Genomic DNA, 288,358 nt, shown 5'->3' with positions numbered 1-288,358 from the left:
CCATGATCCTGTGGGTCCTTCCAGCTCAGAACATTCTATGGTTCTATGACCTCGTACTGCTGCTGTGCAGAGCAAGAGAACTTTCTGCAGAAGGAGGTTCAGGGCTGGTTCCCTGTTCAGGCAGGTTTGACACAAACCATGTGCATCCCTCGGAAGCGAAAGCAGGTGAAAAGGGTTAAAAAATGTCCTATCTCGCTACCTCCTTCCTAGCAAAGCACTTATACGAGTGGTGGGAAGGCGGCTGCGCTCAACGGGGTGCAACCAGCGGGGTGGTTGGGCTCTGCCTGTGGTCTCTGGTATTTTAGAGGTTGGAACATGTCGAATTGCTTCTCTTCCAGTAGGTGAGGGAGGGGGGAATTTGCCTTGGTTTGACACACCGAGGTGACCTGCTGGTAAGCACCTGGTCTTGCATTCTTCGGGAGCTGGCTCAGCTACAGGAGGACAAATCTCTGCTCTTATTTCAGGTTTTGTTTGCTGGGGGAAGCTGTGAGTTTGTTCTGAAATGCATTCATTATTCTGATGCTAAGATTTGAATCTAATTTTACCCAGATAGTGAAAACTGACTATTTAAAGAGGTGGTTTAAGCCTTGAGTTTTTCTTCTTAGATTAGCAGCGAAAGATATGGAATATTACCAGGGTAACCAAAGAACCAGACAGCAGATCTGAGGTTACTGGCAGCACACAGCATGTGGCTCACAGAGCAGCGCCTGCTGCAGCCTCCACTGGACACGCAGGGGAGGACTGGGCTGTATCAGGGTGATCAAAGACTGACACTGAGCTGACAGTGTGATACGGATGTAAAAAAGCAAGGTATGATCCAAGGATGTATTAGAAAATGAATTCCCAGCCAAGATTAATGCTGCTGAACCAGACAGTGGCGCAACCTCACTTGGACTAGAGTAGACTGATTGCCAGCAGTCAACAAAAATGAATTCAGACTGGAACAGGGCCAAGGACAATTGGAGGAACGGAGGGGAGGATGCAGAGCGCCTTGTCCAGCCTGGCAAGGCGTCGACTAAGCGGAGGCGTAGCTGGTCTGCACAAATGCTCTGAGGACAAAGACTTGCTAGGTAGAAGAATTGCTTAAGATGAAGGATGAAAGGACAAGTAGGTATTGAATGGTCGCAGCAAAACAGGGGCTCTTAGAAGGTGGTTGCTGATCATCGGGCAGGAGCGTGGTGATGGAGCAGCCTCCCCTGGGCTGTCCCAGGGGTAAAAACCCGGGAGGTTGGAGGCTCGAGAGCGGAGATCCCTCCAGTTATAGTCCAGTGCAGCCTCAACTCTTTTTGCTTCACTTCAGTTCCAGTGTCCAAAAGTTGTGTTTGCTAAAACATCAGGAAAATGGGAGCCTGCCCTCAGCCTCATACACAGAATTACTGGTCCTACTGTCCAGGTTTTTTTAAGTTTTCCCAAATTTTATTAAGTAAAGAGACATCAGAGGAGCAAATCTGGCTTCATCATGTACCCTGGGCATTGGTCCCTGTTGTTGCACCTGTTGCAGGGCTCTAGTCCACATTTTACCAACACGGTGAATTATTTGGTGTTAACTCGTGTTGCTGGGTTTCCATGGCAACCCTTTCGCTAATTAACGCACAATGGTGAGGGGGAAAAAAAATCTGTCCTTAATGATGAATTAATTTGACAAGATTTTTACAGAGAGAAGGGTTCTGAATAGACACTCTGAAGGTGTATAGCGGGGATGTGAGCACACTTGTTGCTTATAAAGAGAATAACTGGGAGAAAGAAAAATATATCAATGTTATTCTGACCTTGCAGCATTCAAACCGAAATCTTTCTCACAATTTGGAAAGGGTTTGCATTTCAGAAGGAACAAATACCCTGAGAAATCTCTTAGGAGCATCATTCAGATGGTTATGCCTTTTTGTTCCTTTTTTTGGGTAAGACGTTTTAACCCATGTTTTGGTGTTTAAAAGATTAAGTAAAAGCTAAGTGAATTTATGAAGTTAAATGCACTAAAGAATCAGAAAATTCACACTGAAAACTGCATTGTTTTATGTCAGAAAAGAAAATCAGGAATGAGAAAACCAGCAACTTTGTGATGGGTGTTGGAGATGAGTCATGAATGTAGATTCCCATCAGTGGCAGCAATTAAACTCCTTTCGCGCTTTGTGCTCAAGGCAATGGGTTAAGTCACGGTGTCCTGTCTAAATTCTTACTTGGATAGTTGTTCTCAGCCTTCCTGAATCCTTCCCTCCTGCAGTTTTAATTAGATATAGCTGTGGCTCACAAACTTTTGCGTCGCATGGCCACAACCTAATAGGGAGCTTGGTGGAGGCTTGTCATCCTACTAGTGATCTTGCGACTACCTCCCATCCTGTTGTGACTGCAGCAATTACTTGCAAGGAAAAGTAGTGTTAAGGAAATAATGAGTGTATTTTAGCTGCTGTTTAATGAGATTTCACTTTTGGAAGTGATGGCACCATGCTGCTAACCAGCTCTTTGCAGAACCGCCAGCAAGTGCCCTGCAAACCCGCTGTACCCTGCCCAGAGCTGGCAAACTCCAGGGTCTTGAGTTGGCTGGATTGCTCTTCCTGGGGTCCCTCAGGGCTGGAGGGGCAGTCAAAAGCTGCCGTAGCGGCTGTGCTGGTGGAGAAGGGAGCAGAGAGGTGGAAAGTTGTACAGTCTTGCAGCTCTTGGTCTCCACGGCCTTTTGGGAGCATCCCTGGGATAGAGGTGGGTGCAAGGTCTGGAGGATTTGTCTGCTCTGTGGTAGTGCTGGGCTTGTCCTCTGCCCAGCCCCATCCCAACACTGCTGCCTTCATTGCCCAGAGGTCCCTGGGTCTCCGACTGCTGCCACTTTGGGGTTTAAAACCATTTACAACCAGGGAACAAGGGGGTTTTTCCCCATGGCCAGCAGCAGCCAGGGTTGTCTGGAGCTTCAGGATAAAGCAGTTGCCTGGCTGGAGTGAAGGGAGTGGAGCATCTCCCGTGTGAGGAAAGGCTGAGGGAGCTGGGGCTCTGGAGCTGGACAAGAGGACACTGAGGGGGGACTCATTCATGGGGATCAATATGGAAAGGGGAAGTGTCAGGAGGATGGAGCCAGGCTCTTCTGGGTGACAACCAGTGACAGGACAAGGGGCAATGGGTACAAACTGGAACACAAGAGGTTCCACTTAAAGGTGAGAAGAAACTTCTTGATGGTGAGGGTGTCAGAGCCTGGCCCAGGCTGCCCAGGGAGGTTGTGGAGTCTCCTTCTGTGCAGATATTCCAACCCGCCTGGACACCTTCCTGTGTAACCTTATCTGGGTGTTCCTGCTCCATGCGGGGATTGCACTGGATGAGCTTTTGAGGGCCCTTCCAACCCCTGACATTCTGGGATTCTGTGATGAGATTTCAGCCTCTCCTGATCTCTGGCAGTCCCTGGGCACTGCAAGGTTGTGCCTTTCTTGTGCTCCCCTAGGAAAACTGTGCTTACATCCCTTTGCATAGATGTCACCTTTCACAGGTGTCTCTTTGGCACCCAGGGCCCCCCCGGCTCTTGTGCAGCTGTGCCAACGGACGCGTGAGCTTCCTAAAAATGTGTTCCCAGTGTCCAAAGCTTGCAGACAAGTAAGCACCTTTGTTTTCTCTGTACATGATTGCCTCTGTGAAGCAGGCATGTTGCATGAAGGAACACCTTCCTTTTCCCCTGGGTAGCTGCTGCTGTCTGAACACGAACACACCAAACCCTGACACCAGCACACGATCTGTGTTTTAATTCCCCCAGCTCAACTGGAATACTAAAAATATTCATAGTTCCCCCTCTAACACCAAGTGACCCAGGGAGTAAGGGCTTTGTAAGTAAAAAAATGCTGTAAGTTGCCACTAGTGATAGTGCTGACACCTTTATTGGGATATTATGTAGTATTTATATATATTCTTATTTAATTAAGGCTGTCTTGGGCACTGAAATGACCTGCTTTGAAAGCTTCACAGACCTCCTCTGAACTTAATTGGTGCTGACTTGAGTTGTTAAAAGTTGCTTGAGTTGCTGCATTTCCAAGGAGTATAAATAATGGAGATGGGATTGGTTTTGCTTTTTTTCAGGAGAGAAAGAGGGTGTCTCTGGGTACCTAGATACCTTTTAGGACGAGTAAGTTCTCAGAAGGGTGGAAAAGGTGAGGCTGCACACCCAAAAAGCCACAGGCCCTTCAGCACAGCGGAGTGGAAGAATTCAAGGGAGTTACTGTGGCAAATGGCCTCGAGCTTTTGGCAGCACCATGTTACTTCCAGCAGGGAAACTGGGGCTGCTGGGGGAGAGGGATCATGGCACCTCGTCCTGGGGACCCAGAGCCACGTGCCAGGGTCACAGTGACACCCCGTGTCTCGCTCCGTCTGCTGCGGTTTACAAGGGAAAAATGTTTGGATTCTCCCAAATGAGACGTACTTGAGAGCGGATCTGGAGATCTAAGTGCTCAGGGAGTTTTCTTATTTGGAATATGTGAACAAATGTTACGGCTCTGACAGCGCTGCCGTTGTGCTGTAATGGCTCTGTCCTCTTACTGTCACAGCCCGTGCCATAGAGTTGGTATCAAGTGCATCAGTGTGGTATTCAGGCCATCTGGGGACCCACTGCAAACACCAGGGATGCCTTTGGTCCTGGCCTTACATCTCCAAGGAGACTTTCAGAGGCCTGGCCTTGGACTGCGAAGTCATAAACGAGCCCGTTAGTCTGCTCAGCCCATCGTGCAATAGGTCTGACCTGCCAGCCTTGCATTTGAGAAACTTCTTCTAGCCAGTTAGACATCCACAGCCAATATTCTTCATGGTTTGGAGAAGCCGAGGCCTCCTACCCGCTGCAGAGGTGACAGCAAAGAGAGAGAGTCCTCGTCCAGGCCCCGCTGCCTCACCTGGGCCACTGCAGCTCCTTTGGGGTAAAGTTACTGAGTTTATGTTCTGTTAAAAGGCTTCCTCAACTTGTAGATCCTCTGTTTTAAATCCTGTGTTGGCGTTTTGATTTTTAGATAGTTAAAATGGAGCCTTTCTCGCCGTTAGACATAAATAATACCTCTCCTGGAACTATTTAAACTCTATTAGCACTGTTTCTGAAATGGTAGTTCAGCTGAGCTTTTAGCAGGTTTAATCTCTTTCTGGGTATTAATCCTTCCAGAACCTCTGATACAATTTGTTACTGTTCTCCGAGTCCCTCCCACGCTGTCAATATCTGTCTGAAATGTGTTGTTTGTGCAGAATGAGCCATGGGAGGAGGGACTGTTAGAGCGTCTGACAGATCTCGCTCTCATTTTAGTGCATTTCGGACTCCTCTGATTTCCTGCCACTGGTGCTCTGCGATTCCTTGCTCTGTGAACATCTCTCCTATTGAATATCCTTTGGGATTTCTGACCTTCTTTAGAGCTGGGTTTAAACCAGCCACCTCTTGCCCATTCGTAAGTCTCTCAAGCTCAGTTTATTGTCCTACGTTGGTGTTGTTACTGTTTGGGCTCCCACCAGCCAACGTATTTCACAGGCAGGGAAACGGCCAAGGGCCTTGACTTGGAGCTGATGAGCCAGAACCTCTGTCCCTGAGTTCAGGGGAAGAAACTGAAAACTCCTCTGAGCTGGAGCTGAACTTCGTCTTTCCTTGTCCAAACATAAACCCAAGGAAAGATCTCTCCATGGTTTCGGGATGTCCAGGTTCTCTGTTATTCATAGAATCATGGAATCATTTTGGTTGGAAGAGACCCTCAAGATCATCGAGTCCAACCGTAACCTAAATCTAACACTAACCCATGTCCCTAAGAGCCTCATCTACACATCTTTTCAGCCCCTCCAGGGATGGTGACTCCACCGCTGCCCTGGGCAGCCTGTTCCACTGCTTCATAACCCTTTCCGTGAAGAAATGTTTTCTGATATCCAGTCTGAACCTTCCCTGTCACAACTTGAGGCCATTTCCTCTTGTCCTATCTATTATGGAGGAAATAGCAAGGAGAAGGTGGTTTTTCTTCCCCATCTTTCCTGGCCGCTGTGTCACTTGCAGTGCTGCACATTGTACTCCTTGGCCACGTGTGTTGCTGCCACAGTCACATTTCTCCACTTTTTTCCGTACTTCTTCCCTTCGGATACACTTCCTGGCAGTTCCAGCTGTGCAGTTTTAAATGAAGGCAGTGACTGTCTAGAGCAACGCAGGCCATAAAAAATAATGTGAAAATTAGTGAGAGTAGGATAATTTATTATTTCCATGGCAGTGCTGTAGGAGGGAAAAGCAATGAGATGTGAGATATGCAGTAGGAATGGAAACCTGCGAGAGAGCAGATCACATTTCATCTTTCTTGTTTTTCTCTGAGTGGGCCATAAAGCAAAAACAAATCAGGCGATCGGAGCTGCTATCCATTTTCATAGGGCTTGTTTAAATGAGGATTTACTTAGACTAAAAGCTCCTTAGAGCCACTTAATTCTTCTAGATGGAGTACATATCTAGGCCAGTAGTAAAAATGCCTTACCAGATGTCTTGGAGAGGGCACTTGCCCAAAGAGAACATCTTGGATACCTTCAAAAAACGGTGTCAGTTGTTAATGATGCTGGATTAGATAGCGCGGGCAGGGCTCGCCGTAGCGTTTTCTAAAGCCTTAGGAATATTTGGAAGTTGCTCCAGTGATGGAAAGAGAAATTAAATGGGCTGCAGAGCAGTGAAGAGTATATAATCTTGTTTTCAGCAATTAGTCAAAATAGCTTTAGCTAAAGGTTTTTTGTTTAATTTCAGAGATTTGAGTGTATTTCACTACCAATTAATGTTATCTCTTGTGGCGCTGTTCATTGCAAAAACGTGGTGAATTCCCTGGGTGGATCCCAGAGCCCTTGTAGCCAACACCTGTGCATTTACATTAAATAATCACTGTGAGGAGGGCTGGAGATTTTCCATTAGGTCGGAATTTCCCACCTACATTATACGTTCTCTATTCTGAAAACTTCTGTTCTAGAAGTAACAATCCTTTAAGGTGTCCTTTAAGCATTCTGAGTCAGGAAAACCTATTTCTGAAATGAACAATAATGATATACTGGATAGAATTGATTGTGGATTGCTTACCAGGCAAATAATGTCTAGCATAGCAGATCCTTGGATGATAATTCATCTGGGCTAATGGGCTCTAACAAGCTCAACCATGACAGCTCCATTTGGGCAAGTTTCAATCCAAATCCAAGTTGGGCTGTCGTCATGCAGCCTCGGATCTCGCTGTACCTGTGTGTAGCAACCTCCCTGGACTGACATTCAGATTTGACACTAGTTTTGCTCTAAAACTTTTCCTCTAAAAATGGAAAGCAACATTGAAATTGGCTGAGACATCAGACACTAGGGTTACATATCCCTTGAAGGAAGAACCCGGTGCATGTGATGAACATGCGCTTGCAGATGTGCCCGTTGACTGCGGTGTCACTGTTCACTTGAGCAAGGAGCGAGCCTGACCGTCCAAACAAGGCTGACTGCACCCAACACACCGGTAAGCAGGATACTATTATGGAGAAATAAGAAAAATTTAGATTGCTTTGAAGATCTGCACTGAGAACTTGTTTGCTTTTCTTCAGAGTGTGAGCCTAGGTGTCCATGGTCCTCCCGTGCTCTCAAATTCCATTTCTGAACTCTGAAGCCAGAGCAGGACTTGGGTTTAATATGCCCCGTCAAGTACTAACCCTGACCATAAGCGCTCAGCCTGCGGGCAGGGGTTATCTGACTGAATTACCAGATTCCTAAAGGCTGTCCCGAGCGTGCTGGGGGTGGAGAGTCCAGCCCAGGCAGGAGCTCTGGGTGGAAAGCAGCGGGGAGCAGCACAAGCTCTGTTATTTTCCTACAAAGCAAGCAGGGCTGGCTCCAGGCTCTGTAGGTCACTGCCGTGGGACAGAGCGGGAGAGGAGAGATCTTCCTCGCCAGCCAAGCCCACGCAGCCGGGCTGAGCTTCCCATGGGCTGCGCTGCTGCCAGCTCTTGGGGGGTGAATCATGGCCCAGGATGAGCTGGATGTTTTCCACCCAGAGGCTGCTATGGATTTTACATACACTCCATTTGCTTTTCCCCTCAGATTTGAAAGTTGACTTTTTTTGGTTTTTTTTTTTTTAAGCGTAGGTGTTTTTAAAGTAACATTCTGGTTCACCTTTAGAGTTGCTGTTTGACTTGTTTGTCGTAACACGTCCTGATTAATGATTAATTGCAAAGGACATGTTCTGACTCCAGCCTGTGTCCTGGGGTGCTTGTCGCAGCAATGATGCACTAGGTGATTACTCACTCCCCTTAACCTGACAGCTGTATTTCTTTCTTTGACTGGTTAATGACCTTGAACCAGGTACGCTCGCGTTTTTGGGTAGATGTGAATGGTTCTAGGGCGTTGGGGATGCACACATTTTTCTTTCACTTACATGACCTTCATTTTACCGAAATAAGAAAAAGGAACCGTTCCATGAACAGATGGAGCGTTATTTCTAGAGGTAGGTGAATAATGCAGAAAATTATTCATTCGAAACCCCTTCAGACAACTCAGATGTTTGCCTTAAGATAGTGTTGCAAATCCTAATGCAAATATCTGCTCACATGAATGTTCAGTCCAGCTATCTTGAAAATTAAGTGTGAATGTGATAGTCATCCAGGCCAGGAACAGAGCAGTGCCAGGTGACTTCATCGATCCATTAAGGAAATTAGGAATAATCACTATTTTAAGCAGTAGTTAAAGAACAGATCATTTGTAAGCGATGCATAGCCAAGTTAGACTAAGAAAGGTTGTCAAATCATAGCAGGTAAAAAATAATCATGTGAAAACCAGTCTGTTGTTGGATAATTCACCAAGGAGGAAAGGCTGCTAAAATCAGCAAACATTTGCTGCAAATCGTTTGCTTGGCTCTTGTTTTTCCTTAATGAATCAAATCTATTAGCCAGGGAAAACATCACGTTGTCTTGAAAAACAAATCATATTTGGATGCCTCTTTCCATGCATTTGGACCCATTTTAATGTGAACACACTAATTATGCTGTGGAGATGATATTGTTATGGCAGAAATGAAATGGAGTTTGCAGCTATAAGTACTCAGCTATGAAGCGCTGGAATAGGTATATGGGGAGAGATGCCTTTTCATTCCATCGCATTTCTCTTTAATATTTGTATCCCTTCACAAACAGCTTCAGAAGACGTTGCTGTGCTCTGGGGTGCAGAGGCAAAGGACCTGGCATTTGGGTTTCGGCAGCCTCATAACTGCCATTTATGTCAGAAGGAGTTTGCTGTTGACCAGGTTGAAGAATCATGTCCATGGCCTAATTTGTACAGATGGTAACTGGCTTACAAATTCCCAGTCTTCCTGACATGCTTTCCGAGGCACAGGGAACTGTGTGAGTCATATCGCTCCAGCTATGGTCTTTTTGGATGGAAATTATACTTTTAAATGTATACTGTGATTACATACAGCGGCGATGGGCTCATTTGGAGGAGCTGGAATGTAAGCCATTAAGCTGAGTGGCTGCCATTACGTACTGTGTTTGCCAACAGATAATAGACAATGATACTTCATCTGTGACAGCTTCGCCCTCTAGACTTTGAATAGAATTATCCTGGTGTGGAACCATTTTCCTCAGCACCATCCAGGTGATAATTTTGTTCTACGGGACAGCAGATGTGGGCTCTTATGAACAGGACAGGTGGAGCGGAGAGGGACGGGACTTGCACGTGTCTTTGGCAGCGTGACCTGGAGAGCGGGGAAGGGGCTGGTTACACAACGGCTGAGGTGCCACCGGTTCGGCACGGCGGAGCCAGCCGCACTCACGTCTCACTCTCCACTGCGCTTCAGCAGCGGCGTTTTGCACAAACTAAAATAGGAAGCAACATGGGAACGATTTGACTCACTCTTAGCAGGTGCTTGGGCAAAGCTCCTGTTACCTGCTTGGGGGCTCACATAGCTCCTGCATGGGCTTGGGTTTTCCACCCTGTTTTAGAGGCTGAGAAGTGTAGGTCCAAGGTGCAGTACAGTTGGGGGAGAGGCTTGTGGCATCTGCTTTGAGTTACTCTGTTAGAGAGGACGTTTTGGCTGTGGCAATTTTCCATAAAAATCTGAGAAGCCATCAGAAAGTGACTTTCATTCATTCCTAACCTGAGCTGAGAAAAGCAGCTTAAAGGTGGAAGGCTGCATATCCCTCACTGATCTGGCCAATCCATGTAATAAGCTTACAGGGTCTGATGACAATCTGCAGGAGTTACGTCTGTTTAACTAGCATCAATTTATTACCTTACTGACGAGACAGCCTTTTACATCCAGGATTGCCTGTTGAGCTTGTAGGAGCAAAAACTATCATCATGCAAAGTCAATTAGATGGAGGTATCATGGCAGATACTTGGTGTCTGGCTTTAGAAACTGCGGCAGCAAAGGTACATGCGGTGACACACACCCCGCTGTGCCACCCCTCTGCCGTCCCTCGCCGAAGAAAGAAGAAGCTGCTTTACGTCGCTTGCTTTTAAGTCGTTTTGCCCTCTCGCGAGTTGACACGGGCGCAAGGTGAGGCGCAAATGCGCGATGTGGTTGCTATAACGACTTGAGCTCTGTCTTGCTGGGTTTGTCGTGTTGGTGGTTTGCAGAGCCAGCTGCCCAGGCGTTCCCTTGGAGCTCGGGAGGCCGCTCGCCGCTTTTTAGTCCAGGTGCTGTAATACTGAAAGACGTGAGGAAAACTGGTGGGTTTTGCTGGAATAATTCTCTTGAAGAGCATAATTTAGGAGTCAGGAGGTTTGTTTGGCCTTTTCTTACTCTTGGTGCTCGTCCTGGTTTTTCCTCTTGCTGCCTGACACACAAGCAATGGGATTTTCACTGGATGGCTCTTGGTTTGCACTGGAGCAGCTGGACAGGCTCCACTTTCCGCTCCCAGGCTGGCAATCAGCCGGCAAAACTGGGACTGTCACTGTCCCTGCAAAGTCCCCAGAGCCAGGGCTGCTTTCTGGGGGCCATGTGGTGTTTCTCCAGCCATTGCTCACTTGCACTTGCATTTAATTAAACTTTTCTGGAAGCTCAGGATCTGCAAAACACTTTGTAGATGGCATTCCCCTCTTGATGCTCATCTGCCAACAAGCCACTCCTTGGCTGTATTAGATGTAGCTGCAGTGACTTACACTGAGAAATCAAGGGATCGGAACAGCAAATAAGGAGCTGGAGTGGTGAGTGTAAGTGGTGTAATACACTTGTCTGGACTTTGATCCAGTCTGGGCACTGATTTGTACTGATAACAGCCACTACTTTTTAAGTTCCAAGTTCTCATGACTTACTAAAAATCTCTCTTTTTTAATGTTATCATTTTGGCATCATACTAAAATACAAATATATGGGAATTATGCATTATTAAGTCTGTTACTGAAGATGTCTTTTAATATGTTGTGGTCTAATGTGACATAGTCCAGGCATCTGCTTCATTTTTAAAAGGTATTTTAAATGCATCGCAGTGATTGATATCATGAAGGGGCTTTTGCCTCTTGTTCCTTGTACTTTGCCATCCAGGAATAATATTTCTGTTTTATATTAGCAGCCTTACATTTGAATTAATTTCCTTTCATGATTTCTTGATGCTGGCCAACTGTGTCAGCTTTTATAGGACAAAGTGTCTACTTATGCTTTCATTAGTTCTGCTCCTGTCACTTTATTCATTTCAGTACGAATGCCTGATTCTAGATGGGCGAAGTTGCTGCCCTCGGTATTCCCAATGTGCATGTGCAGCTGCGTGTCCATGTGCCGTTGTCCCGCTAGGCAGAGCTGGGACAGCTCAGCTGTGTGTCACCAGCTTTGTGGTGGCCGATGGCCGCTCTGCTGCGGGTTCCAGAGTGAAGACCCCATGTCTGGGATGAGCAGATCTCTGTGCCTTTGTGAGTAGCTATGTTGAATAGTGCGATCCACTGGGATTGATTTGTGTAATTTGCTCCTTAGTTCCTTTTTGCTTTGGAAGCTCCCATGCGCCAGAGTTACAGGTGATGGATCTTCCTTCCCTTCAGAAGTTGCTCAGATGAACTGAGTTTGCCTACAGTCAGCGAGTCTGCTCCATGGGACACAAGTCTTTTGCTTTCCAGTTTCAGTAAGGACAGGCTTCCTGGGTAAAATAAGTCTAGATCGGGCATTTCTGACATATTCAGCCAAGTCTTGGCTCTCCATACATGGGTTTGAGGTTGTGGGTCCGGTCCCCACGGGCACAGGGATGCTCAGGACGATCCCCATGCAGCCCAGTTCTCTGTGCTGTTTCTTCTCAGCTCAGGGTTCCTCAGCAGCTTCTTGCCCCTCTCTGTACACTCCCAGAGCTTAATTTATATGTAGCTTGTAATATCCGTTTTGCTTATCTGTGTTATTCTGCACCTTGGGTAATTGAGAGATAACAGTATCAGCCTTTTCCCAAGTCCTGCAGTGGTCTGTACACAAAGCTTTGATGTTATCGGGCACAATATTTGCTGCCGCAGCATGCGGCGGAGCTGGGCTGATACTTTATTAATGCTGAAAGCATTACTTGGCAATCCTGACTGCTTCCCTCGGCCATACAGCGTACTGCAGGCTCAGGCCAGTAAGACTGAATGGGGCATAAATCAAAGCACGGCTTCGGCCATCTGATCACAGGAAGGATTTCCAATACAACTGTAGGTCTTGGAGGCAGTTACAGCCCTTATTTAGGAATGTGAAGAGTACTTTCTGAAGTCAGAAGGTTGGGATTTGCGCAGGTATTTTAGGTTTTGATCTTGAGGAGTATTTAGGCCATTTGTTTTCCACATGAGGGATTGCTCTGACAGCCGGTGCTGGCCCCAAGTCAGTGAGGTGCCGGGAGCTGCTCTGGCTGTGTTTGATGAAAGGTGCTTTTTTTTCCCGGAGCAGTTTAAACTTTGAGTCCCAGAACCAATCTCATCATTCATCTGAGCTAAAAGATTACGGTTAGTGGTTATTTGTAATTACTCTACATAAAAGATATGTCATCAGGCAAGGGGAGGCTCAATGTGCCCAGTACGCAAAAGGGATTGGGAAGCAATTACGGTGACATATGCACCATCAAAGTGGAGGGTTGTCGGTGCTCCAGAACCAATTAAACACCACATGGGCAGTGCTTTATTGGAGTAACTCTGTCTTGTTACTTGGGACTTTTCCTCATTGCTGCCTTGGTTTTATGGTTATCGTACATAGCTCTGTGTTACAGCTATTATTATTAATAGGAATGACACAGACAATAACTGTAATAAGGTGGAGAATAAGACTGACAGTATACCCTGGAGTTTACTGCCATACCCTATATGAAGCCAGGTGATTTCATGTGTGCCAGGGAATATCTTTTCAAGAAAATTTAAATCCATGAAAAATATAATAACCTAGTCTTAATGAACCTTCAAGCCTGTACTGGTTCTCCACCTTTAGATACACAGATAACACTTCCAACCAAGTGTGACTATGGGGATATCAGAAGCGCTCTCACTCCAATCAGCCTCTTTCAGCTCAAATCCAGCCATTAGTCAAATTCATCAAAGGGCTTGAAAGCAGAAAGGGAAATTCTTTGCCTTGTGCTTAACCTTTGTGTGATTGCACCTCTTCAGAGAATAAGCAAATCAAGTGGAAATGCCCTCCCATTTGTTTTGTGAATAAGCCGCACGGCGAATCCACTATGATTTGGCATTATTCAGTTTGTATAATTTCCGACGAGAGGTTTAAAAATAAATACACAATCAAAGGGACTGTTGGGAGATGGTAGAAGAGCAGAAGTACAACATGACGGGGTGGGGTGACGTTTTCTTATACCCTTCCCTCTTGTCTGCTCTGTCAACGGAGTGAACGTGCCCTGGTTGTGCCAACCAGCGGAATGTTGGACGGGAACATGGGCTGTGGGTTCTGCTCATACCCTACACGTGGTTTTGATGGGGGAGACACATGAGTGGATCTCAGCAGAGCTATAAACACCCTCCTTGGGAAATCTTTAAGATGACGGTATTGTTGTTACAATAAATGGCCCCATGATTAAACTGCCCTATCAATCTGGGTTGTAAGAGTTACTGCTCGGGAGGGAGCAACGCAATTAAAACACGAGAGGGCGAAGCAGCGTGAGGTGCCTTTCTTCTGCGAACATGGGCAGCAAAGTGATATTCTCATTTGACTGGGGGCTTGCAGATTGATTGTGTCTCCTGTTCTGCTGGGGTTACTCCGAGCATTGATTTTTCCACTCTGAATGCCAGCCCTCTGTATACTCTTGTTTGAAGATGTTTTGGCTGCTGCCGTAATGGAAGGGCCTGTTGAATACAATGGGAAGCGCTGTTGTTATTTTACAGTGCTTTTATGTTGTCTGAATCAAGGGCATCTCTGTACAGGAACAATTGGAACAAATGGCGTAGTCTCACCGTGTTTCTGCATCTCCCCTTCCTAGCCTGCTCCCTTTTCCTGCCGTCCCGCTCCTCTGGAGGAATACATACTTTATGTAATGCTGATTTGAAAGGGAACTACCCAGAGCTTTTTGACTATTGTAACTCTGTTGATGCATTAATAAAAGAGAGAAATACATCCCTGCCTTAAGGATATTCATGTTACCCAGAGGCCATGGTCCTAGAAACTTTGTAGGTACTTAGAGTTTGCTATGGAGATGGTGATCTATGGTATATTTCTTTGGGGGTTTTTTGAGAAGGTAACCCTTAAGTGAATTTTGGATTAGGGAGAAACTCTGTGCTGGAAACTCAAAGCAGAATCTCGTGAGCTAAGGACGATTACCAATGGAAGAGGTGACAGTGATTTGTGTGGCCTCAATCTGAATCACCCTCTTGAAAAGATTTCTGCTATTTTGTGCCCATTTCAGTCTCCAGGGACCAGTGAGTCCCTGATTTCTTTTTCAGGTTGGCTCACAAGTAAGTGTTGATTAATAGGGAATACTCAGCAAAATTTTGCAGCGGTGGCTGATTTCCTTAAACCACGTTTCACACTCGGCTGCCTCACCACGGGCGGTTGCCGACAAGGAGCAGATGTTGGCCTCCAACTGTGCCTTGTGGCTTTGGAAGGGAGCAAAGTTGGGGAAAATGTAGCAGCTGGACCAGCGGCACAGGCTCACCCCTTCCCCAGACGCTTCTTCTGAGCTGCCCCATCTCGTCAAGCTGCAGCAAAATCCCTTTGCAATGACACAGCTGGTTCGTGGCCGGTAGATTTACACCCTGGAAGAAGTTGTAATCTTGTGTTTAGAGGTCGCTTCCTGACATGGGCTTGAGAAAAACATCCTAGGTGGTGATCCTGGGCTTTTTTGATCAGGATGTGCAGGACCACACGATAGGGAGCGACAAGGCGTGTGGGACCTGCTGCTGCAGGAGGGTGTTTCGTGGCATTCTCCTCCTCTCCTTTGGGCCATATGAATTAGCTCCAGACTTGCTCAACTCATGGGGTTTGGCAGAGTGATTCCACCTTGTCATGTAACGGGGTGTTGTTCCTGTTATTCCTTCTGTTTTTATTGGAAGCTGCCCCTGTGGGATTAATGCCAATCCTTCCCCTTTGGCTGAGGCCTTGGGAAAGCGTAAGGGAAGGAGACAGTCGGGATCGTTTGCCAGATGGGCATTTCTGAGCTTTCCCGACAGCAGGGAGGACAAGGTGAGCTCAGCAGAGGTTTTGCAGTGATGTTCCGTGCTATGTTCGCGGTGGTACAGCCTTTCAGCATCTCCACCGGCATGTGCCAGGGCCAGGAGCTCTGGGCTCGCAGGCGTTAGCCCTCTGAAACCCTTTTTTACTCTTTATTATTGTTGTTGTCATTTTATTTTGGCAGCACCTCTATTGTAATTCAGTATTTCCAGTGGCTATGTGCCATCCTGGAAATAACATTGGCCTAGAAGAGAAATAATCCACATCGACCATAAGTAGGAATGATTTAATTCCTTTCCACTGACTTTACTTGCTATTGTGAAAGCATTCACCTGTTGTACAAGGGTGTTAGGAGCACCTTAAATAAGTGTCTGTAAGAGTGAGGGTTTGCGACTGAGTTATTGGAGGTTTACAGAGCACTTTGGAAGTGAAAATCCCTGGAAAGGCTGCTGTGCTTCTGGTGATGCAGTGATAATACCCCACGTCCTTGTTCTTAGTGTGTGTTCCAGAAATGTGTCGGCTGTGCGTATAATTAGAGGGAGCATTGTCTTTATTCCCTTTTTCTTTTCCTCATTAAGTCAATTTATTTGTGGTGCTGGGACACAGAAGCGGCTCCTCATCTGTCTTGCCTGGTACTTCTCTTTGGCCACAAACAGGTGTGAAGAAGGACCCGTGACAAACAGTGACCACGCCAGTTATCTGATCTTCACCCCAGACAGCAAGTGGTTGGCAGCGTTCTGAAGCCTCCCATGAAACAGTGTAAATTATTCTCAGGTCTGTTGTTAAGAAATGCTCATGGGCATTTCTCCTGGACTGGTGTAACATGGTGAAAGCGTTGAGGAACTTTTCTCTTTAGGCGCTTTAGTTTGAACAACTGGCAAGAGTAATTGATTTTCATAGGAACTAGGACTTTGGCCTGAAAGACAAGCAGCGTTCAGGGTATGTCAAAACCAAACGTACATTATCATCCATTGCGTTTCTTCTAGTTGCCTCCCTCTTCTTATGAGTAGGACTCTTCCCAAATATGTATTGTAAATATACAATTCTGAGATTTTCTGAATTCTTCCAGTGGGCACGGAGAACAGAATTTTATTTACAACAACCTTCTCATACTGAGAATGCGTTGTGCCTGAGAGAGTGTGATTTAATATTTGACTGTTCCTATTGTGATAATTATTGTTAAGTCCAGTCCCTTTTTAGCAATGGCCAAATTGTAGATGAGGCAAACATAAGATCTTGGAAATATAAATGTCTGCATCACCTAATTAAAAAAAGAGAAATAGTAATTTCTAGGGCATGATTCACCTCACTCGAAGGTAGACAACTGAAGTGGCAGAGGTGAATCACACTCCAGATGTGTCTCTTTCTCTCCACTGATAACAAAGGAGTCCAGATGACTGAGATGCTGTGCGGTAGACATTTAAAATTATGGGAGATATGTCCCTTTCAAGGTCTTTGGCTGAATCTGTGTGACCACAGTGCTAAGGCTCAGATTTGAAACCAAGAGACGTGAACTTTCTGAAGTGAAGTGTTGAATTATCTCAGAAAATAATATTTTATCCTGACCTTTCTCTAGTTCATCATCTCTTGGTGCCGCAGATGTCAGGTTCTGTCTCTGTAACCCTGCCCTGAGAGAGGCGGACGGCTCCACAGATGCAGCAAGATGTCTTGCAAAATAAATTAAACTGGATCTTTTAATTTGAGGCTCTGACGTTCTCTCAGTGGACCCAGCACATGCGATGGCTGGAACTCGAATTCTGCCGTCCCGCTGCCATTCTTTTTTCAGAGGCTGAACTGTGCGTGTGTTTTGTGAGGCCAGGACTTGCTTGCAGGCGTCTTGGAGTGTGGATCCATTTCTTGGATGAACGAGATGGACCAGGGGCGGGAAAGGACCAGCGAAAGCTAAAGGAGCCTTTCTTCTATCAGCTGAATCACACAGAATCACAGGATCCCAGAATGTCAGGGGTTGTAAGGGACCTGGAAAGCTCATCCAGCGCAATCCCCCCATGGAGCAGGAACACCCAGATGAGGTTACACAGGAAGGTGTCCAGGCAGGTCTTGAATGCCTCCAGAGTAGCACTAGAACAGTGAAAACCAAGAACTTCCAGCCTTTATCCTTGAGTATCAAGACTTTGTAAAGCCACCTCACCTCATCCCCGCCACTGGAAGCATCTAACAGATCTTTGTGTTAACGTCAGGAAAATCCCAAGCCCACGCTGGTGCTTTCCTGGCCCTCTGCAGGTCCCCGGCAGGCCTCGCCTTGGCCAGGCCGGGCTCATCAGAGCTGAGATTTTGTGCGCGGGGCTCAGAAATGCACTTTTTGCAGAGTAGGCTAGGAGGCTCTAAAGCTCAATCCCTCTCACGTTTGGTTTCAGTGACGTTTCTGTGGCTGTTCGGGCCCAGAACTGCCTGTGTTTGAAGTGACAGCAAGTAGCTGAAGCAGAAAAAGCAGCAACTTGGCTTGTGCGTAATAGCTCTGTTCCTGGTTCATCGTCGGTGAAAAATGAACTAAAATACCCAATGGCATTAACAAAAGGAACGAGTGTCAGGCCAACCTGATTTATTTTTTGACAGGAAAACTGATTTTCTAGAAGAAGAGAACATACTCCATTTATTTAGTGAAGCTAAATGCAAGATCACAAGGAGCCCCTGGCAGGAGGTAGCCATGGGAATAAGGGGGAGATGTTACGTATTACTGCAAGATTTCTGTGACACCGTAATAAATATTTCCTGCTGTTTCACAAACCTCTGGTAAGGTCTCTTTGGGAATAGTATTTACAGTTCTGGTCATGTGTGTTCAAGAAAGATGCAGGCAAAATATCTAGATGCCAAAAAGTGCCAGTGAAATGCTCAGGGGAAGGAAGAGCCGTCTGCTAAGCCAGGGCTGAAAGAGCAGAGCTTGCTTAAGCGGGGAAACCACAGGCTGGGCAAAGGAGGGACAGTGGCCATAAAAATCACTAATGAGGGTAAAGAGCTCAGGCCTGGCAGAAGAGGAGATGACTCTTAGATGGTCTTGAGTATATTGAGCGGGTTTTCCTCATCTGTGATGTCGTCGTTCCTTCCAGATCTGTCTTGGTGTTCTTTGTGGTTTGAACTGATTCATGGTCATGAAGCACCGAGCAATCTTGATTTGGAGCGACGCAAGGTGTTGTGAGGAAGCACTGAAACATGTCACTGAGCATTCAGCTGCTGCACTAGGATCAGAAATCAATCTTTGGCACTGTTGATTTCCAGATGTAGCTGCCGTTCCGCTAAGTGAGGGCCCAGAGCTGGGGTGAGCTGGGGGTCCCGCACCACCTGGCTTCAGCTGCCACCAGTTTGGATGTGTTCCTCTGATGCCCAGCTCCTTGCAGCTCTGGATCAAAAGCCCGAATGTGAGATCAATCCACACCAATACTAGCGATGCCCTCTGTGATAAGTTCAGCACATCGACGATGCCCATTGCTTGATTCTTCAGTGAGAGCTCTTTAACCCGTGGCTTTGTTTTCTGTCTGCTGCCAGGTGATCTTGTGATGTTTGTGCGTAGACAATGTGATATATGGAGAAGCCGTGCTTCTTTTACAGCTGATTTCAAATTAGATTTGACAAAATGGAAGTAGGAAGAACATTCTTTTGCTTTATCTGCTGCAGGAACAAGAGGTCTGCTGAGTAGATACATCTTGGCTTTGAGGGAGAACGGCACTAAGTGCCAAGTTAGGCTCTCTTAGATCTTGCTGCTTTATGGACAACTGTTTCTAATAATGGAAGAGCTGAAACTCCAACTATAATTGTCACACCTAAGGTTTCTTAAAGGAAAGTCAGTTCAAGGAAAATGGTAAATCAGGTCCTTTAATCTGTTGACTGAATCGCCTTTAGGGACTTGAATGCTCTTATATGTTTATGCCGAGAACCCTGCAGCAGCGCTAGAAGGTTTACTGCAGGTTCTTACTGTGCAGGTAGTTATTAGCAAGCATTTTGGTAAGCCAAACTTACAAAAGAGCTTGCTAAGAGCTCTCTAACCGTTCCCAGTGCTTCTGCACTTACATAACAGCTGCGACGGGTTATTGTCTTTATGCTTTGTAGTGCTTGCCTAAATTGAAAGGATATCTGCGGCTGTTAAAGTCTTGCCACGTGGAAGGTCTGTAATGGCTGCAGCACTGAACTCTTCCTTTGTGAGCTGAAATTCTGAATTGGAGACGAGCCCAAGTGCATATTCAGTGCGTCTCAGACAGCAGAATTAATGAACAAGGTTCAGGATGGCTCTGACAAGCTAATAAGCATATGGGTGAAGTCTATATTTGCTAGGGCAGTCTTACTGTTCAGTGTAGAATTCCTGCAGTGGACGAAACATAAACACAATTTATTATTCTGTTAAAAAATAGATGGCTATCATTCCAAGGAGCAGCGGGTGTCCCAGGCATAGATGGATGATTTGTCTTGTGGATGCACAAGTATCAGTGTTCTGATGGGTCCTTTCTGCAAGCATTACGCGGGAGTTTTATATATATAAAACTAGGTGGCTCACAATGAAAATGAGAATCAGTTAGGTCCAGCTCTAAGGCAACCGTGTGCTCCATGTGGAGACACGTCAGTAGGTCCTGTTGGGCACAAATGTGGCCTCAGTCCAGTCTCTGGTGGGCAGGCTCCCGGCAGCCAGCGCCAGCAGGTTCAGGTGGGCAGAGCGGGGTTAGGCCGGGCTGTGCTCCAGGCCAGGTCTGGAACAGGTCTGCAGGGTGCCACAGTGCCCGTCTGCTCTGCTGTGTAGCCTCAAGGTTTCAAAAGCAAGGGATGTCAGTACATCACCAGCACAGAACAAATACTGATCTCTCAGTTCTAAGAAAAAAAGTGTTCTTCTAAATATGTTTGCAGGCTTTGCTTGGATTTGCATGGAAAGCCCTCTGAGCCTCAGACTGATCCTTTAACTGAGCAAACTTGCTCTGAAATGAAAATTCCTTTGCAGGACACCATCACTTGGTTTTGCCATTTTTGGGAACTCCCAGCTATACCTCACACTAACCAACTTGTACCAGAAAGCCATGTACCCTGCTAGATGTGCATGCTCTTAGATGTGGCGCGGCGGTGAGCGGGCAGGTGCTGGGCACCCATACGCAGTGCTGGCTGGCACGGCGCGGTCGGGAGCAAGCGGCGGCCGGTGGCGATGGTCGCAGACTGGGTGACATGATGGGAGGGTGAAATCGTTACGGATTGGAATGGAGGAGAATTGTTTTACTTTGGCTGAGCGCTTCTTTCTGTGCTGCTGCTGTGCATGTGCTTGCGCCGGGGAACCGAGCTCGTATTGACTGCTGGTTTTCTGTTTTCAAAGCTGATCAGTGGTGGTTCTATTGTAAGTGCTGAGGCAGTATGGGATCACGTCACCATGGCCAACCGGGAGTTGGCGTTTAAAGCAGGAGACGTTATCAAGGTCCTGGATGCTTCCAACAAGGACTGGTGGTGGGGTCAGATCGATGATGAAGAAGGATGGTTTCCCGCCAGCTTCGTGAGGGTGAGTGACTTTCTTCTTTTTACCACTACAATGAATCGCTACTGATGCTGCTCAGAACGGTCCATGAACTGAACTGGTTACTGTTTGTTATCATTGATGCTTATTTCCAGCCCATCTGTTTTCTGTCTGAAAAATGGGGAGCAAAGAAGTTTCCAAAAGAAACGAGCGTGGGGTTGAGGGAGGCTGTGGTAGGTACTGGCTCTGCTTTTCAGGCTCTTGGGCTATGGAGTGGTCTTTGCTGTGTGTCTCAACATGTTGTAGCCTCTCTCCTTAAGCGGTTCTTTGGAAAACCAGAGCTACGAGTAGATGATTTAGTGGGGCCTAAAAGTTCACACCAGCCACGTTTCGAAGAGCTTTCTGGTCTGCATGTTGCCCAGGGAGGTGTCAGCGCCCCCCTCTCCAAAAGCAGCGCTGCATTTTGACTCTTCAGCAGTTTTGGATATAAAATCACTTTGCTATTTAGTCCATGACCAGCTCTGGTTATTTTTTTTGAGGGGACAAGGAACCATTTTGCTTGTCTCTGTTTTTCTGCTGAAGCAGGTTTTGCTGTACCCAGCCACCTCCTGTGGCAAGCTGGCCTTTCGCAAGTAAGGAGGATTTCAGCACTTTTTATGAAAGCCAAAGGACAAGAAGCAGCCCTTTTTGCTGTCATCGGCTCCTGTTGCATTATTTGGGCGCTCTCGAGCCTTCTTTGGGGAGCCAAAACCATTTGCTTTGACCTTGCTCGCTTCCTTCTCCTCTCCCTGCTGCGCAGCATTCCATAGGTGGGATCACAGATTTAATTCCTTTAGAAGCTTAGGGGATATGGTTCAAAAAACTGAGGTTTATTTTGCCTGGTAAAATTATATGAACGATAACTCTTTCCTCTGAGCCTCGCAGGCGATTTGACAAGCTCCGTGCAGCCACGGGAAGACTGTTCTGTCCGGACCGCACACCGCAGGCCATGCTGCGTCCTAGGGAGATGCCACCTTTGGTTCTCTGCCTGTCTTGCCCTCTTTTGAGCGACTCTGCATCATCAGCAGCCCTATTTGATTACATCTGGGAAATAGCCATACGGATTAGGAAAACTGGGTTAAAATGTATGACCTGGTGGTTCTTAATGATGCACGGTGACCACCAAAAAGGGAACCCAGACCTTTACTCGCTTCTGCCTCCCCGGTGGACAATTTTGTCCCCTACGGGACACACAGCGCAGGTCTTGTGTCTCTCCTAGGTCTGGGCAGCACTAAGAGCAAGAGATCAGTGACTGCAACTGGAGCCTGGGCTGCCTCATGAAAAAGCTTATGCTGTTATTCTGGCGCAGAATAACAAGTAGTGTTTAGTATTTTGTTGAATAGGGCACAGTGAGTCTGACCCTCAAGCCAGTGGAGGTAACATCAAACAACTAAACAAACGAGCCTATTTACTCTAAGGTCCAAAACCATGGATCATTCAACTTGGCTGAACTTTCCACCTCTCCCTACACTTTGCAAAGGCTGGGAGGATTAATTTGGAAGCTAGGAAAGACAAAGGAGGTGAATCAATGAATCTCAGACTGTTATACACAAATATCTGAACAACATCCTGGAACAAACCTTGGTGCTTAGGATCGTGATGACCTTACCAGGCACGTTTCTTGGCCATTCCTTGTATTGTCCCAACCTCACAGCTTGACATTTTTCCACTAAAATCAATCCTTCCATCCGCTCCTCAAGAGGCTGGATCAGTCATTTCATCTGTGAGACGCTTGTTCAGCACAGGCTGGGACCAAACACGCGCCCGGGGACCAAATGATGCACTCCCAACAGGGAAAACTGCATGGTTTTGCTGCCATGGATGGTGATTAATATTTAAAAATTGAAAGTATTTGGCAACATTGGCCAGTGGGCTTCACAAGCCAGAGCTGCTGTCCCCATGCAGCCCCCTCGCTGGCCGTCCTGCCTGCCTCTTCAGTTCTATTCTTGCACACTCCCCACAACCCCTTCACTCTCTGTCTTTCTCGGTATGTTGAACCAGATGCCTGCAAGGCCTTTGGGACCTTTAGAGAAGGTGCCTCTAACCCCTCTTGTTCTTGCCCGACTGTTGCGGTGGGTTTGCGCTCCTTCAGGGCCCTGTCAAGGACTGTTTAACCCCAACACTTTTCACTTTGCTCTTCTCTCCATTTTTTCCTTGTGTTTCTCATTCAGCTGATCGCTCTTTCATAATGAGGAGGCTGGTTTTTTTTCTCTGTTATACTTTGAGCCTTGCTTTTTTAAGACAATGCCAGAAAACTGCCTGATTTAGCCTGGGTGGTTCTTGTTTTACTTGCAAAAGAATTGCTGTCCTTTATGGTTGTTATTTCTCTTATGCAAGAAAAGGGAACAACAACATGTTGCGTAGCAGAGGATGAAAAGCAGTTGAAGTAAGGGATGACAGGCCAGCCCAGACAGGTCTAAAACCAAATAGGATTAATTTCAGGATATTTTAGACTGTGGATCTCTCGTAGGTACTAAGAGGGGGTGCAGCAGAAGATCGCTGCAAAGTCAGATTCCTCTAGAAGTCATGTGGATCGCTCCTGAGGACAAAACTGGGCTGGAAACCGAGTTTGCAATGAGACGTCTGACACTTCTTGCTCTCCAGCCAGATCATATGAAAATCTTTGGCAAAGCACTTGGTACTCGCAACATCTCGTCGCAGGAAAAATCCACATTTGCAAGTGCAGAGGAAAACAGTAACCTGCCCATTCCCTCGGCCTCTTTTACACACAGAGCTGTCAGCGTTGCCAACAAAAACTGGGCTTGAATTGCCTACATGTACAGGAATTGTTGTCTCCATGAACACCTGCAGTTATCCTCTTAGTAGCTGGAGACGCATCTAGAAGAAAGAAGGAGAGAGGAAAGCCACAGAGTTTTGGGAGCACAGGAGCTTTCAAGGAGAAACTGGATGATAATGAGCTGCTTTTTGGGGAAGAGAAAAAGCATAACATAGGAGAAGTAAAATGTGGAGCTAGTAAGCAATGGTGAAGGGTTTCCTGCAGGAAGCTACTGCCCTCAGGGAGAAAGTTATGAAAACCTGTAAGTCATTAGAGAGGCAGATGAGAACTACAGAATTAGGTTTAAGGCTGAATAATGAGTTTAGGATAGACGGAGGTATCTATTTTGTACTTTAGCCCATGTTATCTAACCGTGCTGGACAACCACAGGGTGCAACCATCGACTTTCTGATGAGCTGCACAGTGTCTTTGAATGTCTGGTCAACTTTCAGAGGTCTGATAGGGTGGGAGGTACAACTGGAAAAAAACAGTAGGAATTTTAAATGGGATTTCATAATATGATGCTACTTGTTGCTCTTCTCTGGGTTGTGGATGGCGTAGCCTTGGGCTGTCTTTACATGATGTGGTACCAATGAGTTTTTGCATATCAGCACAGCCAGTATCCACATCCACTTAGAAAAAGAGGCTTAGTGTTTGTAGGGAGGAATTTACAGCACAGGATAATACTCCAGTACTCCAAATGGGTCAGCTGTTGTACCTTAAGGTCTCCTTTTGAAAATACAGTAAGTCTCAAAATGAAGTTTTGATTGCAGAGCCCAATATCAAGTCTCCAAAGTGGCCCAGGTAAGACTCAGACACTCCAAACACAGCAGATCAAATAGCATCATGTTTGGGCTCTTGACATATTTCCACTGAAAAAGAAGTAAAAAAAATGAAAGCTTATGGATGTTTAGTGCTGTGAAATCTTTCCGTAGAGACACAGCAGAATGTGCCTGTCCTGGGCAGAGAACGGGATTTATTTTGTTATAAAGCAATCCTGAATCTCTTTGGATACCAAGAGTAAGACTGAGTTCACAGAATACATTTCTTCCCACCTCAACAGCAGTGACCCTTCCTTGTATTTACTAAACTAAGCTAAAGAGCAAATCTGGGGTTGAGGAGGAGTTTTTATTACAACTGTTGAGTTGTTGTACAGAAATGAAGGGTAATGGTCCTCCGGAGCTTTGAGCAGAGATGGTGTATAAATTCTTTGTGGTCTGTAGCGCTTATATAGGAGAAAACGCAGGGGTGGATCCGTGCAGCAGCGCTCCTTGTTCTCTCTCATCACTGCCTAGATTTCCCCAAGTGTTGTAATTTTAGATTCATCTTCCTGCTGAAAAGCTGCCTTTGACCCACTTTATTTTCTGCTGCAAAAAGAGAAGTGCCACATAAATCGGTGTAAGCTTTTAAGACACTGTTTAATAGGAGACTCTAAGCCCGAGTCCTGTCTTAGTGCCTAGCAACTCACGCGCTTTATTGAGTAGGTGGGTTTAACTTTTATTGGTAGGGATTGTGACTGTGCTCTGTGGCGCACACATAGACCCAGCCACCTCCTGCTGCCCTGCCTGCTTTTTAATTCCCATTTAAAAGCTCATTGTACGTGCAGGGATCTGGATACACCAGCGAGTCGCTCACCTGTGCCTCCACCCGCCGCAGCCAGGGCATCTGCATTTGCGCAGCGGCAGCGAGGTGAGATTTGCCAGGAAAAGGGGATGGCGCTGAAGTAGCAGTCACCTGTTGGACAAACAAGGCGATATGTGCTGCAGTGCCTGCTGCAGTCGGTGCCTTGTAAAGGAGATTTTATTCTCCCGTGGCAAATCCTGCATAAAAATAGCTTCTGGTAGAGGTATCGCACACAGCGCGAGCAGCGCTTCACAGCGACAGGATGCGCTGCAGTCAAATTGTGGGTTGTTAGGTTTTTTTAAGTCAAGCAGCGTTTTAGCAACTAAAGGCTGCCTGTGCTAATTGCAGCTGCCGTTAATGTGACAACTCGTGCCACTCAGCTCAGCATCCCTCAACTCCCCAAAGGTTCAAATGGCAGCACTCGGGCCCTTCCCCACACAGGCTGGCTTGCAGCTGCAAACGCAGTGGTGCTTTGAATTGCCGTGTTTTGAATCAGGCAAACCAGGCGCAAATCTGCGCAGCCCTGTCCTCTGCCAACCTTCCCCTGAATGATGCGGTGCAGTCCTCGGGGTTTTTGAGTTTTAGGAAGTGAGGATGGCTGAGCCCTAACTCTCAGTATTTAACATATATAATGTTTGTGTGTGTATATATATATGTATATAAGGCATATAATGTAGCACATCCACTTTATTGCAGTGGCCATGCAACTTTTGCTCCACGGAGGAGCTCAGCCCATGGAGTCAGTGCATTCAGACTGCGGGAAGCAGAAGGAGGAAGCACAGTGCAAGTTCTTTGGAGCTGTTTTTGTTCACCTTTCATGCCTACAGAGTCTGAGGCTGTCCCTATACAGTATGCTGTTTTCTCCTTTTCCAGAAATGAGTGAAGGGTAAAGGGAACTTGCAAAGCTGGGAATGGAGAGTTTTAGAGGGGAAGGAAGAGCTGGAAGTGGGTTTGCTGAAGCCGGGGAGTTTCAGTAAGGAAACAGAAGGTATCGAAGAGCCTGTGAACTGGAGGAGAAGTGAAGGGTGGTGAGGCTGGAGCCACATTAGAGAGAGAAAAATTCAGGCTGTGGGAGAAAACAGTGGTAAGGGGACAGACAGCATCCCTGTGCCTCTTGCCAGGTCCTCACCTCCTCTCCAAAGGCAGGAAGGGAAAAACATCTGCTCCTGGGCATTGGGAGAGCCCAGGACAGGCTGTGCCTCCTCCCGAGGGCAGAGACAGGCTGTGCCCCATCGCTGGACTGACACGCAGACATTGATGTTGTTTCACTTATGCAAAGCTCTGCATCGTGAGCCCTACTTTATTGCAAATAAGCAAGTGGTCTTTTTAATCCAGCATAGAGTCCAACAGAGCGTGCATATAATACAGCACGTGTCGCTGAAAACAAGGGCATGGCAGGAGGTGACCAGCAGCTTAAGGAGAAGGGAGAGGGGACAAACCTGGAGCAGGGGTTTTGTTATAAAGTCACTGGTGAACAGAGGTTCAGTTTTCCGGAAGGATCTGCCTGTCTCGTTAATCTGCCACATTATTTGATTGTGAGCTAGAATCCAGGGTGACACAATATCTGCTAGTTCCGTCCTTGTGAATATCCAGTGGAAGGAGATTAATAATCCAGATGGCTGGTAAAATGTTTGTTTTATCACGCTTTCTGATTATTATGAGGCTATCAGCCCTCAGTGCCTATGCAAGTAAAATGTCCTCTATATACAGCGTATGCATTCAGCAGTCTAAATATATAATAATTACAGGTCGGCTAATGTTGGAACGGCGCCATTTGGGTATAGCTGCAAATTGATACACCACATTTCTACAGATTTTATATAAATCACATCTAATATTAACTAGCACAATTAAATGATCCGCTCTTTCTGGCTCCCAGAACTGGATCCTTAGGCAAAAGGGGCTCTTTTATTTGACTATTTCACTTTTATCTGCCTCTGCAAATGATTGTGTTACGCAGGAGCTGGTCGTGACTTCCTAATTAGGGTTGAATTTTGAAGTAGGACTGTGAGCCTCATGATAAGCCTGTTCTTCTCCACATGTAGGGTGGCCTTGCAGTATGAAACACCACTTAGCACTAGCGTTATGCAACTTGATTTTTTTTCTCTCTGTAGTTTTTCTTGGTTTCTTCTAATTAATCCTCAATACAAAGCATTTGAAGTGGTTCTCAGGGCACACTTCATTGTTCAGCACGCTGGACCTTTGCGACGGCGTGGGGGAGACCCATGCAGTGCCATATTATTTCAGCCCCCTTGCTTTTTTGCATTGCAGAGGTGTTTGAAAAGCCATTGAAGGCTGATTTATTATTGTAAGGTTGTTGGTGATTGCTGGGCAGCTGTTATTATTTATTCTTAAAAAACAAAAGTGGCATTGGGTTCAGTAATTCAGGCTGGTATCCCAAAGCTGCTGCAGAAGGTCCCAGCTCTGCAGGAGCTTCACAGGGGTGGCAGCCACCCATCCTGAGCAGGGAAAACCAGGTGAAACAGGCAGAAAACTAGAGTTTTGGAGTTTCTTTTATTAAAAAAGAGAGGTGCATCTGTGCATTTGTGTCCAGTGTGTTGGAAAAGCTGAGGAAGAGAGAGCCCTTTTTCCATTAGCGGTATCTCAGCTGTGACCTGCAGCGGTGGAGGTCAAGCATTCCGGGCAGGAGAGTGTTTTGGGGAGAGTCACATGTGTCTAAAACATAGCGAACACTGTACTTACAGGTGACTGCGAGCTGGGCTAAAGCAGGAAGCTTTGCGGCATTGTCTAAATCAACTAAATGTGACATTTATTAAGTTAGGGGGAAAACACAGTGTCACCCCCAGTTTTGCTCTCCTACCTGACTGTCGCCTGCAGCGCAGAGCAGGTCAGTGAAGCAGAGAGGAACTGGCTTGGGGGGCTGGTGCTGGGTCAGAGGACACAATTAACACTTTGGGTGCAGCCGTCCCTTGGCCCAGCGCAGCCCAGCTGCTTCTCAGCACAGCCACAAGAGGACTGGAGAGCCGGAGGTGCAAGACCAGCCACACCGCATCAGCCCAAAGGTCCATGCAGCCAAATTCTTGCTCATGGATGAGTACAAGAGTGTGGCGAGCCCACAGCCGTGCATTTAAATCCACATTTCAAAGTGTGCATGAGCTTTTCAAAGCCCTCTGCTTCAACATAAGGTCTGTCAACCTCAAAAGTATCAATGCGAAATGTCATCAGTAAGGTAGATTATCCTGAGGAAAGGCTCCACCAGTGCAAGTGGTTGGCCCAAGGTCAACAGCAGAGCTGCCAATGTACCTCAGCTTTTGTGAGTCACGGTCCAAACTTCAAATGATCCCCTGGAAGAACGATCCTTGCTTGAATTAGTGAGAACTTTAGAGCTTAAGACAAAAAGCAGGAGTGTTTGAACAGCACAGTGGGATTAATCCGTTCAGCAGGTGAGGCTGGAGGGCGCAGGGTGGAACGCACGTTTGGCTTCCTCTGTTACCAATAATGTTTTTGCATTTGTTTTTAACCTAAAGAACAAGTAATCGGGACTAGAACTGTATCTTTTTCCTTTCGGGAACATCAATTCTAGCAGAAAGGAGCAAAAATTTCATTAAGGAAAAACGCGGGGCTCCTGAGATTCCCAGATGTGGGCACAGGGAGTGCTCCCGCGGCGTGCAGAACGCACACCACATTCCGAGGCTTGCAGAAATCATAAAAGTTCGCAAGCTTGCTGTTTGCCTTAGAGTTTCAAAGCCTTTAGGCTTCATGCTTTCATGCTTTTCCCCACTACTATTACGATTAGATCTTTCCTGCTTTATTTTTTAAATGAAAATTGAAATTCTTCTCACGATGACTTGGCTCCAGGAGGTAGAGCTTTAAAAATACCCTCTGTTGCCAAACTGGCAGGAGTGTCATGAAACTTGGTAACAAGCTGTTCCAGTTGGGTTTGTGAGAGCTGCAAAATACCTTTTCACGGTAGCAGGAAGGTAGGATGGGAAGTTATTTTAAACTTCAGCCAACAGGGTTTAATACTGACATTAGTCCTGCATGTGGAGCTTCTCCCAGACATGCTGCATCTCCATGGGGTTTCCCTGGGTCCAAACCAGCATCACAGCACCAGTCTGGGTCACCGACATGCCCTTCTGCAGCCCCAGGGCTGCTCGCCCTCAGGACCAGCCGCACTTGGGACCAGCCGAGCCAGCCCGGGTGCTGCCGGCACGATGGGACTGCACAGTGTCCTGTGCTGGGACATAACCCTTCACTGGAGGGCATCAGGACATGAGAAACGAGAGCTGACAGCCACATTCGCTGGGTCTCACTTCTGCTCTGTCACGCAAGACATTAAATTGACTCTTGGCTGTGCTGTCCTGGGGCAAGGTATGAAGCCTTTGGACTTGGGGGATCACAGAATCCCAGAATGTCAGGGATCGGAAGGGACCTGGAAAGCTCATCCAGTGCAATCCCCCCATGGAGCAGGAACACCCAGATGAGGTTACACAGGAAGGTGTCCAGGCGGGTTGGAATGTCTGCAGAGAAGGAGACTCCACAACCTCCCTGGGCAGCCTGGGCCAGGCTCTGACACCCTCACCATGAAGAAGTTTCTTCTCAGATTTACATGGAACCTCCTGTGTTCCAGTTTGCACCCATTGCCCCTTGTCCTATCACTGGTTGTCACCAGAAGAGCCTGGCTCCATCCTCCTGACACTCCCCCTTTCCATATTGCTCCTCAGGAATGAGTCCCCCCTCAGTCTCCTCTTGTCCAGCTCCAGAGCCCCAGCTCCCTCAGCCTTTCCTCACACGGGAGATGCTCCACTCCCTTCAGCATCTTGGTGGCTGCGCTGGACTCTCTCCAGCAGTTCCCTGTCCTGCTGGAACTGAGGGGCCACAACTGGACACAGTATTCCAGGTGTGGTCTCAGGGATGGCTCCTTCATGCAACAGGAGCAGTGCTGATGTGGCAGGAAGGGTTAATTGCTCCTTGACAGGCTTCAGCACGTCCCCCTGGTCTCCCAATGTGCACAAGAAGGTCCCACATTGGCAGTGCAGGGTGGGGACAGGTAGGAGATGGCATGGGCCTGATGGCTCCCGGACAAAGGCATGTTCATGAGCAGGGTGAAAACTCCAGTTTTTTATTGCCTTGAGGTTCTTATCCCCAAAGTTTGCAGCATCATCAACATTTTTCTAGAGAAGGGGCGGGTTTTCGTAGAACATCTCGGCTTCTTGGCCTTTATAACTCACTGTAGGATGACAAAATGTGGGAGCAGTAAGAAGTGTTTTAGCAAAACACGATATTGGTTAGGAAAGCAGGGAAGGAGCATGGGCAGGTTTAGGTTTTTTACTTCAGTAATTTACAGGAACACAGCCCTTGACAATCTGTTTAAAACCAAATTTAAGCTGAATAATGGAGAAGTATTAAAAACTATTAACATTGAAAGTAAGACTGAAAGGTGAGGTTAATGATGCAGCTTGTTTTCCATATGCTGCTCTGTTTGTGTTGACAGTTCCAGTGTTTACAGGTAGGTTTGAAAGTCTCCAGTATTTGGGGATTAGCTTCATTTATATAACAACGTTGGTGATCTGTGTAGGATAGCAGTATTGCTGTCTGCTTTGAGATTTATTTAATGTTTGTTCATAGCTTTGTTGAGCCCAATTCTAATTGATCAGAGTTATTTAAAGTGGGTTTTATTTGGGGGGAAAAGGTAACAAAAGGAGACACTTGATACATACGCAGTGTGCAGAGCAGAGTCTTGTTCATAGGCACAGAGACTGGAGGGCAACATTTTCTTTTAGTTTACAAGTTAAATGTTCGTTTTTTATTCGATGATGGAAAGAAAATTCTGTGTGCCGTGATGGTTTTTCATTGCTTTTTGCGATTTGTTCCAGTTTATTCAGTGCCCAGGGATGTGCTGGACACCCTGTCCAAACCTGCCCTCAGCCTCCCCGAGGTTTAGGAGATTTATTCAGCTGGTCTGAGCTGCGTGCAGTTCAGGGATCACCATCTCAGGATGCTGAGTTAGGGCATTTGCCTGAGCGAGAAAGGTTCTTCATGTGAAATGATGAGCAAAGCTGCTGTGAAATGAAAATCAATGCTCATCACAAACCCTGCTCTGGGAAGTTCCCAGAAAGCTCAGTGCCACAACCCAGTCAGCCTGGGCTGATGTTCACATCCGTTCAGAGTTCTGAGCCAGCCGTTTCTTGACCTTATTAAATCAATCACCTGTCAAGAGCTTCTCCCTCCTCCGTGGGGTTTCTCCCTGTTGGGACAGACCCCAGTGATGGTGCGCGGGAGCTGGACAAGCCCTGCTTTACACTAGTAGCTGCAGTTTTCTTTGGGTTACTGTGTTTTGCATACATAGATCTTGGCAGCATCCAGTTACCTTTCACATGATTATTTTCTATTTGAGATCAAAACTGTCAATACTTTGCTTACAAGATGAACTTGGCGGTGTTTGGGAACTGTTTGGGGCTGGTTGCACCAGTATAAAAATGGACGTGGGCTGTTGTGGACACCACGCTGCTCTAAGGAGGGAGTTGATCCAGTATCTCCCAGAGTCGTGCGACCCAAGAACAAGCCTGTTTTCACTCTTTGGCTTCCTGAGGCTTTTATGAATAAGCCTGTTGCTCTCCCCTCTTCTTGCAGCTATGGGTGAACCAAGAAGATGGAGTGGAGGAGGGAACCAGCGACGTGCAGAATGGCCATTTGGATCCAAACGCCGACTGCCTGTGTCTCGGCAGGACCGTCCAGAACCGAGACCAGATGAGAGCCAATGTCATCAATGAAATCATGAGCACGGAGCGCCACTACATCAAGCACCTCAAGGACATTTGCGAGGTACGTGGGGTTGCAACACTTGGGTGCTGCAGCAGGACGTGGGCTGGGCTGTTGAGAGCTGGGGAGGGGGTTTGTCCTTGGGCGATGGGCGAGAAAGATGCAGTGTGTTTGAGGAGTGTGTCTGACGGAGGAGCAGCATCTGTCAATAAGTATTGATACTTCCGAGAATTTTCTGCTGGATCTGATAATTACCTTTGGTTTGCATTAACTTGAAGTACAATTTTTTGACCTTTTTTCCATACCTCTTTGACTAAAAAATGATGAGGTTGAGATCCTTCAAGCAGTCCTCTTAATTAAAATCCAATGCCATCTACTTTTGAATTTGTGATTGAGGAAATTAGATTGTAATTAAACCAATCAGTTACCCATTTCATCTGTGTCTTTCACATTGGGTTCCCAATTTCCCCTGACTCAGGATGCCCCCCATTTACCTTTTCTTACAGCGAGACTGAGAGCAAAATGTTTTCATCATGGGAAATGAAGTATGTTACATTTATCCAGTGTAAGGGACTGAGCAAACAAATGAACTCTGGTGACTGACGCCTCGCATCCTCAGCTTGGTTCTTCAGTATGTTACAGTTAAGCCCAACAACCCCTTAATGTCTTGCAGCATACAGAATTAGTGCCACAAGCTAAGCCCAAAGTGGGGTGCAAGCGGTGCTGGGTGTTTGGGAAGGAGAACACACGGCTGTGCCTGAGAGGGCTGCAGGGCAGCCTGGGCAGATGCTTATCGCTGAAGCAGAAGTTTTTAGCACTAAAATCGATGTCCCTGGCTTTCAGCTCATCCCTCTGAGTGTTTACGGTTTAACAAGCCTGTGCCCAGTCTTTGCAGAGTCAATGTGCTGAAGCCCCTTGTGAATTGTGCTTAGAAAAATGTCTTCCTCCCTTCATACTTGGTACTTTTCTATTGACAAAGCAAAGAAGCCATCCAAAAAGCATCTATGGCGCTTTTTGAAATACGGAAGAGTCTTGGGATTTCGATTGGGAAACAAATGAGCTTAATCTCGCTGTGCTATTTTAGTCCAAGGGCTTTACATCTAAGAAAGGGAGAACTGTGGGCACTTTTCCACATATTGTTTCTTTTCCTGCATTTGCACTTTTCTGTTGAAAATCGAAATAAACCTTATCTTGCATTTCCCAGCCACGTCACCGCGCTTTTGCCAAATGTGATTCTCAGGAGGTACAGATAGGTACAGCTTCAGTGACATCTCTGGGGTAACACTGATTTATAGAACTTAATGTTATGTCCCAGATATGAAAAGGATCTTTCAGGCTCTCGCCTTGCTCTGCGTGATGCAAAATGGTATTGAGGGGATAAATCCAGGTAGAGCACCAGGAAATGATTCAGCTGCTTCTCTTAAGGCAGGAGCAGGACTGAAATGGGTATTCTCATCTGCAGAACGACGGGCTGTCCCTTGCTGGAGAGACCCTCGTTGTGCTGGATTTAACTGGAGCAATCCGTTTGCCTCGGGAAGGCTCGGGGACAGCTCAGTCATCCCAGGTGTTTCGGCACAGCACGACAGGACTGTGTCCATTTGTGAATAAAAGGAGGGGGGCTGGAGATGGAGAGACGCGGGCCGGCTTGAGCTCCCCCCTGCACCGCTGGATGGATCTGGATGGAGCATTATCGGTGCTGAGGAACAGACAGACACCAGACGACCAGTGATGAGATGCAGAAGTGCTGTTGACAGTGGCAAATTCCCCGCTTCCCGTTGCTCTTTATTTTAAGGTGTCAGGACAAACGGCAGCGATATGATGTATTGGAGGGGATGAAAGAGGAGCTCTGGCTGGGTGGCCAGGTTTGAGCCTGGTTTAGTACTGGGTTTTGCAGTCTGTAGTTATACTCCAGTTGCTAAGCTATAATGAATAATAAATCCTAATACTAGTGAGGCAGCTTAAGATGTGTGGTTGTTATCAGAGGACCATAGCCTCTGCTAGGTGATTAAGAGCCCTCCAATTTCTCTTTTCTGCTTCAAGGTGTATTTCCGCTACCTGCTACTATATTATTATAACCTATGTTATTATTCATAATACCCACGGCACTAGTCCTGCCGAGTCTGGAGCTCACAAGCCAGACAGCACCAGATTGAAATCACCTGCCCAAGCCAAGACCTGTGTGAACAGCTGCTTGGAGGGGAATTCATAGGCTAGGAAGGCCTGATGGCTGCTTGGTCAAACAGTTTTGTGAAGATTTTTATTAGGGGTAAAATGTGGAGTTTTCCCTGGACTGCATGATCAGGAGTGGATGGATCATTATTCTAGAATATCACCAAGGGGAAAAGAAAGAAAGAAACAATAATTCAGCCTTAAGGAAATATCCAGCAATAGGAATTTCAGGCTTAGCAATTAAAGCTTAGAAAAATGATAAGCCACTAAAAACTAGACTTTAATAGTGGATAGCAATAGCCAGCTTTACTGGCAGGCAGTGCCGCTCACTCGCTGTCCTGTAAATCATAGAACCATAGGATAGTTTGGGTTGAAAGGACCTTCAAAGCTCATCCATGAGCTCCATCATCTTCACCAGCTCAGGTTGCTCAGAGCCCCATCCAGCCTGGCCTGGGATGTCTCCAGGGATGGTTCATCCACCACCTCTCTGGCCAACCTGGGCCGGTATTCTACCACCCTCAATACCACATATGTGCATGGCCATCTCCAGGTTCAAAACAATATCCCCCTGCGCCTGGGGTTTGATGCTGGGAGGGCGCAGGAGGGCGCAGGGTCTGTCCATAGCGTGGCACTGGTGACAGCAGCAGAGCAGCCGAGGTGCTCGCTCAGGACAGCAGTTTGAGCTGAAGTGCGTGGTGGGGAGCACAGGTGGAACAAAGAGACGCAGGAGAGCCACAAAGAGCAGAATGCTGTGCTTTGAGAAACGGGCAGGATTTGGACCAGCGAATGGATTAGGAAGACAAGGCTAAATTTAAGGAGGTGTTAGAGGAAGAAGTGACAGAGCTCGGATGGGAACAGTGAGGCAATTGGGAGATCAAAGGAAACCTCCATATTATGAGTAATTTGGGGGTGGGAGGTTAGAAAGGCCAGCCAACTTCCAGTGCTGAGTTTTGCTCATTTGAATGTATTTTTTAATGAAGTTGACTGGATTACACCTAAGCTTTGTTTTGGTGCCAGGACCGCTCTGAGTGCTGCGTACAAAACATCCTCACTGCATCTTAGTGTGTCAAGGTTAGTCTGTTGTGCAGAGCTGATGGGACAAGGTTTCACGTGGTCCGTGTGGCTTTAGCCTGATTCATTCTTGAGACAGAGAAAAAAGCCACTTTTTTTGTGCTGCCTCAGAGAAAAACAGCATAAAACTTTCTTAGCAGAATGTGGTGCTCCCTCAGAGGGCCACATCTGTGGACCTGCTGGCCCCATTGACCAGTTCCTCATGTGTTGATACCAGACTGGAGGATGGCTCTGCAGAAAGCTCTTTGGCTCAATGGGGATGTATAGAATACACACATGCATTCCCCAGTGTGCAGCTTGCATCTGTCTTTCACAGCCTGCTTGTGTACACTTTGTTTCTGTTTTGGGGCTGGCTGCTTCTTGCCCTTTTGAGGAACAGGCTTGTGTTCCTGCAGGAGCTCATTTTCTACTTTAGTGGGCCCCAGTGCTATCGCAGTGCCTGACATTTGGTACTTGCTGTAAACTGCTGTTTGAATGAGTGCTTTAGAGTCCTGACTGCCTGGGACCAGACGTGGCTCTGGTTTGCCTTTTCAACTCAAAATAGTCTCAACTTTGTTCTTGTGCTTTTCCTTGGTATGGGCATATCAGCACGAGACTCCCCGGAGCTGCTCTAGACAACAGTGTTTGGGTAGCTCACATGGTGCTGGTCCAAAGTGAGGGATGGGCTGCAGGACAATGTCTCCCTCAAACTGGCTCAGAGGTGAAAAGAAACTGGCATATCATCACAACTGCCTTTGAAGCTGCAGGCTGCGGTGGCCGGCGTCTCCTGACTCCATCGCCTTGCTCTCAGTTGGACAAGAAGGATGGATGGACTGGGCATCTTTTCTGACTGTCTCCAAACCTTCTCTGGGGTGGAGAAAACTTAGCACTTAACCTCCTGCAAATACTTGCCAACTTTGGCCTATACTTCAGGGACTACATGGAAAAGTACTTTAAAGAGAGACAGTCTGACAGCTATTTTTAGGTATTCATTGAGCAAAGCACTCTCCAGCATCTGCTCATCAGTCAGCTATCCCTTCTCTGAGCAAACCTGACGGGATGAGCAGAAGGAAGATGACATTGTTTTATGTAACAGAAGTAAATTTAGTGGAAAAAATCTAGGCAGCAGCCTTCTAGCTGGCTCTGGCTGCGTATTATGTATAAATCTTCAGTTTTCCATTTGCTGGCTTATCCTGGAAACCAGCCGTTTAAACACACAAGCTGGTTAGAGGATAAGGCTTGGGAACTCCGCGCCGTTTCTTTTCCCCGTGGTTTTATAGGTGCCCGTACAGAAATGTGCTGCTTCAGCTTCTCTGGAACACGTGGCTCGGGCAAAGTGATGAAGCAGCACAGGGAGGACGGGGAATATTCAAGACAGGAGTTGCAGGCAACAGCAACGCCAGGGCTGAAAGCTGTTCACATAAATCATTGGGTGACTGATGCAGGGAGCGATGTGTGAGAGGGGAGCCCGGCTTGCAGGCAAAGGGCCTGGCACAGACGGCTGGCGGTGCTCAGGTGCATGTCTTTTTTCTTTTATTTTTAAAGCTGTTATGAAACAGGTAAACATGAAAAGCAGCATGGAAAGATATTGTGCATTATTCCTTGATAGTCTGAATTTTTATTTGCCCTGCACTGTGGGAACCAGCCTGCTCCCATTCCTCCTGGCCTTGAAAAATGAGAGAGGGAAACCCAGGGAAATGAGTCATGAAGGAGCTCCTGGAAGAAGAGAGACTTAGATCTAGTAAATGCAGAAGGTATTCCATAGCCCAAGCTTCCAAGCTGAAAAAACCCAGCAAATTCAGGGTAATAGCATCGTTCTAGCTAAGCTGGACATCGCAGGAGTTGGTTCTTTGCCAGGTTGGCCAAAGTTGCGTTTATCATTCATCTGGTTGAAGTTCTCCCTCCCAGGAACCACATGGCAAGGCTGAAGGACAGTTTATTATAGCGTTCCAATGGTTCGCATTGTGAACCAGCAGCTGTGTGTCACCAGCTGGCAGTTTGTCTATGTGACTAAGCATCTAGAGTTCCCAAATATAGCCATTCCACTGGAGCTGTTGGCATTTTTTTCTCTTCCTACATAATCAAGGCAGGCAAAGTCATCTCATTATGACCCTCGTGTTATTTCTTTTTGGTCAAGAGGCAGCAGTCTAGACCAGGCCAGCGCAGCTTCTGATATCTGGCCTTGCAAAGTTTTTAGTCTAAATCATCCAGACAGGGGAATCACAGAATCCAGAATGTCAGGGGTTGGAAGGAACCTGGAAAGCTCATCCAGTGCAATCCCCGCATGGAGCAGGAACACCCAGATGAGGTTACACAGGAAGGTGTCCAGGCGGGTTGGAATGTCTGCACAGAAGGAGACTCCACAACCTCCCTGGGCAGCCTGGGCCAGGCTCTGACACCCTCACCCCCAACAAGTTTCTTCTCATATTTAAGTGGAACCTCCTGTGTTCCAGTTTGCACCCATTGCCCCTTGTCCTGTCACTGGTTGTCACCCAGAAGAGCCTGGCTCCATCCTCCTGACACTCTCCCTTTCCATATTAATCTCCATGAATGAGTCCCCCCTCAGTGTCCTCTTGTCCAGCTCCAGAGCCCCAGCTCCCTCAGCCTTTCCTCACACGGGAGATGCTCCACTCCCTTCAGCATCTTGGTGGCTGCGCTGGACTCTCTCCAGCAGTTCCCTGTCCTGCTGGAACTGAGGGGCCACAACTGGACACAATATTCCAGGTGTGGTCTCCCCAGGGCAGAGCAGAGGGGCAGGAGAACCTCTCTGACCTACTGACCACCCCCTTCTAACCCACCCCAGGTACCATTGGCCTTCCTGACCACAAGGGCCCAGTGCTGGCTCATGGTCATCCTGCTGTCCCCCAGGACGTAACTTTCCCCTACACTGCTCTCTAACAGGTCATTCCCCAGCTTATACTGGAAGCACAAGCAGGGATGAAGTGATTTGCTCAGTGTCACACAGGTTGGTGGCAGAGCTAGAAATGCATCCGAGGCATCCAGAGCCTCCATGTGTCACCCACTCCCCTGGACCGCATGTGCGTCAAGCAAGCGTGTTTGGAAAAGTCCTCACGCCACAGCTGAATCCAGGATGGCAGCTCATGGATGAGGCAGGAAAACAGGGGGGCAGACAGAACCTGGGGTGTTATGCTTTTTGCCCAAGTATTGATCTACTCCATTTTTTTAGGTTCAAGAGGTCTTCAGAGCAGTGTTTGCCTACGATTTGTGGTGTGGTGTCCAGCTGAGCTCAGGCTCAGTAACAATGGGTATCGTGGGCAGATGAAGAATAAGCAAGAAAAATCTTTCAATTATTGCACTGGACCAAGAGATCTGAATTGTTACCGAGTCTACTGTGGATTTGTTCTGTGATTTTGCAGCTCTCTGCATTCTAGTTCTTCCCCTCTCCATTTGACTTTATTATCTGTAAACTCAGTAGGGGAGCCTGATGTTTGTACAGACAAGGGTACAACACCTTTTCCTCTGATCCCACTTAAAAATGGAAGAAAAGCAATGAAAGGTGATAGTTGGGAAAACAGTAGAAAAATTCTCTCTTGTTTTACACTGTTTGGAATAGCATATTTGTGCTAATGGAATGGAAGGTATAGAAAACGCAATTAAAATAATGCTGCTTTCCTGTAGATGGCATTGATCAGCGGCTCAGGCTGCTCCTGCTGTGGCTCCCTTGCTCAGACAAGCCACAACCTCCTGTGTCACCTGTGGGGTTCCCCACCGTGACACTTGTGGGACAACAACCCTCCCGCTTTTGTCTCAGACTCAGAAGGGTGAATAATTGGGGGGATAAACCATAAAGATTGTTTTCCTTCAACATTTCACTTGGTGCTGACAAAACTTCCTAGTTACACCCTCCAGACCTTCTTCCTAGACCAAGGGCATGCAATCACACAGGAACAGAGTGTTTCTCAGCATGATCATCCCATTCCTTGTCCTGATTACCATTGCTAAAAGGAGAAATCAGAGCGGGCAAATGATCCAACAGCCCCTCACAGCTTTCTCTGTGATGCCACTGAAGAGGACGTGAAGAGGACATGAAACAGCAGTGTTTGCAGGAGCTAACCAGGATATTGGGTATTGAAAGGCAGTGATTTTGGAAGGAAGAGGAATTTGAGACTGTAACACACACACCTTCGGAGCTATCAGCTATCTGTAGGGACAGAGCCATTTCAGCCGGTGCTGGGTGAGGTCTCTGGGGAGCCTTTCCTTTGCAAAAGTGGTTCATGCAAAATGCTGAAGGACACTGAGGCAGAACCCAGCGCTGTCCTCCCAACGCACAGGGGACACACGCTGTCCCCAGCACCTCCTGGCGCAGGCTGGGAGGCCCTGGCCGTGTCCGGCATGTCCTTGGCAAGAGCAGCGCTGTGGGTCTGCTGCAGGCTGCAGTGGGAACAACAGTTGCAAATAAGATATTGTCTACCAAAAAAAGGCCTTGTAGCATTTTGAGGTGTGTTTTGCATATCACATGCTTACTCATAGGCAGGAGTTGACAGAGACCAGCATGTCACAACAAGTGGATTTTGTTTCCAGAGCCGTTTTCTGATTTTGTTTTCACTTGCTCCTTCCTCAAGAATAATCTGGGAGCAGCCTCAGTGTACGTTTGGGTTGTTTTATGGATTGTTCTTTTTTACTCCTTACAGGGTTACTTAAAGCAGTGCCGGAAGAGGAGGGATATGTTCAGTGATGAACAGCTGAAAATCATCTTTGGTAACATCGAAGATATCTACAGATTTCAGATGGGTTTTGTCCGGGACTTGGAGAAACAGTACAACAACGAGGACCCCCATCTCAGTGAAATTGGACCGTGTTTCCTTGAACACGTGAGTTAATCTAGCATTTTTGTTTGGGAGTTTGGGGGTTGATTTTGGGGGTTGAGAGGGAGCAGTAGCAGAAAAAGTCAGGAGGCAGGAGCCACTCAGAGTAGCTTTTGCGCATTGGTATTGTCCTGGTTACATAGCAGAGGCTGCTCCACGGCGCTCAGTTTACTTTGTGAGATACAGAGAAGGGAGAATTTGAAGTGAGGCCTAGAGTTGCATAACCTGCCTCCCAGTACCTTTCAATCCCAACACCTTTTCACATCCACCCTTAATCATATCACGTAGGCACCACATCCCTCACCTAGTCCCCACCTTCTTTTACTCTTCCGAATATGACTTAAACCCACTTACAGCCTATCCTCATCAGGTCATGGATAACCAGAAACTCGGAAGAGGTAAGAGTCCAGAGAAGCAACAAGAGGCCTTAGTTGTGCATTACACACACACACGAAAGAGTAGAGGAGAGCAAATGGCACTGCGATGCACTTGCAGGGGCTGGAAAGCCCATGCACGTTGCGTTGCCGTCCCCTGCAGAGCGGTTGGGCCGCGTGGGGAGGTGCCAGCTGGTGCTCTGGCTGCCCGGGTGGCAGCAGATCCTCGCTCATGCTAAGTGCACACCAAACAGGACATTTTAGCTGACAATATAGTCCTGGAGGCTTTTGCCCAGCCCATCGCACTGTTATATAAGCCACGTACTACGGGAGCTGATAAATTGGCCAGGGTTGTAAATATGTCAGGAAATGTCAAGAAAATTACAGTCCTGCAGTTGTAGGCTTTCCTTAGGGAGAATGAAGTGCTGTATCAGAGCTTACGTATGAGGGGCTCCGAACCGGGATGCAGATCTGTGCTATGTTACCTCAGTGCTCACAGACAGGGCTGAGCTGGCAACAGTTCACTTCTTATTAGAGAAATTTCTGATAGACATTCCTGGAACTTCAGTGGGGCATCCCTAAAAAGGTTCACAGCACCTCTTAAGCATCATTGGTCTTCTAATGGGAAAGAAGGTTTCTTTTTGAGGAGTTGCATGTCGATGATAACATTGCTCATTTTTAGCAGAGCCTGCAGTCTCTGCTGTTTGCTTCCAAAGCAGCATCATATTCCACCTCTGTGCTAAAAAGATGTAAGAAATCTTGGTGAGAATCGGTAGCTAAAACTCCATGTCTTGAGGCTGTGCTGTCTATTCATTTGTAGTGACCATAGTAAGAATTACTACTGTTATTTGGAGGAATGTCTGGCACTTATCCATCATCAGATAGGGGCTGAAAGCTGGCTAATAGACTCCTGATAAATTATCCCTGTTTAAGCCATTTGGGGAAACTGAGGGCATTAAGTTCCCATTACATGGATCGGGAAAGCATCTTGTTCCTCATCTGGTTCAGGAAGAAAGGTGTCAGCTCTGGGGATGGGAGAGAAATGGGGCTCCCCTCTTCCCAGAAAAGCGGTTCATTTGGGCCCTTATGGGACTGAGAAATAAGAATTGCTGGGCAAGTGTATTTTTTAAAAATGACTCTGTCCTTTCTATAGTTTGTAAGGCATCGGCCACAACCTGATGGAGCAGCACACACTGAGGCTTGTATCAACTCCAGTGTTAGTATGTGATAGCGGGCAGTCAGTTGGGGTCTGTCCCTCCCCTCCGGTGTAATCTGTCTTTGACCTTTCGTCTGCCTTGTCCATGTGGCCCAGATGAATCAAGGCTGAATGAAGGGTGGCAAACTGCCATGGCCCCATCTGTGGTCAATAGAGGCAGAAAAAAGAGATTCCAGCAAAATCAGCACAAAAAGACTTGTTAGAGCAGTGCGCAGGATGGCTGGGCACATGGATGAATGGGGTTTTTTTCTTTGTTTTTCCAGTCTTTGGTGTTTTCTGGCTGTCTGGTCCCAGGGAAATCCAGGCAGTGGTTGGTGCCTTGGGCTCCCTGTTGGTAAAGAGAATTTCAAATATACTCAACTCCTAAACACTTGCCAGGGGCTTCATGATATTTCAGGGAAAGAGCTCTAGAAGTAACAAGGTTGTCTTCTGGTATTACCAAAGGCCAGAGCTCTGCTTGGCTCTGCCTTTACCATTTAGAAACAAGCCCCCACTCCAGGAACAGTCTTCCTTCCTCCTCCTTGGGGTGTTCTTTCTTCTTGAGTTGTAACGTGTTCTTGCTGGCAAGCAGAGTGGTTGGCTGCTCGCAGCGTTTGTCTGACATGTGCTCCCCTCTGTGTGCATCCTTTTTCTCCTGCCTCTCACAGCAAGATGGCTTCTGGATCTATTCCGAGTACTGTAACAATCATTTGGACGCGTGCATGGAGCTTTCCAAGCTGATGAAAGATAGCAGGTACCAGCATTTCTTCGAAGCGTGTCGTCTGTTGCAGCAGATGATTGATATTGCCATAGACGGTTTCCTTCTGACGCCAGTGCAGAAGATCTGCAAATACCCCCTGCAGCTCGCAGAGCTACTGAAGTACACGGCGCAGGATCACAGGTACGTCACCCCTGCTCCCTGCTTCTTTACACGGCCTCTGCACACACCCAGGGGTTGGGTTTGTTCTGTCCAGCTCTTCTCTTCTGACATCTTGTATAAGTGGAAGCAGGGTAAAGGTTCAGCAGACAGCTTCTCAAAGCCCCAATTCTCAGTGGAGCGAAACTCATCTCTGTTATCATCAGACATGTGAACTAATCACGCTTGATGTACTTTCTGATGCTACTGGTTACACATAAAAAACTAATCAGTATTCAGTGGTCAGAAAGGCTCATTCCTTTATCCTGAAGGGGGTAGCAAGTTGGGTAGGATCCCCCACTCAAACCTGAACATGCTCGAGTTAGGGGAGGATTCAGAACCTACTCTGCTTTTCAGCCTGATTCCGTGTCTGATTTCGCCATTTATTTGAGGTTCAGAAGAGCACCCAGCAGTCTGATTAATTCCTAAAACTTCCAGGATCTCTTTTGCTTCTCATAAGGGCAATCAGCCTGGCTCCCTGCCCTACTGTAATTCAAGAATAGTATCTATGATATCACTTGTGATATACTGCTATAAAAATAAGGTGAAAGAAGAATCAGGCCCCCTAAGAGTAGATTTTCTCCTGCCTTGCCACAGGAAAGAGCAAAGAGATGCATTGACGAGCTTTGACCTGATTCATGAGTTTGATTCATATGAGCTGAATGCCCAGTTCAAAATGACCAGTTTGGCCATGCATTTGGCTCCAGATCCAGTTTCTGGGTTTTCCTTCATGACAAGACCAAATCAAAGTTGGAGTGGATTCATGGGAACATGAGGGTATCAGAAACCAGCTCTGGGATCCCAGTTGTTGTGGCTTTTTTTCCTTACCAGCCATGTGATGTCCCCACAGTATTTACAGTGTGAATTCAGATGCGGCTTTACAATGAGAAGTAAAAAGCAGCCTCAGGGAGAAGAGCTCTGTGTTTAAAATGGCAACACCAGAGGGGATGTGGACAGTGTGATTACACAAGGGTTGAATTCTTTTGGGACTACATTCCTTTTTCCTTTGGGATGTTTTAAAATCAACATGTTGTGAAGTATTCAGATACATTCTGAGGAGACTTAAACCTTAACCTGTGGTTGAGCAACAGTTGGTTAATTCAGACTCAGAGCTCTTTCTTACTGCATCCTGTTGGTGATAGGGCACAGCTGTGATGCTTCATTTAACTTGAATGGGGAAGGTGAGGCACAGAGTGTCTTACTCATCAGCAGATGATTCTGTGTTGGGACTGTGCAGAAACCCCTTGCTGCCGTGGCTGCCCGCTTGAAATACAAATATTTTCTGCTCTTGTACTTCCGATTTTGGGATCAGGTTGAGATGAGCAAAGCCTGAGATCAGAAAAGCAAGTAATCTTTGGGAGTGTCACGTTGTGACGATATCAGAGACGGGGAAAAGTCAGATACCTGCAGGTTGGGACACTGTGAACAAGAGAAACTGAGAAACAACTGGGGAGCGTGAGCTGGGCCCATTTATCATCCTCATGCACTTGCACTTTCACAGTGCTCACAGTAAGATTGCGAGTCTGAAACACAAGCTAGAAAATTATAGAGTGGACTAGTACTTACAACGATCAGGCTCATGACTGGTTGGATTGGGAGTTCCTTAAGCACTCTGATTAGAATTTATTATGAAGAAAATACTGTTTAAATCAATTGAACTATTTACATAGTAACGCAAAACTCAGAAAGGACCAGGAGTCGCAATGAAAGCAAATATGTTAGCTTCATCTAACAGTGGGTCATTAAATTGTTATTTATTTCCTTCCTCTACACTAGTACAGTGCTTGTAGAGCTATGGATCTTCCCTGTGCCAGGTCCGGACAGCAGGGCTAAAGCTGGAAACCCGACCACTCTCCCTCAAGTTAGCATGTGACATTTGGCAAGGATTCAGACTTGTGTTCTGATTGAGCACTGGAAAGAGTTCATTGCAGCCCAAATGTAATTGACAACCAATGTATTTACCTTAATTTCATAGTTAATGCTATCCTGTTATTATTTTACTGGCCAAATCACAGAATCACAGAACGTTAGGGATTGGAAGGGACCTCAAAAGATCATCTAGTCCAATCCCCTTGCCAGAGCAGGAATGCTTTGCTTCTATGATTTTTGCTTCAAAGTTTTTGCCAGCGCTGCCACAGATATGGGCTGGAAGCCCAAAAAATTCAGTCATGACTCTTTCTTCATTACTGCGTGAAGGAAAAATGCGCGTGGGGTTTTCTCTTCAAACAGAACATTGGAATTAGTGAATTAGCGTTACCGAGATAAAGCCCGTCTTGCTTGTCGCCGACAGGCATGGGCTGTTTGCAGAGCTGGGCTCCCTTCAGCTGCTTATTTTTTGGAGACCGGTTCATCTGAATTTTTCACAAAGCTACATCTGTTCACCTCTTAAAGATTTCCTCAGTTTAAGATGAATTAAATATATGAAGGTCCCCGGTGCAGCTTGCTGATGTCCTGAGCATTCCTGCTGCAGAACTGAGCTGGGGTCAGGAGTGTCTGAACATCTTACATGAGAAAGAGAAGGCTCTGCCGATGGGTAAACTGACATTAGCCGCGCTTCTCTGCATGAGTGTAATTGCTGGGAGGTTATTACTGATGGTCTCTACACCCAACACCTCTCCCTGACTCTACAGATCCTTTCTGGCCATAGTGACTTACCTATTTCCCTGCAAGAGCTCATGGACATTTTGAAGACCAGTCTGTTGTCTCCCTGGCATCGCTCCATTTCTTCCATACACAACCAGGCACTTGCTTCATACAGATGGGCCCAAAAGGAAGGCACAAGGAATTCCTCACTGTGTATCAGCCCATCCTCTATTCTCCTTCACTTTCTTGAAGGACCAGTCCTGATGTTCTGGAATTTGTAGGGTTTTCTTTTTTAACCTCCGCTAGAATTTTTACCAATGAATTGAATAAGAATTGAAAATGCATCTCAGTATTTCATCCAGGAAAGGATGGCAAAACAGCAAATAATATTCTGTTGTATATCATATTATGATTGTTTCTTAACATTTATCCTGTTTGGATCACATGGGGAAATTGATCTAATTCACAGCATTCACCACTATTTTAGCTGTCACCTCTGCAATTCTTAATAATAATCAATAAAGCCATTCCCCCCGTAGCTGCCCAAGATCACAGTTTTTCTCATTAGTCAGCAATCAATATCAGTCCTTAAGTTAATAATATATTATGGTGGCATTATGGCAGCTGGCCTTGTCTGTCTTTCAGATTGAAATGAACATTAAGGTTCCTTGGAATGGAAAAGAAGGCGCAGGGCAGAAATCAATAGCATTGATTTCAGCATGACTTTTTGAAAAGCCTGATCATCATCTTTGCTGGCCCTGGCAGGAGGCTGTTTCCACTCCTTGTTATTGCACTCACAGGCCTGTCCAGGAAAAAAAAGTAGAACAAAAATAAGAATTGCTTTGATTTGCTCACCTGAAATCTGCAGTAAGACCGAATGCCATGGGACAAATGCTCTGTGGCACTCTTAAGGCACCTTATGGCTTGGCCAGAGCTCCAGCCTTGTGTCTCATAGACAAATGTTTTCTAATGTTCATTTTAAAAATAGAAAAATCCAGGTCCAAAGACATAGGTTATTAAAATGTTCAGACTTTAAGATATTATTTAGCTGAGCACCTTAAGAGTTGAAAGAGCGATATCCAGAGCTGGTTTTCGTTGGGTTGGTGGAGGCTGGACTGCACCTGGGCTCCCCGCATGCAAACCGGCTGAGGAGCTGCCTGGTTTCTTTGTCTCGTACGCATGGAATTTCAGTTGCAAGCAAGCTGCTCTTTTGTGACGATCTAGAAAGACATTACTGATGGAAAACATGCTGTATTGCAATAATGAGTGGCAAGTCCTACCTGCATTTCTTCCCAAACGGATGGTGAGATTAGCTGCTGCTAATGACAGACTCCTGTGCGTTTGCACTGCACATCAGGCTCCATTTCATGGGCTTTTCTTTTGTGTTTGTCAGCGACTACAGGTATGTGGCTGCTGCTCTCGCCGTCATGAGGAACGTGACTCTACAGATCAACGAGCGGAAGCGGAGACTGGAGAACATCGACAAGATCGCTCAGTGGCAGGCGTCCGTTCTGGACTGGGAGGTACAGCACCCACTCGACCCTCACTTAGGTGCTATAAACCTGGGAAAAGTCAATTCCACGCGCTTGCTGGAATTATCCTAGACCATGTTGTTCATTTCACACAACACGGTCTGGATATATGTTGGATAAGACCCCAGAACTGGGATTAAACTTGGGACAGAGAAGGCGTATTTACAGACTTTGGAGATGGTACCTAAGATGTAAATCATTGACAGTACTATGAAGAAAATCTAGGGTCTGGCTCCGATTTGATCACTAGAAATCGGGAGTAACTTTGGCAATTGCAATGCTGTTGTACTGGGAGTAGGTGAGATCTGGATCAATGCACATTCTGGCTCTGTGCTTTGTCCTTGGGGCAGAAGTAGGAGAGGAGGTAGCAGAAAGCCCTGGAACTTGTGACAGGTTAAGAAAATGGAGAAAACTCTTCTGGCGGTTGCTTTATGATTAGAAGCCAAAATGTTTAAGTTGAAGTTCGAGATGCTCTTTGCACATTTAAAATGAGTACCCATTTAAAGATGTTTCTGAACCAGCCCCGTGTGTAGTCAGGGTATAATTAAGGAGCTGAGAAACACAGGCAAGGCAGAGTGAGCAGAGGGATTCCTCACTAGCAGCTCTTGAGTCTCCTACGTTTTTGCCACATGTTTAAGAAAAAGCCACACTGAAGTGATCTTTTCCTGTTCTTTTCATCCCTGATTTTTTTAACAATCATGATCTGAATGTCATCTGTAAATAGGGGGTTTTGAAGCAGGCCAAGGACAAATGTTTTTGTAAATCCTTCTCTGTGTTGTTATCGATCCATGTTGTTCAGCAAGGAGATACATAGAGTGATGGAACAGCCTTTCTGCTTCCTCGCAGTCATCAAGATTCGGAATAACACCACATTGAAGTTAATGGGATCTATGTGAATTAGTATATGGGAAAGATGCATTAATCCTTTAATTAGTTTTTTATCCAGAAGAGATCTAGGAAGGCTGGGAGGAGGGGAAGAGAAATGCAGGTGTCTCACCTGCTAATTGTGTATCCTCCTTGACTGAATTAGTTTCGTTGCTATAATGAAGGTTGGATTCAGTCCTGGATCTCTTGATAAAACATAAATGCAGCAATCATAGGTGGTTCTTAAATTACGACTGGCCGTGAGAGCAGAGAATGCAGATGAGTTGCTTGATAGTTTCAGTGTTGTTCACTGCAAAGAAACCTCTTTGTTACTGACACACAGGCTCATTTTCAGAATCAGAAAGCTGCTCTCAGGGGGGCACAGGACCATCAGATCTTGAGTATATTCCATAGGACAAGCTAATTTGTGTCATTTGTAAGAAATGCTGAGACCCTCATTGTAAATAAATTTAGATTAAGTACAGGTCAATTCTAGGTCACTGAATATTCATGTGTGAGTAGAAAGCCAAGGTGACCTCCACATAGGATCTGTGGAAAAGCAGTTTCTTTTTCTCTTCCATTAGCTCAGTTGAGAATTCATTTTTATTTAGCCATATTCTTGATAATTCATTTCTGCTTAGCTTTAGCCATATCCTTTATAATCATTCCCGCTTAACAGTACCCATTCTTTATCTCCCTCCTGTCCTCAGGAACTTGCTAAATCATTCTTCCAGGCTTTTTTCAACTATTCCACATTTTAAACACAATATTGCAGCAACATCCTTCAGCTTCTCATAATATAGACAAGCCTTCTGTTGCTACTGCTCAGAGGTCTGATGGGATTACAGCTGCTAACCCTGTTCAAAGGAAAACACCCTTCTTGCCAGTTTTGTTGTGTATTTTGCATCAAGAAGAGTCCTAGGGTTGTGACAAGAGCTCTAGAGGACGAGAGCTGGATCCAGCAGAGGACTTCCCTGCTTGATTTGTTCCTCTAACTTCTGAATTAGCAGATCTAGCCCCTACTTCCCAGATGTAATGGCCAGAAGGATGCACAAAACCCTAAAACACTCAGAAGTTAACTATAGTACAATGCAGGAGAGAGCGGGAGATATCAAAAGCAGTGCTAGATGCTTAGACCTGCCCTAGATCTGTGCAGACGCCTTGCAAAGCCGAGCTGCCAGCCTTCCAAAGCCCCGCTCGGCTCATCTCAATCGATAGGTCGCGTCTCCCGGGACAAAGGCCGTCAGGGCCTGATTTCTCACCCAGCCCGTAGTGGTTCAGACCCTCGTGTTCTGTGCCGAGTTACAGAGTAGAAGAGGGATTTCCTAGTCCAGTTCTTTTTCCACCAGAAATCCAGCCGGGGCACAAGATAGAGATAATCCCCAGTTCCCACTGCATGTCGCACTTGGTGAGTTATTCCAGCAGCAACCAAGGCCGAATGTTTAAGCACGTGCAACTCGTTCATTTGGAGAAATTCCTGTTTTCCCTCATCATCTCTAGACTAACAGCGTTGACTTTCTGATTTGAAATGGCATTATCATTTCTGCATTTACCCGCCTTTTGCGATGAGTTGTTAGAAAAACATTTTTAAAGAAGAAAAATCCAAACCAAACTAAAAATATTTAGCAAGTCAATATTTGAAATGTTCTTGTATACAAAGTGTGTGTACACGTTTTCTTGCAAGGAGAGGGTGTTATTGGGAATACATACATATTGCCGATCTTAAACAGAAAAAGTAGGGGCGATGTCCTAGCTAATTTAAGCAGAGGGATATTTTACTGAATCCCATGGATTTCTGCCTGTTTCAGGAATCATTTTTATCCCTCAAGATTTCCTGTGTGGCCCCATGAAGGTGAATTTTGGAGTCAGCACTTGAAAAATGCAAATATCCTTGAGTTAAGCAAGGCCAGATTTCTTTCTCCAAGGAGTCACGTAAGCAGGGTCTGATGGTTTAAATTGCGAATGGGACCCCGAGTGGTCTGACTCTAGTGGCAGCCGATAAGCGTGTGGTGGCAGCAAGTCTTAAGGAATTTATTGGCAGCTTTATACAAGTAACAACCGAGCAGAACCTTAAGGGAAGATCCTGATCTCACTGACTGCTGTAAATTAGAAATAATCCCAATCGCTTTGCAACGTGTTCCTGTATAATTTGTAGGAACGTGGTCTTGACCGAAAAGCCTGGATTGAACTGTTGCCATGCGTGACTCACTTTATTTTGTAGCCTGCATTTCCACTATATAAACAGACCTAGAGAGGTGCTGCCCCTGCCTACATGGAATTCTCTTGTGCCTTTTGTCCTTTCGGTTGTTAATGGTGCAGAATATAGGGCTTCCACCACCTCCCGCCGAGACCTTTCAACGCCTGAGAGCTCTCCTTGTTATGAAGTGTTTCCTGATGTTCAACCTCTATTTCCCTTCGCTCAGCGTCATCCTCTTACTTGTAGTTAAATACCCTCAGATCAAAACAGTGACATTTAAAGGCAGGCAGGCAAAACCAGCACACAGAGTTAGCTGGAGTGGGTTCAGAACAGCTGGCAAAGTCTCCTCTGGGTCAGACTTCAAACCCACCCTGGGCAGCCCCTTCCAGCCCCTTGTTGTGCTCTTGAGAGCGTGACAGACCTCCGAGGTTAGTGGGTAATATGTAGATGCATATCCACGCACAGCAGTGCTATGAAGAGATGTGGGGATGGAAAAAGGCCTGCGCTTTGGCGCACCTCGGAATTGCTCTTTTATGCCTTTTATCCAGCTGTTGACCCACGTCAGAACAAAACCAAGTAGCGATTCCTGCGTCATTTCAGGCTCCTCTGGCCCTCATCTGGTTCCTCCCGTCCAGCTGAGGCTTTTCCCGGAGCAGGAACACGATGTGGGGCATCTGTGGAGGTCCCAGAGCCAGGAACGGGACGTTTGGCTCAGGAGAGCGCCGTGCTCAGCAGCCCGCATTAGTTTTAACTTGCTATTGAAACAGATTGCTTTGGTTTAATGTAGACACCTAGAGATTTCTACCAAAGATTCCCATGGGTTACGAGTTTGGCAGGATTCAAGAATATTAAATTTGCATGAAGGAAAAAATATATATGATTGAGAAATATAATGAACACTGTCCTTTTAAATTTCCCCGTTCTTGTTATTTATGGGTCCTTTAAATCAAGACTTGGTGCCCTTAATTATGTAATATTTCATAGTTGACCTCAGCTTAATATTACATTATTGAATCCAAGAATGCCATGAACAAAAAGATGCATGCAACCAATGTACTGTTTTCAAAGTGAGGACAGCCTGATGGGAAATCCTCCTGGGGAAAGAAATCACATCAGGGACTGAAACACATCTTGCTTTTTATTCTTCCTTTTTATTTTTTCTTGTTTTCCTCAGCAACAGAAGGTATCAGAAAATGAGCCTGATGAAAAGGACTACATTTCTCTCACTTTCCTTTTTCTGATCTTTCTGTAGCCCAGAGTGCTAATCAGCCTGTCAATCTCTAATTAAAGAACAGCAGTGCTGGGCAGAGGAGAGCCCTGCTCGCTGAATGTTAACTAGGAGAGGGGATTTGTGCCCAGCGGTGACAGCGAGGAGCGGTGTCAGGAGGTGGCTGGGGCGCAGGGGAGCGGGGCCCAGGCGCCGATGAGCATTTCGGAGCCGGGGACGGCGTCTGCTCAGGGATTGCTCACGGGAAGAAGGAGCAGAGCAGACTGGGAGGTGGAACGTGCTGTGGCTCGCCGTGCCGTGCCCTGCCTTGTAATGCTGCTGCTCCCAACAGTGTTTCTTTCGTAACGGTAGTAAAAACCCACTGGTTCCTCATTGCAGAAAGTGGTGGTTACCTGTGGCATCGCTGAGGGGCTGATCATCGTCGCCTTTCCATAGCAGCGGCAGAAGCGCTGACCCTGTGCTGCAGCGCTCAGGATTAGCCCCAGGGCTTTCCCTGCGATTGTAGCACTAGCGAGCTGGAGGGAGCGTGAAGCACAGGTCCCGCGGGACCGGCCCGACCTTCGGCTCCCCTGCCTGCGCACGGAGAGCTCGGACTCTGCCTGTGACTGCATCAGGAAAAGAGGAGTCAGCTTTCCTTTCGCTGCCCTTTGCGTGTCGCAGGATGCACAGTGCTTGATGCAGGCCAAGTTTTTTATTATAGGCTGGAAGAGACCTCAGAAAGGCATCGAGCATTCTCTTGGCCGTTGTGCTGCTGTGCTCCGCTGAAGCCAGTAGGACATCTGCCGATTCAGAATAGCTAAAAGTTCGGCCTCTTTTTCATTGTCTTAACTTACAGGAGGAGGTAGATGATTAGTGTCTCTAGGAGTTGCTTGGAAAAAAAATAAGGAAAATAATTTTTTCCTAGATTTGTGTAGGATTGGAGGGATCCAGGCGCAGGGCTGGTTTTGGAGAAGGACTGCGAGGGACACGCTGGGCTCGTCATGTTAGCAGTGGAGCAGAAAAGCAAATGCCTCCCTCTTCTCCCTCCACCCTGTGACTGACCCCATGAGACCCCAGTGGGGACAAAACTATTTGCCATCTAGATTTCCAAAGTTGCTAACCCAGCACTGGAAATCATCCATTTTTAGCCTATAGACTGTATATATAAATTGTTTTCCCAACATAAAAAATGCAATACAAATCCTATCGTTTCAGATCAGAATGGTTTTTTTGTTTCATCTTGCTTGCAGGGACTACACAGTTTGGATTCAGCTAATCAAGTAGAAGTGTTTACAGAGCCCTCTGTGTGTCCCCAGGCTTGAGATGCTACCACAGGAGTAAACCACAAAACTGGCTTTCTATTTTTAGCAACCAGCTTGTATGAGTCTTCTTCATAGGCTTGTGTGAGGCTTCTTCATAGGCTTGTGTGAGGCTTCTTCATAGGCTTGTATGAGGCTTCTTCACAGACGCTCATGTAGCCAGGAAGGCGCACAAGCAGTGTGTTTTCTTCCAAGGCTGCTTATTGAAGGTTCTGCGCGTACCTGCGGTGTCGCAGCAGCACACGGGTCCCTGGTTTCCGGCCAGGAGGTTCCACAGCTGCAATCAGATCCTGACAGCACACACTTGAGACATTGCAAGATGCACAGCCCACCCCTTCTGGGAGCGACCCTCCGAGTCCCTGGGAAATTATCACTAATTAGGCCTTCAGACAGCGCAGCCACGGAGGTGAGATGGAGAGGTGGATAAACACCTCGTGGAGGCGATTTGGAAGTCTGTGCTGCAGTATGATGATGCAGCGACTTAATGAAGCTGCTGTTGTCACAGGGCCCGGGGACTCAGTCACTTCCAATCAATGCTGAGAGGTTAATTATGCATTTACCTAAACAGCGGTCTGAAATCCTCAGCAAGAAGTTAGGAGTGCGGATGACTCTTGGTTGCTTTGGCACCTGCAAGTGTAAGCAGTACTAGAAAAGCGGGTCTATCTTGATGCCCCCCAGAGCTGGCTGAACCTTTACAAGCTGTTTGCTGAGATTTTGTGATGCTCTTGTCCCAGAAATTGGTTCTACTTTGGTATCAAAGCCAGAACTGCACTAGTTTCAGAGCCAAAAAGAAAGGGGGGGAAAAAAAACCCTTCTGAGCTGCTCTCTCACTTGCTCCCAAATGCTGCTCCTTACCTTTCAGCTGAAGTCATCCTGATTCCTTTTGTGGTGTTTCTCAGAGAGAGAGATACTGAGATGCCCACAGGGCAGGTGGTGGTGAATTCACCCATTTTTAATAAATAGATTTTAATTAACTTTTTAAAAAAGTCCAGCTCATCCCAATTAGTGGAGGGTGACTGCATTTGTTCTCTGGGAGAGTGGGAGAGAGAGTGCTGTGTTTTCAAGACCATCTGCTCATGAATCCTTAAAAAAAATGAGGGAGGAAAACAAGCATTAGCCAGAGGCAGGGAAGGGGTGAGGGCATCCTGGCAGCCGGCCGGGGAGGTCTTGCCAGCCGGGGGGGCCGGAGGCTGCCAGAAGAGCCGGGGTGGTCCTGACAGTTTTTTGGAGATGGGGAGCTCTAATGAGCGATGGGAGAAGGGACTGTAATTGCCTGAATGAGTGGGAAGAGAGGCAACAATCTGGAGGGTGGAGTTTTGGCAGCCTCATGGGTGAGGGATTTGATATCCCGGTGTAGAGGAGACGTGCCTTGGGATGCTATTTTAAAGGGAGGGGATGCCAGGAATTTGCCACCCTGAATAAAAAGGGACTCTGCCATGAACAGGAGGAAGGAGCTTCACTCTCAGGATGCCACTGGCACCTGCAGTGACATCCAGGGTCACCAGGAGGGGGAACGACAACAGTGTCTGGAGCACCAATTGTGGTTTGTCATTGCAATGTGAACTGTGCTCTGAGTGTCTGCACTTTTACTTCATGTACTTCCCTTCCTTCAGAATTATCCCCTATTTCTGGTCTGAAGTCAGATAGAGTGGCTGTGACAGCTGCAGAAGGGCCAAAATCTTATTTAATTATTGCGCCTCCCCATCCTGCAAAGAGAAGCGTATCCACTGCCCTGGCTGGAGCGGCGGTTCACTCGGCCTCCTTCTCTGTGCCCTCCAGGGAGACGATATCTTGGACCGCAGCTCCGAGTTGATCTACACAGGAGAGATGTCCTGGATTTACCAGCCTTATGGACGGAACCAGCAGCGTGTTTTCTTTCTCTTTGATCACCAGATGGTTCTCTGCAAGAAGGTAAGGACATCCAGGGAGAAAGCAGCACAGCTAAGGACATGCTGCGGACAGGCTTTCCAGTCCAAAACGGTTTTTAGGGCAAGGTGGCTGTTTGCTACACATGCGGAAGAGAATGTGGATAGCGCTGATGAAGGGCAATCCACATGCTAGAAATGCTGAATTGCAGGATGGTGAGTATACCATGACAGAGAGATTTTTATGATCCTAGCAAATCCAGCCTCCACTTGTTCACTTCATGGCTTTTTCTTATGTACCCCTTGTTTGGCTCATTGCCTCACCGCCACTTTGGGGCTTTGGCTGCAGCATATGATGTGGGATTAGATAGCCCTAGAATTTCTGTATGAACTGTGAAGCCTGGCACTCGGGCAGACAACTCAATTACTGCATTAAAATGATGTTCGCTGCCTCTTGAAGAAATACCAGGCAGCGGCCAGGTCTGTAGCGGGGTGGATGTGCTGTCACTTGGTAAATGCTTGTTAAGCCTCATCCTCATGCAGCTGCTGTGCTGGTTTTTGGAAGGCACATCTCTGCCATGAAACCCATCACGAAGGTAGAAGAAGGTAAGAAAGAATACTGCTGCTAATGTGGTGTAGTGTTGATAGCAGCAGGTGAACCGTGTTTCAGTGCGACTGTGTTCAGCAGCATCATAGCTGCATTGCTGTCGTCCCGCTAAGGTGATCCCAGCTTGTCACCACCACAACCATGCGAAGTGAAGTGACAGCACGTAAGTCCCCAGTGCCTCTGTCTTCTGCCAGACGGGGATTCGCTGACATTTCCAGCGCGGCTCCCCAGAGCACTGCGCACAGGGACTCCCCTGGACCCGCTTCAGGCGAGGGCGAGCTGCGGCCGTCCCTGGCCGAACACACCGGGGCTGCGCTCCTGTCGCACCTCGTGCGCTGAGGAAAGGCTGAGCGGGCCCCGCGCCACGGGCAGGCGTGGGCGGCAGCGTGGGCGGCTCTGACTCACGGCAGCAGCACTGCCCGCTGCCACCGCACACCGAGCTGTGGCCCCTGCGCTCCCGGGGGTGGCGCTTTCTTCTCCTGAGTCATGGTTGACTGAAATTTTGCCTTCTGGAATGCGTGTGCTTGTTTCTCCCCTCCTTGTCACTGTGCCTTTTACTTCTTTCCTGGCTCTGTAAAAAAAAAATAACCACAGAGCAACAATAACAAAGTCAGATGTTCAGAGAACTGTCAAAATGAGTCTGGAAGTACGCAGCCGGGTTTAATTTTTAATCTTGACCTCCTACACTTTGGTTGCGACACTGAATTTCCAATTCATAAGGCAGCATTCAGTTTGGCTTTGCGCTGATCCAGAGAGGTATCGAGCGTTCCCTTAACTCTCAGGACAATCAGAGCTGGCATTTCTGTGGTCATCAGTATGAGCAAGGAGCGCTCAGCAGCTCACGTTGTGTCAGTGTGCACACAGTGTTAGTGTGACACGGGCCGCTGCCCTTCTGTATTCAAAAGGCATTTTGTGGTGTGTGTCTGGCACTGCCAAAAAGGTGCGTTCTTGGGAAAAGGCCCTGCAGATTTTAGCCGTCTCAAAAGCAGCGGTGGTCGGGGTCTCCCTGGCAGACATTGGCTCCGTGTCAGGACCTGGCAGGTTCTTCTGCCACCAGCCAAGGTCTTGTGGGACCGTGTGCCCACCGAGTGTTATGGGGAGTAGGGCAGAGGGTGCTAACTCAGCTGGTGAGCCCAATATCGTGGGCACAGGGTTCATACCTCATTCTCCCACATCTCTTTTTCCAGCATCCAGCTGCAGGTTTTATTTTTCAGAATGTTGGGGTTCAGAGGAGTTGGGCCTTCAGCTGGACTCTCCCATCTTGATGATGTTTTCCTTGAATGTTGTTAAGAAGGATTGTCTTTGTATGGAATTCAGACAAGTGTTAACTCACATTTTGGCATCACGCATCCTCTACAAAAATGAATGATTTATAGCCTGTGTTGCCTTGGCCCTCGTGTCAAGCTTTGCTGTTGCAGATCCCAACAGGCAACGGCCCAGCAGGAGAACTTCTGCTTTAGAGCCAGAGCACTTACATCCTGGGGCTTTCATAGGGAAGCACTGTTGATATCATGGTGCAGGAAGCCTTCTGTACCCCATGCTTTAAAATTAATCTCTGAGATGGATGAGAAAATGAGAAGACAATTAGAAAATTCCTGGACAACCTGGCCTATGTTTTGCACAAGGTTTGTTTAGTAGTGAGCCTGATCAAACTTTTAAGCTTTTGTACCATTTACAACGGCATATCTCAATGAACCCTCCTCTGCAAAAAATCTTCTGCGTATATGGGTTTTCTTCAGATGTTATAAATTAGTAGGTATGATGTATTCTTAATTGTGGCACATCTATTTTTTAATTATAGTGGTTGAATCTTACCTTTTTATTGGTCAAAAGAGATTTTGAATAGAAATAAGGAATTAAAACCAATTCTGTATTTAAATACATCACAAATACTTTAGTTTGATGAAAGCACGCTAGATATCCTGAGAGTCTCTACAAGACACACGTATTTCAAACAAGATCTCCCACTCCTCCAGATCTTCAGTGCAGTTATCTGCACATCACCCTCACCTTTGTTACCTGTTGTTTCCCTGGTAGATGTTGGCGGCTGCCAATCTCCTGGTAACGCACATGGATTCTGTGGTTTGACAGATACTGATCCGTGAGTTTCTGATGGAACAGATACAGTTCAATGTCATAAGTGCTGTGACAGGTTTGGATGTCGGTGTTCTCTGTCATTCCCTTTGAACTCCATTGTGTGCAGAATGTGTTTCACAGCGGGGTCACATTGCACAGACTGTCAGACTCCTGTTCACTAGTTCATGCAGTGGATCTGTAGCCAAGGTAACAACTAGTTTTTTACCCATTATTTAAGGTGAGTGCTGTGCGAAAAGTAATGTCTACTCACCCCTGTGTAAGTTTGGGTTTCTTCATTGCAGTTTTGCTCTCGGCTGTGAACAGGTGAGGGCTGCTCTGGTTCAGCTGCTCTGTGTCCTCTGTGTGGCTCTAAAGGCACAATCCACAGTCTCAGAAAACATCTTTGTTCATGTTCAGGATCCCATTTGTTCCGTACGGGCAGATGGCCTCGGAGGGTTTCAGCAGGGCTCCTAGCGTATGCCTCCAAGAATTACCAAGTTTCTTTTTCCTGCCAATCCATGCAGTCTTGCCTGTGCCTAAGGAATAAGGTCTGTTGGCTATGAGATATTTCTAGTATCCATGTATCTGCTTTCAGCAGCAGGTAGCGTATTTCCAGATAACCCCGTCTGCTTTGAATATGGTCTACTTTCCAAAAGCTTTGCTATCCCTTTCTGTTGATCTGAAAATGTTTCAAGGTTATGGGGCCTTTTTCTGTTGGACATTTCGCCAAGACATTTCTGTGAGGGAGGATAACTCTCAGGGTGATTCTTCTTGAGATGATCACCTAGTTGTTTCCCTGTGCAATATGCTTGCAGAAGATTATCGGTAATGCCAGGCCAGCCATCTGACAGACAGGACCTCGCTGATCAACATTCACTGTATTTATTAGCTGTTCCCAAGCATTTCAAGCAAGGTTTTAGCATCTGCCTGGCCTTTGGAAACTGTGGGTGTCCACAGATCTCTGCAGGTTGGAATCACCCCCTTGTACCCTGTTGCTCACTCGTCTCATAAACGCGATGGGTGGGATGGACTGAGAGCTGCGGTGGGAGCAGCTCCTTGACCGTGAATGTCTTTGTCTTCCCACTGGCTGCATCTCTGAGGATTCCTCCAAGGGCTTTTGCAGCGTGAGCTGAGCCCAGGGTCTGTCTTTGCAAATGGGCAGCTGGGTGAGCACCTGTTTGATGGTTTGTTTGCGTGCAAAGAACAGGACATTACCATAGTCATTAAAATGACTATAGTGAACTATATGGCTACATTATTATGACTATATTGAACTAGTCACTAATACAGTCTGGCTGTCAGGAAAGGAGCGATGGCACTGGTGGGGTCCAGCGGCACAGCTCAGACCCCTCCCTGGATCCAGCGTCAGTTCCGCTGCCTCAGACTGAGAAGTTCCAAACGCATTTCCTGACCACCACGTCTTGGATGATTGACGGGACTCTGGGCAGAGACCTAGTTTGTGAAAATGAGTAATTACACAGGGCTGCATTTAAATGTGCATGGCAGATGTTGTCTCCACCACTATGGGTATATTTAAGTCTTTTTTCCAAGCAAGAAACTTGCAGCAAGATTTACAAGGGCTGCATGAGTAAGAGCAGTGGCAGCAGGTGGGGAAGCTGACACTGGCAGCCAGCTTTCCTTTCTGGCAAACATCTTGCAAAGCAACTAGCGTGGGGAACTTTTCACAAATAAAACTGGTTTCCCACCTTTACAAATGATCTCTTTGGCTTCGACAGCACTGGTCACTTTCTAATATCACCACCGCATTATTTTCTTGTGCTAGGAAGTAAGAAGTTTAATCAGATGCAATGGCTGTGTCAACCATTTCAGTGTTCAATCAACCCAGAAGAGACTGGGTTGGTTACCCTAGTGCAAAAATGCCTTTTGGAAAGGCAGAGGGGAATAAGCTGTGTAGGAAGTAAGCGCTGGCCTCAGTCTGACTTACCATATGTCTGTGATCAGGAAAGAACACCACATACTCCAGTGTGCTAACCATAGTTACCAAGAAATGAAGTCAATCCTTGATGATGGTAGCACTAAAAGATGCTGCCTTAAAGGCACAGGGGCTGCTTTTCTTACCACCCTGAAGCTGAGAGAGTTTGACACAGATGCCTAAATTTGCAAATCATAGGACTTAACATCCAGGATTGTGACACACAGAATTAATTATGATCGTAGCTCATTATGTTTGGGGATGCTCCAGGTGCTTATCATGTAATAGATGAGGATCTTTGTTCTGGGTAGTAGTTCGGATTTCCCCACTGTGGCATTAGGCTGGAGATGACAGTATGAAGCGTTAACAGAGTTTCTGCACCAAATTACGCTTTTCTTTCACCGATACTTGAACAGTCCTCGATGGGGCCCCGTGTTTAGTGTTTCCTGACAGTGCAGAAAGATCAGTGACTGGATGAAACACATTGAGTTTTCATTTGCACTTTTTATGTGTCTCTTGTAATCAAGAGGCAATGCGAACTCCAGCTTGTGGTTTATTGCTATTGCTGTCTTCCCTTGAGCTCTCAGAGCAAAGCAGGTTGCATGAGACGCAAAATGAGACTAGTTTAATAGCAATAGCCAGACAGTCAGCCAGAAATAGCTGTGCTACAGGAGACACAGTAAATAAAATAATCTTGTCAAACTCCATTGCAGTTCAGGTTTCCAAATGGGAAGATAAAAGAGACATTTCTGAGCACTTTTAGTGTACGAAGGTCTAGTTCCCATATCGCTTCTGTTAAAAAACATTGAAGTAATCTTTGCACCGAAACAGCAGCCCTGCTTTTATTGCAGGCGAAATAGGTCTCACAGGGCGAGCCCAAAATCTTGTTTGCAAACACAGAGCAACACTGGGACAGTTCTCATTACTTCAAGTGGTTTTCCGACCCACAAGGAACACTGTTTGACTTTTGCAGCACCTCCCACCCCTTCTCTTTTCTTCCCAGCAATGCCGATCTCCATGAAATGCCATGTTTTGGACCAGGCTGGGTCCAGCCTGCAGCAGGGTGGGGAAATGGGTCAGGCTGTGCCTCACTGGTTTCAAGCAGCAGCTGGGAACAGAGCGGGTGTCGCGCTGCCCTGGGAGCTGGCGACATACAGCTTGAGGTGGGCATGGAGGTGAGCAAAGCAAACACGCCGGCCTGGTCACAGCCCCAAAGCGAAGCGTGAGGTGAGGTTTGTAAGGAAGAGCGTTCCCACAGCCCCGCGGCCATGCCCAGCAGCCAGTGCTGTCTGAAGACAAGAGGCTTCTGTGGGTCCAGACTACAGAGTATCCAAGGAGGTTTGATCCTCCTGTCAGTCCCCCTGGCTGGCAGAGAGCTGAGCAGGAAGGCTGAATTCCAACCATCGACAGTGGTACCTGGGGTGGATTAGAAGGGGGTGGTCAGTAGGTCAGAGAGGTTCTCCTGCCCCTCTGCTCTGCCCTGGGGAAACCACACCTGGAATATCGTGTCCAGTTGTGGCCCCTCAGTTCCAGCAGGACAGGAAACTGCTGGAGAGAGTCCAGCGCAGCCACCAAGATGCTGAAGGGAGTGGAGCATCTCCCGTGTGAGGAAAGGCTGAGGGAGCTGGGGCTCTGGAGCTGGACAAGAGGACACTGAGGGGTGACTCATTCCTGGGGATCAATATGGAAAGGGGGAGTGTCAGGAGGATGGAGCCAGGCTCTTCTCAGTGACAGCCAGTGATAGGACAAGGGGTAATGGGTGCAAACTGGAACACAGAAGGTTCCACTTAGATTTGAGAAGAAACTTGTTGGGGGTGAGGGTGGCAGAGCCTGGCCCAGGCTGCCCAGGGGGGTTGTGGAGTCTCCTTCTGTGCAGACATTCCAACCCGCCTGGACACCTTCCTGTGTAACCTCATCTGGGTGTTCCTGCTCCATGGGGGGATTGCACTGGATGAGCTTTCCAGGTCCCTTCAACCCCTGACATTCTGGGATTCTGTGATATATTAAAAAGAGTTACAAAAAAGTACTTTAGTTTTCAGATATGGCAGATTCAAGAAGACATTCCTTTTAATAGTCAGAATAGCTGTGAATGCGTTTGCTTGGTGACCCTTTTGCAGGATGCGCGGGTGCCAGTTCCATGCCCCGGGCGCAGTTCTGCAGGGCTCGTGCTGAGGGGCCGTGTTCCTGCTGCTGTTCCACTGGCTCGGGTGCCTGGTGCCACCTCCACGTGCGAGAGCACAGAGGGGAGAGCAGCTCCAGAGAGGTCACTGGGACGCAGGAGGGAGAACAACATAAGAGGCAGCCCGAGGAGCCAGCTGGAGGAGGGTGGGAGAAGGCTGTAGGTTGTTAGTTGCTAATTCAATGGTAAAATCCAGAAAGGGCTCAGTGTAGAGTCTTTCACAGTCTGTGTTTTCTTTTCTGGATAGGGAGCAGGTTTAGCCTACTTATGTGGCCATACAGGTACGCAAGATGCTATTCAGTATACTCTTTGTCTAATTTATCGCTCCTGTAATTGTAGCGAGTGTAAATTTGGCCCACAAGGAAACCCTCAAAAGCTGGAAATGTGGCCCTCCTGCTGTGGCCCTTCAGCAGCACCATTTTAAGCCCCTGGGAGAAAACTGGAGAGACCAGAAAAGCCGAGTGACGTGTCTGCAGAAGGGTTTCCCGTCTCTTCCTCCTATTAGTTCTTTGGAAATGCGCTCGCCCTCGCCTCGCTGCTTTGCAGCCAATGTGACTGGGCTCAAGGTGGAACGAGGCATCAAAATGCCACTGATGTTCCACTAAATACATCAACCGAAAATAGCATTTCCACATAAATGCTTTCGGTTCCAGTCCTCCCCCACTCGGATCCCACACTGCGGCTCCATGGAGCTGGCAAGGATGAATCAAGCGTCCCTTTCCAAACTTGGGAGACAGACACTGCTGAATAATTTGGCAGGAATCTGCCGGCCTCGCCAGCACAGCTGTCCTTGTGCGAGGGGGAGTTACGTAAACTGATAGCGCAGATTTCGTCTCCCCTCTTCCCATGGCAGCCCCTGGGGAAACCTCTAACGGTGTGGCCTGTCCTAGGAAGTTTGCGGTAGGAAGCAGGTGGCTGATGTTGTGTTGGTGGTGTTGTTACACATCCCTGTTTCTAATACAATCCGTCCCTTGGTGCATTTTCAGGTCCCGCTGTGCAGACCCCATGTCCCTGCCCCTAAAGGCTGCATCGACCCAGCTGCTGTGTCTGACAGGGTGAGAGCAAAGCTCACGTCCAACCACTTAGCAGGGCCCGGCTTTTTTTTCTGATTACAAGAATATTTAGGACAAAAACATTCAAAGGGGTTCATTCAGTTTAGGGTCTCGTTTGGACAGCAGAGGTGCAGGTTTGCGATGCGCTCAGCTGCAGGGAGGTCGATGAGAACGGCACAGAACCGTCCCACCTCAAAAATCAACCTGCAGTAGGGTTAAGTTAAATGAACAAACACAACAGAAAACTGTGTCTTGGCGTTCATGAAAAGCAGGCTGGGCCTCTTCCTTCAAAGGGTCGCTTTAAGGTAAATTAGATTTTAAAAATGTAGGCTCTGAGTCTTTTTTTAAAAAACCAAAGAACGTTGAAAGCCCTTCTGACTAACGATACCCAAAGACATGGCAAGGTGGCAGCGTGCCACGCTCTCATTGCTCACGGCAGGCTGGGCAGAGCGAAGATAGAGAGCAGGCAGGCAGGAAAATCAGGACACATTTCAGGAAAAAGCTGAAAAAGTCTGCTTGCTCCCTCGGTTTCTTCCATTCTGCTCTGCAGACACTGCCCAGCTCAACCACAAGTCATCAGAGAGGGGGCTGAGCCCCACACTTCAGTGCAGAAGACAACTCCACCTTTCCCAAATAATGGATTGGTGGTTGAGTGCCATTGTTATGGACGCTGGTTTAGTGTTTTCCCAATTTCAGCATTAACTACGCGCTATTCATCAACTGTTTCAGCATCAACCATTCACCAAGCTGTAGAGCTTGCCCGTAGGTCCGTCTCTCTTCAGCTTCATCCTTGGATCCCCATTCTCCTTTGATGCCTGAAGCTCACATCATCTTCTGGGTAAAAACCGTCTGCAGAGAGTGCTGCTTTTCACACTGAGCACACTGCTGCCTTGGCTGTGTACGTTTCCATTAGTAATCGTTTCAGGTAAGCCCTGGCTTTGCTTTGGGGACCTGGCAGCTCCATGTACTCAGGGCACATAATTCCTCCCCAAGTAATTTTGAAACTCCTGGAATACGCAGGATTTGGATAACCGAGAGGACCAATAACCTACGTGTGCAATGAGAAACTTGTAATGGATTATTCTGTGGTTGCCATCTTTTATATTGTCAGCTCCTAAGAGGGATCTGATGACTCATGGCTGGAAATGGCTCTTTCTCCTCTTGTGTTTTACAGATTTCGTTTCACGCATGAGAAGCAGAGTGTGACTTAGCATAGGGTAAACCACAGAACTTGATAAAAATGTGCCATCCTCAAATACACCCCGTGCTTAAGGCCTCCCCATCCATCCTTGCATGTGACCCACTAAGAAATAAATAGGAGTCTGGGAGCTGCATGAAGATTGTTGCATGCAACAGCTCCAAGAGGAGCGAATTACCTGGGACACACACCGGGACAGGTCCTCTCAGGTGCTCACCTGTGCCCTCCGATGGAGAGGAACATTTCCTCTTGCTGGGCTATGTGCTGCTTAAACCATTGAGTAGCTTTTCATTCTAATGCCCCTTTGCACTAGCAATAGACTACACAGGCACATTGCCCTCCTTGTGATTAATACTGAATTTCCTCTGTAGCACTGCGGGTGGGTTTGACTCGTACAGCGTCTCGCACAAGTGACGGCCCAGGGTACTCGTGGCAGAAAAGTAAGTGGTTGATTAAAGCTAGAGAGCAGGAAGAGAAAGCAGTAGTAAAGACAAGGAGAAATCAATTTAATAGTAAGACTTATTGAATAGTCTGAATTAGAGGCGCAATCCTTTCTGCAGTTATCTATATCCACTGCAATAATTTGGAGGTAGTTGCATAATTCATTGTGGAAGCCCCATCCCAACTTGAGATCTTCAGAGTTTCCAATAGCAGGCCAGCCTTGCTTTCCGTGCAGTGGTCACAAATGAGATTTGCTTTCTTTCAAGTGCAGCTACACAAAGTCACCTCCCCGTTCGGAGAGGGGGCAGTGAAATGGGGAGATTTAAGCCCGAATGCGAGCAGGAGGAGCCGGCCTGAGCAGCTCACGCAGGCAGGTACATCCCCCGCGCAGCCGCAGGCACAAGCGTTTCAGCTGTGAAACCTCTGCCCAGGCAAATGCAGAGAGCAGAACTGTGGCAGCTTTACGTAATGTGTCAAAAACTTGTTTTTCGCTCTCATCAAATAGTACTTCTTTCTTTTTTTTGGCTTCATCTTTTCCTTGTGAATCCTTAGTACATATTATGTGAACAGACTGCAGAGCATTATTCAGAAGAGCTTAATTAACCTCAGCGAGGGAAAGAAAAGGAAATCGCAGAAGCTGTAGGGTAAAAAAAGATCATATTTAGACAAATAAGTGCAAATGACCTAGATGCATCAGTTGCGTAGGAGCTGTGCAGCGCAATCTGGATGCTCTGTGCAGGCTGCGGGTCTGTGTCGCTGCTGCTCCTCGTGCTCCTTGGGGCTCCTCCTGGGCCACCCCTGAAACCCGCATCAATCCCACCTGCTCTCATCCCATTTTGTCCCCATCTGTCACCTCTCTCTTAGACACCGGAGCGCGCAGCTTGGCGGGACCCCCGGGGATCGGCTCTTCCCTGCGCAGGATTAAGTGTACTCAAATAATCTCTGATGGATGTTTGTCTAGCCTTCCTTTTTAAAATCTCCAAGGAATGCTCTCCCAAGACTTCCCTGTTTTGTCTGTTCTATTGCTTAACTACTCTGAGAGCTGGAAAGGGTTTTTTTTTCCAAGTATTTAATCCTATTCTCCCTTGTGGTAAATTAAGCCAAGCCATCATCAAAATGGAGAATAATTTATCACCTCCTTAGAAGACAAGCAGCTTCCACGTATTGGAATACCAATAGCACATTCCCTTTTATTTATGTCTTTTCTAGATTAAACAACCTCATTTCTTTGACCTCTCTCCACCCCTCAGGTTTCGAGAGCCTTTTTTTCCCTGGATAAGAGCAGCAGCCTCTGAGCTGCCATCTCTGCCCTCCCTAAACCTGAGCTCCTTTCCACACTGTGGCTACTGATCCGATAAATCTCCATTTTGTGGATAACCTATTTGCTTTGTCCTTCCGAAGCGTAGTGCGTAAGAGCAGCCTGTTTAAACAATCCGGTTTGACCCTCAGCCACACATCTGCTTTCCCTTATCTCGGGTGTGCTGGCTTGATCCAGCTTAGGTGCTCGAGGAAAGGAAAGATAGTCCCGCGCTCAGCAAAAGCGCCGTACGGAACAACAGGTTTGTTCCTCAGCGCTGCTGCTGTCTGCACCTCCTGGAAACCGCACACAGCAGCCTGAGTGTTCCCTGAATTCTTATTCTTTTGTCCACATATACACAGAAAGCTCCTTAAAACGGGTTTGGCCGCCTTTGCTTTACGTCTCTCGTGTAGCCTGGATGAATTCCTAAGTTTTATTGAAATCAGAGAGCAAGGCAAGTACATTTTCCCATGCTCCACTAAGGAGTTAAGTGACATGTGTTATTCTGTAAGAGCTGTGGGAACATACATGATCAAATATCCATGGATCAAACGGGTGTTAAAATTTAGTCAATTAGGAATTAATATCCATTTATCGCGTGTCGGTGAGAAGAAGAAAGAGAAGTGGTAGTAGGAAATGCCCGACCCATTAAAAACCACATTATTCAGTTATTAATCTGCTGCATGGACTGAACCTTCTCCAGAGCAGGTGTGTACAGTGTCCCCTGTGCGCACACGCGCTGCTCACTGCAATGTTCATGTGCTCCACTACTCAGGGAAACATAAAGGGTCTCTTAAAAACTTGGGTATCGGTGCTGGAGTTTATAGTCGATAATATACAGTCCCTGAGTGGGCATGGTGTCCTCCTTTTGTGCGAGAGCTCTGGGGAGGGCAATGGGAGAAAAGATGATTTGTTTCTTCCAGATTCGTTACTGAAGTTTCTTCTCAAAAAGAAAGTAAAAGCAGCAGGCAGGAGCTTTGGGCTCGTGGTCTTTCCCTCCTTCACCCATGTGTGTTTTCTGCAAGCTGAGCTTGTTCTTGCCCACTATTGCGTTCTCGCCATGAATAATATTCTGTGGGGCCATTTTATTTCCAAAAGCACTTGTATGATCCCATTAACTCCTCGTTGCTCCTTCAGTAACTCCGTTATCCTCCCATCCGCTCCTCAGCAAGCCCTGCAGGACGTGGGAGCCTCTCAAACGGGAGGGAACGTGTGGAGCAGTTCAGTCGGACACCCCCAAACCCCACGTACCATCCTCTGGAAGGGGACTGACAGCACAAAGCTCCTAAAGCATTCACTTAGCATTAGCTGCTAAAGAGAGGGGAAAATGTCTTTAGTACATGTAAGAAAAAAGCTGATGCACAGAGCCTTGTATCATCAGAGCCAGGTGAAAAGGAGAATTGTGATTATTTCTTCTTGTAACTGCTTTTATGAACAAACCTCTACATGATCATGAATATTGCGTAGAACAGTACGTGTGATGGCACCCGGCCCGCCGAGGACGGTCTGTTCAGAGCTGTGTTCCCAAGTTTTCAGCAGCGGGGAGTCGGTTCTCCGGGGGGAGGTTTAAGGAGCACGTCTTTCTCCCTATGAGATTTGTTATCACGTTATTTGAGAACGTGGTGAAGATAAACGCTGTTTCTAAGAACTAGACCGAGACTCGAATTTAAACACAGCGCACAGCATTGATTTAATTGAGTACGCTCGGTGTGACGCTTACAGCCTTTTCTCAGCACTTCCCTGGGCACACAGGGAGAGGAAAGAAGCGATTTGCCAAGCGAAGGCAAAACAGAAGAGGTTTTCTATTGCACATTCAGCCTGAAATATCCTTTGCCTATGTTTTGGACTGCATCAGTACTCAAAGCCTACAAACTAGAGTAAGGTATTTGTACAATACATGTGTTAATGGAATCTTCCCCCCCTTAGAGCATTCCAGAGGAAGGAGCCAGGTTTTAAAGGCTACGAGCTCCCTGTGTCATGGTCTTTATTACTCTCCGGCAGATCCATGGGCAAGTTTGCTAGAAAAATTACGATGTACAATTTATTTTCAAAGATTAATGATTCATTTAAAATAATATCTACTACTTATCTTTAAAAAAAACTTATTAAAAAATCTTTTTTGAGTAAATATGCTGTACATTCATTTTATTTCTTCTCTTAAATGAATTCTTTGACATAGGATTTATCTTTCGGGCACTCTCAAAAATAAAAAAGTATTTAAGTTACATGAATTTAATACACCTAAATATTGGCTTTTGAGAGTGGATAGAGGAAGGAAATCTTGATTTTGCATTGCTAAGTTTGGCTTGAATCACCTTACGTGGTCATCACTATATCATTAAAATTCCATTTTCTAAGATCTTTTATTGTTATCTGTTCCTATAAAGACTTAGAGACGTGAGGCCAGTGTTCCTCTTACACCGGTATAAATCAGGGATAGCTCTGGTAAAGGCAGTACAAAATTTGCTGGGCAAAGCTAAAATAAGTGTGAAGAGGGTAAGAAGGAAACCAGGAAAGTATCTGTGTTTTACTACAGTTTATCAGCATTATTTCACATCTCTGACTGAGCAGCTGACACAGCACATCTCCGAACTGGAAAACAAGGGGAATAACGAACGTAGAAGGGAGATGAGGATGAACAGGTTTGGTTGTAAAGGTTATAAACATCAGCGAGGGAAAAAGAACAACTTCACGCTGGATCAAGAGGTTAAAACCAGGGCGCCACGGGACAGAGGTGGGAGTTGTCTGAACTGAGTTTGGGCTCTGCAAGTATCTTATGATCAACCCACCTCTCTTTTTCTCTCTGTAGGATCTGATACGAAGAGATATTTTGTATTACAAAGGTCGCATAGACATGGATAAATATGAAGTGGTGGATATAGAAGATGGGAGAGATGATGACTTCAATGTCAGCATGAAGAATGCCTTCAAACTTCATAACAAGGAGACTGAGGAAATGCACTTATTTTTTGCCAAGAAACTGGAGGAGAAGTTACGATGGCTTAGAGCTTTCAGAGAAGAAAGGAAGATGGTAAAAGAAGATGAAAAGATAGGTGAGGAATGTGAAATTAATCTGAAAGGAGATTGTGGGTGATGCTTAATTTAGCCCCAACTGTTGGAGAAGCCTACATATTTTTTTTTGTAGCAGAATTACAGTTCAGCCTTGTTCAGATGTCCTTGGTTGCTCTCATAGTCATAAATAGGTCTCTTTCCTAGCCAGTTACTGGTATTTTTGGTCCTCAGTGAACAAATTCTGCCCATAGCTTCAAGCCTGGACCTCCATGGGTGTCGTGGAGAAGGAAGTCTTTGGCCAGCTGACTTAGAGTCTCCTGGCTGCATCATGTCTCATGCAGGGTAGGAAGGCGGCCAAGTTAATGACGTACCAGCCGTCCCCTCCCCTCAGCATCAGCCCATAAACTGAGCGTAACCAGCGCCAGTTCAGGCTCAGCTTGTGTTGCTCAGCTGTAAAGCACTGGGCGTATTTATGATACTATATAAATAATAATGGGTCTGATGTTACTTTTCATACATCCCCTGCACAAGTGAGATTATAAAGAGGCCAACCCTTTCAAGGAAGATTTGCTTTTCGGTGCAATAGCTGCCCCCGCACACAGCTCCCTGGCTGCTGCTTTGCCACACGGGGCATCCCGCGTTTGGCAGACAGTGCAGGATGCTCCCCCCGCCCCGAAAGAAGCAGAGGTTTTGTGAGCAATCTTCTTAATTGTGTTTGCCGTGTTCCCTCTTTCAGGCTTTGAAATTTCTGAAAATCAAAAGCGGCAAGCGGCAATGACAGTAAAGAAAGTCAGTAAGCAAAAAGGTAACCGGCAACATGCGCTGTGCCTGGTGATGTGAGGGTGGAGCGGGCTGGGCTGAATCCTGCTGGGTTAGGATCCAGCGTCCCCCTTGAATTTCCCCCTCCCCTTTCTCTTTTTATATAAAATACCATCTGTGCTTTGTATCCTTTCTTAATGTATCTGTGGGCCAAATTAATCTCTGGTCTGATGTGGTTGAAACCAGTGGAATTTCACCAGAGATGAATTTGCTCTCGTGTCTCCAGTCTGATGTCCAGAAGCTGTCCCTGGGGGCAGAAATCTCTCCGTTGTTTACCTCAGGCTGAAATGGCAGCGAGTGCGGAGATGTGTAGGGGTTCTGCTAATTCCCATTAGCAAAGAAAGATGGCTAAAATCCTGGAGATGGTGAGGGATCTACCTCTTTCCAGCTTTTGGAAAGGGGACACTCACGTTTCCTAGGGCTACCTATAACTTTTTAAGGACAGCACAGTAGCATCAGCTCTAGGAAATAAAGTACCTTAGTGAAGACATTAAATCTTCCTAATGGCAGATTCATTTCCCCACCCAGGCAGGCGACAGCCAACTAATAAATGCCATGCTAGATATTAAACAGAGTCTCAAGCCGGCGTTAATTATCTCTGGCAATAACTCTTGCAGCTACAGGTTTTGAAATAGTAAATATGGAGGGGAAGTCAGGGAGGTCATTTTTCAAGTTTTCCAAAGCTTCACAAAGTCATAGACATACCGATTAGTTACCAAAGTACCGTGGCACAACCAGGCCTATAAATGGGTTTTGAGAGAACTCATCACTTCTTGGCTCTAGTCAGTTCCAGGCAGCTTCGCCCCCGCTCTGTACAGCCACTGGGTGTTTAGCAGGAGTTGAAGGAGCTCTTTGCTTTGTGCCTCACCTGTTTGTTGTCTACTGGCTTTGCTCGTCCAGTAGTGGTTCGCTAGGCCAGCCGTAAACCCCTTGGTTTGCTGTGTGTCTCCATTGTCATTAGTCTTCTCCTCTCTACTAACTTCCTCCGTTGTCTTCTGAGATGTTCTCTAAAAGCTCCCCTGGCCAGGTGTTCTAAGCTCAGCCCAGGGCCACGTATCGTACAGGGTGCACACGTAGTTCTGGCAGCAGCGGGCGCTGGCGCGAGCTCGATGTGCAGATTCGCCCCTCGCCGCTTGCACGCTTGTCCCGCAGCACGGAAGCGACCACGGGGGTTATGGCAACCGGAAAATCAGAGGATCTGACTTGCATGATGGCAGTGGCAAAAATATTTTAAATCATTAGTCAAGAATGTTATTAATTAATTAAGGTATTAATTAATAATTGTGCTGTTCAGTCATTAAGTGACACAGTTCAAAGGTGTCTGAGCATGCCCACCAGTATGCCCACTTAAATCACTGCACTTGCATCCTGACAAATATAATACGCCTAACCATACTTATTTCTTACACGGCAGTTGCTCTTTTGTTTTCTGTCTTTCTCTCTCTCTCTGAGATGAAAAAGGAGAGGCTATTATCTTAGTCTACTCTGGCTATAAAGTTAATTAGCTCCTAAGCGCTAGTCAGCATTTCTTTTATGAAGAACAAGCTTATGCTAGAACGCTGGCAGTTCTTTTTATGAGATGAACTCCTCAAGTCAGACACACATTCAGTCAGACCCCAAGCGTCAAGTTAAGCAAGGCCTGGTTGTTTTACTTAAGGCACAAAATCTGAAAAGCAACAGATAAGGTCATTAACTTAGCGACTCTGTTTCTTGTGTCCTACACTGTGGTTTCAGATGAATTAAATTAAGTACCGGCACTGAAGGTTTTGCTGAAGACTCTTGGTTTTCTTACTCTGTGCCGTGTTTGTTTGCTTTGTGCCCACCACCCAAAGGAGGTGGGGCAGGGAGCTGGGGGCACTGCTCACAAGAGCCAGGGAGGAGGAAACTCCTCAGAGTTGGCTTTTAGTGGCTGATCTTTTGAACCTTGCCATATGCATTTTACATACATTGCGAACAATTTTTTTGCTAAAGACACTTGGGGCACTTGGGACTCTGTTGCTGGGGGGCAGTGCACCCCGCAGCAGCGCTGCCAGGGGCTTTAGGTTGGATTTGGAGCATCACCTGGGAAGCAGCGAAGCCCTGCAGGAGTAGGAACACTTCCACTGCATTCAACACAACTATTTATTCATTGAAATGGAGGGACTACGCAGGCCAGGGCTTGACGGCTCAGCGGCTCCGCCTGCCACACGGAGAGCCCTGCTCCCGTGTCAGTGGATGCCTATTACCGACTTGTTTCTAGATTAGCTCACTTGTTCCCTCCACCTTTTAAATGGGAAAGCATGGTAATTTCCCTGTCACAGAATACTTAAGGAAGAGAGAAAAGCCGCGAAGGAGGTGAAATGGAAAATGCAATCAACTTTGTTAGAGGTGAAGCAGAAAAACATTTTTCAAATGGTATAAACTGCCGCTTATTTCATGCACTGTTGTACCACACCTCCCAGAAGTATTGCTGTGGAGCTGCTGGCGTGCATCTCAAAAGGGAGCATTTCAACTGCAGCAGGCGAGGGAGAGGTGCTGAGACATCAGCCGAGAGCAGGAGGAAAAACCTGAAATATCCACTTTTTAAACTAATAGAAACTTCACCCAGGTGATGAAGAGAGACCACAACTCGCAGTGTTTTGAGGAGCTGTTGATCAGCCCCCTCCTCAAACTCACACCCGCACCGACACGCGTGCACGCACACAGTGCCACGCTGCCTTCCAGAGCCGTTCAATGATACACAGGGCCAGGTTCCAGCAATAGATGAGGATTTGCACTACTTATTGGATTGGGCAAAACATAATGATATTATATCAGGTGCCTTAAGACAGCACTAAACCAATTTTTGACCTTCTTTAAGTCCATTAGACATAAAGTAAATGGGTAGTGTTGGCTCTGCACCTTAACAACAGATAGAGAAAAGGGCTGTTTTGTCATTGTTGTTTTTCTTTTTGCATTGATTGTTCAAGATTTTGCCTCTCAGTTACTGCCCTTTAGCTTATTTCAATGTCAGCGTGGTAACTGGGAATAGAATTCAGTGTGGTGTCTCCTAGGAATAGTAAAGTAACAGAGAAATTTATTTGTCTTGACTTACAAAAACAACAAAAAACCCCCACAGCCCTTTTTTAAGCCAATGAAGCGTGCAGCTGTTCTGCAGAGAAGTGCAGGTACCACCGAGCGCCTTTGCTGCCCGCAACGTGCATCGAGTTGTGCCTCCAGACCTGCGCTCCTTAGTGACTAAAGCGGTGGAAACGAGTTCCCTAGAAAAGGGATCCTTGTGGATCTCCAGTCAGCCCTTAGTGCAGACACAGGATATCCAGGATACTTTTTCCATTTCTGAGCTTCTGTTCTGCTTTTAATCTTCCCTCCAATGATTAGTGTTTGCAGCTTTCAGAAACGTTCAGTTGCTTTTCTGATCCCCAGCTTTGTCCACATCTGTCCCCAAGCAGGACAGCGTGTACACGTACGGGGTTTTTGCTCATGTTCCCAGAAGCTGTCAGGGGTGTTGGGGAGTAGAAGTTCCAGTGGTAGGGAAGGAGACCCCATTCCTAAAGCAATGCTTCCTGCTAATGTTTCCATTTTGGAAAATGGAATGTCTGTTCCAGTTTAAAGAAGTGACCTTAGTGCTGGGCTTGCCACCCTTGGGTTGCTCTTCAGACCCGTGCTACGAGACAGCTCCTTCGTGCCCTTCTCTCTGTCCCGCGTATTCTCCACAGCTTCACCCAAGCAGATGCCCTCAGCCCATACAAGTCTCTAGCCTGCTGGTCTGGGACGTGCGGAAGGAGGGAAACAAATAGTCAGTCACCATCACCCCAACGCTGAGCTTAGAAGGATGCTGTCATTAAATCTCCCCATAAATACTCAGCTATGCAAACCCAGCAGGGTTAAATCACCAGCCAGCATGAACTGCATTGGCCTGCAGTAAAACACCCTCTGAATCACAGAATTTTCCTGCTAATTTCTCCCTTTCTGATCACTTGAGCTCACAGCAAACTCTGTCGTAAAACCCCCGACCCAGACACCCCGCAGCTTTCCTCTGACTTCTCACACTTGGGCACTTGAAGCTCTCGCCCAGGTCTGGCAGCAGGAGGAATGAGTGCAGGGCAGCACGCTCATGCTGCTTCACCTGCTGGCCAGGACACGTCTTACCAGGAAACACTCCGTAGGTACCTCCCCTGGTTCTGCTGAGTGTTTAAGCCTATTTTATTGCATCTTCTTTACTAACAAGACTGACGTGGCCCTGACATGTTTCCGCATCCTATTCACGCATGTAGCCTGGGGGATTAAAAGAGACTGAATGACACAGAGACCAACCACATAGAACAAAGAGGGGCTTTTGCATTTTCAGATTATCGGGGTCACTTCCCTTTTTTCACAGTTTCCCACAGTGTAGGTGAAAGAATGGAGCTAATAATGTTCTGAGTGGTATTTCTCCACAGATTCAGAGAAATCACAAAGCTTATTGCATTGATTGTGAAATACAGAGCCTAGCCCAAAGTTTGGCACTGCATGCGTTGCACGGTGCCCATGTGCAGCTCGCCCACGCGCTTCGTGCCTTGGTTCCACAAGCACTGCTCTCGTTGCTGGTGGAACAGATAGATGGCTTCTCACTCTGAGCATCAGTAACCCAGCTGGAGTCCGTAGTTCCATCTGTGGTCCGGGCAGATACATATGAGGAGGGAAATCATGAATAAATTCTTGGCTGGGAGATCTCTAAGGATGGTCCCAGTGATTTGGCAACGGGCTCGTGTTCCTGAGCAAATTCTCCAGGGGAGTTTTCTGTTGGGATGTGAAATGGGGCTGTTTGGTTTTCCGTTGGCCCTCATTTGATTTGAAGAGCCAAGATGTTGCCATCAGCATCACGTTGAGATTCCAAGTGTATCAGCCTGGATACTCCTGCACTTTCAGTCTGGTGAGGTATTTTAGGTAAGGGGCAGTGTTGGTACCCAGAAGAGGCTGCATTTCAGGGCAGCGAGGGATGAACTGATATCTTCCTATCAATGAAACCAACCGAGTGATCTTTGCTCTCAGTGTACAGAATGCTAGAGGAGAGGAAAGCTATATAAATACAAGGTGGGATAAATTAGTTTTCATCTGGCTTTGATTGATAAAGCCCTAGTATCATTTATTCCATCTCGCTTAGCTTTTGCTTATCACATGAGGAATCATTATCTTAATGTCTAGCTTAATGGCATCAGGTTGTGGTAACAGATTTGATAAATAGGCTCAGGAAGGTCAAGTTACCTCAGCATTTGTAGATACTGTGGTTGGCTGTGGAACAGGCAGGACAAAAGATTCCTGCCTTCCTCTGTTGCATTTCCCAAGCTGCAGTGAGCCCTGTTCTCTCCCTCTTCCTCCACAACAGTCAGGCCAGTGGTTAGACAAGGGAGCCAGTTCGCCAGTACCATCCCTGGTAACATCTACCTCTGCCGGGCCATGGAGTGACATCCCCGGCTGTGTACAGAGCTGTGGCCAGTGCACCACTTAAACTCCTCTTGAGTTGGGCAGCTGTGACAAGACTTGGGTCAGGTAGTTGAGCGTGAAAGTGTAAAGGCATTCAGTCAGCTCAGGTCTGCCTGGGGAGGCTGAGCCTTCCCCTTCCATCCACACCTCTTGCTGTGCGACCAGAACTACGGCCATGCGCGGCACAGTGTGCCAGCTCTAAACACAACAGCAACCAAGGGAATAGTGGTGAAGTGCTTTGAGATCCTCTGTTGAAATGTGCTGAAGAAAGGCAAAGGGCCTTTCAGCCATTATTGCTTCTTATTTCTTCAACTATTGCAGGAGTAATTAACTATGCAACAATTAGTGTTCTTGAGGTATGTTCCTGGCTACCCCACGTTGTGTATGGGTTACAATACGCAGGAGGAAATGGAATCTATGGGATTTTTGAGCATGGCTCCTGCAGGATGCACATTGGGTCAGAGGCAGATGAAAGGTTGCTGAGCGCCAGGACAGAAAGCAGGTGTTGGTATTTTCCTGTCTCCCACTCAACTCTGGCAAATGGACAGCATGATCTAGACAGCTAGGCAGAAGAAAAACCTATAAAATAGCTCCTGATCGAAGTGTAAGCTAAAAATCTTAAAAGGGTGAGGATGGGATAAACAGCTTGTAAGGCAAGTTTCAGTGGTTATGTATAGGCAAATGTGAGTGTATTCTGTGTTTGTTTTGTATGACTCCCGGAAAGCTGTGGTGTTAATGTAGCCGTCCTGCTGTATCACAACGGGCTGTGTCTGCACGTGTCCATGTGGATTGCCTGTGAGTCAATAGCATGCTCCTAAATCTTCAAGTGCTGCTAAGGCCGTGTTGTAACCTCAAACAGAAGAGAGGAAAAAAACCCAACTTAGAAGGGAAAAAAGAGACAACTTTAAATATTTTAATTGTTTTCTTCTGAGCTGCAAAATCTGAACGATTCCAAGTGACATTGCCTAGTGCTAAAAAAAGATATGATTTCAACTGACAGCGCAGCATCTCTCTTTACCGGTTTTGTCTAGCCAAATCATAAACCCTGGAGTTTTCTTCTCATTCTGAACAGATTTCCACAACCCCCACCCTGCCAAGCGATCTCGCTATGCAGCTGCAGCCTCTGCGCTGCCACAGTGCAGAATTATGCATGAACCAGCAGAAGGAGCTCCAGGTCTGGTCAGTGGTGCAGAGCTGCTGCCTCACGCCTTGGAAAGGCAGCACAGCAGCTGTGTCGAGAAATCATTACTTATCTATCGATTCTTTCCCTTTGCGCTTGGAATTCTGTTTGCCAAGCAGCCCAAAATTGCATTGGAAAAGAGCTTTGCTCATTTCTGTCTGTTGAATTGCAGTGGAGTTATGGCTTTGAATATGAGATATGAGAATATGAGACCACAGCCCAGAGTTCTGGGGAGGAAGCAAACCACTTCAGAGCAGGACACAAAATACCAACCTGCCATACTTGTTCCCCTGCCTCAGGATTTGGAGGTGTACAGATTAGGTGAATCCTTCCCCTCCCAGTTCCTGTGTTCTTGTCAAGAACGTGGGCACAACAGGAAAAAAAAAGGCCATTCTTGGGGTACTTCAAGCTATTGCAAAGTGCCATATCACAGTTTCACAAGAGAATGTTTTTCTTGTGGAATGATGAGTCTGATTGCCAGAGCACAGATGTTCCTATTTGCATGCCCACAGACGCACAGTGTTCTGCATGCCATTGAGAGCGCAGGCTTGATCATTCAGGCCACGGAGGCCACTTGATAAATACGATAAATATGCAAACTGTCAGCTGCTTATTCAGGTAGAACCAGCCAGGAGCTTTTGACGTTCATCCAGCTTAGATGTTAATGCCAATAGCCTGGATCTTCGAGCAGGGTCACAACCAACAGCTTTGAGAATATGGGTCTGAGCTGCTTTACTGAGGGAGGTGGCAGTGTGTGCGTGGATATGTTTCCAGCAAGGACAGACGTTTGTCAGTTTAGACCAAAAAGACTATTTTGGGAAGGAAAAGAATGGGGTTTGCTAGTGATCTGGCCAGGGGAGTCTGCTGTTTTCTCTTTTGGAGAAGACAGACTATGAATTACATTCTTTGCAGTGTCAGTGGACTTCAGCCAGACCGTCCTTTCTCTACTTCTCCAGCCTTCCAAGTGCATAACATTTTGCTGATCCAGGAGGATTTCTTAGCATTTCTGTATCATTATTAGAATACATTAGTTCGCCCTCCACAAATTGCTTTGGAGACAATAAAGAGCTCAGCCCAGCTCCACATGGCAGACTGGATGCATCACAAGGCTGACTGACGTTGGACCCTGTCATTACAGCAACGTGGGTTTGAGCTCTTCAAAGCAAGAAACAATTGCTGTGTGTCCCTTAGTCGCAGCTTTACATTCACAGCTCTTTTGTGCTGTACATTAATTAGTAATCTCGGTGGCACAAGGCCACAAGTAATTCTTGGTCTGTTGAAGATCCAGACCACTTACCAGACAGAGGAAGAGATGTTTTCCAACTCTAGCCATGTAAAGGACCTGCACCAGATCCTAACCTTACCACAGGTTGTAAAATTGCTCACTAGTCTCTCTGGGAGAAGTGGCCAAGGCACTAAAGCCTGGTGGCCTCCAGGAGGTAGGGCAGAGATGAGCTCAAGCCCATCCTCTGGCCTAATGAGACACCATTGGTTTAAGTCTCATAGGGTGGTCAATGCAAATTGATGGTTGGGGCCTGAACAAGGGTGGCACAGAAGTCTTCTCAGGTTTGAACCAGGACAGCAAGGGCTTTTGGGCTGTGCTCTGCGGGCTGTCAGTGGGAGAGAGGAGCTTGGGAAAGGCAGAGTAGAAAACTTGGTGATGAGTAACTATCCCAGCATGCACATCAAACCACACAACGTCTGCAGGTTGTTCTTTTCAAATAAGTTTGGCATGTGAACTGTGATGAATTTGTTAAAGGTTAATAAGTATGAATCATGGAGTGGTTTTTGTCCACTGTGAGGAAAGGGCTCGGTTCCTCCCTGCAGTGGACAGAATGCTGCATGGTTTGATGGTATTCGCTGCAAAGAAGGAGAAATCAGTTAGATGTAGTCAAGATGATATCTCCATTTGGTCTGAACCTTTTGAGGATTTTAACAACCCTCGATTGGTAAATTCTCTAGCAAGGGGCAGTAATTCTCTTTCCTAAAGCCATACTAAAGCCTTAGGTTTGTATCTAAAAGAAGTCCCGAATTACAAAGCAGCAACACGTAGAAGTTGTCTGATGAGCTCCGTGCGTGCCCTTGTGAGGCTTTTCCCGTGTGTGTAAGTACCCGACTGTGTGCAGCCGTCCTGTGCCCGGCCGGCCGGCGCTGGCCCCGCAAAGCATGTGTCTGTGTGTGGGTAGGAACCGCTAACTGAATGCAAAGAGTCGCATTTCTTTTACACACGTTGCTGTGGTACCTGGGTGCTAATCACCGTATTTTGCCTTCTCTAGCACCTTCCCAGCCGAGGATCTCAAAGTGTTTTACAAACATTAATTAATTTAGCTTCACAACCCTCGTGTGAGGTAGGTGGGTGCTGCCATCCCGCTTTTCCAGATGAGGACACTGATCTGCTTGGGTAGAGTCGCCTCGCTCCTGCGGTTAAAACCAGGGGAGGCAAAGGCCTCGCCATGGCCCTCCCCGCAGAAGGAAGAGCAGTTCTGCGTGCCCAGCGGGGATCCAGAGATGGCCAGAGCTTACGGCAACCTGCTTCGGAGCCCTGCTCCTCCCTCCTTCCTGCCCTGCGCTGGAGTTGTGGTTTCCAGCCCGTCACGCTGCTCCGAGGCTGCAGGAGGGTTATCCCTCAGCAGTGGTGTTGCAGGGAAGGGCAAACAGCAGTAGCTACGTGACTGTTCCCTGTAGTGTCACTTGGGTGGTGACATCTCCCTTCTGTTCTGCCTCCATTCACCCAGAGCCGCCCTTTCCACACCATCCTTTGCAACAGGTTGTGCAGGTCCCGGCTCGCTGAAGCTCCCCCTTTCCGCGGGAAGGCTGCACGGGCAGTGCCCCCCTGTTCCTGCACAGGAACTCACACATGTGGGAATTAACGCATCTAGAACCTGAAAGTGTAGCCTTGCCAGTCCATCCATTGCTACCAGTTTGGATTGAGCAGAATCAGCCTTTTCCGCATTGTGGGCAGCCGTTTTGGGCTGAAACCAGACTGGTAACTTAAAAATGAACCCTATGGAAAAGTCCTACGAACATCTGTAAAGAAGATAATGAGTTGCCCCTCGCATAGAGCAGTGCAGAGCGACGCGGGGCCCTGCAGCATAGCGCTTCCCCGAGGCAGCTCTGCTCCGTTCTGGCACAGGAACTGGTGCCCAGAGCTCCTCGGGGTCACCCTGCTCAGGGCCGGTCACGGGGCATGTTGGGACAAAACCACTTTCCAAGCGCAGCTGGGAGGGAGGGTACAAACCAGCTCGGAAACAGCAAGTGGTGAATCTGCGAGCGGGTTGCACGACGCAGCTGCCTCTGCACCCGAGCAGACACTGCCGCGTTCGTGCCGCGTTCGGTCACGCAGGACTTTTCCATGAGGGTGGGCAAAACTCTGCCAATGCCAAAGTAATGGATCTTTTCCAAATCTTCAGCTCGTGGTGCAGTGTAGGCGGCCTCCGAGCTGCGAGGCGAGGCAGCTGCTGCGTTGATCCGTAGATTTGCCGTCTGTAGCACGTCTCCCTGTCCTTTGGGACCCTGGTTATTAAGCGATAAGAAGCGATAGCATGACGAAGAAAGACTATTGACCCAATTGCACTTTGACTGATCTGTTTCTTTTTCCCCCCAATCATCGATGCAGGTGTGAGCTACTCCAAGTCGGTTCCTCCAGCCTACCCACCACCCCAGGATCCATTAAATCAGGGACAATACATGGTGACAGATGGCATATCCCAGTCCCAGGTCTTCGAGTTCACCGAACCCAGACGCAGCCAGGCACCATTCTGGCAAAACTTCAGCAGGTTAACACCATTCAAAAAATAATACCTAGAGAGATGGCGAATTTTAACTTAAAAGAACTAAAATTTAAAAAATAAAAAGAAATAAAATTATATTTATAGATGGACCTTTTTTCGGAGAAGCACTGTTGCAACTAAATATATATACATATATATATACACATTTTAAAAATAATAATATATATACATATATGTATATATATAGAAGGACCAAAAACTTTTTTTTGTTGTTTTTGGGAAGCAATCTGCTACTAGATACTAGGAAGCACCAATGATTTCTAACCATGTGGCCTATTTTATTTTATTCCATTGGTCGGACATCTTTTTTGTCACTTTTCTTTCTTTTCCTTCCTTCATTTCCATCCGAGTCGTCACTGGCATCCCAGAACGCTTTCTCGCTTGTGTGAATTCCTCATCCAAGTTCCTCATGGACTACATTGGTGTATATTTTGTTTGATTTTATTTATGGGGGGGTGTTTGTTTTTTGGAGCGCCGGGAGGCCCGTGCTCCCTGTCCCTCCCTCTCCGTCCCTTCCCTGGCTGTCCCCAGAGCCACCATTTCCGTGAAGAGCATCGGCCGTGTCCCCGTCCTGCATTCTCTGGTCTGACTCGTGCCTGTCTCGATGTGCTCCCCCGTGCACCATGCTCTGCTGCGCAGTATTTCTCTGGCTTTAACTGTTTTGTTGTGAGCAGGTGAAAACAAGCAGAAGGGGTATCAGCTATTTAGGAAGAAAGAGACGGGTTTTCCTCAGTTGATTTTTTGCGTTGTTTTTAAGCGCTGTCTTTTTCTCAATGCAGTGTGATTTGGTCACACTCGGAGTAAGACTGAGAAAAGAGTATCAGGGGCTTTCGTTTCTTTTGCGTTTAGTTTTCTTTTGGTGGGGTTATATCTTTGATTTCTTTCCTTTTCTAAGCTGAGACACGACTCTGAAAAGCCCACTCCTATCTTTGTTTTTCTCACGCAAAGATAGAAGCTTAAAAACCGATGGCTTCACGCCCTCCATCCCAGCTAGAGGAAAATTGGCTATTAGGCTCCAACAAATGGCCAGTTTTCTGTCTTCAGGAACTAAGGTCCCATCCTTTGGCCACACTCACGCCTGCACAGCTAATGAACCACTAATTGCTATTTAGAGGAGCAGCAAGGCCAAAAGTGAGGCCCAGCAGCAGATAATCCCCGGCCTCACGTGGGCACTGACCCCCAGCAGAACACGAGCTGCCCGTAGGACCCGTTAGCGAAAGGATCATTACCTAAATAATTGGGAGCATTTACCTGCTGTTTAATGCACCCCAGCGGCAGGGGAGTTGAGAACTGCCTTTCAGGACAGATGTGGATGTGCCCCAGAGGTTTAGCCCTATGACCGTGATTATGTGAGCTAATCTCAACCAGGGACCAGTTTAATCTAAAGAGCATCCGTGGTTCAGCGTGTCCGTGGGCGCTGCAGTTGATCAGCCAAAGTCTCCAGGTCTCTGTCTCTCTCTTTTTCTCCCTCTGAAGATTCATAGCTTTGTTTTCAAAGGCACTTCCTACAATTTCAGCCTTAAGTACATTCCTTTGCAAGCACAAAAGCTTATGTTTAAGCTTGTAAAACAAATCACTGTGCACTAGGATGATTTTTTTTTCCTAGGGCAAATTAGCCTGTTTAACCAGATTTAGAAGACGAACTTAAAAACTTTGCAGAGCTATTCTGCAAGCTCCTTTGAAAATGGGGGATGAAGTGATTGATCACGGTAGTTATCATTTTCTTTTGAGTCCGATGCACCACATAAGCACCCCAGGCCAATTAGAGGCAATCCTTGTTTCCCTCCCAAAGAAATACAAGAGAATGGGAAGAGCAGAGTCTTTCCATGGAGCCTATTTTATTTCAGAGCAGTGAGGCAGTGACTATATTTTTATTTAAGTACAAAAGTAATCTCAGCACTTTCTAGTATTCTAGAAACTATCAATAACCAGCAAATCCAGATGAGAGTTTTGGAGAGGAAGGGTGGCCCCTCTGGCAGGCAGCAGCGAAACACCACGAATCCCAAACAGGAGGCAACCCACTTTTCTATTGGAACTTATTTTTATGCTCTTTTGTATCTTTGCATTTTTATGGTCAGATTTTAATATTGAATATGTAGCAAATATTATCTTGTTTCTTTAAAGAAGTGAATGAGGTGGGTTCTCAGAAGGTAACTGGAATGTTTTTCTGAATGGCTGGAGAGATGCAGAGAGAGAGAGAGAGAGAGAGAGATTACAAAGTGTTGTCAACATGATGAAAATCTTGCTTTTTTCTTTGCCTTTTTAATTGCTTAGGGAAAAGAAATATTAACAAGCCATTAGTTAAGCCTGTTCATTTACTGTTTTGTGCCTCAGAGAGTGAGAATGAGACATCCATAATTTTTATGAGAAGATGCTTCCTAAATATTCAGCACTAGGAAAAAAAGAAACACCACCGCCACACCATTATTTGCATCATAAATCAAGACTCTAAGATCTGACAAGGCCACTTGTTGGACTCGCAGCTTCTTTCTTAACCGGGAAGCCAAACCAAACTAGCGTTGCGAGCGCTCGCCGAAGCCGGCGGCCGGCAAAGCAGATGCAGGCGTTTGTTCCAGAGGGAAGAGGGGCTTGGCCCTCGGGCATGGCATCCAGGAAAGCTCTTCCCCTCCATAAATTGCCGAGGTGCTGCAAGAGATGGAGCATTGGCACAGAGAAGAACCAGCAGCGGGTGCCGGTTTCCCGGCAGGGAGCGGGGTTGGGCTCCCTCAGGGGCCGAAGGCGCTGGGAGCAGCGCAGATGCAGATTTGGGGTGATTTTGACAGAGCATCTGATACAGACTTTCCATGTCACTGCCAGACAGGAGGAACCCACTTACCATTCCATATGCAGAAACAAGAGAGTTGTAACAACCTTAACTGTTTACGGTATTTCTCTGGCTGAACCTATATATATATATATATATACATAAAATAAAACCACCCTCTTCCCTAGGTAAATGACATGCATTACCCTTTGACCTAGCCACTAGAACAGAGGATCTAAAGTCAAGACTTTTGCCTCCCCACCTTCTCCAAAAAGCTCAAACAAGAACCAACCTAGGTGCATCTAACAGTTGTAAATAGAAAATACTACATAGAGAAATATATTTGAAATCTGTTTCAGTTTCCGGATGGTCGCCGGCCATCCATCGCAATGTTATTGATAGTACACTGTGGTGCTTTGGTTTTCTGGTTTTGTTCTCTTTATGCTCTGTCATCTTTTCATTGCAGCTACATTTCAGGGAACATGTATATTTAGTAGCTATTGTAAGTTCTGCATGGCATCACCAAGCTTATTTTTTCCTTAAGAAGAAACGAGGCTGTAGGAGTTTCAAGGCACTATGACGACAGGGACTTGTAGCAGAGAATTTAAAAAAATAAAAAGAAGTTTTTAAAATTCTAGTTTGAAGCCAAATACCGATATTTTAGTGCTTTTAGGGTTTTAACAGTAAGAGAAAAAAAAAATAAAAAGACAAAAAAATAAAAAGACAAAAGATTTTGGTAACCCAGCTGATCCGCACTTGCCAGTTTTATTATTTTGTTTATATCGAACTGTTTGACCCTGTCAAACAAGTGTCAAAGTTGTGTGTATAAAACAAACAGAAAAAGTGTTTAAAAAGTGTTGTAAAGACACTGAGCCTTATGAAAATATTTATGGAATTAAATAAAAAGAAGTGAAAAGGCATCTGAAGGCATTTTAAATCATTTTCCTCGCTCTCTTCCCAAAGGCTGAGCACAAATCCCTGGGGTGGGGCTCCCGCCTGCCAGCAGAACAGACGCTAAGACATGCGTGTGTAACCAAAACATAGGTTCGTTCTGGAAATATCCCGCCTCCCCCTTGCTCTGTGGCCTCCATCTGAACCGAGCGATGGATGGAGGCTCAGCGCTGACCAAATAACCGCCGTGCTAGTGCTGGCAGGGGCTGCTCTAAGCGGAGCTCGGATCAGGTCTCCTGCGAAACATGCTTTCTGTTCTGAGCTTTGCTCAGCTCCGACCCAGACTTGAAGACAGCCGAGGTCTCCAAACAGCCATCTGATCGCACATAAATTGCGAGCAGCGTTGCAGAGCGCCTGGAGCAGAGCAGGGACGGGGTTTTGGGGGAGCCCAGCTCCGCTGTGGGGCTGAGCACAAAGAGCCCAGCGGGTTTCCGCCCTGGGTGTCCCTTGCAGCAAGTGCCCGCAAGGAGAAGGAACCCGGGTGCTTTAGCCCCAAAGGGCAAAGCGCTCGCTCCAGACACCCAGTGGCACTTCACAGGTAAGACAGTTGAGCGATGTATTTCTAGACAGCCCAAAAAATACAGTTACGACCGAGAGAACAGGGGTTATCACATCCAGAGCCAGTCGTGGTTGGGGACGATGCCTGTTGTCACATGGAGAAACACACAGGCACGCGTACCAAGCTGCTATAAATAACCGCAGCCAAAAAGCTTAGTTTTCAGTAACAACACTGACTTTCTGCTCTTTGCTGTCTGCCTGGCTGGGTGACTGATGGCTGGTTTGCTGGCACACAGACTGACCGTGTCTTCAGCCTGCACATTAGGGAACCAGGCAGAAAAGGGAATGTTATAAACGCACAAGCCAAGCAGCTCTGCTCTGGCAGAAAGGGAGCCAGGATAGAGGCAAAGCTTGAGCGCACAGGCTGCTGCGGGGCCGGAGTCTGAGCAGGTTCAGGCGCAGGCTCAGCCAGACCTCGCACATCACAGCTTCACATCCACCCGCTGCTTCAGCAATGCCCCAAGCCAAGCTTTTGGCTCTTGCTTACATTACTGCTTGCAATGAAGATGACACTGGTGCTGTGCTGGGGCTCACCTGGCCGAATGATGCTGCGTCTCTTGTAGCGCAGAACCGAAGTCACTCGGATTGGCACAGCACCGTTTCCAAAGTACGCTGCTGGGGAGAGCAGACCCAAAATGTAGTTACATATAAAAGCGCCCCTTGAAGACAATTCTACCCACAGTGATTGCTTTGCAAGCCAAAAGGTTGTTTGTCAGAATTTGGCACTCCCCGTGAGTCTGCAGATACGAGCCGTGGGGAAGGAGGTGGTCAGGGGAGCACAAGCCATGTGTAGCGCCCAGGATGTATAAAGTAACGAAAAAAGCCCTGACAAAGAGGGAATGGGGAAGAAACCCAGTTTCCCAGGGTGTGTGCTGGGAGCCAGAGCACTATCAAAGCTTCCTCATAAGCAAAAACAACCCCTCTGCCCCTGCAACACGCTCCCACCCCTGCTTGCTTTCCTGGCCAGAGAGAGAAGCACTGTAGTTGATAGCCAACTTACACGTTTCATTTAGTGACAGTATTTGGTTTTGGCCACCCAACTACTATGAACTTTGGTTGCATAAAACAAAACCCAGAGAAATCCAGTTTAAACCCTGGCAGGGTGCCAGGTTCGTTAGGCCATAAAAGACCCATTAACCTCCCGAGGCAGCACTAGGGATAGATGTGGCCAGCTGATCTCTTGAGACCTCGCTTCAGAAAGTCGCTGAAACACATGCCTAAGTCCACTGTTTGGCACCAAAGCTTTGATCACACCTGCCTGTGCAGTTCCCGAGCTGTGTGTTTGAGGGCACGTTGTTGAGAAACATATGAGACAACACCATGTAGGGCTGAGCTGGGCCCCGGCTCCACTCAGGAACTGCAATAGGATGAGCAAAGCTTTCATGTGTGTGACATGACAGGAATGCTGTATGAACAACTGTACGTCAAAGCCGTCTCCGTTTTATCCGTGTGTGTATAGCCGTGGTATTACAGTCGCACTTTTCTTTTTTAAGGAATCAGACTTGGAATCCGACTGACAGTGCTGGGATTACAGATCCCAGTCTACCCCAAACAATACATTTTCTTGTTATTCTGTAGCTGAGAAGCAGCACTGGGTTTACACTAAGTCCAGCAGCGAGTCAGCATCCTCCAAAGCACCATCTGTGCTGAGTTAGTGAAGACCAAACTGGAATTGTGTGTTGCTAGGGTTGCAGTGGGAATCACTGAGAGCATTTCTGAGCACAGTCCACTGAGGGTTTCACAATCCTTCACTAGCTGTTTAACTGATCTCCCCAGAACTGCAGGTACAACTTGTAAAGCTGCGTTTATTTGTCTGAATCTCTTACCTTTGCTATGGAAAAGAGAGTCATGGTATTTCTTATATGCTTTTAATGTTCACATCCTTTTGTTTCCAGCCCTCTCCAGGCCAAATGTATCCTGGTGAAGAAGTGCGCTTTCTCATTTCAGAACCGCAGTGATGTGTTACCTCTTGCAGGTCCCTGTGCTCAGCCCTCCCCACAGCCCGGGCCACGCAGCACCAATGGCCCAAAAATGTTTCTCTGCTCCAAGAGCCCTCCGGGGCCCATTTCCAAACCTTTGCTGTCACACACCAGCCGAAGCGCTGGCTGAGGGACACAAATCACTCTCCACTTTCAATCCTGGCTACAGCAGCAACAAAAATACCCCCTCCAACTCCAGAACGCTGTGGGCTTTAAATTTTTCATTTAGGACAATATATAAAAAAGTTAAATCCCTGCAGAACTAGTTGCCTCATAAAAAAACCATCAATGCCTGAACAAGTGCTCTGGTCCATGGCATCTTGTTGAGCGTGTGTCACTGCTGGTCACCTCTGCAGCTCCCAGCTGAGGAGCTGGCAATGGCACTGGGCTGTACACACGCAGCTCTTCGCACACACTATCTTGCCCTGTTTGCTATAATAGCAGAGAGCTGGAACATCCACAGCTGTACCTGCCTGGCCTTTGTACCCAGTGTGCAGCTGGAGGAGAACACACACTTTTGCTAGGATCTAGGTTTTTCAGAGTAAACCATGTTACTCGACTTATAAATAACCTCTCTGAACTCAGGCTCCAAGAGGCACGTCCTGGAAGTCAGTGGAAGTTCAATTCAGTAAGAGGATATATCTATATTTGCTTCTCTTTTTAGCTCGCTTTTACAAAGCTCTGAAGCTTTTATTCATGAAGCAGACAGAGGGTGTGTACATGTGCATTCAAGCTGTTGCAGGTTTGTAGGAAATCAGAAAGTAGGTGGCCCCAGCCCATAGCACCGTTTGCCTGGGGTGGGGATGCCAAACAACTAACAACCATCATCCACACCAGCAGGGCCAGGGCTCCTCTGACCCCTGCACCAGCCACCCAGAGTCACCTCAATCAGTGGCTTTTTCCATAGAACTGTGTCACTGAGGTTAAAATTAAAAAAATCCCACTGCTGACTATTTTCTGAACTGGTATAGACTGGACCTAACACGGGCTTATTACAGGTGTAACTGAAAGCGGTACTTGATCCACAGGCTTAGTGCCTGGACTGATCCACACTGGAAGTGCTTGGAAATGGTTCACCTCCGCCAGTTAAGAGAAGTACCTCCTCCTCCTAAAGACAGTGGTTTTTAAGGCAGGTTTTATATAGGCTGGGCTGATCCTATACCACACTGCAGGTGTGAAGAGAGCAGCAGGTTTGAACAAATAAGCCATGTACAGAAGTGATGTCGCTGCTGTCGTTTGTCGCTGGGTGTTTCTCCATTCCAGGAAGAGCTGGCCTATCTGAGCAGAGCTCTGCTGAGCTGTGTTGCCCAGGTGCTTTTAGTATCAATTTGATGCCGGTTGACCTGGACATTTGATAGCTTTTCCACCATCAATCAATCCTGTGCAGCCCAGGCTGCAGGTTTTTTTTGAGTCAAAGGTATTTTAGCACATCTTAAAGTGGAATTGCTTTTTGTGCATTCGTGCTGTCACACCAGTGTTTTGTTTTCTGTTTGGAAGTTGGATAAATGCAAAGAGGTGCTGTATGCTGTATTTTAACTCCCCAGCAGCCAGACCAGTGCTTTTCCTGTGCCGAACAAGAACAGCCTTACGGCACGCTCTGCTCTCCATCTAATCCTCAGCCAGTGGCTATGGCTGCGGGTCCTACAGAGCCTCACAGGCCCAAATCCAGCAAAGGACAAGACAGGCAAATTGCACTTATGGTGCAATTGTAAAAAACTTTGTCACTTGCTGCCTTATCTGACCTAAGACACATCATTTGTATTTCACAAGTTGTTTATAAGTTTGGCTGGAGCCAAGCTCTGCTGTGTGGATGTCCCTGGCCAGCTGCAAAGGGCACTCGCACTCCCAGGGGACACCCAAGTGACACAAAATCCTGTGGCAGCCACCAAGAGCCCTGCTCCAACAGGCAAAAGCACTGGTGTCCGTGACACGGGTGGGAGCTGTGTGTATGCTCAAGGTGGGTCAGGAACAGGGAGGGTTATTCTCTCTGCCACCTGCCTTAACAGAGCCCTTATCCCACAGCCTGGTTTTGAGGGAATATGTGACCAACGCACTGCTTTCCTCAAAGTTTCACTCCCCTACAGATACAGGGCAGCAAGAGAGGAGCTCCTGGTCAGCCCTGCTGCTGCGGTGGTTTCACGCTATACAAAGGAAATCCAGAGTCTTTGGACCAGGAAAAGAAAATAGGAGCAAATACAATAAATACTCATAGTTGTGGCGAGAGCCGAGACGGGTGCCGCGGTCTCTGGTTCTGCTCCCAGGACGCTTTGTGCCCGTTCTCTAAGGACTGAGAGTGTGCAGGCTCCCCACAAAGCCACCGCATTTGGTCCTGCTGAATCACCACCTGAAGGCATCTGCTGTTTGCTGGTGACAGTAAAGGTGACTGCGAAGGTGATGCTAAAGGGGCTTTGACACGCAAGGTACGTATCCCGCCTGCAGCACCTGCCCCAGCCTGGATTCTGTCTGTGGCACTCACAGCCTGTTTGTCAGGTGTGGGCAGGATCCCCGGGAGCAAAAGACAGCAGAGAAAAGCAATGAATTTGGGTAGGTTGCAGAGAAGGGCTGTGCTGGTAAGCGCGCAGCCAGATTGCTCAAGGATGTGTCATGCTGTTGTTGTCAGTGTTGCTAGCGCAGTTCCACTGGCCTTATTTTTATTGTCTGGATGTACCATTAAACAAGTTTGATTTTGTTGCCTGATTACAGAGGAGTGGTTTCAGCTTCACACGTAATTTAGTGCTACCCAAGGGTTCCAATTAATGACATCTCTGGACAGGGAGAAGCAAGTTGTTTGTTGTGTGTGATACGACGTGGTTGTATGCTGGAGCAGGTGGTTACAACACTTACCGGGCAAAGGGAAGCAGGCAGTTGGGTCTTCCTATCCACTTCCTGCACCACCAATTCACCGACACGTGGGAAAACACACTGCGGAACTTGAGGCACTGGGGACTGGGTTCAACTTGTCTCCTGACGGGGGAAAGAGGTGACAAAGAAATCTGAGCACATACCCAAGAGTCAGCACCCACCAGAGCCCATGTTCACCCTTACAGGGTTCCTTCACAGCCCCAGAGAGACTAGAAGCAGGGTCAGGAGCTAATGGGGATGTTTTGCAGTCAGGGAATAACAGCTCCCCAAAAAGCCAGAGATAACAACCCTGGGAGAGAGCGATGTGGAGACCGCTCAGCGCTGGTGTTGGCCCTGGCTCTGTAATTCTTTTGGCGTTTCACGAAAAGGCACGTTAGTAATACCCAGTCACGTAGAAGGTTAAAAGCCATATTTATCCTGCACCCAACACAAACAAAAAGCTTTTGCTGGAAGAGAAAGGCTGCTATAAACTGCCGTAGAAATGTCAGTTTGAATCCCACCCCCGCCCGGTCTCAAGTCCTGTGCTATTCCCAGACTGGAAGATGAGAAATTCAGAGAGGGCAGCAGAAAAAGGGCACTGCTGTCAGTGATGGGCATTATTTATACCTGCACCGACTGAGCACAAACTGCCTGCAGCAGCAGGATCTGCTCCCTTGGATGTGCTGACACGTACAGCCACTGCCAGGTGTGCAGAGTTTGAAGACCAACAGATATATTGTGATGGGGCTATCTTTGTGCCAATGGAAACAGATGGTTTAAATAAATAACCGTGTCTCTGCAGCGTTTCTATCCAAACATTGCAGCGGAGACCCTTCAAGTGAAATAAGCATTTGAAAAAGAAGCCAGTGAAGCAGTTAGTGTCCCTGTCCGGTCCAGCAGAGCGCTCGGAGCAAACAGCAGGCAGATTGCAGGCTAAGTGGACTGTAAAAAGACTCAGCAAATGAAGGCGGTATTAATGACATGGTAACGCTTGTCTAAGTAAAATATATTGGTTTATTTTTTCCAAAATTGTTCATCTTGGCTTAAAAGCTGCTCTTGAAGAAGCACTGTTATTACTTAGCTCCTGAGAACAGAATTCAGCACTGAAGGTAGTGAATGATTAGGCTGGAAGACTAAGGTGGTGGGAAGAAGGTGGCGTATTAGGGGACATCATTTCAAGCATGGCCACGTAAGAAATTTCAGCAGTATTTGAAGGGAACAGAAAGACTGAGGGTTTGTACAGTGATTAAAGTGAATCTGGTGCAGAGATCACAGCAAAAGCCTCTCTGTGCCCATGAACACCTGCTCCGTGCCACCACGCTGGGTGTTCCTTGGGGCACCCAAACTGCCGCCCTGGACACGTGTGACACCACCAGCCCTCGTTGAAGAAGCAAAAGTGTTTCTAGCCAGATGGTCCTGGAGATGGACACTCAGCTGGGCCTAATTGTTGCCCGTGCCTGGGGCAGCTGCCCGACACAGCATGTCCCCAGCCATGGTGTCCCCATGGCCAGCCGGCTCACCTGGGAGATGCCACAAGCCCTGTTCTCCACCTGCTTCCCACCCACCTGCTCCCCCTTGCCCCTCGCCCTGAGCAGTGCCCAAGCACACCCAGCCAAGCCCCACGTCGTGTCCCTTTTCTGATGGCAAAGGCCATAAGGGACGGGGGACTGGCCAACCTGCCCCGTGCCCACCCAACCCAAACCCAGCCCTGACTGCAGCCACCGCCCACCCAGCACTGCTCCGCTCCTTCTGGGTAGCTTCACACTTACAAACTGATGCATTCCTTCCCTCCTTCTTTATTTCTTTTTCATCCTTTCTTTTCCTCCCTCTCCCTCATTTTCCTTCCTCTCTTTCCTTTCCTCTTTGTCGTCTTTAAAAATTTCCTTTTGCATTTAATTCATTGCTTTCTCCCTTCCCAGATACATCTCACTAGTACAGCTTGTTCAGAAAACGCAGATTTCTGTCATTGCCTTATGTTTCCCTGCTCTGACCAGTGCAGAGCTGCAAATCCTTGATCAGCGAGGTGATTGATTCACAACCCCCTCTGTTTTCTACTTGTGATTTTCAACGTGTGCTGCAATTTACAAGCAAAAATTCTTCTCATTATCTGCCAGCCCGATGACATTATAGAAATAAAGCTCAGTGTTTGCATTCATTTGTGACAAGGACATTGCTGTAACGTTAGTGACTGGCCATTAGTTCTGCAATGTTGTAACGGCTGAAACAAAGCCACGAGCGAGTCATTTAAACAGCAGCATTTCTTCCAGTGACATTATTTCTTGTTGTTCACGTAATGGTGCCTGGAAGCACAGCACAGACTGGGCAAGCGCTGTGCTCAGGTGCTGTGCACACACACCCCTCCCCATTCATTTTAGCGATGAGGAAAATCAGTACACCGAGACACGAGGTGTGTCCTGACACTGCACAGGGCACACACTGCAACCTCTCCTCGCCTGACCCCACTGCTCCAGTACAAGTCATTAGCTTTGCACCCGAAGCCGGGTTTAAGGACACCCCTAACTTAAAGGACACCTCTAATTTTAGTTGTTTGGGTTCCACGGTTTGATTCAAATGCTTTGAGAGAGCGGTAAATGGAGCTCTTTAAAAGTCAAAATTAGTCTGACGGAGCCTGGATCCCAGCTAGATAGGGCATCTCTGAAATGTCTCGGGAGCAATGGCCAAACAGGAGCCCAGCGGCCCCTTCTCAACTTTTGTTGATTTTAATAGTTTCTCTTTGTGATTTCCACTGCTTTTGTTTCCATGCCAGCGTGCACTGTACCACCCCACAGCTGTACCACCCCACAGCCTCCTCATTTCACCTCCTCTTGCAGGGAAATAAGGGGCCCTGTGGTTTACAGGGCTCTTGGCTTCCACTCCCAAACCCCTTTCCAGCCCGCTCCCTGTAGCTGACACCTCCTACCGTGCATTAATCACTGTCATTCTCCATTTCCAACTGGACCACAGAGCCTCCCTGCATCCAGTTCTCAAGCATTTGTCTGTGCACATCCTTCTAGACCTGGGGCAGGTTTCCATAAACATCTGCAAAGCTCCTCTCTGGAAAATTGTCTCTTGCTATGGTAGAGAGGCTCCTATCTCTCCCACTTTTCCTCCCAAGCATTTTCTCAGCCTCTCATTGTAGCTGAGTTTCCATTAAGCAGTCCCAGGCAGGCACAGATGTTTTATGAGCGCTGTAAATTAGCAGTGAGCCAGGCATAGAGGTTAAAAGTGCTATTGCCGATGGTGGGAAAAGGCACCACATCCAGGAGCAATGGACATGGTGGTACCGAGCTGCTGATGTACGTGGCACTTTGTGAAAGACATCTGAAAGCTCCCGATCATAGGAATAAAAGCTGAACTCTGGTGCTACGTGTGAACAGCACTGAGCAATCAGTTAGGAGCTATGACAACAAAATGACAGCAGTGTATCTCAAACTAGAGGGCAAATGGTAACACCCTTAGAATAATGGTTTTAATGGAAGGGAGGAGATTGAGCAATCCTCACATGAGCTGCTGAGAACCAGCCAGACACAAATCATAGAAACATTATGTCGGAAAAGACCTTTAAGATCAAATCTGTGGCCCTGGCCCATCTCTCCTCATTCCCTGGGCTGCAGCAGTGATTTCCCCCACATTTAGAATCAGAATCATTTTGGCTGGAAGAGACCCTCAAGATCACAGCATCCAACCATAACCTAAATCTAACACTAAACCATGTCCCTAAGAACCTCATCTACATGTCTTTTAAACCCCTCCAGGGATGGTGACTCCACCACTGCCCTGGGCAGCCTGTTCCAACACTTGACAACCCTTTTTTGGAAGAAATGTTTCCTAATATCCAATCTGAACCTTCTCTGGTGCAACCTGAACTTCCCTTGGCACGGCATTCTCCCAAGCAAAGGTCCCTGTGACAACACTGCAGCTCTAGGGTCCTATGGTAAACACCGTGTATTAAACAGCATGCCTTGCTGGCCATAACCATGAGGGCACTCACACCACCCTTGGAAAAGGTGCTGGAGTTTTATCCTCACCAGGCAAAGCCGCGCTGAAGATGAGCCGAACCAAAGCCGGCGGCAGCAGCTCGGGAACAGCCTCCCTCAAAGAGCGCTGAAGTCTACGGAGAGACAAACATCGGGATCTAATCCCAGCACTTTTGTCCGTATTATAAACTCTGCTTCCAATTTTTCGACTCTTCTGCACAAATCACCTCAGTACTAAGCCTCCTCAGATTCCATTGCAGATTTCCCTCTTTCTTCAGGTTTGCTAGCCAAATCCCCCCAGCACAAGCCCCTGCAAGCCCCGGTAAGCCACACCGGGGATACGGAGAGCCAGATCCACTCGTCTCTGGCCAGCCCAGCCTCGCTCAGAGCCAAAGAGCGAGCACGGAGCAAGTGCCTGGGCTTCTGCAGCTGCTGAGCGAAAAGCTGTGGCAGGGTTTTGTTCTTTCTGGATGCAGTGTTCCCACTTTTATCAAGGTTATATACCAGCTACTAACCCTTCATCCTCACTTCACTAGAGTCAGCCAGGGTTTTACTGTTGACTCGCAGGATTTCAGCCTTTCTTGGGAAATAAAACTCCAGTCCAATCACCACATGTATTTGAGGGCAGCTTTGCTACATATTGGGAAAACAAACCACCCTACATTAAATGTTCCACAAAGAATACAGTTGCTTAGGCGGCAGCGTGGCTGCCTGGGAAGGATGGTATCTCAAGTGTACTTCATAGAGCTAAAAATAAGTTTATTAAAGGAAAATAGAGTCTACATCCAACAAAGATGTGATAAGGATAGTGGCAAAGAGATGAAACCACAGGAGAAAGCCCCTTTTCCTAGACTGTGTGATGAAACCACAGAAGGGATGCAGTTCTGCTACTGAGAAATAAAAGGGTTTTAGGAACTGAGTGTATTATAAATAACATTCTCAGGAAACCCTTGACTACAGCAAAATTCGTATTAACAACTCAGAATTAAAAGAAAGGGCTACATCACATGAGCTTCACTTGCAATTGTACTAAATTCTTATACAATTAATCCTCATGCTCAGGGCTGTTCCTCCAGTCCATGCTTAAGCAAAGCCAGCCCACACTCGCCCTGCAAGGCACATCTAAAATTAGCCACATTGGCTGGGCAAGAGTTGCACAATCCAGCCACAAATTAGCAGATCCAGTGGGTGATGCCTGACGTTGTCCAAAACTCCTTAGTTCCCACACAAAGATAAAGCTGGTCTGGAGCCTAGAACTTGGCAGGAAAACAAGTGAAACCTCAAAATAGCACATGGCTGCATGCTTTCCATACTGCAAGTGCTAGCTAGCTAAATGATTTAATTACTTGTGTTAATGAAAAGCAAGTTTTTAATACTCTCTCCTCCAAATCGTCATCTTGCCAAATGTTAAGCTAATACATTTTCAGATGCCTGAACTCTTCCTAAACCCCAAATAGTTGCAGGCTCCACAGTAGCAATAACCACAAGTGTCAGCACTTCACAATCCTTCCATCTTCATCAAAGCAGGTTGTTCTCTGACACAGCTCAGAAAAACAACATACTGAAAAGCGACAGGAAGAAACAACCTTGGTCGGTGGTTGCTATTTCTATTGTGCTCAGTTAGAAAGACCCTTAGCACCCTGGATGCAGCCCCATTTCAGCCTTCAACTGCTTTCCAAAATCCAGGCTTTACATGGACATGACCCAAACTGGCCGGCTTAGCTGACAGCTGTCCAGCCAGAAATACCTGGGAGGACACACGTGTGGGGGCAACATCCAGGAAAACGAACCCTTTTTTATTAAAGACCATCTCCACCCAAAATAAAATGGAAGAACAAAACCTCTGTTGTTTTTTGCAGGTTGTGTTTTGTTGGTGGTTTTTTTTTGTTTGGTTTGGGTTTTTTTTCCCCTCCTTCTAAATTGACCAATCTACACTTTTTTCCCCCTGTCTCTAGAACTGTTTTTCTTATATTCTGGATGTGGGTTAGACTTTTAGAAAGCGAGGGAAGAAGGGTTCTTCTCTCCTGAGAGCAATGGCATCTTTGGCTTCAGATGTGCAGGCAAAGCTGGACAACGGGTTAAGCTTTGAAGCCATTCCCTCTGTCTGCTGCACTGCCGGTTTGATTTCTCAACTATACATCTGTGTTCAAAAAGACACCTGGAAAACATTCAAGAGAAGCATTCATGCCAAAAGAGGACCCATGTTGCAGCCAGAGCTTCTTGAAATCAATACAGAAATAAATACCATTGGATGTGTTTTTGAAAGGAGACACGTGGTATAACAAGTCCCAAGTCTCTCACTAGCACTCATCTATGACGATTGATGAGGGTTGGGTTGGTTTGGTTATTTTGGGGGGAGTGGAAATCACCAAGTTGGGTTGCTCCTTGTTCTGTTTGGATTGCCCCTTAGGTGTTTGTTATTAAGGGGGTGAAAATTGCCCTTTTCTTCTTCACTGGAAAGGCAGAAAGTTTGTGGTTTTAATGCACACCAAATTCAGCACAACAGGAAATCATTTGATTTTTGCTTTCAGGCAACTCATGCTATATCAGTATTTTGATTTATTTGTGCAAGTGGCAGCCTTGTCTTCCGTATTTCTGCCTTGTACTTGCAGTTCAAAAAAGAAGAGACTGCTTTAAGTGGCTGCAAACAAACTTTGTGAAATCAATTAACACATTAATGAATTAAAGAGTGTTACCATTTCACATTTCTTCTTCTTGATAATGCCAAACAGTTCAATTGGAGGGCAAAGATTTTAATGGTTTGTTATTGCTAATTATTTTTCTTATGTTGTTATCCCAGGAAATGGCCAAATAGTGGTGAGGAGGGAAAGTACAAAGTGGGGCTTATTCAATGCACGTATGAGAAATTTGGCAAAGCCCAGGGAAAAGGGTTTCCAGATGGGAACCAAGATACCAAAGCCCTTCTGGGCCCTGTTATTGCCCCAAATGTAGGAACGAGGACGCTGCTGAAGATGCAGCTGAGGAGCAGGAGGGGAGGAATGAGGATTGACTTGGGAGGAGAGGCAAAATATCGGGTGCCGAATACATCGTTGTCATAGGAATGAATTCTACATTAAGTCAGAGGTGAAAGGGGAGAACGGAGCTAAGCACGGGGAGGGCTGGGGAATTCTGAGTCCTAACCGAGCTCTTCCACCTACTCAGATTTCCAGTGACAAAGCTACCAAATATCTGGTGAGCCCTCTTTCCCTTCACTTTCCATTTGACTCCACAGCCTCATCTCCATGTAGGGATGAGCAGTGGTGCCAGGAAACCAGACTTAAACGGAACCTTCATGATTCTCATAGACATGTGGGTTTGGAGTTTGTGTGTGTGTGTCGCCCCATCTTCTCATATTTATGATTTTAAACAAACAAACTATTTCAATGCTTAGACAGTTGTTTCCACCTAGATACTCTGATCAGACTCACCCATTTTATTTCAGCTGGAAGTAACATGCAGAGAATCCAGAGCAATTTCACCACATAATATTGTTTTCATTTCAGTGGACACATCATACATCACATCTATCATACAGACAGGAGTATCATTCTGCCTATGGCATTAAGAGACTTCTAAGATTCAATGGCCCAGCAGATGCAGAGACCTCCACAATAAGCCCCTAATGCTCTTACAGCAGTAACACAATAGCTTTGTCCAGCCCAGAGTCAAAGACCAGAGCATGCACAGGTGTAAAAGGCTCTGAATTCCCTTCTCCATCCAGGCATTACCCTCAGGTCCTCTATTTTGCCCAGTGCCAAACTTAGAAGGAGCCAGGGGCTGATAGGAGATGTAGGAAGAATAGCAGAAAGATGTGCTGGCGACTGTGGGGAAAAGGGGGCTGACAGTGGTGTTCAGTGGGGTTTAATTGCTTCTTCTCTGATTAAGACTCTTCTGGGTTTATTCCAGTTCTTTTAAATGAAAGCTGGGAACAGGGGAGACTTCCAACAACTACTTCCAAAAAGACGACTCAGAAGAACTGCCACCGAGGAATCCCGATGGAAAAGTCCTCATGACATAGCAGGTTTCACTCAAAATAATAAGAAAACCAAACACTCTTACATTATTGTAGCAAGCAGGTTAGTGAGCAAGCACCTATCTGATCTACATATACTTCATAAAGCAAAAGCTCCGCAAATGAGACAGACTTGTTACACGACAAGGAAAACACCTGCATTTGTCTCGCAGGCCCCACAACTCTTACCAACCTTGAACTGTTTCATGTTCTTCTTAGGATCTTAGATTGCAAAATGAAATTTCCAAGTTCCATAAATCAAGAATATCAGCAAAAAGATCTTCAGGATTTCATGCCAGAAATAGCGATTAAGAAGTCACAATTCGCAACGTATCCCCTTATTTTGTGGTACTAAGTTCAGTAGGTCAAAAATAAGCACTTGATTCCTGTCCATATTGTGGCCATTTCCACTTGCAGAGGTACAAAAAGTTGGAGCATTGGAAAAAACCTGCCCCTGCAGTAAACACTAGAGCAGGGGTGCCAAACTCATGTTCACCGGGGGCCACATCAGCCTCATGGTTACCTTCAAAGGGCCAAATGCCATTTTAGGACTGTATAAAAGTAAGAGGACAGGAGGAGAGGGCAGCAGCAACCAATGCATTTGCCTGGCTGGGACACTTAAGGGGTTCAAGCTGTTAATACTGACATGACGCAAAGGACAGAACTTAAATATTAACAGGAGAATACAGATATAATAAAGATATCATCTAGTCAGGCTGCAAAGGATAGGAAGGCTGTCATACAGATGGGGGAAACCTGTTGAGCAGCTGTGGTCACAGCAGGACTGTGCCAAGTGCTCTGTGTCCTTCACCTCATTCTGGACGTCATCTCCAAGCATTTGGGCTATGAAGATGAAGGATCTGGAGCACCTTTGTGATGAGGAAAGGCTGGGAGAGATGGGGCTGTTCAGCCTGGAGAAGACAAGGCTGAGAGGGGATCTTATCAATGCTTAGAAGTATCTCAAGGGTGGGTGTCAAGAAGATGAAGCAGACTCCTTTCAGTGGTGCCCAACAACAGGATGAGGGGCAACGGGCACAGACTGAAGCACAGGAGGTTCCATCTGAACACGAGGAGATACTTCTTTGAGGTGCCAGAGCCCTGAATAGGGTGCCCAGGGAGGCTGTGGGGTCTCCTTCTCTGCAGACATTCAAACCCACCTGGATGTGATGCTGTGTGACCTGCTCTGGTGACCCTGCGTTAGCAGGGGGTTGGATTGGATGATCTCTTCAACCCCAACCAGCCTGTGATTCTGTGGGTGTGCATCAGCTCTGGGAGCTGCCTGGACTCCTTCTGCAGCATCTCCCATCACACTGACTCCAGCCCTCTCCAACCACGCGCCCCAACAGGTGATCACCCCCGGCAGCTCTGGGGTCCCGGAGCCCCGTGCACAGGGCTGGTTCACAGGTGCCACACACAGTTGGGTTTTTGAGTAAGGCTGCTCACGTCGGGGAGGGGGAGGAGAGCTCCCCCCCCAGCTATTTTGATCGCAGCGGCAGATGGAGGAGACAGGTTGTACTTTCTCAGGAAACACTTCGGCAATGAGAGGAAGGGTGCGATCCTGCCTTACAAAGCAGAGAGCTGTTCCTGAGCTGCGTAAACAAGGGTAAGGAGCAAGACAGGGAAACGAAATTAACCTTTCTTACCATTGGCCAGAATGACCTTTGCAGGTGAGGTAACACCTAACTCCTCGCTCTCTTTTGCAAGGGCTTGATATTCAAAGGTTTAGCAAAGGCCTAATTTGAAACGTGCAATAGAAAACTAAAATAAAATTGTATACAGTATTTTGAAAGCATTAGTGACCAACGAGAGGGACTCAGCAAGAGATGGACAGAGCAAGTCACACATCAGGGAAGGGGCTCCCAGCAAGACCAGGTTTGAAGGAGTCTGCAAAAATTGCCATTTTTATTTACCGAATGAGTTGCAATGACCTCAGGAGGATTGTGATATACATATAATGTATCTAAAAATAGGACCAATTGGAGAAAAAGGAACATGGATGAGACCTAATGCTCCTTAGGTGGGGAGAACCCGTTGTGTGTACAGAGATTTCCTCCTTTCCATTACACAATTTGAAAACATTATGCTCCAGGACTAGCATTTGAGCTTACTAAGGAGACAGAAAAGTATTAAAAAAAAATGTGAGAAACACTTAATGAAATTTAAATTAAATTCATTAAAAATGAGCTCTGAAGCAAAATTGCGTCAATTACCCCTAACTTCTTGGTAGGCTAAATGCAGAGATAATTGGTGCTACAGCCAGACAGGCACAAGCCCTCATGGAAATGTGTAAATCAAGGCCAGATCTCACCCTTGACTGCCCAGAAGGAAGGCTGGGGCAGGAATGCCTCCGAACACTCGCAGGACAGCAGTGATGCTCATGGGCAAACACCTCCAGCAGGGCTTGGGGCTCCAGGGCCCTGGCAGCCAGTGGGAATATGAGTGTTTGCTTTGGCTGGGCAGGCTGGCTGGGGAGTGCGGTTGGCCCCGTGTATGCCAGGATACCCCCAAAAGGAACTATCACTGTTTACATTCAAAATAATTTAGTTATGCTTCAAAAGAGCAAAAAATCGCAGAGAGGAAGGCTCTGCTGGCAAGGGCAACATCCCCGACCATAAAGGGTCCTAGCACATCAGATAAAAGATGATGAAGTACACGAGACTCTCGGAGCAGGTTACAAGGACAGCTGTGAGGCTTTTTTTTTTTTTCTTTTTTTTGCCTTACATCTGGTTTCTATCCCAGAGGCACAGGAGCGTCCCATGTTAGATGTCAGCCATGGTTCTGCACAGGTGATATGGGGACATGGGCAGATAACAGGCCTGCGTGTGCACACACGAAATCCTGGCTATGCCCATACAAAAGATATTTTCCAAGAAAATGAAGGATAAGAAAAGCACTGTGGCTTTTTTTCAAAATAAAACCCAAAAGTAACCACCTAGAGAAGAAATTTAAGATCCATTACAAAGTCCTCAGGAGAAGAGGAAGGCTTTGCCTTTGGACAAGTTTAATTCCCCTTTGCAACCCAAGGACTAACAACCCAATTTCACAGTTCTCTGGGCTTTTTCACTACAGACACCTCAAATCTTGCTGCTGTGCATCTGGCTTTTAATAGGTGAAATCTGCCACTAGAGAAGGCTGGACCTGCCCCCGCTGTCCAGGTTCCACAGGCTCCTTTTCCAGTTTCCTCCCAGTTGCATGTACAATTCTACATCTATTGTCAAGGCTCTTATTAATAAACCAGCACCGCTTCAAGGCTGCGCAGTGGTGCGCCCATCTGAGCTTTTGTTATCTTGCAGTCCCTTGGGGCTCATTAAGGTCTGAATTAGCTGACTGTCCATGGCCCTAATTAGTGCTTCGGCTTTCTGGGAAGCAGCCAGGGCTTTTTTAACCATTGCTCCTCACCCGTGGCATCAACTCCCTTCTGTGATTTGGAGCGTGCAATCTGCAATAGCTTTGAAACTAACTGCGATAGGCATTTATCCCCTTGCTGCTCTGCACTGCTTTTAATTATTATTAATTGTAATGGCCAACCGTGGAAAGTGCCCAGTGAGGGTGCACTGCAGGACAGTATGGAAATGCAACTGGGTTTTGGTTTGTGAGGCTGTTTGTTAGGTACAAACACCTAGTGTGGTGTTGTATGATGGACAGAGGGAAATCCAGGAAAGGCTCCACACAAGGCTATAGCCATATATAGGTTCTTGCAAACCTAGAGGAGGAAGTATTTGATCTGTCACTTCTTGTGGGCTCAGGGGAAACAGCAAAAGCCCCATCACCCTTGCAGCTCCAGTGGCATTGGTGCAGCTAGGCTGAGCTACACCCACTGGGATCTGGACCCTGAGGGGTTTCGTTGTTTGCTTTGAAGCTGAGGTGAGAAATGTTACTTTCACCCTCACCACAAAATTTTGGAGAAAAAATATTTAATCTGTATTGAAGATGGAAAATGTGGAGTCTTCACTACAAGGCAACCACAAGCACATCGTCAAATGCATCAAGTTTGCGTGTGTCTATGTGTGCACACACACATAAAACAAGTACATAATTCAGCCTGGGAAACTATTAAAGCTGATTATTGACTGGATCTGGTTCTCAGCAGTTTGTCAGAGGGCCTTAACAGGAACATCCCACTGCAGATCTTAGCCTCCCACTGCAGATCTAAGCCTCCCACTGCAGTTAGACCAGGACGCTCCTATGCCAAGAGCTCTATCAAACCACATAACATCTCTGTGCCTTGATGGAAAAATGAGGGCAACAGCTCAACTGTGATGCAGTTTGCAATCCCCAAACAGCTGGTGCTGTGCTGAGATTCCCAAAGCATCACTTTTTTCAGTGGGAATTTCTAGGCAAGCATAAGCAATACCTGCTCCTTGACCTCCAGAGCACCTGGGACAGCTGGGGACTGAGGGGTTCTACAAGTAAGATGAAAATGGCACCAGTGGCTCTGAAGAATTACAGACGTATAACAGACCTCTTACAGAGCTCTGACAACAAACTGCTGTCAGAGCAATGACTGCTTCTACCAGAGCTGGCAGAAAGACAGCCAAGCATAGGCCCAGGCTGCATTGCATTTATTAATTTGGATACAAAAGCCTTTCCAGTCTCGCCTGCATCGCTGCTGTGGCAGTGACCTCGTGGCATGCTCGGCAGCCACCCAACAGCACAGATCAGCTTCGCTGGTGAGCTGAGTCCCAGGGAAACGATGCGCTCAGGCTCTCCAGGACCAGAGCCACGCTCTGTCCGGAGCTCTCAGCTGCTGTCAATGAAACAAGCGGCTCCTCTGCTTAGATGCCTTCTGAGCTTATTTTTAAGAAAAGGTCTTCCTGTTCCCCAGGTCCCCTAGAGTGCCATGATCAGAAAGTAATCCCATAACTGTACAAAAAAAACAGCTGAGCGCTCCTGCCTATCACTGCTCCAGAAAAAGTGTGCCTTGCTGAGCATCAGGCCTGCACTGCCCACCTCTTAAGAAACTGGAAAAATATCCCATATGTCCTCCATAAATTCAAGAAAAGCCCTGCTGCAAATACTGTTTCAGGAGGAATAAAGGCTGGTCCAAATCTGCATTTGTTTTCTTCTTGACACAGCTTTGTCACAATAAAGAGATGACAAGCTCAGCTTCCAGGAACTGTGGTGCTGCTTGCCCGCCCAAGATGATGTTCAGATCCTGCTGCATTCATAATGTTCACCAAGAAGTCACAGATATTCAATATCAGAATAAAGTACGAACAGAGACCTGCACCTGCAGTCCCACTTTCTACAGCAGCACTGAGAAATGTTAGGAAGTGATCTGGGACCAGAACTTGGCTTCTCTTGGCTATAATACCAGGGTGAAGAAAGCCATCCAAAACAGAGATGTGGACTTTCTCCTGTCAATGCTTATACTCTTGCCGTTGGAGTCAAAGCTTTATGTCCTGTAGAGGACACATCAAAGCAGCCCTGGATTTTCTGAGCAGAACACAAGATCCCTTTGTTATGCATCCTATGGCATCTGTCCCATTTGCCTTGCAATGCCTCTTGCCTTTTCACTCTTGTGCAGTGGACAGCTGAAGATGGGGGCACTGCTAAGTAATGCAAATGATTTATGCCTCGCTCTGTCATCCCCTACCTTTGGTTCATGATCTTGCTGTCTCTTACAGCAACTCTCCAAGACAGGAACAGATTTTTAAAGCAGAGCTTGCAGGACTTCACAAGGTTGGGCCCCCACTGCAACTGCGGGCATCACAGCATTAGCAGAGGTCAGAACAGATGCAGCATATGCAGTCATGGGCTTACATTATGCATACAGCTCTGATTATCACAGAAGCCTAGGCCTTCTGCAATCAGGCCAGCTCATGGCTTTAGGCTTCCCACTTGAAATTAAGTTAAAAATAGTTGGCGTTTGTTTTACGGAAAGCTTGGGCAGTGGTGACCTTTTGCATCTGTTAAGCATCTCCTGCCACGTGCCCTTTAACATTTATAAGACGCGGCTCTCGACTCCAACAAGCTGCACTCGCTGTGCTCTCCAGACTCTGACGGTTTTAGCTTGCGGGGCTTTTCTTTAGGCCCGTGGACCATCCTTGCTGTGAAGCACTAAGAAGTTCAGATGGACTTTGGCGAGATGAAGCCACGCAGTCAGCAGGGAAAGCCTCCTCCAGCATTTAGAGCACGTGCAGGCCCGGGCACAGCACCCGTGCTGCCCCCGCGCTGCTCTCCACACCAGAAACAGGGGTTTGCTCCCACTGCTTTCTTCTTAGGCACTTGGCTTTCAATCCTCTCCTGCAATGCAGAGCTCCCATGCATCCTCATAGCTCCATTGGGGATAAGCCAAGGCTCACATCATGTCTGAAGAAATGTTTCTTTCCATGCTTTGCAGTCAGCAGAGGTGGGGAGCATAAGGTTACACCCAGGACAGACACCCAAATAAAGAGCTATAGACACCCCTCTCTTGCTGCAGGGCTCACCCTGTCCACCCAGCACCCAACCTTCAGCAAGCCAAACACCTCCCTAATGGGAATTTTCAGGTCTTTCATTTACTCTGCCCTTCAAGAGGTGAGCTGCCATACAGAGAATATTCCTCAGACAGGATGTTCATATTTAAAGTTTGGCTAAAGGCTGGTGCTAAACTTTAATCTGAAAGAGCACTGCAGAACATCAGAGTTCACTAACAACATGCATACTTTTGGTGGCAGCACTAAGACCAGCTGAACTATCTCATGGAGGTAGGTGGGAAAAGTTTGTGGTCTCAGACTTTGCAGTGAGCCATTGAGGGAGTCAGGTAGAAAACACAGATGGGAAGGAGTTAAACTGGAACATAACAATCCTCTGTTTTTATTGACCACAGTTAGTGAAATGCAAAATACAAAGGCACAGCCTTGCAATTGCAGACTAACACCAGCCACAACAGCGGCAGATGCCTTAATTTCATCATTTTAAAACATTGATCCATATGAAACATTTCCTCAAAGAATCCAAGTCAGAGCAGTGTTTATGAAAGCAAAAAATAAAAGTCAATATAAATCAACTTCAACATGTTGGACTCTATGATCTTGAGGGTCTCTTCCAACCAAAATGATTCTATGTCTATCTACAGTCACAATTTCCCACCAGCCTGCCTCTACTCAAAACAGCAGTGGAGACTAAGGCACACAGAGGCCTCATGTTCCAGAGCAATCCACGGCTACAGCTGGTCCTGCTCTGAACAGCAGGATAGACCAGACAAGCTTCAAAGGTCCAACCTAACAACACTCAGCTGAAGATCTGGTGAGGCCATTAGAAACCGAGTCTTCCACCCTTTCAAAATGCTGCGCTTGCCCCACGTTTTTCTGTTTCTTCTGTCACTACCCTAGTGATAACACCAACAAGTCTGCACTGTTGTTTCCAAGCAGCTTATCTGCTTATTCTCCCATTCTCCCAGACCCTGCCCCTGCAGTATTTGCTGCTGCTGTACCTGTGAGTCAAAGGAAAGCAGTGAACTGGGAACGACTGGGAGAAGGATTACAAGTGGCTACAAATGAACTCGATTTTCTCAAGTCTGTTTAGTTTCCCCAAACCATCTTACTTGTACCCAAATGCACTGAGGAACAGTTCACACAATTTTTATGGCATGTTGAACACAAACAGTCCTGTATTTTTAAATTAAAAAAAACCAAAACAAACAAAAGTAAAACCAACACATCCTGTCCTCAATGTGATCCTGACAACAACAGTGGTGGAAATATATCTCAACAATTTAAGATAATTCCTTTCAAAGAAACACGAGTCATTTCAGTTTCTGGAACAAGCACAGAAATAATTTTCCATGGAAGAGAACAGACACCAATATTTACTGTCATCGGTGCAGAAGAATTTCCTCAATTACTCATAGCGCGTGTCAGGCATATGTTAGCGAACAACAAGCACCACAAAAGTATTTCTAGCATAACTTCTCTGAAGAAAGATCTTGAGTTTTTTCACTCTTAAGTACTAATAAAACACAAAAAAAATAGTAACGCATCTCCTAGAGAAAATAAGAGGAACATAATGCAAGCAAAAACACTCAGTTGCAAAACCCAAAGATACTAAATTAGTTTTGTAATATAATAGCATTGTTTTCCAAGAAACAGTGACAACTAAAGTGATGCATATTATTAAGACAAAGGTTAATGCATTACAAAGAATTTACTTTCTTTCAGCAGAGTAAATACTTACAGATGTGGTTGAAAGGACATTTTTTTCCCTGTGGTCAGCAGTGTCTCAAGCCAGAGAAACAGCAAAGTGTTTCCCAGAAGTGGTTGGTACTGAAAGCAAACCAATGTGTTGTCTCCTATAGACCTCCAAGCATGTGGAACTGGACAGACCTGCCCAGCTGCAAATGAAGCCCCTGCACACGGGCTGGGTTTGCACAGCCAATGTTCACCAGCAGGTGCTCGTCATCTTTTGATTTGGGGTAAATAAGGTGGCAGGGTCACACCTGGTGGCAATCTCTGTGCCCTTCTGGTGCAAGAAAGACTCACAAGAGGTTTCCTGCAGACCACCATGGGCTGACTTGTCCCAGCTGCAATGCCTAACTGCAGTAAGGATGAGGGTGGGGGAAGGTCTGGAGCCTCAGTCCTTCCTAGCGATCCCAAAAAGCTTCTGAACCTTGAAAGGAGAAGTGTGCCATACAGTTTATGCCAAAGCAGGGAACACACAGATTGTAAGAAAAGTCACACACAAGAAAGCAACCTGGAGCAAAAGGAGGTAAGTTTTCAACCACTGTAAGTACTGAAAGTCTACATGGCAAAGGGGAAAAAACGACTAGGGATTCCATTTAGTGGTGCAGACTGGTTCTCCTGCCATAACCCAGATTCAACCACTTCACAGGGAGGAGAAAAAACACAAAGGCGGTGTTCTGAGCAGCACTGAAAGGCTGAACCTTGCCTGAAGACTGGTGCCACACAGCTGCTGAGGAAAACCATACTGACTTCTGAAAAACAAACAGAAAGGCCAAGAAGTACCCAAGCTGCCTGAACGGCCACCTGCGAGCTACCAGGATCTATCACAATAAGCTGCACCTGGGGACAGCTGAATTTGAGGCCCAAAAGATGGAGAAGTGCTGTACAAAGTTGTATTATATAAGACCAGGTGGCAATGCCTGCAAAGGGCAGCCCTGGTCAGTCCCTGAAATGCTGCTGGTGAAGATCTCACTCTTTTTTTATTTAAGGCAATATCATGGTTTTTGGAGTAAACAGTGAACCAGCTGGTCTGGGAATGTTGGGGGTGAACACTACTGCATTAAAAAAACAAACGCTGTGAAAAACCTCAGCACCCGGACACACCACAAATCTGCCACTCTCTGTTAAAACAGCAAGCGCTATTAACCATTATCTTCATCCTTGGTTGCCTACCATAACAACTGCATTATACAAATCACTCACTGAAACAATGAATCTCCTGCAGTAAATATATACAGGGCTCAAAAGCAGTGGGGAAAAAAAGCCCTTTAAACACATCCTCTGAAAAAATGTAAAGTTCAGTTTGCCCTGCAGTTCCTTAAGGACAGAGCCCAAGAGATAAATGTTTCATAGTGCTCCTGACAAAACCCCTTCTTTCTACTTAATCCTTTTTGTCCTGTCCACATCTATTTGCAGTTTACAATGGTTTACTTATGTTGTTGCTATACCTGCCCTCCTATAAGCATATATTGCCTATTGCCTTAGGAATTCCTGAGCTCTCAGTACACTTTATTTTCCAGAACAGGACATGAAGATTTTTTTAAAACTCACTCATAGGCTGGTGAAGAGATTATTTTTTCTTTCTTTTACCTCCAAGGGTGACCAGTGAACTCCCAGCCTGCGGTCTTTTGGCTGGATTTGGAAGCACTGCTTAATTCTGATCCTAAAATCCTAAACCTTTGCTGGCGGAAAGCAACTCTTCTCAGCATTTTTATTCCCGTTGGCCATGTGAAGAGCAGCTGCCCTGCTGCAGTCAGCGAGGTCGTTTCTGATTCATAGCTGTGTAATTACGGTCAGAGTCAGAGAATCACAGAATCACACAGAATCCCAGAATGTCAGGGGTTGAAGAGACCTGGAAAGCTCATCCAGTGCAATCCCCCCATGGAGCAGGAACACCCAGATGAGGTTACACAGGAAGGTGTCCAGGCGGGTTGGAATGTCTGCACAGAAGGAGACTCCACAACCCCCCTGGGCAGCCTGGGCCAGGCTCTGCCACTCCCACAGGGAACAAGTTTCTTCTCAAATTTAAGTGGAACCTCCTGTGTTCCAGTTTGCACCCATTGCCCCTTGTCCTGTCACTGGTTGTCACCAGAAGAGCCTGGCTCCATCCTCCTGACACTCCCCCTTTCCATATTGATCCCCAGGAATGAGTCCCCCCTCAGTGTCCTCTTGTCCAGCTCCAGAGCCCCAGCTCCCTCAGCCTTTCCTCACACGGGAGATGTTCCACTCCCTTCAGCATCTTGGTGGCTGCGCTGGACTCTCTCCAGCAGTTCCCTGTCCTGCTGGAACTGAGGGGCCACAGCTGGACACAATATTCCAGATGTGGTCTCACCAAGGCAGAGCAGAGGGGCAGGAGAACCTCTCTGACCTACTGACCACCCCCTTCTAACCCACCCCAGGTACCATTGGCTTCCTGGCCACAAGGGCCCAGTGCTGGCTCATGGTCATCCTGCTGTCCCCAGCACCCCCAGGTCCCTTTCCCCTACACTACTCTCTAATAGGCCATTCCCCAATTTATACTGGAACTTGGGGTTGTTCCTGCCCAGATACAAGACTCTACACTTTCCCGAGCAGAACTCAGTTAATTTAAAATGGCAATACCGCATGCTTCTAGGAACATCTAAGTGGCCTGTCATACAATCTTATCTACTAACAGAGACTTTTTCTGGTCACATGCTGCCTGCATATGTCTCTATACAGTGCACTCTGCAGTTTATCTAGTGTAGCAACAGATTATTTTATTTTTACTATTGGCAACATTATTTTTTTGGAATATGTCCCTCTTATGTAGATTAACCTAAAATATAGCTTAGAATCATGGCAGGCCTTTTCATTTTTATCATGCCCTCACCTTCCCTCTTCCATTTTCTTAGTAAAACACACTGGGAACAAAGCTTTACCGAGAGCTGTATCAAAGGACCAGTTGTTTTGCTCCAAGTGGGTACAACAGTCATGCAGCTTGTCATTAATAAAGATGGTTTGACGCGTCTCACTGCACTTCTTTTCAAAGAGGGGTAGCTATGGTTACAGCTGTATGGTAATGGTCATTTCAGGTTATGACTGCTAGCTGCAATTCCCCTTCCTCCAAAATGTCACTCTCAGCTTTCTCGTTTCAACAGCACCTCTCTTGACTTTGCTGTTTAATGTAAGACACAGCAAAGAAAACCACTTTTTTTCTCCTTGGCCGTTGCTGTGATCCATCACTGACAAGCGATATCATGTTCTGCACCACCATGCTTTTTCATCATCAACTGTTCTTTTCTAAAAAGTCTGGAAAACAGAGATGGACCAAGCTCTGGATTTGAATCTGAATTGAGCAGGAGTACCTGAAAGCAGCAGCGAGGTTCAGTTCTGCTGAAATCAGGAGCATTCGCAGGATCATCACAGGGATTCTAACATTCCTGCCTTTAACAATGTGGTTCAGAGGGCAGATCTGGCCATCAGGTTTCTTGATCTTGCACATCTTGGATTTAGAAACACTCCTGAACAGCAGGCCTGGCCAGCGGGTCCTGACCACTAATTCTCCCATTCATCCTTTAAACCTATCTATTCATCTCAGAGTTGCTGGTTCTTTTTTGAACTCACCTCACCCTGTCTTTACTGGAGGTTACTTGGAAAGATTCTTAAGCATATAACCGTGGTCTGTTCTGCAAGTTTCCAGCACATAAGCATGAGAAAAGTAGATGGTCCTGACCAGTTCAATCTACTGATTACCAACAGATGTGTTATGCTCTGATATTTGTTCCCATTTCTGTGTCTTTTTCTAGCAAGGAGTCAAGAAACTTCCTTGAAAACAGTAAACAACTTAAAAACTCAACGACAAACATCGCAGCCAGACAGTCCATCAAGCTAAAAATGCTGTTTTGCAGGAACATCCACACAGGTTTTCTGACACAGTTACTCAACAGCACAGCTATTTTTAAACAGCTTTTGCATAAATCTCTGAATTAGTCTACTAAAGGAAACTACATGAAAGAGGAAAAGATACAAGGAAAGCATGCCAGGGAGCACAGTGTAGACAAATAGGATTTTGAGCGCATTGCATGAACACACAGGCAGCCATGAGTCTCAACCCTTGAAGTCACACAGAAGAACCTGGCAGAATCACAGAATCCCAGAATGTCAGGGGTTGGAAGGGCCCTGGAAAGCTCATCCAGTGCAATCCCCCCATGGAGCAGGAACACCCAGATGAGGTTACACAGGAAGGTGTCCAGGCGGGTTGGAATGTCTGCACAGAAGGAGACTCCACAACCCCCCTGGGCAGCCTGGGCCAGGCTCTGACACCCTCACCCCAAACAAGTTTCTTCTCAAATTTAAGTGGAACCTCCTGTGTTCCAGTTTGCACCCATTGCCCCTTGTCCTGTCACTGGTTGTCACCCAGAAGAGCCTGGCTCCATCCTCCTGACACTCCCCCTTTCCATATTGATCCCCATGAATGAGTCCCCCCTCAGTGTCCTCTTGTCCAGCTCCAGAGCCCCAGCTCCCTCAGCCTTTCCTCACACGGGAGATGCTCCACTCCCTTCAGCATCTTGGTGGCTGCGCTGGACTCTCTCCAGCAGTTCCCTGTCCTGCTGGAACTGAGGGGCCACAACTGGACACAATATTCCAGGTGTGGTCTCCCCAGGGCAGAGCAGAGGGGCGGGAGAACCTCTCTGACCTACTGACCACCCCCTTCTAATCCACCCCAGGTACCATTGGCTTCCTGGCCACAAGGGCCCAGTGCTGGCTCATGGTCAGAAGCCAGATGAAAATCCACACTGCCAACTACTGAAATTTAGAGCCGTTTAAACTACAAATGTAGGTATCCTGCACCCCAAGAGGGACCTTGGCAAACAGAACCTTCGTCCATCAAATACCTGGATCCCCTTTGCCTGTCACAGGTGCCTCAATTAAGTATCTAAACTTGGGTAGCAGGAACCTGCACCTTAGTAAAACAACCAGCTGCCATGGACAAGTAAAAAAAGATGTTTGCTCACAACCACCTTGCAGAAAAAATAGCCCTGGGTCATGAATGTCATTCCTGCAGGAGTCACACCATTAGTGTACCAGCCTAGCTTGTTGGGGCAGGGAGACAACTAGCAGCCCTGGAGACAGATAAACCCAGATTAAACCCAGCGTAGGTTGGTCTACGCTCCACTGTCCATCTCCTGTGTGGTGTCCGTGACGTCTGGGTTCCTGAACCTCGTCCAGTCAAGTGAAGCAGAAGCAGGAGCAGAACTCAGCCCTTCTCGTTGCTTCAGCAGGTGCCACAGCACTGCACCAGCGCAGCTCCTTCTCCAAAACCTGCCTTCAGCTGGAGAATTCAAGGTAAAATTGTAGAATGCTTTATTTTCGACAGCTCAAAGGAGATTTTCTTTTTTAATGCAATGTAGAACTGTACCCTTAGTGCTCATTATCTGTTGAATTTTGAATCAAACACTTTAAACTTCAATGTTCAGCATCTAAATTGGGTAACAGAAAGCGTTGTACTCAGAGAGATCCCTGTGGAGACATCCAGCACCTGACACTTTTAGTGCAGTGGTTGGTGATGGCCCTGGGTCTGAAATTCCCTACGGAGCCCTGAAAAACAGCAGGAAAACTCCTGAGCAGTAACGTCTCCATTTCAAATGATGCATTCCTGAATGGTTTATAGCCAAAGATGGCTTGGGATGGCAGGGGGTGCTGCTCTTCGGTAGCCTGCAGAAAGGCAATCATGCACTGAGGTGCCAATTTGGGTTCATTAGAATATAAACGGGTATTTGTGCCTTTCAGTCTGACCCATCCTGAAATAAGAGGCAAAATGGTAGATTTGAGCCAGATAAAATACAGAGGGTCAGCATGCATCTGCAGCTGTACAAAAATAGACACCAGTGATCAAAATGTGTCTAATTTTTTTCTGGTAGGAAGCCATTTCTTCAACAAAATGCCGATTTTTTTCTTTTAAAATTTCAAACAGGATTTACTTAACAGGATATCTGAAAGTGACATTTTCAATCTAGGCTGGTCATCTAAGCTTGCTCTCTAGAGAGGGCAATGGCAAAGACAAGTCCTAGGTTGAATGTTGCTACTGAATGTTGCTTCAGATTTTTGTATTTACAGAATCACAGAAGGGACTGGGTTGGAAAAGACCTCAGAGATCATCCAGTCCAAGCCTTGGTCCAGCTCCAGTCCATTGACTAGATCATGGCACTAAGTGCCATGTCCAATCTCAGTTTAAAACCCTCCAGGGCCGGTGAGTCCAGCACCTCCCTGGGCAGCCATTCCAGTGCCTGACCACTCTCTCTGCAAAGAATTGCTGTCTGATCTCCAGCCTCAATTTCCCCTGGCAGAGTTGAAGCCCATGGCCCCTTGTCCTATTGCTGACTGCCTGGGAGAAGAGACCAATCCCCACCTGGCTAGAACTGCCCTTCAGGTAGTTCTAGAGAGTGCTGAGCTCACCTCTGAGCCTCCTCTTCTCCAGACTGAACAAGCCCAGCTCCCTCAGCCTCTCCCCATAGGGCTTGTGCTCAAGTCCCTTCACCAGTCTTGTTGCTATTTGGTGCTTTTAAAATTAGAACGGGGAAAGCAATACATCAAATACCTGCCACGGCAGCTCAAAAACGTGCTGAGGTCAATTAACATTTGTACGCTTTCCTTTTAAATTCATTTCTGAGTAGTGTTGGAGAGGATGAGTGTATTAGCAGAAATTAGAGGACACTCGAAGTTAAGCCTGGTGCTCAGAACCGTGTGTATTTGCACTGAGTCAGAGAATAGAAATAGTGATGGGTGACCTAAGCCTCCACTCAATATTAGCCACCGCAGCAGAAAATCTAAATATAGAACTGAGCAAGGAAAGACTGAGAATTACTCATAAAACTTATTTGATTAATAACTAGTACCTCCCAGAAAATAATGTGTGTATTTGAGAAAACTGCGAGCTGTTCACAAAACATTTGTAAACAGAAATAAAGAGGCAAACTTGCCGAGCAAATTATTCACTCAACCCTGATTGCATTGTTTGAACTGATGGAAAACTGTATCCAAGCTTTAAGTAAATGTTATGTCCCATTTTCCAGCTTCACTTTACATTTTGCTAAGAAATTAAATGTCAGAATGTCCCTGAATGTGCTTTCTGAGAAATGAACCTCTCTTGAAGTCTTTTAAATTCCTAATCGTATTGCGCTTAAATGTTATTCCTTCAACTGAAGGAATAATTTAATGATATACAGTATATTTCAGGGTGGCACATCAAAAATGTCTATTGCACCAATCTCTTCTTTTATCACATCAGTTTTCTATTCCACTTTATCTTCTTGGAACTCTGAAAGTTCATCCCACTAAGCCTTTTGTAACTCTTGTCAGAAATCAGTCCTAAAGTTTCTCATCTTCTGCTTTACTTGATGTTTTTTCAGTCAAGCAACAGCATCTGAAACGTTTCTCCCCTGCAAAAATCATTGAGTGAGGAGAAAAACCTCATTTATCTTTTTTGAGGGACCCCATCAAAATGTATTTATCTTCAGGGTGTATCACTTAAGGAGGGACACCCAAATCAGATGAGTGTCTGTATGGGGTGTCACACTTCTGAACAACACCCCATTTTACTGAAGGACGCGCAAGTGTCGCTCCTACATTAACTGATACCAACGTGACTTGAAAGCCCCCAAGGCAGTCTTGCATTTCCATGAAGTCTGGAAAAACACAGTGTCTACTTGTGGGATTAGTGGTCCTGTGGTTGATATCGCCTTCTATATAGATATATGCATTCCCCAGCAAAATCCTTATTAAATTTTAAATGCTCACTGTAAACTGGAATTATTGGGAATCTCTTTTCTGTGTCATTCATTCAGTGCCACATGGCTTATGATCCAGCCTGATTTGATTAATGCTCTAAAAAAAGAAAGAAGAAAAAAATCCTCTATTTATCTCATTTTTTACATCTGTTTATTTAAGTTGGAAAATTTAACCAAAGAAGAATGCCTGGGACCTGCCTCCAGCAACTCATTTTTGCACTGCAATTTTTCTTCCCCTTCTCCTCTCTGCTCCTCAGGAGACGTCATTAACACGAAATGCTGGGGGACAGGCCAGCAATCCCACATTACTCACTTGGAGAGAGCAATTATTCCTAGTCTGCTTTGCTCCTCTGGAGCAGGGCTTGGTTCACAGGCGGGACCAGATGGTTCGGGGACCCACGCGGCACAGGAAGGTGCTGGGATTTATCCACCAGCTGCTCAGCTCCACCCCGGAGCGCTGCATCTTGCTGCTGGGTGAACATGTTTTTAGTTGGTGCTCAGCAAACCTCAGCATCCCTGCAGCAATTCCCATGCCAGGGCACTTTGTGGTGCTCCAGCCGCACGAGTGGGGAAACTGAGGCACAGAAGGCTTAAGTCAGGCAGGTCTCAGAGCTGCTCAGGCTGTGCTTGCCCTGCACCGTGTCCTACTGTCTGCATCTCTTTAGAGGCAACATGATGGACTATCGATTTCCAACATCAGTTTGGAGAAAGCAGGGCAGGTGCTGAGGAGTAAAAGATGAGCTAAAAACAGTTTCCTAATGATCTGTGTCCTCCATAGTGCAGAATATCTGTGTAAGACCAATATACAAGGAGAGTGAAGCGATCAATTCTGCTACAGTGCTACAGCCCCGGCTTCCGCAGCAAATCAATGGGGCGATCTACGGGAATCACCCGGAGTGAAAAGCATTCTGTCTAGAGAGCTCAGCGTGGCTAATTGATTATGACTTATAATTACTTATTATTGCCATCTTACTCCAAGTTCCCACATTACTGTCGTCACCATCTGGGCGGAAATTCACACCACTCTTCGATCAGAAGAAAATCATTAATAAATGTGATGAAAACCGCTCTGAAGGCTGATTCAACCTAACTGGAAACATGACCACATTGCAAGTCCTGTAACCCTCAGGATTTCCACGGGACAAGCGGAACAGACCTGCCCTTCAGCTCCTTTTGACCGCTCCGGCTGTGAGAGGAGGTGCTGTTTTGGAAGACGGTGATGCCAGAATCCACGGGCATGGGTGAGTGAGGGCAGCCCCAGGCAGCAAAGCACCAAAGAGCAGTCTCAAGGCAGGGGCAAGGTGGCGATGACCTTTCTGTTCCTGTGTAAGAGCTCAAGAACTGCGTAGCAGGAGTATTAAAGGCCACAGGAAACCTGGCCTTTTAGAGCTAAGTGCTATACACGCACATCCCTGCCCAGTTATCTCTGCATTTGCCCTTCCCTAGGAATGCCAAACAGCCCGTGGTGTCAGCCGGGACAGAGCCCGCTGTCTGCGTGCAGAGCCTCCCCGTCCCGCCCTGCCCTGCCCTTGCTTCCCTCCGCATTCCCCACAGTCCATCTATAAAATATCTCATGCGTTTTTTGGGTCAGTCTCCACCCCATCCTCGTTTCCTTCAGAGCCGCCATGGAGCCGGCCGCGCAGCCCTTGGAAGGAAACTGGCAGCTTCACAATGAAGCTTTATCAGCCCCGGACATGTAAATTTTGCTCATAAAATGTGACCTGATGTCAGTTCCCACACCACGCCGCCTGGGACCGCACTGCCTCGCTCTCCTTTTCTAAGTCAATAAAGAGGCAATCTGGGGTCCATCAGCCACCCAAAGGGGCACTTTACCTAATGAGCCAAAATTGAGTGTAAGGCGCAAGACTAACAAAGCACCCCTGCCTAGTTACTTCCTCCAGCCATGAAGAAATGAGGAAAGTGTTGGCTGGTGAAACAAAGATCTCAAATTCATACCTGGAGCCCGTGCATGAGGGGATTGGAGGTTTTGTGAGGGACACCAAAGCCCACGCCAGGCTCCTGCTCCCACCTCTGCCTCTATTTCTCACAGCAGCAGCTGAACCTCAGCACAGACTCAGCTCCCCCCTCCAAAAGCAGTGCATTGCCTTCTATTCCCATCTCTGATGGCACTTCAGATAATTTCCTCTCCTGTTAAATGAAACCCCTGGTCCTTAAGCAATTCACTCAGACAAGGCTGTCCCTGGATCCTTCTTCCCGGTGGCGGACAGGGATGCACGAGTTAATGGTGGCATAGTGATGGAAATTGCCAGACAAATGGCAACAGCTCTCATAATTTTAATAATCTAGCACTACTAGCAGCACAGGCATAGATATTTTTAAAATGTGATTTTATCTTGATGGCATCAGTATCAGAGAATGTGTTTTTCCTGAGGCTAGACAGTAGAGAAGGCAAGATATTGGGTTTCCTTGACTACCCTTCATCTGCCTTAAAAATTATTATTTTCCTTTATTAGCTGGTTTCATCAGTTATTGCAAGTAACATAACACATTCTCAGCCCTGTTAATAACATTTACATTGGTGGCCTTCCCTCCACAGATGGGGGGAATATTTCCTGCTCTCTGTGCTCCTGGTTTCCTCCTCCTCTCCCCATGCTCCTCTCCTCCCACCTCCCTCCACATTTTGAACCAGGAAATATTTCTTGGTTGTTTACAAAAAAAGAAGGAGACAATATTATTCAAACAAACAAACCACAACCAGACAGCGCTCAGGTGATGTGCAGCCAAACAGATTTGGGCTAGTTGCCGGAAGAGGACTCGTCAAGTTTCCTATAAGAGACATTACATGTCAGATGGAGCTGGCCTGGCCCTGAACCAGATGCCCCCCCGGCCTGAGCTCCCTTCAGCCTAAATTACGCTGTGATTCAACCATCATTCCCACCCTACAAAGCTTCTGTGTCTCCGCAGAACTGACAACACCCGCCGTGGTGCTGACCGCATCCCGCTCATCGCTTATATGGTGCTCAAGCATCACGGAGTGCTTGGCTGTAATACTTGCCATCATTTTCCAAGCTTTGGGGACAATTTTGTGTGATTATGACATTTCAGAGCTCTCTCAGATGCATGTATCGGCAGGGAAATTCATCATTTTGGGCTCTATCTTACTCCCCATGACCTCCACCTCTCCCAAAGCAAATTATTATTTTGCATTTGGTCTCTCAATACTCAGGATCATAAACCATCTGACAAGCCCTGCTTGACTCCTGAAATCTGGTCGGTTTTGGCAAGAAAATCATCAACATCTTAAAAGCAATGCTGCGTAAGGACTTGCCTCCAGGACCAAAGGCAAAGTGTCCTCTGCCATCACCAGTGTGGCAGAAAACAGGGAAAGAAGGGGAAAGATGCAACGAGCTATGCCCTGCTGTCACATTTTGAGCTAACTCAACAATATAATTGTCCATATTGGAATATAAAGGTATAATCTAATTTTTGCTGCTGTTTACAGTGCAATAGTTTTAAACAAACATTGTTATTGCCCTTAAATAATCATTATCTCCTCTTTTGTGCCTGGTATGAAATAAAGCTGCAGAACAGTGCAGGGGACATTTAGAGATTGAACACAGAGAAATGCATTCAACCCTAGCTGGTAGCACTTATCTATCCACCGTCCTCACGGACCAAATCAGCAGGTAGACTGCAGGAAACTGTCACGTGGGAAAGAATACTTATTTTTGTCCTTCAGCCTGCAGAAAAAGAATGTGCAGGTCCACTGAAAATTACTTTTCAGAGGGTCAGGTCCTTCGCTGTCAAAATTCTTGATGTTTTATCCATTTGGAGGGGTGGAAGCAAACACTGGATTTTGTAGGCGCTCTGCTAACGGCAATGCGCTCTTTCTCTACCGGCAATCTTGTGAAAATCGATTTGTGTCTAAAAAGATCATTCCTGCAGTTGCTATCAGCTCCTGCCACGTTTCCAGCGAATGCGGAGGGGCTGTCGTTGCTTTCCACTGGTCGTGCTGGCTCTTCTAGGCCCTGCGCACCTCATGGTCCATGTGCAAGCACCAACGTCCCAGCCTGTTACTTTAAATAACAACTTAGTCCCTCATCCGTTTGCCTCCAGGGACTCCCACACCCTCTTTATTTCTGTAGGTAACTAAAATAGGTGCCGGTTTTCACACAATCACCAGATTGTCCAGGATCACATCAGTGATTCCCAGCATGATCTTTCTCTTGATGTGGCATTTAAAAATACGATTATTTATAAACAGCAGGCAAATGTAGCAGTTTTTAAAACATTTGTTCCACAACAGTTACTGATGAATCAACATTTCCCATCCTTCCCCTCCAGTAAATGTCTTAGATAAGAACATGCTGCCCTTCCTGCTGGAAATCCGGCCGGGTCTTCGGAGGCCTCATTTTCTGCATTCTTCTCCAAGGATCCACCAAGAAGGAAGGAAAAGTTGATAGGATAATGAAATCAGGTCTTAGTTCATGGAGGGGTTATACCTTAAATTTCAGACAACAGCCATGAGCCAGGTCTGTTGAAGTTTTTGTGCCAGGCTACAGAAGAAAGATGATGACAAGGATGTTTCCTACCAAAATGAACAGTGGTACCACTTTGGTGGCAGAAATAAATACAGTCAGATTTCAAGCCAAAGGTGAAGGCTGCTGAGGGACCTGGAAATCCTCAGGTACTTGTGACTGCAAACAGGGGTTGCAAAGTGCTTTATGTTTCACATGGGACCCCACCATCTTTGGATCAGCGGCAGGTATAGCAGTAGATCGTTCTTCTTCTCATTCTGAGATAGTGTAGCACAAACGTCCATTTGATGTTCTCTTTTTTAAGCTTTCTCAGATACTTTGTTGAGACTTTATTGAAATGCTATTCAGTTTCATTTGACCTCCTGTCACTGTATTGTCATGTAAAGTGGCAATAGAATAGTCTCTGCTTTCTAAGCCTGCAATGTCCCTGCAAGGTGATAAAACAACACCCTGAAATCTGTGTTAACTGATTTGATGTAGATGGCCTGGCATGCTTGTGTATTCTTTGAGCTATCACCTAGGCTTTTCTCTGCAGCTACAACGGCTGGAAACTTCGTTTTACCATTAAATGAAAACTGAGACTCTAATGCAACGTCATCTCTGCAAAAACTGTCACTACCAGAAGAACACAAACTATCACGAGGCCCTACATAAAAGAGAGCATTGAGAGCCATGCATTCCCCAGGGAATTCCGTGCCCAGGGTTTGATTATCAATGAAAGCAAACAGAAATGGAAAGAAGAAATCCTGATTAGGTTTGTTGACTTTAGGTTTATTCACTGGGGCAAATGCCCGGCAATTTGACTTCTTGCTCCAGTTGTGCCCCACATTCACAGAGGGCTGGGCTGGGCTATTGGCAGCGGGTACAAGGCTGGTTTGGGAGGCCTTTTGACAGTCACTTCACCCATCAGCTGAACACGCGTGAGCCAGTCCCATTCTCTTCTAAAAGCTCCCTCGAAATCAACCCTTCAGTTTGTTGTAGAGAGAAAAAGCTCAGCTTTGGGCTGCTGGTCTTCTTTGGGGTCTCTTTATAATTTTCTGTCTGGCAGCCTCACTGTCAATGATCACAGAGGAAGTAATTCTCACAGGAGGAAATTAATTCCTGTGCTAAGTATAGAGGTAACAGAGCCAAAAGTTTAAGTTATTCTTCCGAATCACACCATTCATACATTTCCTTTGTGCAGGGCAAATGATTTAACCTCCCTACCTGTTTGTCCTCATCTCTAAAACGAGGAAGGCAGAACTGACCCAGTTCTCATTTCAAATCTTGAATGGTTTCCCAGCGTTTTGAAGCTATTAAATAAAAGGCATTAAAAAAGGACATGCGTTGTTCCTTCCACATTGCTATCTAAGACATAACAAGAGGTGAAATATGAAATCAATGGAAAGCTTAAATCCCTCCTGAAGCTTATAAAGGTTAATGCTCTGGCTTCAAATTCAGATGCAAGAACTGTCCTGATCATGCTACACATATTTAAGATGAAGAAACAATCAAGCTGACAAAAAAGCAATTGCTTGTCTCCTTGCTTGAAGAAGTTTTAACACTGTGGTAACAGGTTTTGCCCTAGTGATACACAGAGACACACACACGGAGGTTTGGTTCTTTTTATGAAGGTTACGTCAGGCGAGGATCTGACTTGGGTCCTTGCTTTACTTTTTCCTTCTGTTACAACTGAACCTATAAAGCTATTAATACTCTAAGAGGGAAGGAAGGACACGAAAAAGCCGTCTTGAGGCACAGGGGATGTGATTCAAGTTTTGGACATCAGAGCAGAGTTTGCGTGCATTTCCTTTACAGGGTAGATCAGCCACACCACCGTGCTGAGAAAAGGGGCACCTAATGCTCTCCTTCAGGTTAGGCCACATCTGCCTCCACTTATCTTACAGTCAGGCATTACTGTTGCCTCTAGAAATGGATTTAGGAATGCATAAGGTCTACTAAGACCAGGGTCTGGGTATGACACTAGGTCGGGTCTAGGTGTGACACCAGTTCATTGCCTTCTGTGCACAAACACTCTCGGAAGAGTTGGTATGAACTTGTAACTCAAGGAAGTTGAGAGAAGAAACCCCAAGAGCTGAATTACCAGCTGACAACGAAATGAAATCTTGTGTTTTCAAATGAAGGGCCTGAAATCCAGGATCAGAGGCCATACACATATTTACTGCAAGCCCTGAAGAGAAATGTGATGCACAGAGACTTGGTGAAGCTGCTCTGGAAGCATTTCTCAGGGGGAAAAAGCCAATCCTAAGGCATGGAGTTTGCTCCTGTAGACATCAGTGGGGATTTTTGCTGCTATTGCACATCGAAACTACAATTCTGACTCATGGGTCAGACCTGTAGCTCAGAGTCCAGCGCATACCATCAGCACAGAGAGGAATGCCAACCAGAGGGAAGTTTACGGGACTTTTTTGTTGGTTCTTCAAATACACCTAATATTCAACCACACCTTGAGTCTAGCATGGACCAGCCTGCTTGGCAAACCCAACCACTGACCACTGTTTCTGTTCCGCAGACCCAGCTCGGTGGGTCAGATCCGCTGTCAAGAGGTTCCATCATGCGGGTGGCAGGTTTGGGATGTGTCCTTGCACATATTCCGTCAACAGCCCTGACTTCTCCTGGGGGTCTCTCCCAGTACATGGTATGGGGCTCTTGTCATTAATACACCCACGCTCTTTTGTAACAGAGTAATATGATAACAGGCTTTTATTTGGGGTCTGTCTTCTCCTTGCTCCCCTTTCTGCACAATCATCATTCCACACTCCCCCACTAAATCTCCTGCTTGTTTCTTAAGCAGGGATGGATTCAAGATACAGAGATTTTTAGTTATTTTTGTAAGCTGACTTGAACAAAGTGGCCAGAGAAGGAGACTCAAGACAAGCCTGGGTGTGTGAGGATGACATGAGAATTTGGGATGTATGATTGAAAGCAGCAGGATCCTGGATGCCTTTCTTCAGGGCCTGGAGTTGGCCAAGCTCTGCTTGGCATAGGGTCTGAATGGAGAAGCAGAAGGACCAAACCTCCTCCTCCCATTGCCCCAGATATAACCTGTATCCTGAGCACAACTTCCACATGGACATGGGCCCACATCTTCAACCTTTGGCCTCTATGGAGCTCAACTGGTGGTTCTAGGTGCTTTTAGCTCAGTGGGATTTATGTTTTTAGTACTGTTGATTGCTCTCCTGCCAGAGGTGGCATTTCTAGCAGTAAAAGTGCTGTTCCCCAAGAAAAAACACAACAAAACATCCAGAACAGAGGAAAGAAAATTAAATGCAGCATTGATGCTGATCATCTATATTTTTCCTGGATTTATTCCATAAGCATGAGGTATGTTTTATACTAATGTCCTAGATCCGAGCCTAGGATTTAATTTTTTCACAAGGTGCTCTCTCCTCTTCCAGTTCCTCTCTCCCATTCTCATCTATCAGACAACATCTTGGGTAGTAAAACATGTTTTATTGGATTCTGTTTTTTCTTGAGGGGAGAGGAAGACAAGACAATTACGACTGTCTACCCAAGATGAAAAGCTTTTCCTGTGTATCCCTGTATTTAGCTCACAGGAGGATGTTTTGTTTAGGTTTTTTAATTATTATTATTATTATTTTTTTTTCCAGGATGTTCTGTCTGCCACCGGGGAACCTTGCAGGCTGTGGATCACTTAGTTTGGGTGCTCTGAAAGTGGAGCTGGAGTCACTTGGTTCAAATTAGAGGAGCTGCTTTATCTGCTGCTGGAAGGATGTGGCATATATTTATAATCAGCGCAACAGCGATCCCCACCCTGTTCCCATCAGCAAACATGGAACACAGGGCAGTTTACCAAACAGGACCTGGCAAAAAATAACCACAGGGTTGAGTAACCCCAAAATAGGTTTATCATGGGAATATTGCACAGGACTGGGGTTCACGGTCTGGTGTTACCTCCCCATTACGAGGTGCTTGGATGAGGATACTTGCAGACCCCATAGCAAGTAACAGGCCCCATGTCAGGCTGTAGCTAATTAGAGGAGTTCCCTGGACAATTTTAAGTAATGTTCAAAACCACTTTGATGGACAGCACTTTGGGGCTTTTTCAGCCCAAATGATTATTAAATTGTTGAGACAAAGTGAGACAAGAATCTCAGATTACATTCCTGGGAGCTGGGCATCCTATTGGCAGCTTCTTCCAGCTAGTGCCAAAGCCTAATATTTATTTAAAGCTAGGCTTTAAAGTGCTCTTTATTGTATTTAGAATATTTTCTTTCAGTCTGAGGGAAGCTGCCAACACATCTTACCAAAACATGACTCCTGCGACCTAAAATTATTGCCTTGTCACATTGAGCCCGTTTCTAGGGGACTGAGTTATGAACCTATCTACTGATTTATCCATTGCAGAGCCAGCCAGCTATCAGCCATGGCTGATAAGCTGCTCCATCCAGCAAGCGCTAACAGAATCATCTAGGCTGGTGCCAAAGTTAGGACAGAGCTCCACCAAGGCAACAGAAGTAGTGTCACTACACCCAGGGTTGCTGAGACACACAGGATGCCCACCCAGGGCTGCGAACAGAGAGCTTGTCCTATTAACCCCCACACCACGGGAAAATGAAAGGAGCACGAGTGAGAAATACAAGTCCCGCAGTTCCGCGAAGGAGCTGGATTATTACTGCTCTGCTCACGCTGCCTGAGCCGCCTTCTCATAGATTAGGGCATCTGAGTCATCGTTAATTCCAGAAACTGATCAATAAGCAATAGCCAGCAACAGGGATGGTGATCATTTCCTCGTGGTGACTACTGGAGAAAAGACCAGATGACATTAGTGGAGAGGACAATGCTGGACAGACAGTAGAAAACAAATCTCAGTGTGTGGTCAAACAGCAGAGTGGGTTGGTGCCTGAGATGTGAGTGATCTCTAGGAGCAGAACATTCCTGACAGCTGTCAATCAAACCACAGGCCCTGCCCTAGAACCAGCAACTGAGCTTGATGATTACTTGGATAATTGCTTGATCACCAACACTGCACGTGTATGATTAATGTGCGAAGTCATGAAAAAAAATGGTGGGGCAGGAAGGGGAGGACGGAACATGTAGGTAGAAATGAATCCTTATTTTTTGTTCAATAGGAAGGAAGGAAGGAAGGAAGGAAGGAAGGAAGGAAGGAAGGAAGGAAGGAAGGGAGGGAGATAATAGAAACTATAGAAATACATAAAAACACTAAATAGATAAAGTACCACCCTAAGGTCTCGAGAAATGTTCTGTAGCTTTGCAGGACCAATGATACAGCTGGTACAGTACTAGTGGGTCTCTCTGTCCACCTTCAGTGATGAAGACACTGCACCGAGGCCATGTTTTGAGCAGTATCTCTTGCAATTAGGAGACAGGGTATTGTGAATAACAGACCAAAATCTCATTGTGAGGAAGGCCAGAAAATCTCTGGCTGCTACCACAGCTTGAAGAATTGTTTATTCCTTCTCCTTCTTCCACATCAGTGATAAAGTTCTAGTATGTTTTTGAAGGAAAAGGAATCACATTCCCCACATTCCCACACAGACATACTGACAGACACATACATACAAAGGCTAGAATCTACCTTGAAAAAAACCCAAAGCCTGGCATCAGCATCTGGCACATTCTCCAGATTCCAAGAGCTTGGACTTTAAAGGAAATACACTATAGTTGCCAGAGTCACTAACCCTGAACTGCAGCTCTCACACACTAGCGTGAGTGGCCCAGACAAATCTAAGACACTCGAGGTCTTGTATCACAAACACATCCAAGCCCGTCCTTTCCCTGGCGCTGGTGTAAAGCCTCACAACACCTTTTGTCACACAATGTGCTTTTTCTAGCTCCTTCTAAAGCTGTAGGTAGAGAGCACAATGTGAAAGTTTGCGTTGCAGTCACTTGCCATAGCGACACAAAGAAACATCTTTATGCCTGGCTAACCTGAAGAACTCACTATGAAAAAATGCCATCCGAGAGCTCAGCACCACTGCATGCACAAGGGAAGGGCCCTTGCACAGAACTATGTCAAAAACCTGTAGCAATGAGGGGATATTATGCTGTAAGGTGTCCACCAAACAGCATTTGGCTCAGGAAGCAAATTGGCTTTGAGAGCAAAGCCCATGGCAGGCATATGGTTCCTCAAGTTTTATTTAATGGAGTTGTCCTTTTCCTCCAAAGTGTTGGTATGATATAGTTACAAAGACAGAATGCTGGTTTTGATATTGATTTCAGCCATTACAGAAATCCCTTTGTTTCTTTGTCTCAGTAAGAATGGCTGGGTATGTCATTTGAAGAATATCTGGTTTATTTCTTTCCCATCTCCTCATCTCCATTCTGCTTTTTCATGTATCTATTGGCACAGAAGTTGGATGCCTCAGCAAATGAGGTTAACCTCTGACCATAACTTACTGCTCCCTCAGGAGGAAGTGGTGATAAAAAAGGAAAAGGCCACAACTACAGCGGAGCACAGCAAAAGCAGACGGACCAAGGGTTGTATAAATTACAAAACCACCAGCCCCTGAAACCTATACCAGGGCTAGCCATGCAAATAATAAAGTGTGACATAAACACACACAAAGCTGGACTCAGTTTGGCCAGAACAATCATTCATATGCCAAGAAAAATAAGCAGCTTTCCCATTTTCTCTGGACTTTCCCATATAATGGCTGTCAGGGCCTCTGTCACATCAGAGACAACACGTGGCAATAGACCGCAGGCAGCTGAAAAGAGAAACGATCAAATCATCCGTAGCATTGCCTTTAACTGTCATCTCATGCAAGAACAGAGGGCAAGACAGCCCTTGGTAACAGTGCTCTGTCCAGGATAAATCAGACTGAATGCAAAGCCCAGTGCACTACCAGGTGTCCATCGTGATCTCCAGATCAAGATCATGGGCTCATCACAGTCTGTGGCTGGGATTTCCCTGTGGGAATTTACATGCTCATCTTGAGGCTTTTAAAATAATGAGAAAGAGATAAACATCTTTATGATTAACTCCCCTCTAAGGCAACTCAGGTTGAACTTCTGAGCATGGAGGGACCCTAAAATCACTGACATTTGGGGGAAAGTTGTATGAAGGGAAGGAGAGAATGAAGTTCTGTAGGGCTGTAGCTGGGGGAGATGGTGTTTCTGCATGAGGTCTTTGTTTGGGGGTGTCAGGCACTGGTGGCTTCTTAATGGATTCTGGTGAGAACCCAGCACAAAGTGTGAGCCTGGGTGAAAACAAAACCTCAGCTAAGCACAGGAATAAAGAGATTCAGACACTTGGGAAATTTGTCTCAGAAAGGGTCCCTGCGTTTCCCAAATAGTTTCAAGAGCGCTCTCTGCTTGGCGTCTCTTTTTTCTTGGCTAATGGGAAACTCTCTACAGTTCTCTTAGAATGTATTATGGGTTTATGAGGGCCAGAACCTTCTCTATCTCAACTGAAACCCATTTCTGCAGACTTGGTCTGATTCATCACTCCTCAGGGCTTTTTGTTCCATAGGTGTGGAGGAAGTTATTGCTTCTTTTGTTAGCATTAAGTTAGAGACTGATCCCCATTGGAAAAGGTTAAACAAATGTGATATGGAACAGCTTCAATGCCAGGGCTGGCTAAACTGGGAGTTTCCAGTCTGAAAAACAAGTAACTGAGGGAGGGAATGACCTAAGTGTCTAAAATCATGGGAGTGGCACAAGGAGTTGCACTGAGAAACTTGAGGAGCAGTAAATGAAACTATTAGAAACTGCAAAGAAGCCAAAGGAGATGTTTCTGCATCCACCTTGCAGACTTGCTGTGGATATCAAAAGCATACCTGCCCTCAAGAAGAGAGCGGTTAAGGTCGTGACGGACGAAGACAGCAAGAGTTGTTAAGCAAAAAGACACGACCTCTCAGTTATCATGTGCCCAGACAGTTGCAGGCTGGGAAACTAATCCTGGAAAAGACTGTTTACTTGCTGCTTTCTTATATGTCTCCAATTCGAGCCCCTGTCAAGGTGATGGAGTAGATGAATCTTTGATATGATGTACTATGGATGGTCTTAAGTTCTTAAATGTTCCTGTGCTAAATGGAGAACATTACAGAAAGCTGCTTCTCCCTCACCTATTCCTTCGTGCTGTTCCCTGCTCAGTCTTGTTTCTTCCGAGCATCCTTAGACATGTGCTGCCTCTCTGCAAGAATCTGTGGGCAAGCAGCCCACAGGCCTTCATCCTGCCGCTCTTCCTCCTCCTGTGCAAAAGCAGAAGGAATGTCAGAGGCCAAAGAAAAGATGTTCTGCGTTTCCACCCTGCGCAGCAGGTCTTTGCAGCTGCGGTGTGAGGGCCGGCTGCTGGGGGAGCGCAGGGAGCTGGCTGCTCCCGTGCTGTTTGCTCTCCTCCTCATTTCCAGCTGTTAAATTGCATTAAAAGAAGCTAGGACTGTAACTGAATAATGTGACTTTTCAGTGCAAGCAACTGCCATAGTTGCCAGAGGGACGTGGCCTGTGGAAAGGAAGAAGCCAAGATACTCAACCAGGGGAAGTGTTCAGTGGGCATTAGCTATTAAAATAAGATCCATATTTTCTCTCCTTTTCTAGACCATTTTCCCTATCATGCTTTTTGTTCAGAGGGGGTGCAGGAGTGACATCAACATTGTTATGAGACTGCAGCAGTAAACAATTCTTTATCACTATAACATTGCAAATCATTGCAAAATCTCTATTGCCGTGCAGGCCAACATTTGTAATAAGCTACTGCCAAACACGATGGCAAAAAGCAAGTATTAGCAGCTGACCCAGGAATATTTTCCTTGTCATTCAGAGGCATTGCTCTTTTCACAAAGAACAGTCAAATCACACAGAACTGAGTTAATATGAGAGCTGTATGAGTGTCATGACACTACTTGTCAAAGGGACATCTAAACTTCAGCTCGGGTCTTCCAGGCTAGGAGAAGGGATTTGAATGATGTTATTATTCAGCCATCGGGTTGTAGCATTATTTTGATGTTCATGGGGCTAAAGGAAAAACCCTTCTAGAAGAACGCTGTATGCTTTAACACAGGCTAATAATTTCAGTCTGCAATTTGTGACCATACTCCAGCAATCTATGGCAGACAACTCATTTGTTGCTCAATTACATGGCACAGAGAGGCAGACAGTGCCCATTAGCAGAGCTCTACTGATTTTGCCAGCATACACTAACAGAAGATGCAGCTTACATATTTTCAAACAATCCCTGTAAAAATGTTAGATTTCTATAGAACCTTGGTGGTTTCGTGCCTATTGAACTTCAATACAGTGCATAAAACTGGCAGAAAGCACCTTCTGAAACGCTCTTTGTTACATCTCTGTGTCTGTTTCCATCTGCCAGATTCTGCTACCATTATGCACTTTGAATAGTCTCTTATTCCTGAAACAGTCCCACTGAAGTGATGGGCTTTCTGAGCCTCAGCTGCAACGGGTACTGCAATGTACCTCTAATAGAGTTACAAAAAACCACTGAAATGGAGCAGCAGAGCCAACATAGCTGGGGAATAGAAAGAAGTGCTGAATCCCACCCCACAGGTACACCTCCAATACAGTCACCTGTCTCCTTGGAAAGAAGACAGAGGCCAGAGTGACTCAGAAAGAGCTGGGGGGACATGAAGGGCTGTGACATGTGAAAGCAACAGTTGAATCTTTTTAAAGAGGCTCTGCTGCCAGTGTTGGTGTTCATGGCTGTTCGCTCTGGCAAAGCAGCATTTGGCAGGTGGAATCCTTGGTTATGAATCCTGAAGGAAAGACTGAAAGGACAACTGCTTTCCTCAGTGCTCCAGGACAATGCTGGGAAGGAAGAGGCAGCTTTGGGCTCTGCAACACCCCCATCAACCCATTGGTGCTGGCAGGATTCCCCAATGGCTCATTTCCCAAGGCTGCCTCTTCCTTCAGAAGAAGCTGCTAGTTCAATCCTTCTGCAGGCTAAAGATGTCACCAGTAAAATCTCCATTTCACCTGCACAGTGACAGTTTATGGACTGTAAGTTAGTGAAGCTTGTTCCTTTAGAAGTCATTTATGATCCGGTAGCAATGTTCTATGAGCGCACCATGACATGGAGTAAGGGTGACACACTGTGTGGACAGAGAGAAGTGCAATTCCGCCGCTCCTTCCCAGCTTTTTTTGAAAGATTTGGTCCTTTTGTTAGAGATGTGAGTCTGGAGTGAGGCAAAGCCCAGGCAGCCCCAGTGGAGCTCTCTCCTTTTGTCCCTTCCTGTGAAATGGCCAAAGCCTCCCAGGCAAACTCCTCTGTGTGGCACCGCCGCTGCGGCAGCAGCACAACCCGCCTCCGCGCCAAGCGCTCCCATCTTGGGCTAAGCCAGTAGAAAGGGGCAATAAATCTGAGGATGTCCTTGGAGTCTGGATAAGAAGAGAAAGTTTTCTGTGACCTACAAACTGTTGGCACAAACCTATGAGTAACGAGAGACACGCAGCTTCAGAGCAAATGTGCAGTTCGCTGCAGGTGGCGATTTCTCCAGCAATCAGTGCTTCAAGGAGAAATGGAGCAAGTCCATAAAGCTAAGAGAAAAAAGATTAAACAGCACGTTTTGGTTGCATTTTTAAAATAGACTGTGAGTTTAACTCTTATCTGGAGGAAGTACTAGCTTACACACGACTAAAAAGGTTGCTCTGATTAGAGATGCAGATGCTAATTGCCAAACACACCAGCCAAGAGACTAAGACAAATACTTGTACAAAGAGATTATAAGAGAGAGAAGCAGAGATGAGAAACCCACAAGTCAGTCTTCAGAGCCCACCTTGGTGAATCTGAAATTCTCATTTTTCCTCTTGAAAGCCCTTGCTATTCCTCCCTTCCATCGTTTAGAGTACAAAACTCCTGCAGTATTTTTCATCCTCCCTGATGCCCAGAAGACAAAGAACCTCTGTACAAAAGAGCCTTGTGGCATTGCTAGGGAGATTAAGGCTTTTAAAAAATAACTACTTTGTTCTTTAAATGTTAGTAAACAGGCTGTGAGATGGCAGGTGCCTGGGTTCCAGAAAACACCAAGTTTTGCATCATTTAAAAAGGAGAAGTGCATTTTTTTTTTTCAGTTGCAAGCTTCACCTGTTGCTGAACATTATGGGCAGAAAGAGGCAGAACTCACCTGCCCTGGGATACAGGTTTACTGCACGGCAGTGTCAGTTCAGCTTGCCAGGACCAGTCGGTCTCACCCCCGTCCCGTGCTACCTCGGAAGCCTGTAGTGACATCCTTCTCCCATTTTAACCCCGAAGCACACTGTCACCTTGCTACTAAATCTGGTGTCTCGACAGGCTGAGACTCCGTGTTCGGGATAACTACAGTGCTTGACAGCTGGAGTTACTGCAGAGTCTGAAGCACGACTTTTATGAGACCCCTGTGTCTTTAAGATATAAACTTAACCCAGCTTTACAGATGAGGAGCGGAAAGACAGAGAGATCAAGAGAATTTTCCAGGAACGTACAGGTGGGCTTTGGCAGAGGAGCAGTTTGAATCATGCTACTGAACAGGAGGCTAATGCCCTGACAGCTACATCATTCCTCCCATCTAATGTCTGACATCCCACTGAGTTTAACAGAGCGCTAATGGAGAAACTTGTAGAAAGAAGAGCACAAAACAGGAATAACATATCTGACTTAACTCACGGGCAAAACAGCAGAGTGCAATTGCTGAGAATAGCAAGGTCTTGTTATCTTTTTGGGGTTTTTTTTAGCAGGAAACAGCGTCCAAGAAGTGTCTACTTTATCTCTGAAATTCATGGCATGGACTGTCCTGAAACAAGGGCCTGAGCAGAGCTCCCTGGCCAGGCCGGTGACTCCCCGGAGACAAAGGAGAGCCTGTTGTCTCCAGCCCCACGCAGCCGCTCAGACATGCTGGTCCTGAGCGCTATTCCTGGCCTTGCGCTGACTCACTCGGTGACCTTGCTGAGAAAGACTCTTACATCCTAGTCTGCCTGCCTGTAAAAGCCATCATGGTCTCCTAAGGTTGGATTCTATGCGAAGCATAGATGATGAACAAATATGAAATATTTCTTCTGCTTTCCTTCAACACTGCTGCTGATCTATGCAAGGACAATGTGTGAAGCTTCGCTTTTTATTCAGTGTGGGACATAGCCACATCCTGAAAAAAACTGCACCATAAACAGATTTTGTCATTTCACTAATACCGCTCTGTTCTGTTAAAGGTGAAAGGATTTTTAGAATCTAGTTTACTCATTGCTAGTTACGTTTCTCCATCTAGGTTCAGAGCCAAAACTCATTAGAGGCAGTGGGAATCTTCCCATTCATTCCTATTCGCTTCTGTTGGCTTCAGCTCAAGCTTTTCAGTTCATATTCACTTGGACAATGAAGATCAGTGATGGCAGTTTCACTATCAGTGTCTTTGTTGCCCCCATGTCTCATTTCTAAAACCTTCAGCACAATGTCCATTTGTCTTTAGCAACTGCTTCCTTTCAGATTTCAAAAATAAGTAAGTCCATGGAAGAAACATTTCTTTTGGCTCTGCATTGGCTGAAAGCTCATCTGCAGACATTTCAGTTTTGGTAGACAGTGTCTCTTTCATTCTCTCCATCATCTCAGCACACCAGCCTGCTATTTTTGCCTCAAAGGCTGTGCTGCACTGAGTCATGTAGCTCTCTCTGGTTTACTTTGGAGCTAGTGTAATCAGCGATAATCTCAATGCTCACCCTATGGAGACGAGAAGCATTTACTTGTGAAATCTAACAGAAAGATGGCAGCTCAATGAAAGGAGTGCTGAGCATATTCTTTTAATACACGCAACAGGAGGAAAAAAAATCATTGTGATTAATGACACCCACACCACTGCAAGATTATCTTATGCTCTACAGGTGATGGCTGGATGTGTAGCTTTGCTGGATGGTCCTCCTGGAGAGTGGGACGTCTGGGGCTGTCCTGGCCGCTCCCCACTGGCCTTCCAGGTCAGTGCTGAAGGGAACATCTCACACTGCTGCAGATGCTGCTCTGTGGTTACTGCAATCACTAAAAAGCAGCAAATGGGTTGAGAAAATAGGCCAGCACAGGCCGATCCAAACCCCCCCCGGCAGATTGCACTAGGCAGCACCAGGAGGGGAAGGCTGGGCTGGGGTTTAGCATTTATAACATAGCTTTTAAAAACCTTTGCACTAAGCGTGGGTATATGTTAAGACTTCAGTGATAAACTGGAGCATGGTACCCCTCTGGTACCAAGTTAAAAAGCTCACAGTATAGGACCTCAGCCTTGTGCTATGGGTTGAATCAACCCTAACACGTTTGTGACCGATGTCTTGATCAATGCGAGTCCTCTGGAATCCCTTGTGTTTTTCAGTCTTGCCACTGTCAAGACCTGTCTGTGCTTCTTATTCTTCTAAAGCTTCTCTCCCTCTGCTCCAGTTATTTGAATCAGACAGTTCTAACTGGTGACTGTGCTTTGGAGACGTGAGCAGAAACATTCAGCATAAAGGGAATGTCTGCAGAGCACCATGGATGCGAATCCTGTTTCTCATTTTCAGTCTTAGTTGCAAGAAAATCCTTCTTTATCCCCCAAAAAAAGAAAAAGTAAGAGAGAATTAGAATCCAAAGAAAAAGAAATAAAATGAGCATTCTCAGTTGTTTGCTCTGAGACCTACAGCTGGATGAAACCCATTTTTCTCACACTTTGAAGTTCATACTCTGGCGAAGGAAAGCCTTTCACAAGAAATCTGGCCTCTGACTGAGGAAGGTCACTGCAGGGAGAAGATCTGGGTGAAGGTACCTCAAAGGGATGGAATATTTTTCTTACCTCAAATGCTGTGTATGGATGAAACCTCGCTCATGAATTCCTTCCTCATTAGGTGGATATCTTTGTCTTTCTGCCACAGACTCTAGCAAAACAAAATAGTGATCAAACCTCGTGCCTGTCTCCTTTGTTGATGGCCATTTATTTTCCTTAACATTTCTCTTGTTTTGTACTCTTGGCTCAGAACTCTGTCTACTGCTCCAAACCAGTTAATTCTTCCTAAGAGCCGTATGGGCCCAGGGCCTAGATTATATTTATAAGCTGTAAGGATCTCCCCAGGCAGCCTCAGTTATAAAGGATTCAAGTCAAAGAGCTACAAGGAGATGCTAAAAAACAACCTTAGAGAGGAAACACAAAGAGATGGAACATCACACATTTCCCCCATGTTAAAGCTTAAAAGAACAGACTACAGTTCAAAGCACCGTAGAATGGGAGGTAAGTAATTTTCATCCTTTAATCTCCCATGTTTCCAGCAAAAGGATGAAATTTTCTGCTTTCCTCTGGTGTCTGAACACACGTGTTTAAGTTTTTCAGACAGGTCCCCATGTTTTTTGCACCAGTGCAAGTGCAAGAAAGATCATGCAAGGGAAGAGCAGCAGAACAGGCTGGGACTGGGGCTGGAACGGCAGCGGATCCAAGCAGTGACAAACCTCAACTGGATAGCGAGAGAAGAGGCTGCCGGGATGCAAGGCAGGGACGGATAGGAGGTCATATCAGAGGAAATCTCCTCATTCTTGACAGTTTTTAAACAAAAATAAGATTGCTTGCAGTATACTACTTATACTTTTGCATTGTAATTGTTGTTGAAGTGACTGACATGCCTCGTCCAGCTTTGTGGCTTCAGATGATTCATTAAACCCTTCTTTGTCGTGTTTTCCCTTCTTGTATAAAGAAGAAAGGTGCCCAGAGACTCTGTTAATCACTGTGTGTGCTTCCTGTCCTCTCTGAAGCTGCCATCCCGCAGAGGAGCAGCAGCCCATCAGAAACCTGCCCATGGCTCTGCTCGCCCCACACTTCTTGCTGTTAGGCTTCTAATAGCCTGTGTACTACTGTGTATTTGAACAAAGCTATGCAGGAAATGTTTTTCCCAGCTAGAGAAACATTTTGTTCCTATTCTGTGTTTGAGCCAAATGGAGTTTTCTTGAGGCCTTTTTTTCTGTTTTATTCAAAACAAAGGAATAAATAAGCAAACGTGTCTGCAGGAAGCTGAATGAAGCAGGCAAGGGACTTGCTGAACAGAAGACTCCTGCAAGATGTGACAGTTTTCTGACCTAATTCAGGCTGGTGTCTTGAAACCAGACTTCACACATGGAGATCACCAAGTTGCAGGCAAGGCTGGGATGGTGCTTTCCTTCCCTAGAAACGGCATCCCTAGCAGAAGTTATTCCAAACTGAGACTTCCCACAGAAGGTTTCTCTTTTGATAACATGCCATTTCCCAATGAAAAACACTGTCATCAAAGAGTTCCCCACCCTGTTTGCTCACAGACTGCCAATGTTAACTTGTCTTTCGATCCTCAAGGGATGTGTGTGCGTAAAAGACAGCCTGCCCAGATTGCAGAGAGAGGCACACCCAGCGATGGCCTTGCAGCTCTCCTCAGGATTAAGGCAGCTACGGCTGGCAGTGCTACCATCTGTGGGATTGAGGTGGGACTGGACTATGTATCCTAGGAAATGATGGGTTTACTGCTCTTTACTGGCTTAGGGATACTGGCCATATGCAGCCAGCACCTTGCCTGTCTTGGAGGTCAGTATATGTCTCCAAGGCACCCCATGCTTCAAATAAATAATAACTGAATTTACGAGACATGCACTGTTTTATCCCCGAACAACACAGCAAAGTGCAAGGCACATTGGTAATTTCCTGCCTGTTTCCACCACCTTTTCTGGGGGTTTAAATTTACAGGACGTGGAAAGCTGTCCATCAAAAAATGCTCTAGGTGCTCTCAGGAAAAGGAGAACTCCTTGATACAGCACAGCGCAATGAAAGTTGTCGGGCCTGCCAACTCACTGTCCTTCAAGGTAGTCACTACCCTTCTCCTCTCCTACCACAGATCACTAACACAGAAAAATGTCTTTCTTGTGAGGTTCTGCTTGCTTCTCCTTCTGCAGACAAAGCCCAGCTCTGGAAGCCCAAGCCAGCACTCACTAGTGTAGCACACAGCTGTGAATATCAGTTCTCTCCAGCTGAAGGCACAAGAGCTGATTGGGAGAACAACTCCATTTTGTAGAACATACCTCTAGTCAGGACTGTCTCCGTTAAACTCATAGGAAAGCTGTCTTTGCCTCCATCTGACGACAAAGGGCAGAATTAGCCATCTAAAATTCAGGTTTATAGGCTAAACCTTTCCCTTCCCTCTGCTATTGTTGAGGGAGGCAAACAGGCACCTGCCAAAGCAGGTTTGTAAAAGAGAGGTTTGCACAGCTGGGATGAGTCGGAAGAGCCTGTGTCTGCGGTGAGTGAGCAGGGCAGCCTGGGTAACCAGCCCCATTAGACACCCGATGTCCGGGCAGCTGCATTTAGGATAGATACGTTTTACCTTTGGCTAAGGCTAAACGCAGCATGCAGTGGAGAATGCAATTCCAGGCCCTGCTCTGATCAACGGCCATTCCCTCTGCTGCGCTTCCTTTATACACACGTACGTACAATGAGCACCAACAGAGGGGCCAGACAAAGTGAAGGAGTTCCCAGCTCTGGTATTGTCCCCTGCCAAGCCAATAAAAGGGAATAATTAGTGTAATCCTCTCTGTCAGGGCAATGCCACAAAGGATGGAAGACACTCCAAGGGACGGTCAGTCTCTAGCTGGTGCAGGTCCTTGGTCCTACAGAACTGCACTGCTTGGTCCCAGCGCTTCATGGTGCACGAGGCCACAGCCTTGATATCCTGGCTAAATTCTCAACAGGTTATTGCTTTCCATCCCAGTTGAGTAGTATTTCCACCAGACACAGCAATCTTAACTTCCTTGTTATTATTATTTTGTTTAGCTATGGTCACACTGATATCGCTGCCAGGTGGCTTTGCAGAGCTAGAAGCGTTTCATTAGGAAGTGAAATGCCCTCTTCCAGTCCTACTTCAATTCCCACGAGTATTGTGAGGCTAAGATATTTGTTAATATTAGTTAAGGAGCTTCTAGCTCCTCAGGTGAAATAATTGTCACAAAAAACCAAGTTATTACGGAGTTCTAGTCCAGTTAGCAAATCGCTTTTCCCATATGTATGAACAGAACACGCTGTTGTGTTAGGGCAATCTGCTATGCTTTGGAAAAGCTGAAACAGGTTGCTACCAGCACATGAAGATGCTCAGGGACAAAACGTGCCATTCTTACAACTGTATTTTTGATTTTGCACATTTTGAGGGAGAAAATAAAGAATTAAAAATAGTTCCCAGGACCATTTGGCCAGGTTCTGACACCAAATTCCTTGTGAAACTACACACTGTAGACTTTTAATCTTAATTAAAAGGTCAATTAAGTTTATCAACAGATAAAATATTATCTAGGGCATTACACAAATGCAACATGATTTTGTAGCAGCTGGTCAGTAACCTCTAATGAATTCTTAAACAACTCTCTGTAAATCAAAAATAAACTACAGTTCTATAATTTAGCTAGAATTTTCATTGTTCAGCTATACTTCCTATAAGATTGGTCTTTACTGTTATCCATAACTATTTAGAAGTCCATTACTGCAACACAGATATGAGGGAAGTTGTACTGTCTAAAAATTAGTTTTAGGCATAGAAAAAGCATTCATCACCTTAAGAATGATCTGGGGATTTATATAAAAATTAGCATTAACTGGTGACATCATGTGATGTTGAGAAAAGCGTTCCTGATTTAACACTGCGCATGAGAAATGATGCCTCTTGTTGATAACACTGGAAATATCTAAGGCTATTCTGTGCTTAATTTATTGTTTGAATTTGGGATATTGCAACACTAGGTATCAATTCTGATCTTCTGAAGTGTCCATTTTCCTTGCAGGATAACATATGGATTTGTAACTCAGTCTCACTTTGCTGTAGCGCAGTTTAATGTAGCGTACATGCTTGTGCGTTAAGAATTTAGAAGCATACTAAAAAGAGGCATGAAAAACTTGACAATACCCTGATCACAGTTCAGTTACACTAAACCCCTTGATATACATACAGTATAAGGTCTAATGCACCTGCTAGCTTTCTCTTCTTTTGAAGATGAACTGAGCAAGAGTAACAAAAAATGCAAACAAACCCTGTCCTGCAGCCATGGGGCTGACAGTGCTTTACTGTGAGGCTGCAATCGGTCATTTAACCCCAGTTTCCCACTTGTGGCATTATTGGGAATAATGTGTGGGCAGCTGTAGAGCTTCCCCAACTCCCTAATTATCAGTACAGCGTAGTGGTTTGTGTATATTAAAAGCCACGTAACTGGTATGTGCATTGCAATAGCATGGAATAGCTCTCTCCTCATCACCTGAGTGCCAGCTGCACTTCCAGAAGTGTCTCTTATGGGCACTGAGGCACCTCCCAGGACGCCTGGCACTAGCTAAGCACAGCTTCTGACTCTTAAAGCTGAGGCTGTGCTGGCCCAGGCGGCACCTGTGGCTGAAGGAACAGCCCTGAGCCTGGAAAAGACTCTGCTCTCCCAGCGCGAGGGCAAAAGGGGGAGCATCTGAGTGTTCCCTGCCAAATCCATGCTGTCCCACCCCTGGAGTGCTCTCCCCTGCTGAAATCCTGCCTGGCATGGCAAGAGCAAAGGCACACGGACAGGCTGGAAGCCTTGATGTGTGGGTGGATCTGTCTACACCCAAGCACTTGGAGATAACGCTCAGGTGACACAGACGCAGCTGCTACGAGAAACCCATGACAGATCAGGGAGGCAGCTGTGCTACAGAAATAATACCACCATTAGAGCTGCCTGAAATATCCTGTTCAAACAAGAAACTTTCCCCGTGCCCCAAGAGCGAGGGATGCACAGGGTGGCTGCCACAAGAAGGGAGGCAGCAGGGCAGGCAGGACTGAGGTGGCATTCCAGCAGGATACGCTGAGAGGCGTAAAGAGAACCCAAACCTGCTAAATAACCAGGGGAAGGGGGGCAAAGACAGCGATCCTGCAAGAGAGCCTGTTTCTGAGGTGGTGTCCCTCTGTGCTCCTGTGCCCTGGAGCCCTGGGAGCCCCGGAGCCGGGCGGGAAATTCCAACCCCCTAACCACCTTTCTGCTTTTGGGGGAAGCGGGACAGGACTGGGGGAAGATGTTGCCACTTGATGCTCACACAGCTCTGGCTTTGCAGGGACCGGCGATGCTGGGAGGCGTCGGGGAACAACTCGGCTCATTTCTTTGCCCCATCTCAGGCAGCAGCAGCAACAGGAAATCCAGGAGCTCTGTGAAATGACAGGGAGGGAGAGAGAGTGAAGTCCCCTTGCCTCGGTTGGTGACGTCTCTCCTTCCTCTTTTTTTTTTTTTCCTGTCCCTATAAAGAATCTCGGGCTCGCATCAAACTTCCCAGTGAAAGCAAACCAAACCCTGAGGGGTGGGGGGAAAGGGAGAGAGAAACACCTAAGGCGGGATCTGGCCATGCCCAAGCCCCGCTGCCTGCCGGCTGCCGGCCCCGGGCGCTGTGGGGTGCCCCCCGGCAGGTAGCCAGCCTGGGGGACCCGGACCCTCCTTCTCGTCCTGCCTCGCCAAACTCGCCCAAGTGGAGACATTCGTTCTTCCTCCCGACCTCCGCAGCACCTGCACCTCCCTGGATAAATTACATCTGAGAGGAGGCTTTTCAGTTCAGCCACCTTATCCCAAACTGCAGGGAAAGGAACTGCTCGGAGCAGCCACTCACTGACTGGAGGAAACTTTTTGCCAAAGTTTTCTGGTGCTTTGCTTTGCTTTTTAACCCCTTGAGTTACTTTGCACCACGCAGCTGGGCTGGGGAGCCTTCTCCTCTCATGCAACCCCCCAGGCACCCTATGAATTAGAAAAGGAGGGGGAAACGAGGAATAAAGTTATTGTGAAAAGGGGGGAAAAAAAGCCTAAAAACTTTCACCTCGAGAAGAAAGCAAAACAAAATCTGCAGCCCAAGGATGAAGCGGTGAATGGAAAGAACAATTTAACTGGAATCAACAAGTGGGAACTCCTGCACGCCTTGTTCTTCCCCTCCCTTCCCGCTCCGGCCCGCAGGCTTTCAGAAACTTGTTGCTGGAAATAAAACTTTGTCCCGGTTTGCGGACCTCTCCTCCGCGCCTGACACGGGATACGGCGGGCACCGGCGATGGTCCCCAGGCCGAGCGCCGCGCTGGCCATCTACGCCCTTCAGGCGCTGCTCCTGATGCACGGTAAGCCCCGTTCACACGCGGGTTTCTCCTCCCGAGCGGGCGGGTGAACGCGGGCCCGGCGCTGCCGGCGCTGCCGCTCCCCGCGGTACCGCAGGAGAGGTGGCGCCTCGGGCGGGCCGCTAGGTGGCGCCCGGGCCGGCGGGGACGCGCGGGGCAAGGCCCGGCCGCCCCTGCCCGGGGCTGCCCCGGGGGCGCTGCGGGGCCGCTGGGGCGGCGCGGGGACGCGGGGAGCCCCGGGGAGCCCTTCGGAGCGGCCCCGCGGGGTGCAACCCGCCGGTATCTGAAAAGCCAAGGGGCAGGTGAATGAGATACAGAAGGATTTTTCCATCTGCCCTGTGACTTTTCATTATTTTATTAAGCGTAAGGATTTTGCTGGATTACAATGCCATTCACTCATGACACTGCAAATTCTTGTAAGGGAGATGTTCTATTACTTACTAGGGAATTCTTTGTGACGGTGATGATTTTTTTTCTTGGATAGTGAATGTATTTCACAGCACAAAATTTCTATAGCATATTATCATAGTATAACATCAAGAGAATAGCTTCTGGAAACACTGTGAAGCATCACTGTCCTTGATTTTTCTGGGATCATTCGGGGATTTACTGTATTCCTTCTGCAGAAAGGAACTGATTGGCAAGCACTAGCCCGGGTGAATTTCACACATCCCCTACAGTCCCTTCCCCACAGTTACCTACAGAATAAATAGCTAAGCCTAAGATTGCATTCCAAAGGCCTTACCCAGCTTTTCCCGAAAAAAACCTGAAGCAGCAAACCTTACGGGCAAAAAGGAGCCTCCCCAGCACAGCAACCCTGGCGACCCGGGGCGGCAGCGCCCAAGCTCACCCCGGGAGGGCAATCCACAATCCGCAACCCGCAGCACAGCGACAGCAGCGCCCACACCTTGAGCTGCACCTGGCGCAGCATCGGAAGCTCGCGCAGCCCTCCGAGAATTCCCATAATGTGCTCCAGCTGGCCGACACGTGCACGAGCGGCCAGCTGCATGCTATGCTAGTTTTAAAATCTGAATAGGCTGGAAAAGTTGCCCATAGAAGGCATACTACCAGAAATCCAGACTGATTTTCACGAAGGCATAAATCGCCATAGATGTTCATGGATCAGAGAGAGATAATAACGAGCATTGGGCAGAAGGGAGAAAGTGTGTCTTGCCACAAGGGTTCCTGAGCCTCCAGGATACAGTGGGACATAGTGCAATTGTTACTCAGGAGGGGGGTGAAAAGCCTGGCTAGAGATGCTATACCCACATTTTAGGGCTGACTTGGTTTCTTACTTACCAACTTACTTCCCTAATAATTTTGGTCCTAATAACTTTGGATTTTGACCCAGATTCACTTTCCAATCAGTGCCAGGCACAGAGAAGGCAATGCCCACATCCTGTGGCAAAGGAAGGAAGGCAGGCACATCACTAACCATCCCTGTAGGCAAAGCCTGATGATGGATTTGGAAGCAGCATTAGAGATGTCAGCCCTTTGTCCGTCATTAGAAGAGAACATGTTAGCAGAGTCTCTGTGTGCCCTAATTAGACTAGAAGCCAAACTGAAACAGGGCCAGGCGGTAGGAGGGTTCCAGATAGCACTGATGTTATTGAGGTATTAACTCCTCAACCACTCTTCCCTCAAAGTTCACCTCCAGCAATGAATTCAATGAAACTTTGTTTGACCTCCCAAGGCAAAAGAGGCACAGATCTGTTCTGCAGGCTGTACATAACCTTCTCTGGGATCTCGGTGGTCAAAATTAGGCAGAGTTGCGCTGAAGAGGCTGACTGATTCGCATCCAAACAATTTCATCTGCAATGCAGACAGAAAGTTTTTCAACTGTGAAAGACACTGAGCACCCAGGGTGCTGGTTGAGAGCAGCGAGGCCGCCCAGCTTAGGGATCCCTTCCCACTCAGGACTGCCCAGGTGTCCAAGTGAAAGAGAACTCTCTCAGCTCATACCAAACCGCAGCCAACGAGCCTGAGTGCCCTCTCCTTCTATATCAGTAGCCGACTGCAACCGCTGTCTCATCTGCATGCTGCCCAACATATGTGGCGCTTTCAGTCCTTGTGGGTGTTTAGGAGGGCGAAGTGACCACACAAACATCATCCCAATAATCTCCTGCCTTATTATAAAACACAGCTTCAAAACAGCGCGTCTTTAAATTTCCTGAGACACTTCCACAAGTATCACTAAATGTCCACTTTCTTTTTCCTTACTTATGTTCAACTCCTTAGGTTCTTTCTGCTTGAAAATGTTGATGTAGGAATTATTGTGCAGATACCAGCAGCTGGCACATGTTGTAGGTATGGGATGGATTGGTTAAAAAAAAGCCCTTTAAAAAGCAATCTGCTAAGAATTTTTGACACTAGCAACATCTTATATCCTGCATGAAAAATTTAGCATCTTTTGCCCCCTGACATTATCATCCAAACATTTTTAATATATGAGCAATGCAAATAATTTTTGGGATATTGGAATAAACTCAGCAATTTCAGCGATTTAATATTGGAAAACTAACAAGATTCAAGAATAAAAATTGGGTCTTTCCTGACCGCTTTCAAATTAAAGCCAGTTTGAAATTCAAATTTTTGTTGTTGTTGTTTCATTTTGCAACCTCCTCTACAAATAGAATATACAAGGACGGGCAACTTAGCTTGCTAACGTATACATTTCAAATATGTCACGTATCAGTAGGTAAGTCAAAAGCTTGAGGAGCTGGGATTGCCCCGGGTTTGGCAGCTCGGATGCTGTGGGCTCGGTGCTGCGCTGCTGCAAGGGCAGAGCCGTTCAGGGGATGGTTCTTCTTTCCTCCAGTGCTGGAAAGCCGAGGGTTGCAGAGCTGACAGTACGGGCTGCTGATCAGCTCGAGTAAACCAAAAATGTGTCTCTTAATTAGTGTTATTCCTAAACGTTTGCTTTACTGTGGGAAAATGTTATAAAAAGCAGAGATTTTTTTTTTAAGATTGTGATATATGAGCCTTCTGCCTGAAACCAACTGGAAATCTCTTCATGTGAATTCAGCTATTTAAGGCAAGGAAAAAAAAACTTAAAGTATTTCTGAATATTCTCTGAACATCTAAAAACCAGCATTGTACCCAAAAGAATACTGAGAATACAACCCAGGTTGTTTGTTGAAGGTTTCTGTAATAAACATTTACAATATTTTCTTTAAGAAATTAAAAACATTTCCCCATTGGTCTGCTAACACGTATCAATTTCAATAAAAGTAACAAAGTACATTTGAGTTCTCTCTGTCCTTTCATACATTCTCTGAATTGTTCATATTATGTTGAAGTATTTGTACAAAGTGATGTGCTTCAGTGTGAAGTAATATGCCAAGCTGGGTGGAATATATAATAGATAATATTTTTGTTGCTGGTAGGTTTATGCACAAGGGCAAAAGGTTTCCAGCCACCACAGGAGATTTCTTACATACAGTCAGTGGGAGGTGATCTGTGGTTTTTGTAAGTTTGTCTCCCAAATTGCCAGTGCTGTTTGAAGGAGGGTGAAAATCTGCCCTATACCATATACATTTAGAGATGAAACTCGTCTTTTCTTTCCAAAGACATTTGCAAAGTATATGCAGCAAGGGTCAGCTGAGCATCAGCGAAGGGGAGGATGAACAAAGAAGCTGCTTTCAGTTTACATTGCAAAACAGTTTTGGGGGCAGCAACAGCAACCTGCATTTTTTAAAATTACACAGGAAATTTCCAAGAGGCAGCGTTTGACTTTCTAAGTCAGTATGAGAAGGACACTGAAGCTTAGCCCTACATGCTTAGTTTGATATTTTCTCTGATCAGCCTTGCTCTACCTTTCCTTTTTCCTCTAAACCAGCCTGATGCCGCTAGAATGGGAATTACAAGTGGAAGTAATTAAAAGATGTTTGGAATATCTAAACAACAGCTAGGAACAAAACAGATTTGTCCCCAGTGTCTTCTTTCAGAAGGCTCCCAAGTCCTGTTCCTCCCGTCCTCATCTTCAGGCAGAGCATCTGACTGTACTCACTCACAATGACCAAAAAAAAAGCCTGGCTGCCTAAATAAGCTGGCACAAAATGTGTGTAATAGAGAATGCATCTCCTCACCAAGTTAGGCACTTCTTCAATTGTTCGTAAGGCCACAGAGCAAATAGGAGAAGCTGCCAAAGTCTACCAGCCAAGGTTATTATCTGGAAATGGCATTTAATATAAGCGCATGCTTGAAGCTTGCCCCAGGGAGCGGAGCTTCAGCAGTAGAGAGCTTGCAATCATCAGAAGGAAGGCAGGATGAGAACACCTCAGGTGAAGCAAGGTTTTCTGAACGAGAGGTGTGACCTTGGACACTTGTCCATGAGCCACTTCCTCCAGTGGGGAAGAAGGAAGGTTCAGAGGAGGCAGGGAGTCTGGTCTCACCAGGCTGTGATGAGCAAAACTGCCCATTTTGTGCAAATTCCTCACTGCCCAAGTGCCGAACACACTTGTGTAGGGAACCCCAGCTTGCCCGGAACCAGGAATTAACACAAATTGGGAACTGAACTAGGCAAATCTTGCAACCGCTTTTACAAGCTGACCATACCTCCTGAATCCACCAATAACCAGGATACAAACCGGGCAAGAATCTCTTGGGTCAAGTCCAGTTCCCACTTCACAGAGCTGGATCTGGTGTGACGGTGCTTTTCTTTGCCGTAGCTGAGATGGGGCTCGCAGCTCATGCGGTCACTGTCGCGTTACACCCTGTGTACCGAGGGACTGTCTCAGCTCTGTGCTTTTTGGAAATGGAAGTGGTGAATTCGGAAATGTTTGGAAATGTAAGCAGTGAATTCACACACTAAGGGCAGCTGAGCTACTGCCCTATGCAGATGTTGTTAAGTTTTGTATTAGGCTTTTAGGAACAGTGCAATAAAACTGTGCACTCTGACGGATAGTGAGTAGGTCTGAGAACTCTTTTATGATGGATAGTGAGTAAGTCTGTGGGCTGCTTATGAGGCAGTCCAATACCCTCACCTCCAAGTCCTTGGATTAGTCTGTCTTTATGGCACATACTTCTTGTCCCCACTACATCCTACATCCCTCTCCTGCTCTCCCCCCCTTTCCTGGATGTCTCCTAAGCTCCCCTCAGGGCTTGGGATTCCTTAAATTTTTACATTAGAAGAAGCCAAGAGGAATTTCTCAGCCTTTCCATAACAGAGTCTGCACAGTCTCTCCTCCCTCTACCAAAATGAGTTTTGCCTTTAAAACTGTGCCTGTTGCAGAGATTTTGGCAAGCCCAAGTGCGCTTGCCTGAGACCTGCAGCTGAACCTCTTGCTTTCTGCAAGCAGATGCACCAAGTCTTCCTGCTGTACTGAGCTTTACAAAAAGCCATTTTCTAGATATTTCCCCCGAATATCTAGAAGTGCAGATGGAGTCACAGCCAGTGCGGGGTGTGTGTGTCACCAGCGTTCAGGGCTTTTGGTGTGGCTCTAAGCAGTAAAGCTTTTAGCACTGAGGAGCCCTTGACGGAGGAAAGAACCTTGTCTAACCCTTTGAATGATGAAAGGCTGAACAAGACAGTTTTCCTTTGTGCTCTGCAGGGAATGGCAAAAACATATGGTCCCTGAGATTTCAAAATTCAGCCAAAAACTAAACTCAGGCCCAGAATGTAAAGGAAATATAGGGACCAGCCTTCTATTTTCAGATCACTTGCCTTTGTCTTCTGCATTTCCACATAGGTTTCCTTAGATCTTCCTGTGTTTTTCTGAACTGTGGGAACATGATTGCCAAGGAAGTAGAGAGGGGAGTTTGCAGCCCTGCTGGGATTGTTCTTGATTTGAGGGTCAAGGAAGCCTGACCTAGTCATTACCTGTTCCATTTTTTACAAAACCTTCATGAGTCTCAAATACCTCAGCCAAAATGTTTGCTTCCTTAGAGCCTGCAGCTCAGAAGTTGGACACCTTAAATTCTTCCTTATGGATACACCAAGGTCAGTTTGCAGGAAAAGCACCAACCACCCTGGGGCTACTTGGCTTGTTCCTCTATAGCTGTGAGTCAATTGGGGCTGCTCGTAGGGATACTTCACATACATACACAGAAACAGCTATTCTGAAAGGCATTCATCCTGTTTGCGGTTAACTCAAGTCCCATGGACTGAAATCGGTGCTGAATGCAATAATTTAGGAGTTAAGCAATTCTATCTCTAGAAGCCTGCAGTGTGTGATGTGAGCATGGGGCCTCCCAGAATCCCAGTTTTCATCCTCAGTTCCCTCAGAGCTACTTAGAAGGGCTCCCTTTGGCCCTTTGTAGCCATAGGAATCATCCCTGAAAGCTGACACTGAGTCTGGACGTCCCGTCTTTTGGGCTGGGTTGCACGGGGTTGGTGTTTCAGACCTTTATGTGCAGATGCCTACTACAGCGTGTCCTCCAGGAGTTATAAAACATGTTTTTCCCCTTCGCTTCTTCACATGTTCTTCCAGCTGCCTCTGCCGGCTCCCAGAGGGGCCGTAACACATGCCCACACAGTAGCATTTGGAAACCCTTCTTGTGGGCAATCCTAATTACAATACGCCTCCATGCAGGAAATGGCTGTTGGAAGAGATTGCCCAGAGCCCTCAACAGGAAGGTGCATGCGACTGTGTTTGAAAGGAGGGAAGTAAAGCACTGCAGATTATCAGTTGCAAGCCTCAAGGTCTCTGTCTTTCCTCGCAGAAAAATAAACCCCACAGGTGGTGTTGTGCAGCACTGGGTCGCTAGGTACACAGCCCACCTCCCCTTCACTCCTGAATTAGTACTGCCATTGCTCATTTGCAAAGAGAAGGGAAAGGACTTCATGAGCACTTAAAAGCACAAGTATTACTTTGCTCCTTAACCCATGCGGAATATCAGAAGATATAATAATGCAGCACCCAGGTGCAGGGAGAAATGCTTTTCCCAATCTTCTGGATGTATAAGAGGCAAGGAAGTTTTATCAGCTCTTGCATGACACAGCAGGATGGAGCTAAACAGCAAGTTTGGCTAGTTAAAAGGGTTTTGTACTGTTACAATTAAAGGATGATTCAAGGGAATGTAAACAATGATGTCACTCCCAGAACCTTTTAAACACAATTTAAGCTATTACATGGTGTGAAGCAGAGAGAATCAGCTAACCTTTTGGCCTGCCACATTTTTTTCTCTACAAACGGATGATGTCTGGATTATTTTCATTTCATGTTCATGCACTAGGGACAAGCCTTCCTCTCAGTTACACAGGTTTAAAGCTGAAGACAATAGCCTGTCTTTGAATTTTCCTTTGTGTGACTGAGAACATTCATTTTATTATGGTTGTTTATACATTTTGTGGTAGAATCTGAGTGAGAAAAGAACTGATTGAAAGCTGCTCTCTCACTGCATGCTTTATAGAGATTTTACTGATCTTGCTGGAAAATCCCGATTTGTTTTGGATGTGAAAATTCACTGTGTGAAAGCTAAATAACCTGCTTACTTTCCTATGATGAATGAAAGCCCCTGCACCGACCTGCACCAGCATCCAGTTGTGTGAGGCAGCACAACCCCAACTGCTATTCCTGAATCAGTGTACGCTCCCACTTCACATTTATTTTGGCTTTAAAGATCCCATTCTGCTAAGCTCCTGGAGGCTCTCCTGCTTAAAAAAACTTCACTTCAGTCTTGGCAAGTTTTCTACGAATAAGAATAGAGTAACGGCTAAGGGGAGAGAATGGGGTTTGGCCCAGCAGGAATTACCAGAGAGAGCAATTAAACCCCGGAATCCTGTGTGAGGATGAAGGGAGCAGAGCATGCAATGGGCAGGGAGTCCCTTGGGCAGAGCCTCCGCTGGCTGGGGTCTCCATGCAGTTGGCCCATCTCGCTTTGAAGGAGCTGTGTGTTTCTCACAGCTCATCATCCCACTCAGAGATGACTTTTCCAAATATAATGAAACCATGGGTCTCTGGGAAAGTAAGGCCCTGTTGTTACAATGAAGCTGCTAATGATCCTGTTAACAGCTTTATTACTTAATCCACTGATACATCAAGTCCTGATTTGATCCAGAAAAGAGATAAACCAAGTCTTCGGTGTGATGTATTTATAGGTTTGGAATTGCTCTGGGGTTTCTAGGCTGTGTTCACATTTAGACTGTTTTCTCATGGCTTTCCCACCAAGCCAAACAAACAACGCAAGCTTCATTCTCTGGGTCAATTTGGGCAATATCAGCCTGCCCTGATGAAAGAGAAGTGCAAGTCAAAGCAACAGACCCAGCATGGCACAACTGCGGGGCGAAGGGACTGTGTGGGCAAGGTGAAGTCAGCTGCTGAGCAGGGTATGTCGAGGGTTCCTCCCATCTGGCTCCACACACGATTGTACGCTGAGTTCCCCATTAGGAAATTTTGTCATTACATTTGAAGGAGGGTGTATACAAGACTGATTTATTCTTCTTGGTATTATGGAGCCATGGGATTATTCTGATCTATAGACTTTTCAAACAGAAAGACCAGCAGAGTTGGTTATTTATATGCTACAGCTTCTATCAGAAGAGCATTGTTAGACTAGAAAGATAAGCCCCTAAAAGAAATTTGGAGTTTCACAATATACTAATTGGACTGCAATCTTTATACCAAGGATCAAAATATTCAGTATAAATTAGCCACGTACTTTGCCTTTTTTGTTGTTGTCTATTTTGCATTTGAAATGTAATGTGCAAATTATGAGGTGAAACGTAATAAATCACGAAGTAGCGTGCCTTCTGGTTACTGAAGTTGATCTCAATAGCATTTTGCTTGTTATATTGTTATTAAATATAAATTGCTAACCTTCTTTTCCTAATGTACTATCGAGCAAGTCAGAGCTGGTATACAATACCATCTAGGGCTGGCAGCCACAAACAGGCACTACGACATCCCCCAGGTCTACAAGCGCAGACTGAAGCTCCCAAGAGCTTGCCTTTTCCCTTTGTGCACGATTTTTTTTAACATTCTTTTTGATAGTATCTTGAGTTTTCTGGAGAGTTTCTGGCAGAAGGACAAAATAGGAAAGGAGACGGTTTTGTTTGGGTATAAATCTCAGTTTTCATTTTGCCAAACCTGTCCTGCGCTTTCGAGAAAATTGGGGCAGTAAAGCTGAAAATTCTGTGCTCCAAGTGGGATTAGTGGAAAAGCTAAAACTGGGCTAGGTTTGATTTCCATGGAGCAGAGTTTGCATAGCTGCCATTGAAGGCCATTTGCTCTTCCACTGTGCAATACCACAGTATCACTGCACTTTAAAATGTGAACGTAGACTTCCAAATGCTACGGGGATTTGTGCCTGGCATTGAGCAATGCAACTTTGGCATTCTGCCTTTCTGCCTCCCTTTGCCTGAGACGTCCCTCGGTCTGATGACTTCACCTAAAACTTCTGGTCTCAACATCTTACAATTTAAATGAATCTCATTTTCAAGGTAGTTTCTAGTAAAAATATAAAGGCGTCTTTCTGAAACAGGCAGCTATTGCTTGGGAAAACAGGAATAATCACTGTAAGATAGATGATGGGGTAGAATCAGTTTGGCCAGATATACGAGACATGCAGCTGACAGCATGAATCTCTTACCAGCATAAATCAGATCCAATTGTAAACACGACTACTTGGTTCAGGGTCTGCAAGTGCCTTGGGCAGACTGCACTGCCTGTGCAGTACTGAGCAATGTCCTTTAGGGGCTCGTTTGCTGCATTAAATAAACCACTAAGGAGATTCTCCTTGTGCAGAGAGAGGAGAGAGGGATGTGGATTCAAATAACAATGGTGCTGTCACTACCGCTTCTCCTCAGGTCTTTCCTGGGTCACACTTAGTGTGACCACACTTTGTAACTGATGAGGTGGAAATCACCTGTTTGATGAACTAGCCCTTCTCCTGAAGAAAAGGCAGAGTGTAATCTTTAATCCAGAGTCTAGCGCTTGATAACCTGTGTGAGGGAAACACTGAAGGCATTATTCTGTGATTCTGGGATTGCTGTTACAGGTTCTGGACATTTCTGATACCCTTAAACCCTTTCTATGCATTTCTTTTGGATACATGGAGCAGCAATGATACTGACATCGTTAAAGCAATCACAATTACGGTTCAGGATAAACACTTCACCTTGATGAATCAGGTAGCTAATGCTTTGCAGGGTCATCATATGGGGCTGCTGGTTCTTTAATTTCCAGACTGACCAATATATCTGGTCATGTCCGGTGTCACAATAGGCAATCTCCTTAAATTTAGAGCGAGACTAACCAGACTTACCAAGACACAGTAAAAGGAGTTAAGAAGCATAAGTAGGAGAGCCCAGAACACCCTAATTCCTTTAGTCATCTTTCCTGTTTTAAAATCTTTTTGCTTATCTTGGTTCTGGTCTTGACATCTGCTGGTAGTGAAAGCAAAGTGGTGACACTTGGGCGTGGTGGGATGTAGAGAGGGTACTTCATACGCTGACCTTCTCGCAGCATATACGATAAAGGAATTGAGAGACATTCTCGGCATACATAGAGCAAAGGTCTCTCTCTTGTGTTCTTTCATTTGACAGTCAAAGTGATGTCCTTAATGTGCATTGTACTGCTAGCCTTTGAAAGACTGCCTTTTTGTTTTGATTCTATATTGTTCTAAGTTAAATAGTAGGAAAAGAGAAATCTCTGCCACCATAACATTCTCTTATAGGTCTATTCATTATAGATCCTGAGAGGAAACTGAGAGTTCCCCTGGACAATGGTCTGATATACAAACGAGCATACATTAACTTTCTGTGGTTGTATAGCTCATTTTGCCTGCATTTCCTTCACGTTCTTAGGAACATGGTTTCGGGCATAATTTAGTTTGATGTCTTCCTCTGCCTTGAACTGCTGTCGTGTTAGACATACTGCACATCAAGCAGCCTCCTTTAAGTAACTCAACTTTGGTCCTCTGTCCTTTGACAGACACCTTAGGGGAGCTCTCTTGGGGCACATCTGCAGCGGCTTTGGCAGCACTAACTGCAGAACAGGGTATGATACAGAAACCGTCAGAATCTCTGCATGGGAAATGGCTGATGCAATTACAGCTGTGCTCACTGCACTAATTAGTGTGGACACTCTGCCCAGACCACAGCTCAGCTGCTGCATGAACTGCACCCTTCAGTTTGTGGGTACCCACTCAGACCTCTCGTGCTTTGGGCACTTTGGCACTGAGGAGAGGAATCTCTCTGCGGCACGGGTATGTTTTCTGCTTCTGTGCCTCTGCTCCTCTTGTGTACATCAGGGAGATGACCACCTCCCTTCTTCCCTGGAGGGACGGGGTGAAAAATGTTTGGAAGAGAAAAAGCAGCTCAGGAACTGTAGTAGATTTATTTGATCTTTCACTTGAACCACCAGAGAAAAAGCCATCTGAAGCTACAAAGATATTGAGGCATTTGAGGCTGTAAGGCTTAGGACTGGGATACTGGGATAGGCTTGGCCTGAAGTGTCAGAAAGTCCTCCAGACAGGCTCCTATAGAACTTGGCTTTGGCTGTTGATCTTTTGCACTGACATGTCCTGCTCTTACTTACTTTGCAAGGGAACAGAACCAGGCAGATGAAAAAGATGAGAGATCAGTTATTGTTACCCCGCTTTGCACAGTCTGAAGAGCGTAACATCTGCTTCTGAAGCCTGTCCCATCCAACAGTGTGTCCAGCTCCCCACCCTCTGCTAACGCCGGCTTTGCAGAGCCTTCTCACGTGTTCTGGGTACCGCCAGCTGCCTGGCAGGGATGTACAGGGTTCACAAGGCTACAGCTCATCTTACGGTACCTCCCCCAGCCACCTGGCCCACACAGGTGCGGTAGGTTGCTGGTTTCCTCGGAGGAATAATGCAGTGCAAACACACACACATGCGCACATAGGTGCAAATGGATGCAGCGTCACTCCGATTGCAACTATATTCCAACAAGCCTCTTGGTTTTCATTCTGACTGTGTCTTCTGGCACAGAGAAATTTGCAAATCTAATTTTCAGCTCCCTTCTAATGGATTCCCCTGCTGAGTGTCTGTTACAGTTAAAGGATTCCAGATTGAGAGTTTATTCGCATCTCCCCTGTGCACATGTCTGTTGGAGGTACTACTTGGAGAGCTAGTTAATGAGCCTGGAGTGCGACTGAGTGTTTGTGCTGATGTTCAGGAGCAGTTTCGCCTCCTCCTTGGAAGAAGGCAGCCCTCACACCCTTACTGCCCGTTTGTTTTCTTACTGCTTTCATCCCAGTAGAAATAAAGTGATTATAGGTATCAGATCGCACAATTTATCAAAGTTAAGAAACAAAAGGACAAACCGCCCTCAATAGGAGCTTGCTTGTTCTGGAGCTTGCGCACTTTTTGGGAGGAGAAAAGAACAGCATGCAGCAAGGGTTCCAAACACCCTGTGGCACCTCCTTGCCCCGTGTGCTTGCCCCACTGGCCACCCTCAGAGGAGAGGGCACTGCCGTCCACACCAGATACCCACTAGTGCCAGCTCCTTGCAGCCAGGAGAGCCTTTCCCTGGATGATCCTGCAGCTCAGCACAGAACTGGGAGCCAATTTACTTGAGCTCTAATTCCTGCCGTGCTGCAGGCTTCCTGTATGACCTTAAGTAAGATACTTATCTTATCAGTCTCCAGTTTCCAGCAGTATATAATAGCAATTACTTACCAACCTCACAAACACGTTGCAAGGTTAAATCCCTTTGTAAGCCATCACACAACTAATCTTAGAAATGCAGACTGTTATGATTATTATTATTATTGCCATTTTGGCACTGTCCTTTCTCAGCCACGGATGTTTTGCTCTGACATCTGCACTTATTCAAACCTACAGCTAAGGTTTAATATCAGTTTTCACAAAAGATTTGCTCGTTTTTGGGCACAGTATATTGGATCTTCACCCTCAAAGGCCCTTAGAAGGTGGGCATAACATACAGAAAACAAAAGGTGATTGGGGCACACATATACAAACAAGACAACCCATTCCACACATCTTCTCATACCTGGAGACCAAACCTCTAGTGCTTATTTTACTGTTTGTTAAGATTGTCTCTTGAGGAAGGGCGGGAAGAAGGACAAAAGGAGACATTGTTCCTCTTTCAAAAGCATTTTGTTTTTGCCAAGCAGTTGGCCAGGCAGTTCTCTTAAGTATTTACTTCAAGAATACACTTCTGTCTCCAGCAGGCACAAAGACATCTCTGCTGGGGCATCTTGGCAGGACAGAAGCCAACAGGACAGGAGGAGCCCAGGTGGGGTCAGCATTGGACCTGGGCACTGTGTAGTGTTAGGATTAAGGTCAGGATTAGGGTTAGAATTAGTTTTAGGAGAAAGAAGGGCCTGAGGATGAGTGGGGTTGTGAAGGGGCTGCCAAAGGAACAAGGGGCTGCAAGTCTCTGGGAATGAAGTGAGCAGGAGGCAGCACAGACAGATGCCTATAGTGCAGAAAGACGCCCCAGGAACCAAACTGTTTGACTGAAGCTCTGTGGGGCTGTTTCCGGAGGGTGAGGGAGGTGTTGAGGGGTGCTGGCCGTGCCCGGCTGGGGAGGGAGAAGTCTCTCAGGGCTGGCAGACCAGGGCTCGGATGGGTTTATCAATGGGGGTCATCGTGAATTCCTCACTTACCCTGCAGTAAAGTCTGTCTGTGAAGCCAGCCTGGGAAGGCTCCTGGGCACCTGGCACTCATTCAGCCACTGCTTTGGATGTATGTGACCAGTAATCTGTGTCTTTTCACATGTAGTTAAGCCATCTAGAAAAAGATCAATTTATTGAAGAGTTAAAACGTTGATCGTTACGTCCAGGCTAAGCTAGAATTACAATTGCTTAACCTCTTACCGAGGGGTTTCTCTCACTTAAAAGGGAACAACATAAATGAGTTTTCACTGGAATATGCTATCCTGGCATTTTAATTAAGATGAAAATATATAGGTAAAAAAAATATCTGGGCATTATCAGTTTTCATGGCTATTATTCCATTTGTCAGCTGGGGCAATCCATTTGCTGTGTGAACTGCAGTGCTAAGGGTATGGTATCTTTGTGCTCAAGAGCAACATATTCCCAAGCATGTTGTCTTTGGCATGGCCAATATTTTATCTGCCAGAGCCAACGTTAATGAAAAATTCCTGAAAAATTCCACATTTCAACACAGCACCGCTCTGATGGGAATAACAATCTCTTCTGACCTCGTTCAAAAGCAGATATCAGGCAGGATACAAAATAGGGAGGTATTCCTGACCCCCCCTGCACAGGACTTTGGGTTCTTTGTGCTAAGTTAGTGATGCTTGCCTGCCTTCGTAAGTGATTTCAACACTGTTAGGTTGTGTACTCCCCATTGTACCTGCATCCAAAATCAGCATTTCTCAGAACACACACGCATGCAGTCAGAAACACTGAGTTGGGGAAGCTAAGAACTGCCATCTAGTTTTGTTGCGCAACAGTCTCACCTCTTTGAAACAGTCACTTTATAATGAGAACGTGTCTATGCAGAAGTTGGTTTCCCCTTCTGGGACAATGCTGGTAAAATCATGAGTCTTTTTGACATTGGGAGGATGAATATTTGTGATCCATTACAGTCAACATTAGCTTGGATGATTTTTAATATATAGGCTCATCTACTCATTGCATCGGACAGTCCAGAGAACTAAGGTCAAGCAAATAAAGCTGTGAAATAAAAGCCCAGCCATGTGTAAGGTGGCCATAAATCACTGTCACTGACTGCAAAGTGACAGTGGAGGGAAATGTGAGGGACTAGTTTACTTAGGTTTGCATGAACTGAATTCACACAGCTCATCATTTCCCTTAGGAGTTCAGAGCATCACATACTTTTGTCGTAAGCAGGACAGTACTAGAGGTTAACTGGTATACAGAGGAGACCCTGCAACCCAGCTCAGAGACGTGCAGGATTTCTACACACAGTGTAGGTCACTCGGTAAGTGGAGAAGCGAGTGAGTTTGTCAACAAGCAAGGAAAACCCCATGTATACAGCTTCTCCAGCCATCGTCCTACAAACAGAAACCTCTGCGTTATGTGCACACTTGGTGGACCAGAACACAGCGGGCAAAGGAAAATTAGAGACCTACACCTACCGGGCATTCAAAGCCAGCTCGTTACACACACACACACACACCTGACAAAAGGCAGGGCAAGCAGTGTCATTTATTCCCCGCTCTGTTGCTGGAGTCCATACTATCCGTCTACTATCAATAGCTGTCTGTCATGCCCTGGAGACAGGAGAAAGCCTGACAGCACACAGATAAGAGCAGGTGCTAATTTGATGAGGTGGCACAGCACACAGACACAATGCTGTGTAAATGCTCTCGTTTCAGCCCCTGGAAGGTCCTCTCTTGCCAAATTCTCCCCTGCTTTGGAGACTTATAAAATGGCAGTTGCTCAGTCGAGAACACAGCGTGATCCTCCTGCGTAGACAAGGTTTTTGATGTGCTCACTCTCTGAGCTGCCACCTTCATTTCAGTTTTAAGGGGATTGCAGAGGGAGGGACAAGTTCTTGCCAACCACAGACTTGCCTAAATATTTATCTCTGCTAAAAACAGTTTAGTTTCTGGATTTAGCCCAGGGTTGATTCTGATGAGAGACATCAAACACAATATACATGAATCAGGGACAGCACATCTGGCATTGCCTGTGTGCTGTAGGAATACAAATACAAGAGCCGGTAAACTCCAGCTGGTGAGTTATTTGTACTGCAACAAGGCTGCAGCTTTCTAATATCACCACCCAGGGAGAAGAGGGTGCCATGAATCACTTGGGGCTGCTCTGTGCTCCCCTGTTGGCATGTGTCTTTCTTTTTGCTTGAGAGGACTCAAAAGTGAAGGACCATAAACACTTTTCTGAAAATCATTTGCAAGAGTGACGAAAAGAGTTGTGGGCCAAGCCAGCAGCACTGCCAATATTTCGAACATTTCTCCGACACGATGATATTTTATTTTTGGAAGTATCTGATACAAATGTTCTTTTCCTGGAAAGATTCCTCCTCCCGCTTGCCGCCCCCGCCTCCCTCAGACTGCTGGTGCCAATATTTCTGTTGCATTTTCCTCGCTCCCAGCCATTTCCTACTATAGATTTCCCTCCCCTCTGTCCTGGAGCTGATGGTGCAGGTTGCACCCTGCATTGTTCTGCTGGCCTGGAAGGAGGCGAATGGGAGCACCTGGTTCAGCTGCCCCCGCAGAGGCACCCGGCGCTGCTGGGGACGGTGATGGGGAACCCTGTGGGCACCCAGCTCATGCAGAGATGCCCTGTATCTGCCAGGCTGTCTCAGATATAGCCATGTGAGCCCCTGGTCTTCTCCACTGCGCGAGGAGGACACACCGCAGTGCTGCAAGGTCTGGTGGCTGCAGGGAACGGCCAGAGCTGCATAGGGGGAACTTACGTAGATGCCACGTCTCACTCCTCCCCATCCTCCCATCCAAGGAGAGCACTGCCCTCAGAATTGATAATGTCCATTGGCGCCTTTTACTCCATCACTCCACAAGCTGGTAAGATAAGCACGGCCTTTAGTTGGGCAAAATGTGACATGGAAACATGAGCTAAGGGTTAAAAAAATTGCAATGCTCCAAGAGTCATTTTGATCACTTTAAACACAATCATCATGCAGAGCAGTCATGGAGAGAGACTTATCACATTACTTCCCTGATTAGCCCAGGACACCAATTTTAGGTACTGTCAAAACAGTGGAGGTCAAATTTACTATGGAGGGCAAAGACCAGTGATTCATTTTTCCTTATTCTTTATAGTCACTTTTCACCTTGAAGAACAAAAGGGCCTAAAGTCAGAGAACGTTTGTTCTTGAGTCCTGCCAAAGCCTTTTTTTTTGTCCTTAATAAACCATCATTAAAATCCAGACCCACTGCCTTGACAAAAGAATACATTTGTGTATACTTAAGAGACGGGAAAGAGACTGTGTGCCAGGGCTCGTCACAGATAAAGGAATTCCGGACATTATTCCTTGTGCTCCTAGGGTTGTGACATGGGATTTCCTTTCAAAGTGGTAAATAGCCCTACAGTTGTTGTATGACAGGGTGGAGTGGTCACCGGTTTCTTTAAAATGGGGAGAGATGAAAGCGCATTATGGGAAGAAAGTCTGGACATATACGCACAATGAACCCCTGTGAATCGGGGCGAGGGGCGCAAATTCACTCCCACCCAAAGCACCAGCCCACAGCTTTGCCCTCGTAAGCTTCCCATGGTTCGGAGGCGCCACCAGCTGATCTCTGCTTTGGGAAGAACAGCTCATGGCACAGCAAACTAGATGTAACTTTGAAGATGGAGGATGGCCAGGGTAAGATTCCCCAGCTGTGAGCTTGAGGAGGAGCCTCACCATGTTCTGGAACAAGAACCAGACAGAGTCTTTTGTAACTGAAAGCACTTTTCTCTCGTTTGCCGAATCGCGCACAGGGTTGGGGTGAGCAGTCTTATCTTTTAAGAAAACAGAAGAGTTAAAGCTGCAGATTTTATCCTGTTTGCATTTTAAATAGAAAAACATTCAACTTGGTACTTGGATTACATTTTCTGTTAGACTTTGCATTAAAGACTCACTAAAGTGCACTGATTTTGCCGTGTTGGGGGAACTCGGAGGGAAGAATGTGAATCACTTGATGAGGGAGAAAAGAACATCAAGGTGATTTTATATTTGGATCTGAATACAAAACGATTTCCCTTCCTCCCTCCTCCTGTCCTGGAGGGTCAGCAAAGGCTGCAGATCCTAAACCTCACAGTTAAAGCGAGGCTTAATGAGAACAGGAAAGAAGATTTCCATGTTCCTATTCTCCAAATCCTCAGGATTCAGGTTTTCAATAATAAATGTTCATTTAAGGAATCATCAGTGGAACAGATGCATATTGCAGAATTTTGCAAATGGAAGGTTCCTACGTTATTGCTTTCTGCTTTATTGCTAGATATCTGCACTACAACTCTATAATCTTTCTACCATGTAACGACACATCTGCAGATTTATTTTCCCTTTAAACTACAATGAGATCTCGTCAGTATATGAAGTCACATGATAAAATTGTAAAATTCAGCTTGTAAACTTCATGCAAAGTGGGAATTGTCTAAGAGGTCGAACTGCTGCTTCCAGTGCAAGAGGCAGTTTGGATCTGCTGCAAAGCATCTGGTTCTACCAGTGAATGAGCTGCCCAGGAAAGGCCAGAGAAATGGAAGTCAGAGCTGCATGCAGCCCCTGCTGCAACTCACTGGCTTCAGGGGCTCTAAGTCCATACAAGACACATGGAAGATTCTAACCCAGTTCAGAACTGCAGATTTCAAAGGAAAAGTGACAAATTTTCCTTCTTCCTCTTTGATCCTTTCCTAACATCCCACATTTTTCTAAAAAACAGGGAAAAGAGAAAGTTCCCTTGTTCGCTGCAGCAATAAACCACCACACCTTCTAAAATAACTCTATGGCTCGTATAAGGAACAAAAAAGACAGCTACATGAATCATACAGAAAGAATTACTCATACATATGCATTTGCAAACAGTAAACAGGTCGTGCTTGGCATTGTTAACTCTGGCTGTACAGTCCACATCGATGCTCACAGGTATCTGAGGAGATCAGGCAAAAAGCGATCAGTGTGCAGCAGTAACACTGCTCAGAATCAGGGCTGGCACTCAAACCTCAGCACTTCTGTGGGGCATCACACATGAGGAGAGCACCGTCAGGCTTGTATGAACGGCATCACGCTTTCTGAGCCCTGCAACAGGCTGCTGAGTGATGGGTTTGGGATATCCTGGTACAATCATATGAAATCTCTTAAGATGAACTATGTTTCCATGGCCAAAAGCCAAACAAACAAAGCTCTTTGAAAAATAAACAATCAGAACTTCTTAGAAGGATTTTTAAAGAGCTAAACAGATCTAATGCTTGGTTTAGGGACTTGTGATTTTAAAATAGCTCAAATAAGCTAAGAATACCCAAACTGATCTGCTGTCCTTCCCCATGCTGGTGTGAACACATGAGAGTTTCTGTTCCCTTGCAGTGGAACTGCCCCTTCATTACAGTGTTATTGCTCAGTGTCACGATCTCTTTATCTTGGACTGCAAGGTGGAGGCAGTTTGTGCTCAGAGGGCTATTCCCACTGCACAGATATTCATATCAACACAACGGCTTTTGCGAATAACATTTGCAGGATTAGTGCTGGACATACAGCTCTTTTTACTCTCAAACTGTTTTTTTTTTCTCCCAAAGCTGCTTATGACCTTGCATTAAAGCCCAAACGAAATGCCTCACAATTTTCCTAAATACTATCTTTATTCTTATGGCTCCTGTATGAACCACTGCTATGCAGTTAATGCTCTGCAGTTGTTTCTAGCCTAAGACCTTTTAGCTGAGGGTTTACAATTTGGCATCTGAGGTCTCAGCCTGAAAATTCATCTTTGTTTTGTACTCTCCCCAAGATTCTGTTTTAAATTGATATAAACATGTTGATAGTTTATGAGTGCACCAAAATGGTCAGGCTCCCTTTCCAGCTGGAAAACAAGCGTGTTTCTTGGAGTTAAAGTACTGCATGTTGTTGGCTAGACTAGTGGCTGGTCTCATCTTGGCTTGGTCTTGCAGATCCAGGCATCTGCGTAACCTCATGGCACATCCAGAAAAGAAATTAAAACCACCTTTATTTGACTGCGCAATACTTGCTTTTCCAATTTATCTGCTTCTCTGCAGTGGGCGCTGCTTCCCCCTCTTCCTCTGATTTATATAATGCACAAATACCACCATATTCAGCAGGAGACACTAGGAACCTGTTGATTTTCTTCAGCGCATGGTGAAATCACCCAGTAACATCGTTCGTATCTGCCAGACCAAAATTCACATGCCATATTAAAGATTGTACTGACTATCCAAGATGAGAGGGAACAGACCTCTGAAAGAAGCAAGTAAGGAGCCCAGCCCTTGCTCTACCTCAATAAGCTGTTTGCTTATTCTGCAGTGTCTCGGACCTGGATTTCATTATTGGGATTAGTTCTCTGAATCCCCAGTGCAGCAAATCAAGGCTGTGTGTGTGGATTCAGTGTGGGAAGGAACCTTATTAACTGCCTGCATGCATTTGCAATTTCGTTTATCTCCCACCTTCGTACTTTTCTCTTCCTGAATCCAAATTGTTCTTTCTTGGTGACATAAAGTTTCACTCTCCTTTCATTCAGTACTCACTTAACTTTCATGATTCTCTTTTCTCTTAGTCATTTTCATATAGTCCAGTATTTCTTACCAGGGCTTCTGATACTCTGCAAGAGGTAGCCATAAGGGAGCTCCAAAAACAGGAGCTGCTTTCCTCATTTAATTACTTTTAGAGTCATAATTGTTGATTTTGTTAACTATCCAGCATAAGAACTAATTTTTTTGGTTAAAGAGCAACTGCACGTTTTCTCTGTCTATAGGAACTGCAATGAACTCTTGGGCTGGAGAGGTGAGATTTTTAGGAAAAGAAAACAGTGTCGTGCTTGTTTCTGCTCTGTTTGAAATCAATAGTAAAAATGGAACTAGTTAGGAGTTTTATAACAAAACAGCTGTGGCAAAATTCTGTGTAGAAAGTGGCTGGGTTAGACGCAGTTTTCCAGGAAAGGTTCTCCAGCCAGGATGGTGCTTCTGGTCCCAACCCAACGATGCCATGACCCTGTCAGTGAGATCCATGCGTAGGATGCTGGAGACACCACGTTCTTGGTGGAATCAGGCTTCTGAATCTGCGTCTCCCACTACCAGGGGCTGCCCTAAATAGCTGGCTATTTTTAGATGAGTCTTTTTCTGTTGCTGCTTCTTATAATAAGAAAAACCTTTGCAGGATTTGCGTTTTATCCCTATGCACAACAGGAATTAAAATAAATAAATAGATCTTAAGACATGAAGAGAGAAGAATTTCCTGCCTGGCTTTTGCTGAGCGGCGTAGGTGGCTTTAATGCAAACGGGGTCTGCTCCTGGGTACCTGGCAATGTTTTATTTTCATGGAAGTGACTGTGGTAAAGCACCTTTAAAAGCAGGATCCCACAGCACAAATCTGCTGTTTCAAAGATTGCTGTGCAATCATTTCCCCCCCATGCCACAGTTCTTGCAGAAGATGAACCGATCCGCTGCAACCTGACCAACCTCTCAGAGCAGGAATGCTCTGGCTGACGGGCTGCAGCAAGGCCAAGGAGCCCTTTGTGTCTGACCCTCCGCCAAGCCCCTCAAAGTGACCCCAAAAGTCAGGATCTGGCACTAAAGAAGCAAGTTTAGCTCTGGGCATCACTCCTGGTGTCTCACCCACCTGCTGCCCCTTCTCTGGGCTCGCAGGAGGCTGCGCCCAGACACCAGCTTTTCCTCCACACCTTCACAGGTCAAGGCATCTAATCCGGAAACCTGTGGGGGACAGAAGAGACTTTGTCACAGGCAGCTGTGCTATGTAGACTTGATAAATATGTGCAGTGCTAATTCGAAGCAGATTCCTGCTTTGCCACAAGCAGAATTCCTCCAAACCCTGCCATCAAAAACATGATGTCACAGCTGCGGAGCAGCCTCACAAACAGGGGAGAAGTTGGGGTCACGTCAGGGTAACGGTGCGGTGGAGGCTGCGAGGAAGCGATTGAAGCCCTGTTCCACGGCCTGATGGAGTTTGTCATCAAGAAGGATTTCACAAATGAATGCAGCCAATTCCCTGGGTCTGATTGGTACTTTCCAGCTTTATGCAAACCAGCGAGGAAACCAGCTTCCAGACCTAGTTAGGCCAAACTACCCAGGGAGGTTGCAGGCAAGAGATAACATAACATTGCCTGAGGCTGCAGAAATGTAACTGATGCTGGGATTGGTTTTTAAGGAGATCGTTAGGTTCTCTCTCCCCATCTCGAGCAAACGGCTTTTATCTTGTCTCCCAAAATAGCAACCTCCCACCCTTCAAAACAAACCAACAAAAATAAAAGGCAAACCTCCTGAGACAGGCACACAGGCAAAGCCGACAGAAGTAGAACACAGAGCTGATCGAAAACAGATTCCAGCAGCAAGTCCAACGTCAGTTTCAGCCCATTTCTTCTTAATGTGTAAACTTAAGAAACTGAGAAAACAAAGTAATTCCCCACCAAGCAGATTTTACTGACACTAAGCATTTACATGTTTCTGACACATGATCCCTGTGATTTGATCAAATCCATCTCTGTTTAGCATGGCACGTCAATTGAGTTGATCTCAGCAGGCTCTGGCTCATTTGCTTCTGGATTTATAGCTCAAGGAAAAATGACAACACAATGCTAACTGGGGTGGGCTTTTGCTCTGCTCGTCTCTAGCCATCCACCTTCTCTGTTTTGATTTGAACTCCATCCCTTTCGTGGCCTTCCCCTGGCCTGCTCCTTCTGCAGGTCAGTGATTCATCACACAGGAGGACACAGATGTTCTTGACAAAGAAGCGTTTCCACACAAGCTGATATTTTTTCCTGGAAAAGGAGGCTGGGTGATGGGGAGGAGGAATTCAGGACTATGCAAAAGGCCTGAGGATAAATATTGCCCATTTTTCACCACGGAGTTTGCGCTGCTGCCTCCACGGCAGGTTGGCAGCCCCGGGGAGCAGGGCTGACTGCTGGATTAACTCCGGGAAGGCTCCAAGGAGGAAACCTGGGGGCATGTGGCCCAAGAGCAGAGACAGTGTCTCTGAGCACCTAATCCACGAGTATTTGGTGGGCACTCACCTTGCTTGATGGCTATACTAAGATTTAGCTACAGAGTACAGTCAGAGGTGGTTTTTCAAGCCATCCTCTTATCATTCAGTAGAAACTCATCAAAATTTTTCTGCCAGCTCTTGCATTTCTTAGAAAACAGCCACAGTCCTCTTTTGAGGTCTGGTTTATGGGCACTTTGGAAAGGTCTGGAAAGAGACCTGGAGCCCAGGCCAGGCCATCTCAGCACAACAGCATGGCCCTAACACTGTCTAAATGTGGTAGCTAAAGCTCTTAGAGATTACTTCATATAGGTCACCGGCAAATGTTTTCTGAAGGACATCTCCTAGCACTTTATCTAGTCTAATTTTAAATATTCCTAAAGATAGGGCTGGCATCATCGCTTCCTTTGGGAGATGAATTACACAGGCTGATATAACTCAACCTTGGGAAGATTTTCTTTTCTCTCCCTAGACTCTTAGCAGCTGCAAAGGAAAAAGCAGATAAATAGATGCCCTTGATATTGGATCTCCCATGATTCCAAACTCTTCTGTTAAGCACCCTGATTTACAAACATTTTATTATTGGAGCAGCTAAAGGTCCCATTACAGCGTGCTGTGCAAGGAAATACTATCACATCCAGCAAAAAGGCTCTTGGTCTTCGGGTTAAACAAGGTGGCAAATAACCAGATTAGCAGTAAAAGGGATGTGGATTTAAACCATATTGACATTTTGCTTGAGATATGGAAAACTGACAGAACACTCCTATTCTAGTCCGTTCCATTCCATTCCATTCCATTCCATTCCATTCCATCCTATCCTATTCTACTATATTGAGGCAAAATTGTCCATATAAGGATCCTTGCCATCTCAGATGTCAGAGTCAAGCTACAAAACTGAGATCTAGTTGCATGTATTTAGTATCTTAACTGTTCCCTTCCTTAGATTTGAGCTACTGATTCTTGACTTTGAACATCAAAGAACGCAGCAAATTATACACTAAAATAGTAACTCACAACATGCAAGTAAACTCATGCTGTCTTAAAAACAAACATCTCTGTGGCACTGAAATATTTTTGTCTTCAGTGCAGCTGAACCACCAGCTTAGATGTAAGGGCATCTTTCCTTATTCTTTGGCTTGTGAGCCACTAAACAGGTTTCTTTACTGAACTCTGTATGCACTGAAGGCCCGTGCTCCTGTTTTCAGCAATGTGCCAGTCTCATCTGGACAGTTTTCAGCAAACCAAGACAAATGAAGGGCTGTGTTAGTCTCCCTCGTCCGGCTCTACTGACTCAAATCACTGCAAACAAATCGTTTCCATGTACAAAGGTTTCCGGAAGGAAAGACAGGACCCAGAGCCGATCCACATGGCATATCCTGGTAACTCCCATCAGATGGGCTTAAAACATCTTTTTTCAGATCTCACAGAGGTCATTCTGTACTGTACAGTGCTTAAGGACATGGTACAGTTAGTTCGAGGGTTTTTCCATCAGTCTCATGCACAAGTGGCTGACAGAACTAGAAGAAAGTCTTGGGAGTCACTGACTGAGTCTGCAGATGGTGGAGGAGGAACATGAGTGAGCTTCCTCCTCTCATTTGATATGTACAGGCAGAGGCTGAATGCTGGTAGAGACTGCACAAAGCTTCAAAGAAACATACTTTCTGTTAAACCAGGGTTTCAGGGATTCCATAACTTCTCTCTCTCCTCTGGTCACTTCACTGTCTCTCTAGGGTATCCATCTTCTGCTTTTCCAAAGTCTTTTACTTTGGATGAATTGTCAACATATTTTATTGTCAAAGGGGTAAGCTGACATACAGTACAATAATGTAATTGACTCAATGGTTTGTGTCACTTGTTAATACTACCTTATATTCCAGGCAAAATTTCTCTGTTTAATGTATGTTCTAAGAACTTAAATAGCCAGGCTAGGTGAATTTCAAAGTTTTCATCCCTCAACAGCTATGTAAATATATGTTTACGTGGCAAGTGGGATTGTATTCTGGGTTAATACTGGCCAGTGCTTTAATTTGTGCAGTACGGCCAAGTGAAACTTAATTTACTAATCTCTTTAATTTGAGGACCTTTCATTTTCATCTGTTTGCTTTTAATTTCTGTGAGTGTTATTTTCCAAGCCCCCATGGTACCAAAGCTGTCGTTCAGAAACAAGTCTGACTGCTCCAAATCATTATGGAAAGCTGTTTCATGATTGTACTGTAAAGATGATGGGAACTGGGTTAGATCTACAGCTCTGGGTGTCTGAACAACCACATGGCACTTAGTGCCATGATCTAGTCAATGGACTGCAGTTGGACCAAGGCTTGGACTTGATGATCTCTGAGGTCTTTTCCAACCAAGTTGATTCTGTGATGCTGTGATGCTGTGATAACAGACTTTCAAGTCATGTGAAACCAGCATTATTTTATTGAATTCTGAAAAAACATTTCACTTGGCCACTGATGGTTGCCTCTGATATCAACTTTTATGGGAACCCAAGTGAAATCCCTCCTTAATATTTGATGTTGCCAACTTAGAGTCTGACCTCTGCTGGCAGCTGGGCTAAATGATGAACTGATGCGTGTACAGGTTATTGCATTGCCTCCTAAATGCTAAAATAAAGGCAGCTTCTTGCCTTCAGAAAAATAAACCCTATTGCATTCTCCCTGTTTCCTGCCTTGTCAACAGACTGACCTGCAAGCAGCTTTAATATTGCCATCATGGTGCACCACGTTCCTTCGACAAAAAGTGCCACCATAGCATAGGAATTACTACATGTATTTCCAGTCTACTGAGAAGCACGCAATAATGTGATTAACAAGTAAAAAATAAAATAAAATTACCATATCAGATGCACACAGAGAAGATCCACACAGAAAAGAGCATATTTTTAAAAATCTGATGGCTATTGTCACTTCAATAGAAAAAGATGAGAAAGGTATAGTAGACCTATTGAAAACTTTTCTACTACGGCTCTAACTGAAAAGAAGTCCATGCTCTTTAACAAAATATCCAGTCCAAGAGCTTTACTCTTATCCTGAGAGTGCAATAAAGGCAGCTGCTTTATTCCAAGATAAAAGTCCAGTATAAATGTTAAAGCTGGGGAGGTATAAGAGAGAAATAACTGCTTGCATCAATAGAGATTTACTACATGTATTTTCATGAGAGGTCCTGGCTCATATCAAGATAGATTTCGGTGGTGACTGACCCTTCCTGCGCACACGAGCAGGTTGGGGAATAGTTCTTGGAATGGAGTCAGCACAACAACTGCTTTCATTATTTGCAGCTGTACAAAACAAATAAGTTTGAAAGAAATATAGAGAGGTGCCAAATCCAATCCCATTGATGTGTGAGCGAACACAGCGTTCAGTGCTGCGCTGCGACACACATGAAATCCATGAGTTACTGCTGTTGATTTTTCAGCCTTACATGTCACCTTTGATAAATGAGCTAATCTGCTGATAGCTACTCAAAATAATACAGTAATTTAGTTAAAAGAGTTTTAAAACATTCCTTCCTCAGCATCTGAAACTTTCTAAGTAACCACTCACCGCATACAAATTACCCTGTATGGAGCGATTCTGATTAGATTAAAGGGAGGTGAATGTCGAGTTTTGACAAGCTGGAGTCATAACTTGATCCACGGTTTACTGCCTGTAGCTATGAGGAACCGTTGGGCAGATATGCAATAAAAATATCCATCTATCTATCCATCAACACACACATATGCTCCCAGGAGTTCACCTGTGGTGACAGTTCTGAGTTGATAGAGGGACACAGGGAAGCCTCCAAAGGACCCAGTGGAGGCAGATCTAGATGGCCTTCTGCCATCCTGTTTTCCTACCCAGTGCTCTGCAGAAAGGAGAAATCTTGGTTAGATTCACTTCCAGATAAATGCTCTGTTATATCTATCTGAAGACTGAGTAGCAGTAAGTCCCCATGTGCTGAGTCCTCTGGGAGGAGGTGAAGGGCTAGCAGAACACGGGCAGTGGTGACAGTGCAGGGTGAACCCTGGGGCACATCCAGCAGCACGGAGGAAGGTCAGGCTCGGGCAGGGGCTGGTCCCCATGCTGGTTCACCCAAGGGATCAACACGTGCCCTTCTTCCTCCTCTCACTCCGCTGGAGAACGTGCCCTCTCCTCAGAATGGTCAAGTCAAGGAAGAATGAGAGCTATGTCTGGAGCGCCTATGAAGTAATCCTGTCTGGGAATCATTGGAAACACTTGCATCTGCAACCCGAAAGCTTTTCTCAGGAGACCACATTGGGGGAGAGGCAAAAACAGTTTCATACCTCACATTTTTTTGATTTTTGGAGTTTTTTTTCCCCTTAAGTCTTTAGAACATAGTGTGGTCTCTTTTTGTGTGTGTGTCTTGTTCCCACTGGGTCTGCATATTTGCTAATCATGGAGATGTGCCAGGTCTCCTCTTTCCCAGAGGAATTGCCATAATTTGGATCAAGAAAGAACAACGTTCCCAGCCGTTTTTCCATCAACATGAGATTACTGCATTTCCTAAATACTTTAAACTATGCTCGAGTGCATGGCAGATGATTGCAGATGTTGCCACCTCCTTTCCCAGATTTCATGTTTATTTTATGGCTGTAGATCTAAGTTCTCCACTTGTCATCCAGTTACAAAGAAAGGATGTGTCCCCTCGCTCCATAACTCAACATAAGCACAGGGTGGTGATATCTCTGTCATTCCTTAGGACTCTATACTCTGCAGTGTCAGAGGGAAAACAATGGCTGTGAATAATGAGCTGCTGCCACCAAAGACCAAACAATTTTGACCTAGAGTTGCTTTCTGTGACCTCTTTCCATAAATCTGCAACTGATACGGCGATCCATATCATGGACACCCGAGAAAGCACATGGCGTTGTATGTTCAGGGAGTTGCCTTTGAGCAGGTGTAGCCAAACTCCAAAGGTTATGTTTTGATTAGAGAAAAACAGAGACAAATTCCTGTTAATTGACACGGGGGTTTTTAAGTGTCAGCACACAGAGCAATAAGGTGGCCTTGCTGAAGGGTTTCTGCTGATTACAGAAGGAAACCAGAGTGACCCCGTGCCACTTCATCAGGAAACACTGATGCATCTATGGGTGAGGAAAAGCCTTGTAGGAACAAATCCCAAGAGCAGGGCCAATCTCTTATCTTTAAACACTTACTCTACTTAGCAGTTGTTTTTACTGAGCTGTTGTTGATGTCTCCTCCGCTTGAGACTAATGATTTAATTTTTTGTTGTTGTCATCAGAAATACACCCAAGTTACTGTCTCTGGCTGAGCTACACAAAACTTCTATTTGCGGCAGGCAGGGCAGAAGAATGGGTGTGAATTACTCCCGTTTCTCATGAGTCAGCTAAACAAATACGAGCTCCTCTGGCCTGGAAAATCAAGGAAAACATGAAGCCTCTTGCTTCGCCAGCAGATGCTCTTGGGTTAACACTGGGATTTGAACAGCCAGAAAGAACCAGAACCATCTCTCCTGATGAGCTGGTGATTGCTAATTTATTTTTGGACGAACTTCTTCAGCTCCTGTAAGAATGGAAGCCTTGGCTCTCGCCTATGTGTTGCTAGTTCCATGCCCACACATGGCATTTTGGTTGCAAGATCACTCCGGGGAATTCCTGCTTATTTCTAGGTGGAAAACAACAGCTTCTTGTAACTATTTCCCCTTAAACAAAGAAAACAAAAAATCTTTAAAAGCCATTGAACCATTTTCCTCAAAAATAATTCTGCTTAAATAGCAGTGGTGTAGGCAAGGGAGATAATTCTGACAAAAGATACTGATGGGTATTCAAGGGGCCCAAGGGCCACGTGGGCTCTGCTTTTCTAGTCTAGATGATGTGTTGGGCTTGCAGAGCCAGCAGCGAGGAGCAGAGCAGGCTGCTGATCAAAGGAAGGTGAGGTCCTGGTCCCTGCTCAGTGCCACAGAGAAGCAAGCTGCAAACAGAGCAAGAGCTGGACTTTCCCATGCACTTCCCAAGGGCAGGTTTTTCGGGGAGGTTATTCTTTCCCACTAGAGTCAAGCCTGCTTCTTAGGTCCATTAATCATCTGCTTGCTTTCTCGTTCATCCTCCAATTGTGAGAGTTGTCACCTGTCTATGGTTTGGATTCCTCTGCAAAGGTGGTGGATCTGCCTTTTTTCAGTTTGCTCACTGCTTTGGGGTAATTTTTCTTGATTTTGTAGTTATCTCGAAAGTATCGTGTAAGTGAGATACCCGGCCTAGGCATGTGGAGAATAGCTTGGCTACCAGCCTCCAGCACATGGAGCACTTGTTAAAGTGGCAACCTGCCTCGTGTGCGACTAGGACTGAGACAGGGTCTAAACCCCTCATCTCCTCCTCTAGGAAAAGCAGTTCAGCGGGGAATAAAGCAGTGACCTTCAGGGCTTTGGCCTGTATCAGCAACAGATGATGAATCACAGCCCCCTACAGCAAGTGCTGTACAAAAGCTTAGGGAAAGATAAAGGGTTTAAACCTGTACAGAGATGTTAAATTATTATCCTCAATATACACATGGAGAATTGATGCTTAGGAAGGCAAATAACCTGATCAAAACCAACTCCCTGAATAAATCAGGAGAAAAAAGAAACGGGAGAGAAGCAATCAAACCACATGAGGTCTAGAGGATTAGTTACCCCCTAACAACCCTTTCTGACCTACACATTCCCCACCTGCAGCCCATCACTGGGGCCTCTGGTGCCTCTACTGACTCAGTTCCCATCAGGTGGTTTGACGCAGAACTCACCAGCCAGCAGAAAAGAAGAAAATTGAGAGGTCTGGTCCTCACTTTCAGCCAAGATCTTCACCACAGGAACATCCCTTCCTCTTCACTGGGAAAGTCAATGCTAGTAATATTTCATTTTAAAAATTTTGCATTTTGAAAAGAGAGCATAAGAGATTTTATTAATGTCAATGCATGACTCTAGCAGAAGTGGATGTCCTTTTCCCACCCAAACTCACAACAAAAAAGGAGGTGGATCTTTTTAGTTATTTGCTACTGCCTTTTAAAGTGTCTAAAATAATAGGAAATTACTCGATTGTAACAAGTGAAAGCTGATTCCAGGGGATGAAGACTTAATAAACACACCAAATATTGCAAGGCTTGTGATAAAATAATCCTGGCAGTACTGTTGTCTCTTCTTTTTTCATAGGAGGTAACCTTGAAATAAATCCTAAAATGATTATAGGCCATTCGTTTAGACACACACAGCTTTTCAATGAATCCTTGAGCTTTCTAATTCCAGTGAAAACAGGATTTCCTTGGGGATATAGTCATGAAAATACCCTCTAAAAAGGGTACCTGTTCATTTTTCACACTGTGTGCCTGTGATGGGGTACTCTGGGAGCTCAGAGGAAAGCACAGTGTCTCCTTCGTGTCATTTACTGCTGCAGACACAAAGTCATTGGGAGGGACTGAGCTTCACCAGCTTTGCCCTGGCAGGCAGCCCAGGTGCATCTTCATCTGCATGATCCCAGTTATTGGTGATCACCGTATGACTGGTGACCAGAGCCATGCACGCTCTTCGTAAGGCCCACAGTGATTCCAGAGTGTTTCCAGAGCATGGATTATGCTCCCAATCCAGGCTCTGATTCAGAAATGCTTTAAGGTAAGCACAGCTTACAAAAGTAACCCAAATCTACTGCCAGCAGGGAACAAAACAGTTTTAAAATGTTGTGTATATGCCTCTTCTCTTCTTCCACTAAAATGAACTCTAGAACTCTGACTTCCAGTCCTTTCTAATGGGACCTGATGTGTCCTAGGGCCCAGCTCTGTGCACAAGAGTGACTTCACACACATGAATAGTCCCTGGAGTTCAATCATGTGAGAAAAGCTATTTGTGTGCCCAAGTCCTTGTGGAATCAGGGCCTCTGTCTAACCTGCTTCATTTAGCTGTCAACACAGCAGTCTCCGGTTTGCCTAGCAATTATTTCTTTGCCATCTGACGCAGAGGTTAGGTGCTCTTTGTTACTGCTCTTTCAGCTTTGCCCTCCTCCATGTGCCGCAGTGCCCAAAAGGGATATGTGGATCTCTTCATCAGAGATCATATTGACGCTAGCTGTCACTATGTACAATACCTTGAGACGTTCAATCGCACAAGCATTTGTGAGTGCTCTTTTTGGGGTAGCTACTGGGTGGTTACAGTGCCCAGAGGATGCTTGAAGGAAGACTGTTACAATAAGAAACAGAGATTAAAAATAGTTTTTGTCCATGTTCACTGATGGTCCCAGCACGAACAATCAGGCGTTCGCTTAGTGTGGGAGAGAACTCCCTCAGCCAAGGGAGATGGAGTCAGAAATCATCTGACAGAGATGTGAGGGAGGTCACACGTCACCCTCTGCCTGTGGATCCTCCCATGTTTAATGTTGGCTCTGCTGCAAAATCAGATTATCCCAGGAAAAAAACATTTTCAATATACTTTTCTTTCCTGGATAATGTATCAGTCAACCTTTCACATTTCACTCCCAAGGATTTGCGTGATTATGCTGTGTATGGGGTTTTCACCATCAAGAGCGGAATGTTAAAGTCTAAACTGAGGGTAGGAATAAACTCTTGGAATGAAAAATGTTGCAATGAGGCCATGGAGAGAAGGTGTGTCCTGACTCGAGGCTCTTTCTAGGGGTTGTCTTCAGCCCGGTGACTCTACGGCCCTGGGTCTTGCTGTAGTGCACTTGCATTGGCAACAGGTACTTGAGGGCAAGAACATCGTATCTCAATCCACGCCAGAGGACCCAAGGAAGGATGCTGCACCAGGTTCCTCAGCCGAACCGAGCAGCAGTGTTGGCTTCATGCAGAACACGGCAGGGACAGCCACGGTCCCACCGCTGCTTCCCGAGCCTTTATATCAACGCACTGTCCTGCAGAGCAGAGCCTGCCAAGCGCCTGCTCCTCTGCAGGGCTTTGCTATGGTAATGACATGGTTGGTGCGAGTACTTGCTTTTCATTTTATGACCCTTGTAGCCATAGAGCAGGAGCAAAATTATTTAGCAGACAAGAGGAGAATGTTATTTTAAGCCTGGACATTGTAATTTGTGAAATGAGAACACGCTAGCTTCAACACAACTTGTGTCTCCCACCCCACCCTGGCCAGGTTGTAGGTCCTGGTTTCATAGTGTACCACAAAGTCCTACTTCAGGGAGATAGTCTTTAAGCCTCAGAGTTTTTATATGAAGTGCAGAGCAGCTGTGAAAAACCTTTTTGGAGAACTGTGAAGCATTTATCAGTTAAAGCCATAAAACCGAAGGCCCAGTTTTGCCTCCAAAAGAAGCCCAGCTCTAAAGGGACCACAGGAGGTTAAAGTTTTTGTGAGGCACCATCCTGCCAGTTGTGGCGTTTAGGGTCCAGATGTAGCACAGCCCAAGCTTTTCCTCCACTACTCCCTCAGTTTTGCCCTCAAACTTTTCTCCCCAATTGGCTCTGGTGTGCCAGAAAGGGCACACACTGTGTTTATATAAACCCTCTGTCACCTGGCAGCACCGATCAAACGCGTGTGTGGCAGAGCAATTTCTCCTCTTGTCCTCCATGGCGTAGAAAAGCACTGAAGTTACGCTTTGCTTTTTCTTCTCTTCAGCTCCCAAAGCCAAAATAAACTTTGAGAAAGAAGTAGCTCCGAAGTATAAACAGAATAATTGAAAAACACTTTTCTTTCTCTTAGCAAAAACAGTCTCAACTATTAGCAAAGCCCGAGGGCTGCATTGCTGCGCGGTCAGAGGAGCGGCTCAGGCCTGGTGCCAGCTGCCTGGCACCGCGCTCCAGGCCCCTCCGACCGCGTCACACTTGCTCACAAGAGGTAAAACTCAGGCCTATTCAAAAGGCCAGCTCAAGACATCAGCTAAGCCCCCGCTAAGCCCTAAGAACAACGGAAGGCACAAAACGAAAGGAATAAAGGATTATTTCAAAGCCCAGGATTTTCTAAGTCGAAGCAGCACCTGGGTGAAATCTCGGTAGTAGCTGCGTCCTGGGGGAGCTACACAGGACTCCAACAACCCTCAGCTCACAAATTAAATGACACTTGGCTAACATATTCGAAGCTGTTGGCCATTTTTTTGGTTGTTTTTGCAAAGCTCAGCACATGGTATTAAGAGGCTGAAATACCTCAGCACCATGAACTAACAGATGGCAAAGCTCAGCTCATGCTCAGTGTGAACTGGCTGTTTCTAGAAACCAGAAGGGACTTTGGAGTCAAGTGCAAGGATGTGTTTGCCTGATAGTGTCTCCTCTTGCAGAGTTTGGGGCTTTTTCTGTTGATTCTTTGCTAAATGTGACGCTGCAGCCTGCACGCGTCATCCCAAATGTGTTTAGGAATAACGGTACTTCTTAAAAGAAACTGGAGAACGGCAGGGCTGGACACCGCTGGCTATTTTGCTTCCACAGCACTACATGTAATAGCAGTTTTTAGGTAGGGCCATGCTAAATAATGTCACACAGATGCACTGGAGGGAGTTTGTGTTGGTCAGACTCCAACTTCTGATTCTGCAATGGACTGGTGTCATCAGTCACACAAAGCTGGGGGGAGCAGGATATATCTCTGGTGCTGAAGAAATGGCCAGGTCTAGCTTAAAGTCTCAGCCTGAGGTCTATAGAAAGGGTCAGTATGTCTTGGACAGGAGTCCAAGGGCAGGATCCCCTTTGGGAAGGATTCTCTGGCACCGTGAGATTAGTTGGACTGGCTGAGTTACTGATGGGAATTTGAATGGCTCACGGAAGAAGGCAGAGCCTCCAAAGTGGGAGTGATTCACTCTCCATGCTGAGAGAATGTGCCAGGCTAAGAGCATTTTACTCAAATCCAGCAAAAAAGAGATGAGCTGGGAGGTGGGAGGCAAGAAAATCACTGCTTCATCCAGTTGAAAAGTTAAACCCTAATGTTTCTCTTTTTGCTAGATATGCTATCTTCACTATTCTGAGAATAATGCCTCTGTTATAAGCCCAGCTAAAGATTTCTGGCTTATCAAGTTCAAGGCAAAGGAGAAGATATAGATTTGAAGAGCGAGGTGTGGGGGTGAAGAAAACATACGGCTTTAATGTCAGAGCTTTGGAAACTGAGATACTTATCTAAGTCTGTTTTCTCCTTTCCTTGATTATGTTACTTTGAATTTGGACAAGGAAACCAGCCTGGCCAACCTCACTTCTGCTTCTTCTCTGTTTCACTTTCTGAAAATTATATTGTCGTGGATGTACACTCAGATATGCATCTCCCAGAGGACAGTTTCACATCGAGAAGACGTTTCCTGGGCCAGATTATGATGAGAGAGACCTTTCTCACTACTGTCCTTAAAGACCACTGTCATTAGACAACCCTTGTCACCCCAGCACTGATGACGCTGTCCCAGACGCACTGAGATTTGCCCTGGAGCTTGACAGCAGCACACAGCCACGATGCCCACACAGCAAGCAGCTTGCTATTTACTTCAAATGCAGTATTTGTGAACGGTGCTTTGGAAAACAGCAGGCTTTTGATTTGGTTTTAATATAGCAGATGCTTCACAGTTGTGAATCAGAGTCGCTCCCCAGAATTATTGTTCTCTCTTCTCCTGTTGCTTAAAATGTAACGTATGAGCTCACACATCAAATTATTTCCCAAAGATCTGACTTCTTCCACTTTTATATGCGTGTAAAATCCATTTGAAATGAATCTGTTCTCCTAGAAATGGAATAATTCAGTAATAAAGCTAGCTCTAAAAAAAGAAGAGGAAGACTATTAGCAGAAATGCAGGTGCTCAGTGTTAGAATAAAAAGAGACGAATAAAGGAACCTAAAAACAAAGGGGATCTCACAACTAACTCCACGCTCAACTGAATTGCATGAGTATAAATGAGAGCACTGTGTGGGCTCCCAAATTAGGAACTATTTACAAAACAAAAAGCTTGCTTCAACTGTATTGTGCCTGTTGTGACCATGTTGAATAGCTCGCCTAATGATGATTTCTTCTTTATTTGGGTCAGGTCTTGCTGAAGAAGAATTTTTTGAGAAACCAACGCTAAGCATTGCAAAAGACCAAATTGTCATCTCGCCGGGAGACACCCTGAAAATAAAATGCAGGTAAGGATTGCTCCAGGAATGCTGGATTTCCTTGGTTGTACTGATTACCTTGGCCCAGCTGGCACCCCTGGTTACCCTCACGTGTGTTTCTGCGCGGAGAGTCTGACAGGCTGCAACAGAGCAGGGAGGAAAGTCTCAGGTCAGCATTCAGCTTGGCCACATTATTTATGTTGTCAAGGGGCTCAAGCAAAACGCTAAGTCAGCACATGGGAAAGCTTATGGGAGGGGGGTGCGTCACAACTAAGGATACGTCTGGAAAATCCTCATCTGAAAACAGGTTCAGATTCAGCTCCTCTGCAGCTAAAATCACCCTTTCGCTCCCTGTTCATAAGTAAATGACAAACAAGATCACTAGGGCATGTCATTAGCTCTTTATATATACACATAGAAGCTTAAACTTCTTAAACTCAAATACCATCTAGCCTATAAGACGACAGTTAAATAAACAGCAGTTAATATATGTACATTCAAAGACCTGACCTGTTTAAACATATCATATTCTTGAAATCAAAGATAACCAGGACTCATAAAGAAACAGACTGCTGATACTGTAAATTATGGCAGCTCTTCAGTTCTTGGCACAATGTGTAAAAACCAGCCATACGAGAAACAAGCAAAATGTAGGTAATGAAGTGCTGTACAGGGAGATGAGCCTCTGGAAATGGGGGATGTAGCATTTGGTCCCAGCTGACTGGCACAAGACTGAGCAGCAAATACAAAGAGTCAAATGTGTTTGTTTGGTCACACAAGAGGCCTCAAACTGAGATGCATGTAGGTGTCACTTGTTCCGAACGTGATTTATGCTCCAAACTACTGTGAGAGGTTGTTTTCTAATGTCTTCCAAGAGCACCGCAGGAGAGAAGGCTCAAGGTAATACAAACTATCACACACACATTTTTACAACTTCTTGCAAAGTCCCCTTGGCTGTAGCCACTACATGGACGGTTTCTTGCAACAGAAATTACTGGAAAGAGTAAGAAAAAGGAGTGGGAAGGTGAATCTAAGCTGTAGTTTATGGTGACACATATGCCCCTTCTCATTTTTGTCCTAGTCTATTTAACTCATTGTTATAGTGAAAGGTAAATTGACTCATGCGGTGTAAATTTGTGATGTCTTCTGGAGTGTAAGGCAGTTTTATTCCAAATACCTCCAGCTAGCCGTGGGGCTTATGAGGTCAAAACAACCTTACAGTGGTATTTTTAGCTTGGCAAGCAGCACACATGATGGCAATAAAGTTTAAACAGCCCTTTAAAATCTAGATGCGGTGCTTCATAAAGCACGTTACATGGACATGAGTTCGGGGTAGTGCTCCAGGCCACTTAAACCAATAGTTTTCAGTAGTTCTCCACCCACTGCCTTTTCAATCTATAGGAACATCCTATTTTTGTCATATCACCAGATGAATAAATAGATGAAGAAATTATTAGCACTTCAGTCGCAAACTGCTTTACGGATGCAAAGCAATAAATCCACCCGACAGGTCTGAGAAACAGGAAAATTTGTCAGCGTGCTGTCATGCCAGCATGGGAACAGAGGCCCGGAGCTCTGCGGTTCCTTGGCTCAGGTCACGCAAGAGCTGGGAATAGAACCTGGAAGTGAGATTTCTGCACTTGGAGTGCAAGATTCCCTGTAGAAGGTGCTTTGCAGATGTCTGTCACCCTGCGCCCCGACACAGCAGCACCTGCACCCTCCCAGTTGGCTCCAAAGGAGCTCTGGGTCCTTCGTGGTTCCAGGGGACATCAGGGCTGTGTGGAGCACAGCAGCGGACAGCAAGCCGAGGGTAACCCTGTGTGAACATCTCTTCTCCCTGCAACTCCATTCATTTGAGGTTCAGGGCCAAAGCTGCTCTGGGACTCCCCGCTGCAGATGTGTGAAAATCCCAGAGCAATAGCTGAAGTCTCCATCATCCACCAGGATAGAATACACCGGAGGAAAAGGTGGGCACATGTGAGGAAGCAGAGGCGTGCGAAATGCCCGGCCTGCTCTGCAGAGCCGCTGATGCAGATTTCCAGGCCTGAGGGACACCAGACTGGGTGACGGTAGAGGGGAAGGGACATGATGACAGCCGAGTGCCTGAGCGTGAAGCGGCATTGTTCCATATTGTTCCATATTCCGGGCCAGGAGTCCCTTTCTTGACAGCGGCGGTCATTATGTCATTAATGACGTTAGTAAGGTAGGGAAAGAGCTCTGGGTAGGGACCTCCACGTCAAAAAATAATGCATCGCTCTAAAGGACGGGAAGCTGGTGTGACGGATGAGGTGGGGCTGTCCAAGTCGACAGTGCATCCAAAAAGAGGGTGAGCCTGCTCACCAGGGAGGATATTCACACTTCTCCCAGTGCTCTGGTTCAGCTACGTGCTGGGAATAACCTCAAGAGTTCAGCCTCGTGTCCGCATCATCTTCAGGAAGGCGACTAAAGGACGGGCAGAAACGGGGGCCAAGAGGATGTTTGTTTAAGTGTCACTGAATTTGCTGGCAAACGCGTTCCCTTATTGCACCTCTTGCACCACTACAAAGCCACTGGCATAGAAAGAGTAGTTGGAGTGATTAACTAACTGGAAACTCCACACAGCTTGCTTGTTAGATACACTGGGTTTTAGCATCTCTGTACTGAGTCAATGTGTCTAGACCGGATTTCTCCCTGGCGACACTTGGCTGGGGACATCCAAAGGTTCTTACTCCTTCCTCAGCTCAACAAATGCCATTGGGTCAGCGGGAACTGATTGAGTGAGAAGGGGTGAGTCAACCTCGTGGCCTTTTGCAGGGTGGCTTCTCTCTGCCAACACGGACAGACAGAACCACCTCCCTCTAATACTAACTTCATCCCCAGAAAAATCTACAGATCATTACCCCCACATCCCACCAGTTTCCATACTGCCCACCAAAAAACAGCCTGCTACAAAAAGACCATAATCTTAATCTCACCAGCATGTCCAGCGTGTACTAATGTGTCACCAGAGCCCGCAAAGTGCAGCCCAAGAGCTTCAAGAGCTCCTGCTGCCTTGGGGCGGCCTGATGGTTCCAGCACAACAGGACCGGCGCACCCAGTGCCTGCTTCCGAGCTAACTGAGGTCGGTTGAAGGTTCTCTTTGAGTCTTGCAACAGGTTTTAAAAAAGCTTTGCTTTTTGTTGCTGAACTACACAGAATTGCATTTGACATTAGCTGTGATCATATCTACGGCAACGAACAGGTCAGGTGGTGAAATGGTGGATCGTCTGCCCTGCTGTCTTTCTGTTCTGACTGCCATGACAAGATTAATTGGAAAAAAAATGTGTACTGGGCAGATATTCTAAGATTTGTAATCTGATTAGTTCCAGATCCTTCACAAAAATCAAGATTGAGTCACTGCTGATTAAGTCAGAAAGGTGATGCAAAGTTACATAAATGTTCCCTTCTCTCTGTGCAGCCTTAGCATAGGAAAATAGAAGTTAATTTAGCTGTTAAAATATGCAAAGTCCTCAGCTTGGAAGAAACATATAATTTTATCTGGTGCCTTCTAAAGTTTGAAGTGGCTAAAATATAGTGTTATAAAAACAAACTCACGTTTCCTCCAGGAGCTATCCTGCTATAGTTCCCACAGACTATTTCAGGAATCTCCTCTGCTCTGGGGCAGAACGTGGGGTGACCCACCCTAATTCCTTATGGGTGGAAAGGCCAGCACCCAGCAACCCTTACCATTCATTTCCAAATTACAAGAGTAGGAACAGTGGGAACACCGGTGACAGTTGGCCGGAAGGAAGCCCAAATTTTCTCTGAAGTCATGACCGTATTCTTCATTTGGGGGTGTTGTGTTGGCAGGGGAGCACCTTCTATAAGCTGGCATTTGAAGGAGGGCCAGAAGGAAGACCCCCGGGTGCACGTCAGCAATTGCCGCAATAGCACAAGGCAGAGCTGCAGCATGCTCGTCATCAGGAAAGTCACAGCTAATGACACCGGGTACTTCACCTGCGTTCACGATGACTCCCCATCTAATGAGGATCTCACGGCCAAGATCTATGTGTTTGTTAGAGGTAAGAATTTCACTTCATGTTGTTGCTGTGTCTTTTTGGTACTGTAAGTTGTGTTCAGCGGCGGGATCTGTGCTATGCACAACACACAGCCCAGCTCAGATGCTCTCACAAATCCCCGCTCCCCACTGGCCCAGCGCTGGAGCAAGCGCCAGCTTCGACATTTTGAAGAGCCTGGATATATTTGGATTTTCATGTCTGCTGAATTCACGGGGACATAGATGTGAGAACCAGAAATTACCCATCTCGTTCCATTCCTGGACTTGAAAACTAGACTGTCCCATCTAGTTTTCTGTTTCAAATAACTGATACACTGACTTCTTTAAACCTCTTTTCCTTTTATTTTCCTTTTAAGGCTAAATTCTTCTATCCTAAAGGGGTTTGCTATCACAGTGCTTTTCCTAAGATTCACCCTCAAAACCCAAGTCCTGCCTCTTTCCCTTCCTCCCCAGGCATGAAACTCCCCGACATCGTTCTTCATACACGTTTGTCTACTGCTTTGTCCTTCACATTTGTGAGACATACTCAGCGATGACTGCATTATACATATTTTATTGCAAAAATGGCCTATTGCTCATTTTTGTTCTCTTTGAGCTGCTTCTCCCCATGTGTCAGAATCATTCAGTTCAGATCAAATAATAAATGGAGGCAGAAACTTCAGAGGAGCACAGTCTTCTGTGATTAAGTGAATATAATACACTGAATAACCATTTCAATAATACAGATTTTTGTTAGAATATTCCCCAATTTTTTTCAGCTCTGCTTGACAAATGCATTACTAAACCACTGAATCACCCTGGATCTTTCCAGCTGAGATTGTGAGTAGTCAGATAAAGGAGCTGACTTGTAGTGTCTTGAATAGGGGACATCATGAACTCCATTGGTGCTGAATAGGCTCGCTATTCAGTTCCCCACAAATACTCATGAAATGAATTCATTTTTCTAGCAAATGCTAAACTGTGAGTCTTTGAATCCTCTTACTAAAACAAATGCTGAAGAGGCAATGGGTTTGTCTGATATTATTTGAATAGTTCATCAAACTTATACTTACAGAAAACATATGTCTCCACAAGGTGACTTCCACCCCAAGGGGACTGTAAAACACCCACAGAGCTAAATTCAACTTCTGCACTACTAGGTGAACACACCTGTTTGATTCATGTGGATGACATTTTCCTGTCTCTTCATGTCTATTGAGAATAGTCCCTTTCTACTCTTATCCTGCTTTCCCAGCAAGTTTTCCTCTTATCGGAAAGTAGCTTTTTGGTGTTACTTGTTAGTTCCTGCAGTCACTTTTTTTTTTTCTGCCTTTCTATTTCCTTTCTCTGATTTTTTCTTGTTACTCTTAAGCCCTGGTTGCTTTATCCACCCTAGTTGTTGTGCTGAGCTGTTTCCTTTTCTCATTACATACTCCTCAGATGCTCCACATCTAATATTGTTAACCCAGCCCAATGCCTACGCTTCAGGAAACAGTGCATTGAAAACTCAATTCTCTCTCCTGATTCAGTGCCCTGGCTGGCTACCCAGGCCTTCATCACTCTATGGCAGGAGCACGTGCAGGAAATGTTATAGATCTTTTGGGACTGCCTGACCATTTTCCTTAAGAAAATACCTCAAGTTATGAAATGCTTGCTGGTGATGCACTTGGAACAGCACTAATCTAAAAAAATCACAGGATGTCCTCTTGCTTGCCTGAGACTGTTGTGCCAAGGTTCCCCTAAAAACAGCACTGGATGAGTGTTTGCTCTAAATCACCCTCCAAGATTGTCCTCTCTCAGATGCAATTTGTGTTATATGCCCTCCTTGTGCTAAAATCTCTTACTCAGACTCCCGTGCTTTAAAAGTTATTGAGGGAAAAATGGGTAGAGAATGAACCAGCTTGTACTATACACTCTACGGGTGATGGAGTGAGAAAGGCAAGTCAGCCGGATCCCTCTGGTTCGTGTCCTGGCGAGATGCTCATCGGCCCCAAAGCCACTCTCTGCCACAGCAGCGCAGTCAATAAGCTCACAGCAGTGAAATAAAGCTATTTATACCTCGGCATGGCTGCTGTCCTCAGGGCACGCTCTTCCTCCCATTCAGCTCCTGTGTATATTTGTGGAAAGCCAGCAGGCTGTTCTGGGGACAAGACCTCACCTTCAGCGAAGGACTCCACAAATTGTGAAGTTAAGCAAGGCATTTGGAATGTACCTATGATTTTCTTCAATATTTAAAAGTGCCTTTTTAAGGAAATTGATCTGACGATGTCTGGGCATGACTGAGAAGCCCATCAGTTGTCTCCATGTGAGAGCCAGGCGAGGGTGAGATCCAAAAGCCATCTCTGCGGGTGTTTTGTGGAGAGAGCAAGTGCTCAGCAGGGTGTTTATGAGACTGAGCCAGGTGGAGTGAAAAAATGTTGAGCCAGACCCTGAAGGCTGGAGATTCCTCTGAGGTTACAAGCCGTTATTGCCAAAAAAGGAAAGGGAATGGTATTTTTTCCCTTCATTCCTGGCCTGCTGCTTGACACCAAAATGAGAACATGATTGTATCGGAAGCCCTGCTTATTGGTTATTATTTCCTGTGCTTGCTTCTGTTTTTGCAGCCTCCCTAGTGGAGTTTCTAAGCTCTGTCAGAATCTGGCATTCAGCAGCTCTCCCCCGCGGTGCAATTGAGCCGTGACCCCTGCACATCAGCGGGATCATAAGGGACCCGAAGGCGGCAGGGTCGGCCACCATGCCTCAGCCGTGCACCAGCAGTCTGGAGGGGGAACTCAGGATCTTAATCCCGAATAATTGTTCCCGAGGCCTTTTCTGCTTCCCACTGCAGCTCCAAGTCCCAAAGATTGTAATTAAAAGGGAAGAAAAACCCCCTTCTCCTGCTGCCCATCTCCTTGTTGAAAATACAACATATCTTAGGGCTGGAACAGAAAGAGTTGTTTAAGTTGTTAAGTGTGTTGTTTAACCTCATTGCAACTCTGAAGGATAATTACTGCAGGGAAATGCAGCACCTGGTCAAACACGGCGCTGCAGAGCTGAGCGGGAAAAGCAGCCAAGCAACTGTCCCGGGGCTGCTGTCAGAGAACGGGGTGAATGGGGGAAGCAAGAATACGCTGTCTCTGCTGAGTCAGTTCTGGACCAGCAGCAGCAGCAAAGCCAAGTCTTTACCGCAAACCAGCTGAATCCCACGTCAGAAAGTCTCACACGGATGGCATCTCCACTACAAATGCTGCCAAAACCAGCTAGCAAATGTCATTTGCTTCTGCCTATCTCCTGCAATTACCCTTCCCAACCAAACGGATACTTCCCTGCAAGGAATGCACTCATTTATTTCAACCTTTGAGATCCCTGTGCCAAAGGAAAGGGCAGGCTGTCTATTTTGTGTGAATATATACAGAGCTCTCTCTACAGTGTTTCCTAGGGCACATATAAAATTTAACATGGCTTAGAGAAGCAAGCAAAGATTCGCTCCACCTTCCTAAAGGGCTGTCCCAGACCCCAGCCTAGGCAGAAGTCAGGCCTTGTAGCTCTCAGCCATTTGAAATACTGTCAGCAAACAAATTGTCTCAAAGTAAGATAGTCCTCAGGGTGTCTGCTGGAAGAGCTCTCCATACCCACTAAAATGCTGCCTCAGCTTTTGCAGTGATTTCCCCTCGCAGTCTGTAGCTCTATGCAGCAGCAGGGATTTGTGGCGCCTTTTTGTACCATTCAGCCAGTGCACCAATAGGAAGGAGCATGAGCTCAATTCTGCTTTGCTTCTCTCCATCCGCAACTTGTCCAACATTATTACTGTAGCAACTGGAACTGGTCATATCTTGTCAAATAGTGTCCAGAAAAAAACATCCGAGTTTCCAAGCTGTGCTTTGATTCCTGTCCACACACACCGATAGTGCTGGTAGAAGCACAGGGCTGAGGTAGACAATCTCATAGCAGACATGGGGTGAACAGGCCAGCAACAGACATCCTCCATTATTTTTTATGCAAAGTAGGGCTGTTTTCCCATTTCTTTAAATAATTATGGCCATGACTGGGCTGGTTTTCAAATAACTACTTCAGAAACATGAGTGCCACCTCCTCTGATCAAGACACTGTAATTGTCACTAAATGATGGATGTAAGCCCAAAACATCAGTTTTGGCTGCCATGAAAGGGTCCAGGTACACTGGACAGAATCGCCAATTCCTGTCTGTGCCCAGCGCGGTTCACTCTTTCAGCATACAGATCAGCGACCATTCTAACAGCATCTTCCCACCCAGAGCAATTCAGCTGCTGCAGTTTCACCATCTCAGCCGTACTGTGAGTGAGGAACACGGCAGGATTGAGGGAGTGATTTGTTTCTTTCCATGGGTCTGGTTTTCAGCACTGCTGTTTGCAGGAACACAGTGTAAGCAGAAGACACCCTGCAGAGAATCTGAGTCCTTTCAAAGTCCATAGGGACACCACGAAGCACCTGAGCCACAGTGTGGTCCTGCCAGGAGTCCAGAGCACAAGGACCACACATCAAATGTGAAGCCGGATAGACTTTTATATGGGAGAACAAGTCCTGTTAAGGCTGTTCTGATGGAAAAAGGGGACGCATTCAAGCCGCCTGTCCTGCCGGAGCACGCATCCCGCTGCAGGTCACCCAAGGAAAGGGGTGAGCTCTTCCTTGTTACGGCACAGTGAGGAGCAGTGGTGCTACAAGTGCTGCATCAGAGCAGAGTATCACATCAGCTCTATCACACAGTACAGCCCCGTGATGGGAAGCCCCATCTTCTTCATCCCTTCCCCACCAAGAGAAATCCATAGAGGACAGAAGTGCATGAAAGCACCCCTCACATGAGATCATATTTGGGTTCTGATGTCCTCTGAAGCTGATTTCTGCCTCCTTAATTCTCTTGACAGTTCACAGAGACAATGTGAGTGTGAGAAGCAGAAATGCAGGGCTGGGGTGACAGCCCTGACTCGGGCTTTGGCTTGGTTTCCAGAAGATATTACCAGTGAGAAGAGAGTTGGAGCTGTATTTCTTCTTTCTTTCTTTCACACTGGAGACACCAAGACAGCTCCACTTGCTGCCAGACACTCAGCGAGCAGCGATAGGCAAACACCGTCCTGTCTGCTCCGCGTGGAGCCCAGCAGATAAGCCGCTGTCTCGTGCAGGCTGGTGGAAGGGTTTGGCACCATGTCCCAGTTAACAGTGTTGAGGGCCACATGATGTGGAAATACAGGCTAAGTCGCTCTGCAGGACCCTCTCTGTTGTTCCTCAAGTATTAAGGGCTGGATCCAAGGGAAAAGTCAGATGCTTTTAATTCTGAAATCAAGACATTCAGTATCTTCAGATCATATCCTAAAGGATACGTGGCGGAGCCTCGTAAGACATGATGTTGAGTGAGCAGCACAAGGTCCTGGCACAAAGTCAGTGACAGCACTTGACATCCCAGCGGGAAGAGGTAACGATCCTCTCCTTCTCATTGATAAAGAATTTCTAAATGAAAGCTCGACGGCCAAAATCACGCACACATTCCTTCTTCCTTCCCATTTGTTATTCACTTAATAACTGCTAATTGCTGAGCCTTATCCAAGGTCTGCAGCTGGCAGCAGCTAAGGTAGGGGACCTGTTCTTAATGATGGGGCTTTGGTAGAGCTGGTGAACATTTTCTACAAAGTCAATGCCTGCCTAAAATCTAGTGTTGCAGGGAGTCAGAATTTATGAATTCTTCTGATGCTTGAAACTTAATTCCAGCCAAAGCATGGAGACTTGTTTGTTTGGTGCTTTTGTTTTGTGTTTTTAAAAATCCTCCTGTCTTGGCTTTTATTTGTTTGGCAGTGAGAAGCATTTTGCTTCCACGATTTTTGATTACTTTTTAAAGTAATATTTTTCTCTACAAATATTCCTGTGTTTCTAACAGTAATCTCCAGGGGAAGAATGTATTTCATTTGACCAAAACAGAATGCTTCATGTTGACTCAGAATGGCTTCTGGGGGTTTTGCAGTCAGTTTTGTTTTGCCTAAGAGAAAATATTCTGCTTTCTGTTTAATCTAAGCATTCCACCACCAATTCTTCCCATTGGCCTGCCAAACTGAAAAGTCTCTTATTTTATTTTCAAAGATCCATTTTCAAAACAAGTGACTTTATAAAAGTTACTCCTGCACCTAAAAGAAGCTTTGATGTGTTACCAGGAGGAATATAGCAGACTAGGCAACTTCCTTGTAAAGCTTTCCAAAATACTCTGACCAAAATGTCACTTAACTGCTAATGATCCTATTAACATAAAGAACAGATTATAAACCTCCTCTCAGTGCTTTTGACCTTGCTAAAGACAAACTTCATGGGGGTTATGTCAAAACATGAGCTCAAAGAACCTGTGAGACTGCCCAGGTTTCCCAGCTAATGGATCAGCTGAATGAATAAAATAAATAGTGAGGGTGAGAGAATTATCTTCCACAGGAACAAAGTGAGAAGCGAAATGAGAACATTCAGGAATTTCACAGACATGAACAGCCATGGATGACTGTCCTCAAAGGCCATTTAGTGCTTATCATCTCTGTGGGCTGATGGATACTATCAGCAAGGGGGAGGTGATTCTATCTCCACAGTTTCGGATATGGTACAAATATCAGATGACAAATTGCCGTCACGGTGTACGAAACGAGAAGAAAGGAAAAGAACCCCAAATCCTGTACGAACTCCTGTGTGTGTCTCAGGAGGATGCTTTGAACACACAGGCAGGTGATACAAGGCTGAGAAGTCAAGAGCTGTAGGAGAGAGCCCGAGTGTACAAGCTGCTGAGTTCCCAGGGTGTGATGTTGATGGCAGCCCGGTCCCTCAGCTGCATGTGCTGTCAGGAGGGGCTGTGAGCGCTCTGGAGAGTGGGATTCCAATGGCAAGTGAGCAGGACATAATAGCAGACTTCCAGCACTTCCTGGCAGATAGACACCTATATTACACACAATGCTAAACAAAAGAACGGATGTCACCGCGAGGCGAAGGAGTCCTGTATCTGTGTTCACATGCTGTCACTGCGGAGGCTTGAAGAGAGAACTGCACGTTCCTCAGGCAATTGCTATTAGACTGCTGAGTTAAAAGCGGCCCGCCCTAAGCTCATCTCAAGCAGCAATTATTCTCCTTCTAGACAGAGAGAGAATTTAAGCAGGGTTTCACCGCCTGAAGGTAACCAGCGTTCCTATAGGCACTTGACCTTTGTGTGTGCAGCAAGAGGGATTTTTCTGCCTGGCTCTGTCCCTGTGGCTGGACCGCAGGCCCCTTCCCCTCCACGTCCCGCTGCCTGGGCTTCCTTCGCTTTGTTGTTTGTGTTCCCTCCTGAGCTGTGCTGGGTAAACAGTAACACCCTGGCCTGGCTGCAGCTTCCTGCAAACTTCCACTGACCTGGAGAGCCAGACAGCCAGTCTGAGACCGAAGGGAAGGGGCCCTTCCCTCGCCTCCCAGCCGCTGCTGCAGCCGATAAGTCCCCAACGTGCTATGGCTCTTGTCTTTCTTCACATATAATGAGCTTTGCAGCCCACAGTAAATTATTCTTTTTAATTATCCTATGGAAACTGAGAGGTGTTTCTTTAGGAGTAAGATTCATTGGGCATATTACCTTCCCAGCTCAGGAGGAACAGATGTGCCAAGCTGCAGGGAAATACCCTATTTTCATAAAGTGTTTCTTCGCTGAGAATTTTTTCCCTCTGAGTTCAGTGCTGGTAGCTGCAGAGTTTCCAAGTCTGGTACTGCAGGATGGCACCTGCGTTTCCCATGCCCAATTGCAACAGTTGAGTGCAGTCGATTCACACCATCTGGAACTGGACATCTTACCTGTGGCTAAGATTATAATTTTGAAAGAAAAGTGCCGTTGTCCCTTCTCTTTCAAGAAGTCCTGTCTCTGAGAGATGTTTTTACAAGGAGTTAACTGGTTGCTGGTTAACCGAAGGTGGTGAACATGTTAGTAAAGCTGGCAGTGACACTCCCCATGTCCCAGCAGATCGTTCCTCCATGCCACAGCCAGCCTGAACTACTCAGGAGCTTCATGAAGGATTCAGTTTTTTGTCTGCGCAAACCATAACAAAGGTATCAGCTGGCAGCTGATGAGTTCCCTGTTCAGTATTTACATGGGGGTTTTGGAGCTCCCGGAGCGAAGCACAAGCAGGGGACAGGACGCACCAGGGTTCACTCTCTTGCTCTGCAGGCTGATGGTCTTTAGCACATATTATTTTTTCTTCTGCACAGAGTTTCACACTTAGGGATAAAAAAAAGCCTCCCTTGCCTCACTGACATAACCTGGGTTATTTAGTGAGTGCTTGACCTTCACCTGCAAGTGCCTTTGCCTTTCATTGCAGGGTCGCGTTCCACTGATGGCCAAAGTGTAGACCTAAACTCACATTTAAATTCTCATCGTTTAGCCCTGCAAGTAGCTGCCATGGTAGCATCTTCACATCAGGAGTTTCTCCCCAGACTCACACAGGCATCTCAGCCTGATGAAGAGCTCCAGCACAGATTGCAATGGGGAGGAAAGGAAGCCTTGGGCAGAGAGAGCTGTCTTTAGGCTGAGCCTAAAACTGGATAAAGCCCCGAGACAACACACATTACAGCCACCTGGGAAACCTCGCTTACTGTAGGAGAGAGAAGGACCCATAAAATAGAAACCATTTTTCTTTTTTTTTTAAAAAAACAGAGTAAACATAGTGCCCATGAGACTTGATATCCAGTAGCAATTAACAATCAATCACAGCTCAAGTCGTCCTTTCCTTTCCCAACCCAATCTTTATAACCCAGAAACTGCCTCTTGCTGTTAATTGCACAGTGATTTTCAAACACCATTTAGATTTCAAATACTGACGGTGGAAGGCTCAATTTATATATTTTGGCTTCCAATTCAGATTGCAGCTTATGATCTAGGATAGTGTAATTCTAGCTACCGGCTAGACATATGGTAATTCAGGTGCAGGCTGCTATTAAAAATCAATTAGGAGTGAAATATAGCTTCTGTTACATACACTGTAAATTCATGCTTCCCGTTTAGGTGTTCTCCAGTAATTTAGTACCACCATGATGAGTATCCATCCTATTTACTGCTGAAAAAAGTAGATTATTTTTAGGTCTGTTGTGAATCTTAGAAGATTCACAGAGGTCAACCTTGGGGGTAGGGAGAGATGATAGAGGAGAATGGGCTTAAAGAAGTATTATTTCTTCACTAAACAGGAAATGTTTTGGAGAAATTTTATTCTGTTTTGACTAAGATATTTCAATCATTGCATAATTCAACATTTTATGACATTTTAGGATTATTTAACTTTCGCTTAGCTGCCTTCTTTTGATTTATGTTACTTTTTAAACAAACAGTGCTATTCTGAAATTCCCTCTACAAATACTGGCACAAATATTTTTAAATTCAGTGCTCCCATCTTTTCGGTTAAAACAATTAGTCTAAGTTTGATCCAGATTTGTTAATAGTTGGGTATCAAGACGCTCCTTTTTCCACAGCAAGTCTCTTCTTGGCCTTCTCCCATCACCTGGCACATTATTCTGTCTTTCTCTCCATAGGACTAAAAAGAAAGATGAATAAACTTCCCTTGACACTTTTTTGCATGCCCAGAGTTTGTTGCAAATATACAAAAGTCTACTTTATCTGCTTTTTCCTACAACGAATAATGCAAAGATCTTCTTTAAACAATCCAGGGTCATCTTTTAAGTAGAAAGGCCTTTCATCATTTGTACAAGCTTTAAAATTGGCTTTAAAAATACCGTCAAATTTGATATCCCCAAGTATGGTTTAGCTGGAGAGCAAGACTACAGAGCTATTACACAGCACTCATGCTCAGGGACAAACGCTAAACACATTTCCATAATGTGACTCAACAGAAGAATTTAGTGGACATGTTTGGGAAAGTGCATAAAATGCTGGCTTGAATATAATTTCCTATTAGTTTTAGGGATGGGCACAAGCTACAAAGTTGTGGTCTGGAGATCAGGTTTCTCCGCTCAAGGTTTGATGAAACCAGTGCCTGCCTAACCAGAAAGATGTAAAGTTCACATCTAATTTTTAAATTCTAATTCATCTTGCACAATGTTTCTTGAAATGCCCCTACTCCGAAGTACATACTTTTTTACAGACCAATCCAGCCAGAGTAAACCAATGTCATGGAGTAAAACTGACATGAAAAGACACTACTAGAAATGATAGACATGGTCCAGATTTCTGGTCGTTACCTTCTGTTTGCCTTGTGTTCAGTGCCACTGCTCGGCTCCTCCTCACAGCTCCCATGTTATTCACACATCTCTTGTACTTGCACAGTGACCCCAGTGCCCATTGTAAAACATCATTCCAGCACGTGTGACACAAGGAGCTTCAACCAACATTTGCTCTCATCATGATGAAGCACATGGTACATTTTGTCCACTTGTCCTTTCACCCTTCATGTTTTTATGAATCAAAGTGGTTTGGGTTGTGGAGCGAAGGAACTCCAGCTCTGCATCGAGCTAGTTCTTTGATGATTAATTCCAAGTGACAGCACTTACGCATTTCCATGACATTCCTTAAGCAAGGACAGTTGTCATTAGCCAAGCAATCAACATTGATATCCCCAAATGAATGACCTGTTCCCAGATGAGCTACAGGTTGTGGAGAAATAAAGACAAAGTGAGTGAGATAAACCAACTCTGTTTTCCTTTGTCAGTGGAGCTGTGGAAGAGCAACTCCAAACTTCACAGACCCTGTTGAAACTGTTCTGCAGGTCACCTATAAGCTTAGCTACATCACTCACACATAGAACATTTGTCACCCAGAAAAATTTAATGTGAATAAGCACTTCACCTGCTGATTAATTGCGGATCGTCCAGCAGGGGATACACAGCTCCCTGTCAGGGAACATTCAATGGAAAAACGGATCCCCACTGATTTCAAGCAACAGGCTGTTTGCCAGGGATGAAGTACTGGCAAAGGAGAAATTCTGGAGGGTTTCACAATTTTAGATGGTTTATTGAGAATAGTCAAAATGGGCAACACCCAGAAAGGGATACTTGGAATTTTTAGAACTCTGTATACAGGGTTATTTTCATCAGTAGCTACAAAAGTAGCATTGCCCTCTTGATTCGGTAGCATGTGGACTTCTTCATGTATTTGCACAGAGATGTGCCATTCTGGGCAATCTAGATCCACCAAGCAAGATTTTTTTTCTCTATTAAAAATGAAGCATTAAACAGGAAACATGACATGAGGATATACGGGTAGTTGAGGAAGCACATCAATGATCTTCATCAAGAAGGACACTTTTCTTCATTACACAGCATCAGAGAGCTGGTTTCCTACACTGTAGGTTCTTCCCTTCTCCAAAGCCATGAGTGTTTGGCCATTGTTGAAGGCCTCCTAGTGATCCATAGCGATGGATGTGTCAGCCCCGGCTGACCGCAGTCATTACCAATTTAGCCCATTTGAGAGTAGTTAAGCATTCTTTTGAAACCTGATTTAATTTCCTCATAGCACATCCTTTTTTAATGTACTCTCAGAATACTTTAGAGCACATTTTTGCAACCTAGATGGCTCATGAACCTTTCATGTCAGCTATTTCCCATGCTTTAGATGAAGCCATTTCTAAAATATAATTGTGTGGAGGCAGATCCCAAGCCAAGAACAAGCAGGTAGGGGTTACTATGCAGGGTGCACATCCCTTCCTGTCAACAGCATTATCCAAAGCAAAAGTGGTCGATTGCCTACACTGTGTGGTGTAGTTGGTATTGCATTAGCTGGATGGTATTGGAAACTTCATACCATCAGAACATCAAGTCAAAGAATGCTTTCTAGAAAAATCCTGAAGGTTTTAGGATTTCACAAACACCATTTTAATTGTCTGATGACCAATCACTGTTTTCATACAATGAAAAACCAGTGAATGAGACTCAGAAGCTTTGTTCACTTAAACTACCTCAGATTTTTATTTATTTCTATTGTATATGTATGTCCAGTCTGATTTATCGTGGCAGATCTGCAGAAAATCCCACAGAACCCCAAGAACATGATCAGGTTAATTCCCTGTTAGGTTAAACAGATTATTTATGCCTGGCTTAAAATATGATGGGTCTAGACTCCGTTTTCACATGCTTTCTGCACTTGTGCTGTGTGGAATTCAGGAGTGCTGCGGTACAACATCACCTATGAAAGAAAGTCAGAGCATTGAGGGAAAGAACCAACTCAGGTGCCATGAAGGCCTGTGGAGCTGATGTGTTATTTTTACAGATGGGGGGTGGATAACAACATGAGTTTTTACCAGGTGACACTGCAAACTGGTAAAATATTCCAATTCTTGGTCCTTGGCTTTAATCCCTAGATGACACTGGCATTTGCAAACAAGCAAGATGGGAATGGATGTCTTGTCACACGCTAGAGTGGGTTTCAACTACTCTGATTACAGTGCCCTTCTGGGCATTGATCAGTAAAGGAGCACTTTTACAAATCAATGTCCTTTTCCCTGCAGACTACAGAAATCCATTTGTGGAGATTCACCCGGAACATCCTGAAATAATCTACATTTTAGACGATAAGAAGACAGTTGTTGTCCCCTGCCGAGTTACCTCGCCAGATATCAAACCTAAGCTTACCCAGGTAAGTGGCTGTTGCAGAGAAACTCAATCAATTCAGAGGTCTGTGCTGCCAACTCAGTGGCTAAAAATACCAAATAAAATGCATGAAGCTGCATAAGTTTCAGAAAAAAAAATAGCAAAGACACTGAAAATCCAGAAGCACAGTCCTACTCTTGCAGGCTGTTACCACCGAATGGTTTACAAGAGTGTTTTGGGGATTAAGCTGAGTTTATCACATATTTTTCTTATGTTTTGGCTTGATATTCCTCCATAAATTGGCAAAGATAGATGACAACACTATTTTTCTTCAAAATTCCTCATGTAACACCGGGCTGTTAGATATCCTCATGAAAATGTATCTCTTTTATACCTTGAATCTCCTTAGAGCAGCTGCCTATTTCTGCTTTATTTCATAAATTTAAACCAAGTTTCAGCCTCAGAAGTAAATGGCCACAGCATCCACCCCTTCAGCAGCAGCTACATCTGAATGTCAAGGTTTCAGAATGCTCTGTGGAGGCCAAGGCCATTTTGTATAATAAAAGTGGAAATTTAAGGTCTTGGGGCTTCCTCAGTCGATGGAGATCTAGTCACTTATTTGAAGCACTTTAGAATTTAGAACTGTGTGAGAGCGGAGCACACGCGGATCGGCCGATGTCGTGCGGGCAGAGGGGTCTGAGGACCTCTGCTCCTCTCAGATGTCTCAGTTGTTGGATGTCTCCTTCTCCTGGGAGACAGGACAAGGAATCACGGAGGCCCGAGACAGCGCTCGGGCTCCTGCTGAGAGCAATGGCACATTTCCAGTAGACGTGCAGAGGGACAGAACGAGCCTTATTGCTTTAGCAGATCTCTATTTTTAAGTTTTGTCAGTAGGGATTAAAAGGCAGGGAATAAGGCTTATCACTTCAGCCTGGAGAAGTGTTATCACCTTCTCCTCCTTGGCTATCAAAATGAAACATCCCCATCTTATTTAAGTCTACTTCAACCAAATTCATTGCTGGCGTATCGCTGTTGACTTCAGCACAGTCACATGAGCCTAAATCACAGAATCACAGAATTGACTGGGTTGGAAAAGACCTCAGAGATCATCCAGTCCAACCCTTGGTCCAACTCCAGTCCATTGACTAGATATGGCACTAAGTGCCATGTCCAATCTCAGTTTAAAAACCTCCAGGGCTGGTGAGTCCAGCACCTTCCTGGGCAGCCGTTCCAATGCCTGACCACTCTCTCTGCAAAGAATTGCTTTCTAATCTCCAGCCTCAATTTCCCCTGGCAGAGTTGAAGCCCATGGCCCCTTGTCCTATTGCTGACTGCCTGGGAGAATGTGGCCTTAGAACCTCCACCGAGCAGACCTGCACATTTATCCCCTTATTTATAGGCAGCCCTGCTCTCCCTGCTTGCCAGCGACATTCTCTCCTGGTAATTTCTTCAAATACAAACTGAAGCCCTTTAACTTGCTGCAAGCTGCTGCTGGAATGAAATCTCCACAGAAATCTCCCTTTTGAATTGCAAAGAATATTGTCCCCGCAAGGTTGTTTCCCCTGGGCTGCAGGGCAGGGATGTAGATGTTGAGCGCCAGCTCCCGGGGCTGGGAGCATCTCGGGGGGACGCGCTTTGGGAGGCGGCTGTTGGCTTTGGGAGGTGTCTGTTGGCTTTGGGAGCTGCCGGTCCCGGCTCCATCTACGGAAAGTCACCGCTTGTTTTGCCCTGTCTGGGAATCTCATAGCGTCGTGTGGAGCCGAGGTGGCGGCTTCCCGTGCGAGGAGGAAGCGGGCGGGAGGTGAGCACGGGGGAGGAGAGGTGAACAAGGCCATCAGACAGATTTAGAACATCCTCTTCTTCCAAATTTAATCTCCAATAGACAACGCACTTCAAAGGGAGGAAAGCCACTGTGATTTCCTTCAAGCAGCGTTGACGCTTCTTGTTTGATTGTTTAAATATATATTTTTGAATATTTTATGAAGATGTTTAATATGTGTGTAGTGTTGAAAAGGGCCTCCTGAGTAGGGTTGTTTTTTCTTTCCCTTCCCTTAGCCATCAGGGAGCAGAGCTGCCAAACCATGAAATTCAGCTTTATCACATTTTATTATTCTTGTAGCAAATGTACTTTTTTCCACCTTAAATTAAGTTCCTTATGTTACCATTATACTTTAAAATCATTGCACTCTCTGGCCTTTAAATATGTATGGGGAAAGGTACCTCTTGCTAATACTAAACAGATCTGAGCAAACTCTACGTATCATTTTTGTTATTAATAAACCCATGCTAAGACATGTAATTCAAACTTTAAATTTTGCTTAACATTATTTTAATTTTGGGGAAAAGAAAGCATTTTCAGTTTTGTCCGATCTGCTCCGTCCCTGAGCTGGGTCAGTGTGCATGATGCCACCTACAGCTTTGCCCTCCATGGGTGTTAAAGCGTGATTAAACATCAGCTCTCACATCACCTTCTGTAATTTTCCTGAATTTTCCTAACGGTTCTGAACACAAAAGTATTTACATGAAATCCATGTTTCCCACTGCTGTCAGAAGTGCTGTTCCAAACGCAGGCAGCTGTCTCGCTGTGCCTCCTTCCCCACAGCCACATCACCAGTCACTGCCCCACAGCCAAAATTACTTTGTCTTTGATCTCTGCTGAATATATAATAAAAAGCAACCTAAAACAATGCCAACCTGATCAACTCTGTATTCACAGGAGAGGTATGAGCATCAGCTCTCAAAGCCTGGAGCTGAAATTTCTTCACAACAGGAGTATAATTTAAACTGAATCCTATTTAAACCGCTCTGCCATACAAAAGTACTGTTTGTTCAGAGACAGAAAAATAAATCGCATGCTGTGTAACAACAGGAATAAGAGCAAAACTGTTACATCACTGGGGAAGTTCCCACTTGCAGTCCCTAGTGCAGCTCCCAAAGCTACAAAGAGGTGGCTCTGACAAGGAAAACATCAACTTGCCTCACCTTTGAGGGGCCAGTATACGATAAAAAGGAGGGAGAAGAACTGTGCAAATGAAGTTAGTTAACATGCAGTAACTATAGGCTTTCCCCAAATCCTTCATTCTTCAGCCAATGGATTTGCTCTAGCAAATAGATGATTTTGCTGTGTGGTAATAACGATAATAAGCTAAGTATTCCCACCAGCAAAAGCTAACCTGCTTGACATTGCTGCTGTCCAAGGACATGCAGAGGGTTCACTCTTATTAAATGAATTTTTAGTCCAGTTTATTTTCCACATTTGCCTTTCGTATCCTCACTTCTTCCTCATCAGCAGAACTTGCAGGTAGTTTTTTTGAGAGTCTCAGAAAATTACAAGCGCTTACGACTTTAGGACAAAAACCATCTCTAAGTCCCCTTATTTCTACCATCCTATGATTTCCCACGTTAAGTCACTGAGGCTGCCTCAGTGCCCAGTGGAAATCAACAGCCTGCTCTGAAAGTGTCTTGTTCCTTTCTGTGATACAGAGAGGATCTGATGACTAGCCACAGAACATAGCTTATCAGCTGAGTTAGTGACATGAATAATTCTGAGTTTTTGGGATCTAAATTCACACGTATTTTTAAAGTACTGTGAGATCCCAGGAAAACACGTGGTAGCTACTTACCTCACAAAATTCATATAAGATAGGTATAATTATTCCCAGTAAAGAGATGAGGGAAATGGGACCTACAATGGGTAGCATAGTATCTCGCCTAAGATCTGAGGAGACTGGAGCAACTGAATCAAAAGCCCCAGTTATGATGTCCAAGTTTTGGATTTCAAAGACAGTCATACCTTAGGCGGGGCTTTTCTATTTGCTTATGTTCATGTTGCTTTAGATATGAGTGGAACGAGACCACCAGCCACTCCAAAAGGTCAAATATCTACCCAAATATCCACAGCAGAACAGCCTTGGCTGGCTGCCTCTGTGGTGGAAAGGGAACGTCTCACAAGCCTCTTCTCTGTCTGTTTTCTCTCAGTATCCTTCTTCCGTGGAGATGAACTTCAAGAGAATGGTGTGGGACCCCAAGAAAGGATTTGTCATCCCCTCGCATTCTTTCGTGTACTCTGGAGTACTCACCTGCACGGCCAATGTCAGTGGAAGCGTCTTCACCTCCTACTACATGGCACAGAGACTGGGTGAGCGGCTGCTGCGCGCCGAGGAACGGCCATAATGTTCCTACTCCATAGCTCAGCTCCTGGGCATTACTTCTTGGTTAGCCTCGATTATATTGGAGATAGCTCATTGCTACGTGTCTGCAGCAAGTCCAAGATGGAATGCTAAAAGCAAACTCATTCTTCTCCTTTTTTCCTGCAAATAATAAGATGTAGATATTAATACCTTGTGAATATATTTAACTTTCCATTTAGCTATAGCTTTATTCAGCATGATTGTGGATAAGGGTAGCAGCAAACAATCATTGAAGCTTAAAGAACAGTTTTACAATAAGTACCAAGGTCTCATATTTGTTCTGAAACTGTTTGTTTTATTTTCAGGGAATACTGTTTAATTTAATTGTCTTGATATTTTCCCATTCGATAGAACTTGGATTTGATCCACTCCTGGTTTTGAAAAATTACCAAGTGTTGAGGTGGTATAAACAGGAGTGTTTTATTCAAACCCCACCAAGACTTTGTTTGCTTGGGTTGGGATATGTCTACGTTAAAACAACTGCTGGTCTGAGATAAACCGAACAGTAGCTCTCTTTTTGCTTCTGGACATTAAACACACAAGATCAGGGTATAAAAACCTCATTAACCTGCGAATTAAAATCTTTGCTTTTTTATATAGTTTCACGTGGTGATTTACTATACCCTTTGCCTCGTATTTACAGTTGAGCTTCAGCTCAAAATGCAAATCTTAATTTGAAGCAACTAAACATTAAATTTTTGAGTGCTGTGGGTTTATATGAAGCCAATTACGATTTATTTCTCCTTTGTTTTCTCCTCATACATTATTTTTTCGACAGAGGAAAGTTTCTTGTGACTTCATTCCCATTAGATCACGACATCCTTCTATACAATTAGCACTCAGCTTTAAACAACGGGCTTGTACAGTTATCTGGCAGCCAAATGAAACCCCTGTAAATCTCTCTTTTTCTTTATTGTCGGAGTAATTATTTTTTACTAGAATCATGAATGCAAAGCTAAAAAACCCATTAGGTCATCCCTCCCCAAAAGACACAGGGAATATCTTACTCTACCATGTATTACTGTACAGTGGTCTGGGGCACCATAAACGTGATGTGGCTTATTCCAGAGCCGATATATTTAAGGTATCAATAAATGTATAAGACAAAGATTTGGAGATCCCTTTCAGGAAGAAAAGGTGGCTGCTCATCAGAGGGCCAGGAAATCGTGTTTTGTGTTTTACAGAAATGAATCCTCTTGCAGATACGCAAATGCTGAGGCACGCAGAAGGATCAGCTTAGTCTGATCAGCTGATGTTCAGGCATTTATACAGCTGACCTAATGCTTCCATTCTGTGGACATTTCCTACAGTTTCCACAGAAATGACACAAAGAGTTGAGGTGTTTTGGAAACTGAAAGGAGTGGACATTGGAGAGGCAATTGGAGCGAGGATTTCATCTTAGATGTCATTAATGTGGAGAATGCTGCGTGCTGATACCTTTACATTTTTCCTTTCAGAGAGCAGAGTACAGAACCTGGAACTGAAAGCAACTCCCAAAAAACTGCTGGTGGGAGAAACGCTCAATCTGGAATGCAGAGCAGAAACCTTCATCAACGGGCGCATTGAGTTCATCTGGACGTGTCCTAATGGGAGAGTGAGTTGATGAGAATTCTGAATTTGCTCTCATGCAGTCTCCCCCTACCCAAAAGAAAATCTGTTCCAAGGGCTGAGTAAACCCTAAGTACTACTGATTCTGAAATACAGCCAGCCATTTGTAAGCCTAAAATGGATTGTATTTTTAGTTCGGATGAAAAACGTATCTGACCGTCTCGAACCTGCAAATGAAACTGCAAATCTTAGGCTATAGATATGCTTGCAAGAAAAGCCAGGAGGGGATGGTTCACAGGTGCAAGTCTCAAAAGCAGCGGTGAAGCTTGTGAGTTGTCAAGCTGCTCATCCATCTTGGCATTTATTAGGGATGAAAAAGTGAAACAAAGCCAATTGTGTCCGAAATCTCCACCAAAGAATGAAATTTAAATTCCAAGTGTAGGTTCTTGAGCTTTCTGTGGAATGCAATATAAACCAGCCGAATTTGAAGTAGAAACATAGAGACTGAGCGTTTGCTTTGATGTTCTAAAACCTTTTAGTTCTCCTAAAGAAAAGAAGAGGGAAGAAGGGATATTTCCCAAATCAGTTCATTTATCTGAGATACTACTCATGGTTCTATTTGATGCTGGGAATTAAAATGATTGCTTATTTTTCTTTTTAGTTCAGCAAAATATACATTTCAAAGAAGGATCTGAGCCTCTTGGAAAGGTGTAAAATGTGATTCCTAAAAAATTAGTATTTTTTGGCCTGTTTTGTTCACTTAAAGAAAGAATGTCTGATTTTATTTTGGTGAAGAAACTACAGAAAATATAACGTAGAATTTCTAGAAGTGCAAGCAATACGGTGTTACTCAGTTTCGCTTCTTGAACTCCATGTGATAGAGCAGAGCTGTTTTTCTATGAACGCTCCTTACATTTCTAACATTACGAGTGTAAAATTTCTTGGCCAAATCTCTGGGATCAAAAACACAACCAGAAGCAATAATAATGTTTCCTAAAATTCTTTAGGAATTTGCATTGGCACTTGGCTGTCATAATATATTCTATTTCTGTCATAATATATTTCTTTTAGAAAGCAGGAGGTTTTTAAGATGGAAAAATACCGACTGTGACCAAAACCAAAATCCAAACCCCCAAACCAGCAGAAAAAGCAAAGCACAACAGCAGTTGTGCACTGAGAGCCCTGGGCTGGTCTGTGCTGCGGCCCGTGATTTACCTGCCCAGATTTCAGCAGGGAAGTGCCACAGCTCCCCTCCGTTCCTCTCTCTCATTAGACTTGATAATGAAAGCTCACACAAGAACTCTTCCTGCTGATCTGCCTTTTGTATTCTTTATTTCAGTGAGGGGGAGATATGGTAATTTTGATATGAATCACTGCTCCACTGACAAACTTTGAAAGGATGAACAAAATGATCTGGTTCATGCTGCTTTTTGAACCCCTTTTTTTTTACTTCCAGCACCCTTATCCTAGAAGAACAATAGACCAGAGTGGCACGGTGTATGAAGTTCGCAGCAGCCTGACAATTGAAAATGTCAGCACGCAGGACGCAGGCCTCTATGTATGCAAAACGTTCAACATCACAAGGCTGGAGGCCAACGTCACCATTACAGTGTACGGTAAGTTCTGCAGCTACACCAGAATACCCAAAAACCAAGGTTTTACACTTAAAGGATAATGCCCAATTATTAAATCTGTTAATATACAAATGGCATTAGGAAGAATGCCAACTAAGCAACCATTAACCATCTATAATCTCTAATCAATCTATGAGAGAGTTGGTACCCAGCGCTGTGTTTTCAGGACTGAGAGGTGTCTGCAGACATGGATTAACAGGAGCTGAACTGCTTTGCAAAAGCTGGCACCATGTATGGTTGCTGATGCCCTGGAAAATCTGGCCTCCTGGCATTTACATGGACAAGAGAGACAGCAGGCATCTCTACACACTGCTCCAGGGGCAGTGCAGAGGCATGTTCTCTGCTTTAAATATAAAGCCCTTCATCGGGAGATAGAGCCTGCTGGCTGTGGCCGAGCATTGCAGGGGATCTGCGGTTACATCTCGTCTTTCCCTTTGGGTGTCTGCAGCTTCTGCACATCCGTATTGCAAAAAATCCAAGGTGGACATGATGCAGTTCAAAGATGTGAGCACTGTACCGTGGCATTACTTATCCTCCTGTTCATTTCTCTTTCCAGAAAAACCTTTCCTTACAGTTTCACATAAGAAAGGACCTTACTACGAGATTACATCCGGACATAAGTCACTGAAACTAGCTGCGAAGGTGGACGCCTTCCCTCGTCCAAGCGTCACCTGGTGAGTACCATCATCTTGAGCAAAACCAGGAATACGTGACTTTCTTTTGGGCTCCTGTCTAGAATACATGTTCACTGTTCCTTACCACACAAATAAAAGATGGGAGCTGGGAATGCTGGTGGCCGTGGTCTCTAGTTCAGTCAAGGAGACGCAACTCCTTCCTGCACTGACATATGCTCTGTGAAGCTGGCCACACCACACCTCTTCCACATGTTATTTTTCTCTCCTAGTTGCGCAGAAAAGGTCCGTACAAGAGAAACAGGGGTTTCATTGACCCTGGGCACAGAACTGTTTGGAAGATTCACGTAGAAAGCTACAGGGGAAGGGTTGCCAGTTCACCACCATTAGTGGTGGCCAGGCTGCAAGGAGGCAGTGCATAATAGAAAGCTGCAGGACACACTCTCAACATGAGAAATTGTTTCTCTGCATAACTTTTAAGTGATTTTCTCCAACACTGTACCACCAGCAATGTCAGACCCTTGCACACAATGCAGTGAATCCTCTCAAGCAAACTAAAGGCTCCACCAGGACTGTAATGGACCAGCTTCATAGGAGGGAAAACACGTCAGCAACCCCAGGAGATATTAATTTCTCTCTTTACTCTTTCACCGCTTGTCACCTCTCTTGCTATTTTTTCTATGCTTTATTCTACAGGGGGTCTATAACAACCCCATCCAACACCTTACACTGTATGAAATCCCATCCAACAGCTGGCAGGGGTTTGCCTGTCCAGGCAAAAAAGGCACCTGCACATTCATTGCTCAGGGATGTTTGCTGCATTCTTTTTAGCAGCGGAGTAACACCAAATTCTCTAATATTCAGTCAGAGCAGTGAAATCAGTGCCGCCAGGACATATTTGTAATTGTTACTGAAGAGATGGAAGTGTTTTATGAGTCGAAGTGGGGACCGTCTCCCTTGTCGCTGCCAAGGCTTTGTTCCGGGGCTCAGCGTGGAGCTGCCGCGGGACCACCAGAGCTGCCTGCCCTGCGCGTCCAGAGCTGCAGCTGTTGATGTTGGAGGTCTCGCAGTACAGTTGTTTAAACTACTGTAAAGGAGGTTTCGAGCATTCTCAGGCAGTAGGACACATGCCCCAGCTTTTCCTTCCACCCAGCCTGAAGCTCTGTGTGTGGCAAAGTCTGGCCTGTTTCATATTCATAACCCAAATCTGCATGTTGGATTAGCACTGGAGTCCGCTCGTGCAGGCTCTGCTATCCGACCCTTAGTGAGTGAGGAGTCAAGATCGTGATTTCCTCTCTGATCTTCCCTTTGACTGTAAGTTCTCCACATCACAGACTTCAGCTTTTTCAGAAACAGTAAGGAGTCATATATACACACTGCAAGACGTTTCTGCTTAATGAATATCTTGTTTCCAGACCAATGAAATAAATTTTGGCTAACCTGTGATTTCCTGCACTTAGTGTTGCACACCCAGTGTAATTTGGGAGCATCTAGATGTACATTTGTCATGCAAAAGGCACTGTTCATCCAGATCCATTAAAATATATTTTTCCTGTTTGCTGGATGAGCCATCCCATAGCACTTCTGGTGCTACTCAGTTTTAGTGTGGAAGGATAAAAGGAACGGATGTCCAATTCAAGCAGCGATGACAGATCTGTGTTTCCCTTGCTGTTTCTGAAGGACGGCTCTTTACCCACTCTAATTGGGGTAACAGTTGGGTTTTCTGCAGGCTAACACGCTTTCGTGCACATGCTGAGCATTGGTGGGACTTTCACAACAGGTACAAAGATGGCAAACTGATCAAAGATAACCACACTTGCTATGAGCCGGACCCGATGAAGTACAGACTTGGCATAAGAGATGTGAGACCAAAGCATGCTGGAAACTACACCATCGTCTTGAGCAATGCAAAATACGGCCTGTATAAGAACCTCACCATGCAGCTTGTAGTGACAGGTAAGGACTTGATGTTTATAATGATGTGTGATTCTGCTTTACTGGTCAGCAGGAACGGGTGACATTTCCAGAGAGTAGCTGATACAGCGCTGTGCGTGGATCACCTTATTTAGGAACCACTGAAGATCCACCTCATTTCACCACATGTTAAATAAAAGCAACAGAATAGAGAGCTTGTACGAAGAGTTAGTTGGGAACTAGGACATCTAAAGTCACTTTCCACTGAGATATTGCACCTTGCAAACAGCCCGCAGCAGCTTTGTGTCAGGACAGTGTCTCTGCAGAGGGAAGAAGAAATGGCTTGAAAGTGAACAAACTGAACAGGACTTAAATTTTAATAGCAGTTTGGGAGGATATCTAGTAGTGAGGTCTTGGAGCTAGGGACAGAGTTTCTCAAGAGAAGTGATGGAAGTTTTATCCCTTGAGATTAAAAACCAGCTTGGGCAAAGCACTGGAGCATCCTGTTGGGACAGGAAAAGTCCCAATAGGGCTGACGGAAGGAACTAGATAAGCTACCCTGTCTTTCATGTCTCTCCACCATCCTGCTACAGAAATACTTTCTAAGTCGGTATTTTTCGCATTGTCATTTATGTGCTGGGACCACTTGAGAGACAGGTTCATTTTCAGGGGAATCAGGGGAAACTGTAGTAGACGGTGGTGTGCACTGAAGCAGCTTCACTTGGCATAGAGGAAAAGTAGATATTGGAATCGCATTTTGCTGGGATAATGGAAGACAGAGCCACTTTGTCTCTTTGCACATCCACTGCCTCTTTTAATCCTTTGAATTTGGCAAGAGAGATTGAATCATGAGACCAAGTAGCAGTCCGGCAAAAGTCAGCTCTGCTTCCCTTTGTATATCCCAAAGTTCACTTGGTCAGTGAGATGAAGTTATTGAGAGAGGTTTGCTTGCTTTTGTGTGGTGAATTCTTTTCTCTTTATCCTCTTTACACTTAAAAATATTCTCAATTGTCCTCTTGTATACTTACATTCTGTTGCAGCATGGAACTTCCAGCATTTGTGTTTTTCTCACTTCACCTTTCACAAAGGAATAATGTCTAACAAATGGAGAACTTGGCACTTAAGCACATTTGGCCTATTAAAAATGCTAAATAAGATACGATAGCTTAAAACACCTTCAACGTGACATAAACTAATGTGTCATTTAGGAGTGGAGTGAGGTAAGAACATGCTTGTGGTCAGGTACTGCAGCTCAGCTGATGAGAAGGAACGTGTTAAGCTGCAGTTGAGATTGTTTATCCATACAATGGGTTTGCTGTCATGTTAAGAGGCCGGAAACATTCAAAGGAAGAGAAAATTAACAATGATAATAAACTATCTTGTCAAGGTAAATATTGGTGTTTGCACGCCAAAGAGAATGTTTACTTGAAGAGCAGCTATTCCCCAAATAGGCATCTAAAAAACAAACAGACCTTGTTTGCATCAGCAAGATGCTATTTCAGGATTAAATCATCTCATGCTCTCAAGTGCAGAACAAGCCTTTCATCTGGATTGTATGTACAAGTACGTGGAATTCCGTCTGTCGCACACAGTGCGTGGTGCTCATTGTCAGCCCTTCTGAGACATCGGCCCCACAGAGACTTCAATCAGGAATCATTATTTAATTGCAAAACCACCATTTCTCAAGGGTCTGCAAAGCCCAGCAGCTGCAGGGATGTTACCGACTGGAGAAGGTGCTGCATAGTCAAGCACAGGAAAAATAAATAGCGAGTGTTTTTCTTCTGGTAAAGAAGGTCATCCCAGAAATGAGAGCAAGCAAAGGAAAATATCTGCCAAAGAGTGCTGTTGGGTTTCAGCTGAAGGCTGCAAACAGTGAGGACATTTGGGCTGGCTGCAGACAGGACTGACACAAAACAGCCAGCTGATCTCTTGCCGTTGCTGGGTCTCCGCAGCACTAACCTGACACGCTGTATGTGAAGCACTCAGCACAGGAGAGGGTCGTCTTGCTGAGATGCATGTGGATAGAGACCAAAAAAAGGCAAATTTTGCTCTTGGGGCTTATCCAACAGCAGCAAACAGCCTTTATTGTTGTGTTTCCAGTGACAGTAAAGGGACTGATTTTTCAGAACTGGGCATCATTTGCTTTACTTTCAAAAAAACCCTCTGAAGCTTGAAACTGAATGCAGATTTGCATTTTTCCCTTAACTCCTCAACAAATGACTTGACATTTTATCTCCAGTCATCGTGACTGATATCCTGGTATCGCACGTCAATGGATTGAATTGCTTGGACTCGCAGCAGACACTTAGACATGTATAAGGAGACCAAAACACTTTCTAGCTCTTTTATGCAGGAATTACCTCGCCCATCAATGAAACAACCACCTCTGAGCTGGGAGGGGTGATTAATGTCTCTGCTTAAAACCATAGGCAGTCTGCAATTACTGAAGCTGGAATTTGAACGCAGGGATTAACAGACTTGATGGACAAAATGCTCGTGCTTGCAAGCGAACACAGTGGTAGGAGCATCAGTTTTGCGTCATGTTTAAAAGGTGGAGCCAGTAGTGATTCAACACCCGATAAGCCTCATGCTGAGTACATAACCATGAACCAGCTCCCAGTTATTGAGAAGTCACATTTCTTTGCAGTAACAGCATTGCTCCCTAAAAGCCAGAGCCATTCTGTTACATTTCAGAGCGGCATCTGTGGAAGTAAGTTCTAATCTATATTATTAACAAGAAGATAAGAAAATGATTTAAACAGACTTCTGAATGAGAAGAGAAACGTCATTCAAATGTGGTTTTTTTCTGCAAGGGGACACTGCATTGAAGAAATTATAAGCAAGCATACAGCCCCCTCTCCTGTGAGTCTCTTCAAAATAATACATCGTTAATGTTCCTGAGCATCACAGACAGGATAACTGGCAGTCAGCGTGCTGTGACAAACCCATCGCTGTGAATTCAAATGAGGCGTGGAGGAATTTTCAAGTTAACATTGTTGTGAATTGCTGTTCACAAACAAAGAATAAATAGCAGCAGGACTCAGCCATCAGATTGCACTATATTAATTTTTGTGGTGTATTTTGTTCAATAATAACGGCAGAAGAAAAGAACCCTTTAAGAACAAGATAAGAAGTTATCTGCTTGAGCCCTGCAGGACAGGAGCTCATACGCAGCAACCACAGTAGTTCTGACATAAAGCGCGCACTGCATGTGCAAGGCATTTCACTCCATGCTAATGAGGAAAATCTGAGGAGCTATTTCCTCCCAAAGTTTGACATGGCCATAAAAGTGATGAGCATCTGCAGAGGTATCCATCGTCCCAGCTCCACCGAGGCATGAAGGAGCGAAATGACTCGCAGAGCTGCAGGGTGGCACTGGACCTGGCTGACATGAATCTGTGCCAGGGCTGCCTGGCCTGGAGGAGAATCAGGCTGCTATTCAACAAATGTCTCTTTAAGAAGCAGCTTAGCTGTGCCTCTGCTCAGCCATGCTCCCGCTGCAGCTGGAATTTAATCTTGCAGGAGCACATATCTCCCTTGTGGAGTCGCCTTGGCTCATTGCAGGACTCGAGTCCCCAGGAGGTAGCTGACTGCATTTTCAAAACACTCCTTCTTTACATATTTACACATCAAACCCTGTCCAAGAAGCGGCGGGTTGCTGTGTTTTTGTTTTATTTGATTAAATTCTTATTGAGAAAACCTTCAAGAAAATAATGTCCTGAAGAATTTGGAGGGGAGGGAGCAAGAAGGAACAATCCTAGCAAACAGCTGGTGGCTGCACATCTGAGCCAGCCAAGAAGGAGAAACGTGGGAGAAAAGAGTTATTCCGGGCTGAAGTACAAAGCTGTTTCAGAACAAAACACAAACAAAAAACCTCCGATCTATTTATGGGTGAACAGGCTGCATTTCATTCTCACCCTTGCACAAGTCATCTGCATGTATCAGTGTTCTCACTGAGCCCTTCATGGAGCGGTCAGCGTGCTCCGACCACCACGGTGGGAGCGAAGATTGAACCGAGGCAGAAGTTAATTCACAACTGGGATGAATAACCTCCTCCACCAATTCGTCTTTCTTCTTTGTCCCAAGGTTTCTCTCCTCTGCTGTCTCAAGGCTCTTCCAGCAAATATTGCTTTGGGTTCCAGCTGCTCTAGTCAATTGAAATCACATTCCCTCTCAGAGTCCTTGATCCCCCAAGCTCTCGTGTTGGATCTATAAGAAATGCGGGATTAAGTGCTAGAAACAGACTCTACCATAAGCCATAGAAATTCACAGGCTCCTTATGAATTCCCTCTCTCATAGGCAAGGAGCGGAATAAAAGGGGCACCCAGAGAATTCACATGTGCATTGCCATGTGCTCCTTGTTATGTCAGCCAGGTGACCGGCTATTCCTCCATTTGTTACTAGGGAGAATTAGCTCCATAAACGTTAATAAATATGTGGTGATCCATGTGAACAACACCCCATCACCTCAACCAGATCCAGAAAGAGTCCAAAGAGGGAAATGAGCCTTCAGGATGAGGTTAATACATTTGGATTTTGCCAGTTCAGAGAAAAAGAGCTCTTAGAGTGATGGATCTCATCTAACGCCAGTTGAAGAACGAGGGGAGACTCCTATAGTTTTTTGTGCATGGAAGGGCCCCTGAAACCTCTTAAGTTGGACTGTGAGAAACATGAATTTTTTATTATTATTACTGCAAACCAACTGATGTTTAGGTTAAAGTACTGAGCCAGATGTGAGAAGCAGGGCCATACAAAATTATCTACCTTCACCTTGCCTGCATGCTTCAGTATCCTGCCAGCACTGCTTTTCCTTTGTGTATCACACCCATCTCCTGCACAGCCCTTTGGAGGGGGCTGGGATGACCCATTCAAGAAAAGGCAAAATAGAAAAGCTAATTTTCCACCTTCTGGGCCAGCCAAGCAAACTAGAAACCCCCAAATAAAACACAGCCTGTTTGCATCCAACCGCTGTTGCAATGTGCTCCCCCCAAGCCCATTGCTTTGCTCTTCTCCGGGGAACGGGCAGTATGGCTGTGGCTGGTGCTTTGCGTGGGGAGACGCTCGGAGAAGAGCAAAGGCAAAGAGATACAGTGCTCCAGCCTTTCCTTCAAGTCTCATTTATCAGACACAGGCAGGGGAGAAACAACTGATTTTTTTTTCTGAGAGATACATAAAAGAAATTATGTAGCTGCACAGACAGCAGCGGCTCTTCCTGGCACACTAACTATTAGCAAATTATGAAGGATTTTCTCACTGACATCACACAAACCTCGTCCACTTGCAGCTTTGCAGTCCAGCCTCCGCTTGGGCTCCGTGCGCTCCCAGCAGAGCCCCTAATGAAAAAGTCGGATGAGCTATTTTCATTTTGTTGGAAGTAGCCAAAGCAATTTTAGGAAGAGGAAGGTGGGGGCCTGCTGGAGTTGGCCAGAAAAGTCTGAAGCATTTGACTCACGTCTTTGCAGCAGCAATCTCTCCCTGACAGCCCTTCAAAAGCAGAGCGGTGGGGGAGTCGCAAAGAGGCAGCATGTGGTTTCCATGCTCGCTCCCAGCCAGGCCTGCAGGTAGATTAACTGGTGCTTTTCTCTTTTGAAAAGCAGGCAAAGGGGGCAGAGACAAAAACCCCTGCAAACTGCCTGCGCTGCTAAAAATTAAGCAGTTCATAGTTACGCGGTTGCTTTTTGTTGAGCCACGAAAAATATGATGGGGAGAGAGAGACGAGAGAAAACCCTTTTTAATTCCCAGTATCAGGGTTGAGTGAGAGATCTGAGGTGGTGCTGGATTGGGAAAGAGCTTCTTTCCTACAAGGTGGAGTGGCATGTGTTTCTTCGCAATCTCTATCCATCCCGTACCCAGCCGCACGGTTTCTCTCCTGTTTGCTTCCACCCTGCTGGCGTTCCCAGCCCGCAGCAGCGGGTTACAATGGAGCAGCGGGGTGTGTGCGCTGGAGATTAGGCAGGCGACCGATAATCGGTGACCCTAGCTCTATTCCTGGCTGTGGTATTGACTCACAGAGCGATTTTGGCTACTTGTTTCATCTTGGCATCTGCTTCCTCAGAGGGACCATGGGGACAAAGCCGTGCACCCACTTCACAGCAGCTTTGTGCTGCGCAAAGTAAAACAAAAAAGCAAACAGAACGAGAGCAAGAAAAACACCCCGACAAAATCAGCTGGGGTCAAACACAATGTTCTGTTCAGCCTGAGACAAAAGTTTTGTTTTCAGGTCATTTAACTCATTTCTTTTTTCCTTTCAACAAAAGAGAAAAATAAAAATCACTTGTAAGCTGAACACAAAGTGTTTCTGTATTGGGGGAAATTTCAGCCTCTTTTTCCCATACTGTTTGACCAGTCCAAACCTGTATTAATGAGTTTCCTATCTACCATACAGAATATTCACCCAGCTCGACTTGCAGAGCTTTTATTTCCATTAAGTACCATACAAACATCAGATGAAAGATTCTGAAGTGCAAATTATTTTTGCTTTTGGGAAACAGAAAAGATAAATAGAAAATAAGTTGCCTTTCTACCAATAGTTTTAATGAAGCCCCATTTCCAGCCAAGTGTGTAAGGCTGAGACTAAATGCCTCACTGGACCACTCTGCTTTGCGTGAAAAGATTATTTGAAACTCAGTTTAAATGGTAGTGGGGAAGGTACATGAACAGCAGCTCGGTCAGAGGTCACTGAAAGTAAAGCAAAATTTCTCTAAAAAAGGCAGGGAAACTTGCTATGTGCTGTCCTCTGAAGTTGGATGCTCCTTTGGGTGACAAGTGTGTAACCCCATAGAAACATCCGCAATGAACTTAGGGACAGAAAGAGCCTCATGCAAAAGATGGAATGGCGGAGGGTTGATATCCTAATCCTTGTACATATTATTTGCTCCTAATGCCCCAAACTAAAGATAACACTAGGAAGTAAGGTGAGATTTGCATAATGCTGATCAATTTAAAATTTACAGTAAGCTGAACTGCTTTTTGATTGCATTTCCCAGTGCAGCAGCAAAGTCTTTAGTTATTCAGGTCAGCTCTCACACCAGCAATTGCACCTCTGCAAAGCGAGTTGGGGATACAATCACACTTTAAGCCAGCGAGGACAAAAACCCATTTATTTCGATACATTTAAAGCTATCTGAACATTGCGCCTTCCAAAAGCAGGCAGAGACCAGAAAGCTTTTAAGGTTTGTTTGGCTTTTGCTTGAGAAAACTCTGCCTGGGGAGGGCAATGGCCAAGGGACGGGAGTCAGCCGGCAGATCCCGGTGCTGGGGGGAGCGGGAAGTGAGCAGTGGGATAGCAAGGGGTACAGCAGGTCAGGAATGGAGTTACTGAAAGACGTCTTGCAGTTCAGCACTACTGGAGCAAGCAGGAGAGAGCGGTGTATGGGAAAGGGACCTGGGGGTCCTGGGGACAGTAGGATGAGCATGAGCCAGCACTGGGTCCTTGTGGCCAGGAAGGCCAATGGTACCTGGGGTGGGTTAGAAGGGGGTGGTCAGTAGGTCAGAGAGGTTCTCCTGCCCCTCTGCTCTGCCCTGGGGAGACCACACCTGGAATATTGTGTCCAGTTGTGGCCCCTCAGTTCCAGCAGGACAGGGAACTGCTGGAGAGAGTCCAGCGCAGCCACCAAGATGCTGAAGGGAGTGGAGCATCTCCCGTGTGAGGAAAGGCTGAGGGAGCTGGGGCTCTGGAGCTGGACAAGAGGACACTGAGGGGGGACTCATTCATGGGGATCAATATGGAAAGGGGGAGTGTCAGGAGGATGGAGCCAGGCTCTTCTGGGTGACAACCAGTGATAGGACAAGGGGTACAAACTGGAACACAGAAGGTTCCACTTAAAGATGATAAGAAACTTGTTCCCTGTGGGGGTGGCAGAGCCTGGCCCAGGCTGCCCAGGGAGGTTGTGGAGTCTCCTTCTGTGCAGACATTCCAACCCGCCTGGACACCTTCCTGTGTAACCTCATCTGGGTGTTCCTGCTCCATGGGGGGATTGCACTGGATGAGCTTTCCAGGTCCCTTCCGATCCCTGACATTCTGGGATTCTGTGATTCTGTGACTGCTGGCTGGGGACAAGGCTCTGTAGGTGTTCAGTGAGCTTAAGATAAGGGGAGCTGAGGGTGCTGTGGGTCGGGCTCCCCACACTACTGCAGAGCTACATGGAGAGAGCAGGACCCTGCCTGCAGGAGCAGGAGGAGGGACAGGGACAGGGACAGGAGTAGGGACAGGGACAGGAGCAGGGACAGGGACAGGGACAGGGGCAGGCACGGAGCACTGTGGAGTTTGCACAGAGCCAGCCCGCTTGCTTGCTCACCCTCTGAACTGCCATTAGTTTCATGCCTGCTAAAGCTCTGTATTCCCAACACCTTTTTTTGCATGCTTAAAAAATAGCAGTACACATGCAAATATAAGTGCCTCAATGAAACCTGCACTTTAGGTGCATCATTTAAGGTGCAACCAGAAATATACTTGGATTTTAGCAGTGCTTACAAATAGATTCTTACCCCAAGCTTTACCTCCCACCTAAACACGAGCAAACAAGAGCTTGTGCATAATCCACCATGTTGCTTAGCAAGCAAACATGAAAGAGAAAGCAAAGGAGTGTTTGGAGGAGGGAGAGAGTTATCTGAGAAGTACACTGTTAGGTGCGCCTTAGATAATCACTGGCTTTAGACTAAAAGCTCCTCGTCAGGCTGACGTGGAGAGCCTTTTGCAGGTGAGACGGCTGCAGACGCCACTGAGCCAACTATCTAGTTATGGTCTTCTGAGCAAATCTAAAAGGCCAGAACCCACCACGGAAGCCTATTAACTTGTCTCCATCACTGACTGAGGCAACTTCTGTAAATAGGATTTGGCGCAGCAGGAAGAGTCGTTTGCAGAGTGACACTGACCACTGTTAGAACATCCACAGGGAAAAAGAGGAGACACGTAGAAAAGTGCTTCAGTTTCTGAGAGTCGTGCCCTTAATTAGCTCCGAACCCACACTAACCATGTTATAAGGCACTCTACAAGAAATTATGGGGAGGCATTTTTAGCCAGCCCCTCGAGTTTAAGAAAGTAATTGCATAAATAATAATGTCAACTGATGAATCATTTTGATTCATTTCAGGTTTTAGGTAATACTTCAGAGTGCCACACAGTTATCCTGGAGTCAGGAATTCATTCATCACTCATGTATGTTCTTATTTGAATTAAATGAAGATAAAATGATTATTTTTTTTGTAGAAGGATAATTTAAATGACGATCATGTTCATCATTTCACCGAGAGTATAGAAAAATCTCCTCATATTAAAAGATTGTAATCAAACCTTGTCCCCCCATACGCTTTCACGCACACAAGACCACACAAATATACTGTATCTCTCCCCAGGTGTGTAAAGCTTGGTTCTTACAGCCCAGAAAAGACACCACTTGAGTAACCTTTCATATAACACTAGAATAACCTTTCAGACTGAACTTGGAGTCTCTTTCTCCAACTGAAAATCACACTTTTGAGGTCAGTTCAGACATGCTGAATACAGGATTTGACACTGAAAAGAAAAATGCCCAAGATAATGAAAAATGTGCTTCTCTCCCCAGGGAGTTTTACAAAATTATTTTTATGATCAGAAATAATTTACTGATGGGAAATGAGATGCCAGTTCCAAGGAAATCCAACATTAGTCCCACTAATTTGTCCTGTGAATTGCTCACAAATCTGAAAGCACTTGCTCAGCAGTACGTTGCGTAACCCAGAGCGATGCGGTGCAGGAAATCGTGTCCATGTTACAGCCCGGATGTGAGCTGGACAGCCCCTAACTCTGCTCCCTTCTCACCTTCTTCACAACAAGACAATCCCTCTCGCGGTCTGAGGGGACGAAGGAGTGAGGAGTGGAGATCTGGAGCCTGATGGAACATCATCTGCAGGCAGATGGGGAAACAAGACAACCAAAGGGGATCAAAAAAGCAAAAGGGAACATGAGCAAAACCAAACAAGGCCTATAATTCAGATTTTTCAAGGGAAATGTTAATCATGACCTAAGGAAGGTCCTTTAAAGCAGCTGATGTTTTACTGTAGCATGGGAGTGAGGGTATGGCTGAACCAGCTCCAGCCAATACTCCTTTCATGCGGTAGAGAAGGAAATGCTGATGTATTTTCAGGCAATGATGAGGGCAGAAGATCTTTCAGAATCTGACCTGGCTGCCATGAGAGATGGAACGTGAGGATCCCACCGAGACACGGGATCAGCCTGGTCAGTCCTCTCATTAGAGCAGAGGGCTGGAAGGGAAAAAAAAGCTATTAAAAAAAGAGGGAAAGGGCTCAAGATTGATGAGGTGGGCAGTAGCTCATATTTACATATCTGGGGGCTTCCTTGACAGCAGAAAAAATAAGTTAACTCGAAAAATAGAAATCTAATCTACATTCACTTCCCAACTTGTCAAAAGCCCTCAGCGTAAAGCGGCCGCACTTGGCTGTGCGGAGGTGTCCACAGAGGGACCCACCAATAAATCTGTTTGATTTCCTGTTATGAGAAGCAGACAAAGAGATACGGCTAAGGATGGGCAGAGCTGTCTGCATAAGGGAAGAGCCTGTGCTTTCACCCCAAACTCAAACCCACCCTTCTCCGAGGTTAGGAAAAGTTCAGTCCGCTTTGGGGATTTTTTAGCATTATTTCTCATTTTCGCATGTTCCCGTGGGAGCTGGAAGTAGATGGGACAAAGCATTTCTTTCCTGCTGGCAACAAGCAGCCCTGAAAGTGTCACACAAAAGTTTATTCTTGAGAGATTTCCAGCCCAAGGGTGAGATCCTGCAAGCCCTCCAGATGTGAGTAATGCAGAGACATTTTGAATGGTTTCGCTGGTGGTGAGAATTTCTTGGCATTATCCTACAAGCGTTTTGTCCCCGCCACTTCTTCCTTGCTTTCTTCACCCCTGCATCCCGTGCACGTTGCACATAAACAGAAAAGCAAAGTTTTCAGATCAAAAAGACTATTTTTTTTGTTTCCAAAACCCTGGGGAGAAGCTGCACAATGGTAACAATATTGCAGCTGTTTGATAAGGCTCAGAAGGTGCCACCAGACATCGAATGCTGTTATATTTTGCCCACAGTACATAGACCAACATTTCGTGGCATAAACTTTCCGGAAGGATAGCAGGTTCACAACAACATTTGAAAGCTATTAGGATGAATGTGGCAGGATTTCAGTGTATTTTCTGAAACACCACAACTAATCCCCTTGTTCCAGCTTTCAGTACTGCTGGTAATTTCCCTACAACTTCAGTCGCTTCACTAAATCATCACTTGTTGATCACAGCCAAAAGTTTCAAAATCTTTGATGGAAACAGGACCATGACCACGGATGTATATTTGCTCATTCATTTTTTTTTTCCCCCCCTTCTTTAGAGAGACCCAAAATCTATGAAAAGGAAACTGATTTCGATAAGATTGAGCGGGTGGAATTAAGAAGCAAACACAAAATCAAGTGCACCGTAAGCGGCAATCCTGACCCGAAGATCGAGTGGAAGTGGCAGCCCTGCAGCCTCACAGACACGCTGTAAGTGAACATTCCTACATATGAACATGTTGTAAAATAGTTTGGTAGTTTCGAGACAGTTTTTCTTTCCAGTATGTCTCATTTACCTTTGTTAAAAATCACAAGCAGTGATTCCCACCTGAAGATCTCATGCAGCTGTGTATGACCTTTTTGGAGCTACAAGAACCTTCTATATGATCAGATTTGTGTCAGATAAGTTTAAAGTGACTGAAGATCAGGCTTGAATTTTCTCTAGCTTGACCAGCAATGTCCCTCTGACTTACCAAGGTCTTTCCGTACACCTCTTGGATGCAGCCTATGTGGCTGACTAAGAAAAAACAGATCAGTGCTTTCTGTGTGGAGGTGACACATTCTTCCCCCCTGTAAGAGCTACTGTCAGACAAACCTGCTAAAGAATTGGCTTCATGTAGTTGCCACATGGAAATTATGCCACTTATAAGGGTTATCTTCACTAGTGCACACTGAGCGTGGGTTCCTGTGGCAACACCTGCATTGCAGAAGCTGGGAAAGGTGGCCACAGGTTTCACACCTTAGTGAGGGCTCTTTTTTGTTGAGGTCTGGAGGCAGCCGGTGGTGTGAAGCCACAGAAACAAGTCACTGGGTCAAAATTATCAGAGAGGAGTGAGGCAAGTTAAAGATGCCTTTTGAGTTTCACCTTATACAAGTGGACATTGTCTTTGCTCCTGCTGTTATATGAGCAGAGTGATATATAGAAAGAGGTCCTGGCTGAGGTCTAAATGCTTCCCCTGGTACCCCAGGAGTCATGTATAACAATTCTGACTGCGCTTCAACTACTTCCTGCAATGAGAGGGCTGAAGTCAGCTTTTCCATCCATAAAAAAACTGAAGGCAGATGTAGGAAGCAAGAGAGAAAATTGCTGGGTGGTTCTTCACTTTCTCACCATTTCAATGCTTTTCCAAGCGCTGTGAATGGTGAGCCATGAGACAGGAAAAAGTCACAGAGCAGCTCCTGTCCCAGGTTCTTCTGCTGCAGTGGTTGCAGTGATGTCAGGTGATCTAGTCTCAGGTTGGGTCTAAAAAGTGACCTGGTGTCCCTCCGCAAGGGAAGTAACCTGCTACCTCATTTAGGGACTTACACTGCTCCTGCAGGAATGAAACGGCAGAGATTTGCAGGCTCAGGTGGGGCTGCTGGCATCGCAGGTCAGCAGAAGGCACACAAGCTTGTAACAAGAGTAGAATGGAAACCCCATAAGGAAATAGGCTATGTATTCTGTAGGAAAGCCACAGAGATGACCTGAAATCTTTTCCAGACCTTTCTGTCTAGGGAGAAAGAATTGGACGCCGAATTAAGCCAGATTCAAACCAGTGACCTGATGGCAAGAGACCTCATATAACCCTTGTTCCAGTGCTCTGATCTTATCAATTTAAATACAATTCCAGAGTGGCGTCTACCTCTTCTGGCCCCCAGGGCAGCCTTATCTTTTTCCAGCAGAAGCTGTAGGAGGATTCCTGTGGGAAATGACACAGCCCCCGTTTCCTTCTGTTGTCTCACTTCCTCTCTCTCTCTCTTTCTCTCCTCCCTCCTCACAAGTGCACTTCGAATCCCAAAGCACTATCATTGTTCCTTAGAGCTGTGATGTGATTTGCTTCCTTTGAGTTTTTTCCTTTCATCCTCAAGACAGAATTGTGCCTTGCAGGAAGTCACTCAAGACATCTTCTAATTAGGCTTTTTGAGTGCTATAAGCCCTCCCTTGATGCAGGGTGTTACCTGTGCGTCTTGTGCAGATTTGGCAAAGGCATGGCTGATCTATGGATTAGTTTTCTACAGCATCGGCCCTTGGTTATCACTGGCAGACGTCTGTATTAATTTTACCCCCTATAATCCTGTTCTGCTCCGGCGGGCCCCGAGGCCGCTGGCATGGGCCATGGGAAGCACCGTGAGGACACTTGTGTGTTGTGCACCGTGCTGACTGCTGCAAGGTGCGATCCCAGATACTTCTGGAACCGAACTGACTTCACCAACTGGCCATCATGGACTCGCAGTTTGTAACACGCAGCCGTGCTGGACTGAGCTGAACCGGGAACATTAAAATGAAAGGTTTCCTCGAGTTGTACAACTGGCAGCACCCTCAGCAGGATGCCTGGAGCTCCAGCCTTGCTGAAACCTTTGTGCTGCTAAAAATGGGACCTGTGTCTCTGTCTCTGCTCATTTATTCCAAGGGTTGTAGTTAAAGACTTTTGCCTCGGTGCAGATATACATTTCTGCATGACATGCTACACACACTGCTCTTTCCCCATAATTCAAAAATGAAGACTGATAACTGAGTGCGTTATGGTTATCTTCTGGGGAATATGCAGTGTTATAGGAGCTTTCTGCTATCCCTATCCCAGTATTTATCCATTCTACTCCCTCAGCCTGCACTTCATGTCGGAAAGCTGAGTAGACAAATAGACGCACTCAGCAATATTAACCTCCCCATGGATTTGAATGACTGGCATTTTGAATTTTTCAATGCCTTGCAAGTGCTAAAAGAGCACTTAGAGAGGCACAGCTTCATTGAGCTGGAGTGTAACTCATATTAGCCATGCTAAACTCACATGATTTAATTAGCTCCCCAGTATTTTCTCTTTTCAATCTTCAGAAAGTTTGGGATGTTTCCTTGCTGCTCATATAGTGATCTTTGTCTGCCGCTGTCAAGGTGCTTCTTAAATTATTTTGAAATGTTGCAGTGAAGGAATACAGTAGTTTCATGAAGAATTATCAATCTCCAGCGGCAACAGATTTTATGAGTTTTTAAGACCTAAGATTATTGTCTAAGAATGACATTCTCTACCTTTAATAATGTCCCCTGTGTTACCTGCAGTGAGTTGTTGTTCTTGACCACCACCTTTGCTTTTCTACCTCCAGATGCAACCCCGATGGGCAAAAAATTGTGGTTCGGGAGAATATGTCCATAGGCAACAAGATCAGAAGCATCGAAACCACAAAGCATGAGGATAAAAGAAAGGTATGTGTGCCGAAAATCTGAGCAATGATGTCAGGGAACAGCAGTGGGCTTTCCGGAGGAGAGGCCGTGCTCACGGGGAGCTCTCTCGTGCAGTTCCCAAGCTCCGCGGGCTGTTAGCATGCTTTGAATTCCACAGCCCTGGGATCATTTTCGGATCTCTGCTGTTTATAAATGCTGGGATTCTGGTAATGATGTCACATACCCTGTTTAAAACTCTCCAAAGACTTTTTAGGTCAAAAACCTCTATGTCTCCCTCAGTTTTGAGAAAGTGTAAGACCAGTTCAGTGCAAGAGGGGTCCTGTGAAGCACACACAACTGATAAGGACTCTGAGTTCATTACAATGCTTAGCACTTAGCACTTTGTACTGCCCAGCCTTGCTCTCCCAGTAGCGGGAGTGAAACCACTGTGTAATTGAAGAGGACTATGGTGGCCAGAGATGACTGGCCTGATTTTCAGAGTGAACCTGCCTGCTTCAGCTGGAGGTCTCAACGTGTCTTTACCCATATGGGCTGCCCACCGTGTTACCAAGTGAAGGTGGGTAGATCTCCTTCCTTCTACACTTCCCTGTCTGCTTCCCCTTCCAAACAGCACTGGGAGCACATTTCCCGCACGAACTATGAAGTATCTATTCAGTGCCTCCCTGGTACCTGTGGTGATGCTGAGTGATGCTGTTCACCCACGTCCATGCTAATCCTTGGGGAATCGCTGCCACTGTTCTGCTGTAGATTCAGAGATTTCTGGCCATGCCTTGCAGAAGATGGTGTGGTCCGGTTCAGACTGTAGTTTTACCCTGGTTTGTGGCTTTAGGAGCAGTTTTGCAGCTACAGGTTTCAAGGTAGATGCTCCAGATGCTTTAGCGCCAAATCCTGCAAGGTGCTAAATGCTGTAGTTCATATCCTCACATACCTTGAAGTACAGGATAATCCTGGGGCTACCTCCCATGCTTAAAGTTAAGCACAAAGCTAAAGTGCTCTTCTGGATTGGGTCCAGACTAAATCAGCATCTGGCAGGATCAGTGCCTTAGCCATCTGCTCTTTCTCATGGAGATTTTCCAGCTCTAATCGTAATCTAAAATAGAGCTCTGAAACCATGGAGGTTGGCCTGGGAAGGAGAACATCAGCGTTCGCATTTCATTCCTGAGTTTTCCCCTTGCTGGAAGATATTTATAAATTGGATTTATTTAGTTGGCATAGTGCCCCTTAAGCGCTGTTTTTAATGTGTTCTCTAATAATTTTAGATCTCAGGCAAAAGTAACTACAACGTGCTAATTACTTGTAAAAAATGGAGGTTGGTGACATGTACCTACAAAGTTGCTTCCTTTTCTAAGCCCTTCTGGTTGCTGCATGGACTGACAAGAGTTTTGCAGCTCTCATGGCTACTGTTTCTCTCCATATATACAGTCTATCTAAATATATGATCTGGTATCTGAGAGCTTAGTTTCTATTTGCTGATCAGCCTTCAAGTTACGTTAGTCCACCTATAAAAGGGAAGCGTTTCACAACTGTGGTGCCTCAAGAAACATCTGTTGGTTGCTGTCCCCCATGCAGGGATAGTGACACATCCTCAGTCTATGTTGGTGCATCCTTAGGGCCTTCCCAGCTTTTCCCTATTGCCAAATTTCCACAGAAAGAAAAGATGCAGCAGTCTCCAGTCTCTCATTATTTTAATGTCCTGGTGATCCACTGGTTGAAAACACATTCTGAGGTGATTCCTAACGATTTTTACATCCTGATTAAGATTTATTCAGGATGTAAAATAATAAAAAATATTATTCAAATTAATAAAACTAGATTTTGTGAATCTCAGGTTTCAGCACCGTGTCCCTGCTTACACTAGCAGACAATTCCTCTCCTTCCCCCCTTTCTGAAGTCCAATCTGTGTTAAGCGGAGTCTTTAGATAACAGAACATAATTCAAATAGAGACTGATGAAAACTCATAGCCTTCAGACTTTTTCGTGGTTTTTATCAGTCGTTATTCCCACCAGAAATGGAATAGACAGGAAACAGCTCAATCCATTCCCACCATGTCTTAGCAAGTAATTCATCTGCATTGACTAGCCAGATGAAATAATAAAGATGTTGGAGTCTGACTGAGCGTGGCTTTTACTGACTGTGTTATGAAGCTGGGATTAGCTGAGCCTGGTTATTTTTCCTGTGTGATTTGAGCCTGTCCAATGACAGCTGGAGTCACAGAGCAGAAGGTGGAATTTACCTTGTCTCTAAGATCTCTCAGCATCCCTGGAGTTCATCCTCAGCTGGTTCAGCGACATATGAGAAAATGCATTAACTTTTTAGAGTGGCTAAGAATATGGGAACCAACCCCCAGAAATGACCAGATCCAAAATCTTGCTCAAAACCTAGTTTGCAGGGCAGCATGCAGGGATTTTTCCAGCAGACCACTGATGCCTGACGTGATCTTTGATCACACCAAGATGTTTAGACATCTATTTGACGAAGGTGGCATGTAAAATGGAGGTCTCTTGCCTTATTCATCACAATGATTATTCCATTTTTATTCCACAGAGAGAGAAGTGAATTTCAGCCCTCATGTGTTCTAAGGGCTGGGTCTCATTACTAAAGAAAAGCATGTGGTTATTGTTAATGTTAAGATGTACTTCACTGGAATTTTGGTCAAATAGTGGTTGAGGCAATTGCATCATACTAGTTTAATGTTCCCGGTGGGCTTGAGTCAATATTGAACTTTTCATTTTGTGATTTAAACTACTGTGTAGCTACCTCTGCAGACTGCTTTTTAACACCAGCTGAAACATCCATGAATTGCCTGATTTCCCTCTTCAAGTTGCAAGGAGCTGGATTGCTGTTTCATTTTCTCTCCTGTTAGTAAACTGAACATACTGGTCTGAGCTCGGGAGAACAGGACATAGCAGAAAAGAACAGCAAAATCCATACATAGTTCAGTCCTCACTGGGGCTTTCTCATCATTTCTTTTCTCCCTTTCCTATACATATGAGAGAGTGGCCTGGCCATGTGGATGTTCCTGCAATGAAAATCATACATCTCTTTTGCTGGTGAAATTCACAATCACTCAAAAAAATGACCCAAAATGGCAGGTTTAAACCTCCTGAAGGAACGAACAGACTACATTAGAATAGTGGGATGCGTCTGGTGAACAGAGTTTCCACTCTCAGATGTTTGAGGCTCTACTCAAGCACAGGAGCACAGGGACTACTACACTGTCTCTTGAGAGAGCCTGGCTAGCAGCAGGGACATAAGGAATGTCCCCTTGTCTTCTTGCCATCTTAAATTTCTCACCTGCAACCCCTGGGTGTGAGGAAGAAGCCTGGGGGAGGTCATTGCTCATGAGTAGCCAGCACCCACCCACCTGCCCCAGGGCCAGAGGCATCAGTCCCTCCATGCCACAAGTGGATACCAGTTCCCCCAGAGGCACCTCAAATCTCCAGTTTTCCCCGGGTTGCTGCCCTGTCCAGCACCTTTCCCCATCGCACATACCACCATCAGCTCTGCGGAACGCAATGCTTGTTGTCATTTCACAGGGAGGGAAGCACCCGCTGCCAGAGATGAGAGCAAACCCTGCAAGTTCTCAGCCAACTCCCAGGCTTCTCTTATCGCTTATCCTCAGTCCATCCTTTAGCATGTTTTGAATGAATGAACTAAGATCATGGATCAGAATTGTCAGGCTATAAAAATAAGTGTTATTCTGTGCCATTCAAGTAGATGGATTGGGAGCTAGCTGAATATTTTCTTTGCGGGGTCTCTGGTGACGTTCCTATAATTCCATCTCCCTCCAGCCACCTCCACCCCAGCTCTGCCAGAATTAGACAGCTGAGAAGTTTTCCACCCACTTTTTCTACTCCTCATCCTCGCCCACATACAGCTAACGAAGTGAAAGAGAGAATTGTTAACTAAAGCTGTTGGAGGGAGAGATTAGACAAAGGAAAGAGAAAGCAAGGAATAACAAGATGCATTAATTCATGCTGGCTCCAGCTTAAAAAAAGGTCTCGCTGCTCTGTCCTTACTACAAGATGTCTTAAAACACTCATGGTAGATGGCTGTGGAATGTTATTTGGCTGCTGCTAAAATAGCTCATTTTTATCAGTTTGGGAACATTACAGTGCAAGACATATGGACTTTATTGAACTATTCCATTATGGGTTTTCCCAGCAGCAATGTCTATTTACTTGTCATAGCTGTTCTTCAGAGATCAGTCATTTTATTTCTTTTCTTATTGAGTTTTAAACTTTGTTTATTCTTTTATAGTAATTATTTATTAGCTAATAATCCCTTCTTTGGGCTCACAGTATTGGGTGGCCTTTAGGTTAAGTAATAGGAAATGGAGCCCTTTACTTCCAAATTCAACACAGGCAATCCAAACCGGTCTGAAGGATGTTTAGTGTTTGGTATGCGGGGAACTCACAGGATTCCAGCCCAGCTCCCACTAGGAAGATGTCTAGACGTTACATGCCAATAATTTGGTATTAATTACCATTGGTTCCAGTGCAGTCTGCATAGAAGCTAAGGACAGAACAGCCACAGAGGTTGTGCATGTGGCTGGGGTACATTGGTGAGGGTTAATGTGTCCTTCAGGCTGAACTGCTCTTGACTAGACACAGAGTGGAAGGTGAACTAAAAAGTCCAAACTTCTAATGAATGTAGTATTATTTATTATTAGCTTAATTTATTATTTAGGCTCAGCAGAAAGTGCTGTGCTCTGTCTGGGTGTAGTTTTCTGGGTAGGAAGCATGAGAAAGGTCTTTGGAGAAAGCCCTGCTCAGAGGAGACCACTAGCGGTCCCAGGCAGCCAAGGTCTTTCTGTGATTTCATGAGTCTAGATGGAGCAAATGCCAACAGGTCTCAAACTTTTCTACCCTGGCTGTGATTCCAGCAATGGAAAATACTTTCCCAGGTGCTTGGACTAAGCACACAAAATAGCTTGTCCCCTCGGAAATTTTCCACTCCATACTAAAGGTCCCCAAATGCTGGGACTGTGCCACTCCACCGGGAGACAAGTCTGCTGAAGTCTGCTAACAGTTTTCACTGTCAAGAACAGGAAAAGATTCCTAGGTTTGGCTGCTCAAGTTCAAATTTTCTCATTCAACTTATTTTTGCAGACTTTCCTCGAAATGGTTGCATTGCAATTATAGGGATGGCATTGAGAAGAATGTTTTCCTTATCCCTACATGCCACTATGAGCAAGTACAGGCAAATTCCAAATGTTCAAGCTTGTTGAACTCAGGTTGCCTACAGTAACAGGTGATGAACACCTAACAAAACATCAGCATTGTGATAACATGGAGTTTAACATCTAGGTTAATAGGTGTTACTTTTCAATAGGATCTCCTTGATCTACAAATACTTCATAAAAAGCAGATACCACTGCTGGCTTCCTAAATGTTACTTTCAGGTTCCTTTTGGTAAAAGACAAAACGATGCGGTCTCATAGAGAGAAGGAGGATTTGGATGCCCTTTGGTATAGCATGTGTGTGCTCCAAAGCATCACTCTTGTTGAGGACTGAACCAGGATTACGTTAGTTTGGCAACTGAGAACTTTCTTTAAGATACTGGAAAGATAATTGGACTCCCAGTCTCAGGGATTTACCCAAGAGCACAGCTAGAGTGAAAAGCTGATGCATAATGATCTCAAGGGATTCATCTTATTACCAGAAAATCATTCAAAATCCTTCATTTCCGGCTCTAAAATCACATATATTTCTCTGCTGGATGCTGCTGGTTTGAAAGTCACATTTCGGAAGACTCTGGGAGGTGCTGGTTCTAAGAGAAGACAGTGAAGTGCATTATCGCCTGTGTGTAGCAAACTGGCATGCAAGTGCATAACAGTGATTTTGAGCACATGAATAAGAACATCACTTTTCCTCAGTAATGTTTTTCCCTAGAATTTGTCCCCAGATTGCTTTCCAGCATCATTTCAACATCTTTTTCACCTTCACATGTAGACACAACTGAGATGAGGGAGGATGAGGCCTCTGTATAGCTTTTTGCCCTTTTTTCCTCCACCAGCATGTCAGACTTCTCTTGAGTTATGTAGTTAGAGATGTTGGCATCTGTGTGTCCATGAGTATATGCGCATTTACCTCCGGGCCACCAAATGTAGCTCGAGGCATCGCATCAGATTTTAGAAGAGTCACAATGTCACCCCTGCCACTCTGGACATATTCCAAAATGGATAATTACATTCCCCTTCATGATTTTAACTGGCTGTACAGCATTATCCTTGACTTCCCATCTAGAGCTGTCACTTAGCCAGACTTATAGCTGTTAAACAGCTGTCCAAATTTATCCCCTTCTGCCCTCAGCGCATGCATTTATATTGGCTTTTTCTATTCCCAGATATAAAATTCTAAGATGCGGTAGTCAAGAGAAGAAAGATGTTGGTCCTGATTCAGCAGTAACTTGAAATGCAGCGTCTGCTGCTTAGAGTTGGGGCAGCGCTCCGAACATGCGTTTGGTCATAACCTGTGGCGTGAGGAGCAGACGGCTCCTCTGGGTGATTTTATAGCCAAGTTACAGCTATTTTCATGTCAAAAATAAATGAGAACTGCACAGCTTTTTCTTTGGTGGACACCAGAGGGAGCTGGGTTTATTCATCTCCTGTTTTCACCCCTAAATTTGGTTTGTATCTATTATTGGTTAATTTCTATGTTTAGTGCCCATGATAAGAAGATACTTTTCCATTTACTGGTTATTCTGCCAAGGTGAAAAGGAAAATGTGCCCCATTAGAATGTAAAATGCACATGGGATCAAAACCTTTGAAATTCATTTCCCTATGGGATTTAAAGTGCCAAAGCTCAGAAAATCTTAAGTATCTCTCTGAAAATACATCCCACACAGCTATAGATACATTCATGGTGCAGCTTTATGAAGAGTCAAGGAATGTCTTGTGTGAGTTTAGTTTAGGATATTAAAAAGAAAGTCCAGAGATGCTTTTGTGCACTTCAAAGCACTCTCTGGAGATAAGGACAAAGGGCCAGAGGGTGTTATAAGTTTTGATTCTCAAAGTCCTTTGAGATGACGGCAAAGAAAGTGATATTTGTTCCAAATGTGAGAGCTCAGAGTTCCTCAGGTGAATGGCTGCGGGGGATGCGAAGTAATCTTGCAAGAACATCTCTGTCTTGGTGTGTTAGACCCTGCTTTCTTGCTCACAGCCTAAGGAAAGTACTAGAAATAATTAAAGCCATGACCTGTGGACAGTGCTCCATGAGCTGGTGATGTTGCATCATGACAGGGACAGGGGAGTGCCATACGGCTGGCTCCTCATTAAGAAGTCCCTACACGGAAGGCTTAGCATGTTTAAGACACACAAGTTCTTAAGGATGAGTTCAAGTTCAAGCCCCATGAGTAACTGAACCGCTTCCTTTTTCTCTGTGGTGAAGCTCAGGACAAGTCTTCCTTCCTTCTCCCTCACCATTCTCCCTTTCTTTCTGCATTTCTGCTTCTGCAGAGCTCCCTGACTTACCGCCCAAGTTCTGGTTAAGGCTGTCAGGAAGGGTTATAGAATCAAGGGGCTTCCAAGCACAATAGTCTTTATACCAGATCCATAGGAATGACCTACTTCCCATGCAAATGTGGGTGTCCTGTTACCCACAGAAACTAGGACTGAAAAGCAGAAAACAGGTGGATGTGGGACTGCGTTTCCAGCATCTTAGATGAATCTTCCAGATTAGATGAATCTTTAGCTTTTTGCTGATACTGTCACACAAAGACCTTGGCGGTGTGTCAAAGGGGAACCCTGTTTTTCACTGGGGAGACAGAAAGAAAAGAAGGGGAAGGTTTAAGAATGAGGAGAGAAGAGAATTAACTGGGCTGCGCTGATGTGAGATGACAGACCAAAAACCTAACAGATGCACTTGTCTGTTTTTGAGCTTCACTCATTACTAGAAGCTCCTTTGTGAACTGTTTTTCTCCTATAAAACACAGACTTATCCACTACTCTCAAGCCTGTCTGCTAAGCCTACACCGCATGCAAAGCCTTTACTTGTTCTCTGTTTGCTTGGCAGATTGTGAGCACAATAACTATGGAAAACAGCAGTGCGTCAGGAATCTACTACTGTGTGGCTTCAAACAAGATCGGTGAAGAAGAGAGGAGCATTGAGTTCTACGTCTCAGGTAAAGAACATGAGAGAAATCACACAAAAGCCAGATGCTGATGATCTGAGTTACCTTAAAGTTCTATATGGCTGGTGAGCGCCCATTAAAACTTCTGGGAATCCCACAAGTTGTGCTTGCACTCTCAGGCTCTTCACCACACACAAGGCTGGGTCCTGTGTCAGTGGAACGCAGGGTTTGACATGATTTTGACAGCAGAGCTGATGCCCCTTTTGCCCTTGTTGAGCTGCAGATGCAGGCCTTGATGCTGCCTCTGCCTTAGTGCAACTCTCATGACACGTGAGCGCTGTCCTCACGTAACCTCCAGCAAAAGCTAAATTCTTTGGAGTCTTCTCCCTCACTCAAGAGAATGGTTGGTCTCCAATTAAGTCAGCAAAGGTGAGTAAGGCCGATATTGAGACCTAATCCAGGGCTGGTATCACTGGGAGTTGTTGTGGCACTGGATCCCTGCCTGAGCAATTAGCCTTTGCAGTGCCCTTTGAGGAGGGAGGAGGTGGACATGATATTTCTGCAAAGAACACAAATCCAAACAAATATCTGCTTAACCTTTCAACACTGAAATTCTTTAGCAGTGAGATCAAGCCCTACATAATGCTTTTAGGAGAAATGGGAGTTTAAAAAAAAAAACAAGAGAAGAGTCGAGGGACAGCCTTTTTCAAGTGCTTCACCAGAACAAACGGAACCATTTCTGTGCTCACTTTCTGGGTGAGTGGATGTTGGCTGGTAAATCTGCATCAAAATAACAATTTTTAGAACCAAGAGTGCAGAAGTGTCCTGGAAGGTAAACGTCTGACTCTCACTACTTGGTTTCCTCCCCACGAAGCAAGTCCGGAGGGCGATGCTCGCTCATGGCAGCGCTCTGCTCTCCTCTGCTTCTCTTGTGTCCCCTGCTGTCTGACCCTGTTGCTCTAAAGTAATTCAGAACATTTCAATTCGACTAACCAAGAAAGGGCTCACTAAACATTCTTACCACTCTTATTACACAGAACTGCTAATATGAAAAATGTCATCCAACAATAACGAAGCTGGTGCCGTATGGGGGAAAGATTTTACCTTCATTTACATCATCTTTGTACTATCCCAATGCCCAATGGAGATAGAAAAGGGTTTAAGCCTCCAAAAGATATTTTCTAAAGCCCTAACTCTTATTTACTTAGGAAAAGCCCTCCAAGGTGCATTTTTGGCAGATACAGCTTAGACCTAAGACGTCCTCAAGATGTCCAAGGCAGGCTGAAGACCAACTATTAATTTGACACTTCACCACTTCCAAGTGTTGAGTCTTCACGTGGGTTTGTTTCTGCTCTGAAATCTGCCAGCTATTATGTTTGGATGGGTTACTCAAAGCCTCATGTTCCCAAGCTATTCACAGGACTTTGTAACACTTGGTGACCAAAATTAATGCCACAGCAACTAAATAAGCAACTACCATAAGGTCAGATTCAAAGGGTTAGATCGATCCATGCACCTTTCACAACTATGTTTTTTATTTTAATAATAAAGTTATGTAGGGTTTTTTACCCCACAGTGGGCTAATAGTTCAGATTTTTTCTTTGAGAACAATCTAGCAATGTTGTGAGACACAAATGTTTTAATCATGCAATTTTAATTATGAAGGAAATGATTCACTTGACAAAATTTCTGGCAGTGGTTATGGTGGAAATGTTTTCACCAAAACAGACCAGGAGGTGAATAGGGCTTGGCAAGATAGATATATTCTCGGCTGTGAAGAAAAGACTGTGAGAGCCTGTGCCGCTTTGGGGAAGAGGCAGATGCTGGATGAGCATGACTGACTTTTATAAGTGCCGTGTTTAAAAATAGTGCTGTTTATGGATTAGAAATGAAATCTTTCTACATGTGTCCATCCCGCTCCTAAAGTAGGTCATGTTGCAGTGGTAAAAAAGCAGCAGAGTGACCTCCTGCCGGTTTATTTTTACGTGATGCTCCTCTGCTGAGCGATGCGTGTTACTCCAGCTGCTCTAAGAGCTGCTCTGTCTGCCCCACAGATAAAACCCAGTGTCTTCTACTGGGTGCACATGGAGGAGGTCAAGCGACTGCCAAGTTACTCGCACCAGGAGTTGCCTCTGATCTCCCTGTTGGAGGGACATTCAGGGACAGTTCGGGAGGTACCAAACCAGAGAAGTCCAAAAGCATCGGGTTCTGAGCAGGGCGCTTTACAATTGCTAGGCTGATTCATTTTATGCAGATTGAACCTAAAAGCTGAGATAAAGCCTGAGTTAGAGACTGAGAGCACACGAGCGATGTGTGGGCCTTGAGGACATCTAGCAAATGTTGCTAGCACTTCACAGTGCTCTCTTCTCTGCAAGCTGCTTGTTGTGGGATTCTACAGCTAATTCAGCAATTTGTTGATTTTTAAGAGCTGATCTCCCATTATCTCCTACCAACAAACAAGCTGGTGGATCCTGAACTGCTGTCAAACATTTTGGTTGAATTGAGCTTCTTTAACTTCTCCCTGGTAAGAAATCTGAAGGTGATACAGAGGCTAAACTCTCTTTTTCCCTCAAAAACCTGTTCCGGTAGGTCAGGAGCAAAATGTTTGGTCAGGACATGGTGCTGTGACAGGGAAACTTCATCAGGTGGTGTCTGGGCTGCCCCTGCTCTTTGGGGACATGTCTTACTCCAGTCTGCTGCTTCATCACCACCACACTCATTTCAGAAAAATGTATTTATCCCAATGGAATAATGTCAACAGTCATTTTGTTCTCCCACTGCAGAGCCCCCATGAAAACTCCCACGGACACCAGAAATAGCACTGCTATCTATTTTTAAATCATTTCTTTGCCAGCAGAATTCATTTCACTGAAGGGTCAACAGGATTCCGAGATCATGCTGAAATCAAACCATATAAGGGGTCCAATGAGATGAGAAATCTTACCATTCACTGTCAGCCCTGACACCTCTCTGAGCTCTTTCTGCAGATGTCCTGACTGTCTGTGTCCCGTTGAACGTCTCCTAAACCTGCTCCTGGCAGCAGAAACTCCCACAGCAATGCAATATAACAGCAGTGTTATTCATTGTGCCCTGGCCTGACTCTTATTCCAGTATTTTTATTTTGTGTAAATCATTTTTACCGCTTCTTGCTGAAACAAAATCTGTCTCCTGCCTATCTTGCCTACCTCGTTTTTGACACCCGTGTCCTCATTTAAGTCAGATGACTATTTTGTCATGGGCAATGTGGATGAGCCATCGGATGCTCAGAGCTGCCACGTGTCATTGTCGCCCACTGGTTACACACCAAAGGACACCCAAGACAGACTGCAGCCTTCCTAGGGCAGGGAAAAGCTGACCTGATGTCTCCTGGAGGTATTCTCAGCCACTAGCAAGTATTATTTACCTTCTAATCTCTGGTCTGCACCTTGGAAAGGGCAAAGGTATATTACTGTAGGTCCACAGTAAATCAAATTCTAGCCTTTGTGTGATTGTACTATATACAACAGAATGGGATCCCACCCATATGAAACCTTTGAATGTTCTTGGAATATAAATGAATTATGATAAGAATAACAAATAATAACAAAAGGCCTTTTTCAAGGGCTTATCTGATTGCAAAAGCAACTCTGAAAAATTGAGTTAAAGATTTCTACCAGAAAGAAAGTATTATATTTCAAACATGAGATAAAAAACTGCTATCAGATACTGGAACAATGATGAACGGGGCTGTTGTACAACTGCTTGCCACTTTCAATTTGGTTATTGCTGACATGTTTACAGGATTTATGAAAAGCTCTGTGCTGTTTCGCATGGTAGGGCTCACCCTTTCTTTTTCTCACTCTCCCTCCATGCTTATTCCTGATGGCAACCCCCCCACCCTGACAGGCACCGGGATGGAATCTGGGACGAAGCAGAAGGTTTGAATTACGCAGATTATTGTGCAAAGCACAGGAAATTAAAACCAATTAATTCCTTGTAAATACAAACGGAGCCAGACTTTCTTTTGATTTATGCTGACTTTTTACCTTCCCCCAATGGCTCATTTCCCTATTCTGCCATGGAATCCCGCACAGTCGAGAGTGAAATTTGCAGCTACTACACTGTAATACAATATGAAAGACAAATGTTTGGTGACTGCTGATAAAAGAGAAAAGGCCCCATGGTGCATTCTTTTAGCCAACTTATTAGGAGTCTTATAAAACACTGTATCTGTTCAGAGAGAGGAAGTTAATGACTGCTCAGGTTCAAGATTGTGTAAGCAAAGTAGTCTAAGAGATGAACTGACTTATAATGTGCTCTCAAAAGTGCAGTTCCTCCCCAGATAATCCAGGTAGGAGGAGAAAAGAGAGAGGAGAGCAAGAGAGACTTGTTTTTCCTCTCTTTCTCTTTCCACTGTAATGAAAATCAATGAATATTCTATTGGAGCTGAAAGAGCTTCTTGAAAGGCTAACAAGATGGAAGAGAATAGCACAGGTTCCAGCTAAAAATATTCCAAATGCTAAATAAAAAATGTCAGTAGAAGAAATGATAAGAAAAACAAGCCAAGCCTCTGCTCCCAGAATGTTAAGTCGGTAGGAAAAACTCCGCACTGGTGAAGTCTGGTATCAAGGCAAAACTATAAAGCGTCCTTCACAATTTAGGCTTGGAATTAAGACATCGAATTAATAGGGCATTTGCACCAGCGTGTCAGGGATCTCAAGGCGCTCCAGCCCGTGCTGTCACCCTGTGCACAAGGTTGTGCTTTACCTTAGGAGATGTAGAAGTGTTTGAATTGATTTCTCTCCCAGTCATTGGGAGAGACTCACCCGGCAAAATAAATGGGACTGCAAGTTGTAAGAAGAAATTCTGCTGAAGGAAAGAGGCAGAAGAAATTGCAAGTGGGGCTGCCAGTCTAACTACTGAAGGCCCAGGTTTAGCTTGCCCCGCAGATTTGCAGGGGTTCACTGCGGTTTACCTCAGCTAATGTGACCAAACTCCCACCTCATCACTTTACCTGGAATCCCTTTATATTTTCACTGAGACCCAGCACTTGGGATCAAGCATAACGCAGGCTGGAGGGATCTCAGGACGGCTCACTAAAGAACTGAGTCTAACCAAAGTTCCATCTAGCTCAGCACTACGACTCTTGCCAGAGCAAGCAGCAAATGCTTAGAAGAGAAACTAAGAAAAAGGCAAGTCAAAAGGGCACTTTTTCCCTATTTTGGTTTGACAGATTCAGGAGAGATGCTGCTCATGCCACAGCCCCGTGTTTTTACTGGACCTTAATTCTTCCTGTTTAGAGAAGTTCTGCTGGCCTCAGTCTTTCCCCTGTTTTTGATAAGCATGATCTTGACATGTTGGAATCCCAGGGCATCAGATGTGAAGGATGGGTGTATTCCACACGTCAGTTTGAGCGTACAGCTAGCACTAAGCAACTGAGCCTAACAAAAACACTGTGTAAAGCAAACGGAAAGTTCATGAAAAGGAAAGAAAAGAAAAATAATAATTTCCACAGCTGTGGCCTGAGGGGTCTCTTCTCTTTTTGGATCTTTTGTAAAACATTCCTGATGCCAGTCTTTAAAAAACATGAAGCAAAGCTTATTGGTTCTATTCCAGATGACTTGTGAAGAAGAGAGACTTTTCATCATATCTGAAAGCTCCTTCAGGGCTCTGTATTTTATGTAATATATGGTTTATTATAAGGCAGATTGGTTATTTCAACAGTCTCGCTATTTATGCTCAACTAAAGCTTCGGCAGAACTTTTTGCCGGAGTTTGCAGCGTGAGGCCCTGGCCAACTTCCAGCTCCCATGTGGAACTTGTCAGATTGCAAGTGCAATGGATACTTGCTCCCCTTTAACTCCTGTCCTTCCCCAAGTACCATCCATTTCATCCTAGCTTGAGAAAGCATCTTACTAACAGCTCGGTATTGAAGCAATAATCCATCAGATTTATTGCAAACACTGTTCAATGTTCAGAAGGCAATCCAGAGCAAGTCCTCCTAAACTGTCCCATCCCTGTACCACATCTGGTACGTTTTATAAGGGCTTCCTCATAACTCTTGGCTGCTTGAAAATCCTGACTTAACAGGCAGAAGAATAATTCCAGGTCACTGTGGTTATCAATGCACTTTTGCTCAAGTCTGCTGGGTGGATAGATCACTGAAACTAAGAGAATAAAAAGGGAAAAGAACACCTTTCAGACACAATTTAATTGTAGGTCTCTGGCAGCAATAGGAATGTGTCTTGTCTTCAAATGGATTCAGTTCGCCACTTCAGGAAAATTGACTTTTTTTCTGGAGTGAAAAGTTACTAAAAATATAGCAAGAAACAGCTCAGTCTTTTGCGGATAGATTGGACTTATGCCTCGGAGTATTTCTCTGCTAAATATAAAGGGCTCAAGGACTTATACATCATTAGATCAGTTAATCCATTCAGTGATCAAGTAAATATCCACCAAGGCACATGTGATGAAAATAAATATTGGCATAGCTGAAATAAGAGAGAACTGGGAAGATTGTTCAGTGGTGAAGAAAGAGAGTGTTACTTCTGAGAAATGGGAATAGGTTCCTTTCTCTTACGCAATTATGCTTTCAAGCACTGATTGCAGATAGAAAGAGAAGAGCACAGAAATACATTTGTCTAGCTGGATAGCAGCCTCTTCACTAAACTCTCTTAGTCCATTAACTACTTCTATATATAAATTTTCAATTTATTGCTTGAAAATGTAATGATCAGAATGCTGAGAGCCAAATTACCACAGGTCAGCGCTGGGACACAAGAGGCGCATTCACTTACCCAATTCACAAGCACTGTTTGCACATGCAAATGTGGGTCTCATTAAAATTGCCTCATTCCGTTATGGCTGTTCTTTGAAATATGACCATCGAAATGCAAACGGGCAGCTCAAGATTTTCTCAGTTGTGACTTAATTGCAAACATGTTTTCTCTTCCTCCTAGATGTGCCGTCTGGGTTGCAAGCAGAGCCCCAAGTCACAACCATAGTGGGGAACGATGTCCGGCTGACATGCCGGGCCTCCAGGTACATCTACAGCCAGCTGGCCTGGTATCACCCCTCCTTGGAGCCGGCCCGCAGCGATGCGCTCATCGAGAAAACCGACAACTATTCCATTTCGTTGACATTGGTCATTACGAACGTCACGAAGGAACAAAGCGGCCTCTACAAGTGCAGAGCCCAGAACCAGCACAACAGCACCGACACGCTGGAGCAGCACACGCGGCTCCTGGTCAGAGGTGGGTCCCTGGCAGCACCTGCTGCGTTTTATCTTCCGAACTCCATGCTGGGTGCGGATATAGTGTTGACTGAGGAGAAAAGGCACCACCCACCATGTTCCTAACAGCACAGCTCTGTCATTTGGGACTGTCACCCCAGATTCATATGACTTTGGTAGAAGCCTCCACCCACTTACAGCTGCCAGGGTGACAAAGATACCTAAATAGATTTCGACCCAGCAGATGTAATCACCGTTGTCACTGGTCAAGTGTATAATCAAGTGACATGTACCATTTATTCTGGGTAAGTGGGATGCACTTCTTTACAGTAGCAGTATTTTGTTACTTATATGCAACTGTCCTTTCCTTTCCTTTCCTTTCCTTTCCTTTCCTTTCCTTTCCTTTCCTTTCCTTTCCTTTCCTTTCCTTTCTTTCCTCCCTTTCCCTTTCCCTTTCCCTTTCCCTTTCCCTTTCTCTTCTCTCTCTTCCTTTTATCATTTCTTTTCAAAAATAATAACACTACAGATCTTGAAGCCTGGCTTCTTTGATTACGATGTGAATATAGAGAGCAGGACACTTCTTCCAGTAGAAACACACTGAAGTTAGTGAAGTTAGTGAAGTTTCTTCTGCTTCCTAGCAAAGAGAATGAGCGATCAGGTCTGAGCCTTCTCAGAAGAAAAGGTACTAGTGGAATGGGTGAATTTATTAGCTATCATCTTCCAATGGTGAAGAGAAACCCAAAGCACAGAAATGGAGTAGAACTGAAATAAAGAGCAGCAGGCCAGGATGCAGAAGACAGAGTCCCTCAGAAGCTGGATCAGACAGTGATTTTCAAATTGGCTTCTCCACTTCCATTCATGGCTAATGAGATACTGAAGGGACAGCTAAGCTTCCGTAAGCACTTGTCACTTCGGTAAAAACCAGGCCACCCAGTGCTGGCTTCATCCTTGTTTAAGTGAACAAGCATGTGTCCCCAACACCCCCTCCCAGCCCCTTCCCCCTCCGCACAGGCAACACACAGGGAGAAGATGCTCCCCACGGCACAGCTGGGCTGGCACGGCTCCCGTACCTGCGTGGGAGGTGATTTATTTTCAGAAATGGCACGAGCACCTGCCTCTTCCTGAAGTGCAGAGGAAGGGAAAGGATCTCACCCTGGTATTACAGAGTGCTGGAGGTTTGGCTTGTCCCCATGGCCGGTACCGGAGCCACCTGTCAGCATCATCTGACACGGGAGCGCTGGGCTTTCTCTGCACTCTGCAGTCAGGCAATTCGCTTTTCTCTCCCCTGGCAGATATTTTTATTCGTTTAGTCAAATTTCCACCTACACAGACACCTACACATGATGGCGATGGGAAAAACACAGCTAAACTGGGAATATATCCATGGGAGAACTGGAACCTTCATCATATTGTTCTGAGAATTCCTGGGGTCTGTTATTTGTCTGGCACATGTCAGAGTAGTAACTGGTCTGAAGAACGTGCCTGGAAATGCCCCTCCAAACCAGCCTTCTGCTATACAAAGTATTTTAAATGTACTAACAGCAATCAGATACTGTCCTTATTGCAGGTTTTATGTATTTTAGCTTGTGATTTTAGTTGTTGCTTTCCTGTCCCCTTTATAAATGAACATAAAGTGGAGGCTAACACAGTTTGTAGTAAGTAGATAACTGCACTCACAATGGAGGACACAAAATCCTTAGAACTGTTCCCTTTTTGCCTCCTTTCTTTTTTCGTCTTCACTCTGCATTAGCTCTGCCCACTCACTGTCCTCTGTTTTCTTCAGGGGATGAAAAGCTCAAGGAGGTTTGAGCTCAAGTCAAATCTAAGCTTAGCCTGTTTGAAAATAAGCCAGATGAACTCACCCACTCCTCCCACAATCTTTTGGGGGATTTTTGCTGCCACTTATCCACCAAATCTTTGCCACCTGCAGCACAGAGAGGCCACACAGGTGGCCAAAGGAGAGAAGATGGCAGAGCCTTCTGAAATCTCATTATGTTCTGTTTATCTTTGTGACTGTAGCAAAGGCGGCACCGTACGTGATACAAAACCTCACGGATCTGGAGGTTAACATCAGCGGGAAGATCATTCTGGAGTGCAGAGTCGGTGGGACGCCAGAACCTCAGATTACATGGCGAAAGAACGGTTACCCCATTTCAGCAGCATCAGGTGAGCGCACCTGCTGCCCGAGCGTGAACGCGGGATAACAGACTCGCACGTTTGCCACAAACATGGGACCTACAACCCCACAGCGACTGCAAGAATGGCTGAGTCAGGATGGTACTACAACCTCACAAAACACACACAGGAATCCAAATACATCACATTGCTGCGGTAGTTTCCAGCTTGGACTTTGAGGTCAAAGCTGCCAAGCGGTTGCGAGCCAGCGCCTGCTTATGCAGCTTGCATTCCGCATGCGGCAGCGCGCGTCTGCAGGCAGCCAGATAGGCTGCACTCATTAGCATCCCATTAGTAAGTCAAGGAGTACAGCACTCTGTTCAGCCTGCTTGTGTGAGACAACAGTTTGTGCACAAAGCTGAGACGGAGTGTACCTGCTTGTCAGGCGGGTTTGAAAACACAACCCTGAACCGTCAGATATCCTTGGGGCCTGATTGGAATATATTGCAGCAGATAGCGGGTAGTCACCCAGCAGCAGGGCTGGGCCATGCCATGGCTTACAACACACAGAATCACAGAATGAAGGGACTTGGAAAGCTCACCCAGTCCAATCCCCTCATGGAGCAGGAACACCCAGATGAGGTTACACAGGAAGGTGTCCAGGCGGGTTGGAATGTCTGCACAGAAGGAGACTCCACAACCTCCCTGGGCAGCCTGGGCCAGGTTCTGCCACCCTCACCCCAACAAGTTTCTTCTCATATTTAAGTGGAACCTCCTGTGTTCCAGTTTGCACCCATTGCCCCTTGTCCTGTCACTGGTTGTCACCCAGAAGAGCCTGGCTCCATCCTCCTGACACTCCCCCTTTCCATATTGATCCCCAGGAATGAGTCACCCCTAAGTCTCCTCTTGTCCAGCTCCAGAGCCCCAGCTCCCTCAGCCTTTCCTCACACGGGAGATGCTCCACTCCCTTCAGCATCTTGGTGGCTGCGCTGGACTCTCTCCAGCAGTTCCCTGTCCTGCTGGAACTGAGGGGCCACAACTGGACACAAGATTCCAGGTGTGGTCTCCCCAGGGCAGAGCAGAGGGGCAGGAGAACCTCTCTGACCTACTGACCACCCCATTCTAACCCACCCCAGGTACCATTGGCCTTCCTGGCCACAAGGGCCCAGTGCTGGCTCATAGTCATGACACACACATCCTTGCTTTATCTCCCACAACACAGTGATGAGAACGCGTGCTCGGCTCGGCTAGTACGGAGCAGTGTGGGCAGGGAGCACGGGCTCCTTTACCTGAGCCTCGAAGTCCTTCTCAGCTCTCTGTCCCAGGATCTCCTAAGAACCGTGGAGAATTCCACGTCAGTAGCTGGTCCTGTGACTTTAATTTTGCATCTCAGACTAGGTAGGAAATCTAGGATCATCCATAATTCAGATCAGACTGTTCTGAGAGAAACTCTTTATAGCTACTGGAATTTTATAAATAATTCTAGAGGGACAAGCATGTAACTCATCCAACCAATGGAAACATAAATAAAATATTTGGAAAAAAACACCTCGGGGTAAATATTTCAGCACAGTGCAAGGCAAGTTATGTGCAGTACTCTTGTTAACAACAACGGGATTCATAGGCAGAACATCGAGAAACTCAAAATGTCCCTTTTGGATTCAAAGCCTGATCCATTTCCCTCTTTCTGCCCCAAACACACCCTTAGTGAAACAGATGAGCTCTCAGTTTGGTGCCACAAATGAGGAAAAATTAAACATAGAAAAGCATCTGAAAGGCCATATCTAGGCAAGCTCCCTCTTCCCACCCCACTTTCAGCCCCCAGCTGCCTGTGAATCCAGGATTGCTCCATGCAGGGATTTTTCCAGGGATGTGCGTAACCTGATTTGTATGTTCAACATGTTGAAATTCCCATCACTTCCCACAGCCTTCAAGACATGCTTTTTCCAATAATTTCTCCAAGCTCTCTTTTTTTTCCCAGTGCATCTTATTGCTGTTAGAAAACCTATCTTCCCATCACTTCACCAACTTCCATAGAAGTTTTCTCAGTCTCTGTCTGCTCATAACAAATTAACAGCCATATTTGCTGTTGGTTAAAAGATCCCCAAGTGATTTACACAGATATTGAGGAGAAAAACAATGTCAGGGAAAGGTTGTTGCCAGACCACAATGAGGAGCACAGTATTAAAATGTCTCTTAATAGAAGTGAATATCAGGCCTGTGTGGATGTTCTGTCTCCTAAAAGCATTTGTAGGTAGGTAGATTATTGTGATGATATTAACCCAGATCCCTTTACAACAGGAATTTCCATGGAAAATAATACCCTGGTCATTGAGCGAGTGAAAAAGGATGATGAAGGGCTCTATGAATGCAAGGCGTCTAATGACATGGGCCAAGACAGCACATCAGCCTTCATTAAAATACAAGGTGAGCTCCAAGATAAGGCAAAACACATATATTGTGTTGGACTGATGAGAACTACTGTTCACTCACGGGCTTTGGCTACATTTATAATGTGCTTGTACATTTAACCTACAGGTTCTGAGGAGAAATCCAACATTGAAGTTATCATTTTGGTCTGCACTGGTCTGGCCGCTACCCTCTTCTGGCTTCTTCTGACCCTCTTCATTCGGAAACTGAGAAAAGTAAGAGAGCTTCCATACTGCACAAAGCGGCTAGGATTGGGCCCAGTTTATGCAGAGTATCAGAGTTTAGGGCTGAATGTTTGGGACAGATGGTAGAAAAACTGTACAAAACGTTCCTATAAAATTTCCATGCAAGACTTGTGCTGATAGTCCTTTGACTTCTCCAGAGATCACTTGCGCTTGTGAAATTTCTACCTGCTTCCATGGTACCAGAAAATCAGGTTTCCCACCCCTTTATGAGTCAAACTGGCTTTGAAGAGAAGGAGACAAAAAAAAAATCCTAAATCCTCTAAAATGAGGGATTGATTTCAGCACTCGTCCAATAAGATTTCTCTGAAACACAGGTATGAAAGGGAGCCCTGCTCTAGAAATGAGCACAAACCACACAGCTTATCTGGTCCCCACGTCTTGCTATTCTTTTATCTCCCTTTTGTGACTCAAAGAAGTGAAGTTTCAGTAAAGTTCCAAACAGAACGCTACGAAAACACCAAAATGCTCTGTAGCGCATGAGGAAGTGCAACGTGTGGAGTTCCCATAGAAAAGCACTGATTTCCTTGAATAGATACAGGTAGAAAACACTGATAGATTTTGTGTCCTCAGGGTGTTTATCAGCATTAATCAGTGACTCTTCCCAACAGCCATGAGTGGCAGGTGTACATAAACATCGATTCCCCAGGTATTAAAATAAAAAGAGAGGCAGAAAGCTGAAGTGATACATTCATGGTCAGGAATAAATTTCAGGGGTAAGTCTGGAATCCAGGGAACTACCCAGCCAGCACTCGCTCTTGTAGACGACAGCTTTCCCAATAGAATTGTTGGGTAAATACTGTGAATAATTTCTCCACACCCTGTTTTTAGCCCGATGCCACGGATATTAAAACAGGATACCTGTCAATTATAATGGATCCCGAGGAAATGCCTCTTGACGAGCAGTGTGACCGTCTTCCCTACGACAGCAGTAAATGGGAGTTTCCAAGAGACAGACTGCGGCTGGGTGAGTGGTTTGAGTATGGTTACTGTAAAGAATGATGATTTTTAACGCTCCTCGGTTTCAGTGGATCTGTTGTATAACCCAAGAAGCAGCCTGTCATTTAGTGCCACCAGCCTTGGGGAGAGCTGGCACTGAGCCACAGCATTGAGGATCATCCTTAATGGGGGGTGAAACAAGGGATTTGGTAAGAAAAGCAAAGATTTTGTCTCAAAACACCTATCACCTCTTTTTCTTTCCCGAATAAGTAAAGGCAAACTCTTGACAGGGAAAAAGGCACCTCCAGGAACTGTCCCTGCCAAAATTATGGTTTCACACCCATAGAGGACAAGAGAAGTGAATCTGAAAGGTGACAGTCTTTCAAAGAGCTTTCTTTTGAATAAATCTATGAATTCATCAAATAATCAATTCCTTATGCATCTTTTCCACGTGGCATTGAGTTGTAAAGAGCTATCATGAAAAAATGAACCAAATTTCATTCAATAGCTCGGCTCACCGGATGAAGGAGCAAGAAAATGTAAAAAGCAGGTTGTGTTTGAATAGAGAAACAGTAACATCTGTGTGCAATGGTGAGCGCAGGGAATATATCTGTATCTGTGTATGCTCTTGGTGCTTTAGCTGGAAAACATGGAAGAAGGTGGAAGACAGAGAAAAATAACAAAAAATGAGGTGCTGGTTGGACGTAGGGTCAAACTAGCAGAACTAAAAAGCCAGACCATGATGCTCATTGTACTATGCTGCATCGCGGGTCAGAGCCCCCAGAGCACACTAGGTAATACAAGCATGAAAATTCAAATGAGAGGAGAAACAGAGATGATCATCTTAAATTCCATTTAGTATAGCTTTTACATCAAATAACTGAAGGGTTAAAGGCTTCTGAGTGTCTGAGTGCCTTAGCTGGCTATCTCTATGGATACGATTCATCAGAGATCCAGGTTCCAAAGTTCTATGTTTAAACCAAAATCTGACTTTCCTGGGCTCGAGGACAACTATGTGTGATGTTTTTACCCTTCAGCCATGTGTATGTTTTCAGCCTTACCTTTGGCTGAATCCAGATTTATTTATCCTACTCTATCACATACTGTATTGCATTGAAGTCATATGGATATAAATCACACCATTTATATCCATATGCTGTAAATATGTGATACAGGCTTCTATTGACTGTCGGTCTACGTTGTGCCTGGGCACTGGAGTCTGTATTTCTTGCACAGCTGAGAATGCACGTTTACCTCTTATCTGATGCAGACTATCTTAAGTCCCCTTTGGCTCATTCTTGACTCTTGCTTCTCTAGGTAAAACACTGGGTCATGGTGCTTTTGGGAAGGTGGTGGAGGCGTCTGCTTTTGGCATTGATAAATCTTCAACCTGCAAAACAGTTGCTGTAAAAATGCTTAAAGGTACATATTCCTCTGAGATTCTCACAACACTCCTCAGGGAACCTGCGGGCGATGAGGTTTCCAGTTCCCAGCTCCGAACCAGCCCCAAGTTCATTGTGTTCAGAAGGGAGTGGGTTTGTCATATGGGAGCAATTAGTCTTTATGCAGTGGATGTTAATATGTAGGAAACGACAAGCAGCTCCATGAGGTGCTGCTGATTAAGTCTTGTATTCCTAGAGGAGGAAAACAGCAGCTTCCAGGTCTGTGGGGTTAGGAGGGAAACAGATTACAGAATGTAATTACATTAGATAGTCTGAAATTGGATCCAAGCCTTCGATCTCAGCCCTTCCAGAAGTAGAACAGTTCAAGGGGTTGAAAAAAAAGCAATGCCAAGGGAGTGAATTAGAGACAACTTGCTTGCAATTACTGAAATTAAGGAAAGCTTTTACCATTCAGTGGTGGGGAAGGGGGAAACTTAGAGACTGATCTTTCATATTTACATACAAAGCCTCTGCAGACAGCTTATGAACAAATGCAACAGCCAGTACATTGACTCCTTGGGTTGGAGGTTTTTAGCTGTTCACTCAGGATGTTTTCAAAGGTAGGATCGATGCTCACTGGATGGCTTTTCATAGCCCACGTTGCTCTGCATTGCTGCTACATGCCGATATTAACCCCTGCCACGTCACCATTCACGAACCTCTATCACCGGATTTGGCTGCTGTTGCTCACTGCCTCTCCTGATACTCTGCTGCTTCTTCGGATGCTCTGCTGCTTCCCACTTCACTGCAATTCCAAAAACATCAGTTTATCGCCTGTCTGGACCTCCTCCAAATCTGGTTTCCTTCCTCTGCATTAGTCAGTGGATCTTCAGATCATCTTTCTCCTGCTGTTTCTTCCGTTCCGTGCCCATCTCCAGATCCCTGAAATACCCTGGAAGCCCCCGATTCAGACACACTCCCTTCTCCATCCAAAACTTCCTGCCCTGGATAGCTCTAGGATTTCATTCACCTCCACCCTGTGCTTCTCAGCTGATCCTCATGTCAACTCTACCCTGCCTGCACGTATTCAGCAAACTATTTGGCAGTTCTTCCATCATTTTACACCTTTCTCCCCCGGCGGAGGCAGCAGCCTCCTGCTCTAACATGTCTCTCCTCAGCTAACATGCCCATAATCCATCTCGAATAAAGCAGATTCTCTAGTGTGAGTCAATTCATTCAGGAGAAAGAAGAAAAGGCTCTAGAGATGTCTGCATTTCTGTAATTCCAGCATTATCTGTCATTTCCATGGAGGAGGCTGGTATCAGCTCTGGCATGAAGGCTAAAACTTAATGTGCAAGATTAACTGAAACACTTTCTGTAGCTGTTCTGTTTAGGTTTTGCCAGGCATGTGTTCCAGCTCATGCCAGGGTAAATCAGGAGTGATAGCACCCATGTACGCACCCATCTACAAACACTGGTGACTGAAGAAATTTTGGGCTTGGAATAGCTCCTTCTTTATGACACAATTTGCTGAAAGATTTGTTTATGGAGAACTCTACAAAGAGATAAAGAGGTTACATTTGTCACACCAAGTGATCTGTTACGTAACCATTTCTTCATATTTAAATCTGATGCAAAGGCAAAAATAGGGGAAACAGGACACAGCCCCTTTTGTTAAAATACATCACGGAAGTTTTGGAAAGAAGGCAGAGGTAACGAGCCAACACCTGAACAACGTTCTGGTCTTAGAGTGCCCCCCTGAGCTTGGGCAGCACAAGAGAATGAAACTGCACAGTACCTGGCCAGCCAGTGCTTCACCAGGTGTCAGGTTCTTGGCTCACATACAAATATGACCTCTCTGCCTTGCTGGAAAATGTATTTCTTGGGTCGATGAGATCTTGCAGGGTTGAGATTTAGTGATGCTCCACATTCTCCAGTATCCAAATTACAGGTGTGTTGGATTCCTCCATCACCTGCAGTGGAGAATCGCTCAGTATTGTGAAAAATATATTCGGAGGTATTGTAAAGAAGTGCAACTAAACTGAACAGCACCCTTAGAGATGGAGGAACACGATCTGTGTGCTCTTGTAGCTTGAGACGATTGTTTGTTCCTTTGCTAAGTGTGCAAAATTCAGCCCTTGCAAAGGCTCCCTGGCACTTGATTTGGGGGGAGGGTTCTCCTACAGGGCAGTAACCCCCCATAACCCATGCTAGAGAAAGGAAGAGTCACCCAAAAGATAAAGTGTTATTCCTCTTCATAAAGGTCAACAGACAATGAAACGGATGACTTATTATCTGTTTAAGAGTCTGAAAGGCAAAGATACTGCAAGTAACCTGGCTGGTTTTTGTTTCCAAGTATAAACAGGATCTTGCTGTGTCCTGTTAAAAATATCCTGTTGTGTAAAGATGGTTTTTTTTCCTGTTTATCTTAAGCAGAATGTGCAACTACTAATGAATGTAAGGCTTTAATGTCTGAACTGAAGATCCTCATCCATATAGGACATCATCTGAATGTAGTCAACCTGCTGGGAGCCTGCACTAAAGCGGGAGGTGAGTTCTCAGTAAATAAGGAGCAAAGAAAAAGTTTTCAGATACAATGGTGTTTGGGTGTATTTGAGGTGGAGTTCAAGTCTCATGCATGTGCAGTTAATGCAAGTACAAACATTTCTAGCTCTGCTCACAGGAGAGCTGCTTGCTACTGTGGAATATAGCCAGCACTCATCAATGGTTTCTGAACATCTTCTCCCAGCCAGCGGTCTCACTTCTCTGTTTTCTTTTTTCTCTATCCTTTATAAGCTTGTTTACAAATGGGAATATGGACTGAAGGGAGGCAGTATCCTTAATTGCAATTAGGTGCCCGACTCCTCCACATAGGCACTACTGATCATTTCAAAGGTCCTTCTCCTTCCCCGCCTTATCAGGAGGATGTACCAGGCTGAGCACTTGGCTACTTGCGGCCTTGTCCTTTCCCAGGCACTTCATTCTTGCCTGGCCAATGCAAGCAGTTTTTTGTGGGGTACACAGGAAGCCCAAGGCCATCCAAAGCTGAATGGAGCAACAGCGTGGACTTCCAAGAGGCCAGGCTGACACAACTGGCTGTACATCATACAAAGAGTCTGTTGAAAAGTGTAGATTTAAACAAAGGACCCCATAGATCTTAGATCTTAGTCACTAAAACATCCCTTCCCATACTGCCATATGAAGCATCCTTGTCTCTTATTATACTGTGCTTTAACTTCAGAGTAACAAGTCTCAAAGATGCCTCTTTACTGCTTACAATGAACCTTCAAAACAATCCCCAAAGGACAGATTTAGGAGAGCTGAGGGCAGAAAAAACAGAGTAGAATAAATGAAGGGGAAAGAGTGAGAGAGACGGTGCATACACCTGCTGTCATCTCTGACTCTGAAGCTATCGCTTTCCCAAAGAACATGTAGTTGTCCAGTCACAGGGGAAAAAGAAAACTGCATTGAGGTAGATTTGGTGGGATGCCAGGACAGAAATCTTCCCTCCAGCAAGACAGTCCAGTTTGTCAAGGAGCAAGCAGCAGCCACAGGTGCTGCTGTCACCTGGGAGCCACGAACGGGGAGCTCGCGGGGGTTGTTGTAGCACTGCAGACCCCAAAAGCTTGCACGGGAGGATGGCCAGATTGAGCTGGAGGGTTTAAGACTGAGATGTACAGGCAAGGACTATTTCCTTGGGACTGTGAGTAGAGGGGAAGGAACACAGTGAATGCTGGTGATTCTCCTCTCCTGTCAAGTCAATGAGGTGCCTTAATACAAACCACATGGAATCCCAGAATGTCAGGGGTTGGAAGGGACCTGGAAAGCTCATCCAGTGCAATCCCCCCATGGAGCAGGAACACCCAGATGAGGTTACACAGGAAGGTGTCCAGGCGGGTTGGAATGTCTGCACAGAAGGAGACTCCACAACCTCCCTGGGCAGCCTGGGCCAGGCTCTGCCACTCTCACTGGGAACAAGTTTCTTCCCATATTTAAGTGGAACCTCCTGTGTTCCAGTTTGTACCCATTGCCTCTTGTCTTGTCATTGATTGTCAAAAATTAAAAAATAAAATTAGGTGCCTAAAACATGGCAGCATTATGAAGAGGTCAATAGTTTTTAACCAAAGCACTAATTCAACCACAAAACTCTAGCTGTACAGTAAGACACAGCTCAGTAACTGATGAAATACTGTGACAGTCCAGTGTCTGAAGAACTTTTTCTCCTGAGGGTCCTTCAGGTTCCCGTTCTCCAGCCTGCTCCATCCCAACTGCCCTCCTGGGTGAAGAGGTAACTCTCACCCTTCCCTGATGATCCTGGGGGGTCCCTTCCAACTCAGGGCATCCTATGATTCCCTGAGAGTTACCGTTAAAATGCCACTGCAGAATAGAGTGCTCTTTCCTTCCTTGTCAGGTTTTATGTAACCATACAATGGTATTCCTGATGAAGACTGATATTAAGTGTGCACATATATTATTTTAACCATATAACAAGTAACAGATTTTAACACCTTGTCCGAGTGTCTGATATTAAGCCAGCTAAATCTAATGCATAGTATATGCTTTACACTGAGGAAATAAAATAGGCAGAGGACATGCCTAGGAAGCATTTCAAAACTATGAATAAATCACTAACTGAGGCTTTAAAGCTGTATTAGAATCTGCATTTCCTTAGGGCATCTATGAGGGACATCTGACTTCAGGTTCTTCAGAACGATGTCCCCCCGAGATCTCTTGTGCAGCGCCAGACCCCAGCAGAAATACACAATGTTATTATCAGCAAGCCATTGGTTATCAGTGCTAGAATTCAACATCTCCCTTTTAATGCAACAATCCGCTTCCAAATGGTACTTGTCACCTGGTCTCAGGGAGGACACAGCAACCAGCACCTCTGAGGTTCACTCTTCCCTCCTCGACCCCTCTGCTGTCCCTTCCAGCCCCACTCGCAGCCTCTTCAGTCAATATTGTCCATGTTTATGTGCGCATTTCTGATATAATCCAGAGAGAAGAGCAGCTTCGAGCTGCCTCCTTCCCCAATGGCCAAGTGCAGCTCTCAGCGCTTTTCCTTTGAAGTTCAAACTCCTGAGTCTGAGCCACGGACCTTCTAGACTGAAACAGGTTTCTGGACATGAAAGGACTGATAATAATACATGTTCATAAGCATTCTCGTCCCACAATTTCACCTTATCTTATATTTTATGATTACAAAAAGCAGTGATTATGCTAAAGGTACAGAATGAAGCTTTTCTCTTTTCTAATAGCTCACACTGAAACATAAAAGCATTTTCAAGCAGCTCTCAAAAATACGCATAATTGTCTCTAAAAGCAGCAATTGCACTGAACTGTACAGTAGTTTGCACAGAAGGAAGAAATTGGCAGGACTTTCTAGGCTTGCAAAAACTTTTGCCTACATATTTTTGCAGTTTTGGATTTAGATCTGCCTATGACCCTGCACACTGTTATTGCCTCTAGCGCATCAGCTCCACCAAAAACAAACAATTGTGAAGGCAGCAGAGGCTAACAAAGACTGCTCCATGCTATGGATCTATGGATAGACTGAAACAACCTCAATAGCATGTGGGATTGTGCATTCTTCTTTATCATTCTGTATTTTCCTTTGTTTATAAATAAGGAATAAATACCAACTGTTACCATCTAAGGCGGAAAACTAAGAATCTGTCCTGTAATCCCTTCTCTCCATATCCACTACCAATTGCATGCTTCTGGAGTGTCACTTCTCTGTTTCCTGATTTCCTCATCTTCATAATAGGAATGACAGTACTTACTTATTTTGAAAAGGATTTGTGAGGATAAGTTAGTATGAAGTGCTCTGCAGTGCTTCAAAACTCATTTGACTTTCACTGTCTTTTTAGGTCCTTTAATGGTCATAGTAGAATATTGCAAATATGGAAATCTGTCCAACTATCTAAGAGGAAAACGAGGAGATTTCATTGCATACAAGGTAAAAAGACGACAGGCTTCTCATAGTCACAAGGCAGGGAATTAGCAACTACGAGTTGGATTTTTTTCTGCATTGGTACTTATAGAGACACTTTATTCTCTCACCAAATGGGTTTGGCTTCCACATGGTTGTCTGCATCCACACAAATAGTTGTGCTGGAACAAACTGGACTAGGATGTGGGGGAAGACACAGGAGGCTAAAAATGAGCATTGGGGAGAGGAAGGGACTAACTTGTGGAAATACAGCATCCAATGGCTCTCTGATCAAAGCTCTGCAGAAACTGCTCCCCAAGATTATTTTCCTAGATTGGTCTATTATTATTATTATTATTATTATTATTATTATTATTATTATGTACAGGCATAAAAGTACATAAGATACTTTGTGTAACAGAAGATTTTCCTGGTACAGTCCCTCAACATTTCTTTTCTCCCCACTGTTTTCACGAATTGCAGGGACTCGTTATGTCTCACACCCCGGGATAGGGTGAGACAGATGCATTTCAGGGCACATCATGCACATTTTTAGCATGATTCCCTAAGAAAGCAAGAAGTACAGAATTAGAATCTCTCTCTGCTCATCTATCAGCCTTACCCAGCCATCTTCTAGCTCAATTTATGTTGTTATCAGTGAAATGGGAGGTCCTGTATTAATAAATGGGAAACCAGGCTTCCTTAGTTCTGCCATTGAGGGAACTTCAGGTTCAAAAATGTTTTGAGCTCATCTCCAGAGGACACTTTCTCCATATGCCATTCTGTTACACATTTTGAATCCCCAGGTGTTGCATCATCCAAAGCTAAAAACCAGTTTTCTACCATTTCTAGTCTCAGGAAACCTCTGACCAAGCAGAGAAAAGTCTGGATGAATCCAACAGTGATTTGACCGAACTGATCAAGAGGCGCCTGGAGAGTGTGGCCAGCACAGGAAGCTCTGCCAGCTCAGGATTTATTGAAGATAAGAGTTACAGCGATTCAGATGATGATGAAGAAGGTAAAACAAACCTACCTAGTCCCACATCTTTTATTGTAAAGACTTCTGATACTTGGCTAGTGCCACACACACCGTCACACACTTTACAAGCCCTTACACCGCCAATTCTTTCTCTTGCCTGTGCCCCACTCCAGCTTTTTCTCCCAAAAAGAGATTTGCAGTAACATATGCATGTAAAAGTTGCTCCTGTTGTGTAAGATGAATAATAGCAATATTTTACCAGAAGATTTGTGGGGCCAATCTGTCCCCAGTCTCCTCACTTGCTTACTGTAAATAGTTTCCCTCACTTTTATCCCCAGATGTTGTTTGCTCCGTAGCTAAATGACATGATTGATGTTCGACGCAACTTTTTCAATCATCTGTTCTGCCTCTAGGTCAGCGGTTCCTAACCCAGAGTTGTAATGCTAATAGAGAACTCATGTAACTGTACTCAGACGCAGGGCTGGCTCATCAGCATGCGAGTGGCACCAGTGCTGAACCAGTTTGTAGCCGTTGCTGTAGCGGTTTGTGTGTCTGTGATCTCTCCTAGATGCTGAGGATCTGTACAAGCGGCCCCTGACCCTGGAGGACCTCATTTGCTATAGCTTCCAAGTGGCAAAAGGCATGGAGTTTCTCGCCTCCCGAAAAGTGAGCTCATTAAAACATCGGGGCAGCACATCTTTCACAAAATCAGGACTAGGACTATCTGATATGAAGAAATACAAATATACTTTCAAGCCTGAGTTAATCCGGTTTTTGCTCTTGTATTAATGTGTTGGAGATCACACTAGCTCTGGTGGTTAAGCAATAAGCAGCACTGAAGAAACTGTGAAGGGATATTCATCACGTTCTTGGCTACAAGGGCTGGCAGCTGTAACGTGACAGTTTAGATAGAAGGTGCAAATACAGACTGCAAGACAATTCATGTAACCGTATCATAATTAAATGTAGCAAAGCCTCCTCATAGATAAAGACCCTTCCAGTATGGTCAACAAGAGTACTACTGGAAAATGAAGGAGTATCCAGCTATTCATTTAGTTTGTCAGTAATGCTGGAGACTAGCAGGGAAGTTAGCACCTCTTTTCAATACAAAAAGAAAGAAGTCTGTTTGTAGCCTTTGGAACACCTGTTTTTGAAATAAATAGAATGCAATACACATGCCAAAGTCCTCACAAAATGGAAAGTTTGCACTTGCTGGTGCACACAGAAATAATGAACACAGTAATTGCCTATGTGCAATTAACTACCCCCGTCTCACACACACTCATGGGACTGCATTTGCAAATGTAGCTGCAGCTGCTTTTTGATCTCTCCCAAATCTGCCGCAAAGCAATTAGGTGGTAAATGGCACTCCCTCCTTCTCACCATAACCACGGAAGTTATTTCACATAGAAAAATCAGAAAACTACCTGTAATATTTGGCTTGTTCCCCGAGTTATTTTCTCCTTTGCATATGACAGTATATTTGCAGCAGATTCCCACACACATTTTCCCTCTCTAACCTGCTCACAACAAAAGTTCATTTATCTTCCCATTTCCGAAGGTCTCATGCTATCAGCTTTAGCAGGGGCTCATTGTTCGGGCGGCCTCTCTGACCTTGTTTGTCCTCATTCCTTCGCAGTGCATCCATCGGGATCTGGCAGCAAGGAACATCCTTCTTTCAGAGAACAACGTGGTTAAGATCTGTGACTTTGGACTAGCCAGGGATATTTATAAAGACCCCGATTATGTACGGAAAGGAGATGTAAGTGGAAGAAACCTGAAATGCTAATGTCAAGTTTTTCTTTCCCCAGGGCTTGGGCAGATAAGTAACAACAGTTCTGGCAACATGTTGTGTGTGTCTTTTGCATTCTTAGGCAAGACTTCCACTCAAATGGATGGCTCCAGAAGCTATTTTCGATAAAATTTACACAACACAGAGTGATGTATGGTCTTTCGGAGTGCTGCTCTGGGAAATATTTTCTCTAGGTAAGAATGGTTTAAAACTTCTTTTCCCCCCTAATTTATGGCTCTATTGCTATGAGAAGCTTGAAACAGAAGATGATAATGTGGTGCCATGCTCTGTTGCAGTTAATACAATTACACAGTGCAGATCAGGTGAAAAATAAAGTCACTGGGCTGAAATCAATGGGAACTCCACTCAGCAAAGTCCATTAAAGCAGTGAATACCAGGGAGACAGGCAGGGGGACACCAAAACAAAATCCCAAACTCTGGCCCCAACGTTTGTAATAATTAAAGCCAACAGAGCGCAGAGATAATTGAAGCCTCTGCTGCTCGTGAGTGAAATATTTCTTTGAGAGCAATGAAGAATTTTCCCTGTCAAACCGTATTTTCCCCTAAGGAGTCTGCTTCGGGAAACCACACAGCTCAAAGGTCGCAGAGGATTTCGCTGCGGTTGACACAGTGCTCTGATGTTGCTGGTGGCAGCCCAGGGAGTTTGTCCGCATGACATTTTATCCCAGCTTGATTATCTTCCCCACTAAATCTAAATCAGGTTTTCTAAGTAAGAAAAAATGTATTGGCAGCAGATGCCATCAGGTTGATAGGAGAACCAGCGCTAGACTCTGCGTAAGTCATTTTGGCAGCGAAAAGGCAAATGCATACTCTGCTGGCCATATCATTTGCAAGCCACAACATTTTTGAAAGAATAGTAATGGTATTCTTTATGTACTATAGATTTCATCTTATGGTGGTGTTATTATAGAAATCTCAGCCTCACTGAGATCTGGTTACTGTCGAGCAGATAAAGCTCTGAAATGGAGACAAGGAGCCTTACAGACAGCAGGACTTTGCCACTCTCAAATTCTCATTGCAGAGTGGCGAGTTTTGTTTTCCTGAGGGAATTAAGGAATGTCAGCTCTGGCTTTTTAATCAACATTTGCAGACAAAAGAAAATGAGAGGCATTGTCAACCTAAGCTGCTGAATTTTAAGGCAAACTCTGTAATCTCCGACTATCTTTGGTTCATGGATCAGTTGAAATTAATGATCAAGCTCAAGATGCCAGGTCCAGATCTGGACGCGAAGTCTGGAGCTCTTTCTATCCTAATCTTTACTTAGGGCTGGCTGCAAAGATCACAACCTGATTTCAGTCCAAGTCTTTGATTTGCACTTTTCTCTAGTTTGTATCAGCATGCAAAACAGAAACTTCATACTGCAGTGGTTAAAACAAGTGGCAGTTATTGCTTTCTCCAGAGTTCGGTCCTATTTATTTAGAGTTTGCAACTTTGTTGTAACATCTCCATGGCTCTGTAACAGCATCACCTGCTCAAGTGTTTTGAAACGCCCCAGAAAGACAAAGCTCCAGAAGCACTGGCAATGCCCCCGTTCCCATAGAGTATTCGAGATGTTTTAGCATCAGCGCACAGAGCTGCACTCAGAGGGCACAGTCCCTCCATCGGGCATCTCCAGGGAACCAGGTGAACTCGGTGCTGATGAATGGCAAGGACCAGTGCAGAAGGCAAACTGTTTATGCCATTCCAAAGGCCCTGACAGAGTTTAACAGATGTGAACTTCAAGTCATGTGGCCTTTAATACCGAAGACTAAGAAAAATTAAACTACGGTCACTGAAATTCATCTCTTAACTATTTTTTAAAATAATTTATCTGGCTACTTTTAATTTTAGATAGCCTATTTTCTTAATGAAGGTGCTTACCTGGAACAATAGACTGTGCTCTTCTGAATTCAGAGGAATCTACTAAATTACTGCAAGGGCTGCCATCCGTAGAGCAGCCTCTGCCCTCGCTGTGACGTAGATCACAAACGACTTTCTTCAACCCGTGGCACAGATCCAAAAGCAGTCATTTTCTCTGAGAGGCTTTTTCATACAGATCAGCCAGGCATGTCTGTGGCTTGGCACCACTCACATCTGCAGCTCATACGATAAATATTTAATTAAGGATTTGTGGCACTGATTGAACTCTCTTATATAAAAGTTTTACAGATCATTGAGAGCCAGGGGATTCAAGTTATTTGTCATTGCTACAGGGTATGCTTTGGCTCCCATTTAGTACTGCTGCTTTTTACTGGGTGCCACAGACTTAGCACCCTCTAAAAGAGGAAAAGATACTGATTAGCAAAATGCACAGTTTGGTTTGGATGTGGGCCCCTTTTCAGGGTCAGCTGAATGAAGCACAAGAGGCTTCCTCCAGAAGAGCTGGCAGACTGGACAAGTTTTGGTGATGCACAGAGAAACGAGGGCTTGAGCGACTTAATATTCATTCGGGGCTGAGTTTCCATTGAGCTTTGCATTACTTAAACCGGGTCAGTGCACCTCACGTCAGGCAAGGCCACCAGTATTTAATACATCTTGAAATCACTTGCATGGTGCATTACAGAATGTCGGTGTCTCCTGGAGTTTAAATGTGCACTGTTCAAAAAGCAATCAAAGGTAATTATGTAAACAAGCAGTGGCTGGTAGTATAACAACAGCGTATTTTTATCCTACTAAAATAAAACCAAGATCAAAAGAGTGCTGCCGTATCAAATGCATGCCACATCCTTGAGCATTTTGGAAGAGATTTTCCCTAAAGAAAACACCACATGTAGGTTTGTAAAGATGAGCCTGTGGGATGAACAGACAGGCTAGTGGATGTTCAGAGATGTACTGAGACAGCAGCTCAGGAGACTGGACACGGCAGTGTCCTCACATCCTGCTCCCATCCTTACCCTTCTGTCATGGTGTAACTGTGGGAAGGTGACACTACAGTTTCTACCCATCTCTTCATTCAGAGAGATCTTGTGAGTTGATAGAAGCCTGTTTGAGATCTTTGGGTAATGGGTGATGCCACATGAGCTGGACATTTAATTACCAGGTTATTACGATCATAATAACAGGCTAAAGATGTAACTAGGAAGGAAAAATCAAGATACAAAGCAGAAATAAAGCTCTTGATTATTTCCAATCTCCACAAATCCAGGAAATAATCTTAATAGTGTGATCTGATATTTGCACATCAAGGGACTTCAGATGTGCTGTGGCTACGTGTCCCTGAGCCCTGAATGCCACCAGAGCCTATGTGCTGTGGTGAGATGCCCTCAGGAAGTTGCCAGGATCTTTGTTGCGCAGTGCATAGTTTTGCAGATTGAGTGGTCGGATTCACAGAGTAGAACAATTCTAGGAACAGCCACACTTTGGCACCCTCTTCACTGCTTCTAGCCAAAAGATTTCTGCTGTGCTTGTCATGCCCTCAAGTGTACAGCAAGTGATGGTGTTTCCAAATGGGGACTGGGGGGGCGGAAAAAGGCAGGAAATAGGAATGTTATAGAGGGTGAATCATGTACGGATTCCTTGAGGGCTGGTTACAGATCCAGATTCCATTCAATCCCCTATGTTAAGTCTTTTTAAATTCTTTTCCAAATTCACCATTCAGCCTCCAGGATGCCAAAATGTGAAAGACAAGGGCTGCACAGCGTGTGAAGCCTTTGCTGAGAAGGAAGGGAAGAAAGCTTCCACATCTTTTAGCTCTATCTACAAGAGGTTCAGTAACCTTTCAAACTTTACAGTAGTCTTGTCCTGACTTCTCCCTATGAGATCGGGATTATTCAGATGCCAGAGCACTTTCTCGAATTCTGTATTTGTTCCCCTGATTTATGCTGCGTCGTCAAGTGCAGATGTCACACAACACAGATCACCACTTCTGCACAGCCCCCATTTGCTCATTAGTTGAAGAGTGCATTCAGTGCATACATATATTCATACCAGTCATTCCTCTGAAGATTAAAATCATTTACACAGGAAAGTGAAAGAAGTATCACTCCTTCCTTTTGATGCCTGCTAGACCAACTTCTGTGCAAGTTAATATAATACTGCTGGTCCCTTTACAGACATTTACCTCTCAAAAGCAATTACAGTTGCCATGAACTGTCCTCCCTGGTTTCATGGTAACAACTGTGTGGCTCTGAAAATAAACAGCATGGAACTCGCACTCAGAAAAGAAAACAAGGCTAAAAATTTGGAAGGTCATCTTCCAAAGGAAATTTTACCTGTAGGGCTGCATAATACATCTATAATACTGAACTGTGAACCAGGAGAGGAGGACGACAATTCCACATCTGAGGCTGAACCGTCAGGTTCTCACAGTCTTCTGCAGGAACCAGGTGCCGACAGTTTGCACACAGAGCAGTCAGCGAGGCCAGAGGCTCTAAGGCAATGAAAGATGAGCAGGACTTATTTACTTCATGTGTGTTCCCTTAGTGCAGGATACTGGCAGACTGACAGTTTGGAAAACAGTATGTAACCAGCTGAACGTGCTGGAACTGTTCTACCACTGACCCACAGGTCATTTGAAGTCTCAAACTAATACAATTTATTTATTTTCTGCCATCTTTTACCTTGGAGTGCTCCTGGCTATATCATGAATGCACAGGAGACAGCGCGCTTGAAATCTCTAAAAGGACAGAGTGAGTCTGTAATGGGTTTCCAAACAAAACATTTACTAGATAGTGACTGCAACCCCTTCTTTGCTCTAGCTTCTTTTACTGCAAGGCTCTAGGCGATCTCAAATGCTCAACAGATACCAGCGATATGTGTTTACTCCACCGTACTGGGAAATGAGCACTGTGCCGCTCTAGAACCTCCTTATTTCTCCCATCAGGTGCCTCCCCGTACCCTGGAGTGCAGATAGATGAGGACTTTTGCCGACGGCTCAAAGAAGGAACGCGGATGAGATCTCCTGAGTACTCTACTCCAGAAGTGTAAGAGTTCCTGGTTTTGTATTGAGAGCTGATATGCATCACTTAAGTATTACAAAAGGGATTGTATGTAAGTGTGGAGGAAGAAGGAGACCTCATCAGATGACAGCTATGTATTTTGTATTTTGTTTTCAGTAAACATTGTAGTTGTGCCTATCTTGGGTGTCCTGATGCCCCAGATGAATGCTAAAGACAGACCAAACCAGCTTGACCATTGCCAACGAGATTAACAGATCTCCCTATGTCGTTCATGAATCTCAGTTCAGGAAACATCAGAGTCTGCCTTGATTTTCAATTCTGTGACACAGACTAGGCAGCCATAACTTATTTCAGCAAAACCAGTGGGGCCTATCAGCCAAATTTTAGGTTAGGTGAAAATAAAAAGCCTGCAGGCTCAGTTGAGGCAGGAATATGGAAGGAAAAAGCATCCCACAGGGAAACTAGAACAGATTTTCAGCACATGAAGATTTGAAGCTGTCTTAATCCAAAACTATCCAAATAACGACCAAAACAAGCAGCAGCAGAAAGAAAAAGTTTGGGAGTAAAGCTCCGATCCTTTTCCTTTCTTAATAGCTGTGTTTTTGATTTAGCTACCAGACAATGCTGGATTGCTGGCACGGAGTACCCACAGAGAGACCGACGTTCACGGAGCTGGTGGAGCGCTTAGGAGATCTGCTTCAAGCCAACGTGCAGCAGGTACAGCAATGCAAACATTTCATCCACAAATGGGCACCTCAGATGTATATCTGTGTGGATATGTGTATGCATGTGCGTAGGTAAAGACTATGTAGAGCAGTGATATTAGATTTGATTTCGTAAGGGAGGTCACAGGGAAAACGGCTGCTGGGATGAGTAAAGAAAATGTTAACTATTCAAAGGGGATTGTATTTCAAAACTAGATTTTTATCCATCCATAATAAGCAGAAACTTATATTAATTAAAAAAAAGGCTTTGTTGCCCCTTAGAGGAACAATAGTGCTTTATCTCACAAACAGTTTTAATTAGATTCCAACATTGTAAACTACCAGTAGTTGGTGTGAACTTTCTCTCTCATTTTCTGAGCTTATGTTCATCAGTGCTCTTAGGAGCTTTAAAATGATGCAGTTTCAAGCTCAGAAAGTCAATTACGTAATTATTAAATTCATACTCGTTAAATCGGTTGTTTTATTCTTCAGTAAAAACAACCACACCAGTTATATAACTGTCAATTTAATTTAAGAAGGGATCAAACACTCCTCCAGCTCCTTCCTGTTTGCAAACAAATTTAGCGAAGAGGGCCCAGTTTGCAATATGAAGACTTTGTGAGTTTTATCCTATCACCAAAGTAAATTAAGGAGCCATAAAAGTCATGACAAGGGAACAGGGCACTTAACTGCTTCTCAAAATGAAAAAAAAAACACCAGGCAAAGGGAAATTTGGACAAATAGTTTTAGGACTTAAAGGAAGAGTCATTTCTGAAGATTACTGAGGGGTGTAATGACACAGCAGAGCTAATTAAGATGTGTATGGAATTCCAGTAAACTTGCAGCATCAATTTCTTGTAAGGACAATCAATAAAATCCTTTAAGGCTACCATTGTAAGGCCTGGCTCTTGCTAAGCTGCAACTCCTCAAGCTGAGCACAAGCCAAAAGTCTATCCATAGGCAATATTCTTTTACTAATTCTGCAATCAGTTAAAGTCGTATTGACCACAGGGCTTTTGTGACTTCATGCTGCTCCCTCCCTCCTCCAAAATAAACGGCTTAAACCTGGATTATAGGTGTCCCTGAGACTGATCCTTGGAACTCCCAAAGAAGCCAACACAATAACAGTATAGAAGTGCAGACTGGGGAAATTCTGTTCACCTTCACTAAGGCAGAACAGCCACACATCTGGAATGCGGTAATGATCACAAAGAAATTGCTGCAACCTCAGCAAAGACGCTGCTGTGAAAGTTGTCGGCGCCAGCTACTTTTAAACTGGATGCACATATATTGACACCCTCGATACAGCCATCGCATCGCTGTGCCATATGCGAGGGATATTTAAAAGCCTTGTAACTGCTGTAAAGACCAGTGAAGCTCTGTGGAATCCAATAACCTTTTGCATCTGAGATGCAGTACATAACTGATCCTTACCAGCTTTGTGTTATTTTCTATTACTTATTATATAGGATGGTAAAGACTATATTCCACTGAACATCACCCTGTGCCCCGATGGAGAATCTAACTCCAAAACTTGTCCTGTGGAAGAAAACTTGAACAACTGTGTTAATCGCTGGAGCGCAGTGGAAATGGGGTAAGAAAAACATACGCGGGGGGTGGAAGGGTAAGAAAAATTCCATATAGCTGGGCACTCTGATGACCTCTCTCAGGATGGCTGTTTTATAGGAGTTGGACTGATCAGTTTGTCAGGGCATTGTTTATTAGTTACAAGAGCTGAAAAAAGAAGACTGGTCCAGGAAACTGCACTGTCAGGATGTTAATTGAGCCACCAACTGGTGCAGGTTTTATGCTGACCCCTCAACTTTCTTGCTTTCAGTAACAACAGCAAGAAGCGACCACTGAGTGTGAAGACATTTGATGAGGTGCCAGTGGAAAAGGAGAAAGTGATGCACGAGGTAAGCGACATGACCACATCTTTCTCCACCGGGTTCACAGATCACTTGTCACCAGCACCAGAAACACTTATTGCAGCTTTTGAAATGTGTCTGGTAAGAAAAAGTTTTAAATAAAGCAGAGGGTTTGGCCCTAGCATCTCACACAAAGCTCTGTGTGACAACAAAGTTGGACCTGCGTTTAGCTTAACAAATAATTTAAAGAGAAGCTCATGCATTATTATCCTGGCTTTGATCAGGCTAAGGGGCTTTATATTATATACTTCAATATGTTTTCTCCCACTCCAAACAGCTCTTTGGGGAAGAGTCTCCAGCCACAACCTGTCCTAGACACGTTTCATGCCCTTGACAAATACAGCCTATTTCTCATCTGTTCTCTTGTTAGCACCAATCGATGCCCGTTATTCCTTAGTATTTTGTCAGATGTAATTTCTGCGCAATTATCAGTACATCTTAGGGATTAGAAGGTTTAGGATTTTCCATGGCTCTTGTATCTTTCCTCTTGCAGGATAAAAATCTGTCCCTCTGAATCACACAAAGATCTGGTATCGGTCAGCGATTACTGTGGCCAGCGTGAGCAGTACTTTCCTAAATGCTCCCTGTTCGTGGCATTTGAAAGTAACCCCTTATAGGAAGGGGGAAAAAGTTTCAAGAAAGGCTAATAATACATTAACAGATCAGAAATAAATGTGACATGGTTCTTTTAAAGCAAAATTATAGTGTGATCTACTTTTTGGACAAAGTAAGCGCACTTGGGTTACCAAAATGATCTTAAATATCAAATCATGAATAGCGATTAGGTCATGATTTCAAAGAGATGCCCAGGCACTCCAGAAGTACCTGTACCACACCTTCCTGCAATTGTGCTGCTTATCTGTAGTGTCTGTCGATATTCCTTAACAATTCTTCTGTAAGCAAAATGCAAAGCAGCGCTCAGATAAATTGTTTCTAGACCACATATTTTAAGGGGAAATAGTCAAGATAAAGACAGATAAGGAAAGTTGTGTTCTACTGAGGTTTTCACAGACCTAATGAACTTCAGATTTTACTTTATACTTTGAAAAAGTTTCATTAACAACTGATATATTACCAAAGCATTTATTAAAGGCTTTTACTTTTTATCTATTGTTTGCTGAGATTATTTTTTCTGCTTTAATGCGTTTGGTAAGTAAGACTAACTAGGGTTTCACTTCCCGTGTTTGATGTCTTTTGCTCTCCTGATTTTGCCAGACAGACATGCAGCTTTCTAGTATCACAAAATATTTCAAATGCAAAGGAACCCCCTTGAATATTTAATATTGAAAAAATTACTTAAAACAAGGCTTGTGCATGGCTGTGAACTGGTGTAAAATAACAGCTTGAACTTAACTGCAACCATGAGACCCAACTTTAAGTGCAGTGGAATCACAACCTCAACTTTAAAACTAATCAAGACAGTTTTGTCAGAGAGCTCATAAAAAAATCCATAACCAAAGTACAATGAGCCTTTTAGGGTATATATCTTTGTGAAGCATTGCATTTGCCAAAATGACGGTGAACTTCCACTTCCCTAAAATTGAAATGTTTCAAATAGTGTATTTCTAGCAGGTATTTAAGGTACTTTTTCTCTGAGGAGCCCAGCTGGTATTATTGGATATATTCTTTATGAATTTCTGTCTATTCTTATCTCAGCTCTCCTACCTAGATACTATCCATGTGTCATGCTTAATATCAATTTCAAGTTTGAAAATGTCAAATTATTTTTGATACATCATTTTAAGGGGGCTCTTTCAAAATACAGCTCAAAAACTTTATCATCACAAAAACAAGGCAAATGTTCTCAGGCTAAATAGCAGCATTAGCAGGAACAGTTGGATAAAAACTGATAATACAGGTCCTGATAAGAGAATATTCTGAAGAATGGGCTTAATGTCATAGAACAACTGGACATATCTATGTGTTAAGCACTTAATACATGGCACACAATTCAGAGTTTTTGATGCAAACCTCACATTCTCTTCCTTTTGCTACTCAGGAGTCAGACAGTGGGATGGTGTTGACGTCAGATGAGATAAAAAGCCCGAAGAGGCTGGAAATCCGTTCTTGGCCATACGGGATCATGGCTCTGGCGTGAGTACTTTTCGGTATTTCTTTCCAAGGCACTGTCCTATTCAGAAAAATGCTTCTCAAATTTTGTTTCTGATTCCAAAAGGAAAACTGTTAGACTACCTAGTAGAAAGTAGAAAGTAGAAAGCTCTAGATTTCAGTCCTAGAACTGAAAGAGTATGGTTAATGTATTTTAAGATCAAGAAAGTTATAATGTAAACTTTGGTACTAGAAAGAATTGGAATATAAAACAGAGCTGCAGATCTCTGAAAGGAATGCTGCAGTGCTGCATTTAAGTTACAGGACAGTTAATTCACATGAAAAATGTTGATTTGTGTGATTAAAATGAAAATTCATTTAATGAGCTTTGAGTACATAAAGTCTCATCAATCAATTTAACTCTTCCAAAACACCAAGTTGCCTTGTGATTCTGAATCACATAAAAAACCCAACAAACCACAAGAGAGTGCTGTCTAGTGAAGCCGGTGCCTCATGTTCATGATCTGATCTCCTGGGGCGGAATATTCTGCACATGGTGAATGACAGGAGCAAAAGAGCTGAGAATATCCACACTTCAGCCATTTCTTGACTGCCTCTCCAGTGTTCTCCTTTACTGATGGAACAAAGTTTGAAGAACTCGATTTATTCATCCAGAAAATAACATCTGTTATTATACCAGTGTCTAAGCGATGTTTAACTTTAGACATCCAGAAGGACAGGCACCTTTGCAATTGATGTGATTCGAGAAAAGTGAAGAAGGCATGTATAGCAAATAGTAGAAGCACTGCAGAGCAAGCACATTTACCAGAACTGTGATTTCTGTATTTGCTTTATCATAGCTATGAAGACAGTCCTACAGAGAAGTCCTTTAATCCCACCACCTTCGTGATCCTATGAAATATATTGTTTCTATTTGGCTTACAAATAGAGGCTTTTCTGTATGTTTATTCATTCATACCACAGACAATCACAGAAGAATAAAAGCAAATCTTTAGCTTTTAGCTAACAGTGAGTCCGCAGTTCTTTATATTTCTGTAACAACCAGGCATTGGTAGAGAAGTGACCTACTAGTGAAATAGGTCTTTTCCACCTTCCTACAGAAGTGTAATAACAATAGTAACCCATTTTACCAATTCAAATGTCAACTTGTAGAATTTCAAATAGCTACCCAAAATATTAAAAAATAAACAATTCCGTAGCAAGGAATTTCATGTATATTCAGCTAATTAAGCTAATTAGACTTTTACTAAATTGCCTAGAGTTTTCTTTGAATCCTATTGATGATCTCTCTTAGTTTCCTCTGTATTAAACTCAATGATCTTTCCCACCAGAGCAACTGCTTGTTCTACATCAAGTCATTGTTTTTCTACATTAAAGATAAATGATAGATGAGAAAAAACTTGTGCAATTTCTGCATATTAAGGGTGAGTTCTCATGAGAGTGCACGGGCAGAATCCAGCAGTATTTCAGAGGGACTGACTCCCCTGCTCAGAAAGAAAAGCGAGATGCAAGGAGCTTGCTTTGTCTTTTCAGGCCTTAAAACCATAAATTCCCAGCTGTTTAAAGGCAGGAGAGGAGGAGAAAGAGGAAAAGGGAAAAGGTTTTGCAAGGAAATATGGAGAGCCTTGCAGCACAAACAGGGAGCATTCAAATGCTAGACAGGAGTGTGACTTCAATAATGTATTCCCCTGTAGTATTGTCCCAGCGTTGTACCTGTTGGGGCATCAGCAGATATCTAGATACAGTTCCATGTTTTTATCCTACACACATGCTGAGAGGATTTCTACACAGTGCATTGCTATGGAGACCAAATGGCACCAGCTCTAAAAAAAGGAGTGCAAATGTCAGAAACTGCATTACTATGATGCTTTACCTGGGCTGATCTACCTCTCTTTTCTGCATGAGGTCACGTTGACACAAATCCAACACACACACAAACAGCCTCTCTGATAGGACTTATCCTTCTGAAGGTTTCTGTCAATCGCTTCTGACTGCTGTTTCCCCTCCTGCATTTCTCTCCCGTTTGGGTAAGGAGTTGGCAAAGGAAGGTTTTCTCTCTCCCCTTTCCACGCTTTCTGCTGAAAATCAGAAAATCAACATCCAGCCAGATGTAGAAACACAAAAAATCCCTAACAGCCTATTCTTTCAAGATTACCAGGGAAACCTTCTGAAGTGCTATCAGGCCCCCTGGGACTGACCAAGAAGTAACATAGCTCTGTGGGTTCAGTGAGTCTCTGCCTGACCCACACCATCTGGGGCTCTCCCCATTGCGTTCACCACCAGATACCCAACACAGACCATCCAAACAGAGCTCTGCTCCAAAAGCAAACCCTGCAGCAAGATCTGTTCGTTGTTCCCTTATTCCCAGCACCCCAGCTATCACTGAACGGACAGAGCTGTGTTTCTTCTTAGCCACATTCTTCTTGAGTGTCCGAGGTTCGGCTGAGAAAGCTATTTTGTCAGCTTCTTTTTTTGTTAATCTTGCAGACTATCACTGGCACAAACAGTATTTTTTACACAGTCACAGAGCATCCTGATGCCCTCTCATTTGAGGACATGACACCCCTTGGCGCTCCTCCACTGCTGAATTGAAAAACAAGCCTCAAAAGCATACAGAATAGTCTAGGAGAGGTCAGAAGAGAGTACTGGTTGAACAGGGGAGATAAAGTCAACCTTGTAAATTGTGTATCTCTATCAAAAACATTTACCCTGGATCCTTTTCAAACAGTCTGCCTTTCCTAAAACAAAACTGTTCAAAGGCTTAGCATGTTTTCTAAACCAGGGTGGCTGCATTTATTATTTTTTTGCCAAAATCTTGCTGTTTATTTATCTTGCATTCATTTCTCTGCCGAGTCTAAAATTTGGCAACACTACACACCATGGAGTGTTGGTGTCAAGAGTTTATTAAAGATTAATCTGATACTCTGGGCCTGGGATTGCTGTTAGGACTGGAATAACTGTTTCCGAGCTCTAAGCATTTTATGCTGCTACAGTATAAAGCCACAACAGTAGCTGTAGTGAGGGACAGGAAGATTGACCGGGGTGATGACACTGGAGTTAGTATTCAGGGAAGCGCATTCACCACAGAGGGAATTTATGATGGGATGACTCTGGTGTCAGCTTTCATCTCACAATATTAACATCTAACTGCCAAGCACTGCTTTAAAATTCTTCCAGAGACTCCATAATCCAGTTATTGTTTAAGATTATAATAGGTTTGGTATCTGCTCAGTTGTCCTCTCTCTCCCCCTTTCCCTTGCCCCCACCCCAGCCCAATGATCCTCACTTGCTCTGAAATGACATCTCTGGTTGTGGCCAAGTCCCATGGCTCCACATGACTGAGGCTCAGCTGACGATGCATCCAGATCACATCTCTGGGGGCTAAGGCAAGGCAATCATATTGAAACAAACTGATTTTGCTCGGGAGCATCAGGCATTCATGTCCAAATGCAAGGTGCCCAGCAAAACTGCAACCCAGCTGACAGGGCCACAATCCTTTTGCAGCAGCTCGGAAAAATGAGGCATGGAAATATGTTTGCTCTGTAGCAGAACTTAATTTCAGAGGATTGTTCTTCTGTGGTGAGCAAATGTACTTGCATTATGACCGGACATGAGCTCTCCAAAATATAAGTAACTTTGAATGAGTAGCTACTCGGTGGTTGTGTAAGCCACGTTTCTCTAGGATTACACTGTATGCTTCCAGCGGCAAGGCCTAAAAGGAGAAGAGTGAAACGCTGTGGTCCCCAGCCTGGTTTTGGCTGCGGTGCTTTTATCTCATTGCATTTTGACAGAGACAGCTGACCAACTTTGCCACACATGCAAGGGGACACAATGAGTGGATGGCTTTGGCCTGACAAAACTTTATTCTAGCTGTACTTTGTATTTAGAAGTGTTTCAAAACAATGAATTCTTGATGCCCTTGAGTTCTGTGTGCCAGCAGACTACTGATACACCAATACTGCCAGAGGGGAACCCAGGATGAAACTCTTACTGCGCAGTGCCCTGTCTAAAATGTATTAAAGCAAACTGTGAATCAGTCATAACTATCAGAAGAAAAAATAACTCTTTTATTTCTTTCATGGCAGAAAAATTTTTAAAAATTAATCACTCTTACTCTGTGCCTCATTAAACACCCACGAAAGCTGTTGTAAAGCCCTCAAGCTCCTACATGTTATTATGAGATGTGATCATAAGACAAACTGCTCTACTTGGCAGCTCTCAGCCCAATTTCTCATCCTCCCTAAGCTCAGCTTCTGAACAAGGCCATGATTTCTACATGGACACAACAGTCTATTAGTTCTTCCTGTTGAGAGCTAGAGACCTGGGCAGCTTATTGCAAAGCACCAAGAGCTGCTCCACAGCACCGGGAATAAGTGCTAAACTGGGTACCCCAGTCCCTCACTGGTCAAGGTGATTTCCTTGCAGTCAGCTATATTTTCCGTGCTCCTCTTCAAGTCATTGACCCTGGGCTTCAGGCAAATAGAAACTGGCTCCCTCTCACATAAAATAAACAGCTCAGTAATGATTTCTCAGCTCTTTGACGATTTCAGTATTTTTCTACCTCTAACAAGACCTCTGGTTCATATGGTAGGGTGAAAAAATCTGATTAGGTCATTTAGGCCTTCCAGCTATTACAGGATTATCCTCTGTGGTGTCTTCTAAACAACTTTGACACCTCTTCAGAAAACTTTAAAAAGATTGTGAAATATTACTTAATATCCAGGCTAACTTTTCCTTTGTCTAGTTTAATCCCTAGACTTTTCAGCTTCATCTGTACCAGGAAATCTGACTTAGCACAGCAAAAATAGGAACTGCTAACAGCTCTCACTACCCACAGTACCACACTAAACCACATCTTTCCCTTTATCTTGCTCCCAAAAGCACACGTTCTTGCAAGCACAAATGAGTTTTCAGGTTGGTCACTGTGTAAAATGTGACCAGCTTGGGTCAGTGAGCAAATCTGTTTCAGTTAAATGTCATGGTATTCACGCATCTAATCTTGAGTATTGCGCCGTGGTGAGAGCACAAACACAGAAGCGGGCCTGGGCTGAGACATTTCCAGTTATGAGCAGATTTATCAAATCCGAACATCTCTTTTATCGCCTCCTGCAGCTGCAGCACTCAGAAGCCAGGCAGACGCAAAATCAGGAAGGAAATACCTTTTGGAGAAGCACCGACCCAAGTGACGGCTAGCTTTTAATGAAATGGTTTAATTACATAACCATTATTAACTTGTGCAGCCACATCATTGTGTGATTAATCAAATCTAGTGCCTTCAGTCACAAAATGTTCATGGGTGGGGCTCAGGGAGAGTTTTTTCGTCTTATCCAGGGCAGTACAACCGGCTCAGAGCATGAAGAGGTTTTTGCTTTCCCCTGAAGCACCGAGTACCGACCATTGCTGGAGGCGACACTGGCGTCTGATTCACTGTGGCAGTGTCTATGTAACAAAAGAGATTCCAAGGACAGACAGAAAAGGGATGCTGCAGTCTCGTTTTCCAATACACAGTCTGAGCATATGGACATTTGTCTGTTGCTGAGCATAAACAGAGTACATTGAAGTGTTAGTAATATAGAGCATTAAAGGGAAAAATGCAAAGACCTTTGGCTAGCTTTAATTTAGGAAATGCATTTAGATGAAAGGAGTAGTTTTGAAAATTAATTGCATTTTGCTCTGCCGTGAGACAGCTAATGACAAAACTTGCTTCTGACTGAACTCATCAGCTTTCTGTCTTTGGAGCAAATATTGGATGTCAGCATTTAAGAGTCCTTCTTCAAACACCAGCCTGATTTCAGCGATAGGCTGAGTTATTCCCAGCTATCCAGTCTCCTGACCTACAGGGGCAGAAACCTAACAAGAACGCTTGCTGGGAGTCTACATGGGTCTGAAAATTTCCAATTGTGTGGCCAAACTAAAGCCTAATAACATTTCTTTTTCTGCAGCACTGTGAGATATGCAGGCTGGGGGCCAAGTTAAACAGATACTTTCAAGCTTCTCTCTGTCTCCACTGACAACTTTAATATCTGGCAAATTAGAAGCTAGAGCATCCATGGAATTGTCTGACACGAGTCAATAGAACCGAGCAACAAAGAGAAAAATACATAACTAACCAGTGAAGCAAAGTTGTGGTTCCATTGCTCATGCCAGGGAGGAATTTATCTACAGAGAAAGTGTGTGTGTACAGAAAGGGACAGCTGCCAAATGTATAGTATACAGAAGAAGTTTCCACTCACGTTTTTCTCTGGACGAAGAGGAAAAACTTAGAATGTGAAAGTAGAGTGTGCTACATTTTTGTTGAAGTTCTCAGGGTTACTATTTATTTTAGAATTTCTCCTTTGCCACTCAACAGGTTTGGTTTCAATGCCTTGGGCAGGTCTGAAAGCACAGTAACATTAGCTTTAATCTATAATCTCTGCCTTTGCATTTTAGAAATCAGAGAACCCACGTTTATTCTAGATATGCAAGACATGGTGGGCTGGCTCTTGCAGCTCAGGAGTCCTGCTTCACTTTCTAGAGACAAAGCTGGAGATGCAAACATACTGTGGAAGCCACCACAGCACACTAAAACCAGGCCAACCATGCAGCAGCACATCTCCCGTTGCAACTGATGAAAGTTGAGCTGTTCGTTATGTCTGAATTTGGCTGAATATCTCAGCTCCTGGCTTCCCTGACTGTAAGATACAGAATATCACATGCTCCAGATGCTCCCTCAAGAAGAGAACTACAGGGACAGAGTACAATTTATACATGGACCAAACAGGCTGCTCAGTGTGGTTGTGCATGGATCATAAATCAGTGTTCTTCTCCAGCTAACGCACTGCACGCTCGTGACTTTTCCAGAATTAGCAAAAGCGTTAAGTGAAGATACTGCCGCTGGTTCTGGCAGCCAGACTGACAATATCTGGAGCTTGTGGGAAAATGGAAGCTTTTGACAGGTTCCAGATTCAGAGGCAAGATAACACAACTTCTAAAGTCACAGCAGCATAATCTAGCAGGACACATTTACCTTTCATAGTTGAATGGAGCTGGGCCGACTGTATCTTACAATTCTGTCATCAACTTGCTCTTGAGCCCGCAGCAGTTCTCTCTGCTGTAGCCTCACAAAGACATGACAGCACACACAGTTGGTGTTTGGGATCTGCTACTCTTCCTATTCCTGATTTTTGTTCCCATTCCTCCAATTACTCTCTGTCTCTTAGCTCTTCTTTTGTTTCCTGGAGCAGGAACTGGCTTTGCTTTCTTTCTGAAGCACCAGACTCAGAATCCATGAACTGTTGAGGACTGTAAGCGCTGCATCAGTGCAAATAACATGAATGTAATGAATTATACAATTATTTGATGAACTGTTGATTATTTGCATTTGGTTTAGGGTCATTAGAATGTAGTCTTACGCTCCTTTAAACACATATGAAATATACACACCAAGTGCTTGAGCACTGCCTGATTTTAAGTTCTTCCAGGCACATTCACAGGTCATTCTGAGTCACAACCAGTCTCTGAGCGAGGCTTATCCCAAAGAGATGCACGTTAAAAGGGCCTTAGGCAAAGTGGAGAAGTTCCAAAGCCATTCTCATGTTGAGATTTTTTTGAGAACCAACCCTAAATTATCCAGACCTCTTCCAATAAATTCCTGAGATGGATGAAATCAAGCATAACAAAACATGATTTTTAAGGCAGCCTGTGACAGAAAGTACCTTTTTTTCCTCTGCAACACTTGCTGTTCCTCAAGGTCACCTTGTGATACAAATCCTCTCCAGGGTTCTCCTACTTTCAACATTGAGGTTGCTCCATGTGATGCAAGTTCCTTCTCTCCCACCGCCTTAATCTCCTCTAATCGGAGAAGACAGCAGAAAATGAAAGCTGGCTCTCTTTAATAGCATCAGTTACGGGCCAGCAGTTGTAATGGTGAAAAGTGCTGCCCTTCACTAGCATACTGCTCAGGAATTTTAAAGGGCTAGAGACTATAAGAGAGATTTTTCCATACGCTGCAAGGCTGTGTTTAACACACGCTTTTGCTTTCAGTATCATTTTAAGTCGGAGTCTGTTATAGATTATTCATTATTTCGTCCTTTATTATACTTAAAGTTATAGCCTTCAGTTCTGCTTTCAGGAATGTCAAATTTTTACTGACCTGTGTCAGAACAATGACAGAAAATATTCCTGTATGTATAGGACAGGTGTATTCATAACTAAGATATCTATAGTGCATTGAAATGTGCTAAGCTAAAAAGACAGGGCATCACGACTTCTGGATTTATTCCTAAATCTAATTTTAAAACTCAGAGTTATTTGAAATACCTAATTCAGTTCCCTTATCCAATCTGCACAATGTCACTCCCTTACAGGATGCTGCAAAGGTAAGTCAAAATGACTTATATATCTGGTTTTAAATAATTTTGACAATTAATTACACATAGAGAATAAACCTTATGGAGACAAGGTCAACATATTATACTGTTTGTCCTCAACAGGCGAAGAGCTGTTAGCAAGAGCAAAGAATCCATATTATCTGATCATGAGCGTGATGCTGTCAAGTACCAGCCAGCAGTGCAGGTAGAAGAGGACACCATGGACTTCACGCTGGAAGACTCTGTTCTCCTTCCCATGGATCCAAACCTGGAATGCCACAGCCCACCTCCAGATTACAACTCCGTCATCCACTACTCAGCCCCGCCGGTGTAACCAGCCCAGGCTGACACAGGGCACCTTGCACCTCTTGACCACGCTAGAGCCCGACCTGCCTCCACAACTGGATAAAGAGGCTGGGTGAAAATGGAAGGGAAAGCCTGTGTTTCTTCTGGCGCATCTCTGATGGGAATAGAAACATTTTAAGAGCATCTTCTTTGCTATCTTTAAAGGCCTATTGCATCACCTGCAGTAAATGACAATTCTGTCTATCAGAATCGTTAAGTAGGAGCTGTAACCCAGAAGTGCTTCCCCTCCTTCCTCCCCAGCTGTTCATTGGCATTTGCAGATTTGCAAGTTCCTTCATTCACATTTTACTCCATAACAGTCACCGCAATGCATTCAGCTGCTCCTGCACACACCCTGCAGAGGCTGCTCAGCACCATGCCCTAAGGGATCAGTTGGAAACAACAGCCGCACACACTAATGTTTTGCTTTCGGAGCAAATCCAAAACTGAAACATCACTCTTAACATGGCATCTCACCTTCCAGAAATACTTCTGAGCTATTTTGAAATCCAGAATATTTTGGTTACAATTTGTGATTTAATAATTTGCACTGCCTGTATGGCACAGAGGAAGCAGATAGTACTCATGTATCAAGCCTTCTGGGCCATACAATGTGGTTAAATCTGTTTCCCTGTGTTTTCTCCTTCTCCAAACAGCAATCTAGCAATAGAGAACCTTGATGGAGATGCATCTCTAACGATCGCAGGGCAAAATCGCTGCCTTAAATACGAACCTTCTTAAGCTTAAACAGATAGAATTTCCCAGCACACATGCACATTTGTGTAAATGTGCATAAAATAATCATTAACAACATGAGAGTTACACATAAATGCACATACACCCTTAAGGCACCAGCAGGGTAGCAGCATTTTTGTTTCCTTTCTGCACACAGGCTATTTACTAAAAAAGACCAAAAAAAAGGCATTTTCTTTGGATTCTGTGGCTGACGCCCACAGTTTGATTCTGGGTATACTAGCCTGTGCTACACTGTAAGCATATGTGACACATATTTGTCTCCGACTGCCTTGCCAAGGTAAATATTGGTATGATATGCACTGTGATCTGCATCTAAACCCTTCATGGGTTCATGGTAATTCAAAGCTTTTTCGCAGCCTAATCATGCAGGGCTGACTAGATCACAAATTCTAACGTTTGAGACTCACAACTTCAAAAATAAGCAAATAATCCTTGTCATTGAATGGGCTATGTAACAATCAGAGTTGACTTTAGAAATCTAGGAAGGGAAAAAGTATCTAGGTTGCAAGTATAAAAAGCAAGGATGAGAAAGATGTTCATTGCCAGTCAAGGCTATAACCTCCTAAGTCCTGAACCTCAATCTATAAATGACTGTGCAGTTTATTCCAATGTCTGCGCAACGCTTTCTTTTTCTTCTGAGACTTGACACTGATTTGACTTCTTCAGAGAAAAAGACTTTTTCTTCATGACTACAAACTAAAGGAAGAAAGAAAAATCCAACATTTGCAAAACAATTCTATTACCTTGGCGAAGACAGCCTAAACACAGCAGTGAAGAAAACATTTCTGGATGATGGGTTCCAGTTGGTTACATTGAAGTAAACACAAACAAGCCTCAGGTATTATCAAAGGGGGAAATAAATCTCCAGACCCCAAACCATGTTAACTGTGAATGCTGAAGCATCTGAATTACGGGCTCTTGGGAACTGCTCTTCTCCTTGACTTCAGATTCAATGGATTAAGGAAAACACTTGCAGTAAGTCCTGAGCGCCTTGTTCACAGCGGACCTGCTAGAGAGCTGTGGTCTGTACTTGCTTTATGGTCATTTTTGCACTTCTTTGTATTTTAGTACCTATGTATGAAGTAGAGCTGGTCATATAACAGAAGAAACTACTGGGGAAGAATTCATCTGATGAGCTCCAGAAAGCTCATTAGATCAGTTTTTCATCAAGCAGTAATTAACTATCTATAGCTCTGATCAAATGATCAATCACTTCTTTTGGAATAATTTATTCACGTGGCAAAAAGAAGAAAAGGTGCAGACAGTTTGTCTGCCGCTGCTGTTAATGGCATCAGTGTGAAACAGTGACTTGTTCTGTAGGGGAAGAAAATGAAAATGTTTAAAAATCTTTGCATAGAAACTTTAAAATAAGCACATATAGGAAAAAAAAAAAACCCTGCAAGTATGTTTTCTATTTTGAACAAGAGTGGGAAACACTGCTGTGTGAAGTGCCTGCTTCTCAGAGTGCTGAGCTGATGATCCTTCCAGCTGAGCATGAGTGAACTGCAGTGGTTTCTGCGGGAGCAGAAGAACGTGCTGCACGTTTCCCGCACGGACCCGAGGCCACGGCGATGGAGCACGGGCAGCCGGGACCCTTCCTGGCTCCCAGCAACACGGATCAGCCCTTCTGCAGCACGGGGGACGATGTGAGAGCAGAGCGCAGGCTCGAGGGCTCCAGACATGCTGGAAAACACGGGTTGCATTGCAGCGAGGCCTCCTCTGCAGTGGCAAAAGCAACAGTCATCTTGAGCAGCATCGATGGCAACAATCCCCCCAAACCCACGACAACCGTCTGCGAGTTTCTGGGAACGGCAAGTGACTGATGTTTGCGCAGCTGTGTTTCCAATGTCTGAGTGGAAGATTTTTTATCCTCCTTATAGTAAATGTAATAAGCAAAAGTATTGCCTGAAAAGTATTATTGAACTTATGTCTTCTATTTTATTTACTAATATTTTGTTTGTCCTTTTCTCTCCTCCCTTAATTTAATTATTGTTCTTCTCTTACAATGATGTATATAGTTTACGCAGTAGAAACAAATATAGTGATTCATTTATATGGTAAAATTTGTAACATTTTAGTCAAAAGAGAAAGAGATATCCAGACATAACAGAGTTAAGTATTGTTACTAAACATTTCACTAATGCTTGCAGGCCAGGCTCCAGTTTACAGTACCCTACTAGTGCCATTTCATAGCAGTTCTCTCAGCTGCAAGTATCTCCGGCTCTCACTTATTCTCCACGTTATTTAGTGTCAGTTGGGAAACAGGGATCTGGAGGAATCCGGCAGGTTTATCTCACTCCTGGAAGTGTTGCCACGCAGCTCATGGTAACGGCGAGGAATTTCCACTGCCTGTACTGGAAGCGAAGGCTGGTGTATTGGCTAGAGGATCAGAAAGGGCCAAACTGTTTAAATGATGTGATGTTTATTATTTTTTCAGACTTCTCAGGGATTCTTACTTGACTCCTGTCAGCCACCTGCTTTATCTAACCTGACTGAGTATCTGGTATTAACACATACCTTGGTTTTCTTTAATGGTGCTTACTCCTACTGTTTTTGTCCTCTTGTAACCCCAGAGAATTAGGGCAGAGGAACTCAGAGCTCAAACAGAAATGTGCTGTCCAAGGATAAGTGCCTTCACCTACATGTTCGGGATGGTGTTCTTATCAACCTGGCTTTCCATCTCCTTTCCTCTACTTTTCATCTGTTTCTTGATATTTGTTCTTCACAGTCCCTTTGGATTGCTTTTCTCTGCCTTTTGAATAAGATCAGGTAGAGGATTCATTTCACTCTGCTATTTCCTGTATAATCTGCTCTTGCAGAGGCTCAACTAGACAATCCAAAGCAAGCTTCTTTTCACATTAAAATTTTTCCAATATAGGCAAGGGAAACTAGTTTATACTGATTTGTCCGGAAGCCTTTCTGTGTCCTTCCCTGAATGACAGAAGCTTTTGAATACTTTGATTTTTCAATATTGGTATCTGGAGCAAAACAAAGGTTGGCGACTATCTCTATGAACCTCATCTTTCTGCTGGTCCTTTCTCAAACAATGAGGTTTCTCTTAGGCTCTTCTGAGTTATCATCACAAGAAGGAAGCCCTAACTGGGATGCTGAGGAAAGTCAGATAAAAACCTAAAGCCTGAGGAACAGCCTCACACAAACCCACTGCCATTTGAACCCCCTGAATGCTGAGCATGCATACATTTAAGGCATAAAACTGCTCTGCTCAAGACATCCCACTAATGCGAACACGACTCTGCAGCTGCTTGGCACGTGCCCAGGATAACCTGTAGTGTCCAGGCGCTTCTCTCTTTGTACTTACACTCTTGTGTGCTGCAGGAATGTCAGTCAGTCCGCCTGTCACTGGCCAGTCAACAGTTTGTGACTTTTCTTCACTCTGAGCATTGCACTGCCTTGTCATGTCCTATCTTGCTTTGCAAAGAGATCTGGCCCTGTTCCAGCTGGAAGGGTGTGATCCTGCGGCAATGGTCTCCAGCTCCCACCAGCACCAACTGGGCAACAACAGGAAATGTTTGCAGGGAAACATCACTAGCAAATAGCTACATAACAAGATAAAGTGTTATTGGGTTTTCCTCAACACAGGAGTTAGGCAGGATCAGTAACCTAGTCAGAGATCAGCCTAGAATGTTTGTCTTATATTTTGAATGGAAAATACAGAAGGAAGCAATAACTCTTCCGTAGTAATGGCCAAATCCTGAGATCCATTTCCCTGTTTTTATAATATGCCACCAAAAGCAAACCAAAACCAACCCAACACCAGAAATAATTTTGCCAAAGTTATGATAGTAGCACCATCTCAAGCAAGTATAATTCAGGGAGGACTTCTGGATTGGACCCTATGAAGAGTCAGTCACTGTACAGGACCCAAGCGTTGAGCCCAAGCACTAGTTTGGTTGTTGAACACAAGTGATGTTTTCATACTGTGTTCACATCAAAACAAAACTTGCTGGAGCGGGTCATTTGGGCCCCATGGCAGATAGGATGCCACAAAGGCCGTGGTTAGAGGCAGACAGGGGTGACCTGCACTGAGCCGTGTCCCGCTGTCCTTCCTAATAATCCTGTCCCACAAGAGCCAGCGCATCCATATTGCTCCATTCATTTTTCCTTAGACCTTGAGTTGTCAAAGCAGGTAATGAAAACTGGGAAAACCCACTAACTAGGGACTTAAAGAAAATCATGTAATACTCAAAACACTAAGGAATGTTTGTCTGCCCTGTTCCTGTCTGTCTGAAGAATGTATGCACTGAAAACAATGCTTTCTTATGTAGTCAAAAATTGTACTGTATCTATTAACCAAAAAAAATAAAAAGATTCTATATTTATACAGCCCAGGGCTCCTTTGTGTCATCTCTTGGCTTGGAAAGTGTTGTCCTTGAAGGAGAATATAAATAAATAATGCAAAGGTTTGGAGAGATTTTTACAAGGCATAGATCTCACATTAATTTCTATAGGACTGAAGCCTGCCACTTGTCGTTGTTCAGAGGTATCTAACCACTACACCTGCCGAAAAGATTCACAGATCTCAGAAAATGCTGGCCCAATTTGTTAAAGAAATACACAACCTACCTGCCACCAAGAACAGTCCAAGAGACACAGAGATTGCTGTCTTGTTCAATTTAAATAACTAAATAGATAAAGAAATAAATGGGACTGAGATAGAAAACAGAATCAGAATTCTGCTTTCTAAATAAGACCTATGTTCACTACAGCATGTAAGTACGTGAGCCTGGGAAGATAATTTGCAGAACACAGTAGCATTTGGGTGTTGTTCAGAACCAAAATTCCAGAAATTGTGTTTCATTTAGCTTAGCATAACATTCTAAAAGGAACACAATTAAAGAAATATTTCCTAATTCACAGCCATGGTGATGCTGTTGAATTCTCACTTGAATAAGGTCTGCACTGCTGACATACGGAATAGTCCATGTTCTTATTTTGTAGATAAGATCTAACATTTAGAAGGCTGAGGAGCAAACCTCCCAACAATATTCAAGTGCAGCAGGCATGCCCTTTTCTTTACCAGCTGGCTGATCTTTCTGAAATACTATTTGCCATTTCTCTTTCGATTTTGTTAGCACAGCAGGTAACTACTTGCAGAAAAAAATAGATCTTTGCAGATCTTTATAGACTGAAAAATACTAGTTTCTACTTATGTCTTAAAATAAATACTGTTATTAGGAAAAAAAGTGTGTTAAGAGTTTCAGAGCCATTATTCTATTAGCACAGTCTTAAAAGTTATTGGTCTGTGTACTTTGCTAGTCACATTAAAAACTGAAGCACTCAAGTCATTTCAAACATTTTAGTTTCTCTTCATTCCCTGTTCCAAACAGTCCTAGAAATAAGTGTCTAAATTATACATGTCATTTGAAATGCAGCAATCTCCTTTCATCCACATAATGAGCAAGAACACTCTTCTCTGTAAACTATAAAATTATTCTGTAACTTATATAACGCATGAGTCACTGCACGCTCGGCAATATGGAGTCTCTTTTATGGAGAAACTAATGTATTAAATGGTGGAAGGAAAATACACAAAATTAACTCCAATTTGCTTTTAGTACAAAATGTGAATTATTAATCACATACAGCTTCAGTTACACTTGTGGAAGTGGTCCTGCAAAAGAATTTGTGGAAAAAAAGTCCAGCACTAGGAATCCAGAAAGGTAAGCTTTTCTCTTAGGTCTTGCCCAGGGTACATAACTTGTCTGTCCCTTACTTTTGTTTTACACGATGTAAAAGATTTTTGGTTCTGCAGTAGCAGCATCTAGAGATGCAAGACCAGAAAATCTCACTCTGAAGTATTGGTGGTGTGAGGTGATAAAAATCCATGAAGAAACCAGGACTAGTAAGAGAAAGATTTAGGAGTAAGATAAACAGATCTTGCGGTGGCCACAGAAGAAAGCAGAGAAGAGAATCCAGCTGATTTCCAACCAGGTCCTTTTTCCTTCCTCCCATAAAAAGACTTAGTTTATGAGGGTTTGTAAAGTGGAAAGGCTCTGCAAAAGTGGAAAATACTGTTATTTTTATATGCTTTGTACACAGCGAGGCCCATAAGCAGCAGATAATAATTTTGTCTCAAAAGCTATGAAGTAGCCCACGCCACTTTACCGCTGGCTATTCTCTGTTTGAAGTGGCACACTGAGTGCCCCCCACTGACTGCTCAGTAATGAACTCGCTCTGCATAAAGAGCAGCTGAAGCCCTACAAGGGCCATAAATATAACCATTATTTTTAACGGTACTGAAGTCAGTTCTGATGAGTTGCAATTGTTATTATAGTCTGATGAGTTAGTATTCAATTAAAACTTAGAGAGGAGAAACTACTCTGTTTGAACTACTTCCTTCTACAGGAGCTGAGGAACCAGAATGCAGGATCTCATCGTTCTGGCGGTTCACTGCATCTTTCCTCATCCACACGGATGCACAAAGTGAGACTTGCCTGCTCCTTTCCTCATCGCAGTTCTGTGAATACTTACTCCACACCTGCACAAACCACAAGGGCAGAGTAACACGGCTTCTCAATATTCCTATTCCATATTTCTTTAAGTGGCCTTTAAGACAGGGCTGTTGCTCCCAGGAAGTAATAGGACTGAAGGGTATTCCAAAATATAAGCTGTCATAATGTCAAATGCCAAGTGTCGAGGTAATGCAATTAATGAGGAGAGCCTCCCACACTCTTCCTATGCATTTGTCACTGACGGTACTTAGTCTGAATATGTGATCTACACAGAATCCCTCGGGTCTGAATCTAGCCTCTTCTTCACTGAGAAGAAATAACACCCAGTAAAGAAGAAATATTTCCTCTGTGGCTTAAGCTGTGCACCTTCTAGGTCCAGAGATCTTCCTTCAGAGTGTGAACTGAGCACAGAGGGGACAAAGAGGTGGTGAGTCTGTCAGCCCTTTGCTGGCCAGTGCGCATGTATAAGTAGCTTTAGTTAAAATGAGAACTTACAACATGCTCTAAAAAATAAGTAATGAGCGTAAGCCAGCGTAGGCAAATGCAACTGTTTGTCTTCCTCTAATGGCAGGTGATTAAAGTGTAGTTCTACCTGTTCGAGAAAGGGTATGAATATATGTCTACTGCTCGTCTAAATCCATGGTCATGATACTAAAGGATTAAATCTATCACTCGCATACTTTCTAGAGCAAACTGTGGCTACACAGGTGGTTTACTCAGTTCAGTGCTTTCACTCAGAGCAGGATTTGACCCATCCAAATGAAGGAAAAAAAACCCTGTTTCAAATATTAAGAGCAATGGTAGGAACCTTATGGAATTCAACAGGGACAAAACCTGCACTTGGGAAGGACTAAACCCTCGAGGTAACATGTGCTGGGGACTGAGCGGCTGGGCACCAGCTCTGCTGGAAGGGCTATGTGTGCTCAGTAGACATCAGCTGAATACAACCCAGCTGTGTCCCCCGGCAGCAGCGACCTGGGCTGTGTTAATGGCAGCACGGCCACAGGAGGTGATTAACCCTCTTCTTAGCACTCACTAGACCATGTCTAGAATGCTGCATCTCCCACAAGCACAAGCAAGACACCAATGATCAGAATGAGTTCAGCAGATGCCCACCAAGACAGTCAGAACTCGAAGCACTTGGTCTGTGAGAGGAGGCTGAGGGAGCTGGGCTTGTTCACCCTGGAGAAAGGGGACCCAACAGCTGCCTACGTGCCTACAATGAAGCTGGCATGGAGGAGCCAGAGTCTTCACAGCAGAACATGGCCGGAGGAACAGAAATGAGAGACAAACTGAAATGAGACACGCAGCTATGGACATACAGGGGAGCTTTTCACTGAATCACAGAGTGGTTGGGGTTGAAAGGGACCTCTGGAGGTCACCCACTCCAATTCCCCTGCTAACATAGGGTCACCAGAGCAGATCGCACAGGATCACATCCAGGCGGGTTTGAATGTCTGCAGAGAAGGAGACTCCACAACCTCCCTGGGCAGCCTGGGCCAGGCTCTGGCACCTCAAAGGAAAGAAGTTTCTCCTCGTGTTCAGATGGAACCTCCTGTGCTTCAATCTGTGCCCATTGCCCCTCATCCTGTTGTTGGCACCATGAATAGAGTCTGGCCCATCCTCTTGACACCCATCCTGGAGATACTTGTCAGCGTTGATAAGATCCCTCTCAGCTTCTCTTCTCCAGTCTGAACAGCCCCAGCTCCCTCAGTCTCTCCTCATAAGAAAGATGCTCCAGACCCCTCATCATCTTCACAGCCCACCGCTGGACTCCCTCCAGTAATTCCTTGTCCTTTTTTCTCCATGACAACAGTGAAGAAGTGAAGCAGGGCCTGGAGAGACCAGACCCTGCTCTGTGCAGGAGGGCTGATTACAGACCTCTTGAGGTTCTTTCCAACCTCAATTATCCTACAATCAAGTCTGACTCATTGTTTCATTCAAATGTAGCCCCTCTGCATGTAAATTATATTGGTCTACACAGTCAAATTACCAGCATAAAACCTCCACGCCACCAAGGTCGAGCCTTTCAAAATATTAGTGATTAGTTCGCAATTAGGTTAGTGATTCACCTTGAGCCTCAGCAGGGCACTGGGAATCATATGTGAAGTGGCATCTGCTAATAGTTAATGACTGTTTTGTCTGCATCAAAACAAAAGATATGGCAACACTGATTCACATACAGAAGTGAAACTAATGACATTCTTCTTGTGTAAAAGTAAGTATAAGTTGGCTACTGTTTTTATGAAAACTTACAGGGAGTTTTATCTTATGGCTTCATATATATACCTAGACTTTTTTTTTTCTTAACGCTACTCTACTTCACTTGTCAGGTAACAAATAGTACTCGGTGTTCTCTCATACCATAATTTATCCGTTTATCGCACCTGAATAGTGATACTAGTCATTAGTCATGTCAACGATATTAACTGTGAACTGTCCATTTCCCTGAACTTCTTTCAGGGTCACATTCTTACCATCATCCTCTGAAGGGCAAGCTTCCAAAATCAAATCAGATTTCTAAAAGCATTATAGAAAGGTTTCAAACAACTAAGAAGACAATCTTCTCCTTTGCAAATGAAGCAGGAATTTTATTTCCTCTAGGTCACGTGGGGAAAAGAGGATCACGCATCTGTCAACAATTCACTGTTCCTTGACTGAATCAGATATGATGAGTGTTTCTCCTTTTTCTGCAAATTTTTTCTTTTCACAGCTCTTACTGTGAAAACTTTGTAGTTTATGGTTTTACTCTTTTGTCATCCTTTCCTCCACTACAACATTGCTAAGGAAAAATTCCAATCTGACAGCAGGTAAGATCAAAGAGACCAGCAGCATGATGAAATCCTTGCTTTCCTGCTGAACTAAAAAGAAATAGCACCACAACTCCAATACATAGGCCTGTGCCTTCTGCCCTTTCTAGGCTGCTGTGGACAAGCAACATTAGCATGACTTTTTAAAGCTAAGACTATATATTTGCTGATCCTTGGGGTCAGAGAATAAACCTGGGCATGTCTGGACACTCTACTTGGAGTAGCAGTTGTTTGTTTTTAAGCTGGACCATTGTGACAGTGAATTCCTCAAAAACCCAAAGGTTAATTTGCTTTTCATAACTATGCATTAAAAAAAAAAAAAAAAAAAGAAAAAAAGAACTTTATTCTTTCCTGGGAGAGTTTTGACCTTTTATTCGTGTATATTTTTCAGATCCTGTCTTCCACTGTTTACGCCCCAAGCTAGAATGTCACAAGCCATCTTAGCACAGAGCAGAACTACAAAGACAAGCAGGGGTAGGGCAAGGAGAGCAGGTGGAAGGGGGTGAGAATCACAAATGTGGTGGATCAAGGTAATGGGCTTCCTTAATCATGTCTACTAAAACATCTGGGATGTACAGAATTTCTTTCCTCTCTTTCCCCAAAGCTTCTGACACAAGCAACAAACCACCCTTGTGATACACCAGGAAGATCGAAGTGTAACATGACTTTACAACCCTGTGAAAGGATAGGATGGTGGACTGAAGCCAAAACATTATCTCCACAAGCACTAAAATCGCTAGATCAAAATCTGAACATCAAAAATGACTTCTTGTCTCTCTGATGGATTGTTTCTGAACTCCAAGCTGCACTGGAGGTTAAATCAATAATTCCTCTCATTGTCATGACAACTCATAAGTGGATCAGACCATTGCACTGACTCCTAGTGACTCAGCATCCCTTCCTCCACTGCTCAATGATATTTTTGTCATACAACACTGTTTTGCCTTGGTGTTAATCTTTGAATTTGTGAGATCCCAGATGCCTTCAGGATATTGCAATAAATGGGACTCACCAATGGATTGCAGAGAAAAACTTAAGTCAACTTCAAAGAATCCCAGAATGTCAGGGGTTGGAAGGGACCTGGAAAGCTCATGCAGTGCAATCTCCCCATGGAGCAGGAACACCCAGATGAGGTTACACAGGAAGGTGTCCAGGCGGGTTGGAATGTCTGCACAGAAGGAGACTCCACAGCCTCCCTGGGCAGCCTGGGCCAGGCTCTGCCACCCTCACTGGGAACAAGTTTCTTCTCAGATTTAAGTGGAACCTCCTGTGTTCCAGTTTGCACCCATTGCCCCTTGTCCTGTCACTGGTTGTCACCGAGAAGAGCCTGGCTCCATCCTCCTGACACTCCCCCTTTCCATAGTGATCCCCATGAATGAGTCACCCCTCAGTCTCCTCTTCTCCAGCTCCAGAGCCCCAGCTCCCTCAGCCTTTCCTCCACTCTTCATTCCTTCCTTTTGCTCCATTATTTCCTTCCAGAAAGGAAAAGCTAGGAACTGAGAAGAAAATACATGCTCTTCTTCAAATGATGCTAAGGACAGTTTTGGACCTGACCATGACACATTGCTTCTCTTTGTCTTGTGAGAAAGGTACCCACTTCTTCCTGGTGCCAGGTCCAACACCACTGCATCAAACTTCCACTCAAGCATAGAAAAAGAAGCACTGATTTCACAGCTCTCTTCTCTGTGCCTCTGACAGCCTACATACGTTTGAGTCATGGGAAGAAAGAACATCTGTGGTCGATAAATACAAAAAAGCAGATTCTAGACGCACCCAGGAACAAATTTTACTTATTCAAATTCTTTCCTGAACTTGAGCAAAGCACAGCTCCTTAAGCAAAAAATGCGACGTAATTATGCCCTAAATCATGCTAAGTAGTTCCCTTCTCCTAACATTATCCCAAGAGTGGAACAATTAACAATAATCTAATTCCTAAGTTAGTATTTAGGTGACAGGGAACCTTTTCTTTAGGCAAGACTAAGGCCCATTTTTTTTTCTGTTTTAACCCCATTCACTAAAGAGCAAATATTAACTACTAAGTAGTCCGTAAGTAAAAAGATAAAAGGAACAGAGTAAGCAAACCCTGTTCATACTGTCCTATTCCAATTTGATATAATGGGAAAAGACCTGAAAAGGGAAAGTAAATCCTCATGGTAGCTTGAAAATCTATGCAAAGGCAGAAGAATCATGGTATTGTGATGCTAATCCATTTTGCTTGCATCAAGGATTTCATAGAATCAGAGAATCGTTTTGGTTGGAAAAGACCTTTAATATCATCAAGTCAATTTAGTTAAGTCCCCCGACACCTAAGAAAGCAAGCTGCACTGATACCTGGATTAGTGCACAGTCAGACCACTAGTTTCTCTCAGACACAGTCCACAATTTGCCCTTCAGAAAATTGCCTCTGTTCCTAAGCAAAGTGCTCAGCAGCAGTGCTACAGAAGTGATGCCACCTAAAGTGGCATTTCCCTCCTATCTCCCCAGCTGAGCATTCCCTTCCAGTTTGGCCCTCCTTTCCCAACAGCTGGGCCTTCAGCTTCAAGCGATGGCAGAAGTTTCTCAGTGCTTGCCAAGGAGAGGGGAAAGTAGAATTGTAGAAACTTACAGTCCCAGGTTGGAAGGGACCACGAGGATCATCTGGTCCAACCTTTCTTGGCAAAAGCCCGGCTTAGACAAGATGGCCCAGCGCCCTGTCTAGTTGCATCTTAAAAGTGTGCAATGTTGGGGAAAATAGGGGCACAGATTCATAAAGAGTGGTTGAGAAGAGAGCACACATAAGCAGTACCAGAGCAATGCTCCTGTTGGACTGCGGGTAAGTAAGAGACCAGCAACTGAACTACAGAAATAAATAAACAAACCAAAACCCACATTAATGCAAATATGAGCAAGTGGTGACAAAAGCAGTTTAGTTGTAGAGATCTCTATGGAAAATTCTGTAGCAGGCTTGTGCATGTAGGTGAATATAGAGCACAACAGAGGGACATCGTACAAAACCAGAACAGTATAGGGTATTAAATATCAATACAACATTAACAAGATGAGAATGTTTAGTCTGTCATACATCAGAAAATAAGCCCATTAGCTTGTAAAGGGTCTTGAAATTTTCTCTAGAGACCCTGTTCTGTTTTCAGTCCAAGTCCTGCCATGCCCATCTCCACAAGCTTGGGGATGGTCAGTGAAATCCCTACTAAGGGGTACTCGCTGGTGCATCACTACAAGTTGCAGTTTGTCACAGACTGTATCAAGTTTCTATAGGATTTTGTTGTTCATTTTTTTAAATGACATTTAAACACCTGATCGTGTTCTCAGGCATGTGCCAATTCAGACTGAGTGCAACAAGGTATGTAGGGGAACATGATACTGGTAATGACTAATTTTTGTGTTTTCCAACGCATAACATAAATATTCTTCTCTTGATAATGAATAACTAAGTTGTGGGTTGTTCTGTAGAATGCTGTTCTCTCTAAACCTGAACTATACCACCAAATCATGCCACTACTAAGGTGAAACTACAAAGAAAGGGGTTTAAGTGAGATTTATAAAGCTCTGACTGGGGATAATAGGGTCCATCCCAAAGTAAATAGTATCCCTGTTATGTAGCATAACACTTAACAAAGAATCTTAAGCATCTCTCCCTGTCTGTATTTCATAAATTCAACTATCAGAAGACCAAGTACCTGATGGTATCTGATCCTCACCATTGAGTAGATTTCCACCTCCAAAAAGTGAACACAAAACTATCTCTGCAGTTATTTTTGTCTTTGAAACTGCCAGCATGAACATGGGAAATGCAGGCTGAGCCCAGTATGTAAATCAGAGCCCAGACCTTCTTGCTAGTGCTGTTACAGGTTCTGGGGAGGTGACCACTTCCTCCAAAGTACATGGCAAACATCACAACTGGAGGAAGACTAAAGACATCAAACCAAAGCAGAGCAGTTATTTCATTACTCTGATTCCCTGCCATGCATTTGGGGGTTTGGGAAATTCAAATCGAATGACTATATAGGGAGAAGATGTGTTCTGCTTCATAGGCAGACAAAGGCCGCAAACCATTTTGTAAGCACCATGGAAGTTATGTCAAAATATGTGAAAAATGTCCAGCAAAGGGCAGTGTAAATCCCAAGGCAGTTTCAAGACTCTCCCTTTGTTTGTGAAGACTCTTCAAGGGGAGCCTGAAATCTGGGAAGAAATACTGTAGAGGCTGCATTTCATGGGAGTGTATTTCCTGGTGTTTACATTCCCACACTTCAGATATCATCTCGCCATCCCTAGTTACTCCATTATGGCTTGGGTTAGGTCTTAGCTGTTGCTCTGGAGGGATCAAGCATATTTTTGGTTATTACTAATAGCTAAAAGATTCTCTCCTGATCCGTGTTGGTATTTCAAGACAGTAAACTATGTTCAATACGTAATCTGTATTCACATACACACACACACAAAAGAAAATCAGGAACAGAAAAGTTTCAGAGGTTAGGGAAGACCTAGAGCAAGGACAGTCCACCCATGGCACAGGTGGCCTTTGGAGCAGGTACAAACCAAGCTTTCAACCACTGTCACTTCTGATGTGCAAGGAAGGTAAAATGCCCAAGGGCTATCACAAAAGCAACGAACCACCAAAAACCCTTTTAGTCTAAAAGAGCCTCGAGTTGAAGAGACAGAAGGTGAAATCCCACTTGAGCAGTGCTGCTGTTCCACTGCAGGACGAGCAGGACAAAGCCTGCTCCTCAGCTTTTTTTCTGAGGCCGTAACAGGCTTCTAATAAAGTCTCGAGCATTTTTGCAGCTGGTTTATTCTTTTCACCATCATCAAGATGTCGTTATGAAGTCACATCAGAATAAAATTATATTGCAAGAGACAATTGGAATTAGGTTGGCAAAACCTATCCTCATATATAGAAAGTAAAAGCTCCAAACTAGAATTTTTGGCATGCGATGACAAAGCCATAAAGGAAAATGTTCTTTTTCCAGGGTGGTTAAATACTTATGAGGAAATGAGCACAAGATATATTCCAGATAAACTCCCATAAAAGGAAGAACTCCTTAGTATTATACTTTTATTTTAAAATCTAAGTCCCAAAAAGAGATATGAAGTACCATGTGAAGTATTTCTAGTATGAGACTGAAATAAAAGCATTACCCAGACAACTGAAGTAAGTTTGTCACATATGCCTGCGAAGAATGCTTGGTAGGACTCTATTTTCCTGTGGGATGAAAGGGATTGCAAAGATAGTCAATTAAATTTTAATGCACCTTCAATATTTACATTTACTGGTGAACATAATTTGCTCACAGAAAGACTGAAAATGTAATAATGACACTTCATATTTCAATATTTTTATTTGCCACACAGATAAAAATGTGTATACATTTGCAAAATCATTTCAATCTATCTTCGCTGGTTTGTGTGTCTTACAGAGCTGAGAAAATGTGTAGAAACTATGAAAATCAGTAAAACATCAAGTTTGATCCATTTAGGGTAGATGACTTGTACAGATGAGGCACTCATCTTCACAAGACACTAAAAAGATCATAGTTCTTTACTGGAAAAGTTTTTGCTTATGGATTTATTGAATTGCTGAGCCTTTTGAAGTTTTTTAGATGAATGAGTCTGGGGATGGGATGGGTTTTTTAGTTGTGTTAGCTGATGTCTGCAGTAGGAAAAGCCCTTTAAAAAAGACTTGCAGAAGGCAAACAAACACATGCTGAATTTTTTTGAGAAGTCTTTAGGCTTGAAAATCCATAAAGAGAACTGAATAATTGACTTTTTTTTTTCTTTTAAATATGTGTAGGGTTTCATTTCAAGCACTTCAATGCACATCTAAAGGGAAAGACAGTCCCTTTGTATACACTCGAGTTGAACTATCTGCTTTCCGACCAGACAGACTCAAAACTCTGCCCCACAACAGCTTGGACCACTTCATCTGAAACAGCTGAGAAATTAGACTAACAGAGATGTAAACTATGAGAAAGGCTGAAATACAATTCCCTTTCTGTTAGACTCATTTGAGTGTTGACAGAAAGATTTGAAGGCATTAAAGAACCCTGTGATCTTGTGTTCGCCTTCTTCCCCACACCTTCTGCCACAGATGTTGACAATTATTAGCTGCATTTACAGTTGGAACTAAAGAAGTCCATTCGGCTCTCTATATAATGTTACGGATCCAGGATATGCCACCATTCTGGAAGTTCCTCCCTAAAAATAGATTTTCCTCAGATCTATTATCTTGCTTTTTAGTATTTGAACAGATTTTGGTCATTTATAAACACTTACTGCTGACTGATCTTCTTTGCAAAAAGGCCACGGCAATGATGAATCCAAGAGCCAACTACAATGTAAAAGAATATTTCAAAACTTCACTGAACCATCACCATAATATCCTGATTACAATTGTTTTGCATTAATTATAGTGAAGAACTATTTGTCACTCTAGTTTTAGGCATTTTACTAGTAATACTTGTTCCGATAATGAAGTAGAACAGAATATTCATCCCATTTAACTTTTACTTCTGTTCTTTCAGGCACAGATTGTCGAATGCTTATATAACTAGGAAACAAAACTGACCTTCTCTGCAAGACATTATGAATTTATTCTCCACTGAATACATCTTTCTAGTTCCTCCACACAGAGAGCTACAGATTTTGCACTGGATTTCATTCCTTTCCCTACCTGTGGCGTGTAGAGCTCTGACACACAAAACCTTATAACGTGAGACTAGAGAAATGTGGGGAAATCTGGCACTTGGTCAGGTTCTCAGTGTACATTTGTTCACCTCCAAGAATTTCCCAAGAGCATGAACAGGGTTTGCTGAATAGGTATTTTGAGAAACAGCCATCGCTTCAACAGGTGGTTTGATTGAATTAGGCCTAAACACCTTTCATGGCCTGAATCTGCTGCTGATACTTCACTGGTCAAATGGAAAATAAGACAGAAATATGAGAAGGGAAGGAGAAGTATGTTTACTGGCACAGCACTGCAAGGGCTTTTATTCAGATTTCCTATAGCAGTTTGTTTGATTTCAGTGCATATATATAAGCTGCTGCACCTATAGGGATATTTGCCCCAGCTGATTCTCAATGTATTATTTAAAACAAACAGCCTATACACTCGAGGAACAAAAGGAAACACAATATCACTGTTCTCCTTGTCACTGCCTTAAGAAAAAGGAGACATGGAATATCACAAATATCCACAAGCAGACATGCCAAAATTCATCCCCTATTGACAACATGCAAAAGACAAAGAAGAAATTTACCCTCCAACAAATAATTATTTCTAGTTTTCACACTATTAAAACAACATGCTGGAAGTCCAACCAGAGTTGCCTGTATCACTGTATCCCTGTTGTACAAACACAGGTAACATGGCTCAGAAATATGTCCTGCAACGTACAAGCTTAGGGCTTTAATTCAAGGAGCTTTCAGTAACCTGTGACATATCAGAAGTAAGAATATACTTTCAGATCTTCCACCGTGAACACGTGAGCGACACAGACCACAAAGAAGGAGCTGATCCAAAGCCTTCAGGGAGATTTATTTAAAGGGTGTTAAATACTGTTCAAGATCTCAAGACGGCACAGCAGACAATGCAGCCTGGAAGGTCCAACCTCAGTCCCAAATTGTGGGACTGCACAGAACAAGGACCACAGGTTCAGTGGTTCACCAACAGCTCTTAATTCCCTGAGCCAGGGTGTGAAGTATTGGCAGAAACAGCTGAGAAGCAGCGTGTCATTATCATTGATTCTGCATTAAGATGCTGCAATCTCCTCCAGGACACAACCCAGTCAATGTTAAGGTTCATCTCAGACTCCCTGCAAGACGTCTCACAAATCGATGTCTCTGCATCCAGCACAACTGCCAAGGGAATCAGAGCGTGGCACATCCAAGTGCAGGAACACGCTGACATTGGGCCAGACGTCAATACAGAAGTGATTGGGGAACGTTTTGGTGATTTATGAGGTAGAAAAGGCTGATCAGGATGCAAAAAGAGAAATAAGAACTTTCCACTTCCTACTTGTTGTGCATAGGGTGCTGCCAACGCAACATGTGACACCAGGTTGGGACGTATGTCTGAAGTATGACAGCCCCAAAAGGAACAGCGGCAGATGAACGGCGACAAGGAACACAACCATCACTGGCAGCTCAGACCCAGCTTAGGCATGACAGTGAACACAAGAACCAGGCAGGATTCTGGGGGACAGCCTGTAAGTTTGGGGGTATCTGATTTTATTGAGGGTGAAGGGTATAAGGAACTCTTTTTTCACCTAATGCTAGCACCATTTGACCGTGCTTTATTCCTAAAGTAGAGGTTAATCCAAAAAGATAACCTTTTCCATATCCATTCCATAACACAATCTGCACTTCTCAACTCCCCAATGTCTAAGAAGAAATCACCCTCTGAACTTCTCACACTGATGCTGTAGAAATCACTGGCGACATCAGCACGTGGGATGTGTTGATTTTTCCACCAACACAACCCAAATTCTGTTACAAATCAACAATAACAACAAAAAATATATTAAAAATTCAAATTTCACTGCCAAAGCATTAAGCCATCAGCTTGGCTAGCCAGTCAGACTGCTTTAGAAAGCCAAGAGGGATGTGTAGAGGAAACTGTACTAGGGTAAACAAAGCCCTCATTAGTCTATAGATGAGATAATATATATTCTAAAAGTGCAACATATCTTAAAACTATCAAGCATTTGGCAACGGGAGGAAATGGAGTGAAAATGTGCAGTATTTTTAAAGTTAATTTAGTTCAGTTAATTATGTCGCCATTTCTGATCTGCCAGGTGTCTTAGGATAACCACCCACAGCACATAAATGTCAAACCAAAAATATTTTGATAAAATGTTCGGCTAAGTATTCTCTGAAAAACCTTGACAAAAAGCACTCACCAGCTCAGGATCCCAGTTCGAATGGGGCAAGGGAAGGCAAAAATATCTGTAGGTCGCTTTTGCATTGCCTGTCAATTCAAACAATACTATGGCTTGTGAAGCCAGCAGATCACTCCAAGAATGGCCAGCATGAAGCTCGCTTGTGCATTCTCCTTTCTCAGTACCCCCAAAATGACAGCAGATGTCGAGATGAATTGGTGCAGGGGGCTTCCTGGTTTTTATAAGGGTCTTTGTGCTTACGTTTTGCTCATAAACTCAGGAGGCTGGTGTGTGGCGAATATAGAGGTAAAATATGGTACGTGCACCGATAAAAATGTGGTGAATATACAGGTTAAATACAGTAGAAACAGCTAAAAATGTGGCAAATACACAAGTAAAACATGGTATGTGTACCGCTAAAAATGTGGCAAATATAGAGGTGAAACACTGAGCAAGAATAGGTAAGGGAATTCTGTTACTTTTCTTCGCTTCCACAGCAGAGATACTCAAAAGCACAATGTCCTTGTTTGCAATCTTAGAGCTGGCAATGCTTTGTGAGGGCGCCCAGAGGCGTTTGTGCAGGCAACAGCAGTGTGTCATTTTAGTATCAACTCCTGCCCTTGCAAATTATTAAAATCCAGCACAGCTTTTGAATGAGAAATGAAATGTGTTCTCCAGCAAAGCCTAAAACTGCTCATGTTGCTAGCAGCTATGTTAAAACAAGGGAGTTAAAATAAAATTCTTATTAAAAAAAAATTGAATTGAACTTTTCAATGGAATTAGATTTGCCTGAAATTTTATTAGTTGGTAGGTTCATAAACTACAGCAGAAACAAAGGAAGAAAAACGAATCATTCTTTATGAGCTATAAAAAGGTAGCAAAGGGGACCAAAAAAAGCACTTTTTGGAACTACTAAGTCTGATAATTTTATCTCTTTCTGACAGTAAATGGCTCCTACATACTTGCTAAGGTCATAAGCTCATAAAATGTGCAATAAAATGAGCTCTCCATTAAATTTCACACAGCACTTGCAGCTACATTCCCATCACAAGGGGGGAGTGGATTAAAAAGCCCCACCAAATCATCAATACCCAGGCGGCATTTGCTTTTTCCAAGACTGACAGCGACTGTGGAGAACAGCAGTGTGTTCTCAGCAAACTTCATGGTCATTGACTGGGACTAAGAAGAACGACAGTGACAGGATCTGCCTTGGGCCGTTGCTTTGCATATTCTTTACCTAAATATCATAACTCATCTTGGGTCCTGGCCATCTCTTGTCTGAAGCACAGCTTGTCCAATTAACTGCCCATGGCCAATCACCGCACCTGCATATTCTAGGCTCTGTAGCCCACCAAGTCAGGCTGGCTGATCTAATGGTCCCTCCTGGCCTTGTAGATCTACAAATAAACAAGGACTACTCAAGTGACTTCAAAGAACTTCTTTCTGCCCCTTGCAGGATTAAATCATAAGGGATTATTTTGCCTTCCCTCCTCCTTCATTTCTAGTTAGAACCGTTTTCTTCACCCACCCTCCTCACACAACTGTCACGTAGTAATTCAAGCCATGTTGCACTTTAGGAAGAGGCTGCATTTTGCAGGGCAAATTACTCTTTTTTTTCTAGAAGGAATTTTGTAGAGGAGAGTGCTTCAGTCTGAAAAGCACTGGAAAAATACATTGTTTTCAAAGACTCAATTGAAGCTACTCTTGAAGGGCAATACCTGATTCACTGTCACCTTCATTCCACACACTTCTAATACCTACGAGATCAAAGGTTAGAAACAGTTTCAATCGCTGCTCTCAAGTTAATCCATTTGATTGAAACCTTATAGCGATATACTAAATATATCCACATACTTCTGGTATATCAGCTTGGTTATGTGTCTTCTAGAACTACTCAGCAAAATAATACAAAAAAAAAGGCTTTGCCTTTGGGAATTGGTTTTCATAAACAAAAGAAAGAGAAATTAAACAGTGTGAGGTCAGACAGTCCTTTGACTATGGCACAGGATCCAAACCTGTCCAAAGAAAATCTGTGTCCCTAAATAACCAAGAGCATCTCTTCATCAGTATTTTAAATGCTCTGAAATGGAAAAGCTTCTAGTTGGAGCTGTGAATTATGAAAGGGTGTAACTCGTCATTCAGCAAGGTTTACATCCTCTATCTATAGCCCTATATGATATAGATAACGTTATAAGCTTCTTACTGTCTCATCACTAATGATATAATTAATACTAATACAGATTAGTACTTTTACTATTCACCTGGACAGAACAGTTTGGTCACGTTTGAAGAGTAATTTCCAGCTGAGCCCTCCTTTTCACAGGTCCTGTGTGAGGTAGTGACTCTGCATGAGCTCCACCTGCCGCTCTACAGGAGCTCTGGGGAAAGGAAAAGGGCAAGAAAAGACACAGATCCATCGCTTGTTGCTGCTGCTTCTAAGCAAACCTGTGCTATGGAGCAAATCCACTGCCTCCCCAAACCATTTTTGAAAGGTAAATACATCTATAATTTCAAATAATGACAAAACTGCATGGGCTATCCAAGAGAAATGGTTTCTTTGAAGTAATCTCTTTTAAGAGTGAATGGAACGCTGCTGTGCTGGAAGCAAAGGGTCAGACTGTCCTAACTACCAACATTTGTGCACATTCAGCAGTGACTCATGAAATTATGAGCCAGGGCTGGTGACCTGCAGGAATTCAGTAAAAGCAAAAGAGAACTGAACATTAGCGTGGATAATTAGAACATCCACATTTAGAAGGGGTCAAAGAAATACAATATTAAAGGAGAAATGGAAAGCCCTTGGAAATCGAAGTCAGGATACACGAGAGAAACTTTTCCACAAGTTGCTTATTACATTTTCAACCTCTCTGCAACTTTTTGCAGCTTTCTCTGACATCTCTGGTACTACAAAATTGCTGGATAGTAAATGTAGCAACAACTGGGTATGAGATGGCACCCCATGTTCTCATGTACCAAGTGATTTCAGAAGCATTCATTGTGAAAAGAGAACAAAGAGTCCCTCACCTGTACATACTGATTGTGAAGAAAGAACTTTCTCAGAAGCAACTGAGCGCTCCACTCCATACAGGAGCTGGGAAGTGTCTGTAAAGCATTTAATACATTCCCAGTCCCTCTGATCTGCAACACCGAAAGCACTATTTCAGAAGTCCAGCTTTACGCGCTCCATTTTCCCTGTTAGCGCACAGATATACGCAATTTCTTAAGCACGCTGCCTCCTTCACTAACAGTTCTTAAAACTGGAGACCACCTTTTTGATGGCAGAAGCAGCAGCACAGGGTATGATGGTAAGCATCCGTGATTATATGTATCCTACCTCAATATGTTTCTGAGACTCACTTCTCTCTTCTGTTGAAATCAAGCACACAAATGGAAGAGGTAACACTGTGATAAGAAAATCTGATCTACATGGTAGAAGACTCAGCTTCACAGAGTTGTTTTCCAAGTTTTCTGCATCCAAAGGCCAGCAAAGAAGGCAGTATCTTGAGATATTTGACTATAGTAGCCGTTTCGTTAGCAGTTCCGAGAGGCTGAGGATTAATTTGGGCAGCTTTCTTGAGGCAGTAACTACCACAATTGTGTGGGATACAACTGCAATGTACTGATGCTCAGGAACGGCACTACAAATCATCTTCTTGATCGGTTTAAAGTCTTAATTCTTTTCCAGGGGACAAGAACCCTCCAAGGAAATTGCCATATCTATAATGTCTTGTACATAGCACTTTGAAGAAGGCCTCAAGAAATGTCATTCAGCAAATCTTTGTAGCACTAATGGGAATGTGGGTGCTCTTCAGATACTCATCTGTTAACGTGGCACACACAGTATGGTAATTCAGTCTCCAAAAATTCTCATGCTGCCTTCATTAAAGAGCAATTCCCTGGGTTTTTTTGCTGTTTCTAAAAGTGACTTAAAATACCATTAAATAGAACAAATCTACTGACCTAAAATAGTTAACAGACTGTCTTAAGTTTGCAAAAGAGTGTAGACCCAATTTCCTCTTAGAACACTGTAAATCACAGTGCAACTCAACTTGCTCACACAAGCAAAAAGGAATCGGAGCTTCGTTTTAGGTTCTCCCAACCATTTGTCCAATGTGAACAGTTTTAGCAAGACCAGCAATATATTACCTGGTTTCAGGCATTCTAATCAACTATGTTTTGGCTTTCTTCTGCTAATTTATTCAGCAGCCATACAGTCTTCCTGTGGTTAATTAGATAACTCACTCAAGCTTGTCTCAAGATTGTATAAATATGAATGTGTTATCTCCTATTGTATCTCCTTTTCCTGCTTATTAGTCTCACAACAATTAAACTAAATGCCTTAAAAAAAAAGGTACTAGGAAACACTGTGCTAAAAGGTAATAATTATCCCCAAGATCATTCTTAAAGGAAACAATAACACAAAATTATACAGAACCAATCAACAAATGGTAGAAACAGCATGTCTTAGAAAACAAGGTGCTCATTTTACACCAATATAAACCTCACTGGAGGATGTGGTGTTATACCGGTATGAAGATTAACCCACATCTGGAAAGAGATGTAATCCCATCTTAAATAAATGACTTGATAATCAGTCATCACACTGTACTGAGGATTTCCCTTTGTATACCCAAGGCACAGGTAAGTGGAACAGATCCTGGAAAAACTGCAACAAAAATCACTTGTGGCTTTTTGTTGATGTGAATTTGATTCTCCAATAACTCAGCTCTGCTGAGAACAAGTTCAAAGAGCTTTCACACTTCAAAACAGAATAAAATAATCAAGGGAATTTTTGGTTAAGCAAAAGTCTGCTTATCCTGAGCTGTCAGTGAGACCTCCTTCAAAGACATGGGACTAAGGAAACGCTCTGCAAAACAATTTAATACGTGCAAGACCAAATCAATCCTGGTTAAAGCTCAGCCTGGGTGTAGGGATAGTACCACACATTTGCTACGACCCAACACGTACTGGTGCTGATAGGAACTGGAATACTTGAAACAGCCCGCTCCAATAACAAGCACAGGGAATTCTGAAGGATGGTTCTTTACCAGCACATTCTATCAAGGTTTAAGGAGGTGTATGAGATGGGAACAGGGTAGAAAGTATGTAAAAGAACCAGTATCAATATTGACTTGCTCTTCTACAATTCAATAGAGCAGCACAAAGTAAATATAGCTTTGAGAAAAGGTAAGAGCTTCATACAGAAACTCTCAATAGTATTGAGGGCCGAGCTTTCTTAGGAATCAAGAATATTGTATCAGCAAGGATAAAAGTAAAAGATAACTACAGATTTACTCTCTAGAATGTAATTGCAGACAGCTGGTGGTTGATTTGATAAAACAACTGCAATTTTGTGGTTCAAAGGATTTCTTGCATGGTTTTCTGAGGTATCTAGTTCTGATCTGTCAGAGACACTCCACTGGCAATAAACCCCCGAGGTCTCATACGGAATGGCAGTTCTGTGTTCCACCCAGCTTGTCATGTCCTGTGTCATGTAACAGAGTGCTGAGTGAATACAGTCTTTCAGATCAGGCCTAAATAGCATTCTGATCAACTGGATTTAAAAAAATATATAGACAAGACAAATATATTGAAGAGAAATAGCACTGAAAATTGCTACTTGCATAATCATCCATTGCTTTTGCAAAATTTCCCTTGTGATTTTGCATGGAGCCAGAATCTTTCATCACTTTCTCATCTAAACTGACGAACAATGTCATGGTGAGATTTTTTCAAGCATTGCTGTGCTCCACTTTATCATCGTCATCCACGATTCTTGCATAACCCTGTTCATCCATACAAGACCTCACCTCACAGGTGAAGGAAGGGATTCTCCTAGGTAAAATCAGCACATTTGAACAAGGCTCTATGAAAACACATCCAAAAAAAAGGAGAAAACTGCTTCCTTTGCTGATTGTTGTGCTGTCTTTTATTTGTCTGATTAGTATAAAGCATGCAGTTGGCTGGCAACTTGGTCAAGCTCATTTCTCCCCAGGGCATCATGAAGATTTCTACAACACAACTAGTCCTGTTCCTTTCTGGGAGCTCTGCTATATTAAAGCCTTGGAAAAGAAAATGAGTTTCAGACACAATCTTGACAGCAGAATAAAAATGTCTAAGTTTATACCGGCTATTCAGAGCCCACAAAATAAACACAGGACTAATCATCTCATTAGGAACTAATTCCATGAGGTTGCCATTCTGGTGATGACCTCACTGGTAAACAATCCCAAATATTTAGAGTTTACTTGGACTGTAAACTAGAAATATTAGACGAAAAAGGAAAAGAATAGGTTCGAATTACAGTGGCATAAGTTTGAGTTCTACCACAGTAATCCTACTCCTCTACTATTTTTATGATCAAAAGAACATTCTGTTTTATTTTCCCTAAGGTGAATGGCACAAAGGCATGTGGAATAAAATTAATTTGCCTTCTTTAGGACTACTTCAGCATGTTATTTTAACAGATGAGTAATAGCAAATTTCTTATCTTCTGCACAGCAGATCTTTCTACCCTTTATTCTACATTACTATGTATGCAGCCATAAACAAGGTCTCATGCATACAAATTTAAACAGTGAGATCAATATTTGAAAGACTAAAGGGGGAAAAAAATGAAGTGGGTTATATAAAAATAGTCCTGATTACAAAGGCAAACAGCAACATTTCCATATGGGCAATATTCACTCAGAATGTGCATTTGTGGTAACTCTTTTTAATAGGTATTTCCTCCCATTTTCTTTGATTTAAAAAACTGAATTTGAATTTGTCCTCTGGGTTTGCTCATAGAATAAAAATCTGTCCAAATTGTCACTCACTCTGTGAGCCCTCTAGAAAATAACTGACGTCAATATTGAAATGATGCTGACCTGTAACCAAGGTCTTGTCATTAATACGGACACACAGCTAACAGATCGTTACAGAAACAAATGCGGGCAGATTCATAGCATAAATATAAGCAGTTAAACCAGTTTTGTCTCAGTGAGAAGACAATTAATACAATTCAGAGACGTGAAGCCGTACTCCTGGAGCAACTGTGTTTCCCTGACACGACTCCATTAGGGCTTAAGTAATTTAGACAAGCCACAATCCCAACAGTGAGAGGCTGATGTTCATGGAATTACATGGGGTTCCTCTCCCCTCCTCCCCTTTCACTTCTCTTCTTCTCCTCCTCCTCTCCTCTCCTTTCACTTCTTCTCCTCCTCCTCTTCTCCTCCTCCTCTCCTCTCCTCTCCTCGATAAGCAAGTTCTGCTTCTTCCTGCACCCAGGGCAATCACTATATGCAGTAAATTTAATCCAGGCATACTCACACTAATAGGCAAAAGATGGTTGGGTACTATTTTAACAATAATCACACTTAGCCCTTACGTTCAGCACATTAAGTAAACAAACGTGTATGGCTATTACACAAAGAAGAATTTATTAACCAGAGGACCAAATGCTATACCCCTAGGATAGTATTTTGGCAACACTTGGGATGAGTTTGCTGCTTTCCTGAGCTCCCCCCGAGCAGGGAAGGACATCAGTCACCCTCTTAAGGTTCAGATTGGATATTAAGAAAAATTTCTTCCCAGAAAGTACTGCAAAGCAGTGGAATGGGCTGCCCAGGGCAGTAGTTGAGTTACCATCCCCAGGGGTGTTTAATAGATGAGGTTCTTAAGGACATGGTTTAGTGCTAGAGTCAGGTTATGGTTGGACTGGATGATCCTGAGGGTCTCTTCCATCTCAAGTGATTCTGTGATTCTGTGATGTGCCGCAGTGCTGCCCGCACAGGCAGGACCGCTGCGGTAACCATGAGCGCTCAGGGACATCTAATGGTGGAATTAGCGAAGTGAAAGTATTTCTGCAT

At 45.0% G+C, this 288,358-nt stretch overlaps 2 protein-coding genes across 4 annotated transcripts in view; both read left to right on the top strand.

Moving 5' to 3' along the window:
• Positions 1-79,325, top strand: part of ARHGEF9 (Cdc42 guanine nucleotide exchange factor 9) — a gene marked incomplete at its 5' end in the record, with an annotated part of 121,216 nt that extends 41,891 nt beyond the window's left edge. Inside the window, 9 exons of one of the 3 annotated variants that reach the window (XM_080352905.1) lie at positions 20,818-20,997; positions 31,985-32,176; positions 39,985-40,164; positions 42,396-42,628; positions 46,620-46,749; positions 54,125-54,256; positions 67,803-68,046; positions 68,742-68,810; positions 79,063-79,325. In XM_080352905.1, the coding sequence (XP_080209031.1) occupies positions 20,818-20,997; positions 31,985-32,176; positions 39,985-40,164; positions 42,396-42,628; positions 46,620-46,749; positions 54,125-54,256; positions 67,803-68,046; positions 68,742-68,810; positions 79,063-79,244 (1,542 nt within the window). In that variant the 3' untranslated portion in view covers positions 79,245-79,325. The remainder of the gene's footprint in view (positions 1-20,817; positions 20,998-31,984; positions 32,177-39,984; positions 40,165-42,395; positions 42,629-46,619; positions 46,750-54,124; positions 54,257-67,802; positions 68,047-68,741; positions 68,811-79,062) is intronic. The other 2 variants (XM_080352907.1, XM_080352906.1) reach the window with 2 other exon arrangements.
• A 57,352-nt stretch (positions 79,326-136,677) lies between these two features.
• Positions 136,678-261,585, top strand: LOC308045343 (vascular endothelial growth factor receptor kdr-like; the record flags this gene model as incomplete). Its single annotated transcript, XM_080352581.1, has 30 exons — positions 136,678-136,741; positions 171,219-171,315; positions 175,114-175,325; positions 187,744-187,871; positions 191,804-191,963; positions 193,473-193,609; positions 195,020-195,179; positions 195,754-195,871; positions 197,610-197,785; positions 209,111-209,261; positions 212,130-212,229; positions 220,226-220,334; positions 227,221-227,514; positions 229,512-229,658; positions 231,909-232,034; positions 232,146-232,252; positions 233,111-233,246; positions 234,536-234,640; positions 237,034-237,150; positions 240,471-240,559; positions 241,385-241,550; positions 242,080-242,177; positions 243,151-243,273; positions 243,386-243,497; positions 248,126-248,225; positions 248,813-248,918; positions 250,375-250,499; positions 250,743-250,821; positions 252,833-252,927; positions 261,375-261,585. 30 exons carry the CDS (start codon positions 136,678-136,680, stop codon positions 261,583-261,585), a joined length of 3,948 nt encoding a protein of 1,315 aa, XP_080208707.1.
• Between the last annotated feature and the right edge of the window lie 26,773 nt (positions 261,586-288,358).

Source organism: Nesoenas mayeri, assembly GCF_963082525.1.
Source record: "Nesoenas mayeri genome assembly, chromosome: 13".
NCBI classification, from domain to species: Eukaryota; Metazoa; Chordata; class Aves; order Columbiformes; family Columbidae; genus Nesoenas; species Nesoenas mayeri.
Note: the sequence above shows the minus strand (reverse complement) of the source record. Positions and strands in the feature narration are given on the sequence as shown.